Genomic DNA, 288358 nt, shown 5'->3' with positions numbered 1-288358 from the left:
ATTTGCTCATGTATAGTATCTCCTTTGTCTAGCCTATTTTATTTTGAAACTGGCTCTCACTAAGTAGTTGGGGGTCTTGCTAAGTTGCTGAGGCTGGCCTTGAATCTGCGATCCTCCAGTCTCAGCTTCCCAAGAACTGGGATGACAGGCATGCACCGCCACGCCAGGTGGATGTTTTAGCTATTCAAAACCGAATGACAGTTGTCAGCATGATCTACATGCATGATTTTGCACCAACAAAAAATAAAATAAAAAAGAAATCAAATGACAATTTTTTAAAGTCTATATATTTTTAGCTTTTGTAAAATAATTTTCCAAGGTCAATATAATTGGTCTCTGGCCACTCTAACTAAAATGGGAAACCTTTCTTTTTATTCTCCTCACCCTACTTTATTATTTTCCCCCCACAGAGCTTATTATTACCAGGCATTGCATCTCATGTCTATATATTTGTTTATTTCCGTATTGCTCATCCATTTCTAAGACGTAAGTTCTAGAGGAACAGGCCTATTTTCTATCTTTACATTTTTTTTTTTTTTTACTGGTGCATTGTAGTCATACATCTTAATGGGGTACGAGATGGTAGAGTTAGACATGCACACATCCCTCCTTTAGCTCTCTGTCACATTCTCAGAGCCGGATTAAGTACTTCATAAATAACCGGAAAAATAACTTTTGCATCAAGTGAGCTGCAAAAGGCTCAGTAACCACAACCCCACCCCGGGCTGCCGGAGTCTACACTTGACACAGTTTTGTCCTGCAGCGCTGCCTCTGTGTTCCCTGGTAAGAAGCAAAAAGCTCAGATTGTAGGCAAATGAGACCGCGGGGTTGCCAAGCAGGGTATACGGAAGGCTCATTCAGAAGCCGGCTCCTCTGATGCTTGGCTAAGTGACTTACTTTTGCTGTCCTGGGTGAGCTGAGGGTTTTGCTCCAAGGAAAGAAAGTTCACGCAGAGGTTAGAAACTGCTCCTTTACCCTCTTGCTTTTTCCACTTGGCTGGCCAGCCTCTTGGCCCGCGGGTGGGTAAACACACAGCGTGTACATCTCAGCTTCGTGCAAGCCGCCTCCCCCGTGCCTCTTCCTTCTGTTTTACCGCCATGACGTCAAAGGAGAAAGGTTGAAGGCAGTTACACCTCACTGCATGGCCACTCTGGGGCATTTATCTAAGTTTCTACCTGGGAAGAGCTTTTATCTGAGTCTGCGCAGACGCAGGTTTCATGAAAGCACAGATGAGATCTCATCTGTTGGATGACATTATCAGGGTCCTTCGACAATTCCTTACCCTTCTTTACCTGGCAAAGCTGAGCTCTCCATCTGGTTTTCTCCTTGGCTCTGCCTGTCTCTTGAGAATCGAATGTAGCTGTCAGGATTGGGCATTCTGTAAACCCCCAGGAGCTTTGGTTGCCGTTCGGGGAATTGACAGCAGTGTCTCGTTATGGCCATTGCTTGGAGAGCCAAGCACAGCTCAGATACATCAGCGAAGAGTCGGCCCTCGCAAGCTAACGCACGGGTGGGTCCAGGCATATGCCTTGATCAGCTCTTCAGAGGGGTCTGGTTCTACGGGGAAGAAACACATGTTTATCCCCAATGATTCTGTCCAGTGTGTTTCCTCTGAGAACAATGCTGGACCCATGTGCCCTTAATGTGCATATGGTAGACTGGTGCACTTGGCCATCCTTGCCCAGCACTGCCAGTGTGAACCTTCTTTCTAAGTGTTCCCTCTGGAATTGACTCTTGTGCAGGGTGGGAAAGTGAGGTTTATTTCCGTTTTTCTGCCTGTGGTTAACCAGTTTTGCCAACACCATTTGCTGAACAGGATATTTTTTTTCCAGTGTGTTTTTTGGCCCCTTTGTCAAAAATCAATTGGCTTTGTAAGTGTGCGGGTTTGTTTCTGAGTCTTCTATTGTGCTCTATTGGTCTATGGATCTGTTTTTGTGCCAGTACCATGCTGGCTTTATTACTATGGCTTTGTAGTATAGTTTAAAGTCAGGTATTGTGATTTCTCCTGCATGATTTTTGTTTCTGAGAACTACTTTGACTATTCTGAGTTTTTTGCTGCTCCAAATAAAATTAAAGACTGATTTTTCTGTGTCTGTGAGGTATGACCTTGGTAATTTAATGGGTATTGCATTGAATCTGTAGATCACTTTTGGAAGAATGGCCATTTTAATGATATTTACTCTGCCTATTCATGAACATGGAAGATCTTTCCATCTTCTAATTCTTTTTTCTTCTTCGATTTCTTTTTTCAATTTTTATAATTTTTCTTTGTAGAGGTCTTTTACTTCCTTGGTTAAGTTTATTCCTAAGTATTTTTTTTGTGGGAAATCCTGAATGGAAATGTTTTCTGGATTTCTTTTTCAGTGGATTTATGGTTGGTATATAGAAAAGATTCTGATTTTTTAAGAATGATTTTGTATCCAGACACTTTGCTGAATTTGTCGATCAGTTCTATAAGCCTTTTGGTTGAGTTTGTTGGGTCTTCTTAGTATCATGTCATCTGCAAATAGTGAGTTCTTCTTTTCCTATTTGTACTCCTTTGATTTCCTTTCCTTGCCTTATTGTTCTGGCTAGAGTCTCAAGTACTATATTGAAGAGAAGTGGTGATAATGGACATCCTTGTCTTGTTTCTATTTTTAGGTAGAAAAGAAAACTAAGTGTTCTCTCTGCTTGGCACTGCAGGGTAGACACAAAAAATGGTGCCTGCCTGATAAACTGCTTGGGAACTGCAGCAATTAGGCAGAAAAGAAATGAAGTTTTTTTTTGTTTTGTTTTGTTTTTCTGTTTTGTGAATACACTGGATCAAATGGCTGCACAGTATAAATTATTCCAATACGTGACCATATTTTCATGCATTTTCCCATTGAAAAGATCACGCAAAGGTTTTCCTGGAGTCAGTTCAATGAACAAAGGCCTTGGAATGTGCATTCAGACCCCAGATCTGCCTGGCCTGGCTGTGAAATCCCGAGTTGGCCAACTTCAAATTTTCTGTAGTTTTTTTTTAACCTGTGTGTCACGTACAATACCAAGCATCTTGTAGTTAAGTTTGAGTGATGTGAGCTTAGCAGCAGACAGTACCTGCCAGATGGCTGGGTACCACACCTGGCAGTGAGTGTCCTCATCATTCCTATTATTTGCTTAGTGTCTACCCTGAGGATCAACATTAGAACGGCCACAGTCGAATTAAAAAGTGGTGCTGAGGAAGATGCTGGTTTTTGTCACGTTGGACGAGCCAGTCTGCCTGGGCCTTAGTTTTTGCATCTTAATAAAACAGGGCAAATGCCCTTCTGTGCACTCTAGGACCAAGGCATCAGTATTTTGGAGACAAGCTGTACTTTGTTTTCCTGAAAACATCATTTGGCTTCTTACAACCCTGGACTGTTGCCCACATTTTACAAGTAAGAAAACAGAACCCTAAGGAAGTTAAGAAATTTGGTCAAAATCCTGAGACTCTAAGTGTCAGGGTAGGAATTGGGGCCTGAGTCCCCTGGTATTTGCTCATATGCCGTTTACTACATGAGATGTTGTACTAAAACTGCATAAATGCTAGCTTTATGACTCTACTTTCATCAAGTGTTGATTATGTTTTAAATACAGGGTTAGATGACAGGAAGACAGAAGAAATAGAAAATAATCTTGGAAAATCTACTAGGGATCCTGTGCTCTTCTGTACATCAAAGTTTGCTTTCCAAAAATAGAAGTAGTATTGTGATTAAAATAAAAGACATGTTGGGCGTGGTGGCACACACTTGTAATCCAAGCATTTGGGAGGTTGAAATAGGAGGGCCGTGGTTTGCAGACAGTCTCAGCTACTGAATGAGGCCCTCTGCAACTCAGTGAGACCTTGTTTCAAAATAAAGAATTAAAAAAAATAAGGCTGGGAGTGTAGCTCAGAGGTAGAGTGCCCCTGGGTTCCATCCCTAGTACTGCCCAAATAAATGAATTAATGAATGCATAAAAATAAAATGAGTATTTCATTCAGAGAAGGAGAAAGGGAAACAGAGGAAAGTATTGGGAAGATTACATTATTAAAATATTTTTTGGTGTTACTGCGGGGTGGAACCCAGGGGCTTTTCTACCTCCAGGCTACACCACCAGCCATTTTTTTTTTTTTTATAATTTATTTGGAAACAGGGTCTCACTACGTTGCTGAGAGCCTCACTCAGTAGCTGAGGCTGGCTTCAGACCTGTGCGATCCTCCTGTCTCAGCCTCCCAAGCGCTGGGATTACAAGCGTGCGCCACCACGCCCGGCTGAAAAAATGATTTTATAAAAGGTGATTGGAAAACAAAAGTCATAATTTAGATGTGCGGCCTTGTTATTATTGTTTAGGTGGCTGCTGTCCTTATCACTGTTCGATACCACTGTTCCATCTCTGGTGCTATAGTCCTTCTTTAGAGAGAAGACTAAAAGAACACCCCAAAGGACAAAGGTGTTGAGTAGGAGGTAGAACAAAAATCATAGGATTTTAGAGAAGGGGCCAGTAGGAGCCATGTCACAGGTTGCCCCAAGAAAGAAGAGAGTTCTAGAGGATGAGTCATCTCCACGGTATTCCAAGAGTAGACCTGATGATTCCTTAAAAATGCCAGGGTCCTAAAGTCATCCAGTGGTCTACCTTGGAAGGTCAAGGTTAGGCTGGGTACCAAGAGCTTTATCGCTAGACAAAACCACTGATATTTTTTTTGAGTCAGAAAGGACTGCTGAGATGGAGACCAGATATTTCCAAGTTGGGTTCATAGAAGTAGAAAGAAACCAGGGGTTGGAGCCACGTAGACTGAGTTTGGTATTTATTTTCTGTCTTTACTCTCAATGTGACTCTAGGGAAATGACATTAAATCTTTCTGAGCCTCATTGTTTGCATCCGTGGGAGGATGGGAGGACAAAAGACCAGTGATATCACCGCACGCCGGTGTGATGTGGATCAGCAGAGCAAGGAAGCAGTCTAGCGCAGAAATGAGCGTCTCTGGACCGCCCCAGCCGGCTGGGGGAATGGATTTAATTCCTTCCTTTGAAAGTTTAAATGGTACTGGATTTTTGTGGTCCTGAAGATTGAACCTACGGACATTCTTCCTCTGAGCTAGTTTATTTTTATTTTTTTTTGGAAACGGGGTCTCACCAAGTTGCGGAGGGCCTCAGTGAGTTGCTGAGGTTGGCCTCGAACCTCTGATCCTTTTGTCTCAGCCTTCCAAGTACTGGGATTATTAGTGTGTGCCACCGTACCCAGCTAAGAGTTTATATTCCGAAGGCCAGAAAACAAAACAAAACAAAACAAAATGAAGAATTTTATTGCCCTCCTATCTGCAGTGAAACTGTAACCTAGTTACAGGAAGGGCTGGTGGACTTTATTTACTTGTGTATTTTCAGTAACTGTTACAGTGCTCAGAATGTAGAAGGGGTTCCCAAAATTATTATCAAACTGAAAATATGAACCAAGCTGTTAGTAAAACATCAGTTTCTTTCCTCGTCTACCCCATCCCATTTGCACGTTAATAGAAACATCTAGTCGACACCGTTGGAGAGAGTTTGGCTTCTGCTCTGCCCTCAGAAAGATAAGACCATGAACTGGAGACGAAATATTTTTGAAAAACTAATTGGCTGGAAGCACTGGAGAGTAATGAAAGCACTGAGGTCTGGCAGCAGAGCCCATGAAGCAAATGGCCTGCGGTATGTCTCACCTTTGTTACTTTTAAAGTTGTACGCAGTGGTTAGCAGGAGGGTAGCTTCCAATTTGTGCCCTGTGGGTGAATTAAACCAGTGGAAAAATGACATCTTTAATGGCTCAAAGAACCAGAAGATAATACTTAGGGCAACGAAAGTGCTTGGAAAGTCAGGGTAAAATCTTCAACAGGAGGGAGTGGAAGAGAGCCCTATTATTATTATTTTTCTTTGTGGTGCTGGAAATTGAACCCAGGGACATTCCACCTCTGAGCTAAACCCCCAGCCCGATTTTTTATTCTTTACTTGGAAACAGGGCCTCCTTGCTAAGTAGCTGAGGCTGGCTGCGGACCCCGATCCTCCTGTCTCTGTCTCCCAAATTGCTGGGATTACAAGCGTGTACCACCACGCCCAGCTATAGCTCTAAATTCTGTTTATAAAATTGCCAGGATCTCTGATCTCTAAGCTATACCTAAATAGAAAACTGTCCACCCCACACACACAAATACACACCCTTCAGAGGTGCATAACAGAACCCAAAGTTCCCATAATATATTTTTATGATATCTAGAGTACAATTCAAAATTAATGAATATAGGAAAAGGCAGGAAGACATACTCGTTCCAGAAGGAAAAGCAAAAATTATAGCTTCGTAAGGTGGGGTTTATAATGTCTGTAGATGGAATACGTCCCGGAAGGATAGCATAGATGCGCGGGCTGTTAGAGTTAAGATGAAATAGTATAATATTCATTCTCAATCGGCTGTGAACAGTTAAGCATGCACACTGTAATCCCAGAGCACACACACAGAAAAACAATGTGCAAATAGGTATGCTAAAAGGCAATAAATAAATAAATAAATAAAAGATATTTAATGGAATATTAAGTTAACGCCAATGATTGCCTTTCAGATATGCTTCTAGTGCAGAATTTTAGGTCCACCCCACAGCCTTCTTAGTTTCTAACCACAGAATGAAAGGAAAGGATAGCAAACTCCAGATGTCAATGTCCCCAAAGCCTCTCCAGAGACATGGTTCCTCCAGCTTTAATGAGAAGAAGGAAAAAAATAGAATCTGCGGGGGCGGAGAGGGCACACCGGATATAGAGCACATGAGCGAGACTAGGGGTGCATAAACCAAAGGGGCAGAGTCACTGGAGGTGCCTAAGAAGCCCCTGGGTTAAGCCTCTTTCTGCAGCTGTTTCCCCTAGGACCTAGAGAGGTCAGTGCCAGCCACAGCCGAATGCCACCAGCATTTTGGGTCAACAAGTGGCACCTGCATGGGTGTATCTATCCCACGACCAGGGGCAGTTGTGTAACCGAGTCCCACCCAGTCTCTGAGCTTCTTCACACACTTTCCCCAGACACAAGTTCCAGGCCGGTGGTGGGCATTTCAAAATCAGAAGCCACAAGGCCGCGGAGGTGCCTGAGAAGTCCACGGCGGGCTAGCCTTGCATTCTACATTAGTTTTTTTTGCATGAGGAATTGCAAAGACTGACAAGGTTTGGGGGATACAGATTATACTGGAACTCCGAACCCTTCCTAAGCATCTTGGAAGCCCCTTCCCAGGGTTTTCTGGAATCTACATGTCTGATTCCATCCTTAAGTTAACCAAGTCTTGTCCGGCTCTGATTCAGCACCCACAGAGAGCGCATCCTTTACCCTAGCGGATAAAAATTTGAGGAGCAAAAAAAAAAGTATTTGGAGTTGGGTTGGGAAAGAGGACTGCGATAAATAATAAATAATAAAATAACTGTGGGTTCAGGATCTGGAACGTTTGCTGGTGTATTTGAAAGGGTGTTGCAAAGGAGAGGGATGAGAATCTGTGTACGAGGAGGTGCACGGGAGGGACACGGGGATCCACGCCCTACCTAATCCTGCCACCTCGAGGAGCCTCTATACCTCCAGCTGTTGGGAAGCTCCTGAACCTGTGCTTTGGGTTTTTGTGGAGACTTTATTACATGTGCATGATTTATTATATCCTGGATTCTGATAATCACTTTCTTCTTCAGCCAATGGAGACTTAAGAGATAAAATTCTGACTGTGTGGGCTATTGTGTCTTTGGGCTCTAAAAATAAAGAGAGTACAGCACAAATTTTGTACGTCTGTGTGTGTATGTCTCTGTGTGTGTGTATGGTACTAGAGCATTTTACCTTTGAGCCCTTTTATTATTTATTTATTTATTTATTTATTTATTTATTTATTTATTTTGGTACTGGGGTTCCTGGAAGCCCTTCTACCTCCGGGCTACACTCCCAGACCTATTTTCTATTTTATTTGGAAACAGAGTCTCACTAAGTTGCCAAGAGCCTCACTAAGTAGCTGAGGCTGGCTTCGAACCTGCGCGATCCTCCTGTCTCAGCCTCCCAAGCGCGGGGATGACAAGCGTGTGCCACCACGCCCGGCTTTATTTTTTAATTTGAAACAGAGTCTCGCCAAGTTGTTGAGGATCTTGGTAAGTTGCTGAGGCTGGCCCCAAACCTGCAAGTCTTCCGTCTCAGCCTCCCAAGTAGCTGGGATTCCAGGTTTGCACCGTCAGAATGGGCACTGAGGCAGAAAATTTAAGGAAGTACCCGCCAAGCTCCCAGTAATCAGAAGAAACATTTTCAAGTAATATTTTGTAAAAATCAAAATTTACGTATAAAAAAATCCCCCACTAACAAAGCAGCAAAGTTTACGGAAAGGCAAGCTGCTGCTGTTGCTTGTCATAGGGCCTGCTGTCCTTGGGTGCGGAGGAAGGCTGCTTTCCATCAGTCCTCGGGGGATCCTGGCTCCTTCCTGCCTCCGCCTCATCCCCTTGGGCGGACACAATCGCAAAGACTGTGAGCAGGTGACCTGGACACCACAGGGCTTGCTAGGTAGACATGCTTCTGTTGCTTTGCCTTTTGGTTTTAACTGTAGAACCTTAGTATTGCTTCCACTAGGTTCAAAATATGGAAGGACATTTTGACAGGTGCACGTTTTTCCTCTGCCTCTGGCTTCACAGGGCTCATTTATTCTAGTGCTGGGCTGAGTGGGACACGCTGGGCGTGTGGCCAGCGACGACCAAGCCAGATTCTCTGAACTGGGGATTGACTTCACAGAGGAGCTTCTGACATTTCAGGATGAGTTGATCCACAGCTGGGGGCTTGGGGAAGAGCCGGTTGGAGATTCCTGAGGATAAAGGAGGGGAACAGAGAAGGCAGAAGGACCCACTGTGTAACAGAGCACAGATAATGGCAGGATCAGTGACCTAGACGACGGGGTCTACTCCCACCACCGACTTCCCATGTGACTCTAGACACATCACACCCTTCCTGAACCTAGGTGTCGACATCAGCAAAATGGTGCGGTTCTCAGACGTCTCCTAGCTGGGAGCTCTTTCTCAGTAAATCTTATGTGGAAGCCACAAATAGGAGCGTGGCTACTCCGCTTGACTCAGAGGGCGTTATTTTCTGAATACTCGTGCTTTCCCCAATTCGTGTGTTGCGATGCCAATTCCCTCCCTCGCCCAGGTGATGATATGACAAGGTGGGATGTTTGGAAGCTGAGCGTGGTGGCGCACGCTTGTAATCCCAGTAGTTGGGAGGCTGAGACAGGAGGATTGCAGGTTTGCAGCCAGCCTCAGCTACTCAGTGAAACCCTCTGCAACTTAGTGAGACCCTGTTTCAAAGTAAAGAACAAAAATTACAGCTGGGAGTGTAGCTCGGAGGTAGAACACCCCTCCTCCCATCCTCAGTACTGCAAAAAAAAATAAAAATAAATAAAAGGTGGGTGTTTGGGAAGTGATTAAGTTGTCATATAGTCTTCACAAATAGAATAAACACTCTGATAAAAGAGACCAGAGAGAGACCTTTTACGCTTTCTACCAGCTGGAGCTGGGCTCCAGCGCTTGCCGAATGTGCCAGGGAAGACCTGGCAGGAAGGCCTGGTGAGACGGACAACAGCTCTCACTGGATGCAGAATCTGCTTTGACCATGGACTTGCCGGGCTCTGGCTTTGCGGGAAATAAATTTCTGCGTCTAAGCCACCCGGGTAATGGGACTGCGCTACCACAGCCGGAATGGATGAAGACACTCCCTCACCTGCCAGCTTACCCTCCCCCAGAGGCTCCCTAGAATACCCCCCCCCCCACACACACACACACGGGGCTTGGAGCACAGTTTGGAAACACTGAACTAGAGCCCAGGAGAAAGCTCTGCCCGGACTGAATGTTGAAAGCTTGACAATGAAATGTTTACCCAAGTCAGAAAAGCAGAGCAGCCTCCAGCCCTGGCTGAACTCATGGGTGTGCCCCCTTCTGTGCCTGGGCCCTTCCAGCCTGCGGGGCCTGCAAAATTAGCAGCAGCATCAATAGGATTGAGTCAGCCTTGCTGTGGTCAGTGCAATTATACAGCGGAGGGGGATGCGCTGCCAGGACTTTAACACGAAGCAGGCACCCCAGGGAGCATTGACTGGCCAGGGCCGGCAGCCAGGGGCAGCCAGCTGGGCTCCAGCGCTTGCCGAGAATGTGAAGGTTCTAGGATAGAGCGAATACCTTCTCGTGGTCTTCAAAACAACAACGAGGTCTCCATGATCTTCTCCAGGGTTGTTACCGTCCTGATTATGGGGCTTGTTACTCAATCGTTCTAGATCCTCAAGGATGTAACCGTCCACCCTTAGAATACAGGTGGCAGGGAGACCCTGCAGCTTCAGGACCACAGGCGCTCCAGGGTCTGGCAGATTCACGCTGGAGCCTCGGATCTGGCTCTTATGAGCCTCATGATCCTGGTCCAGTTTTAACCTGAGCTTCAAGTTTCTTAGCTACACAGTGGACACGGATCTAACCTGATAGAGCTGCCTCGGGGATTCCGAATGGGATTATGGGAATCAGGTGCCTATGGTGGCGGTTCAGTAAACGACTACAGCACCCCCTTTTGTCTTTTTCTTTTTCTGCAATTCTCATTTCATTAATGAAATGGGGCAAGAAAGGGTTTCCGCTTAAGTCAGTATGGAGATCGCTGTGTGGGCTGATGCCATTTTTTCCCCAATTTTCCAAGTTTTCTAAACTGAGCGTGTATCAGAATATTTCAAGGAGGCTCAGATCTGAACAAAATTAAGGTTCAGGAAAATCAGCAGGATATGCATCCGTGACAAATGGCCAACTTCTCAAAACTATAAAAGGGATTTATTTATTTATTTATTTATTTATTTATTTATTTATTGTGGTACCAGGAATGGAACCCAGGGGCTTTTCTACCTCTGGGCTATACTCCCAGACCTATTATATATTTTATTTGGAAACAGGGTCTCATTAAGTTGCTGAGAGCCTCACTAAGTAGCTGAGGCTGGCTTCGAACCCGTGTAGTCTTCTTGTCTCAGCGTCAAAGCACTGGGATTTGCCAATCCGCCACCACACCTGGCAAAGGGTTTTAAAAAAATGTATATATATATACAAACTGCAATCCTCCTGTCTCAGCCTCCCAAATGCTGGGATTACAAGTGTGTGCCACCATGCCCAGCTAAAAATATTTTTTAAAAAAACCAAAAATACAATAGAAAAAATAGATAAAGAAAAAGTTTACAAAATAGGAAATTTAAATAATTTTTAAATATAAGAATAAGGCTCATTATCATGCAAAATTAGATCAATATAAATTCAATAAAGAGAGATCTACTATGTTTTAATACATAGCAGATTTATCCACCCTCATGAAGTCATATGGAAAAATTTCCAAGTATTTAAGTAACAAAGGCCAGGTGTATAGAAGAATGTGAGAAATAAGTTACCTTTTGTGTAAAAGAAGAACTACTTTTTATTGTATATGATTTTATTTATCTATTTATTTATTTATTTATTTTGGTACTAGGGATTGAACCCAGGCGCATTTTACCTTTGAGCTCCAAGCCCAACCCTAGTTTATTGTTTAGTTTGAAACAAGGTCTCACCGAGTTGCTGAGGGGTTCACTAATTTGCTGAGGTTGGCCTCGAACCTGCCATCCTCCTGTCTCAGCCTCCCAAGTACTGCAGGCATGCACCATTACACTGGACCGCATCAGCGCATTTTAAATATTTTTCCTAAATCCATATACTTTATATAAAATTTATCTGCAAAAATGTATATGCTATTATTAAAATACTGGACCATCCCAAATCCCATCTTTCAGAGTGTGGTAGCTTCAGAATTTCTGTGTAGGCACCAAGAGATGTGTGCATGCAAATGTGTCAGTTTGAATCTTGCTGTGATATGTAATTACATGGCACACACACACAAAGCTAAAAGAGACCCAAACAAGGATTTATGGCAGACACTTTTCTGGCAGTAGTGGCGGTGGTGGTATCCCAGGCATAGGCCATGGGATATTTCATGCGCCCATGGCAAACAAATCTTGGCCTCTTTAAAAAGCACAGCAAGAACCTAAAGAGGAAGCTCAGAGGATGGGAGAAGATCTTTCCCAGCCACCACGCTGATAGGGGGCTGATATCCAGAATATACAAAGAGCTCAAAAGGCTCTACACTAGCAAAACAAACAACCCAATCGAGAAATGGGCAACTGAACTGAATAGGCACTTTACAGAAGAAGAGACACAAGTGGCCAATAGATACATGAAAAGACGTTCTTCATCACTGGCCATCGGGGAGATGCAAATCAAAACTACGCCGAGATTCCATCTAACCCCAGTCAGAGTGGCAAGCATAAAGAAATCAAACAGCAACAAATGCTGGTGAGGATGTGGGGAAAGAGGAACTCTTTTACACTGTTGGTGGGAGTGCTAACTAGTTCAGCCGCTATGGAGATATGTGTGGAGATTCCTTAGAAAACTGGGAATGGATCCACCATATGATCCAGCTCTACCACTCCTGGGTATCTTTCCAAAGGAGTTGAATTCAGAGAACTACAGTAACATATGCATACCCATGTTCATAGCAGCACTGTTTGTAATAGCCAAAATATGGAACCAACCTAGGTCTCCATCAACAGATGAATGCATTGCAAAATTATGGGAAATACACACAATGGAATTCTACTCGGCAATAAAGAAGAACAAAATCATAGGATTCGCAAGAAGATGGAAAGACCTGGAGAACACTATGTTAAGTGAGATTAGTCTAAGCACAGAAGGAGAAGGGACATATGTTTTCTCTAATATGCCCAAGATAGGGAGTATTAGGGATACCAGAGGGACTCCAGACAATGGAGGGGAAACCTCAGCAAAGCTAGAATGGAAGGGTAGGAGAGGAAGAAGGCTGAGGTTCATTAATGGAGGAGCTACATCTGAACATGTGTAAAGTATGAATATAGCATGGTCAACCTGGACACTCATGTTTGGGATGGGAAGGGGAACCGGGGGTGGGGGAAAGGACACCAAGCACAGTCTAAATGTGTACCATTTTCAATATGTTCCACATATAAATAAAATAAATTTTAAAAAGTAAATTAAAAAAAATAAAATGACATGACTCTTTGAGGGTGGGCCCTTACCCATAGACTGGTATCCTTATAAGGAAGAGAACTTGGCTATGCAGGAAGAGATATGTTCATGCAAGGACACAGACACAGTTAGAAGGTGGTCACGTGCAAGCCACGGAGACTCAGCTCGAGAGAAACCAGCCCTGCCACGCAGTGACCTCAGGCTTGAGCCCCCCACTGCTCTGCTGCTCGAGCTACCCTATCTGTGGGATATTGTTATGGTAGTCCTGGCAGGTTAATATACCTCCTGTCTTAATTAGTTCAAGTGATTACAACAAAATACCATAGACAGGGCAATTTAAACATTAGACATTTATTTCTTATTTTCTCGGGGCTGGGGAGCCCGAGATCAGCGTGGCAGGGGGTTGGGTTCTGGTGAGAGCCCTCTTCCTGGCTTTAGGACTGTCTTCTGGCTGCACCTCATGGGGTGGGAGGACTCTGTTCTCTCCTCTTATAAGGGCGCTGATCCTACCTGCCAACACCACTCTGAAATCTCTGTGTCCTCAGATTCCCACCTCTAAGTACCATGACTTTGGGAAATGGAGTTCCAACATCTGAACTTGTGGGACCAAGCATTCAGTCCACTAAACTTCCCTCTGAACCTGGTGGGCCTTTATGCATGTATCAACCAAGGGTGCGTGCAGAGGCGCCACCGCGTGACTTCGGAGGCCAGCTCATACATACCAAGCCCTTTCTCCTTGAACTCTTGGGATGCCCCCTCTTGGAAGCCAGAGCCATGTGGAAGCCAGGCGGCATCATGGAGGCCGTCTGGTCATCATTGCTACAGTCATAATCTAAATATCTTAATCAAAACATGTGGGTTGCATGAATGAACCAGTAAAGTATTTCATGGGTATATATGTTTCCTGTCTTTTGTCCGGGTTATAAAATGGCGGAGGCCTCGACCTACTTTTCCGTATTTCTGACCCTTCTCCTGTTTAGCAAGCGCTAGATGCATGAATCGGGATTGTCTACACTGAAGGTTACACTTTGGTCTTGCTCTGGGCAAAGGACAGCTTCCCTGTCCAAAGGAAGCGATCCCCTGCGAAGCCCCAAATGATTGAATTAGCAACACTTGTCATCCCTGAGCTTGCTGCACGGCCAGCTCCGGGTATATTGTTCCCATAACTCTGCATGTGACCAAATGCCCTTGACTTGACCTTGTGGGAATATGTAAACCATGGGACTGCAGGAGAGATGTTTGTGGGAGGAAGGGATCATGTGATGTGGAGAAACTGCTGTTTGCAATTCCCTGACTCAAGGGCGATTTCTGGGAAGTGGCAGGAGGTGACTCCACTAAGACCCTGTCTCCCCTACAAAGGCAAGATTTTATGGGGCTGGCACTCCGCCAATCTGACAGGAAGTGGACAGCCAAGGGTCAGACTCCAGCTCCCAGTCGGGCCTCCACCAGCGTTTTCCAACCCCCTTTTTAGCACAAGACTTCTTCAAAAGCTGACAGCTTTTTTTGAAGAATACCTGTAGGCTCCTTTGTCCCGCAAAAGCAAATTTACCTGTTTCTATAAACAGAAACTGACGTTTAAAACCATCGAAGAGCCTGCCCTTTACATTATCACGATGAATACTTTTGCAATGTGAATTGTCTGACCCTTGCCGCTTTATCTATTTTTGCAAACGTAAGTGATCGATCTTGGGATGGAGTCAAAGAAATAGCATGCTTATCTTCAAAGCATAGAACGAGACTGCGCAGTACAGCGGGCTTGGGAAAGTTCATTAGTCTTCAGAGACATTTGCAAACTTGTTGTCAATGGTGTGCCCAGAGAGGTTCAAGTTCAAACTCAAGCCTACTCTGTGTACATGTCGTTTTGAGCCGGGGAGAGGAGGGAGCCCTTGGGCTGGGGTCGGGATTGGAATAGGGTAGGGAGAAATTCTGGGCATCCACAGCTGTAGGAAGTGCTGTCCTCTCTTAATTTTGTTTACTTAAGAAGAGAAAAAGAAATCCACATGTCTCTTTGAAGCCCAGTGGGACTCTTTTCACTGGGAACACACAGAGAAAGCCTGTGATTCTTGCTGGACTTCTGGTCCCACCATTTATTGTCCTTGGATTTAATGCCTGGTTTGCATTTGGAATAAAGATTCATTCATTCTGGTGCCAAGGAATAAAGAATCCTATTGTCTTCCTGCCCAAATTGTTCCAAGACCGTCATTTTTTTCCTGCGGCCAACAAGCCCAGATAGCATCTCGGTTGGCCGTAAGGTTTGCTCTTCCCTGGGGACGCTGGGCCCTTTCTCGTCAGAACTTTGCTGCCACGGTGTCCTGTCACACAGAACAGATCTGTTCCCCTCGCTGCAGGAGATGGGCCCCTTTCACAAAGAACCTTAATAACCTCTGCAGATTGCCACACTGGGCTTACTGTAATTCCCCATTAGAAAGATGGTGTGTCATCCTGGTCGGTAGAAAGACGATCCCCGGGTAGCAGCTCCCTCCATCCACAGGGGGAAATGAGCGGAGCGGTTTCGCACACCGTGGAGCATTTCACCCCAGAGTATTCCTTGGTAACTCACAAGAGGAGCGGCCAGCTCAATAGCCGTGAACACAAAAGTGTGAAAAAGAAGGCGCTCAAGCCGGGCGTGGTGGCGCACGCTTGTAATCCCAACATTTGGGAGGCTGAGACCGGAGGATCGCGGTTCGCGGACAGCCTCAGCTACTTAGTGAGGCCCTCCGCAACTCAGTGAAACCCTGTTTCAAAAAATAAATAAAGAAAGAAGAAAAAATAGGGCAGGGGGTGTAGCTCGGAGGTCGAATGCCCCTGGGTTCCATCCCCAGACCCACAAAAAAAAAAAAAAAGAAAGAAAGAAAGAAAGAAAGAAAGAAAGAAAAGAAAAGAACGAGCTCAAGTGTTTCCCCAGAAATTGCTTATCTTGTCTCAGTAAAACCATCCCCAGGGGCTGCACAGACTCCTCCAACAGAATGTTCATGTTCATTGAGAAGATTTCTTTCCCACAAAATGGTCCTGTCTCTGCATCATCCATCGTAACGAGGTTCACAGTGATAGAAACGTGAGTGTTCACAACGCTGAGTTTTCTCTAGATCCCACCGAATCCCTTCCCATCCCTGCCCCCGTTACTGAGGTGGTACTGATAATTGTGTATGTGTACATAGCATTGTGTGAACGGCTTCCTTCTCAAGTCTCCTCCCCACCCCAGAGCCCTTTCCTTTATTCTACTGGGGTCTCTCCTCCTTTATCTGCTGTCCCCTTTGTTTCCAATCTCACTCCAGCTCCCACCTAAGAGAGACACATAAAAGCCTTCCCTTTCTGAGACTGCCGAATCTCACTCAGCGTATTATTCTCCAGTCCCACTCATTTTCCTGAAAATGACATAAATTTGTTTCTTATGGCTGAGTAAAATTCCCAGATGCATGCACTTTCTTTTCCCTTTACCCGGAATGCCCTCCTTTCTACCTCTTCTGACTTGACCTGTTGCTCCAGTTCCTTCTTACTGTTGCCCCCTGTATCTGCATCAAGAGCAAAGCCTGACTTAATTCCAGGGTTATTCCACTTCTAACCACTAGGAGGCGTTTCCCAAGTCATAGTTGATCCTCTACCCCAGGCACAGCCATGGAATGGCCAACACGGCTAAATTCTGCTTCACTGTGCCAGGAGTGAATAAACTTTTCTCTAAATAAATGAGACCCTTACCATTTCCGATCACGTGAGTAGAAGTTACACATCTTAAGTACGAATAATTGAACTGCTTTTTGTCTCCTTGAGAAGGGAGATAAAACCTTCTGGCTTGTCTGATTCTTTCTTTTTAAGCTGGAGGTTAAAGCCAGGGCCTTTGCCGGGTGTGGTGGTGCACGCTTGTAACACCAGCATTTGGGAGGCTGAGACAGGAGGATTGCTGTTTGAGTTCAGGCTCAGTTAGGCCCTGTTTCAAAATAAAGAATAAAAAATAGGGCTGGGGGGTATAGCACGGAGGTAGAATGCCCCTGGGTTCCATCCCCAGTAGCTCAAAAAATAAAAAAAATAAAAAACAACAAAACAAAAACAAACCCAAAACACCAGGACCTTGTGCATGGTAGACAAGTGCTCCACCATGAACCAACACCCCCAACCCTGAGAGTTTAATAATCAAGAATGTGAATTTCCTCTTAGAAATGTGGCATGTTGGGTAGTGTGAGAACATTCCCTGCTGTTCCTGAGACATTAAAATAGCTCTATCAAGATAAATGCTTTTCTGCTCTTTAATATTTTAAAGGAGGAATTAAAGTTTTTGGTTAAAAAATACATTGGCAATTTGAATCTGTACATTTTGCGAATGAGTTTGTATTTGACTTCTCTATGCCAGCAATCTAGTGGGGTTTGTGGTCTGCTATTTTATTTTTTGCAAACATAGGCTTCAGTCCTAGATCGCTGTAAGGTATACATCCTCAAGTCCAACTATGTGGAATATTTGCCTAAAGGTGGCAGAGGAACAATATGATACTATCTTCTGAACATTTGCTCTGGAGCAGTCCACACCAACCCTGGCATCGTGGGAGAAGAGATCTCCAAAAGAGGGCCCAAAGAGTCCCCAGAGAGAGGGGAGATTGAATCAGGACCAGCAGGGTCCTTAACGTACATGGCAGAAAAGAATTTCACCGTGCGTCTGTAGAGGTGCAGAGATTTATTTCAGAAAGCAAGGGAATCCACATTGGAGGAAGACTGTGGACCATCTTGAGAAGGAGAGATATTTTGGGGATTCTCAGTCTCTTCTCTTAAAGGAAACTTGGTGAGGGGTGTGCTGAGAATGTATGGAAAGGTGACATCCGGCTGGTGGTCACAGACGGTATATGGTGGTTTCGTCATTCTCAGAATCCTTAGGTTAATGTGATTATCTATTATCTGATTATCTCCATTATCTGCTCAATAGATGATGCTGAAGACTCCCCTAAATTATAGGTTTCTCAAGATACTGTATCTCTCTTTACTTAAACAATGTATTGATGGGATAACTCACAGTGTACAAGGTAGAGATAGATTTTCCAGAAATTTGGGAGCGAAAGGTCTGGGAGAGAGACTGGTGTGGGAGGTGACAGATGTGATAATAGTGTGCAGAACTTATTGAAATAATGCATCCCTGTTTTCCTTTATGTCTCCTTTTTACTTATTATTTATAAAAATTCCTCCTGTCCTACCTCACTGGGATGCAGGGGCTCATTTATAAAGAATCTATACAAGGCTTCACCTGATCAGCAGTGGTCAATCATCACTTTGTGGTGATGCTGGTGGGCAGAGTGTGGAGAGGAGTCCAGGCATCTGTTTGTGAACCCTCTCTAGAAACCATCGCCTTTGGTCCCTGCTGGCCAGCCTGGTCGCCCGGTGTTCGGTAGCCACGCAGTTGGAGACTGGGTTGCCCACACTCCACTGACACTCCCTGCCTCCCCGACTAGGGAGAGTCCCTGAGTTTCATCCTCTGAAATTCAACACTTCTGAATTTCAATTTGAGCCAGATGCTTCCCCTTTCCCCAAGATCAAGTAAACTAAGCTTCTAAGTGAGCCTATGTTCATGGACATTGGGGAAAGTTAAAGAATCTCCATCTTCACCATTTATGTAAAAAAAAATTATGGTAAGTGCTTTCTGGAAGTGATGTTATACAGTGTGAGTGGTATTTACCCACAGGATGAGACCCTACGGTAAAATTTAAAGGTATGAGGCAGGGAGGGTCATGGCACAGCCAGAAGACGTGCTATTTTTAAGGAAAAAGTGTGGGGTCTTGGATTGTGAAAGCCTCAAATTAAGTAGAATAGTGCTGCCAATAGAAAGAAAAGGCTAGCTCCATGTATCATTAAAAATTTTCTAGAAATCACAATATAAAAAAGTAAAAAAACAACAGGTGCATTTAATTTTAATAATATAAGTTTTTGAGCCTAGTAGATTCAAAATGTTATCAATTCAACATATAATCAATATAGACATAATCGTGACATGTTTCATCTGTTTAGTGCTAAGTTTTTGAAATAGAGCATGTGTTTTGCCTATTGGATTAGCAACACTGAATGCGGTCAGTAGCCACACATGTGGCTATGACTAGTAGCTACCATATTGGAAAATGCCGTTGTAGAATTCCAGAGTGGAAGAAACCTCGAGGCATTAATTTTTGCAGCACACTGAAAGCCTGAAGGCCCTAGAATGCATCTAAGCTGGGCGGGTCTTAAGCCCACGGCTGATCAGATCTACTAAGAGGAAAATCGTTGCTTTTCAACGTTGGGATGCTCTGACCACTAGCAAACTTGTGGACTGTGATCTCTCAAGTTCAGAGAAAGCAAGCATAACATCCCTTTCAAGGAGAGAGAACCCTTTGAATACCTTCAGGAGGCCATTATAATCCCCGAGTTTGTTCTGGAGGCTAAGCGCCCTAATGATTTCTCTTGCTCTCCATCTGAGGTTGGGACTCCCCGTAGACTAAACATGAAAATCTCTGAAGAGTTTTCAAGCTCCGATGTTGGATGACTCCAATATAGAATCTCAGCTGATGGAATCTGTGTAGGGGACAAGTGAAGGACTTCAAAACAGGACAGAGCCATGTAAATAGGTGAGTCCTGTGCTTCTGTCCACAGGGTACAGGGCCCAGAACCAACACGCAGTGGAAACCGTGATGCTTCTGTGTCAGGCCCTGGCTTCCCTTGCTGCAGGCCTTACCTCCCTACCTGATGTACTTTTTCTGTGTGTGAGTGGTACTAAGGATTGAAACCAGGGAGCTTTAGCCTCTTAGATACGCCCCCAGTCCATTTCATTTTCTGATTTGAAATGGGGTTGTCCAGGCTAGCCTCTAACCGGTGATCCTCCTGTCTCAGTCTCCCAAGTACTAGAATTATAAGCATGCGCCATCACTCCCGGCTGTGATACACGTTCCTAATTCACATCATGCCTTCACTGGTGCATCATTTAATCCCTCCATAAACCTTCCATGTACACAGAGTAAGTCTAGCAAAACCTCTCATGGGAGAATGAGTAGCCATTTATTAGTATGAATTCAAGCCAGTGGATTTCTTTTCTAGGATAACTGCAACTGGAAGCTTCTCTTTAATTACAGGCATGAAGAAGACAGTACATCTTCCTCATCCATGAAAGTATTGATAAGAATACAGGTCTGCCTCATTTTAAGGAATAAAGTTGTGCTTAGGTCTTTGGTTTGTTGAGGGACTGAGCAACAGGCAGGGCCTATGTGGCCAGAGGTATCTCCATCCTTCACTTGACCTGGAACATTTAACTGTTTGTTCAGCAGTGAGAGGTTCTAACAGGGTTGCTGTTCCCAGGCCACAGAAAGCCGGGTGGTGAGAACTCAGCTGAAAGTTTAGATGGCTTTGCCCAAGGTCTTCAGTGCTACTGAGTAGACAAAGGGTGTCCAAGTCCTCCGAGAAGGCAGTGGGATTCTTTCCACGGTGCCAGGAGCAATGACATCCAATTATTAGGGTGGACACAAAGATAAAAGGACCCCCTCGAGTCAAAACAGGAAGAATATAAGTCCTTATCCTAGAAAACACCCGGCAAAAGATTGTTAAATAGTTGAAGGTGCATTCTTTGGTTTTGGCAAGTGGATGCGTCCAGGATGGTTTAAGATATAAACTAGGAGAATATGTAGGAAAATACTTATCGTCAGTAATAAAATTGACTAAAAGATGTTTACTCGGAAAACAGAAGTTGCCTTTTCAGAAACATATCCATTGTTTTGTCAATTATTATTTGAATCTGTTCTTATATCCCGGAGTTATTTCAGAAGACTCCAGCCAACCATCTTAGCATCAGCAAATCTTCAAAAAACAGTCAGAAGGAGATCTTCAAACAAGGAGAGATGGAGTTTTCAGCGAGAAGAGATCTGATAAAAATTTGGAGTAAACGAGGCAAAGGAATTTATTCATTCACCGGCAGGATCTTTTTTAGCAGAAGAGGAAAATAAGATGGTGGTAAATAATGTTACTCATGGCAAATCGAATTTCCAAAGACGGCAACAGCATCCTTCTGTCTCACACGCTTTTCTGATCCCATGTGCTCTGGTCAACAGGTGGAATCTGAGTCCCCGCTCTTGAATGTGGGCTGGTGGTATTGATTGTTTGGAACCTGCAAACTGGAGGGAAAGTGGATTTTAACTTTCTTAAAAACTTAGTGGCAACCTGGAGTTGTGGTACATGCTGGTAATCCCAGCACTTGGGAGGCTGAGATGGGATGATTACAAATTCAAGGCCAGCCTCAGCAATTTAGCAAGACTTTGCTTCAAAATAAAAAATAAAATAAGGCTGGGAGTATAGCTCAGAAGTGGAATTCCCCTGGGTTCAATCCCCAGTGGCAAACAAACAAATAAACGAAGCCCTAAGTAGATACTATATTCATATTGCATTTCTGTGTGGTATTTGTATTTAATTTTTGTTTGTGGTGCTGGGGATTGTGGTCCAGGGGCATTCTTTCTCTAAGCTACAACCCCCAGCCTAATTTTTTTTTTTTTGAAACAGGGTCTCACTAAGTTGCAGAAGGCCTTACTAAGTAGCTGAGGCTGTCCGCGAACCCAGGTGCTCTTGTCTCAGCATCCCAAGTCCTGAGATTACAAATGTGGGTCATTACACCCAGCTCTGCATTTAATTTTTTAATTCAACTTTTTATTATGATACAATAGTAAGATACAGTTGCAAGAAATAATACAGAGACACCCAGTGACCTCTTACACCCAGTGACAAAATCTTCAATATCTTACAAAACTATATATTTGGGTGTATTCATTTCGAGTCACCCTCTCATGCCATTTTGGCATGGGGCTGTATTTCTATTTTCTGTATTTCTATCTTTCTAATAAGCTTCTTTAAATCTTCAAAACAACTATATAGTTCAATATCACAACTGTGATTTTTGACTTGGATATAGTCAATCAGTGAAACATCTCCTTTAGTGTAAGGATCTATCATGTTATTCTTTTTTCTTTTTGTGGTACTGGGGTTCCCGGAAGCCCTTCTACCTCCGGGCCACACTCCCAGACCTATTTTTATATTTTTATTTGGAAACAGGGTCTCTTAAACCAGCGAGGCTGGCTTTGAACCTGCGCGATCCTCCTGTCTCTGTCTCCCAAGCGCGGGGATTACAAGCGTGCGCCACCACACCTGGCTGTCATGTTATCTTTTAAGTCACATCTACTTCCTTTGATTCTGCACACCCACAACCCTTGAAAACACCGACTCAGTTTTCTATTTCTATAATATTTTTTTTATTTCAAGAGTGCGATACAAATGGAGTTACCCAGCATGTGAACCGGAGGTTTGGTGTTTTTGTGGGTCATCCAGAGGTGGCTGTGTGTATCAACGGTTTGTTCCTTCTTTATGCTATAAACATACCAGAGTCTGTTTAATCATTCCGCTGTTGGAAGACATCCGAGTTGTTTACAGTTGGGGGCTGTTAGAAATGGGGCTGCTACGATCACCGACGCACAGCTCTTTGGCATGAACATATGTGTGCACAAAGGCCCTGCAGTTGCCATTCCTAGGATATAGAAATAGCAACTGGCTTTGTACGTTGGCCCTGCGACCTTGCCAGCCTCCTCGTTAGTGCAAGGGGATTTTTGTCTGTCTGCTTTTGTAGACTTCTCGCTTTTCTATGTCAACAATCATGTTGACTGCAAGCAGGGACAGTTTTCTTTCTTTCTTTTGTGACCTGTGTGCTTTTATTTATTTATTCATTTTTCTGGCTGGCTGCATGGTTTAGGAGTTCCAGCGTCACATTCAAAGGGAGGAATGAGAGTGAAGATCCTTGTCCTGCTTCTGCTCTTGGGGGTGAAGCCTTCAGCCTCTCACCATCAGTTGAAGCTACCTCATAGTAACTGTGGGTATTTTAAAGATGAGCTTTATCAAGATACAGAGTCCATCTTTATTTGCTTATTTGTTTATTTATTTAGTGGTACCAGGGATTGAATCCAGGGTCATCTTACCTCTGAGCTATACCCCTAACCCTTTTTATTTTCTATGTTGAAACAGGTTCTCGTTAAATTGGTTACTGAGATTATAGCTGTGCACCACTTCACCTGGCTTATTCCTGATTTTTTTTTCTTTTTGCGGTACTGGGGGTTGAACCGAGAGGCATTCTACCACCGAGCTACAACCCTAGTCGTATTTTTAGTCTTTATTTTGAAACAGGGTTTCATAAGTTGCAGAGTACCTTACTAAATAGATGAGGCTGATGAGGCTGGCCCTGAGCCTGTGATCCTCCTTTCTCAGCCTCCCAACTACTAGGATTACAAGCATGTGCCACCATGTCCGGCTTTGAGAGAAGTTTTTCCAAAAAGAAAGATTATGAATAGGCATTGGAATTTGATAAATGGTTTTTCTTCATTTATAATTGATGTGATCATGTAACTTTTCCCTTTAACCTGCAAATTAATGGATTATACTAAATTTTGAATGTTGAACCAACTCTGTATTCCTAAAATAATCCCACCTAGTAATGATGCACAATTCTTTACATAGCACTAAATTCTATTTATGATTTTTTATTTTGAAACAGGGTCTCACTAAGTTGCAGAGGGCCTCACTGAGTAGCTGAGGCTGTCCGTGAACCGCGATCCTCCAGTCTCAGCCTCCCGAATGCTGGGATTGCAAGCACCACGCCCGGCTTAGTCTGTAGTTTTGTTTTGTTTTAAAATGTGTTTGTCTGGTTTTGTTATCAATAAAATGAACTGGAAAGTATTCACTTTCCTGTTTCTTAGGAGATATGGCATGGAGTCTATGTTCATTCTTATTTGTTTGGTTGAATTTTCAGCAATAATAGAGATTTCTTTTTTGAGGGTTTTAAAATGACAAGTTCAGCCGGCGTGGTGGCTCACCCTTGTAACCCCAGCATTCGGGAGGCTGAGACCAGAGGATCGCGGTTCAAGGACAGCCTCAGCTACTTAGTGAGGCCCTTTGCAACTCAGTGAGACCTGGTTTCAAAATAAAAAATAAAAAATAGGGCAGGGGGTGTAGCTCGGAGGTCGAATGCCCCTGGATTCCATCCCCAGATTTGCAAATAAATAAGTAAATAAACAAACAAACAAATAAATAAATAAAATGACAAGTTCAATTTCATTAGTCGTTGTAGGTCTATTCCCATAGTCTATTTCATGGGTGTTTTTTAAGGATTTGGATCATTCCACCCATGTTGACAGGATTATGTGTTAAGAGCTGTTTCTCACATTACTATATCATTCCTTGATATCTCCAGGGTCTGTGTTATATCCCTGATTTCATTCCTGATATGAGGAATTTTTGTCCCTGTTCCCATTTAAACATAGATATTTCTAGCGTTTTGCCAATTTTATTGAGTTTCTTAAAGAATTAGCTCTTTTTTTCCTCTGGTTTTCTTCATTATTTTTTGTTTCAATTTTATTGATTTCTGTTCTATCTTTGTTATTTCCTTTTTTCTTTTCTGTTTTAATTTTGCTTCCCCTACCTAGATTCTTGAGATGAGAATTTAGAATTAATTTGATATTTTTCCAATATAGGTGTTTTGTACTATGCATTTTCTCTCTGCACTGCTTTAGCTGTATCCCACAGATTTCTTTTCATTTCTTTTTTTTTTCTTGCGGTACTGGGGATGGAACCCAGGGGCATTCTACCTCTGAGCTACACCCTCAGTCTTATTTTTTATTCTTTATTTTGAAACAGGGTCTCATTGAATTGTAAAGGGCCTCACTAAGTAGCTGAGGCTGGCTTCGAACTTGTGTGATCCTCCTGTCTCAGCCTCCCGAATGCTAATGCTGGGATTACAAGTGTGCACCACTATGCCGGGCTTCACAAATTTTAATACCATATGTAGTATTTTTATTTTCATGCAGTTTAATGTATTTTTATTTCTTTGGTATTCCCCCTATGAGCCATGGATCATTTCAAGGCATATTGTTAGGTTACCAAGTATTTGAAGACTTTCTTGTTATTGTTATTATTGATTTTTATTTCCTCATATCATGGCCCATTGAGCTGGGGCCTTAGTCTCCCTGCTCAGCATTTTCTGGCATATATTTGGATTAGAGCCATGGTTTATTCTCCTTGTGCTGTTTGCTTACAATTGAACAATTATTGCCTAAAAATTTAATATCTTGCTAGCCTGCCCCTTTCCTGGTCTTCTGCTAGAGGAGGTAGGCTTTCCTTAGGGAATTTTTTTATGTGAATCCATTGACATTCCTGGGTTACCACCTCCTTCAGCTCCATGTCTGGGATGTATACAATAAAAAGAAAATGCAGGAAAAGGAGTACTCCTCATTCCTTGGGCCATAAAATCCCCTGGGTCTCCTCTCATCTCTTTATGTTTGAGAGTCTTCTGTTTTAATTGTTCAAAGCTCTTTGGCTATTGTTTTCTACTGGCGCTATAAAAATTACTGCAAAAAGGTAGTGTCTTCACACAACACCCATTTATTATGTCATAATTCTGGATGCTAGAAGTTTAATACCGGTCTCATCCTAAGCTAAATCCGAGGTGACTGCAGGGCTCGCTTCCTCGATGAAGGCTCAGGGGAGAATTCTTTATGTTGTTGGCAGAATTCAGTTCTTGTGGTTGGAGGCCTGAGGTCTGCATTTCCTTGCTGGATCTCGGCCAAGGGCGGCCTTTGCTCTTAGTGGCTGCCCGCATTCCTTCTGATACAATTCCATGACCTCCTCATGGCCTTCCTCTGGTCCTTCCACAGGATGCTTCTGTCTCAGACCTGGCAATGGTATGCGGGCTCCTGTTGTACTCCAAATCGCCGCCACTTTCCCTTCTGCTGTACCTCTCTTGCTTGGCCTTTCCCCACACACTTCTGCTTTTAGCTCAAGAAACTTCCCTGCTTTCAAGGGTCTATGAGATCGAATAAGACCTGGCCAGATCATCTGGGATGGTCTCCCTCTTTTAAGGTCAATTGGTAAATAGTTTTAATTGCCTCTACCAATTCTGTTGGCCACATAAGTCCTACACTAACAGATTCCAAGGACTGGGGTATGGGCATCCCTGCACTTGCAAGGAACGTGATTCTGCTGACCGTAAGTAGCCAACTAGAGAGAAAACTAGAACTCAGGTCCACTGGCATTCGGTATCTGTGCTTATGAATGTCTATGGTGAGGAAGCAAATAACCCCTTTAAGAGCTGGGCGTGGTGGCGCACACTTTCAATCCCAGTACTTGGGAGGCTGAGACAGGAGGATCCAGGTTCGCAGCCAGCCTCAGCTACTTAGTGAGGCCCTCTGCAACTTAGTGAGATCCTGTTTCAAAAATAAAGAATAAAAAAAATCGGGCTGGGAGTGTATCTCGGAGATAGAATTTCCCTGAGTTCAACCCCCAGAACCCCCGAAAATAACTAACTAAATAACCTCTTTAAGTATGTTCTGGTAAAAAAAAAAATTTATGCCATCTCCTAGCAAAAGCTGACATTTATTCCAAGGCCACACTTTAGAAAGAAAGGAAACTGGCTGTATTCTGTATATCAAAGACTTTCTTCTTTGCAGCTCCTCTCCATTTTTTCTGTTCCCCTTCTTTTTTTTTTTTTTTTTTGGTGGTACTGGGGTACCGGGGTACACTCTCAGACCTATTTTATATTTTGAAACAGGGTCTCTTAAGCCAGCACGGCTGGCTTCGAACCTGTGGGATCCTCCTGTCTCCGCCTCCCAAGTGCAGGGATTACAAGCGTGCTCACCACGCCTGGCTGTATTCCCCTTCTTCAAGAATGATTCTGAGTATGGATATGCTGGTCATGTAGCAAGTGATGAATGGATTGAATGGAAGAAGAGTAGAAAAAATGGAGGAAAAAATAAAAACAAGAAGGAAAGGGGGAGGAGAAGAGGGAAAATGGATTGGGAAGAGGGAGGTTCAAAGAAAGAGGAGAGAATAGGTCATGGCAGCAGGAGTTAGAACGCAGGCCAGTAGTCGGCTGTACGGATCCTGTTGGTCTAACTGCAAAGTAACCCAGCGTGGCCGTCAGGAGGCGCAGGCACACGCCCGCACACAGGGCCCAGACTCGTGTTCATGGAGCTTCTGCAACACTTGGAAGGCGTAGCTCCTCTGCGCAGATCGTAGCACATGGCCGGGCAGGGGGAGATCCTGCTGGGTTCAGGCACAGCCTTCTGAGATGTATTCTGGATGCCACAGCCCCGATAATGGCTGCCCAGGATCGCTGCCTCCTTCCCATGCTGTGCTGGTACGAGTTGCCTTGGGCGCTCTTACCGAGGACCTTCTCCACAATTTTAGAAGTAAACCTTGTGGCCATAGGTCGGACTTGATTACAGATCAGATTAGTACCTTTGAACAGGACTGTCCTCTTTTTCTCCAGTTAAAAGAAATCTTCAGGCCCCTCCTATTTCTCTCTCGGTCCTCCCTGGGCAGAATCCCAAGGCCAGGGCTGAAGGAGCAGTCTGACAGACTCTCCCAGCACCCTGCCCCCTTGCAGGAAGTCTGGAGGGCAGGGGCCGTCCCTCTGTCTTGGCTGCCTATTTCCTCTGAGACTGTGGCCAGAGGGATGGGTGGGTCTCCAGGCCAGGAGGGGAGCAAAGTTGTTGTTTAACTCTGCTCAGCCCAGCAGATGAAAGCCTCCAGGCCTTTGGCCCAAGATTGCACAGAAATGGACAGGCAGGGCCAGACTTCCATCCTTACTCATCAGCGTTTACATCCTGGAGCCCTGGGCGCTTCGCTGCTGGCAGCCTGGGTGCTGGTAGCTTTTTGGCTCCTGGCCTGATTGGAGAGAGGTTCCAGTCTTGGACGGGGGTGGGGGGGGGTGGAGAAAAGCTAGTACAACGTGTCCCATTCACTCAGAGGGTATGGAGGCCGCTGGACCTTATTTTACAGATAAAGAAACCAAGGCTTGGCCTTCGTCAAGGTTATGTAGCCAGAAACCGAGACTGAAGAAGAAAGGGCGAGGTGTGGACACACAGACTCTGGACCCTCTTGGGTGTAACAGTTTAAATGGTGAGGGATCTTTTTCTTATTCAACTAAGGTTTGTTGAATAGAAAAATTAAAAGTAATAGGCAGCTCGGTGCAGCTTTAACAAGTCCTTATTACAAAATCAGTAGGCAGCAGGGAAGGAAAGGGCAGCATGCTGACCCGCACGCTGGAGAGCCCCAAAATGGAACTCTCACCCCTTTTTGGGACCCCAGCCTTTAAATAGATTTAGTATTGGTATCTTCTTATCAGTGTTGCCAAGGCAATGGGCTAGTAGATTATTCCTTAGCCAGGTGGTGCATCTTTTTTTCTGACAGTGCACTTACTAAGCGCAGGGGTCCAGATCCACCTGGCCTTTGCCTCTGTTGTACTGGGCAGTGTTGGCTGCTCATCACCTAGGGGTGCTTGGAAGCAGCACACAGAGTTCACCTTTCCTACACCCAGGCCAGGTCACAAGGGGAGAAGGTGAACAGAGGCTCTGATTGCCTCTCTATAGTTTTAGGGCTAAAAGGCCTTAATTGTCTCTAAGGCTTTCACTATAGGTTAATCATTAGAAGGAAGGGCAAAGAGAGAGAGGGGACTCAGCACTGTAACAGCTGCAGTCCCTCCCTGCCTGAGCGCCTGCGCAGCGCCCAGGCCCTGACTATATTTTACATGTTGGAAATTAATAGCAAAGCAGTTTTCCAATATCAGCACACTGGGGACCCAGCCAGCTGCCGGCCCAGACCAGCCTGGGCAGCAGGATGCTATCAGCGTCGTGTCCCTGCTTGCTCCTCCCGACTCTTCAAACCCCTTGCCTCCAACCACCACTTTCTGAGGCTTATTAGACTTAAAAAGCCTGTTACCCAAAGCTCGAGTGTGTAATGCTGACTACGTAGGAGTTGCCATTTCATTAAGGAACAATCAGGGAGACTTCATGGAGGAGGGACACTTAAGCCAGGATTTTACTTTCAGCAATTTAAAACCCCAGAATTTGAAGAAAGGGAGAGGAGAGAGTTAGACATTCCAGGAAACTGCTTTTTTAAAAATTAATTAATTAATTAATTAATTATTTTTGCAGTACTGGGGAATGGAACCCAGGGGCATTCTACCTCTATGCTACACCCCAGCCCTAGTTTTTATTCTTTATTTTGAAACAGGTGCAAAGGGTCTCACTAAGTGTAATGGTGTGAGATGGCGCTGTGGGTTCTTGTTCTTAGCTAATTTAGAAAAAATAGCAGAACTGTACAGCTGTAAGCTTACGCAATTTTATTATTACAAAGGTAGAAAGAATGGACAGAATAACAAAGCACTGTATCAGAAGGACATAGCGGAGTGCCTTGAAAATAAGACACTGACGTTTTTGAGCACAAAACAGTTTTTATAAGGATTTGTTATCTTCCATCCTGCTTAACCAATAGTCTTTTTACCTCCCCTGACCTAATGCAGGTGTGGGCCCACCCATTATCTCCAGTGCAAGCCTTTTGGTATGATTATGAGGATTCACACTATCTCCTATCCTGCTTGACCAAAAGCCTTTTTGCCTGTCCCGATGCAGGCAGAGGCCAGCCCATTATCTCAGGTGCAAGCCTTTGTTACGACCAAGATGTATTACTTGGTTAACAAAGTCAGAGGTCACATGGTATAGGCCTTCTTTGAGGAAGGCCTATACCATCCTCCTGCATCCATGGGGAGTTTTAGCCTATCTGCTAGAAGTTATTTATTATGTAAACTTGTCTTTAAAATATGAAGGTTCTGGCCTGCAACTCTTTTGTGTACTTGGTAATCACTTCTGGTAACAGCTGCCTCCCTTCCCTGCCTGAGTGCCTGCGCAGCACCCAGGTCCTGACTACTTTTTACATTTTGAAATTAATACCAAAGCAGTTTTCTAATACCAGCACATTCCCCGTCATAAGTAGCTGAGGCTGCCCATAAACTGCGATCCTCCTGTTCCAGCTCCCCAAATGCTGGGATTATAAGTGTGCACCGTCATGCCCGACTAAAAAGCACTTAATATATGTCAGTCATTGGCAAGAGCTCGGCCTCTATTATCCTGTCTCATACCTGCAGCTCTGTGAGGCAGGAATTTATTGTTTTCTGTTACAGCTGAGACTTGGGAAGTAAAATATCTTGTTTAGCATCACCAGCTGATCAAGTGGCACTGGATGCGAATTGTCCCTGTTAGAAACCCCTGCTGTGTATTGAGTTCAGTGGTGGGAACCAGAGAAAAGAAGGAACTCTGAGGAGAAGCGGGGACAGAGTAGGATCGGCAGTGTGAGTGTAATTTGTAGAAGTTTCCTGTGGTTAGACATAGGTTGGTGCTCAGTTCTTTCTTGGGCAGCTGTTGATTTAACACTTTGCCTTCATGTTAATGCTATGGAAAACCTGGCTTGTAGCTAGGCATGGTGCTACATACCTGGAATCCCAGTACTGAGGCAGGAGGATGGCAAGTTCAAGCATAGCCTTGGCAACTTGGTGAGATCCTGTGTCAAAATAAAAAGGGCTGGCTGAGCGTGGTAGCGTGCCCTTGTAATCCTAGTACTTGGGAGGCTGAGACAGGAAAGTGGCGGGGTTTAAGCCAGTCTTGACAACTTTTTGAGACTCAGCAATCTTAGTGAGATTCTGCTTTTAAATAAGAAATAGAAACAGAATGGAAGTATAGCTTGAAGGTAGCATACCTCTGAGTTTAGTCCCCAGTACCAAACAGAGAGAGAGAGAGAGAGAAAAACTAAGGGTGTAGCTCAGAGGTAGAATGGCTCTGGGTTCAATTCTCAGTACCATTACACACACACACACACACACACACACACACACACACACACACGAGAAGAAAGAAAGTCAGGTTTTAAAGACCATAGTACAGGCATAGAGACAGACTGAGGGTCCAAGGAGTGGAGTTTATTAAGTAACACAGGGATGGGGATGGAGATGGGGATGGAGTTAGGAAGGCAGGGATGGGGTCTGAAGAGAACTTTAACCTACCCACTGTTGGGTGAGTGTAGCCTTTATAGGAAAATACCAGGACAAGGTCAACTAACAGTTATGCAGGAAGATGGAGCAGAAGATGGGAAGCAGATGTTGTCACAGGAACATTCAAAGGTTAGAAAATAGAAAAACATCCTGTGGCATGTGGACCGGGTGATCATCAAAGCCATGATGGTATGTGAGTAGAATGTCCCCAGCAGAGTTGTGGCAGAGCTCAGATGGGTCAAGCATGAGAGAGTGGGAAAGGGGTCTATATTACATTTTCTTATACCCAGCTGTAATATCATAAACAGGATGCCCAAATCTAGTTTCATATGAAGTAGGGTCAGACCAGTGGTGGACTAATGAAGTGACCTGGGTGAGTCTGCTCACCACCAGGCCAATTAAAATCAAACTCCTGCTTTAGCAGAAGAGGAAGTTTCAGTGTTTTTTTTTTCTTTTCTTACTTGTTCATATCTTTTATTAATCAGTGTGTTCTCTGCCAGTGAGAATTGCTTTTGTTCAGCTTAGTTAAGCTGAGCTCTCTGCAATTCTATCAACTTCTCCACTGGCTCTCAGGTCAAGTTAATTAAATCCAATTTGATGTTAGTCTTATGATTTTGAAGAGTTACAAAGAAGTTAGACTCAAGATATTCATTTTCTCCTTCTTAATTGGTTGAACTCCTTTTAAGAATCTAAAAAAAATTTAAATTTATATTCTAAGACCCAAATATAAACAGCATAGGGATATTTCTTTTAACCAATAGGCCCAGAAAAACTGTTTTTTTTTAATGGTTGTACATATAAAATATTTTTATCCTTTGAAATGTCCCAAGATTTCTTGTAAAGTTTGCTTTAAATCCTATACTCAAGCTCTTGTGATTTCTAAATTTGAACAAAGATGCACTAAGTCATGATTTAAGAATAAATGGGGAAAAACTCAGGAGCCCAAGCTGGACAGATTGCTCACTGGATTTCTAAGAGTCAGCGTTTCCACTTAATGTGTGACCTTGGGTGAGCTGACCAACCTTTCAAAGCCTTAGTTCATCACCTGTCAAATGAAAGAAAAATCAATAAATAAACAAAACCACTACAGGTGTTTAGTGGGAAATTTAATCAGAGTAGGCATGCAAGGTTCCCGGCACTGGTAAATGTCCTATAAATGTAAAGTTTGGTGGTGACACAAATTAGTGGATCTGCTTTAGTCAGTTATTTCCATCCAAAGGCTATTTGTGTCTTCAGGAAAGGGGCAGGTAGGGGATGGGTGGGGATGGTAGAAGCATGGTGGTGATAACTGTGGACGGCAACAGCTTCAACAGGCCCCACAAGCCAGTGGAGGTGTACCCAGGTATTGTTACACCACAGGAAGCTTGATGTTCCTCCTCCCTCTATAAAGAAAGGTGGTTTTCTATATTTTCTCTAAAGGGCAGTTTTTGTGTCTTGGCATAGAAACCTGTTCTGTGAACCATTACACCTTTTCCCCCAATTATTTCCCCAAATAGTCAACACTTAGCAAAAAGCTTTTTTCTTTTTCCTTGGATTGCTTTTTTGGGTATTTCTTAACCAAGCCAGATCTTTAAAGTGACCCAAGGAGTGGAAAAGCAGACTTAGAAACTCTCAGCATATTCTCGACTCCTAAGTGGTCACTGTAAAACCTCCTCACCTTGTAGATCCTTAGATGTTAGGTCATGGTAAACACTTAGTCCTAAGGGCCCAGTTACTGCTTTAACTATTAAGGGTTGTTAAGGACAGCTGGACTTAGCACTGGGTCTTCAAATGTTGTGTGTAAAAAAAAAAAAAAAAGGTCATGGTAGATATTTGTGGGTTCTGGATGGGCAAGAGAAATTAGGTGAAGTGCTAGGACATTTTCAGACATTTGACCAGTAGGTTCTTCACCTACTGGTGGCCTCCTGGTAATATCTCATTGATTTTTTTTCTAGTTCTAGCTGGGTAAATAGATGGATCTCAACATAAGTGTATGGTTTTACGATTTCCAAAGTATGTGGTAAAACACCATCACATGGAACCTCGTGTGATCTTCATAAAAATGTCTTTAACAGTAGATTGGAGAGCTCTGGGCTACACAGTTTGTGGCTCTTAAGCTTAGTGCTGTGGTCAATTTCATGTGTCAACTTGACTGGACAGTGGAGTGCCCAGATATCTGGCCAAACATTATTCAATTTATGTTTATGAGGAGGATTTTTGGATGAGAGTAACAGTTTAGTGGGTCAACTGAGTGAAACAGAGGGCCCTCAGGTATTCAGGTAAGCTGAAGGGCTAGACGGAACAGAAAGTCCTACCCTCCTCAGATAAAAGAGAACTCTGCTTACCTGACAGAGTTGAAGTACTGGTCTTTTCAACCTAAAAGATTATCCTTTTTTGGGGGGGGTGGGGTGTCTCCAAGTTACCAGTTCTTCAAGTGGAAATTCCACCACTGAATCTCCTGATTCTCAGACTTCAGACAGGACCTGGGACTGAGTATCAGCTCTTCTGGGTCTCCAGCTTGCCGATTGCAGATCTTGGAGTCATGAATAGCACAATAACTTCTGTGGGTACTTGGCTTCTGTGGTGAAAAGAATGTCAACACGTGCCAGTCAGAGATAAAGGCAGAGGTTTTAATTTAAACAAAGGAAGGATGTATGTTCAGGGAAATGCGGGTCATTTCAAGAGAGCTTGAGAGCGGCCCCAGGTTTGGGCACTGTGAGGTCTGGCTGTGAGGCCTGGCTGGAGGAGATGAAGAACAAAAAACTCCATCAGTGCTGAGAAAAGTGGCCCTAACCATCCCACGTGACCCCGGACTTTGTTAATCCTTCTGGTCCTAACAAAGAAACCTAGGCTTCCACCTGCAGTAAGGCAGGAGGAAGGATTTTTTTTTTTTTTTTGCCAAGCAAGAAATCCCCATAATCATAAAAAAAGGAACTGCACGGAGTTAATGGGCAGACTTACACTTAAGTCAGGAGATTATTGGTAGAGCAAGATACAGGACCATGTATCTATAAAACTGTTCTGTATCCAAAAACCTCAGTGACTTATTTTCAAGACACTCACAATGTCACTTTCTCTTAATAATGTAGTCCTTTAATCTAAGTTCCATCCTATTTTTTACCTTGGTAATAATAAAATTGCTTAAGCTTACAGCAAAAAGAGGCGTTCTGGCCATTTTTCTTCTACACATAGCTAAGAACAAGAACCACTACATCTCACTGTTAGTTTGGGAGCCCAACAGGGGCACCGTAACAGTTTCAGTGTAACAAAGAGGATTGCAAGTTTGAGGTCAACTTTTGCAACCTAGCAATAGTGTGTCTAAAAAAGGGTTAGGGAAATGACTCCATGGTATAGTGTACTTGGGTTCAATCTCAGTACTGGTTTAAAAAGAAATGTTTTGTATATGATAGAACAAGCTAAATCTCCATCTTACAAAGTGTGACATATAAGAACATGTTCAACCAAATTCCGTGAATAAAAACTCACAGAATACGTGAAAGAGGCACTAAGATTGAGAATGATCTGCTTTGAGGTTGAAAAATGTATTTTAAGTCATATTAAACAAGTTAGAAGAACTTACGTGAGATGTTGCTAAATGCTGAAGACAAAATGCATTTATGTAAAAGTTTAGAATTTTAACATATGTTTATGCCATGATGGTTTATTATGAGAAGCAGAGAAATCAAAAGCAGAAGCCAATCTTTGGAAGGTAACATCACTGGGGAAATTGTCTGTCTTACGCTATGTCCTTTTGTGCCAATTATGAGATTGAGAGGACCATCGAATATGGAATATCTTAAGGTTTTAATTAGGTCCTTATGTTATTTTGATTATTCTGGCCATTGTTACTTTTATTGGATTTAATCATGCAATGGGCATTGCAAATGCTTATTGTAGTGTCTGTTGTACTGTCTAATATTGTTCTCAATTTTTTAAATGTGTTTTTATTGTTTAGCATGCAAAATTATCAGCTCACTCTATATTATTGAACGAAATTGAAGTTATCATCTGTGGAAAAGGGTACTGGAATACAAAAAACATTAGCTGGCACCTTTAGTAGACATAATTCCAAAGCAGGAAATGGGTGATGGGGATCCTGCAGGAAGAATACAGTTTAAAACCAAGGAATGTACCACCTTGTATTTGCACGGCATGGTTTTCCACAAGAGTGCAAAGTCCTCATTACCTTTTACAGGCTCAAGTATATTGCTAAGAATGCTGTGTAGCTTCCTGGTTACTATTCCCTTATATGACTGCATATGAATTTGTTTTTTTACCTATCGATGGACATTGGGATTTTTTCCAGATCTGGGCTGTTATGATTATCACACACAAATCTTTGCATTGGCTGGTTATTATCCTTTTCCTTGGGTAAATATTTACAAGTTGCTGGGTTACATGGCGTGTATTTATTTAGTTTTACAAGAAATTACCAAACTCTTTCCTAAGGTGGTTGTACATTTTACATCTCCACCAACAATTTTATGAGTTTTTAGTCTCCTGGAGTCTTTATCAATACATTAAATTGTTAGTCTGGAAATTCTGGGCTATGTAAGCAGATGATGTTGTATGATCAGTATCTATTAAATTAAGAACATATATACACATACACAAACAGGTGCGCCACAATACGATGAGATCACGCCTCGATAAGCTGGAGGTAAGTGTGCTTGGAACACTTACATTAGCCTACAGATGGGTGAAAGCATCCATCATGAAGCCTGTTTATCATCAAGTGTTGGCTATTTCACATAATTGATTGAATAGTGGACTGATGGTGAGGACAGAGTGGTTGTGGGCCTAAGCCGTGGCACCACATTAAGTCACGAGCGTGGACTCAAGGGCAGAGGCTTTGAGGCTGTGAGAAAGCCCTCCCCTCGTGCTGGTCCCCGCAGTGCCGTCTCACCTCACCCCCGTTAGGGGGCAGGCAGAAGGCCCTCGCCACATAGTGGCTCCTCAGTCTTAGACTTTCTCGTCTCCAGAATGGTGGGAAATACATTTTTCTTTATAAATCACCCAGTGTCTGGAGTTCTGTTACGGCAGCGCAAAGCAGCCTGAGAGGCCAGCTTATCACAAATGCTTCTGTTACAGGGATCATCTCCATTCTGGTTTCCAAAAACATCTCTCTGTTGCTTGTTGATTAGATCAGAAACAAATGCCATGTATCAGATTTCCCTTATGGCAGCCCTCTCTCTCTCTCTCTCTCTCTCTCTCTCTCTCTCTCTTTCTCTCTCTCTCTCCCTTTTTTGGTGGCACTCTGAGGATTGAACCCAGGGGCATTCTACCTCTGAACTACACCCCCAGTCTTATTATATATTTGTGTTTTGAAAGAGGTTCTCACTAAATTACCATGTGCTGGCCTTGAACCTGTGATCCTCCTGTCTCAGACACCCATGTACCCCACTCTTGATATCAATTTTCACATTAATTGACTTATGTTAGCATACACACACACACACACACACATACACACACACACACACACACACATATATATGTGTGTGTGTGTATATATATATATATGTGTGTGTGTGTGTATATGTGTGTGTGTGTGTGTGTGTGTGTGTGTGTGGTACTGGGGGTGCAACCCAGAGGCTTTCTACCTCCGGGCTATACTCCCAGACCCATTTTATATTTTATTTGGAAACAGGGTCTCACTGAGTTGCTGAGAGCCTCACTAAGTAGCTGAGGCTGGCTTCGAACCTGTGTGACCCTCCTGTCTCAGCCTCCCAAGCGCGGGGATTACAAGCGTGCGCCACCACGCCCGGCTCAGTTTAGCTTATATTTTTAAATAATTTTAATTGCTTAAAACAAAAAAGTGCTATATCTTACATATGTAGCATATTTTAAACAAAACAATTTACCCCCCATAGGGTTTTAAATTACTTCCAATCTTCATATATTATAAATAATGACTTATTAGATTCATTTTGAAGGTATATAAGTATATCTCTACATTATATTTCTAGAAATGCGATTGCTAGTTCACAGAATCATTTTTTTATTGAAAGTAAATGTTATACATTTAATCTGTATTTGGTGCCCTCCCCCCTCCACAGAATAAATTTTAAAAAATTGTAGATGTTAAGACTTGACACAGACCTACTGATTTATACTCCCACTTGCTATATATGAGCCTTCCCTTTCCGTTTACTTCTACCTGCAACACCAGTATTGTCATTAATCCTTTTGATCTTTGGACACCTGAGAGGAAAAACTAATAAAAATAATAGTCTTCATGTTTCAAGTTGCAGTAGGTGTTTCCTTGTTTTTTGCATATTTTAACTCTTTGTCATTTTTGTGGTCTACTCACACCCCTTTGTTCATCAGTCTTCTGGGCTGTGTCATTTCCTTATTGATTTGCAAGAACCATTTACATTTTAAACAAGAGTCACAGCTGGGTGTGATGGCACATGCCTGCAATCCCGGTACTTGGGAGGCTGAGACAGGAGGATTACAAGTGTGAGGACAGCCTCAGCAGTACAGGGAGGCTCTCAGCAACCTTGTGAGACCCTGTTTCAAAATTAAAAAAATTTAAAAAGGCTAGGAATGTAGCTCAGAGGTACAATGCCTCTGGGTTCAATGCACAATCCCCAAAACCAAAACCAAATAAAAACAAAACCTGAGAGTCATTTTTTAATAGAAACTGAAAACATCTCTTTCCAGGTTATTATTTATTTATATTTAGATGGTGCCCATTATACTTTCTGCCATGCAATTTTTTTTCTTGTTTTTATATAGTCAACTGTCAATTTTTTGTTGTTGTTTGTTTTGGGGATATCTGGGTTTTGGTCTTATTTTAGAAATGCCTTTGCTATTAAAACAAATTCCTTAAAGAATGCATCAGCAACAACTCTGTTTTCTTCTAATGTGCTTATAGTTTTTATAGTTCATGTTTAAATTTTTAATCTAGATAGAATTAATTTTTGAATGTATTATGAGGGAGAAATATATACTTATGGACCAGGCTATAGAACAAGAGTAGAACTAGATTGATTTTTCAATGAATATGCTTTATTATTATTATTTTTTTGCAGAACCTACTAAGATTTCATTGAAATAAGGAAATTATCGGAAGGTGGGAAGGAAGTTTCTACCCAACTTAAAATGAATATCACCCTGCAGGAATATGGAGCTAATATTGTCCCATCTTGCCGTTCTTCAAAAGAAGCTGAAATCCAGATTTCCATGTGAAATTCCCTGATGTCCAAATGTTGGCAACTAATTCCGAGTTATAAAAACACTACACAGTCCAAACAAAACACATCTGCAGGCCAGATGAGGCCCTCAGGGTGCCAGTTGGGGATCTGTGGTTCAGACATTTCTGCCTCCTGCCCTCAAAGATTCATTAAGTGCCTCTCCCGTGGCTTTCCTAGCATGGAATGGTCAGCCCTTATCACAGTGTATTTTAACTGACTGCTGCTGGCCTAGTTTCCCCCCTGAACTATAATAAGCCCGTTGAAGGTGGTGTTTATGGATTTTAAGGCTGGGGCCTAGCCAGCATTTTGCACTTAGGAGACATTGAACACAAACTTGTGTTGAATGAATAGAGAGCCGAATGAATGCTCTGTGCTCTAAGCAGAATTCCTGCTCTCCTGGTCAAGGAAGCTCAGGGTCACAGAGGATGCCTAATTTGGCCACAAGGTCCCTGCGGGCTCCTCCTCCCCTTCCTCAGTGCACTTCAAGGCCCTGTAGGATGGCATGGGACCCTGTTTGTAAAGAGGTGGCCTCTTCCACACTGTGAGCCTTGGCCACTAGAGGTCTCCCTCTGCTTGAAGGACATTTTAACTGCGGTCAACCTGAGGTTTGCTCAAAGAAACGAGAGGAAAAGGATGTCTCCATCGTCAGAGGCCACATCTTCAGATGTTTGTCCTCCTGAGGAAGCCAAGCACAGCTATGATGTAGACAAAGGGACGCAGGGATGGAGTGAGAGGAACTTTGTTCTAGAATGGCTTCTGTTCCGCGGAAAGGCACCCTACTCCCACAGTGACAGCTACATTCTGTTGCCTTTCTTTTCTTCTTTTCTTTCTTTCTTTTTTTTTTTTTTTTGTCCTGGGGATGGAAGCCAGGGGCATTCTACCTCCAAGCTCCACCCCCAGCCCTATTTTTTATTCTTAATTTTGAAACAGGTCTCACTGAGTTGCAAAGGGCTTCCCTAAGTAGCTGAGGGTCCTCAAACGGTGATCCTCCTGTCTCAGCCTCCCAAGTGCTGGGATTACAAGTGTGCTCCACCACGCCCGGCCAGTCTGTTTCTTTATAACCTTTAATCCAGCAGACTTTCCAAGCCTTTGGTTTGTTTTCTTTTTCTCTGCCACCGTAGACTGGGGAGAATTGCATCTTATTACCGAGGGTCTGGGGCTCTAGGATCTCCATGGTAAGAGGCAGGAGTCTCAGAAACCAAAGCAGGGTGAACTTCCCCATAAAGGCCCCCCACCCCAGTGTGAATTCCTGCACATCAGGTGGTCACGGGGACCATCCTGTAGCTTTGTCTCTGATGTGGCCACAGGAGGCACTTCTGAACTTGGAAAGGTCAGAATATAATTAATTCTCCTGTTAAAGATAGGCAGACAGAGGGAGAAATAGCTTTCTCTTCTCAGTATTATCTCTACCATTCAGATACAACACACTTCGGACTGAAGGAAGGCAGTGGATGGATGGAGACTTGCCTGACTCTGCTTAATTTTCCCAGGACCTGGAATTTCGTGACACTTGAAGCTTACTTGTTGAATAAATGGACAAACAGTATTGGGAATTTCGGTCACTCTCCAGTTTATTATGGAAGGTTCGGATAATAAAAGTGCGCTGTCTCATTAGTATCTGTATTTGACTTTGCCTCTTCTCTGGTTAGTTAGCATGACATTCTGGCCAGCATTCTTGCAACTATTATCTAAAAGATAGACCACGTAAACTTAAGGAAAGAAGATTTTGTTTTTTTAGGGTTTCAGGTTCAGTCCATGTGAGGCCGGGGACCTCAGATTTCAGGGCATGGCGGCAGGAAGTGGAGAAAGGGAGAGAACATGGATTGCGCTCACATCATGGAGGCCAAGAGCAAGAGAGCAGGAGGAGGAAGAACCAGATAAATCATCTTCAGGTTGCACTCTCAGGGACCACCTCCTACGGCCACATCCGACCAGCCTACAAAAAAAAAAGGTACCACCCAGGTAAATCCTTAGGGCTCACGATGCAGGAACCTTGCCAGTGGGGCATTGCACTCAAGCCCCCCTGGGTCCTCTCCTTAGTTCTTTTATGGGACATGGCTAGGTCCCATAACCCAACGAGGAAGTACTGAGGAATTCAGCACTGCATTTGTTAACAGATTCTTAGGAGGAACCTGAAAGGGATATGTTACTGATTGGTGAGTCATCGGTCTCAAAAGTACGTCCTATTTAAGGAAACAAACTAGATATTACACTTACGGTAACCTTCTTCCATCAGATATGCATTTAAAAACTATTAAAGGCATTCATTTGTTTAGATTCAAGTCTTTCCCCCAAACCAATGCACTCATGCACCTCATTGCTGGGTGACTCATTTTTTCTAATATCTGCTCTCATGTTTTGGGGGCTTGTAAGAAACTGTAGGGCTCTCTTTCATTCTGAGGTTCTGAGAGCCATGAGCAGACCTAGGTGATTGGTCAGGTCCCTTCCCCCTTTGTACCCTCCTCCTCAGTCCCCTCCCCTCCCCTCGCGGGACTCTGCAGTGGAGACAGGAGGTGGAACTCCAGAAGCCAGAGACTCTAGATGTTGCAGACTCCAGATGTCCCTGGGCAGACTACAGATCCCATGAGACTCCAGATGTAGCAAGAGGCCTGGGACTCTCGTGCCGTTAGTCCCGCCCCAAGACCCCGGCTACATAAACACCCTCACTTCCTCTCTGTGGTGTGACTCTGCTGACCGATCATCAGTCCCTTTCCCCATGGTCGGCAGACCGTGCCCAAAGGTGCCAGTTAATTAAAAGAGGCCTGGTCTCACCCAATAACTGGGTGGGGGGGTTGCCTCATTTGCAACCCAGACTCAATATCAGCGTCACACTAGGAAGTTGCTGGTTTTCAATGACAAAGTGAACAGGGTGCCGTGATTGACAAAGCATGCCTCTGCGCCACACCAATTGCTCACTTTATGTATCCTTTTATGGCTTTTCTACCCTCTCTAAGTCCTGCCCAATTTCATGGCCAATTTCCCGCCCCAATAATTAGTAGATTATCAGACTGATTCCTATTAAGTCACCCTTCCTACATGCGAAACATTTTAATGCAGACAATAAGAAAAGGTGCTGAACCACAAGAAGCCCCGTGCTCCTCCCGCTCGTGGAACCGGATTAGCTGGAGAGAGGGCACGTGTTTCTATATGCCCTTGGCCATTTCTACTGAATGGAAATTTGATCTCACCTTCAAATTGGTGAAACTCTGAGGAGAGCGGAATGAACTTGACTAACTTGGAGATCCGCTTTTTTTTTTCCTCCTAGACTGGTGTGTGTGTGTGGGGGGAACAGTGCTGGTGTCCTGCACGATGCAGAGGGGGTAGATTCAATTCTCTTGACAATTTTTCCACAGGGCCAGATCCAGACCTGAACATGAAAAGTTTTGATACAGATGAAGAGGCTCAGCTGGCGTGGGAACCACAAGGGCCCTGCTGAGTCTAGGCCTGGTGGGCAGTCAAGGTCTTGGCATGAAAGTATGGCTCAAAGGTTCTTTGGAACTATTGTTCATTGGCTATTCCTGTTTGAACTTACTGCTCCAAAGACCATTTTCTCTTTCCTAAGATGATGGATATGTCCTCTTCTCTGACAATAAGAACAATATGCCTGATTAGATTCCTTATTTTCTTCTGATTTCTGGGAAGTTCTATCCCTAGTGTTTTAAATTTCAAATTTATAAAACAGAAGCTGGGCGTGGTGGTGTACATCTGTAATCCCTGTACTTTGGAGGCTGAGACAGGAGGAATGCAGGTTTGGGCCAGCCTCAGCAATGTAGCAGATCTTGGACAATCTATTGAGAACTTGTTTCAAAACATAAACTAAAAAGGGCCGGGGTGTAGCTCAGAGGTCGACTACACCTTGGGTTCAATGCCCAGTACACAAAGAAAAAAGAAAAAGAAAGAAAAAAACACAATGATCACATAGTTTATTATTTGCATGATTTTTTTTTTTTTTTTTGGTGGTGGTACTGGGGTTCCTGGAAGCCCTTCTACCTCCGGGCTACACTCCCAGACCTATTTTATTTTTGGAAACAGGGTCTTGTAAGCCAGAACGGCTGGCTTCGAACCTGCGCGATTCTCCTGTCTCCGCCTCCCAAGCATGGGGATTACAAGCGTGCGCCACCATGCCCGGCTTGCATGATTTTTTTTTTACTTTTCTAGTTTCTCTCTTTATAGTTCATATAGTTTATATGGAACTTACTCAGTTTATGATTTTTTATTTTTATCCCAATGAAAATAAAACTATTTTTTGCATCTGCGTTGTAAGCCACCCAAAGTCATTTGTAGAATCTGAGTGTTTAAAGGGAACAAAAGAAAATTAATAAGTCAACTGAATTCAGAGACACTCTTTTTTTTTTTCTGGTCACATTTTAAAGAATTAACATACTCTCATTCCTCTTCTGGTCCTACAACAGAGTCTTATCCACTGTGCTTAGAACTGGTTAGTATTCAGTTACCTTGGCCAAAATAATTCATGAGCCAATGTGCCTAAATATAACACATAATGAAATTTAACCCTGTGTTATTTTCAAATGAGATGTCTCCTTAGAGAGGAAATCAATTCAATCATTATTAAAGAAGTTAATTAGGCTTAATTAGATTTAGCTCTAAGCTCTAAGGTTTTTCTTTTCCCCCTTTTTTTTTTTTTTTTTTTTTTTTTTCAGTAGTGAGGATGGAACCCAGGGGCATTTAATCTCCAAGCTATACCCCTGGCCCTGGCCCTATTTTTTATTCTTTATTATGAAACAGGGTCTGGTTAAGTTGCAGAGGGCCTCCCTAAGTAGCTGAGGCTGGCCACGAACCACGATCCTCCTGTCTCAGCCTCCCAAGTCCTGGGATTAAAAGCCTGTGCCACTACACCTGGTGGTGGGGCACGCTTTTAATGGGAGGCCGAGGCAGGAGGACCACAGATTCAAAGGCAGCCTCGTTAACTTAGTGAGGTTCTCAGCAACCTAGTGAGACCCTGTTTCCAAATAAATAATACCGGAAACACGATCCTCCTGTTTCAGCCTCCCAAGAACTGGGATTGCTAGTATGCGCCACCATGCCTGGCCTGTTTTTGTTTTAGTTTTTATGATACTGGGAATCAAACTCAGGGGTGTTCTACCTCTGAGCTACAACCCAAGCTCTGTTTCTGATTTTGAAACAGTCTCATAAAGTTGCCAATGGTGCCCTTTGCTGAGGCTGGCCGGGGACCTTGAACCTACTATTCTCCTATCTCAGCCTCCCAAGCACTGGGATTGCAGGCGGGCACCTCCACACCTGGCCCGAGCTCTAGGTCCTAGGAAGACAAAACCCCCACACCTTCAGTGTCTACCCTGGTGTGTGCACTATCAGCCAGCCCCATACTACTCCGCTCAGAGGTAAAGTAGCCAGTTGATTCTTCAGTCTTGAGTGGAAAGGCTGAAAAAGAACAAGTGCATCCCCACTCCCACCGCTGCCATCGGACCTACCCCGAGCCCGGGGGTCACTCAGGCACGGAGGGAGGCGGCATTCCTCCAGCTTTATGGGGTGTGACCCACGGTGTGCGGGGGCTTCCCCCGGAGGCAGTAAACTCATCCAGGACAAGGATGTTCCGCGTTCTCCTGGAGCATTCTTCTTTCATTGGTCTTGTGATCTCCGAAGCTCCTTCACTGGTGGCTGCTGGGAGGATCCTTAAAGCTTTTCTCTGGGCTTCTTCCTCTTCCAGCCCTGCTGTTGACTCTGAAGGGGAAGGAGGGTTAACGGAAAAGTACCTTTTTTTCTTCACAGAGCGGGTGTGTCCCGGGTCACTGCCTTCCTTGCAAAGGCAGCAGCCTGCACCAGGAGTTGCTAATGACTCAGTCAGGCCAGCGAGCTAAGGTGTTTATACAGTCTTCCCAGACAGTGCCAGAGGGACTGAGCCACCAGCACCCAGAGGAAGAGCTCCCGGGCTTTGGTGCAGAGAGAGGAGTCACCAGGTAAGCCCAGCAGCTGTCTACCTTCCTTAGAACAAGAATGGTTATGACCCGTGTGGCCTTTCAGTCTAAGAGGTTTTTTTTTTTTTTTTTCTTCTCATGGGGGAAAATTTCAATTTCCATATCTTATTTCCTGAAGAAGGGTAAATAAAGATATAGAGTTGAAAAGCAACGGCCAGAAACATCGGGGTTTAGTCTCTGGCTAACTGTGTAACTGTCGTCATTTGCTGGGTGTTAAATCCCACTAGGCTTAGGAGCAGCGCTGTAGGACAGCCCGGACTCCTGATGGGCTTGGCAGGAAACTGATCGCAATATAGAAGGCTTCACCAAGGACAGCTTTAAAAATATCAATTGCGCGGCTACTACTAATGAGTAATGTGTTGGCCAGAGCTATCTCCTAAGGTAAAATTGCACTTGGAAAATTAAGATTATATTCACTTTAGGATTCATTGACTTAAGCTTCTCCTGAGTAAAAGTCCTGGAGCTAATTCTCAATTTAAGTCCCTTCTGGAGACCCAGGCCTGGTTGGCGCACGCTTGTAATCCCGGTACCTGGGAGGCGGAGGCAGGTTCGAAGCCAGCATGCCCGGCTCAAGGCGGTCTTCATAAGGAGTGAAGTTGGGATAACTGGCTATTCATTTTAAGAAAATGAAAATAAACCTTCTTTTGACACTAAAACTAAAATAAACCAAAATAACTCCAGAAGGACTAAAGATGTAAGTGTACTCAAATTATAGTAATATAAAATCAAAGCAGTATTATAAAAAATATGAGAGGGGTTTTTTTTTCACAAGCATGATCCAAAGTTCTAAATCTATAATGGAAAAGATTGACAAGTATCATCCCTTAAATCTCTTAGGTTTTTGTGCAGAACAAAACAAAATAAAAGGCAAAAAAATGAAACACATACCACAAACAAAGTGGTTATTAAGAAGACCCTGTTTCAAAATAATGACTAAAAATTAGGGCATGGGGTGTAGCACGGAGATCAAATGCCCCTGGGTTCCATCCCCGGTACCGCAAAAAACAAAACAAAACAAAACAAAAAAAATGATGGTCATTCCAATTCCAAAATCTTGGAGCTCTGATTTAAGTAGTGAAGCCAGAAAAGATATAGATGGTAATAAACATTCGAAAGTGCTTAATCTTACTAACATGAACATTAAAACAGTAAGATAATGTTAACATTAAAAAGATAATGATATGCCGGGCGTGGTGGCGCACGCTTGTCATCCCAGCATTCGGGAGGCCGAGACAGGAGGATGGTGGTTGGCGGCCAGCCTCAGCTACTTAGTGAGGCCCTCTGCAACTCAGTGAGACCCGGTTTCAAAATAAGGAATAAAAAAAATAGGGCAGGGAGTGTAGCTCGGAGGTGTACCTGGGTTCCATCCTCAGACCCGCAAGGAAAAAAAAAGATAATGATAACATTTAAAAGAACATTGGGGAAAGTGTGATGAAATATTTTTATACCTTCTCAGGGGTATTTAAATGCATACAGGTGAGGAGGGTAATTTGGCGGTGTCTATCGAAGTCCAAGATATATAAAGCTTTGTTTATTTATTTATTTTTTGCAGTACTGGAGATTAAACCCAGGAGGATTCTACCTCTGAGCTACACCCCCAGCCCTATTTCTTATTCTTTATTTTGAAACAGAGTCTCACTCAGTTACGGAGGGCATCATTAAGTAGCTGAGGCTGGCCGCACACCCGTGATCCTCCTGTCTCAGCCTCCCAAGGACTGGGGTTACAGGCGTGCGCCACCACGCCCGGCTTATATAAACCTTTTAAAAGAGCACTTTCACTCTAACATAGAAACATCCTGGTCTGCCTGGAATTGGGACGGGTAAGAAGCTTAACAGAAGGAAAGGCTGAGAGAAGGCCAAGGGTTCAAAGGACGATGGCGGGTTGACTCTTCCTTCGGTCTTCGGAGCGTGGGTGGACAGATGGAACGAGAAATAGCCGGTTCTCGTTCTGGAAGGATCATTTGGGGGCTATGACTGAAAAGCCTGCTTTGTCTTTTTAGGAAACTGTGACAGAAATACTACTAAAATATAGAAAACCTTAGAGAGTTAGTGGTTTGAGGGTATATTTACAACAATTAAGATTTGTCAGTACAGCATTGAAGAAGCCATTTTTTATACTTTTATTGAGGCAATAGAGTCTGCCACCACGATGCAGTTTATACTGATGGTGACCTGCACGCAACTGGCCCTTGGCTAGCTCCCCCGGCTCCCTCCCCCTCCCTCCTTCTCCATACCAGATATTGAGATGGAAATTGGTTTTCTCAGCTAGGTCCAGAATGTCGATGCAAGTGAGTCCTTCACCAGTCCTTCCTCTCCCCCGCCTCCCCTAGTCCCCCTCTCCGGCTCCACTGAGGCTTCCCCTCCATCATCTGGAGTCCCTCTGGTGTCCTGATGACTCCTGGCTTCCAGGGACGAGAGAGAACATACAACCCTTCACTTTCTGTGACTGGCTAATGTCACACAACATAACGTTCTCCAGGTTCATGGATTTTCCTGCAAATGGAATATTATGTTCTTCTTATTGAAGAAGGCTTTTATTTTATTTTATTTTATTTTATTTTCCAGAACTAGGGGTTGAAACCCAGGGGCATTCTACCTCCAAGCTACACCCCTAACCCTATTTTTTATTCTTTTTTTTTTTTTTTTTTTGGTGGTACTGGGGTTCCTGGAAGCCCTTCTACCTCCGGGATATACTCCCAGACCTATTTTTATATTTTTAATTGGAAACAGGGTCTCTTAAGCCAGCGCGGCTGGCTTCAACCCTGCGCGATCCTCCTGTCTCCGCCTCCCAAGTGCGGGGCTTACAACCATGCGCCACCATGCCCAGCTTAACTCTTTATTTTGAAACAGGGTCTCGCTAAGTTACAGAGGGTTTCACTAAGTATCTGAGGTTGGCCTCAAACCAGGATCCTCCTTTCTCAGCCTCCCAAGTACTGGGATGACAAGTGTGTGCCACCATGCCCTGCTGAAGGAGCCATTTTTACCCCTGTTTAAAATAGATCACAGAGCAGAGATGGTCACATGTTTACTTTGAGCATTTACAGGTGAGGAGCATGTTCTCTGGCTTCTTTCTGAGTCTTTGTCTTTAGACACCCAGGTCTTCTCTGACATTTTATTAGAAAGATTAGTTTGACACGTTTATTCTTCCTTTTATTTTCTGAATGAAGAGCCTTTACTTATTATGAACTCAGATGGGGATCAAATGGACAGGTATGACTTTATTACAGTCATGCCCCAAGCAACGAAAACCGACTGGCTTATAGTCTTAAAGGAATACTAAGTTCCTTTTAGAAAAAAAGAGCTGGGGAAATAATCAGTATGTTGCTTTTATTTGGAATTCAGGTTGACCTTTTTTATTTTCAGTAAATATAAAATGGAAATAATTTCTACTTACAAGATTGCCTAACTAGCCAAATCAGTACATTTGAAAGCATTTTATAAATTAGAAAGTATTCCTTGCCAAGCATGGTGGTGCATACCTTAAAACCAGTACTTGGGAGGCTGAGACAGGAGGATGGCAGGTTTGACACCAGCCACAACAACTTAGTGAGATGCTATTTAAAAAATTAAAACTATGATGTCTGCCAAGTTTGGGCACCAAAACTTGGAGAATGTGACAACAAAGAGTAAAAATATAATAGCCAGGAGTAGTGGCACACTTTTGTCATTCCAGTACTTGGGAGGCTGAGACAGGAGGATCCGAGTTCGCGGACAGCCTCATCTACTTAGTGAGGCCCTATGCTACTTAGTGAGATCTTGTTTCAAAATAAAGTATAAAAAATAGGACAGGGGGTGTAGCTTGGAAGTAGAATGCCCCTGGGTTTTACTCTCAGTACCACATATACACAGAAAAAGAATAAAAATAGTGACTCAAATTAGTATTAAAATTTTTAATAAAGGGGTTTGAGGTGTAGTTCAAAGGTAGAATGCTTCTGGATTCAATCCCCTAGTGTTAAAAAAAAAAAAGCCAGGCATGGTGGCGCACGCTCGTAATCCCAGAATTTGTGTGGATCGCTGTTCATGGACAGCCTCAGCTACTTAGTGGGGCCCTTTGCAACTCAGTGAGACCCTGTTTCAAAATCAAGAATAAAAAGTAGCTCAGAGGTATAATGCCCCTGGGTTCCATTCCCAGTACCCCAATAAACAAACAAACAAACAAACAAACAAACAAAGAGGAAGGTCTGATCCTCTGGGCTTCACCTTGTCTAATTAAGCTTAGCAGGGGCAGGGGGGAGAAGTCAGTCTGAGCTGGGGATTCCAGGAAGCCTGGGTCCCTGGCTTGGCTGGGAGAAACAGCTTGGCGCCTTCTCTGGAATGCCATTAGTCATTTGATAAGGGCTTGGTAGTAATCTAGCTCTATCGAACCCGGTATGCTTGTAGAAAATCTTCAGTTACAAGTGGCTGGCACGGGGCCAACCTGGGCCTCGCAGACAGTCTTTTATGCCAGAATTGAGCTGGACTTTTCTGTGGATGATAAACTCTGGCAGGCCACCAGGAGACGCGGGAGACGAGTTAAGGAGACCGAGTCATCCTGAATGGCGCCCTTCTCAGGCACTCAGCGCATATCAAAGACGGTGAAAAGCAGAATCCTCAGTAGGAGAAGCAGGTGGCCGCGCGAGGCGGAGGGCGCTGCCCCACAGCGATGCTCTCCAGTGGACCGTCTAAGAGCGGCCGAGGACACACAGTGAAACAACTGTCCCCACGGTGAGCTTGAGAAGGATCAGGCGAGAGGTGGGGCACAAATTGGACTCTGAAGAGACTTTTTTTTTTTTTCAGGGAAACATAGAGTTTAAATAGGGATCCTGGAACCAAGAGATTCAGCAATTCACAACCTGCCAGCTGTTTGTGAAAGTGGATCTGGCCAATGGCCTTTGGAGTTTCCCTTAATGTGTAGCCTGAGCCAAGCATGTGGTGCCCGCCGTGATCCCAGTGCTTGGGAGGCTGACACAGGAGGATCTCGGGTTCAGGGCCAATATGTAGTAGCTGAGTGGGACCCTGTTTGGAAACAAGAACAAAAAAATTTTTAAAGACTAGAGGATGTAGCTCAGTGGTAGAACACTCCTGGGTTCAGTTTCTAAGTACCACAATGAAAAGCAAATAAGGGAGCAAACAAATAAAACAGTAACGGAAACCACGATGGCCCTGCAGGACTATATTGTTAACAGCCAGGGGGTGGCACATGGCCTTGGAAACTGAAGGATCTCAACGTACAGTGCTTGAACAAACGGAAGCCTGGCATCATCTCCTGCTGGAGAAATGACGGAGCTGAGTAATAGCTCTAGTTCTAGAATTCTCAACCCAGGGCTTAAGAAATCAGTAAATAATTAATTAGTAATTAATTCTTAATTACCAATAATTAATAACTAGCAGGTTTTCATTTCCATTTCAAAAACAAACAAAAAATATTCAAAAGCTGGGTACAGTGGCACACACCTGTGATCCCAGCACTTGGAGGCTGAGACAAGAGGGTCACAGGTTCGAGGATAGTCTCAGCAACTTAGCAAAACCCTCAGCAACCTGGTGAGACCATGTTTCAAAACAAAACATAAATAAATAAATAAATAAATAAATAAATAAATAAATAAATAAATAAATAAATGGGCTAGGGATGTATCTTGGAGGTAGAATGCCCCTGTGTTCAATTCCCAACACTAAAAAAAGTTCAAGAATTTAGTTACCAGTGTAAAGAGAAAAAAGTAAAGGCCAGTAAAAAAATCTGCCGTTTTTTTAAGCTTAGATTTGGTGACTGGCAGACACTGATGACAGAACAATTAAGTAAATAATCCACAAATAGAAGGTGGAAATAGACGTGCAGTAAGAGTCGGAACGTGAGTAGATCCGAGCTCACCCCGTTTAAGCTCTTACTTTATAGAGAAGGAGGTCGACTCTGGATGGTTTTGTTAAGTTTTCAAGGTAAAGAGAAAACCTAAGGTTAGGATCTGATTCACCTGGCTCTCTTTCTACTACATTTATACACACATAAACCTGTGGAAAACTAAAGTTTAAATTTTTTCCCGGGCACATACATCTCCTGAGATTTCAAATAATTTTAGATTATTGTCCTTCCAGGGGAAGCTTGTCTGGCTCGAAAAATTTACCAAAGCTCTACATATTTTCTGAGCTATGAAACTGGTTACATTGCTTCTCTTCCCATTTTCTCCACTGCCTTCGCTGTTGCCTCCTCCTACTTAAAGAAACACAAGAAAACCTCACTCAGAGGCAAGGGGCCCAAGGATTTCTATACAAACGCGGCTCCCAATGAGCATGTCACCAAAAGCTTACAAAATGAGGGGCGAAATAAAACCAGGGTTTGATGCATCCTCTGCCTAATTCTGTTTCAGTCTTGATTTTTTTTTTTTTTTTTTTTTTTTTTTTTTTTTTTTAGTTTCCAATGGAAGACCTGTTCTTTCCGTTAGCGTGTATGTGCGTGCATGGTGTATGTGTGCATATGTGAGCCCGAGACCAACAAGAGAGATTAAATCTTCTGGGAAGTCTTCTATTTATAGTGGGAGAAACAATACCATCAATACTGAAGCCAGAAACGTGGCCCACAGTTGAACTGTATCTAAGATTAGACCGTTGCTAAAAATTCCAGCGAGCGTAGACGTGAGCAGTCCCAGGAAGCAGAGCTGTGGATAAGGAGAGAGATAGTGACATGAACAAATGATATTATGGAAGAAAAGCGGACAATGGGCTGCCATCTCTAGAAGCATAATAGCAAATACTCAGGCTTGTTCATTGTAAGCTGAAGAACAGGGTTTATCAGAAACGATCCCCCTGGAGTTAAGTGGAGGAAGTGAGGGGCGGTGCCCCCTCAGCCAGCCTCCCCAGGGGACCCAGCATTAGCACAGCTGTGTGTCAGGCACCGCCGGTCCCTGGCTGTCGCTGGCCAAATGTGATGTAAACGGGCCACGGCATCTGTGGACGGACACAAGGATTCTGAGACTTTTTTAACCATCAGGACCTTACTGGCTAGGAAAGGAAGTGACAAAAATACCCTGGAGCTTATCTCTAAGCAAGACCAAGTGAAGTGGGATTTAGGATCACTCTGTGTGTGCACATAAAGCATTTCCTACATCCTTACCGCAGGACGCCTTCCTCTGAGTCAGATCATTCAATCACCGTGCAGATGTCCTTTTATTACCTCGAGCCTGGGATTCCCTTCATTACACAGCAGTGACTATCAAATGAAGGACACCTTTGTGTGCGTGTGGTACTGGGGATGGAACCCAGGGGCCTTCTACCTCTAGGCTACACCCCTTACCCCAGACCTATTTTATATTTTATTTGAAAACGGGGTCTCACTAAGTTGCTGAGAGCCTCACTAAGTAGCTGAGGCTGGCCACAAACCTGTGGTCCTCCTGTCTCAGCCTCCCAAGTACTGGGATTACAAGCACGTACCACTATGACCGGCTAGAGCACCATTTTGATCAGTGCATTTGCTTCAGAATTGATGTCAAATTCTGACCCAATGCAATAATTAACTATAAAAATTTGTGGTGACATAGAAATATTAATAGTGTTAAGTTTCATAGCTGTCATGTTTAGGGTTTTAAGTGTCCCCCAAAGGCTCATGTGTTCAAGGCTTGATCCCCAGTGCAGTAATGTCCAAAGCTAGAGATTTGGAGAAATGATTAGGTCCTAGGTCATGGGTCCTCTGGCCTCATCGATGGATTTATCCCTGGATGGATTAATAATCTGCTGGCATTATTGGTCAGTGGTGGGAACATAGGAGGTGGGACCTGGTTAGAAGAAGTAGGTCCCTGGGGCCGTGCTGTGGAAGGCTAATATTTACTCTGGTTCCAACTATCATGAGCTGAGCAGCCCTTCTGCCATGCCATCATGCTTGGCCTCAGGCCCAAAGCCATGGAGCCGGCCAACCCTGGACTGAACACTCAAACTGCGAGCCAAAATAGACCTTTCTTTCTAAGTTGCTTTTCTCAGGTGTTTTGACCTAGCAATGAAAAGCTAAACCATGCTGCTCTGGGTATTTTATATGTAGTAATTCAATTGATTCTCCCAAGAGCCTCTGAACTACATACTATTTTTCTCGTCTTAAAGATTAGAAAACTATAATATACAAAGCCTGATAAAATGTCAAAGAGCATCCAGTTGATAAATGTCGGAGTTGGAACCTGAGTTCTTAGCGGTCCAGGTACAGAACCAGCATCAACCCATGTGCTTGAGGTACCTTTTCTCATCCATCAATGACTGGTTGTCAAACACAGGATACAGAGTTAACACTAGAATTTCAGGTCAATAGGAAATAACTTGTTATAACTGATAATGTGTCAATTATTACATGGGGCACACTTATATAAAATAATCATTATTTATTATAAGCTTCACATTTGCTTTAGTGTCTTATGCTTTTATTTGCCAACTTTTCCAACCCTATCCCAAAGAGAACTGTATGCACCAAAAAACCAAAGAAAAAATTCTGATTAGTTCAAGCTTTGGTACCAAATCTCAAAGTAGAATTCCTATCACAGGACTAAACTCGGTGCATGAATCTTTTTTTCCTATTCTAACAACAGATGGAAAGAACAGCTCTCACATCCACCTCGACAGGAACATTGCTAGAATAGTTTAATACTGTACTTGGCTAGCTGGGTATTGTGGCACAAGTCTGTAATCCCAGTATATAGGAGGCTGAGACAGGAGGATCGCAGGTTTAAGGCCAGCTTCAGCAACTTAGCAGGACCCTCAACAACTTAGCACGATCCTGTTTCAAAATAAAAATTACAATAGGTCTGGGAGTATAGCTCAGAGGTAGAAGGTCCCTGGGTTCAATCCTCAGTACCAATACTAATACTAATACTAAACTTGGATAGTCCTAACCAGTTCATTATTTTTGAAATTTAGAATGAGCTAAAGAGATCTGTATTTTCCTGTGTGTGTGTGTGTGTGTGTGTCCCTAGCGAGGGCTCCACTGTATTCTCTGCATGTTAATAAAGGACACTTATCCCAGTGGTGGCTTATGGGGTTTGGGGAATCATGTTTTTAATCTTTCCCTGTGGAGGAACAAAAGAAGTGTTGAAAGGCCTTTGGGAAATGTGCGTTTCAGTTCTGTCACTGCTGTCTAAGAAAACTTTTAGCAATGATGTAATGTTCCAAAAGGCACTCGCTGCATGAGGCTCTTGAGGACTAGAAAGGTGGCTGATGCGACATTAAATTAAATTAATTTTAATTAAAATTAAAATTTGGAGAGCCACATGTGGCTAGTGGCTACTAAACTGGACAGAACAATTCTAATTTACGATTTTTCTTTAACCCCAAATAACCTGGGGTACAGGATTAATTCTGCAACCATGTCTATGTGTTGAGCTTTGTCCAAATCATTTGAGCTAGCTATAAACTTGAGAACAATTCATTGCTGCTTGCATCAACTAAAAAGAAGGAAATCCGATGGATTAGCTTATCATTATTTGTGTGCTTAAACATCCAAAACTATATCCTTATTGGGAGGCTGAGACAGGAGGATCGAGGTTCGTGGACAGCCTCAGCTACTTAGTGAGGCCCTTTGCAACTCAGTGAGACCCTGTTTCACAATAAAGAATAAAAATAGGGCTGGGGGTGTAGCTCAGAGGTAGAATGCTCTTGGGATCTATCCCCAATACTGCAAGAGTAAGTAAATAAATAAATAAATACATATCTAAGGGTTCTCGGTTATTTTAACGCTTGTTAAAAGAAAAGACGAGGCCGGGCGTGGTGGTGCACGCTTGTAATCCCCATGCCAGCCACGCTGGCTTAAGAGACCCTGTTTCCAAAAAAAAAAAAAAAAATGGGAGTGTAGCCTGGAGGTAGAGGGGCTTCCAGGAACCCAGTGCCACCAAAAAAAAAAAAAAAAAAAAAAAAAAAAAAAAAAAAAAAAAAAAAAGAAAGAAAGAAAAAAGAAAAGACGAAGCCAGGCGTAGTGGTGCACACTTAAAATCCCTGCGCTTGGGAGGTGGAGACAGGAGAATCACGCAGGTTCGAAGCCAGCCTTGCTGGCTTAAGAGACCCTGTTTTCAAATAAAAAATATAAAAATAGGTCTGGGAGTGTAGCCCGGAGGTAGAAGGGTTTCTAGGAACCCCAGTACCACAAAAAATCAAAAAAGAAAGAAAGAAAAGACAAAGTGTGCTGGTGCACACTTTTAATCCCAACATTTGGAAGGCTGAGACAGGAGGATCGCAGTTCGTGGCCAGCTTCAGCTACTTGGGCCTTCTGCAACTCAGTGAGACCCTGTTTCAAAATAGAGAATAAAAAACAGAGCTGGGGGGGGGTAGCTCTGAGGTAGAATGCCCCTGGGTTTCATCCCCAGTACCGCTAAAAAAAAAAAAAGAAAAGAAAAATAGAGTTTCTGGTTAGTCAGATTCAGTCACCCAGAAGAGAGGTCTACGGCAAATTCCTAGTAAGCGCATAAAGGCAGAGAAGCCCACTAGTTCTAGACGGGAGCAGAAGTAACTGGGACTCTGAAACGGGGTCACAATCAAACGTGCAGGGGCGGCGGTCAGCGAGCCAGGCCCTGCCCCGTGGCATCTCTGCAGGTTCGGCTGACGATGCTCGTCTCTGCATCCCAGCGCTCCCTGGCGCCGCGTCTACAGCGTCTACACCGCAGACTATGCGCCTGACTGTTTGCGCTCAGCCCAGGGAGGAAGAAGAGACTCCTGAGCATGGGAGCCGGGGCGCTGTGGCTGATCCCTCTCCTCGCCGTCACCGCGGGCCGCGGGGGCTGCCTGGGGGTGAGTTGGCCAATGTGCTATTTATTTTCTCAGTCCTCTCTCTGGCCCATTTTGACTCACTGGACATCTGAAACTAAGAACTCCTGAGTTCTTTCTTCAGATTGACAGCCTTCACCTTGGATAGGTCCGTTCATCTCAAGGAGCTCAGAGGGTTAAACTGAAGAATGAGCATCTTTGATTAAAACATCTTGAAGATTTTGTCTAGTGCAAAACACTTTCTAAGATGGCCTCTTGGGTACGGAGAAAACATGAGTTGACATTAGCAACTCTTAGACTCCCTTACCCATCTCTACTCATTTTTAAAATTTTTGATGCTGGAATTTATTATTTATTATTATTATTTATTATTATTATTATTATTATTAGTAGTAGTAGTAGTAGTAGTAGTAGTACTGGAGATGGAACCCAGGGGCATTCTACCTCTGAGCTACACTTCCATCCTTACTTTTTTTTCTTTATTTTGAAACAAAGTCTCACTGAGTTTCAGGGAGCCTCACTAAGTAGCTGAGGCTGTCCCCAAACCGTGATCCTCCAGTCTTGGCCTTCCAAATACTAATATTACAAGTGTGTACCACCACGCCTGGCTGATGCTGGGATTTAAACCCCATGGTATTCTACTTCTGAGCTATACCCCCCAGTCCTGTTTTTGTTTTTGTTTTGTTTTTGTACTTTCAGAAACAGGGTCTTGCTAAGTTGCCGAGAACCTCACTAAGTTTCTGAGACTGGCCTTGAACCTGCAATTCTCCTGTCTCAGCCTCTTAAGTACTGGGGTTACAAGTATGCACCATCACGCCTGGCTTTCTACTCAGTTTCTTGATGCTTATACCCCAGATCATGGTTTGATGATTGCATGCTGATCATTCCCAAATGGACATCTCTACTGCATATCTCTCTTCCACACTCTTTGCTCACATACCCTCTTCCTTCTTGTTATCTTTAGCTGCGCACACCAATCATCCTCAGCTTCAAATGTGCAAAATCATACTTCTGACTTTTTCTTTTTGGCACCAAACCATCCCTCCTTTCTTATCTCAGCAAGCGGTACCAACACGTCTCCTACTGCTTACTTGGAAGACTGGGTGCTATGCTTGACTCTTCTTGCGTTCCACATCCTAATCACTTGCTCTTTTGGCTTATCTTGGAAATCTATCCAGAATTCAAGCACATCTGTCTCACTACATCCAGGCGGTGGCCTTGCCCACGCCCTCCTTTCCAGACCACCTCTCTGCTGTCTTTGGTTTGGATTTTAGATTCATAATTTTGATTCATCTAAGAAACTTAGTCCTGATGACTCATAGCTCTCCAGAGTCTTGGTACAACCATCTTTTTATCTTTTTTTTTTTTTTTTTTTAACAGAGCAATGATGGCACCCAAACAAAAAGAGAACTTGGCATGGATCAGAGAGGTGAGAGTCCATTGTCCAGTCTGGAAAAGTGGCCAAGAGGATGGGGCTGAAACCCCAGCATTGCCCCTGCCTGGTTGCGAGAGATCAGGGGCTTCATAAAACACCCCAATTCAGGAAAAAAATGGAGTACTTCTGCAGAAAGCCCTGACTACACTTTTTTCTGATGGAAAAAATTACAGCAAGTATTTTTGGGGCTGTCTTGAATAATGAGAACAACAGCAATTCCTATGAGCAAAACAGCTATGAGGATTAAATAACACAAAAACGTATGTCCCTTGTGCCACTTCTGGCAATAGCCGCTCCATATCCCCCCTTCCTTCTGGGCCTCCATCCTAACAATGTAAGAAACGGGCACGGCCCTTGGCCTGGGGATGAGTGACATTCTGAAATCAAATTTGCAGGAATGACATTTCAGGCACTGAGTGTATCTCCTCACAGAAGCAGCCATCCACACGGACGGTCAGCAGGTCTCTGGGTCAGTCCACAAGAGCTCTCTTGCTACGCATGGCGTGTGCCACACAACGGTGTGTCCCGTAGCACAGGACACACCACCACACCAGACCACGTTTCTTCAGGAATGTGCTAAATACATTTTTCCTAATAGGAAAAAAAACACAGCATGTGTTTTGGGGGCCATCATATGTGCTATATATATACTAAAATCACACTGTCTTCTAAGTCAGACACAATGGTCATTGTGTGTGTGTGTGTGTGTGTGTGTGTGTGTGTGTGTGTGTGTGTGTGGTCTCCTCCCCACTCTCTCCCAACACACAGAAAGAGGCTTTTGATGATCTTTTTCTCTCTAGACACAGGCCAGGAATATGAGCTGCTCCTTCAGGTGACCTATAGCAATTCCAAGGAGAAAACAGAGCTAAAGAACGTGCTGAAGCTCCTGAAGGCGCCATCATCATGCTTACAAGGGTCAATAGAGATTACCCTGGTGAAGACTACCACGTGTAAGTCAGTTCTGGGGGCTGGGAGTGTAAAACGGGGAAGGTGAGCTTGTTAGTCAGGGTAGGTTAGGTTTTGCTGCGGAAAAATCACTCCCACAATCTTTGTGCGTAAAAGAATAAGTTGGCAGGGGAGGGGCATCACTTGGATACCCCAAACTGATGAATCAGACTTTATCCCAAATGTACCCATACTGAGTAACAAATAAATAAAACATCGGGGAATTTCATATAGGCACCAACATCTTTTTTTATATACTCAGATGTGATATACGCTAATCTGCTTACAATATATTGGCCAGAATTGGTTCCACCCCCATATCCAGCATCAAGAGGCCAAGATGTGCAGTCCTGCCCTGCATCTGGGAGATAGCAAGAAATATTTGGCAGACAACACTAATGACCATGAAAGTGGGCTTTGGAGAAGTTAAATGACGTGTCTAAAGCAGTGATTCTCAAAGCATGGTGTTCAGACCAGCAGCAGCAGCAGCAGCAGCATCTGAGAACTTGATAGAAAGGAAATTCTCAGCCCCATTTCAGACTTCTTGAATCAGAAAGCTGGAGCAAGACCTTCCAGGGAATTTTTTACAAGATAACACTTAAGAACCACGTGCACACGACATACCGTTACATACCATGCATATTTTCACAGAGGTGTCTGTTGATATTGCCTCTCCACACCCCTCTCACTTTTGTGGTGCTAGGGATTAAACCCAGGGCATTCTACCTCCAAGATACACCCCTCACCTTATTTTATTTTTAATTTGGAAAAAGAGTCTTGCTCAGCTACTTAAAACCTTGCTAAGTTGCTGAGGCTGGCTTTGAGTCTGTGACCCTCTTCTCTCAGCCTCTCAAGTCCTGGGATTACAAGCATGTGGCACTATATCTGGCTCTTTGTTGGTTTGTTAAAAAGGAATGACTTAGTTGGACATGGTGATGTGCGCTTCTAATTCCAGTACTTAGGAAGGCTGAGACAGGAGGTTCACAGGTTCATAGCCAGCCTCAGCAACTTGTGAGACCCTCTGCAACTTAGACACCATTTCAAAGCAAAGAATAAAAGAATGGGCTAGAGTGGAGCTCAGAGGTAGAATGACCCTGGCTTCAATCCCCAGGAAAACACACACACACACACACACACACACACACACACACACACACACACACAATGACTTTTGGTGAGAATTCCATGTCTAATACAAAAAAGTAAATATGGAGAATTAGCTAATAGGATTTTTATCATGGCTCCCTCAAAACTTCTGGCAGGAACCCCAAGTTTCTTGCCTCTCCATCCTGCTTCTAGCACCAACTTTGGAGTGGTAACCATTGCATTAAAGGGGGCTGCAATAACATTCAAAGGTCCTCTAGAATCTTTCAATGAATTCCCATGTTCCACATATTCTTTTCCGAGTCTCTCTATCACGGTGATGAATACCTACGCAGCCTAAGTCCTTCCTTTGGAGCCCAAGCCCAGCCATGTTAGGGTCATGTTTGCTAGGGTTCTATTTCCAAGCTCTGAATCTATTGAGTTGGTCATTTTCCTCGCTTAAACATATTGCCAACCTGACTTGATCCTTCTAGCTTTTGGAGAAAAATACTGGGTTCATATTCTAAGTCAGAACCAAGGATCAGAACTCAGCAGTAACCAGTGTAGACATCAGCCTCCCAGAGACTAGTTGTGTGTTTTGTTTGTACAGACTGCACCAGCCTGAATGGGGTTCTGCGGTGTGCCTGTGAAGACAGCTACACCTGGTTTCCTCCCTCGTGCCTCGATCCCCAGATCTGTGACTTGCACACGACCGGAGCCCTCCCGAGTTGTGAATGCCGTCTCAGTAACCTCAGCCAGAGTGTCAATTTCTGTGAGAGAGCAAGTAAGCACCTAAGAAGTCACTGCACCTCTAAGCTGGGGCTTCTCCCATCGCACCATGTAACAGAGACTCCGGTAGACCTTGGCCTTGCTGAGGAGCATTAACGCTTAGAGGGAGACTGAAGGACGGTGGCAATAGAACACCTCGCCTAGACCCATCGAGAGCATCCTAAATGCAGGCTGACATTCGGGTGCCATGTGGATAACTGGGCACATCCAGCTCAGCTTTGCAATTCCATCGGGATATAGGGAGACTCACTAAAATCCCAATTAGGGCAACAACTTAAGTAACCGTACTTATATATTGGTGATGGTACTGGAGGTTGAACCCGGGGCATTCTACCTCGGAGCTACACCCTCAGCCCCAGTTTATTTTTTTATTTTGAAACAGGGTCTCAGTAAGTTGCTGAGAGCCTTTCTGGGGACCAAGGAAGGTCTTGCAAGAAGAGGCTATATTTGATTAGGCCCTGAAGAAAGGCTAAATAGGACTTGTCCGCACAGAGGCCCATCCCAGTGCAGAGAAAGGAAGATAGGAAAGAGCATGCTGGAGTTAGCACGTAGTGCTTAAAACAAACACACACACACACACACACACACACACACACACACACACACTAATGAGATCAGTGCTAAAAGCTCAGTGCCTCGATGGGGATACCTTTCAGTGCCAAGTGACTGTCTTTTGCCCATTACTATTTCAAATACACAGTTGAAAACTCTGCTTTTATACTATTTTAGGTGAGTATTTGTTATGAAAAGAAATTGAAATATTATTGTTAAATAGATGGGCTCTGATTATACTTTTGTTTTATTAGTTTTATGCAGCTAAAAGTTTAAGTGAGAGAGTTACTATATCTGAGAATTCTTTTCTATTTTCCATAGAAATTTGGGGCTCTTTCAAAATTAATGAAAGATTTACAGCAGACCTCTTAAATTCATCTTCTGCTATATATTCTAAAAATGCAACTTTAATAAAAAATCAGGTAAGTACTTTGTACTTATTACATAAAGAATTGCTTGCTAAACACAAGTTTGAATGCTTTCAATTCAGCATACATAATATACATATGTGTGTGTACTAATTACTGGGAATTGGACCCATATATATGTTTATTAAATATATTAAGTATATAATGGGGATCAAATCCAAGGGCCTTATACCTCTTAGCTACAACCCTAACTCTTTTAATTTTACTATTTTTATTTTTATTGCAGTACTGGGGGTGCAACCCAGGGGCATTCTACCTCCGAACTACACCCCCAGTCCTAATTTTTTATTCTTTATTTTGAAACAGAGTCTCACTGAGTTGCAGAGGGCCTCACTAAGTAGTTGAGGCTGGCCACGAACCCAGATCCTCCTGTCTCAGCCTCCCAAATGCTGGGATTGCAAGCATGAGCCACCACGCCCGGCTTATTTTTATGTTTTTTTAATTTATTTTTTCTTTGCAGTCCTGGGGATGAAACCCAGGAAGATTCTACCTCTGAGCTACACCTCCAGATTTATATTTTATTCTTTTTATTTTGAAACAGGGTCTCACTGAGTTGCAGAGGGCCTCGCTAAATAGGTGAGGCTGTCTAAAAACCACAGTCTTTATGTCTCAGCCTCCCAAGTGCTAGGATTCCAAGCATGCGCCATCACGCCTGGCTTTTTTTTATATTGATTGATTGATTGATTGATTGATTGTGTGGTACTGGGGATGGAGCCCAGGCGCATTCTACCTTCAAGCTACACCCCCTGCCCTATTTTTTTATTCTTTATTTTGAAACAGGGTCTCACTGAGTTGCAAAAGGCCTCACTAAGTAGCTGAGGCGCCTGCGAACCATGATCTTCCTGTCTCAGCCTCCCAAGTGCTGGGATTACAAGCGTGCGCCACCATGCCCGGCTTTTATTTTTATTTTTAAAACATGATCTCATTAAGTTGCTGAGGGTCTTGTTAAGTTACTGAGGCTGAGCTCGAATCTGTGATTGTCCTGTCTTAGCCTCTTAAATACCATGCTTATAGGGGTGTGCTGTCATGTCCAGCTTATTTTTTAGTTTTAATAAGTTATTATAGAGAAGTTGTTTGCTTTGTCCACAGCTGACATATTGGCCATTCTCTCTTAAAAAGTTTATCAGTTGACTTCCCAGGTCTCTTGTGTTCAGTTTGGCTGACTTATTGGAATATTATAATAAGGATTTTTGTTTTCTTTCTGATTTTTTCCTTTGTTAAAAGAAAAATTATATGACCTGGGCTCAACTTTCAGCATTTGAATTTGTTCCATAAAAAAGTCTCGTCGGAGGTTGGGAAAAGTTGCTAAACAAAACCTTGGACTTCGTGAGAAAGTCACATAAACACTAGATCAGCCAGTGTATCTCCATTCAGAGGGATAGCTCAGGTGTAAGGCTCGCTGAAGACCTCAGCAGGTGGATTTCCTTTAAGGACCTTTAAAAACTAACGGCTCGATTTTAGCCAGGAGAAAATACATCTAAAGGGGATTTACTTTATTATCTGACACTGAATCCATGCCCTAGTCTAGGCATGTGGTTTTTCTCTCTGCCTCAAAAATAAATTGTGTGTGTGTGTGTGTGTGTGTGTGTGTGTGTGTGTGTGTGAACATTCTCAACTGTGAGGACGTACATTTCATTGAGAAGGTAAAACGCACATTTTACTATATCTGGTGTATATTATACACCATCTTGTCCATTGCCTATTTTGGACTTACTTATCATCTGCACCCATTTTTTGTCAAACTCTCTGGAGCCCGAGGGCAAAGATTAACCCGTTGCTTTCTGGTTTCTTCCTGAGCTTACGGAAGTATACAAAGGAACCCAAGGCTTTGAGTCCGTGGACGTCACCCAGTTTCGGTGAGTAGCACGGTGGCCGAGGGGGCCGGCTCCAGGGCTGGGCACCAGTCCTCTGGAATGACACATGCGCTTCCCGGGATCTTGACACAACACAGGGCAGACGGGGGTCTTTGGACTAGGATCCTTATGAACTGGACAAGAGTCTGTGACACTTTCAGAAGTCTGAAGAAGAAGAAAGCCTAGATTCTCATTGAAGCGAATTAGGCTCTTTAAGAGTGAGGAACATTCTTGAAGCTGTAGGTCAGAGAGCAGAACCCAGAGCGCTGGGGGCCATGGTGGGTCTGTGGGAAGCGTGGGGGTGCCGGTCACAGAGGGCTCCATGATTTCTCCCCAAGGCCACAGGGACTTAATATATGATTCAGAGCCAGAAGGTAAGCCCTGAGTGGGAAGGTATGTTTTGTAGATATCATGTACATTCAGTGGTTCAAAACCCAGTAATCATTGTCCACAGCAAATAAAGATATATTTGGTAAATTATCCTTCTGTTTAGACTTTAGTTCCCAAAGCTATTTGGTTAGTTAGCCATGTGTGCGTTGGTTATCCGCCACAAGTAGCGTGCTTGGAGGAAGTGGCCTAGAGGTCGGAAAACTTGACTCATTATTATTTTTTTTTTCGAATTAACTTAAAAGCAGTCATTGGAAATTTTCAACAGTATTTGCTATAAATATATTCTCCTAAGCATTGTCCTTCAAGTGGTCCCATGTCTTGCTATAAAGTCCCATGAGAATCGTTTTCTTTAAAATTTGATGATGGGGGTCGTGCAGGGCACGCCAGCCGGGGCCCGGGTCGCGGGACTCTGGGCCCTGGGCCGAACTGCATGTAGCACGCCAGACCCCTGGAGAAACCGGGCTCAGTACTCTGGGTTCCGGGCGAGGGTTGAGTGGGGCATGCCAGCCGGGGCCCGGGTCGTGGGACCCTGGGCCCCAGGCGGAGTAGTGCAGATCACTCTGGACCCATGGGGAAAACAACCAGGTTACAGTGCTACTGAGTGAGTGCCTGATCCCACTACCTCCTCAAACCACATATACTGTCTTCTCTTATTAAAAAAAAAAAAAAAAAAGGAAAAGAAAAAGAAAAAGAAAAATATAGGAGAGGAGTTAAGAAAGCCATTGTTGATGCCAGGACACTAGAGATGCAGACAAAACTTATCTAAATGCACTGGAACTTATGGAAAAATTCCCCATGAGGGAGGACTGCTGTTTCTCTATATTGTTAAGAATCTTGGACATCACCTGTAAGGAGAGAGTTTAGTGGAGACCAAGGAGAAAGGCGGTGTTGAAAGAGGTCTCTGCGATGGCGGTGGAGACTTGAATTCAGGAGCAGCAGAAACCGGATGCTACCACCCTTATTTTTTTGGAGAAATTACACCAAATGTCGAATGCTACCGTCACGCATGCTTAGGAACACTGGACAACATTCAGAGTGGAAAAAGAGCCTGGGAAGGATTTGAAATGGTGGAGGCAGTGGCAATGGCAGTGGCCAGTACTCAGGGGAGGCAGAAATCTGATACATTACACCTGAAACCTTTGAAATACTAACCCCAGAGACAGTGATCCAAGCCTGCTGAGGGGTTAGGCGGGTGCCGGGGCCAGTGGCCTACATCGGAGCTTGCCATGAGGCAAGGCCACTACTGAGGCCTCCGAGGCCGGGATTGGAGTCTGCCGAGGTGTTAGACCGATGCTGGGGCCAGCAAGGCTGGCATCGGAGCCTGCCGTGAGGCAAGGCCGGTACTGGGGCCTCCAAGGCCAGGATAAGAGCCTGCTGAGGGATTAGGCCGGTGCTGGGGCCAGCGAGGCTGGCACCGGAGCCTGCCATGAGGCAAGGCTGGTACTGGGGCCTCCGAAGTCGGGATTGGAGCCTGCTGAGGGGTTAGGACGGTGCTGGGGCCAGCGAGGCCAGCACCAGAGCCTGCCATGAGGCGAGGCCGGTATTGGGGCCTCCGAAGCCGGGTTGGAGCCTGCCGAGGGGATAGGCAGGTGCTGGGGCCAGCGAGGCTGGCATCGGAGCCTGCCGTGAGGCAAGGCTGGTACTGGGGCCTCCGAATTCAGGATTGGAGCCTGCGGAGGGGTTAGGCCGGTGCTGGGGCCAGCGAGGCCGGCATCGGAGCCTACCGTGAGGCAAGGCTGGTACTGGGGCCTCCGAATTCAGGATTGGAGCCTGCGGAGGGGTTAGGCCATGCTGGGGCCAGCGAGGCCGGCATCGGAGCCTGCCGTGAGGCAAGGCAGGTACTGGGGCCTCCGAGGCCAGGATAAGAGCCTGCTGAGGGGTTAGGCCAGTGCTGGGGCCAGCGATGCTGGCATCGGAGCCTGCCGTGAGGCAAGGCCGGTGCTAGGGCCTCCGATGCCGGGATCGGAGCCTGCCGAGGGGTTAGGCTGGTGCTGGGGCCAGCGACGCTGGCATCGGAGCCTGCTGTGAGGCAAGGCAGGTACTGGGGCCTCTGAGGCCAGGATAAGAGCCTGCTGAGGGGTTAGGCCGGTACTGGGGCAAGCGATGCCCAGGATAAGAGACTGCTGAGGGATTAGGCCGGTGCTGGGGCCAGCGAGGCTGGCACTGGAGCCTGCCATGAGGCAAGGCTGGTACTGGGGCCTCCAAAGTCGTGATTAGAGCCTGCTGAGGGGTTAGGACGGTGCTGGGGCCAGCGAGGCCAGCACCGGAGCCTGTCATGAGGCAAGGCCGGTACTGGGGCCTCCGAAGCTGGGATTGGAGCCTGCTGAGGGGTTAGGCCAGTGCTGGGGCCAGCGAGGCTGGCATCGGAGCCTGCTGTGAGGCAAGCCCGGTACTTGGGCCTCCGAAGCGGGGATTGGAGCCTGCTGAGGGGTTAGGCCAGTGCTGGGGCCAGCGAGGCTGGCATCGGAGCCTGCTGTGAGGCAAGGCAGGTACTGGGGCCTCTGAGGCCAGGATAAGAGCCTGCCGAGGGGTTAGGCCGGTGCTGGGGCCAGCGAGGCCGGCATCGGAGCCTGCTGTGAGGCAAGGCAGGTACTGGGGCCTCTGAGGCCAGGATAAAAGCCTGCTGAGGGGTTAGGCCGGTGCTGTGGCCAGCGATGCCCAGGATAAGAGCCTGCCGAGGGGTTAGGCCGGTGCTGGGGCCAGCGAGGCCGGCATTGGAGCCTGCCATGTGGCTAGGCTGGTACTGGGGCCTCCGAGGCCAGGATAAGAACCTGCCGAGGGGTTAAGCCGGTGCTGGGGACAGCGAGGCTGGCATCGGAGCCTGCCGTGAGGCAAGTCCGGTACTGGGGCCTCCAAGGCCGGGATCGGAGCCTGCCTAGGGGTTAGGGCAGTGCTGGGGCCAGCAAAGCTGGCATCAGAACCTGCCGTGAGGCTAGGCCAGTGCTGGGGCCTCCGAGGCCAGGATCAGAATCCTGCCGAGGGATTAGGCCGGTGCCGGGGCCAGTGGCCAGCATCGGAGCCTGCCGTGAGGCAAGGCCAGTACTGTGCCCTCTGAGGCCGGGATCGAAGCCAGCTGAGGGGTTAGGCCGGTGTGGGGGCCAGCGAGACCAGAAGCGGGGCCTCCAATGTGGTAAGGCCGCTGCTTGAGCCAGCGAGGTCTGGATCAGTCCAATGAGTAGCCAGGCCACTACTGGGGCCGTCAAGAGTGGGATCGGTACTTGCAACGCAGCATGCACAGAGAAATATTGCAGAAAAATACATCAGACTCTTCCCCTAATCAACAATAACTAGGAGGAAAGGGGCAACAGGAGGAGGTTGAGCTATAGAAAGGGCCCTATAGTGAAGCAATTAAGGTGACCAATCAGAGGGTATGGAATAGGGGAGGATGGAGCCTCTTTAAAATGCAGGAGGTACATAAACAAATGTATCAAAGTTAATCACCAAAGAAGCATGGGATGGAGGGAGGGGGAGGGAATGGGATGGGGGCTGGATGAGGGCTAATTGGATGATGTGTGCTTGTATATCCTCTCAAGTCTTGTACTTCCATGTGATTGATATATGACTACAATGCACCAATTTTAAAAATTAATTAATTAATTAAAAAAATAAAATAAAAAGCCAATGGGAAAAAAATAAAATAAAATAAATAAAAAATGGGAAAAAAATAAAAAAAAATAAAATAAAAAAAATAAAATAAAAAAAGAAACACTGGTTTCTTTTTCTTATGTCAAGTCCATACGATTGAGCTTATTTTCCTTTTTTATTTATTTTTTATTTCTTTCATTTTTATGTGGCACGTATTGAAAATGGCATACATTCAGACTGTGCTTGGTTCCTCCTCTCTACACCTCTCCTCCCCCACCCAGCAATGCGTGTCCAGGTTGGCCATGCTACATTCACACTTATACACATATTCAAACGTAGCTCCTCCATTAACCAACCTCAGCCTCCTTCCTCTCCTGCCCTTCCTTTCTAGCTTTGCTGAGGTTTCCCCTCCATTATCTGGAGTCCCTCTGCTATCCCTGATACTCCCTAGTTTAGTCCTGGTTTTCTACTTATATTTCTAACGTACATTCCATTCTGCCTTTCTCATAAGCTGTCCTCAGTCATTTGTGTACAAAATCACAGTAAAAGTGGGCATGAGACTAAAATAAAACTTATTACTATTAATTCTTTGCATAAATAATTTTTTGTGGCACTGGGGTTGAACCAGGGATGTTTTACCTCTGAGCCAAACCCCCAGCCCTATTTTTCTTCTTTATTTTGAAACAGGGTCTCACTAAGTTGCAGAGGGCCTCACCAAGTAGCTGAAGCTGGTCACAAACCTGAGATCCTCCTGTTTCAGCCTCCCTAGTGCTGGGATTACAGACATGTGCATCACCAGGCCCAGCTACACGCATGATATAAAATATGTCTTCATCTCCTCTTGTCTAACTTGCTTATCTGTCAACTGTAGAGTTAATACCTATGGGCACTGATTTGACTTTATTATGTAAAATGAAGTTACAGGCAAGAAAGAAAATACCTCGTAAACAGTATAGAAGAAGCGCATCAATGCAAAGGCATTGTGACTCTCACCACACAAAAAACCATTTGGATTTGCTGTGAGGTGAGCAGAAATTCAATGTAGTGATTAAGAACTTTGGGGCTCCTGCCAGCCATGATGGTGCACATCCATAATCCCCATACCTGGGAGGCCAAGACAGAAGGCCAGCCTCAGCAATTTAGAGGGACTTTGTTTCAAAATTTTAATAAATGAATAACTTTCAAAATTTTAAAAATGAATGAATAAAAAGGGCAGTGGAGGAGGGGAGTCTAGCTTGGAGGTACAATGCCCCTGGGTTCAATCCCCAGTACCCCAAACAAAAGTTTGGCACTGCCAAGTTCCTAGCATATCAATATTGTTGTTTTCATTACTGGGGATGGAACCCAGGGGCTCTGCCTCTGAGCTACACCCCCAGCCCTATTTTTTATTCTTTATTTTGAAACAGGGTCTCACTGAGTTGCAAAGGGCCTCACTAAGTAGTAGCTGAGGCTGTTTGCGAATCACGATCCTCCTATCTCAGCCTCCCAAAGGCTGGGGTTACAAGTTTGCACCACCATGCCCAGCTCAAGAATAAAACTTTTAGTGAAAAAATATCAAATTTAAACTCAAAGGCCCCAGGTGTCCTGGTTCCTGGCTACTTTTCTAATATTACCTTCTCCCTCTTCCTCGCTCACTGACTTTCAGTCATATCACTCTTTCAGTTTGTCCAACTCGCAGACATTTTACTATCTCAGGACCTTGGCACACGCCACTATGGTCTACCAATATTCTTTACATCATGAAGCCTTTTCTTCGCACCCTTTAAGTCTCAGCCTCAAAGAGCCTTCTCACAGAGATGCTTCCTGGCCAGCCTTATTTAGGGTGGGGTCTCTCTTCTACCAATATGCTTTTTTTTTTTGGTGGTACTGGGGTTCCTGGAAGCCCTTCTACCACCCGACTATGCTCCCAGACCTATTTTTTTTTGAATACTTTTTTTTATTTGGAAACAGGGTCTCTTTAAGCCAACATGGCTGTCTTCAAACCTGCGCAATCCTCCTGCTCCACCTCCCAAGTGCGGGGATTACAAGCGTGCGCCACCACGCCGGGCTCTTCTACCAATATTCCACCTCATAGCACCATCTAAATTCTTATATTTCTACCAGAAGATTTGTTTGGTAGTTACTCGTGCCTCGTCTGCCTTAGGCGTCTCCCCTAGAAAGTAATTTCCGTGAAGGCAAGTCCCAAGCGTGTTTGGTTTGCTGCTGCTGCGGTCCGGCTGCCAGGCGCACGGTGCTTGCGTGAGCGGAGTTCATTGTTCTTTCCGTATCTTCACTGCAGAGAAGGCAGCGTCATCCCTGGGTTTGAAGTTATTGGCTCGAGCAGCACAGCCCAGCTGCTGTCCGACATCGAGCAGGCGTCTGGCCAGGCCGAGGCTGCCCTCAGCAAGCTGTTCCCCCTCCAAGACGGCTCCTTCGAGGTGTTCAGTAAAGGTAAAACGGGATTCCCATCTCTTGCTTTCGGTGAGGGTTTCCTTTAATTAATAGCACAGGTGTGTCTTTAGGAAGAAGACTGGAGATGTTTTCAAGACAGAATTATTATACAGTTGCTTCAGAAGGCTTTTTCCCATGATAATAAATCTCAACTTGAGTCATTTAAAATCCTTATTAGGCCAGGCATGGGGGCACACATTTGTAATCCCAACATTCGGGAGGTTGAGATAGGAGGATCGTGGTTCACCGACAGCCTCAGCTACTTAGTGAGGCCCTTTGCAACTCAGTGAGACCCTGTTTCAAAATAAAGAATAAAAAAAATAGGGCTGGGTATGGAACTCAGAGGTAGAATGCCCTTGGGTTCTATCCCCAGTACCATAAAAAAATCTTATTAATTAGTGATCTGAACTCTTTTTTCTTTTTAATGATACTGGGGGTTGAACCCAGGGACATTCTACCCCTGAGCTATACCCCCAGCCCTTTTTTTGTTTGTTTGTTTTGAAACAGAGTTTCACTAGCTTGCTGAGAGGCTCACTAAATTTTTGAGGCTGTCCTCAAACCTGTGATACTCCTATCTCAGCCTCCCAGTTACTGGGATTACAGGTGTGTGCTGGGATGCCTGGCTTGACCTCCATCTCTGAGTGTAAACATCTGGAAAAGTGATTTTGCTGTGGGCTGCGATGGAAGTCACTCAGCAACGTTTTCCTATTGTATGTTGAAAGAGCCCTGGGGCTGACACTATTTCTAAATCATAGTCCAAGGATCTATGGGGGGGTTAATGCATCTTTCCATATTTTTTTTTTCAGTACTGGGGATGGAACCCAGGGGCATCCTACCTCCGAGCTACACCCCCAGCAGCCCTATTTTTTATTCTGTATTTTGAAATAAGGTCTCACTAAGTTGTGAAGGGCCTCACTAAGTAGCTGAAGCTGTCCACAAACCTGTGATCCTCCTGTCTCAGCCTCCCAAATGCTAGGATTACAAGTGTGCGCCACCATGCCTGGCTTGCCTTCCATATCTTTAGCAAATATAGACATGCACACACGAGTGCGCGCGCGCGCGCACACACACACACACACACACACACACACTCACAGCCCACTTGTTTCTTCAAATATTTTTCTTGTTCTTGGTTCCTCTTTTAAAATCTTATCTTGGATTGGCACAGAATAATTGTACATATTTGTGGGGTACGATGGGTGTTTTGACACAGGCATACATTGTGTTCTGATCAAATCAGAGTGAGTAGACATTTATCACCACTTTGCAGTAATACCCAAAATGCTTTCTTTTGGCTACTTTGAAATACACAAGACTGTTCAGCCATAACAAAGGATGAAAATCCTGTTAGCTGTGGCTACATGGATGAACCGGGACGATGTTAAGTGAAATAAACCAGGCACAGAAAGACAAGCACCGTGTCATAGCTGGATGTGAAAACAGTCGATCAGTCCCATAGAATCTAGGATAGAATCGTGGTTATAACAGGTTGGCGAGAGCAGGTGGGGCAGGTCCGTGGGAAGAGGTGGGTCTACAGGCAGAATGGAGCTGGTGTTCTGCTTAGAGTACGGGGACTGTAGTTGACAACAAGGTCTCCTATATTCTTTCTACTTCTTTATATTCAGTCTTAGGCCTCTCCTGCCAAAATTCACTCCACCTTCTTTAAATGACATTTATTCAACTAATGTTTACCAAGTGTCCAAAATGGCTCCGTACTTAGGACACACAGCAATGAAGAAAGTGAAAACCCCGTTCTTTGTGGATCTTGAATTTGATGTTTCTATCCCCCACTGAAACCGTGGTAAGGATATATTACAAAGGGCCGGCTGGCCTTTGTATAGCTAGTGGCAGGTTGCGACGTGTGATTCTTCCCCAGGGATACGAGGCATCACCCCCAAAAAGCAATTGCCCACCTTTCAAACACATCATTACTGCCTTTTTCTTTATTTTTCATTTTTTGGTAACGAGAATTGAACCCAGAGACATTCTACCTCTGAACTACACTGCTAGCCCTACGATATTTTTTAAATATTGAGACAGGACCTCACTAAGTTGCTTAGGCCGGTCTTGAACCTTTGATCCTCCTGTTTCAGCTTCCCAAGTACTGGGACTGCAGGTTTGTACCACCATGCTTGGCTCTAGGGTTTTCTTGAAAAAAGAAAATATTTTCTGAGAGTGGTCACATCTGGCTTTATTTTTACTTAATACTAGTAAGTATTAAGTTGTTGTTAGCTTATTAAAAGCAAGCTTGCAGCCGGGCATGGTGGGGCATGCTTGTAATCCCAGCATTCGGGAGGCTGAAACCCAGAGGATCGCGGTTCGCGGACAGCCTCAGCTACTTAGTGAGGTCCTCTGCAACTCAGTGAGACCCGTTTTCAAAATAAAGAATAAAAACTAGGGCAGGGAGTGTAGCTCGGAGATAGAATGCCCCTGGGTTCCACCCCCAGACGCGCACCAAAAAAAAAAAAAAAAAGCAAGCTTGCTGGCACAGTCAGGCACCTGGAAGGAGGAGCCAGCCTGGAGGAGGAGGAGGAGGAGGAGGAGGAGGAGGAGGAGTCAGAAGCAAAGGGTACAAATAAAAATGAAACTGGATATCAGCGACATACTTCTGCTTCTGAATTTTGCCTCCATTTTACCAGAAAATGTGATTTCTAGCTGAAGGTGGTGTTGTATGTTTATAATCCCATTACTTGGGAGGCTGAGACAGGAAGGAGGATCGCAGTTTCGAGGACAGCCTCTGCAAGTAGTAAGGCTCTCATCAACTTAGTGAGACCCTGTTTCAAAATAAACATAAAATAGGGTTAGGGGTGGAGCTCGGAGGTAGACTGCCCCTGAGTGTAGAGGATGCTGAGATGTTCCGGAGTCGTGTTTCCTCTGTTTCTGTTCTCTTCCAGTCCAGTGCAACAGCGTCTACTTCGGATTTGGGTCTATAGGCGATGAGTACACCTTGCCTTGCAGCACTGGCTACAACGGAAACATCGTGGCCAAGTGCCGGTCCTCTGGGTGGCAGGTCATCAGAGAGTCCTGTGTGCTCTCTCAGCTGGAAGATCTGCAGAAGGTGAGGCACTTTCCTTCATGGACTTGGCCTGTTTTTTTGAGTTTCACAGTGGGTATCTCCCAGGGAGTGTACTAGGGGGAGAGTAAAATATGTTCATTTCTACCACTGGCGATAGATGGGAAGGTTAGAGAATGGGAAGAGATGGTGAGCGATGGGAAGGTTAGAGAATGCTGGGGTTGATGGGAGACTCTCCACCAAGGAGAATCAGTGCCCAAGGCTATCCATACGCGGTAGAAGAGCAACTGAGCTGGCCTGAGGAATTCAGAGGGCCTGGGAACCGAAGAGTAAAGTGAAGATGTAAGTCAGAGGGCAAGAGGTTGAAGCCAAGCCAGGATGTGCATGTATCAAAAATCAGGGCAGGGAGTGGGTCAGGCAGAGGTGAGCCATGCAGAACGCCACATCTGCAATAGACGTTAGGAGTTGTCTACTTGGCCAACCTCCTTCTATAGATTAGAACACAAAAGACAGGAGACGATGGTCCCTCTTCCAGCAAGAGTAGTGATCTGTAACCATGCTCACTTAATTTCCAATCCAGTACCATGACCTGCATTTTTGCTCTTGGGAAGGTCCAACTATTAAGACAGGGTAGAAAGACAGAAGTAAATGGTCAGGAATTAGGGGTCATAGACACCATTCTGCTAATAGATTCCCATAACGAGCAGAACTTCTGTCTGAGCAAGAGACCGTGCTATTGCGGTAGAGAAGGGGCTGTGGACAACTTACCTCTCCCTTTCTGGACCTCAGTTTCCTCCTCTGTAAAAAGGGGAGGAGTACTGAATAGGTCATCTCAGGTCACCTACTTTTCTTCTTTGCCTCAGTTCTGAACACAAGCAATAGTGTAAACTAGTTCACCCCAGGAGGTGAAGGGAGGGAGAGCCCAGGTACTCGGGACAGAGAAGAGCACTATCAACTAAGAACTAGGAGAACAGGTGTGATCTAGGATCCTGGGTTGACTGGCATTGATTGGAAGGGAATACCTCTTCTTGACTGCTTTCCAAGTTAACCCACATAGCAGAGGCAGATGGGAGCCGATAAGAAATGAGACTTCGAATCTGGAGACAAAATATGAGCTGGCTGGCACAAGCCCAGGGGCCAAATCTCCACCTATGTTCCAACATCTTCCCACCTTATATGGATATTGCATAGGATTAGTACTAGCAGACCTTGCTCTGCAGTACTTTCCAGCCAAGTGCACTCAGGACATTCACCAAATCTCACTGGACATCAGTTTCTGTACAATTGGGATAAAGATTTATATGAAAATACTTTCTAATGAATCCTTTCCAGTTTCAGTTATCTTAGCTATAAAATAACAATGATATGGGTGCCTCCCTCAAAGGACACTCACAGGATTTAAACAGTGAATCCCTGGTTAATCATTTGCCAGTGTCTTGGAATAGACATAACACTGAGTATCAGAACATTGTTGATTACTGCTATATCATTATCCTACAATGCACTGTACCATACAAATGTTATAGCTCATGGTGGCTAAGACAATCTGATTTAAATTTGATGAAATACGAGCCTTTCTCTTTTCTAGAATGCAACCATTTTTATTTCTAGAATTTTGGTGTGATTTCAAAAAATGCCACAGAGGCAGACGTGTCATCCGTGGTACAAAATCTTTCAGTCATTGTTGAGCAAAACCCATCAAATACAGTTGGGAATCTGGCTTCGGTGGTATCGATTCTGGGCAACGTTTCATCCTTGTCGGCAGCAAACAATTTCAAGGTGTCTAATTATACGTTGAAGGTATGATGTTCCTGTGATTGAAGGGCTTACTTTAAAGCTGTGTGTTGTAGAAGGAATGAAAAAAAAAAAAATCCAGAATGATGGGGGAACTCTTGGAAAAGACAGAAGAGCCACATAAGTCCTTATGTAAGCTTAATTGCTTCCTCTGTAGTAAGTACACAAGAAACTCACAAGATCAGTACTGTGGGTTCAGAGGAAGAGAAAGCTGCCCCTAAGTAGGCTGCTTGGGAAAATATCTGGCTTTGAGGAAGGGATGAGGTCTTTTACCAAATGACATGGGCACAAACATTATCAGTACTTGTTGGCAACCTATCACTGTTTTTCCCTGTGGCCACATGAGCTCTAACTTTAACTGTGTACATTTTAAGAGCTCCTGTCTCTCAACTAGGGAATTCATGGTTTAGTTTAGATATTTTAAAATTAACTGAGAACGATATAGATGATATTTGGTCATATTGGGTCACTCTGAGAAATGCAAAGAAGCAAAGAGAAAAATAAATGATCTAAAATGCCATCTTCTGAGACTAGCTGTTGCTGCCGCCCATATTTAAGACATCTCCTCAGGGCTCAGGATAGTAGCAAGTGACACGTGCGGGATCCTTAGCGGATAATTTCTCGCTCAATGTCCTTTCAAACATCTTTGATGTATAACATTTTATATTTTCAAGTATGTATTATTTTACAAAATTATGTCATCCAGATTACATAATTATACGGCATATGGTGAACCTTATGTCAATGATGACACTTGGTATGAATGAGAGAAACCCAGACAGAGGGCTGGGCAGAGTAACACAGGACAGACACCGGCAGGGAGAGGTCTTCTTCACGGAGACCACTGCGAGGGAGAGGGTCCCACTGGAGAAAATGGCAATGTGCGCGGAGTTGCTTGGAAAAGGAACTTCTCCAGCTAAGACTGGCCCTTATATCCACAATGATTGTACACTGCTTTGGTGCTTGGGTCAGATTGGCCAAAACTATTGGTTTATATTTTGGATAGAAAACACAAAGAGACAAACGAAAAACGTAAATTAGAAATTGAGCACATAAGCCGGGCATGGCGGCACACGCTTGTAATCCCCGCACTTGTGAGCCCGAGACGGGAGGATCACGCAGGTTCGAAGCCAGCCTCAGCTACTTAGTGAGGCTCCCAGCAACGTAGTGAGACCCTGTTTCCAAATAAAATATAAAATGGGTCTGGGAGTAGACCCTGGGTTCTACCCCCAGTACCACAAAAAAAAAAAAGAAAAAAAAAACAGAAATTGAGCACACAGGACCTGAGATTTTAACTTCCCATGTGATAAAAATGCACAAGATATGGGAAAGCTCCTCAAAGTCGTGTGTCAATCGCTAGCTTCAGCCTGAGAAATAGTGAGGTCATTTTTTGCCACCTCAGGAAGAAAAGAATCCACGTTTGTGTACTGAGGCTGCTTATCCATCCATGCCGGAATCCAGTGTGCTTACAGGTGCGCTGGTGTGATCACCCTGGACTTGAGCTTCTTTACCCAAAGCTGTACAGGGCGACAAAGCTGAACTTGATCAATGAGTCTTAATATGGCCCTCAGTGGAGCCAATTCTCTGAGCAGTTTTCCTATGCTTAATGTAAGTGACTGTCTACTAACTCTTGGCCCTCTCATCTCTTGTGTGCAATGAAAACCCAAACTGACTTTCATGCTTGTGTTTCAGGATGTCCTCCATATAAGCAACCATATCCTTAATCCATCATCAATAACTAATTGGACGATTTTATCCCAAAAACAAAAGGATGTCAGCTCACACTTTCTGGAGACACTGGAAAACATCAGCACCCTGGTACCTCCCAGTGCTTTGCCGCTGAATTTTTCTCTTGAGTTCGTTAACTGGGAAGGAATTCCAGTGGCGCGAAACCTACTGGATAGTGGTTATACCTATCAGGTTGAAATGTCCGCCCAAAACATCTCATCTCCCATCAGAGGCCAACTGTCAGTTGGGCCGGACCAATTCCAGGAACCTCTTGCAGGAACCATCACCAGCATGGCCACGCTGACCTTCGGGAATATTCTGCCTCTTACACAAAGTAGATATACTCAGGTCAATGGGCCTGTGATATCCACAGTTATCCAAAACCATTCTATAAACGAGGTTTTCCTGGTCCTCTCCAAGATAGACTCGAACCTGAGTCAGCCTCATTGTGTGTTCTGGGATTTCAGTCATTTACAGTGGGCCGGTGCCGGTTGCCACCGAGTGAATGAAACGCCGGACACGGTGATGTGCCGATGCACTCACCTGACCTCTTTCTCCGTGCTAATGTCGCGCTCCGTCCCCTCCGCCATTGACTCTGCTGTGAAATGGATCACCTACGCGGGACTGGGAGTCTCCATTGGAAGTCTCCTCTTGGGCCTGATCATCGAAGCCCTATTTTGGAAGCAGATCAGGAAGAACCAAACCTCACACATGCGCCATATTTGCATGGTGAACATAGCCCTGTCCCTCTTGATGGCGGACATTTGGTTTATTGTGGCTGCCTCGGTCGACGCCACCCCGAATCCTTCTGGCATCTGCGTAGCTGCGGTCTTCTTCACACACTTCTTCTACCTCGCCTTGTTCTTTTGGATGCTAACGCTTGGCATGCTGCTGGCTTACCGGATCATCCTCCTGTTCCATCACATGGCCACGAGGTCAATGATGGTTGTTGGGATCTGCGTGGGCTACGGGTGCCCTGTTATTATATCTGTCATCACCATTGCGGTCATGCAACCTAGCAACAGCTATGTAAGGCAAGATGTGTGCTGGCTTAACTGGTCCGACGAGAACAAACCCCTCCTGGCGTTTGTGGTCCCTGCACTGGCTGTTGTGGCCGTGAACGTGGCCGTGATGCTCTTGGTTCTCTCGAAGCTCTGCAGGCCAGCTGTCGGAGAAAGACTGAGTCGGGACGAGAAGACCATTGCCTTCCGCGTGGGGAAGAGCCTCCTCGTTCTGACCCCTCTGCTGGGGATCACCTGGGGCTTTGGCATCGGAACCATGGTGGCCAGCCAAAATCTGGTTTGGCATGTTCTTTTTGCTGTATTCAATGCATTCCAGGTGAGGTCAGTAAGAATAACCCAACACACTATTACATAACAAAGGTAAGTATAGAAACTCAGGCTGGAGCCAGGCATGGAGTGGCACATACTTGTAGTCCCAGCATTTGGGAGGCTGAGACACGAGGATGGTGGTTCGCAGAAAGCCTCAGCTATTCAGTGAGGCCCTCTAAAACTCAGTGAGACCCTGTTTCAAAATAAAGACTAAAAAATAGGGTTAGGGGTATAGCTCAGAGGTAGAATGCCCCTGGATTCCATCCCCAGTACCACACACACACACACACACACACACACACACACACACAAAAATAGAACACAGACTGGTAAAACTTTTGTGGACATAATCTCTTCTCTCTGGCTCTGGTAAGACTGTAATAAAAAGTACATGGAAATAGTGAATAAAATAATAATAATAATAATAATAATAATAATAATATAATAATAATAATAATAATAATAATAATAATGGAACAATTTTCCCCAACAGTTAATGTTATGCCGATGCAGAAAATTGGACTTATCCAGTAATCCATTTTAGGGCTTTAGATCTGTTAGAGTTCCCACAACTAACGTCAATCCCTCTTGCTCTTAACTCGGTCCTCTTTCTCTTGTGTGGATATCTGAAAAAGCGCAGAGAAAAGGAAATAGAAGTATTTATTGACTCTGCATCTCACAAAGGAAGCTCTTTGAGTCCAATAAGCAGAGGCCAGCAACCTGCTACCAGCAGCCAGTTTTAGTAAATAAAGTTTTATTCAAACACAGCCATACCCAACAATTCACCTCTGGTCAATGGCTGCTTTCCCTATGATGGAGGCCAATGGCCTACGAAACCTAAGATGCTCTCTGGCCTTTACAGAACCAAGTTTGCTGATCCCTGCCACGAAGGATGGGTTTGACATGCCAGAGTAAGAGTGTATTCAGTGTGGATGGAGAAATGATCCTTAGGTGTTGATGTATCTAGAGAAAAGCCTTTAATTCTGCTTTAATGCAGTTATTGCTGGACCACCTGGGACAGTGGCCAGGGAAGTGGTGGTCAAACATTTGAGTTGTGGAGTTAAGTAGGTCTTAATCTCTCTGTTCCTCAATCCTCTCATCTGCTAAATGGAGATCATAATGATATTTCTATATAGAGTAAGTGGGAAGATTCAGTTAGACAACTTAGCACACAGCCCAGTGCCTGGTCCTTGGTAACCACTCAGGATGCATCTCCTCAAAACAGCCATCTCTTAGCCATTCAACAGGACAGCGGACATGGGTGGCAGGTGTATCGATGGTGATCACAGGGAGTATGCCCTGGGTGGTGACAAGATTAGGAAGCTCCTGTCAGGACAGGCTCACGGCTGGTATTTTGTTTGAATAGGCACAGGCTGAAGGTTCTCTGGAGGATTTCAAGGTCAAATAAAGCCCTTGCCAAGGTTTGTCAAGACTGTCCTTGAAGTAAAGGTTGCTGGCAGAAGTCGGCTTTCTCCGCTTGGCCGTAGGGTCGGGTGTCAGTGCCTGCTGCCAGCAGGGATGCCCATGGACATTAAATGGCTGGTCTAAGCAAAGACCACTGTACAGAAGCCAATAGGAGCTCTTTGGGGCCTGGCGTGGCACAGGAGAAGGGAATGAAGGGCCACGTACATTTGCAACTTTGTCCAGTTCACTTGTAATTAGTTTTCTTTCTTTCTTTCTTTCTTTCTTTCTTTCTTTCTTTCTTTCTTTCTTTCCTTCTTTCTTTCTTTCGTTTGTTTTTACACACATGAGGAAAATCCCCGAGGACGTGGTATTACGCCAGGCCCTGGGGAGGTCGCGGTGATCTGGGCCTCCCAGGAGCCTGCAGCTCAGCAAGGAGACAGACGAGGAGCACGCTCAGGGTTGGATGATAGGACAGTCTTGCAGATGGGTGCTTTCTGTTCTGGAAAAGATAAACAATGCAATAGATGTGATGTACTCTTTTGTTGATGTTGATACAGGGTTTTTTCATCTTCTGTTTTGGAATCCTCTTGGATACAAAGGTATGTGCCTATTCATTTCTTTCTTGAGTCCCTGACTCAGGCAGTCTCAAAGCCCTCCTCTGCAGTCCTGAGACCTTTGTCCACATAGTAAGAGGACAGAAAACAGATACTTTGGTAAAAAAAAATTCTGTAATTTCACGAAAGGTGGATCCAATCAGGAGACGAAGGGACTAAGGTCACTGCTGATAAAGCCATCTAAAATTAATCATTAGATGTAAAGTGAACACTATAGAGAAAAAGGGAAATTCCTTTTTGCTTTTAATTTTTCTACCTTAAATGATAGTTTGTGACACAAAAGTGAAAACCCCTTCTGTTTGTTTAATCCGTTCATCTGTTTCTTTAGAATCTGATAAAAGTACATGTGCTTCTGTGATTCTAGCGTCTCACGCATAAATGTTAAATAGCGTCTCTCATAAGATGAAATTTCTAGTGAAGAAAAACCTGTTGAAGTGAAAGATAATGGAAAAGAATTTAAAGAAAACAGTTTTAAAAATTTTCCCAAACGTCCATTAATTTTGTTGACAGAGGTGACGGCGATAAGCTAATAGATATACTGTTGTTTTAACAAGATAAGAATATTTTAGAGTTGGTGTAAGTGCTGTACATCAGAAACTCCTCTTTACAAAGAAGTAATTTGCTGTTCTAATTGTACTAAATAAATAATTGTTTTGTTTGTGCTGTTCAAGCGGTTAGGAAATGCTCCACTTCACAGATAAGCCAGCTTAGCAATTATTTCCAATTACTAATTTCTAGAATCTGAGCTATTATGGCTTTTGGAAGTGTCCCTTGTTTAATTCCAGTCTTGTTTATAGGTAAGGAGAAAATAATGGTTCTATCAGACACTCATGTTCATGGCCTATTAAGTGCTTTTAGTAAATCATACTTAAAATTGAAATTTCAGTCTGCAGGATTTCTTGCTGTGTTTAGATATGATAACATATGTGTTTCTGACCCCTATTTCTTTATTGCCCTTACAGCTGCGACAACTTCTGGGCCACAGGTTGTTTTCACTGAGCTCTTGGCAGCAAACATCAAAGGTAATCATGCCCTACTCCAATACAAAGAGTTCCAGTCTTGCAGCAGGTCAAGTTCTATGTCCACTCTTTGATTTTCTGTAGCCATTATATTGCTGGTGTCCGCAGGGCGTCTGGCTCAGGGTTGAGACTCTGTAAAGAGCACGTGAGAAGGTGTGTGGATCTCAAGAGATGCTCAGACATCTGGGCCTGTAGGTACTATTGTGATTTTTTTTTTTTTTTTTTTTTTTGGGCTGTATTGGAGAGTGAACGCAGGGGCATTCTACTTCTGAGCTACACCCCCAGCCCTATTTTTTTATTATTTATTTTGAAACAGGGTCTCACTGAGTTGCTGAGTCTGGCCGCAAACCTGTGATCCTCCTGTGTCCGCCTCCCAAGTGCTGGGATTACAAGCGTGCGCCACCACGCCCGGCTGTGAGTGATTTTTTTGAACAATATCACTTGTTTTAGTCCCGTGCAATTTTAGCTCTTTAACCTACAGTCTGACAAGTTAGATGGGAGGGTTTCTGTTTTATTCTTGGCCGCAAAAATGCAATCCATAGGAAGATAGCATGATTTGAAACAAAAGTGCCTGCCTGCCTCATTTCTGTTGTAATGTTTTTTTTTTTAATTGGTGCACGGTATTCATACATCATAATGGGGTAAAAAACTTGTGTAGACATACATGCACGTATCACCCTGTTAGCCCCTACCCAGTCCCCACCCCATCCCTCCTTCCCATGCTTGGCTTAGTGGTTGACTTGAATTATTGTCATGTTAGACTTTATTTTTTTCTTCCAGCAAGGTATGGAGGGGTTTCAGAAAGGGTTCTTAGACAGACATTTATGTATTTCACGAAAAGTCAACCAACTTAACTGCCGCCAAGCCTGGGTGTTCAGAGATATTTTTTTTCCAAGAGATACTATACACTTTTGAAATAAGCAATGATGGGATGATCCTCTGGCATTTCTACATGATCTCTGGCCTGCATTTCCCAGTGGGAAGCGCTGCCGTGAGCTGGGAGCCGCGGCCACTGGCCTGCAGACCAGCCCTGGCTTCTTTGCCTGTCCCCACTTGGCTGTGTGACCCTAGGAAAATCCCTTAATTATTTTGGGCTTCAAGTCTTTCTCAACTGTAAACATTAATTGTGGAGCTCGTTACTCAGGTAGTTCTGAGATTTCAATTTTATGTCCTGGAGAACTAAAATTTTTTGAACCAGAAATTGTGAAATTAATGTCATTACCTACTTTAAAGGAAAAGAGGAATTTACGGAAAAGAAATACTATTAGTGCATAAAAGAGACAGGCTACTCCCCAACTGGGCAACGCAGGAAATCAGAATGCTCCCCTTTAAAAAAATATCCAGGAGAAAAACCGGCCAATGTGAAATAAAACAAAAGTGAACAGGCCTACAGTATTTCTTGGTGTGACTAACTCCGGTGTTGATACTTTTCAGAAGGTGCAGTGAGTGGTCAGGAGGACCTGGCTTCCTCTGGAGTTGCACTCCTCCTCAATTTCGTTTTCAAGTCACATAAGAAAATGAGTGTGTGTGTGTGTGTGTGTGTGTGTGTGTGTGTATGAGAGAGAGATAAAAGATATATAACTGGTGAAATAGTTATCTGAGGGATTGTGCATGAAAAAGCAGGAACCTATATACAATACAGATGACGGAAAGATGAGGAAGAGTTAAGACTGAGGACTAGATAGTCCTATCAGGAGACTCGCTGTAATTCAGGTGTGGCAGAGCACACCTGGAATTTCAGGACTTGAGAGGGTTACAGGTTCAAGGCCAGCCTCAATAATTTAAGCTCTTGGAGGAGCTTAAATTGCAATTCTCAGCAGTTTAGCGAGGCCCTGTTTCAAAATAAATAAATGAACAAATATATAAATAAATAAGAAGGGCTGGGGTATAGTTCAGAGTTAGAATGCCCTTGGATTCAATCTCCAGAACAGAAGAAAGGAAGAAAGAAAGAAAGAAAGAAAGAAAGAAAGAAAGAAAGAAAGAAAGAAAGAAAGGAAGAAAGAAAGAGGAAGGAAGGAAGGAGAGAGGGAGAGAAGAAAGCAGATGCAGACAAAGGAGCAGGAGGATAATTGAAATCTCCAGGATGTGAGCAAGTCCATATATTGGGAGGGATGAGACAGCAAAGACAGAGTTTAAAACGAATGGGAGAGTGAGGATGGAGGACCCAAGAGGATTCTTGGGAAGACAGATTCAGTAGCAGATTAAAGGTGAGGTGATTCGTTTTTCTTTTTGTTTGTGGTTTTGTAGTACTGGGGATTGAACCCAAAGAAATTCTACCTCTGAGCTACACCTCCAGCCCAATTTTATTTATTTATTTTGATTCTACCTCTGAGCTACACCTCCAGCCCAATTTTATTTATTTATTTTGAAACAGTCTCACTAAGTTGTGGAGGGCCTCACCAGGTTGCGATCCTCTGATCTTAGCTCTCCAGGTACTGGGATCACAGGCACAGTGGTACATGCCTCTTTTGCCTCTTTTCTTGGCACAGAAAGTATCAGATTGATGTACATGGAGCAGAGACTGGGGTTGTGGTGTTGAGAGTTTACTGAACATGGTAAAAAGGTGATGAGGTAGGGATCTTGAATAGTGAAAATACGAGGGGATGAGGAGAAACCCAGAAATATACTCAGCAAATGCCATTCCTCAAGCCACCAGAGCTCTGTGTGGACCCACAGTATGGTTTCTTTTGAAATCCTTTTGATGTTGAAGGCTCAGAGCCCCTTTCTTAGACCTTCATTTTCTGTAACAGGGGGCAGACTCTTGTGGTCTCTACAGACACTCTTTATAGACACTGAGTTTGTAGAGCTACCTCCTAGCTCCAGTAACTCAGCCCTGATGTTCAACAGCTGAGATCCACATACATTCCTATGTCTGGAGAGGTTTCTTCTAAGATCACACAGAGCTCCTGTGTGGCCGTCTAAAATACTCTCTCCACATGGGGTTTGCTTTGTTTGTTTGTGTTTGTTTTTTCTTTTGTGGTGCTGGGAATTGAACCCAGGGACATTTTACCTCTGAGCCGCATACACTATTTTATATTTTATTTGGAAACAGGATCTTGCTAAGTTGCTGAGATCTTAAGTTCTTGAAACTGGTCTTGAACCTGTTATCCTCCTGCCTCAGCCTCCCATATACTGAGATTACAGGAGAGGACACAGTGTGTGTGTGTGTGTGTGTGTGTGTGTGTGTGTGTGTGTGTGTTACTGGGGATGGAATTTTAGGGGCATTCTGCCTCTGAGCTCCAGCCTATTTTATTTTTTAATTTTGAAACAGGATGGCACTAAATTGCGGAGGGTGTCACTAAGTTGCTAAGGTTGGCTGCAAACTTGTGATCCTCCTGTCACAGTCTCCTGAGTACTGGGATTACAAGTGAGTACCACTATACCCAGCTGAAGACACTTTTTTAAGTGTAGTATTCCTTAAGATTTTCCTTTAGGGTTATAGCATTATATGAGCCTTGCATTCTAGAAAATCAATTCTTTTACTCGGAAAGTTACAATCTTTTTTTTATCTATAAATATGTTTTCAGAGCTCAGTATAAGGCAACTGCCTATATATATCTCAGTGAAAACTGGGAACTATCCCCTGGTCTACCTACTGCATGCAGAAACCTATTTCTCTGAGCTTTATCTGGCTTTCTTATGATGTAAACTGTAGCAGAGAACAAAAATGACTCCTTCCAATATTCCCAGTGCCAAAATAGTGTCTCCTACACACAGACGGTCAATTAAAAGTTAAATTAGTGAATAAGTGAATGATTAATTAATGGGATAAAAAGAACACAGTGTATCTAAATATGTTTATCTCTTTCAAAAAGGGTATGGTCTTCATTTCAAATATGTTATTTTAGGTTTTTTTTTTTTTTTTTTGTGTGTGTGTGTGGTGGTACTGGGGATGGAACCCAGAAGCATTCTACCTCTGAGCTACACCCCCTGCCCTATTTTTTATTCTTTATTTTGAAACAGGGTCTCACTGAGTTGCAAAGGCCCTCACTAAGTAGTTGAGGCTGTCCACGAACCACGATCCTCCTGTCTCAGCCTCCCGAATGCTGGGATTACAAGCGTGCGCCACCACGCCAGGCTTTCAGTTTTATAAGTCTGTTTTAAGTTATTGGGCCCTATATAATCTCTTCGGCAGTGACTAAAGGATGGATTATTCACAGAGACAGATGAATGAGAAGTTGTTCGAGAGAAGGCAAAGCTCCATTAGGCCATTTTTACCATCAGTTCTTCAAACGACAAATGTACAAGCTGAAGAACCATAAGCAAGGATGTGAAAAGGGACAGTGTTGCCTATAATGCCATTTCACTTTTTATTTTGTCACTAGGAGTAGTAAAAATATATAGAAACACAAAACTCACATGGAAAGAGATTCCTAGGCATTTCAAACACATTAAAGCAGAAGAAGTAGGGACGGAGCCACACACTGTATAAACAGAATAAAAAACGGGTAACGGCATCAAGATCATCATCTGAAGAATACAATTAACCTCCCAACGACTTGTTTTCTTTTGTGCAGCACAACTTCTTAGATATAGCAGTCAAGCCCAAGTGCTTCTCGAATGTCAACCCGCTGCAGAGCAAAGGTGAGTTACAGTAACATCAAGTGTTGAAAGAGGGGCGGAGAGAGAATCTGAATCCACGCTATAAAGGAAATTCAACGACAGCTACTTAATAATCCAGGCAAGAAGTATGAGCGTTTCAGCTAGCCACGTGTCCAGAGTTCATCCAGATGGTGCTCAGGGGTCAGAGCCATGTTGTGATTTGATGCTCCTGGAGACTGGCAGGTGTCCTTATGTAGTTTCATCATAAATGACTCCCATTCCCTCAGGTAGACATTATATGACTGTATGTACGTATGTATATTTATGACATTGATCATATAAGCCATGGAACCGAGGACTCTGGTTAGACCAGCACCGACTGTATTTTTCTGGATAAATTATCCTTTTTGTACCAACTCCCAAGCAGAAGGAATATGGCCATGTGTTTGTTCCTGGACACTGGGCATATCCTCCTTCTAAAATGGCTCAGGGAAGGGAGGAGTCATATCTACCAGGAATGAAAGTGTACTGTTCTTTTCTCCTGTGATACCATCGGTCCAACCTTCATATACTGGTGTCTAAGATCAGTATTTAAACATTGCAAATAGTCCCAGTGCTCTTAGGGGATAAGAGTGGAGCACAGGAGTGGAGGAGGAGACATTGGGTTGCATGTTAAGGTGAAGTCTTACCTAAGGGTCCAGCTCTAAACCAGGAGCAGTGGCACACGCCTTAACCTCAGTACTTGAGAGGCGGAGACAGGAGGATCGCGGTTCGCAGTCAGCCTTGGCTACTTAGCGAGGCCCTCTGCAACTCAGTGAGACCCCATTTCAAAATAAAGAATAAAAAATAGGGCTGGGGGTGTAGCTCGGAGGTAAAATGCCCCTGGGTTTAATCCCCAGTAACACACACACACACACACACACACACACACACACACACACACAAAGCTGTCCCTTGGTCTAACCACGGGGCCAACTATCCTTCCCTAACAACTTCTTAAAACTATCCCCAGTTGTACAGAACTCTACAGGCTTATTTACATTTCGGTCTCAGCTTGGATTTGACACAAGAGCCCTAACTTATCTCTTCCTCCCCCCTCAGGCACGTACTCCCTTTCTCACACTGGAGATTCCTCCGACAGCATCATGCTGACTCAGTTTACCTCGACCGAATAAAATCAAGCACCATAAAACCAAGGGGAAAAAAAATTTTTTTTTTGGAACAACTTGACATTTGGAGCTAAATGTCAATGAAGAAATTCTGCTCGCAAGATGGGATTTGCTGATTTAGGAGTCCGGGAATAAAACTAGACAGTCTCTGTGGTTTAGCACTGCCTTCTTTATCTTAAATGAAATGGAAAGATTTTTTATGTGGTTTGATTTCAAAGAAATGGTCTATGGATTCAGAAGACCAATTTCTAATTTCCTTGGTTGTCTTGGGAATTGTGTTATGTTGTATCTTCCTCTCGTGACCACAAAATATGGTTATTTATGGAATTATTCATGGGTCTTTCCAGTCATCTGGGTCGGAATCTCAGAACTCTGGGAAATAACCCGAGATAAATTGATGAACGATGTTTACTTTCTTGTCAAAACTCACTGGTACAAGCCGCGTGCGGTGGCGCACGCTTGTCATCCCAGCATTTGGAAGGCTGAGACAGGAGGATTATGCAGGTTTGAAGCCATCCTCAGCTACTTGGTGAGGCCCTTTGCAACTCAGTGAGACACTGCTTCCAAATAAAGAATAAAAAATAGGACTGGGGGTGTCGCTCAGAAGTAAAATGCCCCTGGGTTCCATCCCTGGTACCACACACACACACACACACACACACACACACACACACACAAGTCAGTGGTACAAATTTCTCAGAGAAAAGGCATTTACCTCCTTAATTTTTCTTTCAAATCCTATACTCCCCTCCTCCTCCTCCTCTTCTTCCTCCTCCTCCCCCTTCTTCTCTTCCTCTTCCTCCTCCTCCCCTTCTCTTCCTCTTCCTCCTCCTCCCCTTTCTCCTCTTCCTCTCCTTCCTCCTCCTCATCCGGTTCAGTGCTTTTTTTTTTTTTTTTTTTTTTCCGGGTCTGGGGATGGAACCCAGGGGCATTTGACCTCTGAGCTACACCTCCTGCCCATACCTTTGAAAGTTATTTAGAAATAAAATGAACACTTTCATTTCAGAGCGTTCTGAAGCCATTTATCAGGACGTATAATGACATGGTATGATACATGCTGAGGTGTTCGTCAGCGTCCACTGGACTCTCACGGGTCTCCAGCCCAGCGGAGTGAGGCATCCAGATGGACCTAGCTCAGAGAGCTCCAACAACTGCAAAGCCCGTGGTGGGGATCTGGGGGTGCTTTGGCACTCTGGATTCCTAGTCCATTTCAACAGCCCCACAACAGCTTTGAAAATTATATATAATCCCGAGAGGTATTTAGAGGTATTTATGAGGTGGATACATGGCTCACAACTCCCAGAATTCTGTGTAAGAAAGAAATTGAGGAGTGATCTGTCACATTCCAGGAAACTACCTCAAAAAATTCTGGTTTTATTTCACAATACACTGTAGGCACTTTTCAGGAGTTACGTGCATGCATAACCAGTGCCACTTTTGGGGGAGATGCAGAATAATGGGTAGACAGGTGTGAAGAAGCAGCGTTTCCCTTTGTTATCCTGTCAGTGTGAAGTCACCTGACTTTCAGCCCTGACCACAGTACCCATGGGAACCAAGCTCTCAGTTTACTCTTGCTGTTGTGAGAGTTACAAGTCTTAAGAGTATCTGTTACTTCCTGCTGTGAAATGACTTCATTGTAGGTGAATAAAGATCGCATAGGAGGACTTCTAGTAAATAGCAGTGGATTAACTAGACACGCATAGGCCAAATTCAAATGTAAAATTCCACAAGACACCAAGATGTGCTGTCCATGAAAATATCAAGGTGAGATATTCAAAAGAAACGACCAAGGACCTGTTAGATGGTTCTATATCTCACAGATATAAAGACGTTCTTCCTTTCTTTCTTTTCTTTCTTTCTTTCTTTCTTTCTTTCTTTCTTTCTTTCTTTCTTTCTTTCTTTCTTTCTTTCTTTCTTTCTTTCTTTGTATTTTTGCGGGTCTGGGGATAGAACCCAGGGACATTTGACCTCCGAGCTACAACCCTGCCCTATTTTTTATTCTTTATTTTGAAACAGGGTCTCACTGAGTTGCAAAGGGCCTCACTAAGTAGCTGAGGCTGTCTGCAAACCGCGATGCTCCAGTCTCAGCCTCCCGAATGCTGGGATTACAAGCGTGCGCCACCACGCCTGGCTTATTTTTATTTATTTTTTTGAGAAGTATATTCTTGGAGAAAGTTGCTGTATGAAACCTTTTTACTCCACTTATACCCCAAGGTGGGCAAGGGAGGGGTGCCCGCCCCTGATCTTAAATATACTTAAAGGAGTATATTTCCCAGAGAGCTTTCTATGGGGCCACAGCCATTAGGATACATGGCTGAATGGGGTCTGCTTCTGCCTGGAACCTTGGCCATGGCTCTGGTAATAGAGCCCATTCAGGGCTTCGTGTTGAGACTAGCCAGCATGCTTGGGGTTTTTCAGGGCAAAATGCGTGCGTGTGTGTGTGTGTGTGTGTGTGTGTGTGTGTGTGTGTGTTTGTGCATGCGCGCTCACACACACGTGCTGGAGTGCACCTCCCACTGTGGCAAGATAGCCTAGAGCAAGAGCCCAGGTGGGGCTGTGTTAGATTCTGTCTAATAGGGCCATCCAAAGAGGGAAAGGGATTCCCAATAATTTGGAGGTGAAGCCAGGTCACGGGATGGGAGGGAGTCGTCGGTGAGGTTGGGCTGTGGGGATTTTATTCTAAAGAGTTCCTTCCTGTACACACACACCCATTACCAGTTATTGCCCAGACAGCTCAAAGGTGACTCTGTCTCATGAGATCCATCTCTCCTCCCTGAAACCTGAAGAAAGGGAAGGTTAAACGCCTCCGTATTCGAGCTGGGAGTGAAGAGTAAGAAAAACTGGGCAAAATTTCAACCAGCAAGAGAAGATGTGTTAGTTCCCTTAGCTAGTCCCAAGCAGGATTCAGCTGGAGGCTTTGCAGTTTCTTGCTATCACATGATACGGAGCATCCTAATTATCAAGTATTTAAGTTGATCACATCTTGCTATTCTACCGTGTATACTGGAGTATAACTGGATTATATCTGGTGGGAAGAAAGGCGTTTCTCATTGAGTCAAGTTTTACAAAGATAATCAGAGAAAAATAAAGTTACACCAGGCTCGGTGGCGCATGCCTGTCATCCAGTACTTGGGAGTCCGAAGCAGGGGACTGTAGGTTCGCGTCCAGCCTTAGCTACTTACTTAGTGAGGCCCTCTGCAACTCAATGAGAGCCTGTTTCAAAATAAAGAATAAAAAATTAGGGTTGGGGTGTCGCTCAGAGGTAGAATGCCAATGGGTTCCATCTCCAGTACCGCCAAAAATAAATAAATAAATAAATAAATAAATAAATAGGGCTGGAGCCAGGCGTGGTGGTGCATGCTTGTAATTCCAGCATTTGGGAGGCCGAGACAGGAGGATTTCAGGTTCTTGGACAGCCTCATCTACTCAGCTACTCAGTGAGGCCCTTTGCAACTCAGTGATACCCTGTTTCAAAATAAAGAATTAAAAACAGAGGTAGGGGTGTCGCTCAGAGGTGGAATGCCCCTGGGTTCCATCCCCAGTACCACACATACACACACAAAAAAAATGGGCGGGGATGTAGCTCAAAGGTAGAATGTCCCTGGATTCAACCCCCAGTACAGCAATCAAATAAATAAATAAATAAATAAATAAATAAATAAATAAATAAATGTGTGTTTGATCTAAACCACTGTCATGCGTATCTAAACCACTGATTATACATTTACCCTAGAAATTTACTAAACCAGTAATAAAATAACTAAAAAGGGAGAAAGGCATTGTAATTGTTTTTTATGGTTGTATTTTTATTATAATAGCTTATTCAATTTTTACTATAATGGTTTTCTTTTGTTGTATAAAAATTGCCACAAACTTGGCAGCCTAAAACAACACAGATCTTTGTGTGTATGAGTGTGTTCCAGAGGGGGGGGGTGTATTTGTGTGTGGTACTGGGGATTAAACTCAGGGGCATTCTACCTCTGAGCTACACCCCCACACCATTTAAATTTTTTTTTTTGTTTTGTTTTGAAACAAGGTCTCACTAAGTTGCGAAGGCCTCACTAAGTTACTGAGGTCGGCCTCAAACCTGTGATACTCCTGTCTCTGCCTCCTAAGCACTGGGATTACAAGCATGTGCTACTACACCCGGCACAGAGTCTTTAAAATATACTTTCACTGATGTATTGTAAGGATACATCATAGTGAGGTTGAGAGTGAACAAGCACACACGCACACAGAATTTGCTGTGTGTCATTCTGTATCCCACCCCACTCCCTGACACGTGAGTGAGATGGGCAGTGAAGCCTTCCTTTATCCCCTCTCTACCTCCCTCTCCCAGTCCCCTTTGACTATTCTACGGGTCCAAGTCTCTTTTGAAGCGACACAGATTCATTATTTCCCAGTTCCATGGGTGAAGAGCGCAGGCACAGCTCAGATGGGCCCTCTGCTTTGACCTTCAGGGTTATAGCTGAGATGCCACGGGGCTGTGTTTTCATCCGGAGGCTAAACTGGGGAAAACCCACTCACAGCTCCTAGCAGCTCTTGGCCAAATCCGCTTTCTTGCTGTTGTGCGAGTGAGAACTGTGGCCTTTGTCTCCCGCCCTAGACCACCCACATTTCCTCGCCACGCTGGCTTCTCCAACTTGGCCATGTGCGTCATTAAGCCTGCAAGGAGGGCCTTTGACTCTAGTCTGCTTTTAAGACAGAGCCTCGTGTCCTATAAGGTCACCAGGGCAGAGACATTTATAACCTTTACCATAGGCCACGGGTGAAACAGGTCCTGGCCACAGTCAAGCGGAGGGGATTTCATTATTATTTTATTTTTGTGGTACTGGGGTTCCTGGAAGCCCTTCTACCTCCGGGCTACACTCCCAAACCTATTTTTACATTTTTATTTGGAAACAGGGTCTCCTAAGCCAGCGCGCGCGGCTGGCTTCGAACCTGCGCGATCCTCCTGTCTCCGCCTCCCAAGCGCGGGGATGACAAGCGTGCGCCACCACGCCCGGCGCAGAGGGGATTTCAAAAGGTGTGAACACCAAGAGTTAGGAAGCACAGAGGGGGGGTCACAGACCAGAGCCCCCAAGAACAGGAAGCGAGAGAGGAGATAGAGCCACGCCTCCCTGGAAAGCAGGTGTGGTGAGAGCTCACTGACCTTAGAAGTTAAATATTAATCTAGCGATGGGGAAAACCACGCGAATTAACTCGGCATTGAAGAACATTCTAGAGACTCAGCACTTGACAATACCCTAAAAAGCAGGGTGAGCTGGGCATGGTGGTGTATGCCTGTATTCGCAGTACTTGGGAAGACGAGACAGGAAGACGGCAGGTTCAAGGACAGCCTCAGCAACTTAGCAAGACCCTGAATCCTGTTTTAAAATAAACAAATAAAGAGGGCCAGGGTATAGTGTGGAGGTAGAATGCCTCTGGGTTCAATCCCCAGTACCTTCCCCCAACACACACACACACACACACACACACACACACACACACGTAGAGTGACAATTGCAACATAAACAATTACACAGACCCTTTCTCAGGAGGACATATGAATGACAAGAAAGCACATACCAAATATTTTCAGCCACTAGAATAATTTAAGTAAATAGCATGATAAGATAATACCATGTACTTACTAGAATGTGTGAACAAAAAATTCCAAAGCACCTACCTCCAAAAACAACAACAACAACAACAACAACAACACAGAGTATATAATTCTATTTATACCAAACGCTGGAAAATGCAAGATAATCTATAGTGCTTGTTATAAATAGATATAAAATGCCCTTACAAAGCTCCCGTATTCATGTTTGGAGCTGATGTAACTGAAGACGGTAATCCCAGCAGTGGGTCTCACTAAGCTGTGGAGTTGCCTCATTAATTGCCGAGGCTGGCGTCAAACCTGCGAATTAGAATTACAGAAAAACATCTGCGAAAGTAGAATTAGAGAAAAACAGATATCGTTAGAAAAGAGAGAGAAATAAAAATCGAGGAACAAGACCAAGAGTTTAAAAATCTGGTAGGATTTGCAGAATGATTGAACGGAGGACTTCACTGAGAAACAGACTTGGCAGAATAAAATGTTGTTGTTGTTATTATTTACTAGGTACTGAGGATTAAATGCAGGGGCATTCTACCTCTGAGATACAGCCCCGGTCCTTCATTATATTTTGTTTTTAAAACAGGATCTTGCTAGGTTGCTGGAAGTCTCACTACATTGCTGAGGCCGGCCTCTAACCTGTGATCCTCCTGTCTCAGCCTACCCAGTACTGGGACTATAGTCGTGCACCACCATCCCTGACTAAAATAAAACGTTATAAAAAAAAAAAAGAAAGAAAAAGAAAAAGCTGGGCGTGGTGGTGCACGCTTGTAATCCCCGCGCTTGGGAGGCTGAGACAGGAGGATCGTGCAGGTTCGAAGCCAGCCTCTGCTGGTTCAAGAGACCCTGTTTCCAAATAAAATATAAAATAGGTCTGGGAGTGTAGCCTGGAGGTAGAAGGCCCCTGGGTTCCCTCCCCAGTACCACCAAAAAAAAAAAAAAAAAAAAAAAAAAAAGGAAAAATTTTAAAATGAAGGGGATGATCATGGTGGAAAATTCCTGTAGTCCCAGTATTTGGAAGGCTGAGGCAAAAGGATCACAGGTTCAAGACCAGCCTCAGCAATTTAGTGAGACTCTCAGAAACCTAGTGAGACCCTGTTTCAAAATAAAAACAAACAAACAAAAAATGAAAAGGTCTGGGGGTGTAACTTGGAGGTAGAATGCCTCTGGGTTTGATCCCTAGTGCCATCAAAAAGAAAGAGAAATAAAGAAAAGTGTTATTTATCCAGGCCTGTGAGTTTCTCTATTGAGATTGCCATCAATTTAGAGGATGAGTGAAAATAGACCTATCATTGGACACATAATTGTGAAATTTTAGCTCAGAAGAAAAAAGAGAATGTAAACATTTGCAGAGAGAAAAACACAGGTTTTATACAAAGTCTTAAAAGCCAGAGTATTTGCAGCAGTCTGCAGCTACATTATGAACTAGAAAATAATGAGAAGTACCTTCAAAAAGAGGGAAAATGACTGCAATCTAGAAGCAATCATGTTCAGATATAATCTTTTTCAAATATAGACATTTTATTTATTTTTTTATTTTTTGCGGGTCTGGGGATGGAACCCAGAGGCATTCGACTCCGAGATACACCCCCAGCCCTATTTTTTATTCTTTATTTTGAAACAGGGTCTCACTGAGTTGCAGAAGGCCTCACTAAGTAGCTGAGGCTGTCCATGAACCACGGTCCTCCGGTCTCAGCCTCCCAAATGCTGGGATTACAAGCGTGCGCCACCACGCCTGGCTTCAAATATAGACATTTTAAATCCATTTCTCCCCAGTGTTTTTTTTCCCCCAGAATCTGCTGGAGAATATATCACACCATGTATAGGAGCAATGAATATAGGAAGATATGAATCCCTCCCCTGCCCAAACAAACACAGGCCAGAGGAGAGATAGGAGGGCCAAGGTGACCCCAGACAGCTGTCCAAAGGCAGCTGGGCAGGTCCAGACATTCAGGGTAGATTGCTCAAAATGGGGAAAAAGAAGCCAGGTAGAGTGGTGCACACCTCATCTCACGACCTGAGAGGCAGAGGCAGGAAGAGTGCAGGTTCAAGGCCAGCTTCAGTAACTTATGAGACCCTGTTTCAAAATTAAAAATAGAAGCTGGGCATGGTGGCACACGCTTGTAATCCCAGCAGTTGGGAGGCGGAGACAGGAGGATCACATACGTTCGAGGCCGGCCTAGCTATCTTAGGAGACCCTGTTTCCAAATAAAAAAAAAAACCATAAAATATAGGTGTCTGGGAGTGTAGCCCAGAGGTAGAAGGGTTTCCAGGAATCCCAGTACCACCCCCCCAAAAAAATAAAAATAAAAATAGAAGCCAGGTGTGCTGGTGCACGCTTGTAATCCCAGCATTAGGGAGACTGAGACTGGAGGACTGAGGTTCGTTGACAGCCTCAGCCACTTAGTGAGGCCCTCTGCAACTTAGTGAGACCCTGTTTCAAGAGAAAGACTAAAAATTAGGGCTGGGGGTATAGCTTGGAGATAGAATGGTGCCCCTGATTTCCATCTCCAGACCCGCAAAAAAACCCAAAAATCAAATAGAAAGGGCTGGGGGTGTCACTCAGAGGTAGAATATACCCATGCTTCATCCTCAATACCAAAAGAAAGAAAAAGAAATCAGGAAAATTAGAGGTGACTAATGTGTTTAAATATTATTCAGAACAGACTTACTTACTAGGGAGAGAGAATTTTTTTATTAGAACATAGAAATTTAAGAAGGTTTAAAAAAAGTTACATCTAACAGAAACAGAAAATTGTGCAGAGAAGAATAGAAGGATCAAATATACTATCTAGCTCAGACTTTGATAGAATGAAATATACAGAGCCCTGATAATGTGAAATGGTTCGGATAAATTGAAATAACAATGTAACTACATTGAGAAATTACTGAACGGGAAGTGTATTGAGAAGGGGAATCTCAAGAGAGATCAGAATCTTTGTTTCTGGAAACCAGTAAAACCGAGAAAACAAGCAGAAGCATTGTAATTGTGTTATTTAGTAATGTGGAAAGAGCGAAAAAATCAGCTAGGTCACTTTAAAGGAATTTGTTTCTGAGAAGCAGAGAATTGGAGTTACTTGATAATTAAAACCGTATCCATGTAATTTTAGTTAATATAAATAAAAGAGAAGAGGGAAAGAAAAAGGGGAGGGAGGGAAGGGGGGAGGAAGAGAGGGAGGGAGGGAGGGAGGGAGAGAGAGAGAGAGAGAGAGAGAGAGAGAGAGAGAGAGAGAGAGAGCAGAGGATGCGTAAATTAGGAAACACAAAACACAGAGACCTTAAAAGGAGAAGCCCGCCACATTGCTTTATTTGCTTGAACTCAAAGGATCTAGAGCTCTCTGCTTAGGCTTGTGAGATTATGATTCCATCTTTTCTGTCAAAAGAGGACCTTACCGTAAACTTCATTCTATAACGTGGTAGGGACTTACATCCCTTTGCAAAACGAGCATCTCTTAAGAGATCGCAGGTGTTGGTCCCTACCGCATCAGCCCCATAGCTCACCGGGAAGAATGTGAGGCTGTAACTCCCACCAACAGGAGCTCAGCGCAGGTGCTTAGAGTCAGGGAAATAGGACCCACTTGGGTCTTTGTCAGGTGTCCGCTTTCATACCTACTTAGGAGGACCTTTTTTTTTCTTTTTTTTTTGGGGAAAAAAGTAAAATCGCCTTGCCAAACAATTTTCAAACGCATACCTTTTTGATGCCACAAAAATTCCTTTTTTCTTTCTTTCTTTTTTTTTTTTTTTGTGATACTGGGGGTGGAATCCAGGGGCTTTCTACCTCCGGGCTATACTCCCAGACTTATTTTATATTTTATTTGGAAACAGGGTCTCACTAAGTTGCTGAGAGCTTCACTAAGTAGCTGAGGCTGGCTTCGAACCTGCGTGATCTTGTCTCTTGTCTCAGCCTCCCAAGTGCGGGGATTACAAGCGTGCACCCCCATGCCTGGCTTTGAAATCTTATTTCTAATATGTGGCTTTGTTAGCTGTTCTAGGTCTTGGAGATGCTTCTAAGACTTGCAGTTTGAGATGTTGAGGGAGCCGAGCTACTCCTGTCAGGGTGAACCCTCAGCTCAGGAACTCAGGATCTGCAGGATCCTTGGCTAATGTGAGGGGAAAGAATTTCAGCACACGCCAGTCAGAGACACGGACAGAGGTTTATTTGGGGAAAAGGGAGAAATATACATTCAAGAGAGAATGCGGGCCACCTCAAGATGACGAAGGCCTTTTGGGGAGTTCAGGGCTCCCTCTTTACAGGGAACTTTAGTAAGGGGTGGGCTGTCATCATCCAATTGATGCAAATTCCGGTCAAGCCCCCAAACCTTTTTCCATCCAAGTAGTTTTGTGGAAAGACAATTTGCCTTACTTAAGGCAGTAGGGCTGTGCTGCACTTACCCTTCTCAACCGCTAGGGGGCAGCCTCTGACCAAGAAACGAATCCTGGACCACTGACTCAAAGTTTAATACACCTGAGATACATTTTAGAATTTGGGGGCACGAAAGGTGTTTTGATCCTACTATTGTAATTAGGAGCAATTTGCATCATTTCTGCTATGTTTTGTATGCTAAGATTAGGAAGAAAAGAGCATAATAGCTCAGTTGCAAACAACAGTGGTAAACAATGCCTCGTTTCCTGGGTTTAATACATGCTGGTAAACAGTGCCGGCTGCTCCTAGGCAGAGCAGGAATTAGCCATGGTCAGAGGTAATTAGCAGGAATTAGCAATCTTCCTGCTTAAAAAAATACTAGTGTTTTAATTTTAGTTCAGCTGTATCAGTGTGCTATACCTTGGACACCCTGGGCAAACACAGCTCATTTGAGTACAAAGTGCAAATTTTATTGGTAATAGTCTGTGATTTTGGAATGCATCTTTTATTTGAGGAAGAAATCGATTGGAAAACATTTTTACACTTGTCCTATTCATTAAATAGGAGAGTGTGTGGCTTAGTGATAGAAGACTTGCCTAGCATACACAAAGTCCCGGGTCTAGGGAAAAGCAAGTAGAAGTTGGCCAGGAAATATAACAATTAGAGATTGATCTTTTAGTGATAAGACATGGATCCCGGGAATAGGCCAGGCGTGGTGGCGCACGCTTGTAATCCCAGTACTTGGGAGGCTGAGACAGGAGGATCACACAGATTCGAAGCCAGCCTCAGCTACGTAGTGAGGCTCTCAGCACCTTAGAGAGACCCTGTTTCCAAATAAAAATATAAAATAGGTCTGGGAGTGTATCCCGGAGGTAGAAAGCCCCTGGGTTCCATCCCAAGTATCACAAAAAATAAACAAACTAAAAATGGACCCCGGGGCTATTTTTCAGAGGATACCATTCTTCATACCATATCATGAGATATTTTTTCCAGTGTCTTTAGTCCACATTCCCCTGACAAGATGCAAGAGGAGCTGGAGACAAAAACTCAAAGGCAGAAGGGACGGGGAAGAGTCCCATAGTTCACAGATGCTGCCAATTCCGCAGCGGATGCTCTGGTACCTGGCTTAATCGCTAGGCCCATGCGCCTGGTCCAGTCTCCTCCACGGGCTCCCGTGGGGTGCTGCAGAGGGTTGGCTTCTCTGTGGCTCGACACTCCTTGGGAGGCCTGGGTTCTAGTTGTCCTCTGTTGGTCTCTCTGCAGGGCAGTTTCCATCTGTAAGACTACAAATCTGCTTTCCATTGATAAGCCCCAACGTCCCACCCAGCCCCAACCTGCTCTGTAAAATCTGTCTCTCTTTGTAGGTAACACTCCGGGGAGAAATTTATCACCAAAGAATGCCAGCCCGAGTGGGTTTGGCCAGACCTTATCTTGCCGGGTAGGAATCACAGATAAAGCGTGGCCAACATCTCTGTGATTGCAACCGAAAGGGAGGTAACACCCCTGTGGAATTCTGACCCGATGCCCGCCCGAAACCAGAGCCGAGGAGCTTCCCAGCTGGATGTGGTGCCAAGGGACACACTGGTTTTGTGGATAAGGCTCCCGATTCTTAGATGTCAGCCATGTCCCTTGACGGGGCATGGGCAGGGCAGTCACAGATTCCAGGGCAGCAGTAGCCGGGCACTGCCAAGCATAACTCTGAGTGTCGCGGAACCTGCGCCTGGTGCTGGTGATAACGTGACTCTGTTTTTCTGAAGTAGGCTGGGCAGAAGAACCAGCCCCATCTCTCATCTATGTTACCTGATTGTGGGAAATGTTTTGCAGCCTCCCACAAGCAGAGTTAAAAAGAAACCACACTCGGGAAATCACTTCCAGGATGCTCGGTGACAACTGGGTTCCCGCTAAAGTCTGCAACAATATGAAGGGCTCCTGGCCCGCTTTCCCTCTGGCTAGAGCGATTCTCAAAGTGTATGTCCCAGCCAGCAGCGTCAGGGTGGCCAAGAACCTGTTAGAGAAACGCCAACTCCTAGCCAGGCGTGGTGGTGCACGCCTATACATCCCATACTTGGGAGGCTGAGATGGTAGGATCTCGGCTTGAGGCCAGTCTCAGCAATTTTGTGAGACCCTGTTTTGAAATTAATAGAAAAATTTTAAAGGGCTGGGGTGGCAATTCAGTGGTAGAGTACCCTGGGTTTAATTCTCAGTACTACAGGAGGAGGAGGAGGAGGAGGAGGAGGAGGAGGAGGAGGAGGAGGAGGAGGAGGAGGAAGAGGAGGAGGAGGAATAGGAGGAGAGAAGAAGCCAATTATCAGGCCTACCCCAGGAACTCTGGAGTGGAAGTCAGGGACCTGTGTTTCCACCAGCCCCCAGGTAACTGATGCAGGCTCAAGATTCTGAATCACTGACTCTCACGTGTGTCAGGTTAGCTCCAGGGCTCCGCAGCCGTCTGTGGAGGCCAGGGCGGGGCTGGGGGCTTCCTTCCCTTTCATTTTTTTTTTTTTTTTATCGCCAATGCTTCTCTGAGCTGCAGGAACCGAGAAAACCTTGGGAACAGGATGAACGGAGATGTGTTTAATGTGGTATAGTGATGTTCCGGGCCACGCAATAGAAATGTCAAGGATGAAATGAGTTTGCGGCCTGGCTTCTATCCTTTTTAAACATATCGGCTTGGTTCTGTGTTCAGACCTTGGTTACTTCTTCACTAGGCAGAGGATCCTAATTCCTCGTAAAGCGATTGCTAGTGTAGGAGAGACGCTTGAGGAATCAGTTTTTTTCTGGCATGGGATAAGCATCCACGAAATGATGGTTCTTATTAATAGCCACCGGGCTAATGTTAATAATAAAGTGTGAGTTCTAAACGGCATTGTTATTACTGACAAGTAATGTACTGAACTTCAAGCACAAGATGTGGGGAACAATAGAATTCAACCCTTGCCGGGCGTGGTGGCGCACGCTTGTAATCCCCGCGCTTGGGAGGCCGAGACAGGAGGATCGCGTAGGGTCGAAGCCCCTCGCTGGCTTCAGAGACCCTGTTTCCAAATAAGAAATATATATATAAAATAGGTCTGGGAGTGTAGCCCGGAGGTAGAAGGGTTCCATCCCCCCTGCGCCCCGCAAAAAAGAATTCAACCCTTAGTTGGCCTCTGACCACCCTGGACAGTTTATCTTTATCTTTCTTGTAAAATGTGAAAGATGACGGTGACCTTGCAGGTAACTGGGAGCCCTCCGTGGCTACCACTGTTCATGTCAGGTAACCCTTGTTTGCTACCTGACATGTTAAAGGTGTTCAGGCACCATCTTTTTTTGTTGTTGTTCAGTGGAAAAAATAATTGCAGATATTTAAATTGCTATTTTATTTTATTTATTTTCATGTGGTGCGGGGGATTCAACTCAGGGACATTCTACCTCCAACCTACATGCCTGACCCTGTTTTTTTTTTTTTCTTTCAAGACAAGGTCTCGCTAAGTTGCTGAGGGCGGCTCGTAGCCCTCCTGTCTCAGCCTCCTAAATTCTGGGATTAGAGGCATGTGTCGTCATGCCTGGCTATAAGCCCCAAATTTTAAGAGTATGAAGGTTCAGAATGCTTTGGATTTAAAGCAGACAGAATATTTCCATTAGGCATCCTACTCAGCTGGCTTAAAAACATGTTTAAAGGAAGAGGGAAGGACTGCAGGGAAATGTGGGACAGATGAGAGACTATTATATTTCTTTTCCTTGTTCATTATCCTATAGGAAAGTTTAATGACCCTTGATGTGTAGAAAGAAAAACAGCCTAAACAATAGAAGTCATTTTTTTTCAGTACTGGAAATGGAACCCAGAGGCATTCTGCCTCCAAGCCACACCCTTAGTCCTATTTTTTATTCTTTATTTGTTAACAGGGTCTCACTGAGTTGCAAAGGGCCTCACTAAATAGCTGAGGCTGTCCAAGAACCGCAATCCTCCTGTCTCAATCTCCCAAATGCTGGGATTGCAAATTTGTACCACTATACCTGAATACAAACAAAGTCTTTTAAAGAGAATAATACTGAAGTTACAAACGTAAAGAAATTTTCTTTCTTTCTTTTTTTTTTACCTTGTATTAACAAGTAAAATAGACTTTTAAAACGATGCTAAAAAAATTAAGATAGCTTTTATTGCCGGGCGTGGTGGCGCATGCTTGTAATCCCCGCGCTTGGGAGGCAGAGACAGGAGGATCGCGCAGGTTCGAAGCCAGCCGTGCGCGCTGGCTTAGGAGACCCTGTTTCCAAATAAAAATGTAAAAAATAGGTCTAGGAGTGTAGCCCGGAGGCAAAAGGGTTTCCGGGTACCCCAGTACCACCAAAAAATAAAAAAAGTAAAAAAAAAAAAAAAGATAGCTTTTATTGGGACATTTATAAATGTCTTTCTAGTCTATCTCATTCTTTCTGCCTTTTGGTTTTTACTTCAAGGAAGTCCAGAAAACACATGTTTAAAGGAAGCCACCAGCCTCCAGGACCTTCTTCCGGCCTCTCTTCCTGCCTCCCTCCCGCCACCCCTCAAATGTGTGTCCTTGTCCTCATCCGGGCCTTGCAGGTGCCGGCGGGAAGAGACCGCATGCGGCCGTAATCAATTTTGGTGGAGTGACAGTGACCCAGAGCTGACATTGTAAGTATAAGCGTGAAGTGTCCAGGAGCTGATGGGGCTGGCTCTTTGTGTTCCAAAAAGGAGCTTTTACTTTTATTTACTTATTCAACGAGGAAGTTCAGAACGGTGGCCAGACGTGTATTCACAGCGCTGATACTCAGTCCTGCATTCCCTGGTAATTAACTTAGTTTCTGAAAGCCTCAGTTCCCCTGCTATAAAACAGGGACGCCACAGTACCTGCCTTCCAGGGTTGCTAGAAGAATAAAGCAGCACGTTTAGCAAAATTTCCGGAGCCTAGTAAGCGCTCAATATATCACTATTATAGTTAGATATCACTATTACTATTATTAGATATCACTATTACTATTATAGTTAGATATCACTATTACTATTATTATTTGTTTTAGTATTAATGTAAAAGCATATATACAATAGAAAGTAAAAATTCTTGTTATTCTTCCCTTCCCAGTTCCCTTCAATCCTTCTACCTCCTAGAGGTAAATACTATAAAGTTTAAAATATATCTTTTAAGACTATTATTTCATACAAATGAGATTCCACTTTATACAATGCAAGCATTCTGCCTTGGAAATTTATGTTTGAGAGGTTCCTTTTATTTTAAATCATCAAAAAAAAATTGGAAAGTAAGATCTGAGCTAGATATGAAATACAGAAGGAAAACGATCTCATAACTTTACATTTATTTCTAACACTCTATTTAGCTATATCTAAATTCCAAAGAACAAAACTACGTGGCTACTTGCCTATTGCTATCCACCAAGTGTGGGTCTAGTGTTAATATATTCTCCAAAATTTCACATCTTTCTCAAAGATGCCGACACTGTCTTCATCACATATATTAAGAAGATTGTGGCTGGGCATGGTGGCACATGTCTGTAATCCCAGTACTTGGGAGGCTGAGACAGGAGAACCCCAAGTTCAAGGCCTGCCTCAGCAAGTTAGAGAGGGCCCTCAGTAACTTAGTGAGACCCTGTTTCAAAATTTAAAAAAATAAAAATAGGGCTGGAGGTATAGCTCAGAGGTAGAACGCCCCTGGGATCAATCCCCAAGAGCACCGAATAACCCACCAAGAACCAGTAAAAGCTGAAGAGGGGAGGGTTACTGATGCAGTGATCACATTTTGCCTTGGTTAATGTATTTATTTATTTATTTATTTATTTATTTATTTATTTTTGTACTACTGAGGGTGGAACCCAGGGACCTTCTACCTCTGGGATACACTCCCAGACCTATTTTCTATTTTATTTGGAAACAGGGTCTCACTAAGTAGCCGAGGCTGGCTTTGAACCTGTGTGATCCTCCAGTCTCAGCTTCCCAAGGACGGGGATTACAAGCGTGCACCACCATGCCTGGCTTACTTTTTTCCTTTCAACCTGTTAATTAACCCCAACAAGAAATGCAATTGCATAGCCACTGAAGTTCTGGCCACCAGTTCGTGGTCGAGGGCTTCATTGCTGGACCTCCCCACATTCTTTGCAGATCCGCAGCCTTGGACGATCAAAAGCTGATCTCTCCTTCCTCCACCTTCACTCCCACAGTTGAGGGACAGAAGAGAATGTCAAGGAGAATGAGTAGCTCCTCAGAGCTCGGGGACACACCCTCAGGAAACGAGGCTTCCAGGCTGAATTTCTTAATGGGAAGGAAACTGTTCTTTCTCCTGCCAGTGGAAAAATACAAACACAGATCCCTCATGAAGCCCCGTAGGCAGTCCCTGGCTTTCCTTCCCAGCTCACCTCCCAGAGAGAGGGGGCAGGAGAAGCCCATCAACACATAAGGAACAAATAAAAGGAAAACTGCAAACAAAACCCACCTAGTTATGAGAAGAAGAAATAAAGAAAAAGATGCCTGTCTTGCTGATAACGGTGTGAGAAGTTACAAAGGACTTTCTGTTTCTAGAAGAAAAACAAAGGTCAGCACTAAGAATGCCATCGGATAGCAGGAAGAAAAAGAGGTGCAGAGACCGAGGAGGCTCCCTTCCTGTTCTTCTGTGTGTCCCAAGTAAAAAGTCAGGGTAGCCTGGCGGGGTGGCGCACGGTTGTGATCCCAGCATCTGGGAGGCTGAGACAGGAGAATCTCAGCTTCTCGGTCAGCCTCAGCTACTTAGTGAGGCCCTTTGCAACTTAGTGAGACCCTGTTTCAAACTAAAAAATAAAAAAATAGGGCTGGAGGTGTAGCTTGGAGGTAGAATGTCCTGGGTTCCATCCCCAGTACTGAAAAAAAACAAAAAAAAATCAGGGTAGAAGAGATATATGCATGAGAGGAGAGTGTCATTCTCAGCCAAAGACTGAAATACTAGAATTCCCAGTGAACCGTGCAGTGCTAACGCTAAACTGACAGGTTGATAAGAAGACATTAGCCAAGGTAGAATGCAAAAGATACCATCAGGCACTCCTGAGTTCTAGGACGAAGAGCAGTACGTGGTCCCCTCTCTGTTCATCTCAGGAAATAGCATCTCGCCTCCCTCCATCTGTTCGTAGTTGGACATCTCTTTTTCCCAACCATATCTTATTACTCTTGGGACAGAGCCTTTCTTTGTACTTAGTTGCAGCCGAATCAGGGGATCTGTAACTAGAATCCAGAATGTATGATAAGGTCTAACCTACTCAATTCGCAGACCGCACAGATGCGACAGGCAAAATAAATGTCTTGTTTGCACAGGGCTGAGCACTTTTATGGCTTCATTAATGTTGGTAGTCATGCAGACTTTGGAATGAGCCATCTCATTTCATGCTTCTGGGCTTGGGCAGGGAAGCAGATCAGCTTAGAAAAGGATGCTCACTCGTACGCGCTTCCAGAAAGAAGAAAGAGAACATTCCTTGAATCCCCTCACCTTTAGTGGTGACACGGGCTTGTCATTCTAGCAAATACCACACGTGTCCAGTCCACCCAGGAACATAGACGGCATTAACCGTGCTTTCTGGAAATGGTTCTGCTTGGATGTCCATGGGTGGGATCTCACATTGAGCCTTAAGATAGGTATTTCAGGATTCATTCACACACGCCAAAAAAAAAATAGGTTGGGTTTTTACTACAGACCCAGGCTGTTCTAGGTACCAGGGACACATGGTGGACAAGATGACCAAGGGAGAGGAAGTCCCTGCTTCCACAGAACCTAGGCGTCTATCTCTTATCACATAACCATGTGGTTACAACCCCAAATCCATAACTTTCAAACTTCCCTGGTCAGTATCTTCTTATTTTCTCATAAGCTCTGCTTGCTTGCAAGATTTAAGTTTTTGTTGGTTTGGCCTATATACACCCCATCAGCAACTCAGTATTCATCTGCGTGTGTGCTCTAGTCCCAAAAGAAAGACTTATTTGCTGTTTCCCTCGGCTAGAAGAACCACCTGCTCTTCCAGCTTTGCAAATCTCACTGCCCTTCAAGGTCAGAGGCATCAGGATTCTCCTGTCTCCATGGATACCCTCTCCATTGAACCCTGTATTACTGAGCTGCTGGGATGCTACACTTGGGTGTTTGTATATTTATTTTGGTACTGGGAATTGAACCCAGGGGCATTCTGCCTCCCAGCTACACCCCCAGCTCTTATTTTATTTTTTTTAATTTTGAAACAGGGTCTTGATAGGTTGCTGAGGGATGCAGTAAGTTGCTGGGGCTGGTCTCAAACCTGTGATCCTCCCATCTCAGACTCCCAAGTTCTGGGATTACAAGCATGCGCCACCATGCACAGCTACCGTGGGTTATTTATTACATACGTTTTGTATCGTTTGCTGTTTTTCACCTTCATTTATCCTGTTGCACCTGCCTCACTCTGAGGCCCAGGCTTTATTCTTTGATGGCAAGAGATTTAAATATGAGAAGTGCATGTTTGAAATGTAGCTTTTTGTGTGATAAAAAGATCTTAATAATGTTCTCAGCAATTCATCCCTACAAAGCCATCCCACACATTCTGAGTTTCTACTGTGTTCAAAATGGCCCGGTGCCATAGAAGATGGAAATGAAGTTAGAGACACAAAATTGTTCTTTGGGGACTCAGTTTCCTAACTGAGCCCAGGAATGCCAAGAAACAATTAAATAATTTCAAGATAAAAAATAACTCCACATTATAATTCTTGGTTTCAGGACACAGAAATTGTGTGTATATGTGTGTGAATGCACACTTATAAATAGGTGAGGTGTGAATTATATTTGTTTTATAAGAGGAAAAGTCAGCTTTAACCTAATTTAGAGAACTTCTATATTACTCTAAATATGGGATGTATAAATTATACTTGTTTTATAAGAGGAAGTCAGCTTTGACCTATTTTAGAGAACTTTTATATTATGCTAAAATTGTCTACAGGGGGGTGAGGTAATTGAATAAAAGCTAACATCATCCAGATGTTCAAAATATAGAGCACAAACCACCAAAAGATCGGCCTGAATATTCTCAACACTAGCCAATCCATCCCTGAACTAGTCCTAAGTAAGAAGTGGTTCTTAGATTTTCCCCTCTCAATGCAATTTGAGAAACAGACGTCACTCTGGTCAGAGAAATGTTTACCTTCTTTATTATTCATCTATAAACTTGATGTAAGAAAAAAGTAGCTCATGACCTAAATAGAAAGAAATGAACAGAGATGAAGAAAATCACCTCTATCCATGTCATATGACCCTGCGTATCCACCTCAGGACACCGTGATTCCGCCACTCACCGCATGGCCCTGACCCTGTGTATCCACCTCAGGACACTGTGATCCCACCACTCACCATGTGGCTCTGCTTTTCTTTAAACACAGGGAAGGCTTCTGAGTAGTTTTGTTGTTGGTTGTGGGGTTTTTTGTTTGTTTGGTTTGGTGTCTTTGTTTGTTTATTTTGCTTTGGGTATTTTTCCATCTCAATGTTCTGCATTGTTTCTCAAGCCCATCTGGACGAGCCAAAATGAGACATTTGGTGTGTGAATGTGTGTTTGTGTGTGTGTGTGTGTGTGTGTGTGTGTGTGTGTGCCCATGTGTATGCATACGTCCTCATGTGTTCCTTGCCTGCTTGTAGGTAGATTTCTCCTACACCCTGGGCTTTGAATGGTGCAGGGAATGCGAAGCTCCTTCCTTAACTCAGCACTAGTGATACTGCCTCAGGAGTGTGTGAGAAAGTACCTCCTGTTGCATCAAAAGCAGCTGGCTGAGATGATGCCCATGGCATGTGCCTGACTTTAGAAATGGAGCCAGAGGCAACTTGGGGGTCTGAGACCAAGTAGCACTGGGGGTTGAGGCAAACTCTGGAGGTGGGCCATGCTGACTGTATTTCTGTAGCTATCTTTCTTGTTCTGAGGAGCTTGTGGCTCCTCTTCCCTGGTTTGCATGTATGTGTACATGAGCCTTCTAAGGAATATTAGTGATTTATTCCTCATTCAATAAATCACTTATTTGGATAGACAATAAGCTGGTAATTTGTATGACATTGTTTTGTTTGTTTATATTTTGTTTTTCACTTTGACAAATGGTAAAGCCAGAAATGGTGCCAAGTGGGTAACTGTGAGTCAGACAAGATCAAGTATGGAAACCTTGGGGGCACTTGGTCAGCCTCCTTTTCATGGCGGGTCTGTCAGCCTTGAATAGCAGTGAGATGTGTCTTTGAGTCCAAATGTTACAAGGGGAGTAGGTGGGCAAATTCCAAAATGAATAGAAGAAAGAGACCATTGGAATTGTGCCATGAGGTGTTGCATGCCAGAGTCTCCATCATGATATCACATATATCACATCTTTTTTTTTTTTTTTTTTTGGTGGTACTGGGGGTGGAACCCAGAGGCTTTCTACATCTGTCCGGGCTATACTCCCAGACCTATTTTTTAATATTTTATTTGGAAACAGGGTCTCACTAAGTTGCTGAGAGCCTCACTAAGTAGCTGAGGCTGGCTTCGAACCTGTGTGATCCTCCTGTCTCAGCCTCCCAAGTGCGGGGATTACAAGTGTGTGCCACCACGTCCGGCGATATTATGTCCTAATGTAAAGATCTGCTTTATCTGGAAAGTTAGAAACCCACAAAGGAACGAGAATTTGACTATAAATGCCCTGCCTTCCCTGGCTCTAGCTAGAGTGACCTTTCATTGATAATCTAAATTTAAATTTCCAGACTGTAACATGCTGGGCAGTTTGGTTTTTTCATGGGGCAAGAGGACTCCTTTGTCATATAGGATAGTTTGTTCTCTTCTCTCTCTCTCTCTCTCTCTCTCTCTCTCTCTCTCTCTCTCTCCCTCTCTCTTTCTCTTTCTCTTTCTTTCTCACTATCTCTCTCTTTTTTTGGATTGAACCCAGGAGCATTCTACCTCCAAGGTACACCCCCAGATTTCCAGATTTTTTTTTTTGAAACAGAGTCTCAGTTGCTGACACTTTCTTCAAGCCTCCGATCCTCCTGTTTCAGCTTCCCAGGAATTAGAATTACAGGTGTGCGCCACCACGCCTGATTCTCTATCTGTTTCTCTCTATCACCATATTCCAAGTCCTTGGAGCAGAAGAACACGTGGCTTGCTCATTTGCAGAGCCCCATCTTGGCACCACTTCTAAGGTTTGTTCAGCAAATGGAGTGAACAAATACATATAATAGGAAGAGAAACAGCCAGGTGTGGTGGTGCATGCTTGTAATCCCAGTCCTTGGGAGGTTCGAAGGTTCGAAGCCAGCCTCAGCTACTTAGTGAGCCCTCCAAACTCAGTACCACACACACACACACACACACACAAAAAAAAAAAAAAAAAAAAAATAGGCAGAGAAATAGAAAGAACCGTCGCTGAAAATCTCTCTTTATATGGTTTTCTAAGGGAGAATTTTAAGGAGAACTTCCATTTCTTAACTTTAAATATTGCTACAAAGTCTGACTCTGGCCTAAAGGTGATAGGAAGAAAGGATGAGCCTGTTACTGTGTGGGGGAGGGCTCATCTTTATGGAAACTGAATGTGGGCAGTTGAAGAAAATCATTAAAGCGGAAAAGTGTAAATATATCTTTGGTTAACTTAAGGACATTTCTTTGTCTCTCTCTCTCACACACAACTCCCCCAACTCCCACATACTCAAACATCATTTAAATGATACAAGACTATGCTCTACAAATTTCCCTGTGTCATAAGTTTCAGAATATAATTTTAAAAATTCTACGTGATAAAATGGGTGTATTATTAGATAATGTTGCACTAAATTTACTTTAAGTAATTCTTCATTTGAGAGCTGTATAGTAAAGAATTAATCTTACCCAAGGAGTGGCCCAGCTATTGCTCTTGGCTACCGAGAGATGATCTCTAGGCTCTTAGGATGTCTACCTAAGAGTGTCTCTATCTGGGGGTCTTGAGTGACATGTGGCAATCTATTGATATAATTTATGATGGGACTTTGGGCCACATGGTGTCCTACAGATGGGCTGGAGATCAAAGTTTCTAGCCTGGTCTCTAGAGGGGCTGAAGATTAAAGATTGGTACATGACACCGTGCGCGGTGGCACACGCTTGTAATCCCCACGCTTGAGAGGCGGAGACAGGAGGATCGCGCAGGTTTGAAGCCAGCCGCTCTGGCTTAAGAGACCCTGTTTCCAAATAAAATATAAAATAGGTCTGGGAATGTAGCCCGGAGGAGGATTCCATCCCCAGTACCACCAAGAAAAAAAAAAATCAGCACATGAGCAATTGATTAATTGATTACAGCTACATCATGAAACCCCAGTAAAAACTCTGGGCATACAAGAATCCCAGGGCCTTCTCTGGTTGGCCATACTCTGTGAATTTTTCATGCATACTTGCCCTGGGGATTTTTCACTCCATGGTTTTCTGGCAGAGAACAAATAGAAACTATATTTAGAACTCTGCTAGGATTTTTGCCTTCAGGGCCTCTTACCTTAGCTGATTTTCATCTGTATTCTTTCGTTATAGTAAACTGTAACCACATGTATAACTGCTTTCAGGAGCTCCGTGACTCCTTCCGGTGAGTAAGCAAAGCTGAGGGTACCCTCGAAAACTCTCGATCTTTATTCTTGGCACAAGAAGCTTTTCCTGGACTGCACTCAACCCCATCTGGGCATTCATGCTATTTTATTTATATCATAAATTTTATTCTAACTTGTTTCCTTTTTTTCCCCTTTTATTCTAACTTGTTAGTAATTTTTAAGTGAAACATGAATTTGAAAATAGCTCTTTAAAAAATGAATAAAATCACATTAGCTGCTCATTGGCTGTAATATGCATTAGAAAGGTTAATCTATCATTATTTTATTCTTAAAATTAAAGTAAGACAAATTATTTCATTGTTTTGTAAGGTAAATAACGTATAGCGTATGCATCTGGGTGTAGCTTTGATAATTTTTCTCACTAGATTTATAAAAGTTTGATTAAAAATGGATGAAAGGGCCTGTACACAGGCTGGAAGAATGAGAAGCATTTGGATTTGAAACAGAAAGGAGAAGGAAGAGAAGAGCCTTCCAGTGGGCTGAGAAGCAGGTGCCTGTGCACGGAGAGAGGAAGGTGGTAGCAGAGGCTTTGGAGAGAATGAGGTGGGCTGAACAATGAATGCACAGGAGGGTGAGGAGGCGAGGGGCAGGAAGACAGCAGATCTCTTTTGCCAGTGAAATCGTCCAAGATGTTTTGGATATTGGATGCCTGAGAAACATAAGGACTGAGAGTCGCCGGGCGTGGTGGCGCACGCTTGTCATCCCCACGCTTGGGAGGCGGAGGAGACAGGAGGATCACGCTCGTTCAGAGCCAGCCTCGCTGGCTTAAGAGACCCTGTTTCCAAATGAAAGTAATATAAAATAGGTCTGGGAGTGTAGCCTGGAGAAGGGTTTCCAGGAACTCCAGCACCACCAAAAAAAAAAAAGTACCGAGAGTCTCAGACCTTACAAGAAGCCAGCTGCAACTGAACTGCATTCCACAAGACTCCAAGAGAGCTGACACTCTCCCCAAAGACTAGCTTTAAAAGTTAATGATTCTGAAGCATCCCGAGGAAATGGATAGACAGGTCATTTATCATTTGGGTGTTTACACCCAAAGCTTCGTAATACAGGGATACTTACTAAAGCCTAAAAAGTCTGAAAGTTCTCACACATAATTTGAAGCCATGGTAGACCTTCCTATGAAAAATAATTGTAAGAAAAAGTATCTTAACACATTGAATGGAAGCTTCCTGCTTGCTCCCTAGCTCCCATGATAAACTCTTATGCAGAGTGGATACTTGATAAATCTTAAGCCAAAAAAAAAAAAAATGACTAGCCGGCTGGATAAAAGGAAGCTATTGCCCAGATCCTAGCCTGTTATTAGAGGAAATACATACCTTCCCAAAGAATAACATTTTCAAATGCTGTGAGATAGCCAAGAACTCTGTTTTAGATCATTTGCAAAGACTGATGGAAACTACGGCATTTTGAGAGGTGTTCAGTGGCCCTAGAAAAGGATGGGAAACAGATGCGTGCTCTCCAACATCTTGGCTGGTGACCAAGGATGATAGGGCCCTGGTCACTGTCAGCGCAACCCTGGGAATAATCCTTCTCTCTGGGTGTTCCAGCCTCATGGGTGTGTGGCCTCTGTTGATTAAGTAGGGGCCAGATAGAATGTCCTGAATTGTTTAAAACGCCTATCCCTCTTTGTTCCTCTGCCGATGGCGTATAGTTGAATCTGTTTAATAGTCGCAGGTGTCGTGAATACCCATCTGGCCCTTCTAAGGCCACACGATACGGGGAGCAAGAAATTATGGGGTGCAAGAGGCCTTCCACACTCTGCCCGGGACGGTTGAGCATCGCCTCGATTTCTGAATTCTGTGCTAAGGTCTCTCCCTCTCACACCCTGTGGAGGAAGCCTCGGGTAGTGAGTGCAGCTCCCGTCAGTCTTTCCTGGTCTTAAACATCAGAGGATCCTCCTCCTCTTCCTCGGCTCAGGAGTTCTTCCCATCATTAATCTCCTTAGCTCCACTGACCCTCTTGGACGTCGTCTCTGATTTCCTGCCTACTTTTCCATGGTCTCACCCAGTCGATCGACTAGCAAGTCCTTTTACCTCCTAAGAATTTACAGAGAGGGCTCTTCTTCTTTATCCCTGCTGTAACCACCAGTTCAGGGAAGGACCTGCCAACTCTGATAGTTTGTGCCAGAGGTGGTCAAGAATGAAGGGCAGTTCAAGGGTGTCACATTCCCACTTCCTCCATCACCTTTTGCAGGTATGTTATGTTGTTATTTCTGCAAATATTTTGTATTGATGTCAGAACTTCGTGTGGTGGGGCCATGTGTAAACCACACAAGATAATAATTCACCATAAACATTTAACTTCTTTTTTTACCCAGTGCATAAAATTACATAGCACGCTGTTTGGAAATATCCCTTCCTTCACATTAAGAATGTTATGTAAGAAAAATAGCTTTCCATTCCAAATGTTTATAAAGCTCCCGACGTACCTGTCAATCTACTCTTCTATAATTTACGGTCCTGAGACTGATACGTAGGTGAAAAATCAATTTTGTCTTGGTCACAGTCATATTTCCTGATGGGTTAAGTAAATATTTGCCCTCCTCTTTCAGAGGGACAGGAAGAAAGTGGTAAATAAATGTATCGCTTGCCTTCAGTATGAATTGCCCTGGAAACATTTTTTTCTTGTGTGTGTGTGTGGTTTAGTGGGTCGAACCAGGGCATTCTACCTCCAAGCTATACCCCCAGTCTTTTTGTTTGTTTGTTTGTTTGTTTGTTATTAAAACAGGGTCTCTCTGTTTTCCTGGGAGTCTTGCTTTGCTTCTGAGGCTGTCCTCTAACCTGTGGTCCCCCTGTCTCAGCCTCCCAAGTACTGAGATGACAGGCGTGTGCCACAATACTCCGCCACCCTGGTAAATTATTTTCAGTGGTCAGGTTCTTGAGATAGGAGATTCTTGGGTTCTTCAGTTGATGTACATCCTATCTGGAGGTCTCTGAACCTGTGAGGGACAAATATGAACCTTAGAAAAGATCCCCAAGGGGATGAACTCAGAAAGATACTGATGAGGAGTAAACTAATTACCCTCTATTGACAACCTGTCTTATTTATGACTTTGCCAAGTGATTAGCTTTAGGGAATAAGGTTACTTCCACTTTTCCCAGACCCAGGCTTTGCCCTGTTCGTTCTTCTTTTGGAGGACAAGCTGTCCTCCACATAGCAGCAGGCTGACTGGGCAGCCCAAATATTTTAGAAATACTCTCATTTAAACAAACAGGAACAAACACGCTTAGAGGTGGTTTCTATTGTTTGATGTTTTGGTTTCGGTTGAGGTTTTTCAAACAGAAGTTTTGAAAACAATGTTTTAGTGGCTGCTACCAGCTGGGTAAACTTGGTATACTAACAATATAACCATGATTTCACCACCAATTCATGTCAAAGCCCCCTTTTAATCCAGGGTCCCTTTTTCGTGTGTAGGGGCATGGATAGGGTGAATCTTTGGAAAATGTCGAGGGTATTTTATGGCTTAATTCAATGAAGAGAGCCAGATTGTAGGCAATTAAGATACGTTATTCCTATGGATGGGTAGATAGCATTCTCACTTTCTCATGTATTAATCCATTTTACCGTGTGAAAATTAGCTTAATCATACCTGACTGCAGTGATACAGAGAAACCCCGAGCATAGAATAGAAATATTTTAAGGATTAAGTGAGTTAGAATTATGAGATATTACTATCTTATTGCCAATGCCCCTTGAAGGACTGGGGACCAGTAAAATTGGTGATATTGTGTTTTCATTTCTTTTTCTCTTTGCTGAGGGAAAGACAGCTCTGAGTCACTGCAGCCTGATTATTCCTTACCTTTATAAATTATCCCAATACATCAGGCCAGAAAGAGTTTGTCCACAGACAAGGAATTTAAATCATTGCGCATACAACGGAGAGTTGGTAAATACTACAAGAGCTTTAAATTTCATGGAACTTGAGACAAAAAGAAGATCTTTAATGAATGACTCAATCTAAATCAATGTTAAAATCGACTCATTTGAGAAGAGAATGTTTCCATAAATCCCTGTTTAACGTGACTCGGTGAACTTTGAGTGAGTGATACTGTCCGTGAACAGGTTAAGGATACTGGGAAATAGAGAATAGAGAGACCAAGTGTGGACCTCAAGAAGCTCAGAGTCTTTTTAAGGGGAAGAAGAATCAGACCACAACCCAGAAAGAAGGATGTTTTTCCCAGAGGAAGTTGACTAGGAGACTTTGAGAGATAGCTTCTGGGTAGGAGGGTCGGGATAGCTTCCAAGAGAGGAAGGGGCAGAGCTCGACTTTGAAAACGGCATAGGCTATCTATCCACAAGTGAAAACGAGGCCAAGATTTTGGAGAGTGAACGTGGTACCTACCAGTGAGTGTTTCAACTTAAAATGCTGGCCCCTGGGAACGCCCATTCAAAAACCCAAGTGTAAAGCCTGGCGTGGTGGCGCACGCTTGTGATCCCAGTACTTGGGAGGCTGAGATGGCGGTTCACAGACAGTCTCAGCTACTTAGTGAGTCCCTCTGCAACTCAGCGAGACCCCGTTTCAAAGTAAGGAATAAGATATAGGACTGGAAGTGTGGCTCGGACATAGAATGCCCCTGGGTTCCATCCCCAGTACCACAACAAACAAACAAACAAACAAACGTGAAGTATTGATGACCCAAGCCAGGGAAGTTAGTTTGTAGACACCAAAACGCAGAGCGCAGATAGATAGGAGGGACGCTGCTCAGGGAAGACCCTCAGGGCTTGAGAGTAGCTTCCTTCCTGCCGAGGAGGAAGAGTCAAAGCTGTCCCACCCAAGGGAAGGGAGGCGTGGCTACTTCTTTAGCAAAAGGGCCGAATCCAGAGAAAATGGTTTCTTCAATACTTTAGAAGTGGGCATCCCAAGGAAAATACTTCACAAGAGAACTTTGGGGTTTTGCAAATCTATGGGTCCACCGCCACAAAAGCTTAGTACTTCTCAAAACTTGGTTATCATAACCAAAAAACTGGTATGATAACTTGACTTTTGCTTTTCATACTTAGTTACAAACATAAATAGTAGAGATGAACTCAAATGGACAAAGATGTCCATTAATTTGCTGGTATCTCTGCATAAACGTTTCTGGGTGATTTAACAAATGAATCAAACCGTCGCCATGCAGCTATTTGGTTTTTGTACTCTGGTTCGAAGGCAGAATGCGTGTAACTACTTGTGCGTGTTTTAAAACAGTTTTAAAGATGGACATGGTGGCACATGCTTCTAATTCCGGTACTTGGGAGGCTGAGACAGGAAGATCACAGGTTCTCAGCCAGACTCAGCTATCCAGTGAGGCCCTCAGCAACTTAGTGAGACCCTGTTTCAAAATAAAGAATAAAAAATAGGACTAGGGGTGTAGCTTGGAGGTAAAATGGACTTGGGTCCCATTTCTGATACCAAAAAACAAAAACCTTTTTCAAGGCCAGCTTTGGCCAGTGATTATATTTCCATCTGCAAACTCTTAGACTCTCAACAGAAACAACATGAAAGATGGCTAAGTAAGTAAATAATGATTATTAGAACTGAAAATGGAAGGCTGTACAAGTAGAAAAAATCTGGAGTATTTGAACACTGAAATAGACCATTAGGCACTGGGTGATGTTTTTAAAAGAATGATATTGTGTCCAATATTTACCCAAGCATAATGATGTTTCTGGAGTAATAACAGAACAATATTTACAGAAAATAATAGAAAATTTGTAGGCTAAAAAGAAATGCCTTTGAAATTTGATATTAAAATGGCCAAACAGATAAGAGAGCTCGATTAAAACAAAAAGAAACAAGTGATCAGAATAGAGAATTTTAAAGAGAATTATTCATCACTAGTAAATACAAATAATTAATATATAAAATTGTAATGACCAGCTAAATTATACCAGTGACCAAAGTCATATTGCATACTTATAAAGTATTAAAAACTGCTAGATGAACAAACAAGGAAGTAAAAATTAGAAATGTTCCCTGGGTTTTACATCTGCCGTTAAAAAGTAAGAACTTTGACTTTTATGACAAGCTCTAAGCACAACTTTCAGTTTAAGGCATTGATTTAAAAGATCATTGAGAACTATGCTCAGGTGGCTGTTAAAGAAAAAAACAAGCCAGGATACTCAACATAGTTTGAATTTGTTTGCAAGAGTCAAATCTTTAACTTGTACCCAGTAATAGCATTTTATGAAACAAATCAACGACTGTCGAAGGTGCTGTTTGTATCTGTTCAGAGACGAAAAATTAAAGAAACTATCATTGAATTTGGCTAGACAACTATCCTTAGACAACTTCATAACAATGTTGACTAAACGATGTTAAAACAGTAAAATTTAACTTAGAAAAGATATCCGCAACTTAGTGAGACCCGGTTTCAAAATAAAGAATAAAAAAATAGGGCCGGGGCTGTAGCTTGGAGGTCAAATGCCCTTGGGTACCATCCCCAGACCCACCAAAAAAAAAAAAAAAAAAAAAAAAGATATCCGCCTCCCAAGCACAGGGATAACAAGCGTATACCACCATGCCTGGCAATCACTGAGCTTTTTAAAACAGCGCAATTTTGCTTTTTTAATTGCTAGTGAATTTATTTTTCTGGGTTTGTATATGGATTGTTTGTGTGTGTGTGTGTGTGTGTGTGTGTGTGTGTGTGTGAACGCACGTGAGCACATGGTATTAGAGATTGAACCCAGGAGTATTCTACCAATGTGCCAAAACTTCATCCCTTTTTGTTTGTATGTGTGTGGTACTGGGGGTGAAACCCAGACCTCCGGGCTACACTCCCAGACCTATTCTATGCTTTATTTGGAAACAGGGTCTCACTAATTTGCTGAAAGCCTCACTAAGTAGCTGAGGCTGGCTTCGAACCTGTGCGATCCTCCTGTCTCAGCCTCCCAAGCGCGGGGATTACAAGCGTGCGCCACCACACTCGACGCACCTTCAGCCCTTTTTCTTTTCTTTTCTTTTCTTTTTTTTTTGAGACAGGCACTCCCTGAGTTACTGAAGTTGGCCTTAAAATTTTGATCCTCTATCTCAATCTCCCAAGTACTGGAATTACAGGCACACACCACCATGCCTAGCTTGTATATGGATTATTTTTGAGTTATAACAATGATGTTCACTGGTTAATATTACTAACTTTTTATGCTTTCAAGCTGCAAGGCTAATACAGATGACAGAAAGTCTGTGAACACACCAGTCTCCTATATGAGTGTGGGAGGTTCCGGGATAAATGGGAGGGCTGCGACTTTTGTTTCTATCAGGATTTGACTCAAAATCTCTAAGGATAACTGAGTCATAGGAAGATGCAGATTGTGGAGTATCTCTGCCTTGCATGTTATTAGACACATTTCATTCTTTTCCCTATGTCAACCTAAGAAAACTCATCATAGTGGTAAAAATGAAAGTCATTAGTAGATACACCAGTGTCAAGGGACTCCATTTTCTTTCCTTCCTTCTTTCTTTCTTTTTCTTTCTTTTTTTTTTCTTCTTTCTTTCTTTCTTTCTTTCTTTCTTTCTTTCTTTTTCTCTCTCTTTCTTTCTCTCTTCCCTCTCTCTCTCTCTCTGTCTCTTTTGTCTCTCTCTCTCCTCTCTCTCTCTTTCTTTCTCTCTCTCTTTCCTCTCTCTCTCTGTCTCTCTCTCTTTTGTCTCTCTCTCTCTTTCTCCCTCCTCTCTCTCTCTCTCTCTCTCTCTCTCTTTCTCCCTCCCCTCTCTCTCTCTCTCTCTCTCTCTCTCTCTCTCTTTGCAGTACTGGGGATGGAACCCAGGGGCATTCTACCTCCGAGCTATACCCCCAGCTCTATTTTTCATTCTTTTTTTGAAACAGGGTCTCACTGAGCTGCGGAGAGCCTGTCCACGAACCATGATCCTCCTGTCTCAGCCTCCCGAATGCTGGGATTACAAGTGTGCGCCGCCACGCCCGGCTCCATTTTCGAAATGACTAGAATTAGCTCCTCAGGTTGTTCGTCTTCCTCTTCCTTGCAGGCTGGGGTCTTTCGAACACCAGACTTCAATGGAAACGTCTGTTTGTTTGAAATTGTTGACTCTTTTCATGGTATGATTACCACTGAGATTTTGTTATATTCCTGTGAATATTTTTCTTTGAATATGGACAATTAAATAGACAGTATGAATTGCTTCAGGACCTCACTTGTTTCTGTATTTAATGATCTTTCTTCCTTCACTTATTCAATATTACTTATAAGAGCCAAAAATTGATTCTACACATTCTTTTTTTAACAATTTTTTTATTGAACATAAATAGTATGCATTTAAACTATACTTGGTGCCCTCTCTCCCCACCCCCGTTTCCCCTCCCCCCTCCCACCAATGGTTGACCAGGTTAACCATGTCATATTCGTAATTTTACGCATGTTCAGATGTAGACCCTCATTAATCAAGATCAGCCTTCCTCCTCTCCTATCTTTCCATTCAAGCTTTGCTGATATTTCCCCTCCATTACCTGGAGTCCCACTGGTATCCTCTGTGTTCCCTAGTTTGGGCATATTAGAGGCAACATATGTACCTTCTCCTTCTGTGCTTGGCTAGTCTCACTTAACATACTGCCAAGTGCCCACACCAGTTACGGAATCTTTAAGTCCTGGTTTCCCTTCAAGGGTGGAAATATTTGCATCTTCCTGACAAAGTTGCTAGCAGAATTGAATGAAATATCACCAGACTAGCATAGTATCTGGGGCCTGATAGGTACTTACTAAAGGTTAACAGTTAATAATGTTGTTTTTTTCAGAAATGTTGTTTTTGTTAAATATATGTTTTGCATTCCTAAATAAACGATTATGCTTTGGATTAGAATTTTCTGTGTGACTTCCAAACTGCTTTATTCTAGTTTCCATAAGACACAGAGTAGCAGGGAGGACAATTGAGATAATAGCAGTAGATGGTAATTCTTTCCAAATGACATTAAAGTTTTATGCAAAATTCCCAATGAGGTCAACACCCTAGGGTTACGGGTGTTTCTAAATTTAAATAGTTATTAAACTATTTAATTGCTTGGGTCATGAACTGCTTGGGCCCAGAACGTATGTGTCACATTTGCTTCTAATCTTGGCAGGAAACCTGGCACAGAGATTGGAATAGAATTGTCAAATCGTTGGTGAGGTTGACACAATTTTTTTCTAAGATTGCCAGGGATAAATTAGGAAGCAACAAGCAATCTTAAAAGAAGTAGAGTCTTGGTGATTCTTTGAGAGAAATAAGGGACAGAATTTTTTTTTTTTTTTTTTTTGTGGTACTGAGGATGGAACCCAGGGGTCTTCTACCTTTGGGCTACACTCTCAGACCTATTTTAATTTCTTATTTGGTGGGGTTTTTTTCCTTTGTGATACTGGGGATGAAACCCAAGAGCATATGATCTCCGAGGTACGCCCCAGCCCTATTTTTTTATTCTTTATTTTGAAGCAGGGTCTCACTGAGTTGCAAAGGGCCCCACTAAGTAGCTGAGGCTGTCCGCAAACCCTGTCTCAGCCTCCCAAGTGCTGGGATTACAAGCCTGCACCACCACACTCAGTTTAAGGCGTAGCTTCTTAGTTGACAAAAATATCACAGACCTCTAAGGGAGAACATGAAAGTGGATTCCTCTCTCAGGAGACAGCCCAAGTGGGTCGTTTGGGGGTGAAAGCTGAAATTCCCTGGGATTTGCCTGGAGAGGGGGGCCAAACAGAAGAAGGCTGAACTGGCCTCCATCATGAAGTGAGGGAACCTAGCAATGTGCACACGAGGGCGGCAGTGGGGCTCAGGAGAGGGAGAAGGGAGGCGATGTCGGCAGGTGCGGGACAGGAGGAGCCCAAGCGCCCTGTGTACATGGAGGCGTGAGAACAGCACTGGCCAGAAACTTTCCCGGTGGAGTTGGGGGCAGAGGGACTTTAGAACAGTGATGTCCCGGAATCTACTTAAGTGGCTTCCTGGGATGTGATGTAATTACTTTCTTTTTCTTTTCTCTGACCTTCGACAAGTCTGTTCTACTCAACAGCCTCATGCCACTGGAACTTGGGGGACGTGGAGAACGTGGGCTTCAGCTGCGGGAGCCAAGAGCAACAGCCGGGGGGCGTCGCCCTGAGCCGCTGGCAGCCGGGGGCCCTGTTGGCTGACAGTGGCTCTGCAGGATGGGGTCTCTTGAGAATCCCAGGGGATCACGGAGTGGGAGGGCTGGGTGCCGGTAGTTTCCATCAGTGCTTGGGATGGGAACTGCAGCCATTGCTATTTATTTACTTATTTATTTATTTATTTATTTATTTATTTATTTATTTGGTGGTACTGGGGTTCCTGGAAGCCCTTCTACCTCCGGGCCACACTCCCAGACCTATTTTATATTTTTATTTGGAAACAGGGTCTCCTAAGCCAGCACGCGCCGCTGGCTTCGAACCTGCGCGATCCTCCTGTCTCCGCCTCCCAAGCGCGGGGATGACAAGCGTGCGCCCCCACGCCCGGCTATTTATTATTTTTTTAATGGAATAATTGCAAGCCATCCATAGAGTTGATAACTGGGAAAATTAACTAAATTAATCTATGCCTAGTGCTTGACATCTGGTAATCTGGACCATATGTCAATGGGTTTTTTGGTATTCTTCTTCTCATTGGAACATCTGGGTTATAGTTATGGCTAGATAATCTGCAAGACAGAGAAAGGCCGACAAAGAGATACGGACGATAGGTGCTCGAGAGACCCAGTGACCAGCCGGAGAGATTAACTCCACCGCACGTCCCACGCAAGGGCCGCGGAGGAGCCGGACTTCACCATGGCCACCGGTCCTGCTGAGACTCTGCTGCACGACTCCAGCCGGAAGCTCAGCTCCTTGCAGAAGGGGAGAGGACAGCACCTGTTGGGAAGAGAAAAGAGAGTCAGGGTCAGGGCTCAGCCCGGAAGAGCAGAAGGCACATTGGAAAGGAAAGATGCTGGCAGCTATGAATGGCAGCCAAAGGCGGGAAGCCTCTTGGGAGGCAGTGTGTGTGAGTGTGAGTGTGTGTGTGTGTGTGTGAGTGTGTGTGAGTGTGAGTGTGTGTGTGTGAGTGTGTGTGTGAGTGTGTGAATGTGTGTGTGAGTGTGTGTGTGAGTGTGTGAGAGTGTGTGAGTGTGTGTGAGTGTGTGTGAGTGTGTGAGTGTGTGAGTGTGAGTGTGTGAGTGTGGGTGAGTGTGGGTGTGTGAGTGTGTGGGTGTGTGAGTGTGTGTGAGTGTGAGTGAGTGTGTGTGTGAGTGTGTGAGTGTGTGTGTCTGGTGTAGCAGTGACTGTGTGTATATGTTGTATATGTGTGTGTATGTGTGTATGCTGTAGCAGTGTGTATGTATATGTGAGTGTATGTTGTATAAGTGTGTATATGTGTGTGTGGTACAGCAGTATCTGTGTGTGTGTCTGTGTGTGTGTGTGTCTGGTGTAGCAGTGACTGTGTGTATATGTGTGTATGTGTGTATATGTGTGTGCTGTAGCAGTGTGTGTATATGTTGTATATGTGTGTGTATGTGTGTGTGCTGTAGCAGTGTGTATGTATATGTGTGTGTATGTTGTATATGTGTGTATATGTGTGTGTGGTATAGCAGTATCTGTGTGTGTGTCTGTGTGTGTGAGTGTGTGTGTGAGTGTGTGTGTGAGTGTGTGTGTGTCTGGTGTAGCAGTGACTGTGTGTGTATATGTGTGTATGTGTGTATATGTGTGTGCTGTAGCAGTGTGTGTATATGTTGTATATGTGTGTGTATGTGTGTGTGCTGTAGCAGTGTGTATGTATATGTGTGTGTATGTTGTATAAGTGTGTGTATGTGTGTGTGGTACAGCAGTATCTGTGTGTGTGTGTGAGTGTGTGTGTGAGTGTGTGTGTGAGTGTGTGTGAGTGTGTGTGTCTGGTGTAGCAGTGACTGTGTGTATATGTTGTATATGTGTGTGTATGTGTGTGTGCTGTAGCAGTGTGTATGTATATGTGTGTGTATGTTGTATATGTGTGTATATGTGTGTGTGGTATAGCAGTATCTGTGTGTGTGTCTGTGTGTGTGAGTGTGTGTGTGAGTGTGTGTGAGTGTGTGTGTGTCTGGTGTAGCAGTGACTGTGTGTGTATATGTGTGTATGTGTGTATATGTGTGTGCTGTAGCAGTGTGTGTATATGTTGTATATGTGTGTGTGTGTGCTGTAGCAGTGTGTATGTATATGTGTGTGTATGTTGTATAAGTGTGTATATGTGTGTGTGGTACAGCAGTATCTGTGTGTGTGTGTGTGTGTGTGTGTGTGTGTGTGTGTGTGTCACAGGGATTTTTTTTTTGCAGTACTGGGAATAGAACCCAGGGTCATTCTACCTCCGAGTTACACCCCCAGGGTCTTTCTCACTAGGTTGCAGAGTCTCACTAACTTCCTGAGGCTGGCCTCCATTCTACAGTCCTCCTGTTTCAGCCTCCTAAGTACTGTGCGCCAGCACACCTGGCTGTGAGTGCTGTTTATCACCTGCCATTTGGTAAAAAGTTGTTTTTAGAAAGGTGGTATCGTAGTTTTCATAAGTATAACATGAATATGAGACGGATTTTATTTACTTATGAATTAATGAGGGGCAGTAAGATGCTAACCCCATTCAAAGAGAACTGTCAAGAGGAGATGTATTTATACACAGACCATCAGCAACGTGAACCAAATTAGCTAATAGATGAAAAACTGGATCATATTCTAGAATGCACTAAAATGTAATGTTTGAAATAATTATTTCTATAGGTTGTAAATCAATTATATCTCTACTGAACAAAATTAATTTGCATTTCTGTATCTGCAAATCATTTACATTACTACTAGTTTCTACATCTTTCAAAATTATAAAATGGCCAAAGAAAATTTAAAATACAGAGCCCTATAGATTCAGCTCCTATGAAAAGTTCTGCTACACAACACTTAACACTCTGTGGGCACAATAACCAGTCATCTGTTTCCATTTCACAGTCTTCCTCTATCTTTCCTAAAACATTTCCAATGGAAGGAATATTCATTAATTAGGAACCCAATCAAGACTTCATGGAGAAAATTTAAACAATTTAGTAAATATCTTGGCTTTATTATAGGTATATATATGTATTAAATTCCAACTCACTGTCACCTGTGAAGCAAGTGCCCCTTTGTTTGCCAGAGTTCATACTATCAAAGCCCTCATAGCAGTCTTCTATTTTCCTGAATCATGTACTTTTTCCTTTGCCCTAAAGGCAAAATATAGCTGATGAATAATGCTCCTCGTGGCCTAAAGTGGTGGCACATGCCTGTAATCCCAGCACTTGGGAGGCTGAGATCGGAGGACCACAGGTTTGAGGCCAGCCTCAGCAGTATAACAAGGTTTTCAGCAACCTAGTAAAACCCTGTTTAAAATATAAAAATAAAATAAAGATGGGGGCGTAGCTCAGTGGTAGAAAGCCCGTGGGTTTAATCCTCAGCACCACCCCTGCCCAAATACTCCTCTTGCTAACCCTGCTGAATTCTGGGGTTTAGTGCTGAAAAAGACCCAGTTCAAAATCCTCACGGAGGAAGAGCCTCGCAGAGGAGCCAGCAGCCGGGCTTCCTGTTGCGCGTTAAGGGACAGATGAGCAGGATTTGCAGAGGATGGACATGCGAGCAGGAAGTCAGAGAAGGGCTGGAGGGCGTGAGACTCAAGGGGTCAGGTGTTGGGAGAACATTCTTCCCAGAGCGTCCCCAAAGCGGGGAGAAGTGGGGAAGGAGGGAAGGAAAGGAGGCCGTGGGAAGGACAAGTTGAGGGTCTCCTTCTCCTCCTCCTCCTCCTCCTCCTCCTCCTCCTCTTCCTCCTCCTCCTCCTCCTCCTCCTCCTCCTCCTTCTTCTTTTGGCAATACTGGGGATGGAACCCCGGGGCATTCTACCTCTAAGCTATACACCCAGCTCTATTTTTTATTCTTTATTTTAAAACAGGGTCTCGCCGAGTTGCAAAGGGCCTCACTAAGTAGGAGCTGAGGCTGTCCTTGAATGGCGATCCTCCTGTCTCAGCCTCCCAAATGTTGGGTTTGTAAGAGTGAACCACCTCGCCCGGCTCTGGAGGGGGGTTTGAGGGAGAGTAGGAGCACTTGGCCTGTGTCGTGCTGCAGCTGTTGGCCTTTATCCTCAAGCCAGTAAAGATGTTAAACATAGAAGCCATGAGGGTCATTTCGAGTCATTTCGAGTGATCCTCCCATGCCATTTTGGCATGGGGCTGTATTTCTATTTTCTGTATTTCTATCTTTTTAATAAACTTATTTAAATCTTAAAAAAAAAAACATAGAAGCCATGAGCATGAAGACTGCATGAGAGAGAGAGAGAGAGAGAGAGAGAGAGAGAGAGAGAGAGGGAGAGGGAGAGGGAGAGGGAGAGGGAGAGGGAGAGGGAGAGGGAGAGGGAGAGGGAGAGGGAGAGGGAGAGGGAGAGGGAGAGGGAGAGGGAGAGGGAGAGGGAGAGGGAAGAGAAGAGAGGTTCTCTTGGTCCTTGGAGGAGAACCAGTTTCATTTGGTCAAAAGATCAGCAGGCAGACAACTGGTGTGACTTTCACCGCGTGACACATCTGTGGTCCGTGCCTGCCCACGTTCACAGCTGGCAGCTCCCCTTCTTGCATCCATTCCTAAACGTCCTGCTGTTCAGGGACTGACCGTCACCCTCCAGAGCAAAACGAAGACAGTTGAGGGCTCTTGATCACTCAGCCCGCTCCGGTCAGTGAGCTCCAGAGCTCCTACCTTGTACTTGCGGTCAGGACCAACATCTTGGGTGCACACCTGTAGAGGTGCCCTGAGCTCGGTTCAGTGTCCTGTGTTACCATCTTAAAGTGTTAAGTTTGTGAGTGTGCAGCTTCGACTCTTCAACTTATGCTAAGCCCCACAGATCCTGTAGAAGGATGGACAGGAAGTAGATCTTCCCTGCTTCCGGGAATCTCTGGATGGTACCCTTTAGATGGTTCTTTTAAGATTAAAGGGGTTCTCCTGGGGTCTTCTCCTGGGGAAGCCGACTGTGCCATTCGCCAGTTCTCAACCGCCTCTCCCAGCGGCTCTGTGAGAAGACATGGAGCCGGGCCAGGAGACGCTTCGGCCCAGTGGAAGAGAATGAGGGCGTTCTTGACTTTTGCAGCGTTAAACACTTGAGGAACTTCAGGAAGAGAGCACTTGGGCAGAAGGTAAAGCTGGCCAGCCCCGTCAGCTCCCGGCCGGTCTCTCCCTCTGCTTACTCCCGTTTTCATGGTTCTTAGCATGTTTATTCTCTTCTTTCCAGTGGCCAAAGGACAAGTTTAAATTTCTTATTTCCTCTAGGGAGGCAGGAGGTACCAAATACAGGAAATCATGTGGAGAGACGTTCTTATTTATTGCAGTCCCCAGATCACTTCCCTTCCCCCAGCCTCCGCCCCCACCGGGCCACCCCAGCTCCTTCCTGCAACTGGGAACACAGGCAGGCAGTCCTGCAACCGGGAAGGCAGGCAGGCAGTCCACCTCTGCTCCCTGACGCCGGGAAGCCCGCCCCAGCCCAGGGCATCTGAAGTCTGGTCTTAGGAGAAACTCTATCCGGTGCTGTTGTGTGATTGATTGGGACGCCCTTAAGTTTCACCTCAACCAGAGATTTTTGTGGAAGACCTCCGGTACAGAGCTATATTTCAGGAGCCTGAAAAAACACAGGAGAAAGGTAGGCACCTGCATGCTTCGGCATTGTCTTGGGGAACGCAAATCAAGCTGTTCTGAACTTAGACGTGAACGTCCATGTAGGGCTTCTCATTGGCTGAATGTTCTCAACCTGCGTGTGGTAGAGATTTGCTGGTTTGAAATGACTGTGCGGAAAAAGAGTGAGCCCCAAGTGGGTCTTGGGCTGTGGAATCTATCCATCTTTGGATAAAGAATACAACCAGCATAAGAATTGACACTGAGCACAAAGTCGATTCTTATTTTCTTTGGAAGGCAGATCTCATTAGAAGTTAATTTTTTTTTTTTGCTTTATTCATAAGGGGGGGGGGGAGTTTGCTGACTGCCTGTTCAACAATGTAGCCCCATACTATGGGCTTAAAATTTCTTTCTGAATATTTTAGTTAAAGGTGTGTTAAAATTTACAGTGGAGTTACAAACAGAAGTAGAAGTAGGGGCTTCTAACTTAGGGTACCTGTGAGTTGTAATTAAAGAAAAAGCAATTTTTTTCTTACTTTAAACTTTACTTATAACTCATTAATAAAGTTCAGGGATTAGGGTGATTGCCATGTTATTTTCCAGACTTTTCTATGAAACAGTTGCCATCCTTGAGGTCTACTGAAATTCGTTGTGAGTAGGGACTATGTTTGTCAAGCACTGGCCAAGAAAGCTGACTGTATTTTCTTTGTCATGGTGATTTATCCTCAGAAATAGTGCTCATCAGTAGGGGGCTAAGGTGGTGTATCAGCCAAGACCTGGAGAATGGTTAAGACATATTAAAATATCACTACTTATTTATCTAGATTTTTTTTTCATTTTTTGGCCAGTTATGTTTTTATTTCATCTCATCCTCAGAACCAACTTTTCTCTGGGAGAAATATTTTAGATTGACTTCAAAAAATACCAATCAGTTTGTACCTATTTTTTGAATGTTTCTTATTTTTCCCTCGCCTGCTTAGTTCAGGTGCTCGTGGTTTCTTACCACGGATGTATTTTACCTCGGTATGCTCTTCCTCCATTCCATTCTCTGTAGCCTGCTGCAGGGCTCGTGGAGTCAAATGCAACTTTGACCACGTCCCTCTGCTCAGTGAAATGTGCTGATTGCACCCCCTGCTTGCAGCCAGGCTACCTAACGTGCAGTGGCCAGCTGCCCTGTCCACGCACATTCTCCATTCTGTCCCCAGTATTGACCAATCTACTCCACGCTGCGCTACCAGCCCGCTTCTCACCACCAGACTTGGCAGCTAAACCGAGTATTTTCATCTTCCCAAGATGTGAGCGCTGTGATTAATGGCCCTGTGTGTGGCTGTGCTGATCTCCCTACCTGGACACCTCCATTCACCTTTTTCCCCCATTACCCATTATGGCCTGATTTATACCCCTCATTACCCCCTATCCCATCCACCCCCCAGTGAGCACCCTTCAGGTCTGTGAATTTTATGGTGCTGGTGAAATACTTGTGTCTTAGCCCTTAGCCCATGAAACGGTGGTTGCTATGTTTGTTCCTCTCCTTGACAGTCCTTGGGGCTTTTATTTCTGAATGCGCGGCCCTCGGCGCAGTGCCTGGCACGGGGCTCGTGAGCTCAGTTCACTTTCGTTGAATTTATGAATGGATGGATACGAATCTGAACAGGGTCTGAATTAATTATCGGGATGGCAGCTCCAGTTTGAATCTTCTAAGGAGTTTGTCAATCCCAGTAACGTGCTCTTAGACTCGTTTCCTCTGAGACTTTACTGGATTTTGAGTGCTTAGTGTGTGCGGTGCCCTTGAGACTCTCTTTCCTCCTATCTCTGTAGGTAGCCTCTCTAGCAGGTGCTCCCGGGCTCCGTTGGTACCAGTCAGGGGTTTACTTTTCAGCGCATATATATTGAATATCACCTACCAGGCACCACCGGCCACATACCAGGGAGCTTGCTATGAGCCAGGATCTGATGGCAAGTCACACAGATGTGAATTCTGCCACCACGCAACTCCCCGTGTGAAGGACTTTTAAAATTGCTCTGTGTCTCACTGTCCCTAAAAAAGCATTAAGGAAAACCCAAAGAGGCCTGATGTTTAACAGACATCAAGCGAAGGTGTTGGGGCTACAGAGGAAGGAAGCTGAACTCGACTCGGGGACTCTGAGTTACTTCTATACCTGCGATGCTTCTTGCCGGTGACTTCAGGTGGGACCACCGACTTTCCCTAGACCTTGAGCTTTACCGAGTGGGGGAAAAGACAGAGCTGTACAGAAAAGAGACCTTTGGCTTCATGGAGGGCACCGGGAGGACCGCAGGCATGGATGTGCACCTGCACATTCTCCCGTGCCGCAGGGTAAACTGAGGGGCGGTGCTGTGCAGGGCTCTGAGGCAACGCAGCAGCGTGATCTCGGGGACATTATGTCATTACTGCGCCCAGGTACCCAGCTATGGACATTACATCATCCTCGGGTAGTAATTGTTGGGGCATAGTATTGCTTGAAGTAGGGAAGCTAAAGAGAATGTGCCGTCCCCCAGTGCTCTGTGCTTTTGAAAAGAGGCAGTAACAGGAAAGGACGTGACTCTACTCAGCAGTGCAGGAAAACTCTAGAAGCCCATACAGTCCCTTATGTTGACCTTACTCTATGTAGCATGTTCTAAGGATTCCCTTTCTGGTTACATAGAATTTTTTTTTCCTCCTAAAGATGGTGTGCTAACCAGATTTTGCCTGGAGTAAACTGTTGGGACAGGGTGTGGTCTCCTCTGCCCCAACCATCCGGCCCTGTAGGGGGCAGAGAGAGCCCGGATGACAGCAAGTACTTTCTATCTGTTCTCCAGTCACCTGGCCGGGGCTGGAGCAAACCACAGGCAGGCCTTCTCAATGAGGCCACCGCTCTCTCCAGCCATGGTGCCCTTACTCTTTGGTCCCCTGAGGCTTCCAGATGAAGTATCTCCTGGACATCTAGAATTCTTCCTTGCTTCCTGTTGCGTATTACATCTCTTTGTCTGCATATTTCCTGTGTGACCATCTTGTGTACAGCTGTGTTTCAGCCACACGCTCCTGGTTCATTTTCTAACTACTCAATTTCCCATTCATCGCTATGAATAAACACAGGTTATAGCAACCAAAGAATCGTGAGCCTGCCGGGAGGTTCCTGGTGGGTTGCCATGGGTCTCAGACTGTAGGCGAGGCCAAGCTGAGCTAAATTCAGTCCAATGGAGGCCTGTGGTGGGCTAGTTTTAAATCCCCCATTTTCTACTTCTTCAAGTAAAGAATTATACTTACTAAATTGGTTTTGTTTCTGGAACTGTGTGTTAATATTTATTTATTTATTTTTATTTATCTATTTTTTTTTCAGTACTGGGGATGGAACCCAGGGGCATTCTACTTCCAAGCTACACCCCTCAGCCCTATTTTTATTTATTTATTTATTTATTTATTTATTTATTTATTTATTTGGTACTGGGGTTCCTGGAAACCCTTCTACCTCCGGGTTACACTACCAGACACCTATTTTTTATATTTTTATTTGGAAATAGGGTCTCTTAAGCCAGTGAGGCTGGCTTCAAACCTGCACGATCCTCCTGTCTCCGCCTCCCAAGCCCGGGATTACTTTTTATCTTTTATTAAAAATTTTTTTGCAGTACTGGGGATGGAACCCAGAGACATTGTACCTCTGAGCTACACCCCCAGTCCTATTATTTATTCTTTATTTTGAAACAGGCTCTCACTAAATTACAAAGGACCTCACTAAGTAGCTGAGGCTGGCCTCGAACCCACGATCCTACTGTCTCAGCCTTCCGAATGCTGGGATTACAAGCGTGCACCACCACACCTGGCTTTTATTTATTTATTTATTTATTTACTTACTTATTTACTTATTTATTTATTTATTGAATCAGGGTCTCACTGAGTTGCAAAAGACCTCACTAAGTAGCTGAGGCCGGCCTTGAACCTTGATCCTCCTGTCTCAGCCTCCTGAATGCTGGGATTACAAGTATGTGCCATCACACCCAGCTTGTGTGTTAATATTTAATATTCAAAGCATAGAGAAGATTAATTAGCTGACCCGCATAATGCACTGCTTCGAGAAATAGATCCCATCTTAAAAAATAAAGAGGCTGGCCACCATGATGAGAGGGTGGATATTATCACTGGCAGGAGACTTGAAAGACTGTGCCGGGGACATCTGAAGCCTTTCAAATACTCAAAGATTCCTCTGTGTGGGAAAGAGAAGTCCAGCAGATCCACGAGTGGAAATTATAGGGTAACAGATTTCAGCTCAATGAGCGGAAGGATTTACCCTCCACCAGAATTGTCTAAAAATGGGTGAGCAGCCTCGCACTGCGGTGAACGTCTTGTCCCAGGCAGCGTTCCAGCTCCCTGGAGGACCAGTGGCCGGGGTGTTCCCAAAGGGATGCCGGGATTGGGTGGGGTCGGAGTGATGACCTCAAAGGTCCCTTCCCGCTACCAAGAGTCTCATGATGTCAGTGCCCTGAGCTAAGCCATCAAATACAGGGTTGGCAATAACAACACAACGGATCACCAGTCTAGAGTGACGAGAGCTGACTTTTTGCTATTTAGCCCTACTTTGCTGCTGCAGTAATTTAAAAATAGGATATTTTCGACAACAATGGAGTAGATTGGACTTTGAAGAAAAAAGCGAAAAAGAAATAAGAACAAAGAGGAGGGAAAAGTTCCCTCGGAACCTCTCCTCTTAGGTTATTCTTCAGCTGGATGCGGGTTATTCTTTGTGTTGTAAACACATTGCTATTGGGCTGAAAATCGCCACGTTTGGGTGCATTTGCAGGAAGAGTCTGGTGACTCTTAGCAGGATGCTGGGCTTGGTCCTTGATTTCTTCTCTGTTAATAAAATGCAAGTACTACTGCAGGGACGTGTGTTCTTGGTCATTTAGGACTCTGTTGACAAGTAGAATTGAGTGGTTCTACCGTGGTCTGGATGGTAAGGCCTAGGATGAGATCTCAGACTCCTGGTGAGAGAAGAGAGTTTCTGCCTGCTACCCATTCACTGTCTCTCACCCACCTTTTGTTCTCTGCTAAATAATTAATCACATTAATCAGTCACCCCAATTCCATCTTCTCTGCCAGCTGAGGAAATGGCGATGTCCAGAGAAGTGAGGATTTAGCATAGGTGGGCCCGTGCTACCCTGAGCTTCTCTGCTAACATAACACTTCATCCTCCATGGATGTGGTGTTGGCTGGCGGTGCAGTCTGGGTCTCGCACATCTCTCCGCAGTGGCTGGGAAGCATCCCAGTATGTCTTTGTCTTCTTCAGTCTTGCTTCGAGATGCCAGGGAGAGACAAGTAGCTCTCCTTTCCATGGAAATAGGTACCAGAAAATGCAAGTTTGTCAAGTCAAAACAAAACCACGATGTATTTTATTTTCCAGGTTCACCTAGGCTTGCTTTCTTAAAAAAATGATGTAAAAATATTTTTTTTTGAAATATAACCTGCAGTGCAGGGCAAAACCACAAAAATCCTTGCAGGCCAGTGTGTTTATTTTTAGATGCTCAGGGCTTACCCAGCAGAGCAAAGCAGCTGTCTAATGTCGAAAGCCCGGCCCTGGGAATTTCCTCAAACAAGACTGTGTTTCCGCCCATTGTTGCAGTACAAAGGGCAGAAGGAGGCCGGAGTGGAGGCTCATGTTGACCCCACCTAGCGTGAAACCTGGAACCTGTCATCCTTGCTGTGGTCGTGTGGTCCTGAGTGCCGGGGGTCAGAGTGGAGGTCGCCCGCCATTCTGGACAGCTGCAAGTGAATAGACCTGTATGATCATTTCATCTAAAAATATCTCAGAAAGCAGTGATGGCGGTGCAGAAACAAAGGTTCTGCTTTCTATTTGTAGTCGAGGAGGATCTGGCCCTCACTGTTGGTATAAAGTGGATTCTGGGGTTTCCCTGAAACAGGGCTGCCATTGGAGGATGCTGGGATGGATTGTAATCCACAAAGGCATTCTATTTAATTAATTAATTAATTAATTATTATTTTTTGTGTGTGGTACTAAGGATCGAACCCAGGGGCATTCTACCTCCAAGCTACACCCTCAGCCCTATTTTTCATTCTTTATTTTGAAACAGGGTCTCACTGAGTTGCGGAGAGCCTCACTAATTTAGCTGAGGCTGTCTGCGAACCATCCTCCCATCTCAGCTTCCTGAGTGCTGGGATTACAAGTGTGCGCCACCATGCCCGGCTCACAGAGGGAATTCTAAGCACATTTTAATAATAAAAAAGCATAAAGATACAGCTGCAACACACATACACACAGACACAGATACACAGACACACACACACACACACACACACACAAGAGCAAATGTCACAAATATCACATCTCCGAATCACTCAGAATTTTGCTCTTATCATAGGCCAGTTACCCATCTTTGATTTTGTCGTCCACAAAATGGATGCAATACATTTCCCCTCTTATTAGTTCTGGAATAAATCAGGTACAATATATTACAAATATTATTCTGACCCAAACTAGACTTTGGCTTAAGGTTTTTGCACTTCGCTTTTGATAATGCTGTCAGGTTCTTACAGAAAGTTACTATCAAAATATTTGCCATTTGGCTTCCAGATGTTTATTCATTTCTTTCTTGCTTCTGCAGAAAAGCAGCCCAAAACATCCATTGCAGACTAGACCAGCAGATATATTATGCTTTGTCCACCTCTCCCGACTCTTGGGGAAGGTCACTGCCTTATTATCAAAGTTGTGATACTCCGGGTTGTGTCTGGGAGTCTCGTGGTAGATGAAGAAGTATGTCTCAGATCTGCACACCGCAATCCACACCTGCCCTGTCCGGTGTCGGGTCTGTGGTCTGCATCCCAGAAGCTCCATCCCCGGCCCCTGCAGCATCAAAGGTCCCTGGAGCGTGGGGGACCTGCACGTACAAGTGCCAGCGCCATGCGGGGCGGGCAGGATTGTTGGGCTTGGCCAGCAGGTGGAAGCCCAGGCTCTCTGAGGATTCCCAGATCCAGGAAACAAATATTCTAGCCCTTGGGTGAGAATGCAAGAATCTTAGTAAAAATGCCTTTATGGGTTGTTTTGTTTGCAAGTGTTTATTATCAGACACCCCTTAGGGGTTCAAGGGGCAGGTTGACAATGTTCAAAGAGAGGCCTGGGAATTTCCTTCCACCCAGGCACGCTTCCTCTCTTTGTTATTCCTCAAAGAACAACTTGCAACATTGCTAAAGATCCTCGCTTAACCCTTTGTCCTGCCGTCCTGCCACGCTTCCCCATCGCAGGAAAATCCCGCTGCCGGCCGGCCATCCAAGAGGCAAACGAGTTTTGGATTTCAGCTGCGTGAGCACACCTGTGTGTGCATATCCGGGGACACATGATTGACTGTGTATCTTTGGAGAGGAGATAGGTAATAAAACAGACAATCTTTCATTTAAAAAAGGCTTTCACTCAGTACTCTGACATGCATTCAATCATTGATCAGACCAGATAAAATGTCCGACATTCTTTTCCATAATACGCATCTCTACTCAAACCGCCAACTCAATCCCCATTCCCTGTCCCTGGACCCTTGGTAGAAGTACGGTCACTCTTCTCCTTAAAGTTAGCTTATTGGCTAAATAAGTTGAGGGGTGTTTCAATCAACCCAGAATTAATTATCCAATGTATTTGACATGCCCGAACACGACTAGACGCCGAGAAAATGTAGAAGTTCTGCCTGCAGGAAAAGCCCAGAGCAGAGGTCCTATTTACACACATACACACGCACACACTTTGGTGCTCAGTGAGAGTGCAAAGAAGTCAGATAATTGTATGGCTAAGAACAAATAATTGTATGGCTTTGAAGAGGGACATGAGCCCTCGTCCAGCCAGAGACTTTTAAATCATCTCCAGGGAGGGACATTTTTCCTGGTGTGTCCCCTGTGCTCAGATCTCCAAGCACTGCCAGCTGTGATGGCACACACCTGTAACCCCAGTACTTGGGAGGCTGAGACAGGAGGATCGCAAGTTCATGACCAGCCTCAGCAATTTAGGGAGGCCTTCCACAACTTAGTGAGATCTTGTTTTAAAATAAAAACTAAAGCCGGGCATGGTGGCACACACTTGTAATCCTGGGATTTGGGAGGATCCTGGGACAGGAGGATCGCGGTTTGCAGACAGCCTCAGCTACTACTTAGTGAGGCCCTTTGCAACTCAGTGTGACCTTGTTTCAAAATAAATAATTAAAGATAGAGCTGGGGGTGTAACTCAGAGGTAGAATGCCCCTGGGTTCCATCCCCAGTATCACCAAATAAAGAAATAAAAACTAAAATAGGGCTGGGGGGTGTATCTTGGGGGTATAGCTGGATTCAACCTCTAGCACTAAAAAAAAAAAAAGCAAAAAGGGTTTCAGGTGTATACACACACACACACATACATCTCTAAGCACCAGCACAAAACAGTATACACACACACACACACACACACACACACACACACAAACATACACACCTCGCTCTCAATTGCTCTCCTGGAGGAAGTCCATTGGCCATCACACACTGATTACAGCCTCAGCGCCCATTTCTTGGTCCATTTCTCATACCACATACACAAAAAGAACCAGAAGGTTCTAAGAAGTTTCTTTACTTAGAAGCCTCCAAATAGATGCTTTTAATTTTATAGTCTGTCTGTCTGTCTGTCTGTCCATATATATATATATATATATATATATATATATATATATATGTGTGTGTGTGTGTGTGTGTGTGTGTGTGTGTGTGTGTGTGTGTATGCACTGAGGTATAGGTCAGAGATAGATATGGAACCCAGGGGCATTCTACCTCTACCTCCACCCCCAGCCTGATTTTTTAATTCCTTATTTTAAAACAGAGTCTCCCTAAATTGCAGAGGGCCTCACTAAGTAGCCGAGGCTAGCCTTGATCCTCCTGTTTTAGCCTCCCGAATGCTGGGATTACAAGCATGAGCCACCACGCCCGGCTCCTTGGGTTCTTTGGTTGCTAGCATTGAGGCCCTAATCCTCAGCAGCGTCTGCTCTGAGCACTTGGCATAGATGACCTCATTCCATACGAGAAAGTGGTACCACCATCTCCGTCTTAGGGATGAGAAAACTAAGAGACAGCAAGCTTAATTAACTTCCACGGACTTCCACGTCTAAGTGGGAGAACCAGGAAGTTACCCCCAGTGGTGCGCCGCTATTTAATCACAAGGCCCCTTGAAGATTCGCTCCCAGCTGATTGAGCAGCAGATCCACTCTGCGCCCCCACGGGGCTGGGATAGACAAGGTCCTGCAGGAGTAGTGGCGTCACGGGGCAGCCATAAATAGATCCTAGGGAGGCAGCTTAATGAGTGCTTTGACAGAGAGAAGGGGGAGGTGTGCACAGAGCCTCCAGAGTCAAGGAGGCAAATCACAGCAAATGACCTTGAACTAGGGAGTTCGACCCTGAGATGGAGAAAGGGGCACTCCAGACAGAGACCTGGAGGAGGAGCCAGTGTCTAGGGCACCTGGGAAGTCTAGTCAAGGGGGCACCATAAGGAGAAAGCAGGATTGGGGGTCTTTTTACAAGGCAGACATGCACCGAAACCTCACGGTACACCATAAATGTAAGCAAGTCCTATTTGCCAGTTATATCTCAATAAAGCTGGGGCAGGAGAGAAAAAAGAAAGACGTCAAGTTGGATGTGGAATGTGGAGGCAGAAGCTCAAGTTATTAAGGTTTAGCTGAAGACAACTGTGTGTAGCTCCTGGGGGAGAGTAGAGATGCTCCAGGGACCGATATAGGAGCTCATCTATCTACTGGTATTTCTCTTGGGTACATATTATAGTCTTGGGATCCATTCATCTGTTGATGGACATGTTGGCTGGTTCCAGAAGTTCTGGTCCAACTGGTCTAGCCCTGGGGAGCAGGCAGCAGTATTTTCTCAAAGTGAGAATCACAATGCTAAAATATAGTCACTTTTGTCTGGTGGTTATTAAACTTTTGTGAACATCAGAACCATCTGGCTGGTCACTGGGTTGGTCCCACAACCAGAATTTTTGATTCTGAAGGTTTGGGTTGGTTTCTGGAATCTGCATTTCTTTCTTTTTTAATTTTTTTTTTTAAATTGGTGCATTGTAGTCATACATCTTAATGGAGTGCAAGATGGTGGAGGCACATACGCACACGTCACTCATTTAGCCCTTCCCCAATTCCCAGTCCCTTCCCCCTCCCTCCTCATGTTTGGCTTCGTGACTGATTTTGATATGTTTCTGAATTTACATCACTTACATTAGGGAATGCATGAGTATCTATGTCCATAGCCACCTAATTCACAATTGCCAAACTATGGAACCAGCCAAGATGTCCATCAACAGATGAATGGATCACAAAACTATAACATGTACACAATAGAATTTTAATCAGCCATAAAGAAGAACAAAATTATGTCATTAACAGGGAAATGGATGGAACTGGAGAACATTATGCTAAATGAGATTAGTCGATCACAGAAAGTAAAAAATCGGATGCTTTCCCTGATATGTGGAAGCTAGGGAGAAATAAGGTCATAAGAGGAACTCTAGACAAAGAAGGAGAAACCATAAATGAGCAAATACGATCTATATTTCTAACAAGTTCCCAGTTGGTGCTAATGCATGTTGGAGATTCACTCCGAGCAGAACCCCTGAGTATAAATCCAGGCTCTGAGCCAAGATTATTTGGGTAACTCTGGGAATTTGTTATGTTCGTATAGTTTAATAAAATCCAACACAAATCATTTAAAAGTAAAAAAAAAAGTATTTATAGCAAAAAAAGAGGAAATATTTACAATTTTTTCTCCCAGGGCATTTCAAATTTTAGTGTGACCCCCAGAGTTACCAAATAGCCTTTGCTCAGAGCCTGAATATTATACTTGGGATTCTGCTCAGAGTGGTTTGGAGGTAGAATGCCCTTGGGTTCAATCTCCAGTACTGCAAAAACAAACAAACAAAAATAAACAACAACAACAACAAAAAAAACACAGAAAAAAACCTATGGAACCAGCCAAGATGTCCAATTCTGCTTTTTTTCCTTTTTTTTTTTTTGTGGTACTAGAGATTGAACCCAGGGGGACTCTACCTCTGAGCTATACCCCCAGAACTATTTTTTATTCATTTTGAATTCTGCTTTCTTTTGGTCGGTCGAGAGGTCAAAATGCGGTGATTTGTAGGGCTCTTTGGAATTTTAAAAATTAATCATCTGAAACTTCTGTTTGCAAAGCCTGAGTCACTTGTTGCCCAGAGCAAACACTTGAGTTGAGTCTTTGCCCCTTTGCAGGGCCTCAGAGCTGTGACTCCGGAGCAGGTTTCTCTGATTCTAGAACGGTCCGAATCTGAGTTCCTGGTAGAATAGACTGTGGCCGCGGAAGGAGACCTGTGTCTCTGAGTGTGGTCAGCCGACAAAGACCAGAATATACCCAGAAGGCTGCTATTTCCTTCTTGATAGATGAGACAGGAAGAAGCTGGGAATCTTAAAATCGTAGGAGCTGGAAAAGATGGGAAGGGTAGATAGGGAAGGAAGGATCCCCTGTGCTTACTATCTACTGTTCTAGTAAACAAGCAAACAATAACAAAAAAATGAAGTCCAAAAATATGGCTATCTTTCTTTTTTCTTGCGGTACTGGGGATGGAACCCAGGGACATTCTACCTCTGAGCTACACCCCCTGCCCTGTTTTTAATTCTTTATTTTGAAACAGGATCTCACTGAGTTGCAGAGGGCCTCACTAAGTAGCTGAGGCTGTCTGTGAACCATGATCCTCCTGTCTCAGCCTCCCGGATGCTGGGATTACAAGCGTGTGCCACCACGCCCAGCTACTGGATCTCACAGTCACAAACTATAAATTTCTCCCACCCAAACTTCAGGAGAAAAAGATTTATGTAAAAAATAGCAAGTGACAGAATCAATTACATATGTATATTCACACACATTTATAAATATAAATATATACACGTACATACCTATATACATGAATAGACTGGGGGTAGAACCCAGGGGCATTCTACCTCTGAGCTTTACTCCCAGCCCTACGTTACCTTTTTTATTTTGAAACAGGATCTCACTAAGTTGCAGAGGGCCTCACAGAGTTGCTGAGGCTGCCCTTGAGCCTGTGATCCTCCTGTCTCCTGGTTCATCTGAAATAAGTTCAATTCCAAGATCCTGTTTCAAAGTAAAAAAAAAAAAAAAAAAAAACAATAGGGCTGGGGGTATAGCTCAGAGGTAAAATGCTCCCAGGTTCAATCCCCCACATATATATGTATGTATGTGTATATGTATGTGTATATGTATATGTATATGTATATGTATATGTATATGTATATATGTGTATATATGTGTATATATGTATATGTATGGATATGCTATGTAATTAATTCTGCCACTTGCTCTTTTTAATATCAATCTTTTCCTCCTTATTTCATTTAGAAGAACGAGGCCACACATATGTTTGAAGATTTTTTTCACCACTACACATTTTTCCCTTTGGTTTACTAGTGAGATTAATTAGATGGCATTTCCCATTCCGTATCCTCACGAACACAAATTCAAGCCTTACTGAAAATCACTTTGGAGTTCTCAAACAATGAGCTCAAAGGGAAGTTACTAAAAATAATTCAAATTAACAGTGATTGTATGAAAAAGTAAATAAACGGAAGACTACTTTCATTGAGCCCGAGAAACAATAAACTTTTACTAACTTGCTCTTTCCCCTTCTTGGTTTAATTTCACCTTGGGGTTTTAATTGGAATTGCCCAGATGCACCGGTTCGGTCCCCAAGTCCTCCCGAGTCCATCTCTGCGTGCCTGTCAGCCAGTGTGGGCTCCAAGCCCAGCCCCATCTGGCAGGCGGTCACTCCAGATACCTGACTCACCACTCGGTGGAGGCTGGTAAGGCAAGATTCTCACCCCAGTAGGTAGAAAAATGTTGCTCACTAAAGGCTGGGACAATGAGTCCCTAGGATCGTGGCTTTGACCTAGAAAAATTGAAAGTGTAGAGAACTAAGCCAGGCGTGATGGCGCACGCTTGTAATCCCAGCATTTGGGAGGCTGAGACAAGAGGATCCAGGTTCATGGACATCCTCAGCTACTTGGTGAGGCTCTTTGCAACTCAGTGAGACCCTGTTTCAAAATAAAGAATTAAAAAAAAAGAAAAAGAAAACTAAGGCAAATTCTAGGGAAGACGGAAGGGTTCCCTGGGAACTAGTTCATGGGACAGGACACATCTCCAGAGAGCGATTCTCAGAGTCTAGTTTGCACAAGAATCCCCTAGAGATCTTGTTAATGGTGACCACTCTGGGACTCCACCTTGAGATTCCGGGGACACGGTCACAAGCGGGACCCAGGGGTCCTGGGCAGGAGTAGCTACTCAAACTTTAGAAGACAAAGATTGACATGAACAATCTCAAGTGGCAGAATTAATCCCATAAGTAATTAATTCTGAAAGGCTTATTAAGTAGCCTACACAAGAGAAACACCGCAACCCAGTGAAAAAAAAAAGACGCCCCTTCTTTGGGTGAGAAGAGGAAGTGGGCTCCCAGGTTGGCGTTTGGGGTTTCGTGAGTGGCTGAGAGGACCTCTCGCCCCCAGTGGCCTCATCCACTGACACCTGTTGCCTTTTTGACAGCAGCTCCAAGTTCCCTGTTCCCATGGGCTTCCTAGATGATAGAGTAAGAAAATCCAGGTACAGAAAAGCGCTACTGCCATCAACAGTGTGTGTCGCGGTGACAGGAAGGTGGGAGGGAGCCTCTTGCTTGGCTCTGATTCCCTGCTTAGGAGATGATGGCAGATGGGAGATGGGAGAGGTGGATGCGGGGCCGTCTGCAAGGGAGGGAAACCGTGGGCGATGCTTTAAAGGGCGCCCAGGACACCGCCATTCTGCAAACAAAGTAAGTGCAGGAGAGCTTTGGAATCTCTCCCGAAGGCTTCCTAGAATAAAAGAGTGTACCTGTTTCCCCAACACACCAGCAACTTGCGATAGAAAGTATTTCTGGTTATTGATTCTCTGAACATTTTCTTGGACCAGCAGTAAACACTTGGAGGGCCCGTTGATTGGGGGCACTGAGACACACAGTGCTGGGGAGGGAACCCAGGGACATTCGACCTCCGAGCTACACCCCTTATCCTATTTTTTATTCTTTCTTTCTTTCTTTTTTTCTTTTTGGTGCTACTGGGGTTCCTGGAAGCCCTTCTACCTCCGGGCTACACTCCCAGACCTATTTTTTATTTTTTATTTGGAAACAGGGACTCTTAAGCCAGCGAGGCTGGCTTCGAACCTGCGCCATCCTCTGGTCTCCGCCTCCCAAACGCGGGGATTACAAGCGTGTGCCACCACGCCCGGCTTATTCTTTATTTTGAGACAGGGTCTCACTAAGTTGCGGAGGGCCTCACTAAATAGCTGAGGCTGGCCCGGAACCAAGATCCTCCTGTCTCAACCTCCCGATTGCTGGGATTACAAGCATGCACCACCACGCCTGGCTTATTCTTTATTTGGAAATGGGATCTCACTGAGTTGCAAAGAGCCTCACTAAGAAGTCGAGGCTGGTCCTGAACCTCCATCCTCCTGTCTCAGCCTCCCAAATTCTGGGATTGCAAGCCTGCGTGACCGCGTCCGGTTTACAGGTCTCTTAATCCTGCTGAAGGAGTTGCCGGATTCTGCTAACCTAGGACAAACTGAGCAGAAACAAACAGTGCGGTCCTTAGGTTTGTGGGCCAGGGGCCAGAGGCATAGGACAAAACCCCGACCCTAGACACGAGGCAGCTCTGGGTTCCGTCCCCAGAAACCAGCCTCTCTGGGGCCAGGTTTCCTCATCTGCAATTTGCAGAAGCCTTTGGTCCCCCCTTGCAGGTCTATGGGGACCCAGCACACCGTGCCTGGAGTGGTGTAAACAGGTCGTAGTGGCCCTGAGGACTGTTTCTTGTCCAAGATAAGCACCCTCAAGTGACAGAGGTGTGGGAATCGCTGTCTGAGGCGCCATCTTCCGCACTGGAGACGTTCACTCCCCCTTCTTGATTAGGGAGCGGGGTCAGGAGGTAACGGGACAGCCTGTCCCAGGGCGCCAATTGACCCCTGTCCCCCAACAAGGCTTCCTGCTTCCTTCCTCAGGACCGAGTAAAGCCAAGCTCGTTTCCCTTTGGGCCCCAGGTCAGCACTGCACAAGGCACTTATTTTTAAGGCGGCCAGAGGGTCGGGACAGTACTGAAAAAGACCCTGTGTGTTTTCTGTCCTCTCGGTCAGTTGGTCAGGGAGGTGTTTCTGGGTGGGACTAATCCGGAGCAGGTGGGAGGTGACCAGAGATTCTCAGGAGTCTCACGCACAGCCTTTACTTTCTGGAAGCTCCTTCTACTTCTGTTTGGCAGTGCCGGTCCTCCATCCTCCCTGCGCCATCTTAGCCTCTGCGTTCTCCCGGGACTGCTCTGAGCTAACATGGACGAGACTAGAGAGAGACCAGGCAACCTGAGCAACGGAGTTTCCTATGCTTGAGGGAAGAGTTTGGGCTGGGTGCAGTGATGCCCACCCGATACTTGGGAAGCTGACACAGGAGGGTTGCAGGTTTGAGGCCAGACCCAGCAACTTAGCGAGATTCTGTTTCAAAATTAAGAAAAGAAGATAGAGCTGGGTGTGGTGGCGCACGCTTGTAATCCCAGAATTTGGGAGACTGAGACAGGAGGATTGCGGTTTGAGGCCAGCCTCAGCTACTTAGTGAGGCCCTTTGCAACTCAGTGAGACCCTGTTTCAAAATAAAGAATAAAAATAGGGCTGGGGGTATAGCTTGAAGGTAGAATGTCCCTGGTTTTAACCTGGTTTTATTTTATTTAAATAAAATAAAATAAAATGGGCCTGGGAGTACAGCTCAGTGGTAAAAGAGAGGTAGAATGCCATTTGGATCCATCCCCAGTACCAAAAAAAACCCAAAAAACAAAACAAAAAAACAAATGTTCAGGATACTCTAGAGCTGGGGATAGGACAGGTGGGGCGGGGGCCTCCATATACAGGCTCTAGGCCTGTGTGTAGAGAAGTTAAAATTAAAAAATAAAATCAACTAAAAGTCTTTGTAAAAAGTTTTATCACCATATGGTGACATTTCTAAACAATGTCAGTGACAATATGCTCTCTGTAAAAAAAAAAAAAAACAGAAATCTTTTGTTGGTGCGTGTTATACACAATTGCTAACATCACTGGGCAGTGTTGAGCAATACTTAAGCTCCTAATAAATGCAATTTATTATGTGTATGGTGCGGATTGAACCCAGAGAGGGTCTACCACTAACCTATACCTCCAGCCCTTTTTGTTTTGTATAACAGAAACAGTGTCTCCTTAAATTGCTGAGGCTCACCTTGAGTCCGTGATGCCCTTATTTCGGCCCTTCAAGTACCGAGATTATAGACGTGAACCGTTATGCCTGACTGTAGAGTGTGTGTATTTTTTATTTATTTATTTTTATTAATTAAATTTTTGGTTCTGAGAATGGAACTTAGGGGCATTCTATCTCCGAGCTACACCCCAGCCCTATTTTTTCTTCTTTATTTTGAAACAGGGTCTCACTGAGTTGCAAAGGGCCTCACTTGTGTGTATCTTAATAAAATGTAGATTCTACTACCTAGAAGTTAACTCAGAAAAGTCCCAGTTTTACAGCAGCTTCATCTCCAGAGGGACTTAACTACACACACCTGTTTCAACAGCAAGCGCCTATGTTTTGGAACTGTCTGAGCCTGTCCAGAGTGTCACTGGCCCCCGCAGGATGGCAGATGTCTGCATTTGAACGGCCAATTAAAAGCACAAAAATATCAGCAGGCTGGTAATAAAGACAAAGAAACTTCAGTCATGTCAATTCCATAATTCCATGTGACCACACAGAGTTGGATTTTGGCTTTTTTGTTTTGTATTTGTCACTGGGGATGCAACCCAAGGACATTCTATACCCCCAGCCCTATTTTATTTTCACTAAGTCACTAAGCAACTGAGGCTGAGGCTGACCTCGAACCTGTGATCTTCCTGTCTCAGCCTCCCATGTACTAGGATGACAGGAATGCATCGTCACACCTGGCTTAGAGACTTCATTTATGCTTAAAATTTGGTAAATAAAAATTTTACTTCATACTCACTTTTAGTAACGTTGTTAAGGGAAAATACTCTTTTTTTTTTTTTTTTTTTTTTTAGTGAGTAGCTCTAAATCTAAAGAACTAGTCAAGAAGTAGGTCGTATTAGTGAAAAATAATATTTTCCTATAAAATGTTAGCCAAAGATCTGGTCCGGGCGTGAAATACAAGGGGCTTCCTTGGTCTAGCAGTTTGGGTGCACCTGCTGCCTACTTTACACCAATTTGCCATGTGTAGAAGTGTGTGTGTGTGTGTGTGTGTGTGTGTGTGTGTGTGTGTGTAGACTAAAACCCAACGTGGCTTCCCCTCTCTTATGTTCCGGGTAAGCGGAAGCGAGACGGAGGGGTGTGGGCCTGGAATAATCATGGGATTGTTGATGCGTCTCTCTCTGTGTTTTGTGTACTGCTTCAGGCCTAAAAATAGCTTAGCGCAGACTCTGGTAAGTGGAAGGCAGTGTCATTAGGAAAGTTCTGGAACTTGGAATCCCAGACCCTCATTGTGCTGGGTGGAACATTGGTGGCCGGGCGATTCCCACAAAGCGAGGCCGCCGTCTGTGCCGTGCTAGGATATTTCAAAGTGTAGAGCAGTAGCGGTCACCATGAACCTCTTTCTCTTTAACTTCTCCCCCATCCGAAAGCATAGGCTAGACCCCAAGACGATTCTAGAATCCCCAGGCCAACTAGAAAGCTGGTCTCTCCGAGTTCACTATAATGGAACGAAGTGGGACAGACCCATAAACAGCCCACACCATGGTCTGGAGAAACAGGGAGACAATGGATCTGCAGACCAGCCGCTTAAAGGGAACAACTGATGCTGTCCCCGTTCTTACTAATATACACAGAGCCTGGGAACCATGGCCCTCCCGCTTGCTTTAAAATGGCCTGGCGCGGGGGTACAGGCCTGAAATCTCAGTATTTGGGAGGCTGAGACTGTGGACCGCAGGTTTGCAAGTTAGCAAGATTCTGTTTCAAAATTTAAAAAATAAAATAAAATAAAAAATAGGAGTAGGGGTGTAGCTTAGTGGTAGAACACCCCCAGTACTATGCAAAAGGAGTTGCTATAGGTAACATAAAAAGCAGTATTCCTTTTTTTTTTTTTTTCGATACTGGGGATGGAACCCAGGGGCATTCTACCTCCAAACTACAACCCCAACCCTGTTTTTTATTCTTTATTTTGAAACAGGGTCTCACTGAGTTGCAAAGGGCCTCACTAAGTAGCTGAGGCTGTCTGCGAACTGCGATCCTCTGGTCTCAACCTCCCAAATGCTGGGATTACAAGCGTGCGCCACCACGCCCGACTAAAAGTGGTATTCTTGGTCTATCAAGGTCCTGCTAATGATTTAGTTTTCTTAAAGCTCAGCCACGGCCTCTGTCTCTTTTCAGCAGTTCACATCTCTGTGCTTTTAAAAGGCACATTTTTCTGTCTCCCCCAGGAGCTGAACTTCAGAAATCTTGGTTAATTCTCATTTCTCCTCTAGTGCCCAGCCCGCCTCTGCTGCCCCAGCCTGGGCTTCTCCGCAGAGATACTATTTTTGGTCCCTCCTCAGCTCTCTATTTCAAAGTCATTGTTGTGTTTTGCAGACACAGGCTCGGCCAGCCTTTTTCCGATTTCATTTCCAAGTAAACATTGTCATGGTGCCTGACATATTATGTATTCTTGAAGGAACTTTTTAAAAAAGAATACACCATTCTTCAGAGGAATTGAGACATGTTAGCTCATATCTCTAGGCCCTAATGCAGGGGCCCAGAAGCAGGGCTGTGGCAGGGAGGGGATGGATTCTAGCGGGGTGACAGTCTTTACCATGGAGACCGCCCTTCTATTGTTGACCGGAAGGTGATACTGATCTGGTGCTGTCTGCCGATCTCACATTGAAGTTCTTGCAAACTATACTGAACATTTGTTATGTGCTGGGGAATTCTGGCAGTTCCTTAGAAATTACTTTTACACAAAAGATTTTAACAGCAAAAGATGCTGTTAACTGGGGACTCTTCTTACACAGCGTCATGTGCATTTGAACAAACGGATGCTTATTGACAGACATTTGACCGCTTTCTTCACTACAGAGGTGTGACTGGACTCTACCTTGGTATACCATTCTTTTGCTTAGAATTGTTTTTTATTTTTATTTTTTTCCTGGAAATTGAAGATGGGAACATGTGTGTTAAGAGAGGAGACACTAGAACGTAATGTAAGGAGGACCAGGTGGGAAGACAGGATCTAAATTGTAATTCTGAATTGGATAGTAACTTTATTAAGCCTTTCAACTTCCCTTCCACACAAGGGAGCGCGGACAAAAGATGATCACCTACTGCCATTGACTTGAGCCTTCTTTGATTCTGATTTTTGTCCTGGTGTGGATGACTCTTCAGCTCACATTTGTCTGGTAGTGTTGGTAAGATGGCTGTTGACCCGTCACCTTGGTAACTTCTGAGAAAATGATCTCTATAATAAGATAATAAGCTCTATAATAATAAAATATTATCTCTATAATAAGAAGCTGTTTGGGGAATCCGAAGAAATGCTGAGCCCTGAAAACAGTAGAATTGGGGTAGGAAATGCTCTCAGGAAGTTAAGGCTTTTAGGGCCCCAAACTGAGGTCTACCAGATGTTTGCAGATCATGCTCACTTGTACCTGCAGTAGACAGTGTCCACTGACGCAGAGCAGTGTGATTGCCCAGTGAAGGGAGCAGGGGACAGAAGGAAACTGATACCCCAGTGTACATGGAAAAAGATGGAAGTGTCAGGATGGTCCACAGCCAAATACCATCATTATCTGAAACACAAGTACACAGAGCAGGTGTACTTGTAATATATATTTTGTGGCACTGGGGATCGCTAGCTCCAAGCTATATACCCCCGCAGCCTGATTTTACTTCTTATTTGGAAACAGGGTCTCACTAGGTTGCTGAGAACCTCGCTAAATTGCCAAGGCTGTCTTTGAACCTGCGATCCTCCTGTCTCAGCTTCCCGAGTACTGAGATGAAAAACGTACTGAGATGAAAAACGCCCAGCTCAGAGAAGGTGCGCGAACACCATCCATCAGTGGACTGTGGATATAGACCCTGAGAGGCTGCTGCTCAGCACAGATATGACCAGTTCCATTAGTGGGGACTCTGCCAAAGTACACACACAAAAGATAAGAATAAGCCCGTTTGTATACTATAAAACCATCCCATTATTTATCAGTTCCTTCCTTACATAAGGACAGGTAAATGCCAGAGAAAAATTTGTCTGGCCTTGATATAGAAATGCCAAAAGAGAGCTGACCTTGGACCACATTGGGTCAAAAGGGTTATGGACATCTGGTTGTGGATTTAAAATAATAATAATAAAAAAACAAAACAGGGCTAATCCTGCCAAGATGTGGAGGGGGGAGTGTTTTTTTTAGTTGAATCACTGCACTTCTTTGTATAGACTGCTCTGAGAATGTACCCTTACTGTAATAACTGCTGGTCTGTTAAACTTTTGAGCATTCTTCTCCATTAAGTCCAACAGGCATCCTTCCCTTTGGGGAGCTTACCTTCCAGTGGGGGAGTGGCAGCTGGGGATAGCCCCAAATGGAAAAGTACAGTATGAAATATTGGAGGTGATATGTACTGTGGAAAAATAAGCGAGTAAAAAAGGGTTGGGAGGACTGAAATAGTGTAGGATATGGTGGGCGGCAAGGCCTCGCTAAGAAAGTTGAATTCCAGCAAAAGCGTGAATGGTGTGAGGGAGGGATCGCAAGGGAATCTGCGCCAGCGCACCTCAATGCAAGACGCGGCGGTGGAAGTGTGCAGGACGGCATGCAAGGAAACCGGCGTGGCAGGAGCAATGTGAGAGACGGGGGAGAAGCCGGCAAGGCCCCAGGAGGAGGGGCGGGGAGCCGCCTCAGGTGGTTCAGGCCTGGCAGGCGTTGACAGTGCTTTGCTTTGACTGCGGGAGATGGATACATAAGAAGACTGAACACAAAGAGACACTAGACATCTTGTATTTTATAAGAACCTCTAAGGGCAATCCTGACAACATACTGTCAGGGGCTGAGAGGAAAAACACAGAGATCAGTTAGAGACAGTGATAATGACCCAGCCAAGTGAAAAGGGTGGATTTGGCAAATAGGAGGGTGGTGAAAGGGAGGGAGCGCCAGACTGTGCATGTAGCTTTGATGAAGTGTGCGAGGGAGACCTGGAGGTGACTCTGAGTTTGGGTCTGGGTGATCTGGAATGGTGGAGGTGGCCTTCCCTGGCATGGGAGAGGGTGTCGGGATAGCTGGTTTGGGGCCAGGGGTCCAGGTCAGGAGTTTCTTGTTGGACACGTTTGGACCGAGGTGCTATTGAAAAGCCAAATGAAGATGCCAAGTAAGGGGATGGAGATTCAGGAGTCAGGTGAGAGACGTGTGGTGGAGAGAGACATTTGGAAGCCATCATCGCAAATATTTAAACAGGAACTAGCACAGCTCCCCTGGGGAATGTGTTCCCAGAGAATTCCAAAGATGAAGGGCGGGCTCTAAGGTTAAGAGGAGGAGCCAACGAGGAAAACGGAGATGGAGCTGTTCAATGTCACTGGCTTTTATCAATCACCTAGCTGTGCACTTAGAGCTGGTATAATCTAGATCAGACTAATCTCTGCCTTCAAGACGTTTACGGTCAATGGGTGAAACTAATCGCGTGAGCGCAGTGGGGTGACCACACACCGGGCAGCGTGAGACCAGCAAAAGAAGCTTTGGCTCACGCTGGGAGAGTTGGAGAGTCTTTGGAAGAAGTAGCACTTGTTACTTAAGGAGAGATTAAAGTTACCTGGAAGGCCGGGCGTGGTGGCCCACGCTTGTAATCCCCGCGCTTGGGAGGTGGAGACAGGAGGATCGCGCAGGTTCGAAGCCAGCCTCTCTGGCTTAAGAGACCCTGTTTCCAAAATAAAAATATAAAAATAGGTCTGGGAGTGTAGCCCTGAGGTAGAAACGGTTCCATCCCCACTACCACTAAAAAAAAAAAAAAAAAAAAAAAAAAAAAAAAGTTACCAGGATAAAGAAGGGGGAAGGACAGGAGGTAAAATACTTGGAAGAGGCTGGAAGATAGGTATTTATTTGATGCTGAAATTTGCCTGAGAAAGTGTTTCTAGTAACGCCGTACCCTGACGTTATGCAAGGCCCTTCATACTGACAAACACAGGTGACAGCAGGTGAATTAGTTACTCTGACTACATCGGCAGTTTGCATAAAGAAGGTTAGATTAGACTTTCCACCAAGTCCACCATCTTAGAGGTCAAGAGAAGGGCGTCTGTGACCATCAGTTTCAGCTGCGGTTATAACAGGACAAGTTGTCGCCACCAGCAGTTGGTTCTGGGCTGCAGCCTGGACCACATGGTGATTTCATTTTGCTAATTTGCTTTTGTTTTCGTTGTAAAGTGTGTGCAGCGAGCACAGAGTGTTCCTAGCAACAAGCAGGGGGACTGTGGGTGAGGATTGCTCCTTAGAGATTGACGGGGACAAGAGCTTTGACAGCACCCCACTGCACACCAGGGAGCCAACCGTACCCACCACCAAGATGAAAACAAGAATTTTAAAAGAAGCGTTTGCGCAGGAGCGTGCTCTGCAAGCAGGCTAATTCTTCAAGAAAAATATATCCAATTTAACCTGTGGCATATAATTGAGAATCGGTACCAAGAAGCAGAATAATAAATTATGCCAGGCATGGCGGTGCAGTTGTAATCCTAGCATTTGGAAGGCCGAGACAGGAGGATCGCAGGTTCTAGGCCAGCCTCAGCTACTTAGTGAGGCCCTCCACAACTTAACGAGTCCCTATTTCAAAATATAGAAGAAAAATAAAGCTAGGGTTGTACCTTGGTGGTAGAATGCTCCTGGGTTCAATCTCCAGTATCACACCAACAAATAAATAAACAAACAAACAAACAAACGAATGAATTTTGAATGTTTATGCCCTCTTTATCCAAATACAGTCAGCCCTCCATCTTTTCGGGTTTGATATCCACGAATTCAACCAAACTTGGATTAAAAATATTTAAATCCAGGTATAATGGCACATGCCTGTAATCCCAGGATTTGTGAGGCTCAGACAAAAGGATTACAGGTTTGAGGCCAGCCTCAGTAACTTAGCTAGGCCCTCAGCAACTTAGAAAAAGTGTGTTTTCTTTTTTTTTTTTTTTACTTTTTATGTTTATTTTATTTATTTATTTATTTATTTGGTACTCGGGATTTAACTCAGGGGCATTCTACCTTCAAGCGACACTTCCAGTTTTATTTTTTTTTTAATTTTTTATCTTAAAACAGGATCTCACTAGGTTGGTGAAAGTTTCACTACATTCTGAGGCTATTTTCAACCCTGTGAACCTCTTATCTCAGTCTCCCAAGTCCTGGATTACAAGTGTGTACCACCATGCCAGGTCTGAAAAAAAAGCATATTTCAAAGTAAAAAGCAAAATAGTATTAGTGATATAACTCAGAGGTAGAGCACCCCGGCGTTCAATCCCCAGTACCACCACCTCACACACACACACACACACACACACACACACACACACACACACACACCAAATATATATATATATTTATGTTTTATATATTGTTTATATTTTATATGTCACCTATATAATTTTCCACATATATATGGAAAAATTGCACCTGTACTGAGCATGTACAAACTTTATTTCTTTGTCATTCTTTGCTAAACAATACTAGTCTAGCAACTATCTACTTAACATATACATTATATTGGGTATTATAATAAGCTAGGTGATACAAGGTATCTACCTTGAATGAGGCTGGGTACCTTGGATATGCCCGCAGGTTATGCATAACTGCTACACCATTTGATAAAAGGACTCGGGCATCCTTGGCTTGGGCATCCACTGGGGCTCTTGGGACCAATCCATAGGGATGCCTGTGCTTGACTTTTATCTCAAGTCTGAATACGATTGTTTCTGTGCCCTGGCGAGGATGTAGAAAAAGTGGGGTGAGCGAGAAGAGGGGGGCATGTCATAGATCCGGGAGAGGGATGCGGTCAGAGGCGGCGAGCCTGTCTCCAGGTGACAGCTCATGGACCGTGCGCCCTTCTTTTGAACTTCAGTAGTGCCTGTCATCGTGAGCTAAACACAGCTGTCCTCTTTCACACTTAGCAAACCGAGTCTCCGTTAGGCAAGTGGTGTGCGCAGGCCACACACACAGGCCTTGGTGGCATGGTGGATTGAATTCCTGCAGGCTGCCTCTGGAACCCTTGCTCTGGTATGACAAGGTTTTCTTAAAAGCAGACCCATCCAGGATACTTATTTGTCGTGCAGACTCCTGGGCTTCAGGCCAGATATCATTCGTTAGCCCTTCTGTGGGCCTGGCTCCAGCAATCAAGCAGCAACTGATCCACATCTCCCGTGCATGAGCTGGAGAACAGCTGGATGATAAATCGGTCACTTCCCATTTGTATTTGTATGATGACCTTAAGCAGGTTACTATTTTTCCTCGGACCTCATTTTTCTTCCCCTGTAAAACGAAGATGGTGATGGTCATTTGTAGCCAAAAGATTCTCCTTGTAATTTTTTTTTGGGGGGGGGGTACTGGGGCATTATACTTCTGAGCTACATCCCCAGCCCTTTTTACTTTTTATTTTAAAATAGATTCTCACTTAGATGCTGACCATCTCACTAAGTTGCTGAGACTGGTCCCGGACCTGTAATCCTTCTGTCTCTGCCTCCCAAGTACTGGGACTGCAGGTGTGTACCACCCGCCGGGTTTGTAATTCATCTTTAAATTGTATACTCAGGAGGCAGAAACAGGAGGATTGCGGTTCGCAGACAGCCTCAGCTACTTAGTGAGGCCCTTTGCAACTCAGTGAGACCCTGTTTCAAAATACAGAATAAAAGTCAGGCGTGGTGGCGCACGCTTGTAATTCCCGCGCTTGGGAGGCGGAGATAGAAGGATTGCGCAGGTTCGAAGCCAGCCGCCACGCTGGCTTAAGAGACCCTGTTTCTAAATTTTAAAAAGTATAAAATGGTCTGGGAGTGTAGCCCGGAGGTAGAAGGGTTTCCAGGAACCCAGTACCACAGAAAGAAAGGAAGAAGAAAGGAAGAAGAAAGAAAGAAAGAAAGAAAGAAAGAAAGAAAGAAAGAAAGGAAGGAAGGAAGGAAGGAAGGAAGGAAGGAAGGAAGGAAGAAAGAAAGAAAGAAAGAAAGAAAAAAACATAGGCTCAGAGGTAGAATGGGTTCCATCCCCAGTACCGCAAAAAATAAAAAATAAAAATAAAGAAACCTAACAACCTGACCTCAGCTCGCTCACTGGATCTTGTCTGCTTGTCTCCTTATCCTGAAGTACCAATTCTGTTGAGATGATAGTAGGTATCACTTACACACCATAGCTGTTGGGTGCACAAACATTCACAGAGCTTCTCTGGAAACCCAGGCGTGCAAAGTAACCCTCTTCTGTCGTATTTGAAGTACAGCCCTCCTCAAGCTCCAAAGACAGTTTCTCATCCTCTGGGAATTCTTCTATTCTTTGACTTCTCAAACCTGCTGGAGATGAGTCACTCTTGAAAAAAATTTAGATTTTCCTTACACAGTTTAAACCAGGACTCAACTTTCCAAGGTTTAAACCAGGCTATCCTACACCGCGCAGTAGCTCTCGCCCCTTTTCTGGTTCCTGTTGGTTTTCTGTTTTAATTCCTCCTCCCCCCTTCGGAGAAAAGGGAACAAGAATAAGGGGCTTTGGCCAAACAAGTCTGTCCACTTGGTGGAGAGTCCGTCCACTTGGTGGAGAGGTTTCCAGATAAGTGGACTGAAGGACTTCCCATGGGCGTGTGGGAAGTCGCACCGGCATCCGGGGAAGAGGACCAGGAAATCACTTGTATTTTTTGTTTGACGGCGGCGGCAGCGAGGCTCTGCGGGACGGCTCTGTGAGGGTTCAGGGCTGGTGCTGGGCGCGGGCTGTGCCAACCCCGCTGCAAGTTCACAATGAGTCCTGCTCATCTCCCCCTCTGCTGGGTGTGATCTCCCCAGGAGGCTGCGGGCCAATGGCCCCGTAGTGGAACCTGGGACCTTAGACGGCTGAATAAAGCAGGAGCAGGCCAGGGGACCTCAGTGTTGGGCAGGTACGAGTCTCTGTCCTGCTGTGTCTGTTTCCTTTCCTCCCTCATTGCTCTAACACTTGCTCAAGGCATCTTCCAGGCGTGAGTCTCTTTGATTTTTCTGTCTAGCTGTACCGTGGACGCCTGGAAGGTTAGGTCTGTGGCTGTGTCCACTCTGGGGCCAGTTGCTTATGTTTATGAAGACTGAGGATCAGATAACTAACTACCTGAGATCTTTCAGGATTTTCTCTTTAGTAGACATTTGCTTACTTAAAAAAATTAAATTCAGAAAATGCTATCCGGGCCTGAGCATTCCTGAAGTGGCAGGCTGCTGCCCGCTGCTGCCGCCGGGAGGGTTTCCAAGGCCGGGCACCCCCTGTGCAGGGGAGGCTGCGCCTGAGTAGCTGGAGGGACCCAGTAGCTCAGCTCCCACGGGCCCTTGGCGGGGGCTGGGAGATCTGACACCTGTGGCTGGGTGTCAGATCTCCCAGAATGGCTCCTGGGTTGAAGGAGGTCAGTAAATACTAGGGTTGGGACCTAAGAGCTGGGCTTTCTTGTTCTGAATGTTCTAGAAAGAAAGAAAAGCTCTCGGATGGACTGCTTGCTTCAACTCTGGTTTTTATACTTTGTAGAAAGCCAGGGCATACCCCTTTCCTGTAGCACTGTGTTTTTTTCTTTCATAAGGGGCTAATGCAGCTGGATTTTCTTTTCTTTTTTCTTTCCTTCTTTTTTTTTTTTTTTTTTTTTTGCGGTACTGGGGATAGAACCCAGGGGCATTCTACCTCTAAGCTACATCCTCAGTTCTATTTTTCTTCTTTATTCTGAAACAGGTTTTCACTGAGTTACAAAGGGCCTCACTAAGTAGCTGAGGCTATCCTCAAACCATGATCCTCCTGTCTTAGCCTCCCAAATGCTGAGATTACAAGCGTGCACCACCACACCCAGCAGATTTCCTTTTTTTTTTTTTTTTTTTTTTTTTTGGTGGTACTGGGGTTCCTGGAAACCCTTCTACCTCTGGGCTACACTTCCAGACCTATTTTTATTCTTTATTTTGAAACCAGGTCTCACTGAGCTGCAAAGGGCCTCACTAAGTAGCTGAGGCTGTCTGCAAACCCCAATCCTCTGGTGTCAGCCTCCCAAATGCTAGAATTACAAGTGTGTGCCACCACGCCCGGCTTAGGACACAATATCTTTTTATGGTCAGATTTCTGTGATTTCTTTCTTTCTTTCTTTCTTTCTTTCTTTCTTTCTTTCTTTTTTTTTTTTGTGTGTGTGTGTGCGTGTGGTACTGGAGGTTGAACCCAGGGGTGTTCTACCTCTGAGCTACAATCTCAGCCCTATTTTCTTTTTTATTTTTAAACGGCATCTCACTAAGTTGCTGAGGGCCTTGCTAAGTAGCTGAGGCTGGCTTCACACCTGTCCTCCTATCTCAGCCTCCCAAGCACAGGGTTTACAAGCATGCGACCACACCTGGCCTTTTTTAATTTGAAATGGGGTCTCACTAAGTTGAAAGGGCCTTGCTAAGTTCCTGAGGCTGGCTGCTAACCTGTGATCCTCCAGTCTTAGCCTCTCAAGTACTGGGATTACAGGCGTGTGCCACCACACCCATTCATGATGACTGCTGTTTCCTTTTGTTTTGAGTATGGTACCGCAAATGGAATCCAGGGGCATTCTACCCCCAGGCTACACCCCCAGCCCTGTGTTTTATTTGGAAGTAGGTCATGCTAAATTGCTAAGGTCCTTGCTAAGTTGCTGAGGCTGGCCTTGAACCTATGATCCTCCTGTCTCACCCTCCCAAGCACTGGGATTACAGGCACCACCATGCCCAGTATTGTAATGATTTTTAGCAACACCTTCCCCCTCTTTGGCATGTGGGGAACACCAATAGCTCTTTAACCCTTAGCAAATTCTGAGAGAGTGTTACTCATTTTTACCATTGCTATTTGCACGTTGGGGGTTAGCTAGACTCTTAATGATACTAACAGCCACTTCCCAAGGGTGGGGACTGTAGATCTGTCCACTAATGGTTTGTATTTTTCCTTGAAAGTCGCCAAAGGCAGCCTTGTTTGGAATGTAAGCGAAGCGAATAATACCTTATTGATTGATTGATTGATTATTGATTGATTAAGTGGTTCACACAGTGAAGATGGGAAAGGTAGAAGAAGTTCCTTTTCTTTTAAAGGAATAACAAATGCGTTGATCAGAGGCTTATTTTCTATCTCCTTTGGTCTTCTGTAAGCAGGTGGCCTTTTAGACACCCCTCCACCTCCATATAGTAGGAGACGAGTGGATAAGCCACGGATCACAGAGAGACCGTCAGGCAGCGACATGGAACCCGAGACAAACTCCAAAGCACGTCCCGTTGCTGTTTTGTATTTTCTTGCTGTTTCTAAGATTTCTGCATCCCAGCCAGAGGGCCACTTGGACCTGCTGGATTTGGAGATTCTGCAGTAGGCCGTCCTGCTGAATTTACGCGCCTTGGTCTTTCTTCAAATGCAGGGCTGATCTGATTAGTCAGGTCACCCTCCTGCCAGGGCGTGGCCCCTTGCACACTCCCACCGCGGCCCGGGAACCTGGCAGCACACTGACTGAGTCACGGCAATAACACGATGCTGCCGCATGCCTCCGCACGTGGTGTTGGGAGTCACGAGTGTTGCAGGGATTGCCCCTGCTCTAGTAGTTCACACTTACCAGTCTCCAGGCTCTTGTACTTATAGGACTGTTTTGTTCCCCAAAGAACCTTTTGCTACTTTTTCTTTTACCATGTGACACATAAGGCAGTCTGTCTTTCTTTCTTTCTTTCTTTCTTTCTTTCTTTCTTTCTTTCTTTCTTTCTTTCTTTCTTTCTTTCCGGTACTGGGGATGAAACCCAGGGGCATTCTATCTCCAAGCTACACCCCCAGCCCTATTTTTTATTCTTTATTTTGAAACAGGGTCTCACTGAGTTGCAAAGGGCCTCACTAAGTAGCTGAGGCTGTCTGCAAACTGCCATCCTCCTGTCCCAGCCTCCGGAATACTGGGATGACAAACGTGCGCCACCACGCCCAGCAAGGCGGGCATCTTATTCCCGTGCGGTGGAATACCACAGTGAGAGGTGTAGAGATTAATTTATTGGCCCAGTTTCACACAGTGAATCTGTCTGGGCACTGAGACAAAAGGACCCCTGCACCACTGGATTCTCAGCCCTGTTCTTGATCATTAACGTGAGAGTAAAAGTTCCATGTCATAGAGATTCAAGTGAGTGGCTGGGTCCTTTGAGTTTTCTAGCAACGTGGCGAATGTTTTTCTGGGGATTGTTAAGGTATACCAAACTAACAAAACTATTGCCTGGTTTGGGTGTTTGTAGAGCTGTACACCTTCTGTCCATTAGACTCACCCCAGGAGTTTTACATAAAGAAAGCAATGTCTAGACATATTTGTTGGTGTGTGGCATGGTGAGGGATACTGGAGATTAAACGCGGGGACATTCTTCCTCCGAGATGCACTTCCAGCCCTTTTTAACTTGATTTTGAAACATGGTCTCACTAAGCTGCTGGGGGTCTTGATAAGTTGATGAGGCTGGCCCGCAACTTGGGATCCTCCTGTCTTAGCCTACCAAGTAGTGGGATCCCAGGTGTGTGCCACCAACCCAGCTCAGACATTTTGCCAGAGCAATTGAATCAGGAGAGGGGCCCGGGCAGATTTGTTTTTGTTTTTGTTTTAAATCTCCAAAGTAATTCCACTGTGCAGCTGGGGTCGAGAATCAATGCATCCTAGCTGTAAGAGCAGAAGCGGTCAAATTGAGAAGCAGAAGCTGGGCGTGGTGGCATAGACTTGTAATCCCAGTACTTAGGAGGCGGAGGCAGGAGGGCACAGTTTCTCATCCAGCCTCAGAAATTTGTGAGGCCCTAAGCAACTTAGTGAGACCCTGTTTGAAAATAAAAGATCAGATAGGGCTGGGGCTATAGGTCAAAGATGCAGTGCCCCTGGTGAGTTCAATTCCTGGTATCACCAAAAATGAAATAAGTAAATACGTGAATGAATGAATGAATGAATGATTGAAAAGCAGAGCATTACTTGTTCATGATTTTGCAAAGTCAGGGCCAGAGGTGCCAGTAGCCGTGAGCATCCCGTATTAGAGCTCTGGCTGCAGCTGTTTAGCCAAGGAAAAAGCACATCTGCACATGAGAAGGAAGAGGAGATCCGGGGCTCCACTTCTCGGGCGTCCTCTGCAGTTTAACTGAAGCACCACCATTGACTACACGTGTCCACTTGTTCCCCGTGACTGGCACTTTACAGAATCCAGAAGAAAGTTCTGGATAAACAGGATGCGCTGTCCTCATGCCACAGGACCACGGGCTCCCACATCTCACTCAATGTCACTTTATATTGCAAGGGAGAAAGAAATAGTAATCATCTTTTAGACAACCGACCAGGATTCTGAACTAAAGAGAAACACCGATCTTTAGAAAGAGCGCCAGGAGGGGCTCTTCTGTATCCATCCTACTTCCTCCAGTCCCTGCCAGTTTCTGCACCACGTAGGAGCTCCGAGAAGGCTTGTTGTATTAAATCTTTTTGCTGGTGATGATGAACTTAACCAGACATCTACCAGCTCAGCATTTCAGCTCACTTCACATGACTCTGGCCACCGTGATGCAAAGGATGGGAATCTTGCCTGTTAAATCATCACAAAAGTGAAGCCTGTAGCATCCCAAGCTATTGGGATTACCTACGCTAGAGAGGCTTGTGAACAGAGTTTCTTTCTTTCTTTCTTTCTTTCTTTCTTTCTTTCTCTCTTTCTTTCTTCTTTCTTTCCTTTTTGTACTGGGAATGCAACCCTTCTACCTCCAGGCTATACTCCCAGACCTATTTTATATTTTATTTGGAAACAGGGTTTCTTAAGCCAGCAAGGCTGGCTTCGAACCTGCGCCATCCTCCTGTCTCTGCCTCCCAAGCGCAGGGATTACAAGCGTGCGCCACCACGCCCCACACTTTTCTTTCCTTTTCTTTCCTTTTCTTTTCTTTTCTTTCTTTCTTTTTTTTCAGTACTGGGGATGGAACTCAGGGGTATTCTACTTCCGGGCAATACCCCCAGCCCTATTTTCTATTCTTAATTTTGAAACAGATCTCACTGTTGCAAAGTTGCAAAGGGCCTCACTAAGTAGTAGCTGAGGCTGTCCGCGAACCGCGATCCTCCTGTCTCAGCCTCCGAAAGGCTGGGATTAAAGCGTGCCCACCATGCCCTGCTGGAGAGTCCTTTTTTACAGGTGCTTTAGACTCCTAACTGGAGGCGAGGGGTCGTCCCTGAGACTTTTAATGGCCTGAAGTCTTTACTGTATGCTTCCTGCATGTCAGGTATCCTGCTCAGTACTTGGCAAAGATTGTTAACTCATGTTAGGATTGTTAACTCAAGCTGCTGTCCCAATAAGCCCATGCCTCAGGTATTACTGGACTATTTTCTAGATAGAGAAATATTTTCTAGACACCCTATTTTCTAGATAGAGAATAGGAAAAGGTTAAGGAAGTTGCCTAAGGTAAAAAGCCAGGGGTAGAAGAGTCTGGAGGCCATCTCAGTCTGACTTCAGACTCCCTGTGCCTGAGTCCTCTACCACAACGACGAGGTAAAAACAGCCTCATGACAGGGCCACATAGGTAGCTGAAGACAGAAGTACCATGTATTCCAGATCAAGAAACCCCTCTAGAAAAGACCAGAGCATGCTTTAAAGGTGAAACGTTCAGACTCTGGCAGTAAGCTTGGCCAATACTTCTTGGCTCTGTGACCTGGGGCCCCTTACTTCGTTTACCCAAACTCAGTTTCCTCATATGTAAAATGGGTGCAATAGCTGTTCTCACAAAAGAAGACCGAGGACAGAGCCTAGCATGGGTGGAGTGCTTAGCCTAAAAGGCCTGGTGGAGTAAGGGCTTCATAAATGATAACAATTGTTGCCCGTTTCTAAGTGGATTCAAACTGCAGAGCACAACAGCTCAGAAAGGAGGAGCTGGTGTTTCACTTGCCAAGACTATAGAGAAGTCACCCATTTAAACAGTGTTTATTGTTCATATTATGACATATGGTTCACAAGAGAATACAATAAGAAAAAAATTGGCAAGTAGGTCAAATTAGCTGGCTTTATATTAGTTGCAGTGGTCTTGTGTACCAGCTGAATTAGCCTAAACATCTTGGGCATTTATGAATGTTTAAAGGACTGAAATAAGATACAGTGGCCACCCAGGGAATAATGGTGTTCTGGGTAAATTTCTCAGCTGTTGTGTTCGATTAACTGGTCAAGGAAGAAAGGTGGGAGGGGCCAGGCGTGGAAGTGCATGCTTGTAATCCCAGCATTCGGGAGGCTGAGACCGATGGATCAGGGTTCGTGGACAGCTTCAGCTACTTAGTGAGGCCCTCTGCAACTCAGTGAGACCCTGTTTCAAAATAAAGAATAAAAAAATTGGGCAGGGGGTGTAGCTCGGAGGTCAAACGCCTCTGGGTTCCATCCTCAGACCCTAAAAAGAAAGAAAGAAAGAATAAAAAATAGGGCTGGGGTATAGTTTGGAGGTCGAATGCTCCTGGGTTCAATACCCAGACCCTCAAAACAAAACAAAAAAAACAAAAAAAAAAGAAAAAAGGAAGGAGAGAAAGGAAAAAAAGAAAGAAAAGGAAAGGAAGGAAGGAAGGAAGGAAGGAAGGAAGGAAGGAAGGAAGGAAGGATAGCGGGAGGGAGGTTATAGTAGATTACTACTGCCCTTCGATTGGGAAATGAAGACATTATTAGAGCTGGTGTGGTGGATCCCTGAACGCATTCCCAGGACTCACTGACTGCAAGATGGAGGCTCCTTCTCTGGCCCCACTTGTTTGCTGTGTCTGCAGAGCCCTGCAGGGTTGAGTCTGGGACTCAGGTTGGTTGGGAGTCTGGCAGGAAGTAGGTTCAGAGGAGGATCGCAGTTCACCGACAGCCTCAGTTACTCAGTGAGGCCTCCGCAACTCAGTGAGACCCTGTTTCAAATGAAAGAATAAAAAATCGGGCTGGGGGTGCTGCTCGGAGGTAGAGTGCCCCTGGGTTCCATCCCCAGTACCGCAAAAACAAACAAACAAACTAGGGGAGCGGACAAGCTCCCGAAGAGAAAGGTATTAAAAGAAAAGAAGAGGTCAGAGGAGCGTGTGGCAGCTCAGTGTGGCAGTTGTAAGACAGGCAGGGGAGAGAGGTGGAGGAGGAGGAGGAGGAGGAGGAGGAGGAGGAGGAGGAGGAGGAGGAGGAGGAGGAGGGGAGGAGGAGAATCATAAGCCAAGAGCACCCATGCCGGTCTCAGGAAGATGGAGCAGACAAGGCTTTCATCTGTAGTTATTGTTACTTAAACAATAAGAAACCACAGAAAAGCCAGCATGGTCCTTCTAATTGCTAAAAGACTGGAATATTTCAAACCACACAAATTCTGCCTCGAGCCCCCAGAGTCACCCAAGTGTCCCCCATCTCTGCCTGTGTCTCAGCCACCCAGCCCACGGCTTGGCTCTCCCCTAGACCTCCCCACTATCCAGCAATAAAATTGTTAAACTCTCATCCCAGTACTTGGGAGGCTGAGGAAGAAGGATCACAAGTTTGGGGGCATCCTCAGCCACTTAGGGAGACCCTGTTTCAAAATAAAAAATAAAAAGAGCTGGAGGTGTAGCTCAGAGGTAGAGTGCTCTTGGGTTCCATCCCCAGTACCCCCCCCCCCAAAAAAAAATTGTTAACGTCTAGCCTAGTAGGAGGCCTCAGGCCTCTGTTCTTCCACAGTGGCTAGACGCTGCTCTGATTGGTCCATTATTATTGTCGCACTCATTCTTGTAGTAATAGTAGTAGTAGTTATTAAAATACTTACCTAGAAAGCCAGGCGTGGTGGTGCACGCTAGTCATCCCAGCATTTGGGAGGCTGAGCCAGGAGGATCACAGTTCACGGTCAGCCTCAGCTACTTAGTGAGGCCATTTGCAACTCAGTGAGACCCTGTTTCAAAATAAAGAAGAAAAAATAGGGCTGGGGGTGTAGCTCAGAGGTAGAATGCCCCTGTGTTCTATCCCCATTACTAAAAAAAAAAAAAAAAAAAAAAAAATTCTCACCTAGTAAACTGTAGAACCACAGAACTCTAAAGTTTAAACCCACTCCCAGGCCAGGCCCAGGGCTACCCTCTGTGTGCACTGGAATCCTGCCTGTATCCTTTGGCCTGGCTTAGGGAAACCCCTCCAGAAGATAAATTAAACCACAAGATAGACTAGATAAGAGCAGAGTTAGGAACTTGATGTTTTCCTAGCGATACTAATCTTTTCTTAAAGGTTAAAAATCCCAGTGACTTATAAGAAGGTTAGAAGGATAAAAGGTTATCAACACTGGCCACATGTGCAGAGTGTTTTGGAAAACTCGAGCCCATTGTGTACAAACAAATGCTCCGCAGGAATCTGGTAATACTGAGCCGCTCGGGCACAATACGGCTGTGGGACCTTATTTCAAGGCAAAGGAAAACCAAATAGAAAAAAAGAAAAGATCTTCAGTACAGTTCTTTAATTGGTATTGTGTTTTGTGTTTGTGTTAAGTAAATATTTGGCTTATAGCTCTGCATGTGCAGGGGATGAATCTAAATCTAATTAAATAAGGTCAGCAAAGATAAGTCTTATCACCTCTGCAGTTGGAAACACAGATCTGTTGACAAGGACAGAATCTTAAAGTTACTTTACACTTGAGATTGTGTGCATGTGTGTGTTACTAGGCATTGAATTCAGGAGCATTCTATCTCCAAGCTACACCCTAGACCTTTTTTTATTTTTTATTTTGAAACAGGGTCTTACTAGGTTGCCAAGAGTCTCACTACAACTGTTGAGGCTGGTCGCGAACCTACGATCTTCCTGTCTCAGCTTTCCAAAGACCAGGATTACAGGTGTGTGCCGCCACTCTTGGCTCACCTGAGGTTTATTCTCTGCACTTCTACAATCAGGAGGGGGGTTCTTGATGGCACCCTGTCCTGACTGCAACCCTGCATCTCAGAGAGATGAGTAGAGTATATTCTCAGCAAAATCCGCAGTGACCAGCCTGAATTTGGTACTACCCACCACCAGGACTACTTGACCCTCCACCAGGACCTCTGCTTCAAATTGCCCTCCAGCAGTAGAATGGATCACGTGCACAAGCCGGGCATGGTGGTACATGCTTGTAATCCCAGTACTTGGGAGGCTGAGACAGGAGGATTGCATGTATGTTCAAAGCCGGCATCAGCAATTTAGAAAGACCCTGAGCAACTCAGTAAGATCTTGTTTCAAAATTAAAATGGACTGGGATATCGCTTGAAGGCAGAATGCCCCTGAGTTCAACCCCCAGTACCAAAACAAAACAAAAAAAGTGAGCGTATTTAAAAAGCATGCATTGCATTTTTCTTCCAAAGTTGCTTGTTTTGTCAGAATCTAGACTAGCACAAGAGATCTGTGCTGTTCGTGTTAAACTGTTAATTGGACGTTGCAGAACCAGTCTCCTGGTGCTGGAAAGGTTAAATAGCTTAATGAAGTCGGTGCCTGATCACAGTAGGTGACCAAGAATTATGAGTATGATGATTTTTCTCCTGTGTGGCACTTTCACCGAGATAAAGAGTGATAAACAATGACCCTTTAACAATGTCCGTCTACGCCGTTAGGCTCCGAGGCCCACGGAGACGGGGAGCATGGCCCTGTTCACCACAAACTCCCTGCCTCACGGAACACGAGGCCCGTAGTAGGACTTAATAAACGCTTGTTCCATGAACAAACATACAAACGAACAGGTAAGTGAGAGAGTAAATAGATTTACTACATGGAATACTTAAAAAATAAGTATAGACGGGCATGGTGGCGCACGCTTGTAATTCCAACACTCGGGAGGCAGAGACAGGAGGATCGCGCATGTTCGAAGCCAGCCGCACTGGCTTAAGAGACCCTGTTTCCAAATAAAAAATAAGTATAAAATAGGTCTGGGAGTGTAGCCCAGAGGTAGAAGGGTTTCCAGGAACCTCAGTACCAACAATAATAATAATAATAATAATAATAATAATAATAATAACAACAACAACAATTATAGTACAAGCAGAAGGCTAAGGGCCTGCACTAAAGTGTGTAGGGAAAGCAGAAACCGTTTATAGCTGAACAGCTCAGGGAACCTTTGCCCAGGGAGCAGCTTTTTTTTTTTTTTAAGGTACTGGGGATGGGACCCGGGGGCATTCTACCTCCGAGCTACACCCTCAGCCCCAGCCCTCTTTTTTTTTTTTTTTCCGGATCTGGGGATGGAACCCAGGAGCATTTAACCTCCGAGCCACATCCCCTGTCCTATCTTTATTCTTTATTTTGAAACAGGGTCTCACTAAGTTGCGGAGGGCCTCAGTAAGTAGCTGAGACCGTCCGCGAATGGCGATCCTCCTGTTTCAGCCTCCCGAATGCTGGGATTATAAACCTGCGCCACCACGCCCGGCTGCCCAGCCCTCTTTTTTATTCTTCATTTGGAAACAGGCTCTCACTGACTTCAAAGAACCTCATTAAGTAGTAGCTGAGGCTGTCCTTGAACCACGATCCTCCTGTCTCAGCCTCCCGAATGCTGGGATTACAAGCATGAGCCACCGTGCGTGGTGGGCACAGCCTTTTGCCTGGGCAGTGAAGGATGGGTAGAATTCGAGTATGTAGTGATTCTGCTGAGCATAGGGGACAGAAAGGGACACAGATTAATGAACCAAGTAAACAGCAGGATTATTTTGGTCTTGCCCAACACCGAGAATCGTCTGGGACAATACTGGTTTCTCTCCAGCCCCATGGTTAATTCTCAGAGAGTGATTTTTGTTTGTTCACTTCTGCATAAACACTGGAAAATCTCTTGTGCTAGTCTAGAGTCTGACAAAACAAGCAACTTTGGAAGAAAAATGCAATGCATGCTTTTTAAATACACTCACTTTTTTTGTTTTGTTCTGGTATTGCGGGATGAACTCAGGGGCATTCTGCCTTCAAGCGATATCCCAGTCCATTTTAATTTTGAAACAAGATCTTACTGAGTTGCTCAGGGTCTCCTTAAACTGCTGAGGCAGGTCTTGATCCTGCGATCTTCCCGTCTCAGCCTCCGAAGTACTGAGATGATAGGCTTGCGCCACCACACCTGGCTTTCCCAGCCCGTTTTTAAGTTTTGAAACAGGGTCTTCCTGAGTGGCTGAGGGCCACTCTGCACTGCGGATGCTGGCTTTGAACTTGCATCTCCTGTCACAGTCTATCGTTAAACTACTGGGATCACAGATGCGGCCACACCTGGCTTAAATACACTCACTGGGATCACAGATGCGGCCACACCTGGCTTAAATACACTCACTGGACAATAAAATCAGCTCATGGAACGCCTTGAGCACCCATGAGAGCGGTTGTCTTTGTTCTGAAAGAAGCCAGGAACTGACAGGGAGAAGATTGGTCTTGTATTCATGTCAGGACAGGGTGGAGAGGTAAAGTATGGTCGCCATCGCCAGGGTACGCGTGACTGGTGGGGAGGTCCTAGACCAAGTACTGAGTGAGAGGTGGTAGGTTGAATAAATGTGATCCATGGTTATGATGAAGGGAGGCAGAAACCCTGAGCAAGGTTGTTTTTGAGTTGAAATAGCTGGAGGGAACTATTGGGTCTTTCTGAGTCCAACTCTTGCATCCCCGATTTTGAAATTATTGGGTTCAGTCCAATCTCTGGCTTGGCTGGTTCCGGCTCAGAAAAGTAAAGTGACTTGCTATATAGTCCACACAGCTAACTAGAAGCAAAAAGAAGCTAGAACTCATGTTTCCAGTGGCCCAGTCAGTTGTCTGTATGAGGGGTATTTTCCATTTATATTTGTTGATATCTAGCCAAGAAGATCTCCTACCTCAAACGGTACTTTCCCCCCACTGGATTAGACCCTTGGTTTATAATTCTGTAAGTACCACCTATGGACAGTGTGACCTTAGTGAGCTGTGCACAAAGCCTCCATTTCCATATCTAACAAAGTAGACTGGAGCCGGGCCTGGTGGCGCACGCTTGTCATCCCAGTACTTGGGAGGCTGAGCAGGTTCACGAACAGCCTCAGCTATTTAGTGAAGCCCTCTGCAACTCAGTGAGACCCTGTTTCAAAATAAAGAAGAAAAAATAGGGCTGGGGGTGTAGCTCAGAGGTAGAATGTTCCTGGGATCAAACCCCAATACTGCAAAATAATAATAATAATAATAATAATAATAATAATAATATAAATAAATAAATAAAAAGTGGATTGGTTTAGTAGCATCTTTAAGATCATTTAGAGGGGAGAAGGACCCATTCCTTGCAGAAACTTATAGCAACAGGCCAGGACATAGAGCTCACCTGCCAGTGTCCGGGCTGTGATCTTCACCACCACCAACAGTTAGGCCAAATTCTATGATGGGCGATTTGCCGGGCTGCAGAATCTCACCATCACTGGCTAATCTCCCGATTCTGTGCCTCAGCTCCTAGCCGCCCTGGGGACATTCAGCCCTCACTAGACTCTAGTTTTCTCATCTGAGAAACTGAAGGGGAGTGAATGAGAGAGGGGGGTTGAGGAGGAGAGAGAGCTGTGAGGGGCAGGTGGAGCAGGGTCGAGCTTCCAAAGCCAGTTTCAGGAAGGCCCCACCATTACGCTCTTGGCTTCCCAACGTGCAGGTGGCGCTGCCTCGCGGATGTGGTCAGTTTTTGTGGGCGTGCCTCAAACCCTGCAAGGGGCACGGACCATTTCCTTTCTTTTCTTATTTCTACCCCGTTCCCATTGGACACAGAGGGCCCAGGTTGGTGCTTCTGAAAGGGCTCCAGGAAAGGGATCCACCGGGCGCTATGTTTCATCAAGTCTGGGAGAGCAGACCAGGTCCACAGCAATGCTTCTTAGAACAGGACCGTTCTGCAAGAGAATGCAAGAGAACAGCTTTCCTGTGGCCCCAGGAACAGGCTGCTGACAACCCGGCGACTGATTCCAGGCATATGATGTCAACAAGTGCTTACTTTTTGCTGTCCCACTTTTTAAACTTCACAGACAGGAAAATAGAGTCAGCAGGGACCAGGAAGTTGCTCACCAGCACAGGGTCATTCCTGAGGATTCGTCATAATTCTCAGCTCTCCTCTAAGATACAGATCGGACAGGTTGGCGAGTTGGGTAGAGTATCCAGTATTTGAATTTAAAAACAGAAAAAGCAACTGGGCATGGTGATGCATGTCTGTGATCTCAGTACTTAGGAGGCTAAGACTGGAGGGTTGCAGGTTCGAGGCCAGCCTCAGCAACTTAGCAAGGAGACCCTGTTTTGAAATTAAAAAATAAAAAAGGGCTGAAAGTTTAGCTCAGATGGAGAACCCCTCTGGGTTCCACTTCTTTTCTTTTTCTATTTTGCGGTACTAGTATGAAACCCAGGGGTATTCTACCTTCAAACTACACCCCATCCCTATTTTTTATTCTTTATTTTGAAACGGGGTCTCACTGAGTTGCAAAGGGCCCCACTAAGTAGCTGAGGCTGGCCAGAACCGCGATCCTCCTGTCTCAGTCTCCCAAATGCTGGGATTACAAGCGTGTGCCACCACACCTGGCTTAAATTATACTCTGTGTGTGTGTGTGTGTGTGTGTGTGTGTGTGTGTGTGTGTGTGTATGGTACTGGGGATGGGACCTTGGGGTATCTACTTCCAAGCTACACCCCCCAGCCCTATTTTTTATTCTTTATTTGAAAACAGGATCTCACTAAGTTGTGGAGGGCCTCACTAAGTATCTGAGGCTGTCTGTGAACTGTGATCCTCCTGTCTCAGCCTCCCAAGTACTGGGATTACAAGCGTGTGCCACCACACCTGGCTTGGGTTCTATTTCAAGTACAAAAAAAAAAAAAAAAAAAAAAGGAGAGAGAGAAAGACTGGGAACGACATTGAATAATTTTCTTTCTCTTTCTGCCCCTGTTTCTCTGTGTCTCCGTCTTTGTCTGCCCTCCAGGAATTTTAGAATGAATAGGAACTTCCAGGGGGCTTACAACTAAAGGCACCCCACCCAAGATGCACTGCCTTGAATGTGGGAAGAGGATCCATTTGTTTTAACTAAATGATTATAGATGCCGCCTTAGCTGAAATAAACAGTCTCCACCAGCCTCCTCACAACTGAGAACATTGTCAGCTAAAGGGGTTATGTAAGATTATTGACATAACCAGAAAATTTTGTCCCCAGGTTTCATCCCAAACGGTAGCAGTAACTTTAAAAGCTGAAGTGACCAGGCATGGTGGTGCACGCCTGTAATCCTAGTACTTAGAAGGCTAAGACAGGAAAATCGCAGGCTCAAGGCCAGCCTCAGCAACTTAGTGAGATCCTATTTCAAAATTTTAAAAAACAGCCGAGCGTGGTGGTGCATGCTTGTAATCCCAGTACTTGGGAGGCTGAAACAGGAAGATCGCAGGTTCGAGGCCAGCCTGGGCAACTTAGTGAGGCCCTCCGCAACTTAGTGAGATCCTGTTTAAAAAAAAAATAATAATAATAATAATAATAATAGCCGGGCGTGGTGGCGCACGCTTGTAATCCCCGCACCTGGGAGGTGGAGACAGGGGGATCGCGCAGGTTCGAAGCCAGCCTCGCTGGCTTAAGAGACTCTGTTTCCAAATAAAATATAAAATAGGTCTGGGAGTGAAGCTTGGAGGTAGAAGGGTCTCCAGGAACCCCAGGACCACCAAAAAATACATAATAATAATAATAATAATAATACACAACAATTAAAAAAGAGGGCTGGGAGTATAGCTCAGAGGCAAAATAACTCTGGGTTCAATTCTTAGTACCAAAATAAATAAATACATAAATACCATTTGAATATATCTCCAGCTGGTACTATGTCCTCCTGGCTCAAGCCCTGCCACAGAGGTGTCAAGTATTGTGACTACTACCTTCCCTCAAAGTGGTGGCACTCACCCTTCAGGTGGAGAATCCTTCATCCCCACCAGAGAGCTAGCAAGTACATCATCTCTGTGTCCAGACAACTTGCCCCTCCCCACCCATGGTAGGGCCTTTCCTCATCTCTGTTCCTAAGGACTTGTGAGTTTATTATTATTGCTATTGTTTTTGTTGCCTGTGAGCCAATAAGTCAACAGAAAGAAGAATGTTAATTTCTAAGAATGTTCTTGGGGAAGCCAGGCGTGCACACGCTTGTGATCTCAGCATTTGGGAGGCTGAGACAGGAGGATCGCGGTTCTCTGCCAGGCTCAACTACTTAGCGAGGCTCTTTGCAACTCAGTGAGACCCTGTTTCAAAATAAAGAATAAAAAATAGGGCTGAGGCTGTAGCTCGAAGGTAGAATGACCCTGGATTCCATCCCCAGTACCAAAAAAAAAAAAAAAAAAAAATGTTTTTGGGGGGAGATTTGAGGCGGAGGAGATGGATCAGTACTGGCTACTGATCTATACAAAAGGGTCAGAACATCTGAGGACAGTTTCATTCTTGCTCATTTTAGCCAAAAAACAAACAAACAAACAAACAAACAAACAAACAAATGCCCAACAGAAATGAACCACCAACACAGGGAAAGAGTAGGACAATTGGAAGCCTTCTCTAGTTTCTCCACCGCGAGACCCCTCCTGGGGTCAGACACTGCAGGAGGTTTACTAAGTCTTCAGTCTTTTTTCCTGGAAGAACTGTCTCAGGATGGAATCAACTAGCAGCCTGCACTAAGGTGCCTCCTGAGAATTGATGTTTCCTCCTAGATACCTCCTGAATATCCGCAGGCTGAGTCAGCCGAGCCTAACCTCGAGGTAGCCTACTCCTCTTCAGTAAGGAAAAGAAAAGTTCCGAGTTAGAGAACTCAGTCACACAGCGACTGCTCCGATTTCCTTACAGCAGACGCATCTGATCTGAAACATACACCCCGCCCACAACCCAAATTGTGAGGCATCTCCCAGACCATCGTGTTGCAGAATTTTAAAAAATATATCTGATTCCCAGAGATGCAAATTGGATCAATTTTCCAGGGCCCTTGGCTTCCCTTTTCTCAGTGGGGGAAGAGGAAAAGGCGGGTGGCTGATGATTGAAATACAATTGTCTCTGGCATGTAAATCTTGGCCAACATCGGCGTGTTATCCTGGCTCTGGTTTCCTGAAGCTCCCTGCAACTCCCCGGCTGAGGCCTGCCCTTCCTGATGGCTGCCCTCCAATGGCTGTCCCCTGATGGCTGCCCTCTAATTCCACTCACCATCAGGGTAGTAATCATCACAGCCCAAATCTCTGAAGATCTTCATGGCTTTTAATCTCATCTGAGTCTCAGAACACTCTCTTAGAGAATTAGGGGAGGTATAATTGCCCCCAGTTTCCAGATGGGGAAACTTAGCTCAGAGAAGAGAGTGATTTACTGACGGGCACAGTTAATTATAGTGATCCTGGGTCCTAGCCCACACCTTCTTTTCACAAACACACATGAGCATAGGAAAGCTAATGAGAAAAAGACTGCACAGTACATTTTGTCTCTAGAAGTAGTAGGGTTGAGATTCTTCCATGCCCTACTTTACTCTGTGTGTGTGTGTGTGTGTGTGTGTGTGTGTGTGTGTGTGTGTGTGTGTTTTTTACTGGGAATCGAACTCAAGGGCATTTTATTTCCGAGCTATAGTTTTTTTGTTGTTTTTTTTTTTTTTTTTTTGAGACAGGGTCTCACTAGATTGCTGACCATCTCGCTAAATTGCGGAGGCTGGTTTTGAACCTGCGATCCTCCTGTCTCAGCCTCCCGAGTACTAGGATTACAGGGGTGCACCATGCCCAACGGTACTTTTTACATGCATCACTGATTAATCTGGCTACCAAAAAGCTCTACTTTTTAATCACTAACATTATAAAAAGATTTCTTTCTTTCTTTCTTTCTTTCTTTCTTTCTTTCTTTCTTTCTTTCTGTCACTGGGAATTGAACCCAGAGCCATTCTTCCTCTGAGCCATACTCCAGCCCTTTTAATTTCTTACTTTTAAAACAGGATCTTACTAGGTTGCTATGAGTCTCATTAAGTTGCTGGGGCTGTCCTCAAACTTATGATTCTTCTATTTCAGCCTCCCAAGTACTGGGATTCCACATGTGCACCACCACACCCAGCTTAAAAGATAGCTTTAAAAATTAATAACCAGATGGAATATATTATGATATCAATGTTCTCTACTGTGCACTATAATATGAAATGATGATATAAAACGCAATTTATATGTTTCTTCACTATATGCAGAACGTTTTGTTTCATTTTGTTTTGTTTTTTGGTGGTACTGGGGTTCCTGGAAGCCCTTCTACCTCCAGGCTACACTCCCAGACCTATTTTATATTTTTTTATTTGGAAACAGGGTCTCCTAAGCCAGCGAGGCTGGCTTCGAACCTGCGCAATCCTCCTGTCTCTGCCTCCCAAGCGCGGTGTTTACAAGCGTGCGCCACCACGCCCGGCTATACAGAAGTTTTATACTAATGGGATATAGCCTGTTAATTTGAGTCATGAGGTAAACTGAATAGGTTACTACCTGAATTAAAAGAAAAAATTGCTACATGCAATGCACTTTGATATTTTCAAGTCTTTTCTCTTTTTGTTTTTGTGGTACTGGGGATGGGACCCAGGGGCATTCTACTTCTGAGCTACACCCACAGCCCTATATTTTATTCTTTATTTTGAAACAGGGTCTCACTGAGTTGCAGAGGGCCTCACTAAATAGCTGAGGCTGCCCGCGAACCACGATCCTCCTGTCTCAGCCTCTTGAATGTTGGGATAACGAGAGCGCGCCATCAGCACCAGCTTGGTATTTTCAACTCGATCCTAGATTCTGTTCCTTTTCACTTCCCCTCTCTACTGCAAAGGTCCTCCTGTAGTGAGACCTTCTTTGCATCAGGATTTGCTAGTTTTTCCTTGTTTAATCAATAAGTTACTTTATCTCTAAGCCATAATCTTTCCATTTTAGGCAAAACGACTCCAACCTGGAGAAATGAAACCCCGAAGGGGAGCCGCTCTGTGCCTGGTGCTGGCTGTGATCTGTTCTTCAGAAGCGACACCGAGCTCGGATTTGGAGTCGGTTGTTCATCCTCTGGTGAGTGCGTCTATCGTCTACTATATTTTCCCCTTTCTCTGATTTCCTGGGACTGTCACAGATAGAGAATGGATCTTCAAAAAAATGGAGGGAGAGGGAAAGCCGGGATTGGTGGCGCGCAGCTGTAATCCCAGTACTTGGGAAGCTGAGACAGGAAGATCACAGTTCAAGGACAGTCTCAGCAAGTAGTGATACTCTCAGCGACCTAGTGAGACCCTGTTTCCAAATAAGAAATAAAAATGAGCGGAATGGGTATAGCTTGAAGGTAGAATAGCTCTGGGTTCAATCTCCAGCAACTCGCACATATACAAAAGATGAGAGGAAATGCTGCAAGCAGGCAAAGGATGAATATTAATGGATTGAGTGCATTCACTGGGCTTCCACCGGCCACACTCTGAAATCAAGTGCTGGCTTAGATGTCCCCTAAGAGGGACCTCCCAGGCTGGCCACCTGGACTCCATCACGGCCTCAGGCCCAAGGCTGCCACACAGTGAAATTAGCGACAATAATACAGCAGAAATGGAGGAGGGCAGAGAATTGGTTCTCAAGGATTTGTCTTACCTTGAGCATCCAACCAGAGCACATTTCAAAAGACACCCATCTGGGGAGCGTGTGTGTGTGTGTGTGTGTGTGTGTGTGTGTGTCCATCAGAGCAGAGCTGGATGTAATCCAAGGACCATCGACGGCACCTGAGACCTTTGCCGACAAATTGTCTAGGTTATTGCGTCTCTGGAAGGTCAGCAGAATTTAGCTTAAGTATAGGGTGATAAACACCCCTTATGTCTTCTGGGAATTGTTGAATCAGTTCTTGCTTAGTCTTCTTCCTGCTCCGGAGACAGGCAGGCATGTTCCTGGTTGGGAAACCTTGGGAGACAAAGAGTTCTGTGTAAAATCACATTAATAGTCGTACTGATTTTCTGCGCCTGTTATGAAAGCTAAATTAATTAATGTTTATAAGAGGCCTTAGAATCGTGCCTGGTGCATAATGATGCTACGGAAGTATTTAATATGTCTCCTGCTGTGTGTTTTCTATGGATTGTTTTATGTTCTATTACATTATTAATTATATTATTAATTATAATATTAATAATTATATTATTAGTTGTTAATAATATAATATTATAGTACTAATACTATTTTTTAATTATTATATTAGCACTATTGCTAGAACCCAGAGAAATTCTACCTCCAAACTAGTCCCTCAGCCCAATTTTATTTCTTATATGGAAACAGGGTCTCACTAAATTGCCAAGAGGCTTGCTAAGTAGCTGAGGCTGGCTTCGAACCTGCAATCCTCCTGTCTCAGCCTCCCAAGAACTAGAATTACAAGCATGTGACGCCACGCCTGGCTTTTGTTTCACATACCGTAGCTCCACTTTATTTCATTACTACTGTTAAATCTCCACAGTACATTTCTGCATTACAAAATGTCTCTCTTGAGCCAGGAGCGGTGGTGCACACTTGTAATCCCAGTACTTGGGAGGCTGAGACAGGAGGATCCGGGTTTGCAGCCGGCCTCAGCTACCCAGTGAGGCCCTCGGCAACTTAGTGAGACCCTGTTTCAAAATCAAAAATCAAAATTAGGGCTGGGGATGTAGCTCGGAGGTAGAATGTCCCTGGATTCGATCCCTAGTACTGCAAAAAAAAAACACACAAAAAAACAAAAATTCTCTCTTTGCCCTGTTTGGTACTTTTTAATTTATTCTCTGTCTTTTATTTCGACTGTCAATTCTGCTTTTGCATTTGTGTTTGTCTGGTTTGTGTCCCTTATTTTTTTTGTTTACCCTTTAGTTCATCATTCTGCTTTGATGGTTGTAAATAACATGAGTTTGAGGGTTATTCTTTCTTTGTTCCTTTTTTAAAAAAAACTGAATCTAATCAAATCTCACTTTGATTCAGGGAATAAAATTTATTCACACCCGAAATATTATTTTTCTCATAAGTTACTCTCGGGATTTTGTTTCAGGACTTTGACACTTTTCTCCCTTTCTGTTTTTGGATATTTCATTCATTTATTTATTTACTCATTTATACGTGAGTGTGTGTGGTACTGGGGATTGGAGCCAGGGGCGCTCCACTTCAGAGCAATACCCCTAGTCCTATTTTATTTTATTTTACTTTTGAAACAAGATTTTGCTGAATTGCGGAGGCTGGTCTCGAACCTGCTATCCTTCAGTCTCAGCCTCCCTTGTATTAGGAATACTAGGCCTGCACCATTATTGCATTTGGCTCTTTTTGTGTGTGTGTGGTGCTTAGAATTGAGCCCAGTGGCATTCCACCTACCTCACACCTACATCCTCAGCCTTTTTTATTTTTTTAATTTATTTTATTTTATTTTTTGTGGTACCGGGGATGGAACCTAAGGACATTCTACCTCCGAGCTACACCCTCAGCACTATTTTTTATTCTTTATTTTGAAACAGGGTCTCACTGAGTTGCAAAGGGCCTCACTAAGTAGCTGAAGCTGTCTACGAACCGTGATCCTCCTGTCTCAGCCTCCTGAATGCTGAGATTACAAGCGTGCACCAAGCCAAAAAAAAAAAAAAAAAATGGGCTCAGAGTTTAGCTCAGAGGTAGAATGTCCCTGGGTTAAATCCCCAGTACCAAAATAAACAAAAACAAGCAAACAAACAAACAAAAAAAACAAGGTCTTTCTGAGCTGCCAAGTTTTTGAGGCTGGCCTTGAACCTGCAGTCCTCCTTGTCTCAGCCTCCCAAGTACTGGGATTACAGACAGACACCACTACTTCCCACAGACCTTTCATCATTTGACCCAAGTCTCCTTCCTTCCTTCCTTCCTTCCTTCCTTCCTTCCTTCCTTCCTTCCCTGGGACAGGATAATGGCAGATTCAAGACTCTCGGCAACATACATCCCATTTCAGAGTAAAAATAAAACGCAAGGGTAGAGGTAGAACGGCCCTGGGTTCATCCCCGGCACCAAAGCAAAAACAAATAAACAAATAGTAATAAACACTTTCACACAGGGCCAAGAGCAGAGCCCGAATCCTTCCAAATTGTTGGCTATTTCTAAGGGTCTCTGTATGTGTGTGAAGATGTTAAGTCAGGATCACGGGTCAAACAAGCGAGCAGGAGGAGGAGTGAGCGGCAGGGTTCTGGTAGGAGCGCTGAGATTTAAAACAGCTTGGCCACCTGTGACCATCTTGTGGACCATCCTGTTCCCTGGGGATTTTCTTTTTTCTGCTATTTTATTCTGATTCATTTTTATTTTTATTTTTTGGTGCTGGGGATTGAACCCAGAGGCATTCTACCTCTGAGCTACCCCCCTAGTCCTATTTTCTTTTCTTTTCTTTCTTTTTTTTTTTTTTTTGGTGGTACTGGGGGTGGAACCCAGAGGCTTTCTACCTCCGGGCTATACTCCCAGACCTAGTTTATATTTTATTTGGAAACAGGGTCTCACTAAGTTGCTGAGAGCCTCACTAAGTAGCTGAGGCTGGCTTCAAACCTGTGCGATCCTCCTGTCTCAGCCTCCCAAGCGCGGGGATTACAAGCGTGCCCCACCACGCCCAGTTTTTATTTTATTTCTGAAACAAGGTCTCACTGGGTTGGTGAGAGTCTCACTACTTGTTGAGGCTGTCTTCGAACCTGCGATCCTCCTGTCTCGGCCTCCTGAGTACTGAGGTTACAGGTGTGCGCTATTTTTTTTTTTGTTTGTTTGATTGGTGCATTATAATTGTACGGGATCCTGAGATTCATGGCAACCCTTTCATGTCTGCACCTACCTTGATGATTTGGTCTGTTTCCTTGGATTTTCTTTTTCTCCCATAAAAAGCCACCTCTGGTTCCTGACCGACTGCCCCCGCCCAGGCCGCCCCACCCACCCGCCCCTGCCACAGTTATTTGAAAAGTCATCATGCCTGAAAGGTGGGGCGCTTCCTGGAATTGGGGACCTCGTCTCTTCCGGCTGCAGCTCAGCCATCAGGAAATCCCCTCCGGACAGAGCGGGCCATTGTGGCTGGATCCTCATCTGGGCCCTCTAGGGAGGCCAACAGGGAGCTGTATTTTTTTTTGTTTGTTTGTTTGTTTTTTGTCTGCAGTAACTGGGCTCCCGAGTTGAGCCCCATGAGCCTGGCCAAAGAACGCCACAGGCTCTCCCCTGAGCTGACTCCAAGCCTGCACTCCCTAGGCACCGAGGCTGCGAGGACAGTATTGACTTTCCTCCTAGTCAGAATCAGACCTGGCGCGTTCCATCCGTGCTGTGACTCCAGCATCCTTTGCTCTACTCAAATCCACGACCTGGAGCCTCAGCCCAGCTCTTTGCAGCCTGTTAGTTCTAGGATGGTTGAAGCCGGCTGGCCCGGCACCACCACATCAGATCCCTGCAGGCCTTTCCTGTCCTACCTCAGGCTCCAACAGGAGCGTCCTCTGGTCTTGGAGAAGCTGTGACTCTTCACTTGATAGCAGAGAGGTGGAGGTTGTGGCAGGAACTCTTTGCAAACCGTGCCCAGGAAGTTCCAAGTTCCATGAAGATTCAAGAGCTCAGCTGCCACGATCTATGATGGGAACACAGCTCAAATAATCCTGGGTTCATTTGTGATGGTATCAATACCAATATTAATATTATGTATTGGGGAGAGGACCCAGAGGGAAACACACAACTAACTACTGTGTGATTCTATCACTCTGAACCTTATTATGATGTATAATTCCAACACACCAGGAAAAGAGAAAAGAAAAAGAAAAAAAACCAAAAAACAAAAACAATGTGGTGGTGCATGCCTGCAGCCCCGGTACTTAAAAGGCTGAAACAAGTTTGAGGCCAGCCTCAAAAAATATCAAAACCAAAATTAAAAAGGGTTGGGGGTAGCCAGGGTGTGGTGGCACACGCTTATAATCCCAGCATTCAGGAGGCTGAGACAGGAGGATCGCGGTTCGTGGGCAGCCTCAGGTACTTGGTGAGGCCCTTTGCAACTCAGTGAGACCCTGTTACAAAAAAAAGAAAATAGGGCAGGGGGTGTAGCTCCAAGGTAGAATGCTCCTGGGTTCCATCCCCAGTACCGAAAAAAAAAAAAAAAAAAAAAAAAAACAGGCTATAGAATTGGTGAGGACCGTGGCACAGAGTGATGAAGTCACCTGCCCAAGGCCACACAGCCACTGTGTGGTGGAGCTGGTGAGGCACCTGCCCGGATGACAACACTCAGTCCCAATCATGTGGAGCCCGAGATGATGTCATCCAGTCCCTGGACGTGGAGGCCAAGTCAGGAAATCTAGCTCAGGAAGCAGAGGTGAAACCTGCCCGGAGCCCCTGAATTGGTACCCGGCCTGTTACTGATCCAACCAAAACCCATCCCACTGGGGCTGTATGACCTGCATGTTGACATCCTTGGGGCTCTGACCCGGAGCTTGGCTCTCTGAGCTTCAGCCGTGAATAAACTCGTCACCTCCTGATACGGCCTGTGGGCCTTGTATCTGTGGACCTGACTCTCCTGCGACCCTAGCATTTGAATTCAGCATCTGCAGAGACCTGGCTCTTAACCACTGGATTCTAGGATAATACGCAACATGTACTGAGCTCTTACTGGATGCAGTATAGTGGTGTGCTTGGTTCTTGTAACAATCCTGTAAAGTTGGCTCTGTGATTATTGCCAACGTGTGTGTGTGTGTGTGTGTAACTCAGGGGCCTTTTACCTCTGGGCTGTACTTCCGACCTATTTTATATTTTATTTGGAAACAGGGTCTCACTAAGTTGCTGAGAGCCTCATAAGTAGCTGAGGCTGGCTTCCAACCTGCATGATCCTCCTGTCGCCTGTATGATCCTCCTGTCTCAGCCTCCCAAGTGCTGGGATTACAAGCGTGCGCCACCACGCCCAGCTGATTATTGCCATTTTGCAGAAAATAAAACAGGCTCTGACTCTTTATCACTTGCCCAAGGTCGGTCACATGACCAGTAAGAAGCACAGGTCTGGGCACAGGGCGTCTGGCCGTCCAGCCGGCTTGCTTAGGCTCTGCCACAGACACCAGCCACAGAATCATCTAGAAGAAAATGGCCAGAGGAAGCTAAAATCATTTCTGAGCATGACTGCCTGAACACCACAGACACGTGGACTCAGGGCCAGGTTGAGTGCTGAGAGAGGTCGTGAGACTTGTCTAAGGGGTCAGTGGAATGACTAAGGGTTCAAATCTTAGGCGGAGAGGAAAAGTTTAGAACAGTGTCATTGATCTTCGTTGACAGGGCCCCATCTGCAGGAACCCTGAGAAACTCAGATATGGCGGCGCTCTCTTCCGCGATGGGCCTGGGCACGGCTCTGTTTTGAGGAGGTGCGTTCCCAGGGCTTGCTGCAGACACAGCTTGCCCTGTGGTTCTGCCCATTGTACAGTTGCTGCCTGTCTGCCAGCCCCGGGCACTTGGCGCTACTCCAAGACCTGCAGCCTTCAGCGGGGCTCTGACCTTTAGGGCCGTGTGAGCAGAAAACCGCTTGGGAGACTTCCTTAGGTGAATTGAACATGATCTAAACTGTTCTTTCAGATTCTCCGTGAACAGGAACTAGCCCCGGAGGAGCCGCTGAGGCCAAAGCGAGCAGGTATGTCAACTTGCACTTGTCCCGTTTGTAAGTCTGGTCGAACGACACTTCCAGCCACATACATCAGTCTCCCAGCACCTCGGAGTCAAATAGTGCAGTGATTCCCTCGAGTAAGCATAAAGGAACTCCATTTTTCTTCCATCAAATGGCAGTAAGTGGACCAGCAACATAGTGCTCCCCTCTCCGCACCCATCACAGTCTCTGAAACTCAGTCCCCAGATTCTCCCGGGGGGCCTCTCAACTGCTTTCCAGACCCCCCCCCCAAAGCCGCTTTTCTCCTCCCACCCCAGCAGCTATTCCTTCATTCTGATTTTTATTTTTTTATTAAAAAATATTTTTGAAGTACTGGGGATGGAACCCAGGAGCATTCTACCTCTAAGCAACACCTCCAGCCCTGTTTTTTTTATTTTTTTATTTTTATTTTTTTGCAGTACTGTGGATGGAACCCAGGGGTATTTGACTTCCAAGCTATACCCCTAGTCCTATTTTTTAGACTTTTATTTTTGAAACAGGGTCTCACTAAGTTGCTGAGAGCCTCACTCAGTAGCTAAGGCTGGCTTCGAACCTGTGCGATCCTCCTGTCTCAGCCTCCCAAGCGCTGGGATTACAAGCGTGCCCACCACACCCGGCATCAAGGCTGGTTTTGAAACTACGATCCTCCTGTCTCAGCCTCCCAAGTACTGGGATTTGTAAGCCCCTCTTATTACCCTCTTTCTTTCTCCCCTCTTCCTCTCTCTTTCTCTTTCTTTCTCTCTTTCTTTCTTTCTTTCTTTTCCTTCTTTCTTTGTACTAGGGATTGAACCAAGAGACATTGTACCACTGATCTGCACCCCCAACCCTATTTTATTTTTTAATTCTGCAACAGGGTCTTGTTGAGCTGGGGAGGGCTTTGTAAGTTGCTGAGGCTGACCACAGATCTGCGATCCTCACTCTCAGCCTCCTCTGTATTAGGATTTCGGGTCTTTTTCTTTTCTTCTATTAAAGCCTCTAAGCCCATCAGGAGACCCCACCTCTACACTCAGCTCACTTCAATCTCATGTTCAGAGAGACTCGGGCTGTGAAAGTGTTGCCCTCAGCTCAGGCAGAGGCGCAGGTCACAGTCTTCTCGGTGCCATCACTAGACCCAGCTCTTGCTCAGAGCTTGAAAGGAGGCAGTGACCACATTTTATTAAGTTCTTGAAAAGCTCAATGGAAAGAAGAGTAAGCCCGAAATTTCCTTTGGAGTTACTAGATCAAATTTTTAGAGCTCGGCAGAAAAGATCCTTAATGGTAGAATAAATACTCACCTCCCCTCCCCTCCTCTTCCCTCCCCTCTCCTTTTTGGTTAAGCCTTTATTTTTATTTTGGGGAATTGAAACTAGGGGCGTGGCACTCCCAGTCCTTTTTATTTTTTTATTTTGAAACATGTCTTGCTAAATCACCGAGGGTCTCTCTAAGTTGCTGAACCTGCTGCACCTGTCTCAGCCTCCCAGGTCCTGGGATCCCGGGATCCCGGGAGTGAAGTGCGCGCTGGGCCGCACCCCGCCCAGCCTTCACCTTGTTGTCCCAGTGGAGCCCCCCTCACGCCTTCCTCCTCCTCCCTGACGTGCCTGTGTCTGCTCTGCTTAAAAACAGGCTTCATGTCCCTACCCGCTCCCAGCAGCCCGGGAACCCTCCTGTGCCTTATGATAGGCGCAGGGCCAGAGATGCGTCCATCTGATATTTGAAAAGACTTTTATTATTCCTGAAATCAAGCTATCTGCGGGAGAGTTCTGGCCATGGCTTTCCACCAAGCTGCTCCGGAGTTTAGGCCGCCCGCTTCCTCGGAGCACTTGGTGACCCCACAGCTGTGAAAGTTACTTCTTCCTCCTGCACTTCCCAGCTGGGCTGTTTATGACCCGGGGCTGTGAGGGGCAGCCCTGAAGCAGGAAACTGCTTCCACATCTAAGAATTTGGCATTCCTGAATTTTTCCAGGCTTGTTTTCATTAAAAACAATCACAACCATGGCGTACATCACTGTGCAAACATGCTTTCTATTCATGATCCGCAGTCCTCTGGGGTCCTTTGGGAAGCGTTAATGAGCCAGCCCGTCCTCTGTAGAAGATGGATCGGCCCTGGTACTGGCACAAATCACTGCAGTAAGAAATGGCCACGGGCAGGCCCAGTGCAAGGTCCCGGGGAGCCGGGACGTCAGGAGCAGCTAAGGGCTCTCTAGGGAGAGCCAGGGAAGACCGCACAGTCGGTGTTCCGCTGCTGTGCTCCGAAGGTGGCCCTAGGACGGGGCTGAGTCGCACCACTCTGGTATATCCATGTATCTCCCTTTCCAGTGCCCAATGGGGCGAGGACCCGAAGGTGCAGAGAGGAAGGAGGTTAAGTCAGGAACTTCCTTTTGAGTTACTAGACCAAATCTTTAGCATACGGGATCAAAGATCTTTAACAGGAAAATACATATTCATTGATTGTACGTAAGTAACTTTAGTTGGCTGCATAGACTCGCTGGCATCTTGAGATACAAACACACTCACACACACACTCACACCATATGAATCACATATATGTATTGTATATATATATATTTATATGTATTCTCCACATATATTTATCAGAGTTATTATCTTATTAGGTTGTTAAGGGGACTATATAATGGTATGATCCTATTACTTTAGAAGTGTTAATAAATGATCTGAGGGTTACTTCTTTTATTTTCTCCTTTTACTCATTTTTTAAACATTAAAAGTAAAGCTGATTGATTTACTCATAAAAATAGCGCTGTTGCCGGGCGTGGTGGCGCACACTTGTAATCCCTGTGCTTGGGAGGTGGAGACCGTGGGATCGTGCAGGTTCAAAGCCAGCCTTGCTGGCTTAAGACCCTGTTTCCAAAAATATATATAAAATAGGTCTGGAGGTGTAGCCTGGAGGTAGAAGGGTTTCCAGGAACCCAAGTACCACCAAAAAAAAAAAAAAAAAAGTGCTGTCTTTGACAGGGTCTGAGGTCTCTGGGCAAAGAGAAGGTGTTCTGTATTAGCCCCAGGTAACTCCCTGGGGCAGGAAGATGGTGTTGTGATGTATGAGTTAGCCTTTTATTTTATTTTATTTTTTGTGTGGTACTGGGGATTGAACCCAAGAGGATTCTACCCCCCAAACTACACCCCTAGCCCTATATTTTTATTCTTTATCATGAAACAGGGTCTCACTGAGTTGCGGAGGACTTCATTAAGTAGCTGAGGCTGGCCATGAACCATGATCCTCCTGTCTCAGCCTCCCCAGTGCTGGGATTACAAGCGTGCACCACCACGCCCAGCTAAGAGTTAAATAGCGTTTTAGAAAACCCTTCTTCTTTTTGCTGTACTGGGGATGGAACCCAGGGGCATTCTACCTCCCAGCTACACCCCCAGTCCTATTTTTCTTCTTTATTTTGAATCAGGGTCTCAGTAAGTTGCACAGGGCTTCACTAAGTAGCTGAGGCTGGCTGCAAGCCACAATTCTCCTGTCTCAGCCTCCCAAATTCTGGGTTTACAAATATGCATCATCACGCTCGTCTTAGGAAACCCCTTTCTAAATACTACAGGGGAAGAGAAGTCTGCACAGAGACCCAGGGAACAGAGACAAGAATAAGTATGGTAGGGGGTTCCAGACGGAGAGGCTGGCCCAGAGCAGTGGCTGCCTGAAGCCACCCTGGGTGAACGTGATCCAGGCAGTTATGGCTGAATTAATTTGCTGGAGAAACCAGTGCCGGGGAGACCTGTTTGGAAGCTCCAAACCCCCTGACCATTGAAGAAGAGAAGAAATCAGCAGAGGGCAGACAACTAGGGAGGCAGGACTCGAGGGCTTGGGCACAGATGTGACCATGACGGGGGGCACAGGAGAGTGATGGCTCAGATGACCCTCAGAGAGGGAAGCTGGGGCTGGGAGTCAGGGAGGCCGCAGGGAGAAGGCTGGGGAAAGCTTGGGTAGAGGTTTGCAGATAAGCTCAAAACGAAGTGTGAATGGAACTCTTGAGAGCGGACTGCAGGTGGACGCTTCTTACTGCTTAGCACGAACACAAAGATGAGTTGCAAAGCTCTTTGCTCTCATTCTCTGGGTTGGATTAGGGAGAGCGGCTCGGGGCCTGGCACTCAACAGTCCCCATCGCTGCTTCTTTGGCTTCAAAAAATATTGACTGATGGAAACAAACGGGCGAGGTCCAGGATGCCCAAAGCCCGAGCGGAACGTGTGACAGTTCTACACCCCTCAACTAGAGCAGGGCCCCCACAGAGCAGGTCTCCTGCCTCCTGTGCGGAAATCCTGGCTTCTCTGTGGCTCTGAGGGTTCTGGCGTGCTGGCCCTTTGGGATCTGGACCAGGAAATGCTATGCATTTCCCAGTCTGAGGAGCAGAGTTTCGGTTTTCAAGGCTATAATCTTTCCTGTGACAGCACCTGGAGCTCGGTGCTTTGAGCAGGAAGCAGTGGCAGAGGGCGGATGAGGGGCTCCGTGCTCTCTGGCTGGTGTGTGTTCAGTTTGGAGCTTGGCCATGAATGTTGGGAGTGTTTTGCTTTTTTTTTAAAAAAAAATGTTCTACCATCCTGTACCCCATTGAAAAGTATGAGTGCAATACACCAATAAAAAAATAAAAATGTTCTAGTTGGGTATGTTGGTACACACCTTGTAATCCTAGTACTTGGGAGGCTGAGATAGGAGGATTGCAGACTTGAGGATAGTCTCAGGCTCTCTGCAACTTAGTGAAACCCAGTTTTGAAATAAAGAGCTGAGCTGGACATGGTGGCGCACGCTTGTAATCCCGATTGCGGTTCGCGGACAGCCTCAGCTACTTAGTGAGGCTTCTGCAACTCTGTGAGACTTGGTTTTACAAAAGAAGAAAAAATAGGGCAGGGGGTGGAGCTCGGAGGTTGAATGCCCCTGGGTTCCATCCCCAGACCCGCAAAAAATAAATAAATAAATAAATAAATAAATAAATAAATAGCTGGGAGTGCAGTTCAAAGGTAGAATGCCCCTAGGTTCAATCTCCATGGCAGAAAAAAAGAAAGGTTTTTGTTTTAAGGGCCAAGGTTGTGGCTCAGAGGTAGAATGCTCTTGGGTTCAATCCCCAGTACCAAAATAATAAATAAATAAATAAATACATACATACATACATAAATAAAATATTTGTTTTCTAAAAAAAGGGCTGGGGTTGTAGCTCAGAGTAGAATGACCCTAGGTTCAATACCCAGTACCCCCTCAAAATTCTCATTAGTGTTGTTTGTTTTTTTGAACGATTTTAATGATAAGACTTAATGGGAATGGTGTTAATTTTTCTTAACCTAACAGTATACATCTATATAAAATAAACCCCTCAAAAGCTGAATGAGGTCGCGTACCCTTGTAATCCCAATATTTGAGAGGCTGAGACAGGAGGATCGCAGTTCGCGGACAGCCTCAGCTACTTAGTGAGGTTCTCTGCAACTCAGTGAGACCCTGTTTCAAAGTAAAGAATAACAAATAGGGCTGAGGGTGTAGCTCAGAGGTAGAATGCCCCTGGGTTCCATCTTTAGTACCGGAAAAAACAAAACAAAACAAAAAAGAACCCTCATTGCTTTTATTATTGGCTATTTAACCCAAACATTTTGCCAGGGATTTCCATACAGGATCCATCCCAACTTCTGAGCAACAGTCCTGTAGAGAAAATATGACCTCTAATTCACAGCTGAACAAAGTGTAGGCCACAGAGTTTCAATGGCCTGCCCAGGTAAGAGGGCATCCCAGCCCACTCTCTGGCACCAAAGTCCAGGCTCATAGCTCAGAGCCCCAGCTTCAACCTGTATTTGGGGTCCTGCCCACGAGGTCCCGCCTCATGAGTCTTACAGCATCTCTGGCCAGCCAGGAAGACCTGCAGGTCTGTCTCATCCTACGAGGTCAAGAACCTTGGGAAAGACTGACTTTGATGACTTGGGTTTATGCTCACTGGGAGAATGGAATCTTGGCTCCAGACTTTACAATCCAGGGCTTTACAACCCCGGATGCCACCTTCTCCTCTACCTGTTATATCTCCAAGGCGAGCCATGGCCTGGGATTCTGAAGCTTTCCCCCAGTTTGAACAAACCTGTCTAAAACCTGAAGAGCAAGCAGGATCCTTTGACTATTGTCCACTGACCAGTGGCAGGGTCTGATCCTGACAGTGCTGTCAAATCACCACCTTCGACTCACAGAGCATCGCCAGGAGACAGAAGCATTGTCAAAGGCGCAAAGGCATTGCCCCCTTTGGTCCACAGAAAGCCACACCAAGCTAGGCGCCTTTCCCTGGGGCCAAGTCAGCAGGCTCCCTTCTTGGGCAGGTGGGAGATTTTTCCTTTCCTTCAGCTCGGATGCTGAGGAGCCACCATTCCCACCAGCGCTGCCAGGCAAAAGTAGCCTTGTTTTGTTTGCTTTATCAGCTGTGATGAAGAAAGACCCAGAACTGCCTGTCTCAGCTGGTGGCCAACTTTCCAGAAATGTATCTTTAAGATAAAGAAGTGATCTGGAAGTAACTTGGGGGAGAGGAGAGAAGAAATCGTTGTGGGTTTGTGCCCCCTGGGCCCGGGATGGCCTTCCTTCCCTCCACTCACCCTTCAGCTGCCAGGAGCCCCATGGTCCAGAGGCAGCGGAGGAAGGCAGGAGCGGGAGTCTTCCGGGTCCTTCCTGGGTCCTGGGGTGGGGCAGGAAGTGCCGCTTACCCGGCCCAGAAGTCCTTGGTTTGTGGCAGGGAAGGCAGGGTCTGGCCTGTCTGCGTGGAAAGCTGGAGCAGGATTTCCTAGCCCAGGCTCTTAGGACTGTCTGTCTGAAGGGAGGGAGTAGGGTGAGCCGTTGTCCGCACCCCACATGGGCGCCATGGTCCCGGGGCATCGAGGCCCTTACACACAAGTGCCCCGGGGGGCCTTGGTACTGTTCTAGGGTCTAGATAAAAAGGATGTCCTCAAGCAGGAGGGTGTCTTCATATAGTTCATCCTAGAGAGATGTTCACGCCTCCCTTTATTAGAGTCTGTGCTCAAAGTTTACTTTTTAGAAAAGGTTTTTTTTTCTAAGACAGGGTGGTGGTACTGTAATCCCAGTACTCAGCAGGCAGAAAGAGGAGGATGGCAAGTTTAAGGTCACCCTGAGCAAATCCAGAGGTAGAACACTACTGTATTCAAGCCCCAGAACCCCCACTCAAAACAGAAAATGGACTTTGTGCACCTATTTATTTATTTATTTATTTATTTTACAGTACTGAAGATTGAATCCAGGGGCATTCTACACCCCAGCCCAATTATTTTTTTTTATTTTTTTTAATTTTGAAACAGGGTTCCACTAAGTTGCAGAGGGTCTCATTAAGTAGCTGAGGCTGGCTGCGAACCCAGATCCTCCTGTCTCAGCCTCCCAAGTACTGGTATTACAAGCATGCACCACCACGCCCGGCCTAGGAAATAGACCTTGGAGTCACTAACATGTCTTTGGAAGCCCAGTTCTGGTGCTTGCTATCATGAACATAACCGGTGGATGAAGGGCCGAGGGCCGAGTTAACAGCAGCATGAACCGCGTGGACTGACCCTCGCTGAAGTGGCAGCCCCTGTCCTGCAGGGCCTTATGATTCTGATTCACTCCCTGCAAACCCGCACGGAAGAATCGCTTTAGTTTTAATGGGAAACAGTGACACCTGTGAGTAACCGTGTGCTTTTACGCGCACACTTGATCTACAGTTATGTCTGAAAGGGGCGTGGGATGGTGGGCTCACGGCCGCTTAGGACCCTCAGACAGGCCTTGGTGCTGTGCTGGGAGCCGGCCCTGGGACACAGCCAGGCAGATGATGAAGTGTGGGATATGGGATTGTTACTGACCTCACCCATCTCCAAAGCAGCCACTGTCCAGGAAATCCTGTTTACATTCCTGAGAGGAGAGTAGACAGGCCTCAGCAGAGAAGATCCTGGAGCTAGCTAATTCTCTGGCAGGAATAAACATCACTGCACTACTTTTCAGGAAAGAGAATGTGCTCCGGGGGCCGACGTAGTAAATAGCAGGCGGCCGTCCTCCTTCAAATGCTCACAGCGGCCAGCATGATGCTTTCAGAGTTAGAATCACCCAAACTAAGATTAGCAGTTCTTCCAGGAAAGCTTGTTTTTATCTCAGAATCGTTTGAGAATCAAAAACAGGAAATTTGAGGCAATGTCTTATTATCATGGTAGACCGAGATTCCATTTTTAAAAAAAAAAAATTACTTTATTCTACTTGTAAATCCATCTAAGAGGAAAATATTTCATAAGATAAATTCTTAAAAGAAAAGATAAAATCTTCACAAACCTTTTCTATAGTTTGAGGTAAGATGGTGCCAAAATTAAAAATAATTCTCAGCAAGGTTCATGGGTAAAGCCAAACTCCTAAGACAGAGTTTGAAACTGAAATTCAGGAAATATTTTGGCATTCTGCAAAAAACATTTAACAATTGGAGTTCCTCACAATAAACCTTCTCATAGTGCGTGCTCAGTGATAATTCTTGGAATATTCCAGACTAATCTCACAACGTCATGGGAAAATTATGTGTTCTTTTAGAAAGCAGACATCGAATATTAAGGTAAAATGCATAGGCTACTTTCAGATTTGGCTTAAAGAGCAAAGCAATACTTTTGCAAATATTTACCACTTTTTCTCTTTTAAAAACACTCTTGCTGCCTCTGTGTGAAAAGTTCTCATTCTTTGATTAGTTGCGAGCTGAGCCTATGGCTTATATTCAGTTGTATAGTCCAGCCACGACCAGCTAAAGAGATGCTTAGTGAGAGAGAGGAAATCTATGACTTGTCTCAGAGTGACTGGCTCAGAAACAATCGACGGTGTGTGTATCCATGACACAAACAGCTGCATGCCAATGAGCGAGGGGGCCCCTAAGAATCGAAGGAAACAGCCGACCCTTGCTTCCCACTCCTGGCCGAGACATGATGTCATTTAGGAAACCAAGAAAGAACTATTCTCAGATTACTATTATATACACAGTCTGTCCCGCCGGGGGCAGGTATATTGGGAAGTAGATCCATTTAGAATGCCAGCAGACATTTAGGAGGCCTGGAGTCGATGGGGAAAAGCAAGGAAGAGAAGTACAATCTCTTATTTTCCTTTCCAGTTTGCTAAGTATCTGTTGGGCACCCATCATGTATTGGGCATTAGAGAAAGAACAAAGAGTAGGGCTCTGTGCTTAGTCTAAGAGCAAAGAAAGTTTGCAAGGTGGCTTTTCCTGGACGTCTTCAAGGGCTGCATGGCTCAGCTTCTAGGACATGGGCGTGCCAGCTGAAAGGTACTGGGGACACATGGCTAGTTCTTCCTGCTTCCCTTCTGGTCTCGTTACACTCCACTCTCCATCCAGGGGGTTGGCCCTGGGCACCAAGGTTGGATGCCATAGCTGATGGAGAGCAGAGAAACACTTCTTTTTCTCTAAAAGGTTTCACTAGCAATTCTTCCGGGCTGCTGTGCCCCGCACCCATGTGTACCTCGTGCGACCTTCGGGAGCTGAGATGTCCGTGATGGCCGATATGTCCATCGTGGCCTCTGCCCGTCTCCATGCAAGTCTTCACGGCTGGCACATGCTCTCATTTCAGTTCCCACACGTGGTCCTGCCGTGGGAGAGTATACTGTGGATATTGAGATCAGTCTGGAGAACGCGTCCTTCCTGGAGTCCATCAGAGCTCATCTGAACAGCCTCAGTTTTCCAATTCAAGGAAACAGCACGGACCCGGCTACTGACATTTTGAGCATAGAGGTGACAACAGGTGAGTAGGACTTTCCTCGGGGCTTGAGGATGGCTGATGGGGCATCTCAGGAGAAAGGCAGCCTGAGATCCTGTTATCAGATCCTGTTAACTGTGATCCTCCTGTCTCAGCCTCCCGAATGCTGGGATGACAAAAGCATGCGCCACCACGCCCGGCTAATATGCTTATATTTTAAGTCGTGTATCCCAGTGTCAGTCAGTCTATGCAATTCTCGCTTTTCAAATTCTTTTAAAATGCTCTTTTTTTCTGGGTCAGAAGCCCTCTTCTGGTTAACTTTGGATTCTGAATATATGCTACCTGATCCTGACACAGCGCCCTTAAAACCACTTTGGAAGCCATTTCGCTGCCAATCCACTATTAGCATTAATTTCCTTGTGATCGTGGTTTTCTAATCGGCTGTCTGCGCAGCGTGGGTCCTCCAGCTCTAGAGCCCATCCGAGCTGTTTCCCAGGAGTATGTGTGCACAAAACTCTTTATGGAACGGCTGACTAATTCCTTGGGAACACGCACAGGAAGCATCTCGTGTTCCCACTCAGCACAGATTTTTCTGCCGCCGAAATTATATTTCCCCTCATTATGGGGAAAAATTAAATACCAGCTAGATTTTTAGACTATTTAATTTTGTTTTCCAGCTTATTGATGGAAGCCTTTGGTGTCTGTATAGTGTTAGAAAGTAAACCTAGTAAGGAACTATAGAAGTGATCCCTAGAGACTGAAATGCCCCAATAAAAAAATTTAAAAGAAGTAAGTAAAACACAAATAGATACGAAAGTTTGTTTTCATCTAATAGCTTATGAGTATAGACACTTGAGCATTAATATAAACATAGTGACACACTGTTCCTAATTTATCTCATTCTACTAAAGGCAATATATCTTTAAGGGACTCCACTATAGAAACCATTTTAGAAGCAGCGCTTAACAAATTTCCCTTTTAAAATGTAACTGCCCTTGGAAAGTTGAATTGATCCCTCCAGAAAGACTGGTCATTCACATATTAAGGAGTGAATTCTGGTATCTAACTGTGAAAGATATTTCCAGCATGAATGCTTTAATAGGGTAGAAAGAGTCTGAGGCTCTTGGACCCCAGAACCAGCAGGGACTAGCTAGAGAAAGTTGTCTTCAAAGAGGAGGTGAATGAGCTGGGTGTGTAATTCAGGCTGGACTTACCATGTTACTAATATCTGAGACCTGTGGTCTCACCACCCTCCTTTTCCCAGGCTTTCCTTTCCCCACACTTCCAACAGCTGATCTTATGGTCCTTTCAAGAAAAGCAGTTTTAGTGATAGTAAATAAAAGTGAGGATATTTAAGGCCAGGCAATGTGTGTGAAATGACTAGACAATACCTGGAAAAAAATGGTAGGTGGTTTGGAAATAGGAGCTTCACCATCCCACGAATCACATTTACCTTGTTCATGGGAATCTAAAATCCTTCAAAAACTTCTCCTGCATCCTTTCTCTCCCCTCAAAAATCACACACACGCACACACGCACGCACACGCACACTTTTTCACATTTTAGTGATGGAATTTAATCATCTTAGCAGTGGAATTTCAGGCTATAAGAGAGAGGGAAATTTTGACAAAGGAGTTCTCGTTGGCCACGCGAAATCGCCCCAGCTGAAGGCTGCACCTTGGCCATCACATCTGATGGCTGTTTTTTGCTGTTTCCAACTTTTCTGCTCACTCCAACCTACTGATGGAACGCAAGACTGATCAGTGTCCAACAAATAATTGGAACTTGGCTATCCTTTTTAATTCCCAAACAACCTTTTAATGGCTCTTCTTTTGAGTAGCCATCCTCCAGGACTTCACCGGGGCACTCAACTGCTTCCAGCCATGGGCCTTTGTCCCAGCTTTAGGAACTGATTCAAATTGCTCTCTCCTGAGCATTTCTTGATATCCCCAACGCGCTCAGAGTCTGCTTGGGCTGTTCACACTTGACTTGAAATGCAAAAGGCACTCGTTTACTTGTTATCTACTGTCGCATAACAAGTCACCCTAAACCTGAGCACTGCAAAACAACAGACACTTGTTATTTTGTCGTTTCTGAGGGTCAGAAATCTGAGCGCAGCCTAGTTGCTTATAACCTAATTTCAGAAGCATTATACTGTCACTTTTGCCATATTCTGTTGGTCACACAGAGCATCCCTAGTACCATATAAGAGGACACACAAAAGGATGTGACTACCCAGAAGCAGGATGCTCTGTGTCCTGGGATCCGTTCAGCATCACAGCCATCTGGTGGCTATCTGCTCTTAGGCACGGCCACCCGAAAGGTGACTCCCCAGTCATTGATCACTCAAAGGTCACTCAGTAATCACAGACCCATCTTTCAGGTGCCCACGCCGCACGGCACGGGGTGCGTGTGCTCGTATGTGAACTGCGCTCCCAGAAGGGCCATCTAGAGGGGGGTGGCTTGCCATTGACAGACACTTGCAACTGGTAAATGCAGACTTGGTGATCATCCTCTCTCTCCTCCCTCTTCTGGCTTATGTAGTCTGCAAACCCGCTGGAAATGAAATCTGGTGCTCCTGCGAGACGGGCTACGCGTGGCCCCAGGAAAGGTGCCTTCACAGTCTCACTTGTGAAGGTCAAGGCGGGCCCCTCCCGGGACGCCCCTGCAGTTGCCTTAAAGGACTTCCTGCCAAGGGACCTTTCTGCCAGCTCCAGGGAGGTAAGAGACTACTCATTAAATGTTTGTTGAAGTGACCGTTCAAACTTCAGCTCAAACAAACGTTTCTCTTATTGTGTCTGTACTCAGACCCCAGCATGAGCTGTTTTAAGTATTGCCCTGTGTTTCTCAGCAGGTATTACCCTGAAAATGAAAGTCAGACTGAACGTGGAATTTCCAGAAGACCTTAAGAACACATCCTCTGCCCTCTATCGGTCCTATAAGACTGATTTGGAAAGAGCGGTAGGTTTTGGCCCCGGGGCTGCACTGAGTCTGTTTCATTCAAAGTAGACAGTTTGGTTGAATCTGTTGTAATCTACAGTGTGGATTTGATGACTTTTATATCTTTCTGGGATGGTAAATTAAGACGTGCTCAAATCAGTGTTCAGGGGACAGTGTGGTACCACCTTGACCTATAAGTAGGACGTGTTGGTGTAGACATGGTTCAAATAAGATTTGATGGCATCGATTCACTAAAATCTACTTGGAGGCCCATGAACCTGATCTAGATGTACCAAGAACCAGGCGACTCATTTTCATACTTAACAAAACAAACGTATGAAAAGCCTAACTTCTGTGTGTGTGTGTCCACGGACAGGTATGTGCATACACATGCACGCACGGTCGTGGGAGTACTGAGGTTTAAACCCAGTGGTGCTCTACATTGAGCTGTACCCCAGTCCTTTTTTATTTTGAAGCAGGACCTTGCTAAGTTGCTGAGGCTGGCTTGACTGCAATCCTTCTGTCTTAGCCTCCCAAGGACTGGGATTACAGGTGTGCTCCAGTGTGCCTGGCTTAAAACCCTAACATCATGTATGCAGAACAATCCAAGGCTAAGCACAGCGGGTTTCAAACCTCTCTACACCGGAGGCCACTTGGCATTCATACACAAGACAGTTTAAATATAACCATATAGAAACAGAGATGACCCCATGGGATGCTAAAGGGCTTTATGTTGGATTAAACACATCTAAACCTCAACACTTTTCCTGAGGGGCTCATTAAATCAGAGCTTCCCAGCAGGTATGGTGCAAATTATTATAACTGGACTGAGATAATGACTTTCCATAAATCTCTGGGCAGCCAACCCCCTGCCTCAGACCAGGGGCAGCTTCCTGCTTAGCCCCGTGTGTTCCCTCATTACCATTATTTTTCCATACATGCCATGTTGGAGACCTGATTTGGAAGCGCTCTTGAATGTCTGATTTGCATACCCACCATATAATTAGACATCTGCATATCCGCATTCCATACACTAAAGCATATAGTTTTAAGGAGAGAGAGGGTTACAGATTCATCGTTGGGTCCCATCCACATGGGTACCTGGCCCACCCCCAGGTGTCTGCCCCGTAAAGGTCAAATGGACTCTCTTATGGGGTTGGGTATCTAGAGGAACAAATGGAGAAAAAACATCAAAGCCACATTGGCTCAAGCAGTGTTGTCAAGTGTGGGCTCAGGTACTGTGGTGGCCACGTGGTGTGCTTCCAGGCTTCCAGCTGCAGGGGGCGCCATTGAGCAAGCACCCCAAGTGCTGCCTCTGAGACCCAGCATGGCACTTGCTGCATGGTAATGTACCAGTCAAATAAGAAGACCTTTTGGAAGAAGGACTTAGTGAACCTTCCCTATGATGCTTTTATACAATGCTCCTTGTTTTTTTAATTTTTTTTGTCATTTGAAGTGTTACAGCTTTGCCTGCCCAATTTCCTGTCCTGGGCATCTCCCTGAACAATTGTTTTTTAAATGCGCACTTAATTTAAGTATCCTCTTCCACAAGAACCCAGACTGATTTAGGTAACTAGAGCTAGGAACTTCTTCAAAGATTGGTGAACACCGGCGCTAAAAATATACAAAAGAAAAAGTTACCCAGGGCAATAAGGGATATGTGCTTTCTACTCTGCATCGAATCTCCCCAGTGTCTCACTAGCCTCTGATCTGTGACGTTCATCTTGCCTTATTTTCCAGTTCCGGGAGGGCTACAGAATTTTACCAGGCTTCAAGTCAGTGACTGTGACGGGATTCACGTAAGAATGCTATAGTTCATTCATTCATTTCTATGTGATGGTAGATACATCAGTGAAAGAGGAAAAATAAAAGAGCCCTCAGTGGGGCCTCATGGGGAGTGGCCAGCAGGAGCAGTTTGTTTAGAGGTGAAGACTAGAGCTGAATTATAGGAGTTCAAGAAAAACACCAGGAAGAGCCTTACCCCTTACATATGTAAGAAGTAAGGTGTGTTCATTGTATGTGTGCAAGAATTTTCAACAAGATAGGTTCAGTGTTTAGAGAACTTAGAAATTATGAAAAGGCATGCTGTGCAAGAAGACCCAGCCATCCAGTCAAGACCATAGACTTTCATGCTACCGTGTGAAAGGCTGCCCCGGAGTCCGGTGCCCTGGCTACCCCAGGTGGGTTTGTACGCTCTTCCAAAGACTTAGTAGCCAATCTTAAAAATCAGCATGTGTACAGAAACAGCCAGGGTGTGGGCTTCATTTAACATTGTATATATGGTGACCCCGGGCCAGCGCTGTGTAATAGCAGACACCAGGTGCCACGCCGTGCCTGACCAGCACCAGTGACTCCGTTAACTAGTCCCCACCCGGCAACTTTATTCACTCAGAGTACCCGAGCGCAAGCATTTGGGTGGGCCACTCCTGCCTTGGGCTTAGATATAAAGTTTGGAGACAGGTTTATTTAGTGACTCCTTGAGGGTAATAGTCCTCAGGTGCTATTTGTTTTCTCTATGGGAATAAGCCACAGCATCTAGACTCTTCCAGGTCAGTGGCTGCTTTACTGACCTGAGTGGTCTCTGTCCAGCAAAGGCAGCGTGGTTGTGACGTATGAGGTCAAGGCTACGACGCTACCACCTGGGTTAATCCCCAAAGCCAACGAGCAGGTGATGCACAGCCTCAACCAGACCTACAAGATGGACTACAGCTCCTTTCAAGGAGTCTCTAGCAGTAAGTGAGCCTCGCCCTCTTGCTCCCGTGTGCAGATTGCATCCAGGTAGTTTGATGGTGTCTGCGATTCTGCTGAAACCCAGGATATCACATCACAGTGTCCTCAATGGAGAGACTTTCCAGCTCCTGGCCAGCTTATCCTAGTCCAGTGCCTCCTAACCTGACCAGCATCGCTGTATCCGGGATGCAGAAAAGGAAGGGCAGGGAGTTTACAACCCGGCCATCTAAATTTGTGGCTCTTTTAAGTTCACGTAACCAGAACATAAAAAAAAGAATGAATAAATAAATAAATAAAGCCGGGCGTGGTGGCGCACGCTTGTAATCCCCTCGCTTGGGAGGTGGAGACAGGAGGATCGCGCGGGTTCGAAGCCAGCCGCGCACGCTGGCTTAGGAGACCCTGTTTCCAAATAAAAATATAAAATACGTCTGGGAGTGTAGCCCGGAGGTAGAAGGGCTTCCAGGAACCCCAGTACCACCAATAAATAAATAAATAAATAAATAAATAAATAAATAAATAAATAAATAAATAAATAAAACATACATACATACATACATACATACATACATAAATACATAAATAAAACCAACGTCATGGTGGAAGTGAGATATTCCAAATAGGCTCTGGGAAAGGGCTTAACATCAACCAGTCAACCACAAAGGTGTTTTCTCTCCCCCGGAAAGTTCTGTTTTATTTATGGTTCTGATGGTCTGGGAGAGTCACAGTCTCCCGCATACACTGCAGCTCTGATCCTCACTCCCAACATCTTAGTCCTGCAGAGGCCAGGCAGCCACTGGAATGAGTAGTGCCCAGAGGTTTCACTGGTCCTGTTGACCAGTCGTCCACACTGCTGCCGACGGGAGAGTTCACACCAGCGCCTCTGTATCTGTGGCTCATTCTTTGAAAGAGGAATGGAGCCTTTGCAATGGCATCTGACATCCCCTCACCATTGCTATGGCACCCAACATCCCCCCACACCTGCAGAGAATCTATGCCCATCTCTGTCTTGCTTTGAAGGCCAGAACGGGGTTCTGTGGTAGGCACAGCCTTAGAGTGATAAACAAGAACCGGTGGCTCACACAGTTCCACGGGGAACACAGACAGCACTCTGCTTTCCACGGTGTTGGTGCTGTTAATCCAGAACATAGATGTCCAAACATCCTATGACTGGCTGCTCATCATCCTCATCATCATTCGCACCACCATCACCACCATCATCCTCACCATCATCCTCACCATCATCATCCACACCAGCATCCTCACCATCATCCTCACCATCATCCTCACCATCATCCTCACCATCATCACCACCATCATCACCATCATCCTTACCATCATCGTCACCATCATCACCACCATCATCCTCACCATCATCACCATCATCCTCACCATCATCCTCACCATCATCACCATCATCCTCACCATCATCATCATCACCATCATCCTCACCATCATCGCCATCATCCTTACCATCATCCTCACCATCATCACCACCATCATCCTCACCATCATCACCACCATCATCCTCACCGTCATCATCCTCACCATCATCACCGCCATCATCCTCACCGTCATCATCCTCACCATCATCACCACCATCATCCTCACCATCATTATCACCATCATCCTCGCCATCATCCTCACCATCATCATCCTCACCATCATCCTCACCATCATCACCACCATCGTCCTCGCCATCATCCTCACCATCATCACCACCATCATCCTCGCCATCATCCTCACCATCATCCTCGCCATCATCCTCGCCATCATCCTCACCATCATCACCACCATCATCACCACCATCATCCTCACCATCATCACCACCATCACCACCACCATCATCCTCACCATCATTATCATCACATTGGGGGTGGAAAGAAAGAGTATGAGAGAAAAACGTCGAATGAATGATTTGGTGTCACAAACTTACTTTAAAATCTACCTTTGTAGATGGGCATGGTGGCACACACATGTAATCCCAGCATTTGGGAGGCTGAGACAGGAGGATCGTGGTTCACGGGCAGCCTCAGCTACTTAGTGAGGCCCTTTGCAACTCAGTGAGACCCTGTTTCCAAATAAAGAATAAAAAATAGGGCTGGGGGTGTAGCTCGGAGGTAGAATGCCCCTGAGTTCCATCCCCAGTACTGCAATAAATAAACAGATAATAAATAAACCCACCTTTGAGAAATGCCACCTGGCAGTCTTCAGAATAGTCATTTATTTTGTTATACATAAATCCTTTGGTGATGTTTGATTAGTTAGCAAGATTTTAAACCAGTCTTTACTATCCAGTCTTTAATCATTCCTGCTAAATTTACATGCAATTCCATCAGGCCACATGAAACCAGCAATCCTTCTTAGCCACACAGTAATAAAACAAGGACACTTACCACACTGTTTCCGCATTGATCTCATTGTATTTACATCTATTTCATCTCACACATTGGTGAGGTAGATCCCGTCTCCAGTGTACAGATGAGGAGGATTTGATCTGATAAGGCTTTTGGAGGGTAAAAAATTCACTCAAGGACAAGCAAAAAGTAACACATGCTTGTGTGACTTCAAAGCCAGTGTACTACACAAAATAGCTACAGATCATATTGCTTTTTTATAGTTAAATGTGCTGTTTATAAACATTTAACCAGGGGCCTTAAAAAGTGCTAAACATCTATATATACCGATATCTTTGATCTCCCTCTCTCTCTCTTTTTTTTTTTTTTTTTTTTTGCGGTGATGGGAATTGAACCCAGGGGCATTCTACCTCTGAGCTACACCCTCAGCCCTACTTTTTTATTCTTAGTAAAAAAATAAAAGGGTCTCACTGAGTTGCAAAGGGCCTCACTAAGTAGCAGAAGCTGTCTGCGAACTGTAATCCTCCTGTCTCAGCCTCCGGAATACTGGAATTACAAGCATGCGCCAACATGCCCGGCTATACTGATATCTTGACTAGAACATCATACCACTGAAAATTATTTTGTGGCAATTTCTTCCTCTGTTCAAAATACATGGGGAGCCTGGTGTGAGCACCGAGCCCCAGCATAAGAGGCCTCGCCGCGCCTTCTGACCTGAGCTCCCCGACTCCTCAGTCACATAATTCATGAAGAACACTGCACAAAAACAGCTCAAGAGGAGAAACCAGGTTGTATCAGAAAAGGGCATCCAAAATATACACATAAAAATAACCAATAGCTTGTTGGTATTATTATCCGCGAAGTGATTTAATGCGGTGATTCTTGAGAATTTTAGCCAAAACCGTAACAAAAGCTACTGCTTCTCCAAGCCAACTCACAAGGTAGCCCTTATTATTTATTTATTTATTTGTTTGTTTGTTTGTTTATTTATTTATTTATTTATTTTTGCAGTACTGGGGCTGGAACTCAGGGGCTCTCTACCTCCGAGTGGCACCCCCAGTCCTAATTTTTATTCTTTATTTGGAAACAGGGTCTCACCGAGTCGCAAAGGGCCTCATTACGTAGTAGCTGAGTCTGTCTCTGAACTCCCAAGTGCTGGGATTACAAGCGTGCACCACCACGCCCGGCTCAGCTTAGACTTTATTTATTACCAGTAATTAATTTGTTTTCCCATTTCTAACTTATGGAGCACTGAGATCGGAGCCTTCAGCGAGCACGAGCTCCCGGTCATTGGTCAAAGGCAGCTGATCACATTCTGGGCAACAGGAAAGAAACACATCGCTTGTCAGATCCTGTGGCCTTTTCCTAAACCAATGTGCAATTTTCGATCATACTTTTAGAAATACTGAAAAGAGCTTTGAGGTCCTCATTAGCCACCTTTAAGGATCTCCTAAGTGGTCTTAAGGCACGCGGTGCAAAGCCCCATGGGAAGCCCGTTCCTGGCCTCTCTGGGCCTTCAGAGGGCATGTGCGGGATGGAGGGAGGCGCCGGGTTCTCCCTGCAGCATCCCTGAGCTCCCAAGGCCTCCGGAGCTCCTGCAGCCGCTCGCATGTGTTTGCTTAGGGAGCCTGACACCATTTCCTTTCGATTCATTTCTAGATGAAACCAAGTTCTCCATCATACCAGAAATCATCTTCGAAGGAGACACAGTGATTCTGGAGTGTGAAAACGAAGTCGTGTCCTCCAACGTGACTTGGTACCTCGGAGACAGGCAGCTGCAGAACAGCAGCAGGCTCTCCATCAACACCTCGATGCCCAACAACGTGACCTCTGTCTCGCGCCTGACCATCCTCAACGCCACGCTGGGCGACGCCGGTGGGTTCCGCTCGGAGGCTGGTGTGGGGAGGGACCGGAGTTGATTCGGGCTGATTGAGGACGGAGCCCCACGTGGAGATAATGCTGCTGCCTTCACAAAGAAGTCGCCTACGGGGACAGGGTGGTGCTCACCTGTCATCCCCGTACTTGAGAGGCTGAGACAGGGCATTTCAGGTGTGAGCAGCTCCAGCAACTTAGCAAGACCCTGTTTCAAAATAAAAAATAAACCAGGCGTGGTGGCAAACGCTTGTAATCCCAGCATTCGGGAGGCTGAGAAAGGAGGATCGTGGTAAACAGCCAGCCTCAGCTACTTAGTGAAGCCCTTTGCAACTCAGTGAGACCCTGTTTCAAAATAAATAAAAAAAAAAAAATAGGGCAGGGGGTATAGCTCGGAGGTAGAGTGTCCGTGGGTTCTATCCCCAGACCTGAAAAAAAAAGAAAGAAAGAAAAAAGAAAAAGAAAAATCAAGACAGATTGTAGGTTCAAGCCCAGCCCCAGCAACTTATCCAGACTCTCAGAAACCTAGCAAGACTCTGTTTCAATAAATCCACTAAATAAATAGGGCTGAGAATGTAGCTCAGAGGTAGGATACCCCTGAGTTCAATACCCACTGCCAAAATAAGTAAATAAGTAAGCAGAGTGTATAGCTCAGAGATAGAGTGCCCTTGGATTCAATCTCAATAATAATAATAATGATAATAATAATAACAACAATAATATACATAAAAATAAAAAGAAGCACCCTGACTGAACACTTTAAGGTTGAAATATCATTCCATGGCCTTAATTTTTAATTGCTTCTAAAATTCATTGATTTATTTTCACAATTCTTATTTTTTAATTTTAATTTTATTTTATTTTATTTTATTTATTTACTTTTTTGGTGGTACTGGGGTTCCTGGAAGCCTTTCTACCTCTGGGCTACACTCCCAGACTTATTTTATATTTTTATTTGGAAACAGGGTCTCTTAAGCCAGCGCGGCTGGCTTCGAACCTGCGCGATCCTCCTGTCTCCGCCTCCCAAGCGCGGGGATTACAAGCATGCGCCACCACGCTCAGCGACTAATTTTTATTTTATTATGAGTTAATTTTCAATTAAATTATAAAAGGTTTAATGTAGACTTGTTGGAGGTAGCATTTACCTAACAAGCTGCACTGATTTCTTTTTTTCTTTTTTTCTTTCTTTTCTTTTTTTTTTTTTTTTTTTTTTGGTGGTACTGGGGTTCCTGGAAGCCCTTCTAGCTCCAGGCTACACTCCCAGACCTATTTTTACATTTTTATTTGGAAACAGGGTCTCCTAAGCCATCGCGCGTGTCTGGCTTCAAACCTGCGCGATCCTCCTGTCTCTGCCTCCCAAGCGCGGGAATTACAAGTGTGCGCCACCACGCCCGGCTCACTGATTTCGAGTGTGCAGTTTATCAAGCTTCAAAGGTACCCCGTGAAGCCATCAGCATCATCAGTAAGGTGGACGTATCTATAAGCCCGCCCAGATTTCCTAGAGTTCTTACTGTAGCCTTCCTTGGCTAATCCTCCCCAAAACCCCATTCCAGGCAACCGCAGGAGCCTAAGTCCCAATTCTAACTAATAATGAACCTAACGTGTTCTAGAATTTCATAACCTCATTTTATGAAGGTCCTGCCAACAGGACCATCTATTCTTCTCTGCATTGAAAAAGGCACACGCTTGTAATTCCAGCATTTGGGAGGCTGAGACAGGAGGATCCAGTTCCTGGCCAGCCTTAGCTACTTAGTGAGGCCCTCAGTGAGACCCTGTCTCAAAATAAAGAATAAAAAATAGGACTAAGGGTGTAGCTCGGAGATAGAATGCCCCTGAGTTCCATTCCCCAGTACCAAAAAAAAAAAAAAAAAAAAGTGAGGTGTTGACACATGGGCCTGATCACATCTTGGTTGATTCTGATTTTTACCATCAAGCTAAATAGGATATTGAGGTTGTCCAGTCTTCTAATACTGCAAGATTTTTTTCATTTTTTCCCCTACCTCTTCCAGCTCTGCATTTATTTATTTATTTATTTATTTATTTATTTATTTATTTTTGTGATTGTGGTGCTGGGGATTGAACCCAGGGGCATTCTATCTCCAACCTACACCCCCAGCCTGATTTTTTTATTCTTTATTTTTGAAACAGGGTCTCACTCAGTTGCAGAGGGACTCACTAAGTCTCTGAGGCTGGCCACGAACCTAGATCCTTCTGAGTCTCCCAAGTACTGGGATTACAAGCATGCGCCACCACACCTGGCTCTGCATTTATTTATTACTAGAAAAGAAATAATCCCTGAATGTGTTGCAGTTAGAACATCTCTCTACTCCTGACCTTAGATCAAGGTAAAGTCTTATATACTAGCCAAGTGCTTGAAAACCCAGTACTTGGGAGGTTGAGAAAGGAGGCCCACAGGCTGGAGGCCAGCCTCAGCAATTTAGCATATGCCTGTTTCCAAATAAAAAATAAAAATAACTGCGGATGTAGCTCAGAGATAGAATGTCCCTGGGTTCGATCCCCAGGACCAAGAATAAATAATGAAGTCTCGGGTGCTTTGACCTTGGAGTTGTATGAAGTGGCACCACCATGATACATGAGACAGTCAGGTGAATATGTACATCTGGTAATCAAAAGTGATTTTCTTTTTATTCTCTGCAGGTGAATATGTTTGCAAACTGATACTGGATATTTTTGAATACGAGGCCAAAAGAAAAATAGATGTTTTGCCCATCCAAATCTTGGCAAAAGAAGAAGTCAGGGTGGTTTGTGACGACAGCCCGGTGTCTCTGAACTGCTGCAGCGAGCACAGGGTCAACTGGAGCGAGGTCGCGTGGACGCAGGAGGGGAGCATCCGAATCTCAGGTGCGCGGCCAGACCTGCGGCAGCCAGGCCTTTGCTGGTCCCCTGGACCAGTGAGGAGTGGGGATGGGACGAGAGAAGGGGACGGGCCACGTGGTCCGGCCGTTTCCTGGACTTCAGGCTAGGTTCAATACCAGCTCCAAATTAGCCCTTCTAGAATAAAGCTCGGCAAGCACGTGCATCCAAGTGTCCATCTTGGGGTGTGGATGAGATTTCAGTGGCAGAAGGCCCGAGAGGGAGGGATCCTGATGATTTAGGCCTGCGGCATCTCCAGCCCACCCAAAACCTTGTCCCACCTTCCTCCCCTTTCTGGCTTCTGTTCCCCCTGAGGACTGACATGGAGCTTCTCCATCCCTCGTGGCTTCTGTGTTCACATACTTCCATTTATCTCCTCTGTTTCTGTGTTTCCAGCTTTATTTCTTTTTCTCTTTTTCTTTTTTCTTTTTTCTTTTTTTTTTTTTTTTGCGGTACTGGGGATGGAACCCAGGGGCCTTCTTCTACCTCCGAGCTATGCCACCAGCCCTACTTTTTATTCTTTATTTTTGAAACAGGGTCTCACTGAGTTGAGGAAGGCCTCGCTAAGTAGCTGAGGCTGGACTCGAACCTGGATCTTCCTGTCTCAGCCTCCCAGGCACTGGGATCACAAGCGTGAGCCACTGCGCCCGGCTTTATCTCTTTTTCTGGAGACCTAGTTGTTGCTTCATTATATCAAGTAATGTGTTGGCTTTTGTTTTAATGAGACCTGCCTGGAAGTGCCCCACCCTCCAATTTTTACTAATGAACGGTAAGAGCAATCGTGCCTTGTGGCGCTTTGTAGAAGGGCTTACGATTAATCCATCCTCAAGAAACCCGTGATTGCGTTTAATCACATTTTTAAACTTGATAACAAGATCGAAGCCGGTATTTTTACCTCCAAAATGAGAATAAGGTCCAGATGAAATGATTTATCCCAGGTTGTTACAGTATTGAAATAAAAGAATGAGGACTCATCACAGATCTGGGTTCATAGGACCAGTGTGGGTCTTGGCCAAATGACCTGTCTATCCTGTGAGCCACCGCATATATGAGCTGATTGCACAGTCAGGAAGGAAGAATTTGTGTCTAGAAGCCACGTGGAGCCGCATCCAGCTCTTAGGAAACCACAGAGCCGGGCGTGGTGGTGCACGCTTGTAATCGCAGTACTTGGGAGGCTGAGACAGGAAGATCTGGGTTCGAGTCCAGCCACAGCTACTTAGTGAGGCCCCCTGCAATTTAGTGAGACCCTGTTTCAAAATAAAGAATAAAAATTAGGCTAGAGGTGTAGCTCAGAGGTAAAAGGCCCCTGGGTTTAATCCCCAGCACCACTCACACACACACATACACACATACAAGAAACAACAATATCAGCTTTAAAGAAAAAAGAAATTTTAAATTAAAATGTGGCTTCACTTATGAAATTACTGTGATGATGAGCCTTTATTTTATTTATTTATTTTTTTGCACTACTGGGGATGGAAGCCAGGGGCATTCTACCTCCGAGCTACATCCCCAGCCCTATTTTTTATTCTTTATTTGGAAACAGGGTCTTACTGAGTTGCAAAGGGCCTCACTAAATAGCTGAGGCTGGCCTTGAACCACGATCCTCCTATCTCAGCCTCCTGAATGCTGGGATTGCAAGCTTGCATCATTATGCCCTGCTGACTTGCCCTGTTTTTAAGGAAGGGCAAGACATCCTGAGGGGGCTGCCAGATGAGAGAGGGACCTTGCACAATTCCCGTGGCTCTGAGAGACTTCCGGAGGTGACAAAGCTGGCCCTCTAGCTGAGGAACCCAGAGGTCTGCGGCAGATGCCGGGAGACCTCTCCCTGGGACACCATCCCTGGTGCCCAGCACAGACTGTACAGACTGCATAACAATGGACTTCTGCCGCGGGGCGGGCTGGCTGCCTGGCACAGGTGGTGCTCTGATGAGCTTAGCCCTGTCCTGGCACCCTGCCCTTCCCCCTGAACCCCTCGCTGCCCGATTTCTGCAGGTCTCTTTCTCCAAACGAGACCCAATCTTTTAGCACCCATTTTTCCAGGTCAGTAGGAAGCACTCTAGCAAAATATTTCACCCTAAGCCAGGCATGATGGCGCACGCTTGTAATTCCCACATTCAGGAGGCTGAGACAGGAGGATCACGGTTCACGGACAGCCTCAGCTACTTACTGAGGCCCTCTGCAACTCAGTGAGACCCTGTTTCAAATTAAAAAAGAATAAAAAAATAGAGCAGGGGGTGTAGCCTGGAGGTCGAATACCCCTGGGTTCCATCCCCAGACTCACAAAATAAGTAAGTAAGTAAGTAAGTAAGTAAGTAAATAAATAAATAAATAAATACAAATAAATAAATACAAATAAAATAAAATAAAAAATTTCTAACTTTAAGAGGAATAATTTCCCATGAAAATCTCCCACCAAAATATCTGTCAATGTTGCCAAATATCCTCCAGGGAGGCAAAACTGCCCCCGGTTAAGAGCAGGTGAAGGAGTTGGGCTTGGTAGCTCACACTTGTAATCCCAGCATTGGGGAGGCTGAGACATAAGGATCATGGTTAGAGGACAGCCTCAGCTACTACTTAGTGAGGCCCTTTGCAACTCAGTGAGACTCTGTTTCAAAATAAAGAATAAAAATTAGGGGCTGGGGATGTAGCTCAGAGGCAGAATGCGCGCGCTCTCTCTCTCTCTCTCTCTCTCTCTCTCTCCCCCAGAACCACAGCCCGTCTATTTAAAACCTTAATGTCTTTCAAGCCTAAGACAAATTTTCCAGTTCTCTAAAATCATTCTTTTTTTTTTTTTTTTTTTTTTGGTGGTACTGGGGTTCCTGGAAGCCCTTCTACCTCCGGGCTACACTCCCAGACCTATTTTTACATTTTTTATTTGGAAACAGGGTCTCCTAAGCCAGCACGCGCGGCTGGCTTTGAACCTGCGCGATCCTCCTGTCTCCGCCTCCCAAGCGCGGGGATTACAAGCGTGCGCCACCACGCCCGGCTCAAATCATTCTTAGTCTCTCAAATAAAGCATTTTCCTTTATTAATCCGCATAATACATTGAGTTCTCTTTTACGAAGCCTACATATTATCGTTATTTCTGTGTATTTCCTGTGTGTGAATGTGTCTTACTTGTGACTGAGCCCAGAGGCATCCTGTCCCTGAGTTACACCCTCAGCCCTTTCTGTTTTTCTTTGAAGCAGGGTATTGCTAGGTTGCTCAGAGCCTCGCCAACTTGCTGAGGCTGGTCTCAAACCTGTGATGCTCCTGTCTGAGCCTCTCAAGTACAGGGATCACAGGCTCCAGCCACTGCGCCTGGCTTCTTCCTTTCCTAACACATTTCATCCTGAATAGCTTATTGCCTTGGGCTTTGGTTTGGTGAAAACTCTGGATTTTTAAGAATGAGTAAAAGTCAACAGGAGGCAGAGGGGAAGGAGATTATTGCAGGTGTGAACCCATGTGCAGAGGTGTGAATCTGCAGGAATGTGGGAGGTCCAGGATGTGATCTTGTTTTTAAGAGAGGGAGTGGAAGCTGGAGGAAGAAGGAGGGAGGGAAGGAAGGAAGGAAGGGAGGGAGGAAGGAAGGAAGGAAGGAAGGAAGGAAGGAAGGAAGGAAGGGCGGGCAAGCCAGATGTGGTTCTGCATGCCTGTAATCCTTGTACTTGGAAGGCTGAGACAGGGAAGATCACAGGTTTGCGGCCAGCCTTAGCAACTCAGTGAAACCCTGAGCAACTCAGCAAGACCTTGCTTTAAAATAAAAAATAAAAAGGGCTTAGAGTGGAGCACAGAGGTGAATGCCCCTGGATTCAAATTTAGTATCAAAAAAAAAAAAGGAAAAAAGAGAAAGAGAGAGAGAGTATTAAAACCCTACCACAAATAAATGTCACATACTATGCTAAGGAATTTTACTTTATTCTGTGTACAAAGGTTAGATTTTCTAAAGATAAAAGAAAGATCATCATATAATCAAAGCCAAAGTGTAGAAAAATAATTCTTTAGAGAGTGAACCAACAGGTCGAAGGGGCAACTAGCTGAAAACAGAAGCCCAGCTATTGTAATTTGCAAAGTGTAGACAGTAAACACTGGGGCCAGCGCAAACGACCTTGGGTTGGCTCAGAAAGAAATGTTTCAGAAGCATAATGTAAGAGATTTTTTTTAACAGCCTAGTGGAAGTACAATGTGAGGAAACTCAAGTAATTAGAGATGGCTTTTAGGTTTTTTAATTTGTAGAGCTGCCCGAGGAAGGAGAGGAAGCCCCAGAGATGATCAGGCTTTGGGGAAAGTAAGCAGATGTCACATGTGGAGTTGGAGGTGTCTGAGCCGTCAAGCCAGCGCTTGGGGATTCGCGTCTGAAGTGTCCACGGAGGCTGTTTCTCTTAGTGTGGGAAGCCATCCAAACGTGGTCTATGATATGAGCCAGAGCCAGAGAGGATTGTTGAGAAGAGACGAGGGAAATTAGCACCAGGACATCTGGGGAGAGCTCAGGATCCCGAGGTACATCAGCTTGTAAGGAGGGAACAGACGGTCTGGTGAGGAGGCCCGGGCAGGGTGAGGACAGAAGTCCAGGCGGCCGGAGAAGGGAGGAGGGGGCACCGCTCTCCTTAAGGGACACCTGGTAGAGTCCGGAATAAAGAAGGCCAATGGCTAACATTCAATGAAAAACAGAAGGGAAAAATCAGAGGCAGCAAATGCCAAGAAATCATAAAGGGAAGCAAGGAAGGAAATTCACTGGTGGCCAGAAGAGCTCCGGGATTGGAGAGAGGCCTTCTGGGGAAGAGAGAACTTGAGTGTGTCTGAGGACTATAGTGAACGAATCAGAGGAGAGAAGGAAGACACAGAAGAGGGTGATGAAGGAGCGAGCTCTGCGGAGGGCGGGGACACCCTCCAAGAGCTGGGGAGCCAGTGCAGCCAAGCGGGGTGAAGGTGGACATCACTGGGTGATTTGAACACGCAGTTGGGGACTGGGCAGGACAGCTGGATACATGGCAACTGGTATTTCCAGTATCGCCGAGCAGCCGAAACGGTACGGAAGAAGGTGCGCTTGCGTTGGTAACAGCCAAGAGACAGTCTTTTCCTTCCATTTTGGGAAGGGTGGTATTTGGGCAGTGGCATAGGTGTGTGTGGCAGCAGGCCATGGACGGTGAAGAGGAAGTGAAGGGATTCCAGCAGAAGCGTTAGATCCAGGGGTCCTAGAACCCTCGCTCAGGGGGAAAGATGCTTTCCCCCTGGCGGGCGTGATGTTTCAGGGCATGGGAAGGAGGGTACAGAAAGGGAGCGATTTTATTTTATTGGCGCACTGTCATCATACATCATGTTAAAGTTCAGGGTGATGGGCATTCGGGCACAGGGCAGTTGGTGAGACCTCCCCAGTCCCCACCCCGCTCCCTCCTTGCACGGCATTGCGATCGGCATTGATAAGTGTGTGTGAGCGTCATGTCCAGTGAGCTGTATTCCTCTTCAAGCCTCCTTTCTCCCTCAGTCGCCCTCAGTTATGTCCCCTGCCTCACTACATAAGATTTCTCTTCCTTTGTCTGGAGCCCCTTCTATGTCTCAATTTCTCTCTAGCTTCTACATAAGAGGGAGAGCAACCCACCTTTCACTTTTTGGAGACCGACTAATTTCATAATATTTTTCAGTTTCATCCATTTACCTTCAATGACAGAATTTTGTTCTTTTTTAGGGTCGAGTATAATTCCACTCCATGTATATCTCATGATTTTGTAATCCATTGATCTGTAATCTGCTGGTGGACACTTAGGCTAGTTTCCTAGTTTGGCAATCACGAATGGTGCTGCTTTACACATAGCTGTGTGTGCGGCACCGTGGTAGTCTGGGTTCGATTCTTTCAGGTAGATGCCCAGGAGGGGTAGAGCTGGGTCATAGGCTAGGTTCGTTCTCATTCTTCTGAGGTTCCTCCATCCACGCTGTGACAAAATGGCTGGCAACTGAGAAAACATAAAATTGAAGGGTCTACTAAATAATTCAACCTTAATAAAAGGAACAAGCTGTGAACGTGCTTTCAATGGAGAGGACCCCCAGATGTCCAGTGTCATTGTTCCCTTCAGTAATAATAGTAGTTAATAATAATTAATAAAATTAATGTGATTCATTTCTTTCGATTAAAATCATAGCCGGACACCTTGCTTCTCTCTCTTTTCTTAATTTTTCACATTCCAGTGACCATCACTGATGGCCTGTTGGGAATGGGGCCCTATCAGGCACTGTTGTAAAGCTTTGTATAATGTTATGTCATCAAATCTGACCGGAGTCCTAGGTATTAGCTGTTATTCCTTCCCTCACTTAGCATCTGAATAAACGGAGGCACCTAGCAGTTAAGAAACTTTATCAACAATACTTGATAGCCAGTGGTAGTGTTCAGGAAGCCCCACCTCTCCATTCCAAAAGAACCAATCTAAACATTTTTGGGGGTGGAGTGGAAGTTGTAACGTTGAAATTGAGTCGGGGGTCGCAAAGGAGGCAAAGCCAGCCAAGTTATTGTGTGAGACCAGGCCTCTTTAATCAACTGGCACCTTTGGGGGAGGTCTGCTGACCATGGGGGAAGGGACCAACTGGTCTGCAGAGTCACAGTCAGCAGAGTCACACTGCAGAGAGGTAGTGAGGGTATTTATGTGTGTGGGGGGGGCTGTGGTGGGGCCAGCTGCGTGGGAATGCCGGCCCTCTCGGGACATCTGGAGTCTCAAGACATGTCTGCTTTTGGCTTCCGGTTTCTGCCTCCTGTCCCATGAGGGGAGGAGGAGGGACCCGATCTATCAGAGGTACTGGGGATTGAACTAGGGGCATTCTGCCTCTAAGCTATACTCCTAGTCCTTTTTATTTTTTATTCTGAAGCAAGGTCTCACTAAGTTGCTAAGGGTCTAGCCGAGTTGCAGAGGCTGGCCTTGAACCTATGGTCCTCTTGTTTCTGCCTCCCAGAGAACAAATCTAATTTGAATAGTAATCTTGTTTTTTTATTAATTTGGCCTCTTTGCAGCTAAATTAGGCGAATCAGCCAACCGTAATAGTAAAAGAATTGCTTCTGCCGTTACAGGATACCCAGAAACTAATCTAGACTCTGGCTGCAGCAGTTACATCCTCAGAGCCAACGGAACCCAGTGTCCCAGCGGGTCATCTGGGACGACAGTCATCTACACGTGCGAGTTCAGCAGTGCCCACGGGGCCAGGGGCAGTAAGGACATAGGCGTGACGTTCATCTCTGTGGGTAAGAACTCTCTCACCACACCTTTTAGCCATAGATACGTTTCACTTGCCACTCAACTGGGAAGATCCATGGGCAAGACAAAGCGGGGATCTCCCTGGGAGTGGGTTGTGGTTGGAGTAAGCTACACAAAGAGACAAGAGGTTCCCTTCTCTGCTATTTAAGCTCCGATGGAATGTTACTAAACCTGGGAAGGGTAGAGGTAGAAAATGGTGGCCTTGGGGAAGGAATTGGCTGCTCTGTCCTGGTGAGGCAGAGGAGGGACTGGGAGTTCTCTTCATGGTGAGTTTAGTCCTATGACCATGGCGTTCATAATCAGGATACCGCAGCCCCATGTGCCCCCTTTCTGCCCACAGTTCATTCTTCCTTCCTTAGATCCAGCACCTTGCCTCACCCCCACCGCCCCTCAGTGCCGTCCACCAGCCTCTTCCCGTCTGACCCGTCCTAAAAGTTATACTACAGAAAGCTTTAGCTAAATGTTCCTTTGCCGTCACTTCACAAATGTTAGAACAAAGGTTTGTTCATAAACCTCAATTCGGTTTGGTTAGACGTCTTAAAGTTATCATTTCTTTTCATGTCCTAAACCATTATAATTTCATTCATTAACCACAAAAATGCTTTTCCACCTGTCTTATAAAATTGTACTATGTAAATGTATCGTTAGGCCTTTTTGTGAAAAAATTTAGAGAAAGGACCGATGAAAGCAATACCAGGAGCCGGAGCATGTGATCCCAGTACTTGGGAGGCTGAGGAGGATTCAGGTTTGAGACCAGCCTCAGCAACTTAGTGAGGCTCTCAGCAACCTACAAAGACCCTAAGACCCATAACTCTTCCTTCAAGTTTCCTACTATGGTGATTTAGCATCTGTACCGAGATCAAAATTAGGTTTATATATAGGCCCATGTACTCAGAGTTAAAACTGGAAGCACCTACCTGCTTTCACTACAGAAAACTACCAGTTGCTAAACATTCCCATGAGCAATTCCTGTCTAAGGCAGTGAATAGATGTTCAGATAAACCCAAACCTTCTTCAAATTGCTCATTGTAACTTTGCTTCTCTATGCTGAACTGGGGTATGTTTTAGGGACATTTTTTAAACCTTTGCTGAAAAGCATAGACCTGGTAATTGGGCCGCATCTGAGAATCAAGAGGACCAGATTCATGGTTCCACGGGCCTTTTTTATTCCACTCTCAGAATCAGCTAAGCCTTAGGGAACCATCTCCACACCCGAACAGCCAGGGAGGCCAACGTGAAGGAAGCCAAAGACTGCCACGAGCACCCCTGGTGTTGCATCTGAACCCCGATTCCTGACGGATACTAGTTTCTTTTGATAATGATTAATCATACGACTTTAGCCAGGCATGGTGGCACATGCTTGTAATCCCAGCATTCAGGAGGCTGAGATAGGAGGATCGCGGTTCTCAGCCAGCCTCAGCTACTTAGTGAGGCCCTTTGCAATTCAGTGAGACCCTTTTATTTTTTATTAAGAATAAAAAATAGGGCTGGGGGGTGTATCTCAGAGGTAGAATGCCCCTGGGTGCCATCCCCAGTACAATAATAATAATAATAATAATAATAATAATAATACTTTATACTAAGCGGAAAAATTATTAAAAATGAGATATTACACTGATTGAAAACATGAGCACCAGGTGCTCCTGGCTTGAAGCTGTTAACCATGGAAGACTGAACCTAATGGCTTTTTGAAATGTCACCAGGAGAAATGGAAAAGGGAGAGTAAAGACAAAAAGAGCGTCACTTTCAGACAAGCCTTTATATTTGTCATGGTCCTTGTGTACATTTCCTATAAATAATTTCTCATGAATCTGCCTGAAACTTTTCAGAAAGAGTAGTAAACACGCCAGGCGTGGTGGAGCACACCTGTAATCCCAGTACTTGGGAGGCTGTGTCGGGAGGATCCCAGGTCCGTGGCCAGCCTCAGCAACTTCGTGAGGCCCTCTGCAACTTAGTGAGACCCTGTTTCAACATAAAATAATAAAACCTGGCTCTGTAGCTCAGAAGTAGAATGCCTTTGGGCTCTATTCTCAGCGCCCCCTTCCCACACACATACACAAAGAGTAGTAAACATGTAATCAACATAAGCAGCTTTAGATAATTCTAATGTAGTTGACATCAAGATGCCCGTTAAGATCCCAGTTTGCTGAGACAGGCCAAGTGGAATTATCAATCAATTCTATGATTCCGCTCAGTGATAACGTAGTTCCAGAAATCAATCTATTGTTTATTAAGCGCTAACTGTATACCAGACCCAGCGGGAAGTCCTGGGGAGGCAGAGGAGAAGCAGGTTTGGAGGAGGCTCAGGTTGCCACGGAGGAGAGATGTAGAGGGCAGACTTAGGCTACTGCGTGGTGTTATGTGGTCCTGGTAGACAGTGAGGCTGATTGTTAGGAGGTTGGCGGGGAGCTTGGGTTTCACAACACCCCTAAGTTTGCAACCTCTCGTCCTGCTGATCATCAGGAGCTAATTCCAGCCACAAAGGGGAAGTGCACCCGTTCCTCAGGCATGTGATGGCAGTCAGTACAGTTCAGAGCATCACCGCGAACAGCCTAGAGACACGTAAAGCCCAGGAGCAGCAAGGTACCAATTCCGCCGCGTAGAGTCAGGACGGTCCGCGATCGCTGTCTCTGTCTTGCATTTCACCCGCGTGTTGCCGTCACCAGAAAGACTAAACCCCGGACTTGTCGATCGGTTCTCTTTGTCTTTTTTATTTGCCTTCTTCCAGCCAACCTGACAATAACCCCGGACCCAATTTCTGTTTCTGAGGGACAAAACTTTTCCATAAAATGCATCAGCGACGTCAGTAACTATGATGAGTTCTACTGGAACACTTCTGCGGGGATTAAGATATTTCAAAAGTTCTACACCACGCGGAGGTATCCCGACGGGGCCGAGTCCGTGCTCACAGTGAAGACTTCCACCAGGGAGTGGAATGGTGAGTGAGGCGCCATCTTCTAGACACCTGGCATAATAGCTACTGTCCAAGCTGCACTGCCCCATGCCCGCCTTCTGTTCTATCTTCCCTTGGAGCAAGTCCTTTGGGGGAGATGTTATTATTCCATCTTAGATACATAGAGAAGCTGGAAGGGGGGGAGATCTCTTAAGCTTTTTCTCCTCCAGTGCTAAGGAAGGTGCCAACGTGAAGGAAGCCAAAGACTGCCACGAGCGGCCCTGGTGTTGCATCTGAACCCCGATTTCTGACAGATACTAGTTTCTTTTGATTAAGATTAATCATAAGACTTTAGCCAGGCATGGTGGCACAAAGATGCCCTTCGAAAAGGGAACGCCAGATTCTTCTTCTCCTTCCCAGAAAATGCTTATAAGAGCAATTCTTTTACTCCATCCCATTCTGATTCCTCCCACTCAGGAACCTACCACTGCGTATTTAGATACAAGAACTCGTACAGCATTGCGACCAAAGACGTTACTGTTCACCCGCTGCCCCTGCGGTCCAACATCATGATCGATCCCCTGGAAGCCAGTGTTCTCTGCAAAGGTTCCCATCACTTCAGGTGCTGCGTAGAGGAGGACGAGGACTACAGAGTCATGTTCCAAGTGGACTCCTTGACCTTTCCTGCTGGTAAGATGTGGACTGCTGAACCACTAGGACATACACATCACTTACGTGGAGTCAAAGTCTCCCCTCGCCGGGCGCGGTGGCGCACGCTTGTAATCCCAGCACTGGGGAGGCTGAGATAGAAGGATCGCGGTTTGCAGACAGCCTCAGCTACTTAGGCCCTTTGCAACTCAGTGAGACCCTGTTTCAAAGTAAAGAATAAAAAATAGGGCAGGGGTATAACTGAGAGGTAGAATGCTCCTGGGTTCTATCCCCAGTACTGAAAAATAAAATAAAATAAAATAAAATAAAAATTTCCCCCCAAACTAGGGACCAGGAAACATACTGATGTATCAAAAAGAGAATTCAACAGAACAGGTCTCTTTTTTTTTTTTTTTTTGCCTTCTCTTTTATAATGTGACCAGTGCAGTGTAGGAGGAGATGTATTCGACTTGGATATTGAAACATGCAAGCCAGGCATGGTGGCGCATGCTTGTAATCCCAGCCTTCAGGAGGCTGAGACTGGAGGATCGCTGTTCGCAGACAGCCTCAGCTACTTAGTGAGGCCCTCTGTAACTCAGTGAGACCCTGTTTCAAAATAAAGAATAAAAAAATAGTGCAGGGGGTATAGCTCGGAGGTTGAATGCCCCTGGGTTCCATCACCAGACCCACAAAAAAAAAAGTAAAAGAAAGAAATATGCAGGCATTTCAACACTCCATGGTCAACATGATCACTTTGAGTGCTTTTTATGTGCCAGATACTAAGCCAAGCACTGCGACATGCAAAAGTAAATGAGACCAGGGACTTTCTCTATAGGAGTTTTTGAGCCAGTGGAGATGACAGCGCCATAAGGAGGTGCTTAAACCACCGCGGTGAACACAAGAGAAAATAATGTACACAGAGGATGGCAGATAGGCGGGGCAGGGGGGACACAGAAAAGACACCTGACCATGGGCAGGTGGGCAGGTGGGCACAGATGTGGAGTCATGAGCAGTAGAGGTACAGTTGTGTCTAGTACGCCAGCAAGCATGGCCTCCCTTTTATTTCCACCGTAACACATGAGACCACATTAAAAATGAACGCGCCGCGTTCCTGGGAAAAGCTTGGCAGGCTCGTTCATGTTGGATCGCTTGACCAAAGTTGTGCTGTGGGGACTCACGTTGCGACGTCTGCTCTCAATAACTCTGTCCCTAGAAAAAGAAGTTAGTGGAAAGCAGGTGTGCTACAAATACAACTTCAGAGCCAGCTCGGTTTCCTGGTGTCCGAAAACTGTGGATGTGTCATGTCACTTCACCAACGCTGCTAATAACTCAGTCCAGAGCCCATCCATGAAGCTGACTCTGGTTTCAGGTAAGTGGGTTTAAAATTGCTTTAAAATACTGCAGTCAGGAGCCAGCACCCATTTATCCATTTTATTTCCCATTCCTACATTCAATAAATATACATCAGACACTTTTACTGTGGCAGGTGTTGGGCTAACCATGATGGGGATTTGAAAAAAAAAATAATAAACCACGTTCCCTGATCTCAAGCTTAGGAGAAGGACAGAGACCACAGGAAACGAGAGCTGACTTGGCCCAGCTGTGGTCGGTGAGCAGGAAGGGACCAGGAAAGCTTTGCAGATGAAATCACACTTGCGCTGAGCCTGGGAGGCGAGCGGCTGACCAGGCAGACAGGAAGGGCAGTATTTCTTTCATCTTTCTTCAAAGGGAGTGTGTTCCTACCAGCATTCTTTTCTTGAGATAGAGCTACATAAAAAGAATTGATCTGAAAAATAGACAACTGTCTTTCTCATCTTCAGTCATTACCGAGCCAATATGCCAATGTGCCCCTGGGACCAAAAGGCCATGACCTGAGCCGAGCATCATAGCGCATGCCTGTAATCCCAGTACTGAAAAGGCTGAAACCAGGAGGATAGCAGGTGCCAGGCCAGCTCAGCAACTTAGCGAGACCTTGTTTCAAAGTAAAGAATAAAATAGGTCTGGAGGTAAAATGACCAGTAGAGCTTTTCTGTAATAGCCCATGATGAAGAGCTGATCTCAGTCAACACAGGGGCAAGGAGATAAATGATAACCTGGAGCTGATACCTCCTTGTGCTCCAAAGTCTTCCTTCCAGTAACAGGACCTCTGATATACGAAGGGGCCACTACTCTATCGTCAAGCCCGTTGGAGCATAGTGAACGAGGTGCGGCTCTTCTCACCTGTGTTGGGAACCGAGCCCTGAACACCAATGCCAGAAGCAAATTAGACTCCCCCATCTCTCTGAGCCACTGTCCCCTGACCCCGGGGCAGCTGAGGTCACCTCCTCAGCCAACATGTTCTACCCACTCATCTTGGTTCTCTTTCTTCATACCAAATCTGGTTCCTTGTTTTCCCAGTAGATGATTGCGTATTTATTTCAAGATTTTACCTACTGGTCCAGGTCTCGATATTGATTAACTAAATAAAAATGTCAGCAAGACAGGGTTCCACTTGTCAATGTTGGGATCCCCAAGAGATGGCAGATTCTAAGACAGATTTCCCCATTCTTGTGTGCTCAGGAGTGGAGGTGAACTAGAATCCCCTTTCAGAGAAGCCAGAGGGGACACATTCTTAAACGTGTTACTTGGAATATGCAGGTCAGGGACATCTGGAATTTTTACTGCAAAAATTTGGATTTTAGCAATGTTTCTTCACCTTAGCTTCACATTCTGTTCACTGGGAAAGCTTAAACCACTGCGGAGGCTGAAGTTCCAGCCTAGACATCCCGATGTCCTTGGGCAAGAGGTGGCCTGGATGTTGGCAGTTCCAGGAGCCCCACACGTGACTCTATCATACCACACTCTAGATTCTCTAGATGAAGACATTATGTCTTTTCTATGATTCTTGGAAAACTGACTACCCCTACTTTGGATAAGCTCTCTTTATTTTTCTTAGTCTTAAATTTTTTTTTTCTACAGCAATAAAAGATGCCTGGGATGAGGCATAGAAGAAATGCATCCTGTTAGGAAAAGCAAGAACAGGTTAGAGATGATAGCTTTTTGTGGAAAGCTTTGAAAGATCAGGAATAAAGTTAGGAAATCAAGTAGCTGTGAAAAGGTCAGTGAAAGTAAAGAGAGGTATGAACTCAAGAACAATAATAACACCCACCTTGACTCTATTCCCGCTTTCTTTTCCGTTCCTTTCAATGGCCTCTTTTGCTTCTGTGTCTCAATGCAGACAACAGTGTCATGTGTCAGCATCCCACCATAGGCGTCGGGCAGCCTGGCAAACTCATCCACAAGTTGTGCCAGTTCTCAAGTGTTCCCAGAGAGCCTGGCAGCACCATCGGCGGGACCATCACGTACGAGTGTGAAGGCTCTCGGTGGAAGGTGAAGAGCAGAAACTGCATCTCTGCCTCCATCAACAGCTTGCTGCAGCTCACCAAGGTCAGCCTGCACCCGTGACCCCGAGCGCTCCGTGGGGACACCTGTCTGTTCATCCGTCTGTCTGGTTCTGGGTGACCAGGTTTCTCTACACTTGAGAAAAATGGGTCTTGGGAAGCTTTGCGTTTCTTCCAAAGCAATTTTTACTTGTCCCTTTCTGAAGAAGACGTAAGCCTAGAAATGCTCGAACATGCCTAAGATCAAATACAAAGGCAGAAAGTATGCATTCTGCTATAGGGCCAACTGTATACCTTAGCTTTGACTTCTCAGCATCTTGTATTCAATACTTACAATAGACAATGGTATTTCCCCCTCTTCTATTGATCCCTGTTGAGTGATTTTGATTTCAAAGAGTTTTGAGTGATTTTGATATCAGAGTTATGTTTTTTTGGGGGGGTTACTGGGAATGGAGCCTAGGGGCATTCTACCTTCGAGCTACACCCCCAGCTCTATTTTTTATTCTTTATCTTGACACAGGGTCTCACCGAGTTGTAAAGGGCCTCACTAAGTAGCTGAGGCTGGCCGCGAACCATGATCCTCCTGTCTCAGCTTCCCGAATGCTGGGATTACAAGTGTGAGCCACCACCCCCAGATGAGTTATGGTATTTTCAGAAAGAGGCATAATATTAAAATAAGATTCAATAAAAAGCAGTTGGACTTAATGTTTTTTTCTAAGCCTCAGGCTTCCCCAGTTATTACAGATAACTTGCATATCTGAAGGAAAGATACCCTTCTTCTTGTATCTAGAACAGAGGTGACTGCGATATAGTGGGGAAGATTTGTTGCTTTCTCTCAAAGTAAATTAAGGCCATTTCCATGCTTAATTTTTTCTAAGCTACAGAGTCCTAAAATTTCATGAAGTACAAATAATGCCTGGGAAACAATAAGTGCCTTATAACAAATGGTCATCATTTTAGACAACCACTTCCAAATACTCTTTTTTATTTTCATTTTTTATTGATGCATTGTAGTCATACATCTTAATGGAGTACAAGATGGTGGAGGCACACATGCACACATCACTCTTTTAGCCCTTCCTTAACTTCCAACTCATTCCCTCCCCCTCCCTTCTTCTCATGTCTGGCTTAGCGATTGACTTTGGTGTGTTTGTGAATGTACGTCATGTACATTAGGAAATTTCCCTCTTCCCCTCTCCCTCCCATCATCCCCAGTTGGGCATCCTTATTTACTCATCTATGGTATCTCCTTCTTTGTCTAGAGTTCCTCCTGTGACCCTTTTTCTCCCTACCTTCCACATATAAAGGAGAGCATTTGATTTCTTTTTGTGACTAACCAGCCTCACTTAGCATAATGTTCTCCAGTTTCTTCCATTTCCCTGCAAATGACATAATTTTGTTCTTCTTTATGGCTGAGTAAAATTCCATTGTGTACGTATCTCACAATTTTGTAATCCTTTCATCTGCTGATGGACATCTTGGCTGGTTCCACAGTTTGGCAATGGTGAATTGTGCAGCTATGAACATAGATACACATGCCTTAGTTTGGTAGTTTGGTTTCCTTCCTTTTGGGTAGATACCCAGGAATGGTATTGCTGGATCATATGGTAGATTTGTTCCCATTCTTCTGAGGATTCTCCATACTGTTTTTCAAAGTGGTTGCACTAATTTGCAATCCCACCAACAATATTTTGGAGTTCCCACTTCTCTACATCCTCGCCAGCATTTGTTGTTGTTTGTGTTTTGAATGATTGTCATTCTAGTTGGAATTCCAAATATGCTTAACCACTAAAGAAAGGAGAAACTGAGAAAAGGGAGAACTATTGATTTGTGTTTTATCAAGTTATCTCCTGTTTCTCCTCTTGTCTTGCACCAAATTCATTAAAATTCTCACTGTGCACAAAGTATCACTGTAGGTGCTGCTAAGGTAGTGAGATCAAATTAGAACTTGACCTCTGATTTGATAGATAATATAATGCATCTGGCATGGTGGCCCATGCCTAGAATCCCAGTACCTGGGAGGCCGATGCAACAGGATTGCAGGTTCAAGCCCAGCCCAAGCAAGTTAGCGAGATCCTGTTTCAAAAACAAAGACAAAAAAAAATAATAATAATAACAAGGGCTGGCTGTGGTACTTGGAGGTAGAACACCCTGGATTCAACCCCTAGTAACACACACACACACACACACACACACACACACACACACACACACGGTAAACTATCTTTTCTCCATAAGGTATATTTTATGAGACATATTTACGGGCACGGAGAAGAAAGGAAGCTATAGCTGGGGGAGATTTTCCCATGAGCGGGTCAGTAGTCTCTTGGCTGGGCAGACGAGCAAGTTTTTCATGTGTTTTGGTTTTGGTTCTACTAGGCTTTGGTCAAGAGCCCCTCTCAGGATCAAAAGCTCCCTAGGTACCTGAAGACTCTTTCTCTGAGTACAGGCAAGGAGGAACAGGAAATCAGCTCATCGCCCGGGAACCTGGGGGCCATCATCAATATTCTGGACCTTCTCTCGACCATTCCAACCCACGTGGATTCAGAGATGATGAAGGTAACTTGGCTGGAGGCCTACGGCAGCTCCGGCTCTTCCCATTTCGTGCCTGGGGATTTCTGTTCAAAAAGCACGATTCTGCCTCATTGTAGCATCTTCTCTGTCTTTTCTAGAGAAATAACTTAGAGATTAAAATCACATGACCTGTGCACTTCCAGCTACAGCTTTTAGGATGGATATCACAGAATATTGGCTATATCTATTTGGGGACCTTATGAATATTCCCTTCATGAATTTCTGCTTTAGTTTCTTTGCTCAAATAGAAATAATTATTACCTATTAAGGGTCCATCCCAGAAAACTAGGAATTACAGGTTTTCTGAATATGTGCTCGGTGGGATTCTCAAAGGTTTAGCACTAACCAGGACCTCTGAAGCAACCAGAATTCTGGGAGGAAAAAGAATTCACTTGCAAAAATTCAAAGAAAGTGACGTTAATGGGGGGTTTCTTACAGAGAAAATCAAGAGTAAAATCAGTCAGTTCATCAAGGGGGTGGTGGGCACCCAGAGAAGAGCGACATTTCAGAGCCATGACCGCACCCAGGGAAGAGAGAGGAACTGGGACCAGAGTCCAGTGAGAGCCAGCCTTGAAGGAGTGACCACTCACAGGAGCTAGAGTCCTGGCCGTTACCAGAGATGTGCTGCGGAGACAGGGAATAGACAGGACAACAGGAAAAATATCTCTCCTTCCTCTTCTTCTGCCTTCCCAACACCAAATCCGACTGGTGAAGAGTGTGGTGATTAAGTCAAAGAGGTTATAGGTGTCTCCTAGGACTGCTGAAACAAATCACCAGCTCCTGGGGAGCTTCTGATGACAGTTCCAGGGCCAGAGGCTGAAATCCAAGTCTGCCGGGGCGCGCTCCCTCCGAAGGCTCTGGAGGAGAACAGTCCTCACCCCTTTCCGCCTTTTATAAGAGCCTCCTGCCCTCCTCCACTGTCTTCTCCCTTTCTGCCTTTTATAAAAAATACTGGTCCTTGGAGTTGGGCCCACCCAGGTAATGTGGGATGGACCCTTAACTTAGTTACATCTACACGGTCTATTTGCTCAAATAAGGACACAGTCACAGGGCTTGGGTATTTGAATACAGCATTTTGGAAACCACCATTTAATCTTTACAGGGGCTCATACTTCTGGCAGAGAGGCAAGCAAAGAGAGGTAGAGAAATTATTTGGGGAGAGGGCGTGAATGAGAAAAGATAAGCTCGTGTGTGTGTGTGTGTGTGTGTGTGTGTGTGTGTGCGCGCGCGCGCGCGCACACGCATGCGCGCTTGCAGTACCAGGGATGGGACCCAGGGACATTCTACCTCTGAGCTACACCCCCAGCTCTATTTTTTTATTCTTTATTTTGAAACAGGGTTTCACTGAGTTGCAAAGGGCCTCCACTAAGTAGCTGAAGTTGTCCACGAACCATGATCCTCCTGTCTCAGCCTCCCAAATGCTGCGATTACAAGTGTGCGCCACCACACCCAGCTGAAGCTCACATTTATGAGAGAGGGAGTCAGATGACTTTGTTTTCTAACAAAGCGGCCTTAGGCAGCATCCACAGAGATCCCTGGACGCTCTCTTGGGAGACTGAGACAGGAGGATCGCAGGTTCAAGGTAGCCCCAGCAACTTAGCAAGATCCTATTTCAAAATAAAAAGGGCTAGGGGTATAGCTTGGAGGTAGAACACCCCTGGATTCAATTCTCAGTACTGAAATCAAAATGAAATGAAATGAAACAGAACAAGAACCTGTCTGCCATCCTCCTGAATTGGACTTAGGAAGCAGCCAGAGGGTAGATCTCGCGGTCACTATGCTCAGTGAATTCTCCCAGCCTTGGGGTCCTTCCTCTCTCCGTTTTTGCCACTAGAAGGCAGGTCATGGACCTTTTCTGCCTGGGATGCTTCACTTCTCTTCCATTTTCCTCTTGCTTGTACGTGTTTAACTAGCTTCCAGGGAGATACTGTTCTCGTGTCTTTTATGATTGCAAGGATTCTAGGGTTTGATATCCGGGCGTGTCCCTTACAGGATGTGCTATCCACCGTAAACGTCATCCTGGGCAAGCCCACCTTGAGCACCTGGAAGGTTCTACAAGAACATCACAGCAACCAGAGCTCGCAGCTACTGTATTCAGTGGAGAGATTTTCCGGGGTGCTCCAGCCCAGGGACAGCACACCCGTATTCCTCTCACACCCTAACGTGCAGATGAGAAGCATGGCAGTCAGATCTGGCCGCCCGAAAATCTACCAACAGGAATTTGTCTTTGCGGACTCCGACCTCTGGGGCAACGTGATCATTGATGAGTGCCAGCTGGGCAGCCTGCAGCCCGATTCAGCGATTGTCACTGTCGCTTTCCCGACCCTCAGAGCCATCCTCGCTCAGGACAGTCAGAAAAGCAATTTGGCCGACAGCTTAGTGATGACTACCACAGTTAGCCACAATGCAACCCAGCCGTTCCGGATCTCCATGACCTTTAAGAACAACCACCGCGCCGGGGGGAAACCTCAGTGCGTCTTCTGGAACTTCAGCCTCCACAACCACACCGGCGGCTGGGACAGCAGTGGGTGCTACGTGAAGGAAGTCTCGGCGGACAGCGTCTCCTGCACCTGCGAGCACCTCACCTCCTTCTCCATCCTCATGTCCCCCGACTCGCCGGACCCTGGTTCGCTCCTAAAAATACTGCTGGATATCATTTCTTACATCGGCCTGGGCTTTTCCATCTTGAGCTTGGCGGCCTGTCTGGTCGTGGAAGCGATGGTGTGGAAATCCGTGACCAAGAACCGAACCTCCTACATGCGCCACATCTGCATCGTGAACATCGCCGCCTCCCTTTTGATCGCCGACACCTGGTTCATCGTGGCCGCCGCCATCCACGACCACCATTACCCGCTCAGCGAGACAGCCTGCGTGGCCGCCACCTTCTTCATCCACTTCTTCTATCTCAGCGTCTTTTTCTGGATGCTGACGCTGGGTCTCATGCTCTTTTATCGTCTGGTTTTCATCCTGCACGACGCAAGCAAGTCCATCCAGAAGGCGGTGGCCTTCTCTCTAGGCTACGGCTGCCCCCTGGTCATCTCGGTCATCACGGTGGGGGCTACCCAGCCCCAGCAGGTGTACACGCGGAAAAATGCCTGTTGGCTCAACTGGGAGGACACCAAGGCCCTGCTGGCCTTCGTCATCCCGGCGCTGATCATCGTGGTGGTGAACATGGCCATCACGGTCGTGGTCATCACCAAGATCCTGAGGCCTTCCATTGGAGACAAGCCCTGCAAGCAGGAGAAGAGCAGCCTCTTTCAGATCAGCAAGAGCATCGGGGTGCTCACGCCACTGCTGGGGCTCACCTGGGGCTTCGGTCTGGCCACCGTGGTCCAGGGGAGCAACGCCGTGTTCCACATCGTGTTCACCCTCCTTAATGCCTTCCAGGTGAGCTCCGAGGGGCAGGCGCTCGGAAACTGCCCCACCTGCCGGCCTGCGGGACACGCTAGGGACAGGAGCAGCACCAGGAGCAGGAACGGGGGAGGATGGGAGCACCCGAGGGTGTAGCCTTGGCCCCAAAGAGAAGTAACTCAAGGCCCCAGTGGGAGAGGAAGAAAGGCACAGTACTCTGCTGCCATAGACCTCCGCTATAGCTTAGTCACGTAGGCAGGTCTCTCCCAAACACCCTGATAATGCAGGAAGGAAGGTCGTCACTTCCCTAACCTCTGTGTTGCTATTTATCCACGTTATCTTGATGCAGTCTCCTAGGTGAACCACCATTAGGCCCTGTAATGGCTCCAGGTAGTCCCCATCAGCATTCAATGAGCTCTGTCTCTTTGTGAGGACACCTTTTTTTTTTTTTTTTTGTACTTGGGATTGAACCCAGGCGTCTTCTGCCTCTGAGCTACACCCCCAGCCCTATTTTTTATTCTTTGTTTTGAAACAGGGGCTCACTAAGTTGCAGAGGCCCCACTAAGTAGCTGAGGCTGGCCGCGAACGTGCGGTTCTCCTGTCTCAGCCTCCCAAGTCCTGGGATTACAAGCCTGCGCCACACGCCCAGTTGGAGGACACTTTTCTCAGCACCCAAACTCCGGGGCCTCATAAAGTCCCCGGCGCCCTGGTAGGTTCTCAAGAGCCATTGGAAGGAAAGGAACACAGTTTCTCTGGAAATGTTTGTTGAAGGATGAAAGAATAAATGTCCCAAAATACTACAAGAGCTGTTTGATTATATGAAAATGAAAGGCGTCTCTTTGCTCTCCTGTAACATGTGACGATGACAACCAAATGTTTGTTAGATAACAGAGACATAGACTTCGAGTCTTTGCTGCCTGGGGAAAGGGGGATTAGTTCTGTTTCCCCTGATGAGAAGGGGTAAGCATAGGAACCTGCCCGAGGGTGGAGACCCCTGGAAAGAGGCGAGAGGGACAGAGGTGAGGCTGAGAGATATTTCTGGATGCCTGGGGCCCAGCCACACGCGGCATAACTTCTGCTACAGAGCCTGTGACTCCGAGCTACACAATTCTCTTTTCTGAGCTTCAAGTACGCCTCCATTAGGAGAAACTAATGATCTCAATCCATGCCCTAGATTATCAGTACAACCTTTTTGGTGAATGAGGAATCATGTGGACATAGAGATGGATTTAATAGCGTGACTGCAGGACATACCGTTCATGATTAGAGAGAAACAGAACATATTCTACCAATAAAGAGGAGGAAGTGTATGGGGGCCAGGGGAGAGGAACTGGGGAATGAAATTGGCCAAATTATGGGCTCCTGGGAATAAACCACAGTGAAGCCCAGGTTTGTGAGTTAATTATACTGTGCCAATAAAAATTTAAAAATTATAAAAAGCTAAGAAAAAAATTAAAAATAATTCTTCTTCCTTTCTTCAGGGACTGTTCATCTTACTCTTTGGATGTCTCTGGGATCAGAAGGTAAGGCCATTGAAAGTTACCCGCCCCCTTAAAGTCTAAAGCACAGGTGACATGTCGGATTTGCACTGACCTCTTTTCAACAATGCAGGTGCAGGAAGCTTTGCTGAACAAGTTTTCATTGTCCAGATGGTCTTCTCAGCACTCAAAGGTAACCTTTTCCTACGGGAGACTGCCCATCTCATCCCACGCGCTCCACTAGGACAGGCAATGGACTACACTAAGTACTAACTTCTGGGCTTTGACCAGAAGGGTTCAGTACAAACCCTTCTGCCTTTATTGCTAGATTTGCCAGAGGCCGTGACTGCCTTTGCCTCATCTGGCTGTTAGACACAGCCATGGGGCTGCTAAAAAGATCCGGTGGGGCTTTAAATGACAGTTAAGGAAACTGGCTGTTAGACACAGCCATGGGGCTGCTAAAAAGATCCGGTGGGGCTTTAAATGACAGTTAAGGAAAATATAGGGTTAAAATTAAATTTTCCATGAGGAACTCTCTTCTAGAGGAATTTAAGGCATTAGAGGAAAGAATTTGAGGAACAATAGTGGGTAGAATTTTCTACAGATCATTTTGGAACGTAATTATTTACTTTGAATATATTTAACTACCTTCCACATAACAGAAGACACAAAATGTACCAAATGATAAAACACACGTTTGAGCTGGGGAAGGAGCTCAGTGGTAGAGCCTGAGCTTAGCAGGCGTGAAGCCCTAGGCTTGATCCCAGTGTGGAGAGAGGAGCAAGGAGGAGAGAGAGAGTGAGAGAGAGAGAGGAGAGAGAGAGGAGAGAGAGAGGAGAGAGAGAGGAGAGAGAGAGGAGAGAGAGAGAGAGAGAGAGAGAGAGAGAGAGAGAGAGAGAGAGAGAGAGAGAGAGAGAGAGAGAGAGAGAGAGAGAGAGAGAGAGAGAGAGGAGAGAGAGAGAGAGGAGAGAGAGAGAGAGAGAGAGAGAGAGAGAGAGAGAGAGAGAGAGAGAGAGAGAGAGAGAGAGAGAGAGAGAGAGAGAGAGAAGAAGAAGAAGAAGAAGAAGAAGAAGAAGAAGAAGAAGAAGAAAAGAAGAAGGAGGAGGAGGAGGAGGAGGAGGAGGAAAGAGAGAGGAGAGAGAGAGAAGGAGAAGGAGGGAGGAGGAGGAGGAGGAGGAGGAGGAGAAGGAAGAGAAGGGGGACAAGGAGAAGAAGGAGAAGAAAGAGAAGCGAGGAGAGAAGAAAGGAGAAAGAAGAAAAGTTCGTGGAAAGTTATTTTTCTAACATAGACAGATTCCAGCATCTCCATGAGGCCTCAGGGGGTGGGGTTAAAAACGCAGGAAAATAATCGTGGGATGGAAGCAAACCAATCCTCCAGAGACCAAAAGAGCCTTGGCCTAACAAATTCAGCTTGTCACTGTCTTTCTTCCTCTCTTCCAGTCAACGTCCATAGGTTCGTCCACGCCTGTGTTTTCTATGAGCTCTCCGATATCGAGAAGATTTAACAATCTTTTTGGTAAAACAGGTACGTGGTGACTTCTGGTTGCTCCCTGGTAGACCAGGGTCGACTTGCTCTAATGGGACTCCAGGACCTTCCTCTTCTACCCCTGCCCCCAACATCTACCTGAAATGGCCTCACGTGAGACAGCGGGTAATACTGGAATCTGTTTACCTTCTCCCAGATCACCAGCAAAGTTGGTCCAGGAGGCATCTCCCTTTAGTTGGCACTTAATAACTGGTGAGGAATAAGATTGGGAGAATCTTGACAACCCTTAGAGGGGTTGATCCTGAAATCATTAAGTAGAAAATGGGATGGGTACATGGCTGGCCTTGTCAGGCAGAGCTCTTTGGAGCTTGTTAAATAGGAGTAGCCAGGCCATGTAGTTCAGTTAGTACAGCAAGTGTTAACAAAGAATACCTTTAGAAAACCGGAGGATTCGCCGGGCGTGGTGGCACACGCTTGTAATCCCCGCGCTTGGGAGGCGGAGACAGGAGGATCGCGCAGGTTCGAAGCCAGCCATGCTGGCTTAAGAGATCCTGTTTCCAAATAAAAATATAAAATAGGTCTGGGAGTGTAGCCCGGAGGTACAAGGGTTTCCAGGAACCCCAGTACCACCAAAAAAAAAAAAAAAAAGAAAAGAAAACCGGAGGATTCCACTCTATGGGTTTGTCCCCGCCCCCTTTTATGAAGTACATTTGTTTTACACACTGCCATTTATAAAACTATGCATACCTGTACGAGAGGCTGCCCAACTTAGCTGTTCTATTCAAAGCAGCTAAAATTTAAACCTTGAAGATATGAAATCAGTAGTATTGTAGTATTCAAGACTTTGGACAGTGGCTCTCAGCTCTTCTGGTAAATTGAAAGCCACTGTCCCCCAGAGGGGTGTAAGCACCCAAATTCCTTTCAGCTTTTTGGAACTGGATAGATCTCACAAATGCGGATGGAGAAATACATCAATATTCCAGAACAAAGCTTCCAGGCGAAGGCAGGTTTGGGAAATGCAGAGGACTTGGTGTCTTCTGCCTCAGTTTGACCATTTTACCTTTGTTTTGAAAGTCACCTGTGGCCTGTTGTGAAATGACCCAGTCTTCAGGGTGCATTGGGAACACTGCACTTTGGCAGCCAGTATTGAAACATGTTTACATTTGCAATGAAAAGAAAATAATGAACTCATAAGGTCAATACAGCGGGTTCCTTGCCTCTGAATCAGTCCGAGAAAGGCTGGGTTGGCATCTGTTCTGGGCCACCAGGGCCCGAGATCCCGGGTCACTGCCACGAGATAATCTCTCAAGAGTCATCAATGCAGCTCCACCTTGGCATATCTGGGGGCTCCGCAATCATCGTAACTTTGGTTTATGTTGTCAGCAGCCCCAAAGGTCCCCCCAGGCAGTGATGGAAACCCTGTTAGCAGTGGCAGCTCACGAATCTGATGGTAGGGTGGACACAATGGCCCTTCCCTTGCCAATGCGCATTCCCTACGCCCTCCCGGTGCACGGTCCCCTCCGGCCTGCCCGCCTGGATGCGCGGTTCCCGGCGCTTTGTTATTCCCCGTTTCTTTCCAGTTCTGCCTCTTCTCCCCTTATAATGTCCTCTTCTATCTCTTTCCTCCTTTCACAAGCTTTCCCCTTCAGCTCAGCTTCCAAGTCCCTTCCAAGAGCTTTCCCCCGACTCAGCAAACCCAGGGGACGTGGAGGCTCCCCAGGCGAATGTCCGCAGGCCGGTGCATGCGGTGGCAGGAGGGACGCTGCCCACACTGAGACCTGCCTGACTCTGTGGAGACCTGGCTGCCGGGGCGATGTAGTCAGTGCTTGCCAGCTGCTCTGTGTGCTTGAGGATGCCGTTACTCTGGGTGAGGGAGGAGGGCAGGCATGGACTGGGTTCCAGGCATGGCCAAGCTTACCTGGCTCCTGGGAAAGATCTCCCTTGGTCTGCTAGAAGATACTCTCTCCCCGTCGCTCATGAAGACGTATCTTTAAGGCTGAATTGCTGTTCTATTTTTTCAGGGACATATAATGTTTCTACTCCAGAAACAACCAGCTCGTCCCTGGAGAACTCATCCAGTGCTTACTCGTTGCTCAACTAAGAACAGAAAAAGCCAACCCATGTGACCCCTTGGGAATGGTGGACGGATGTGACCCAAGAAAGAGACGCTTTTAAAGCTATGGGTGAAGTGTTCTCTCCGCAGACGCCTGGGAGAAGATGCTGGAGAGACTTTTTCACTAGAGAAGAAGCTTTCTTTCGTAAAAACAGATTAAAAGTAATGGTTATGTTTATTTTTGCTCCCTACCCCTTGTGTGATGCCAGATGTGTACAGTATTTAAGTGAGACTCGGTCCCCCAGGCCCAACTTCTCTGTCTATATTGTAAAATAAGAGCTTTGAAGAGACATTTTCACTTTTTGCCATGGGCTACAGAGAGAAGATTTTATTAAAATAAGAAGTAGAAACTAGTACCTAGGAAATGTTTCCGTGAATTTAAAACGAAGGGAAGGAGCCGGGCGTGGTGGCGCACGCTTGTAACCCCAGCACTCGGGAGGCTGAGACGGGAGGATCGCGGTCCGCGGCCAGCCTCAGCTGCTTAGTGAGGCCCTCTGCAACTCGGTGAGACCCTGTTTCAAAATAAAGAACAAAAAATAGAGCTGGGGGTGTAACTTGGAGGTAGAATGTCCTTGGGTTTCATCCCCAATACTGCAAAAAAAAAAAGAAAAAAGGAAGAACATGGTTCACAGCTAGCCTCAGCTACTTAGTGAGGCCCTTTGCAACTCAGTGAGACCCTGTTTCCAAATAAAGAAGAAAGAATAGGGCTGGGGGTGTAGCTCAGAGGAAGAATGTCCCTGGGTTACATCTTCACTACGGCAAAAAAAAAAAAAGAGGGAAGAAAGGAAAGAAGGAAGAGAGGGAGGGAGGGAGAAAGAAATGAAGGAAGGGGAAAGAAGGAAAGAAAAAAGGAAGAAAGGAAAGGAAAAGAATAAAGAAAAAGTACTTAAGGATCACATTTTAAGATCTCCATGACAATGATCTAATCTACTCACTCTGATAACTGCAACTCTGGGAATAAAACAAAATGTCTCGGAATATGGAAACCGAAAGCAAGCCATGGGGAATGAGCTCGTATTCTTCCGATATTTTTCCTAAGAAGGAAAAAAAAAAGACATCAGGAAAAAGATAGGAATAAGATTGCATCAGCAGGATGCTGTCAAGTGGACGATAATACTTACAAACTAGGCATCCGAGGAAAAGCGGCGGTGCTGATGCTGAACTGTATGTCGAGGTCTAAGCTAAGTTAATGAACTTGTCGAGGATGTGTGACAGCAATTTTATCAGAGCCAAGTAGGTCCTACTGATGACTAATTTGGTCAGTTTTTGACTCGTTTGTCGGGAAAAACTTACATTTTCTTTCATCCTCCACTTTGAAGGCAAAATATATATATAATTGACACCCAGTAATTTTTTAATTTGATCTATTGCACTGAAAAGAGATCCTGACTGTGTTATACGTAACGGCTTTAACCAGGTACTTCTTTCCGTGTGCATTATAGGATAGGTTTTAATCGTCTTAGAGCGCTGTACGTTACTTCTGTTGTTGTTGCTGGTATTCTTACTGTGGATATGACGGCCCTTGGTGTGTTGTGTAGCTTGCTATGCATTCTCTCTTCCAGTTCCCAGACCAATATACAGTAAGAGTTTTGTACGGCTTAATTTGTGTTTATTACAACCACTTGGAAACTTCCAGAGAGGAACCTCGCAGAACAATATTCTATGCTCCTGATGACACTGTCTAGATGAAGAGATGGCGGAGTTTTTTCCAAGGATTCAATTGCTCATGAATTACGTGTGTGTGTGTGTGTGTGTGTGTGTGTGTGTGTGTGTTGTGTTTGTGTGCATTTCATTACAAATACTTATTAAAACTTTATCCATGTTAGATTTAAAATGTTCTGTACATACAGCAACCAAATCCAATGAGAAAAAAACTTGGGCTACTCTGGGTAGGTGGGATGTCTGGTCGCCATTAGTTCTGGCAACATAAATGGCTCTGTCTTTAGAAATATGAGAGCCAGGCGTGGTGGCGCACGCTTGTAATCCCAGCATTCGGGAGGCTGAGACAGGAGGATGGTGGTTCGCGAACAGCCTCAGCTATTTAGTGAGGCCCTCTGCAACTCAGTGAGACCCTGTTTCAAAATAAAGAATAAGAAATAGGGCTGGAGATGTAGCTCAGAGGTAGAATGTCCTTGGGGTCCATCCCCAGTGCCACAAAATAAATAAAAACATAAATAAATAAAAAATAAATAAAATGGAAAGCTCACACTCCCTCTTCACTCTGAAAACCAATGAACCAGAGTCACCCCATGGGTGAGAAGCCACATATATAGCTGCCTTGGGGCCCGGCGTGGTGGTAGACCCCAGTAATCCCAGTACTTTGGAGTCTGAGACAGGAGGATTGCAGGTTTGAGGCTAGCCTCAGCAACTTAGTGAGACCCTGTTTCAAAATTAAAAAGAAAAAAAGATGAGACAAAAAAAAAAAGCCTGAGATTCACAACCATTTATCTACTTTAGTTCAAAAGAGTTTTCTTTTAATATTTTAACCCTTTAAAACATCTTCCTTTTTTTGTGGAACTGGGACTTGAAACCAGAGGCATTTTGTCTCTAAGGTACACCTCCAGCCCTATTTTATTTCTATTTGTAAACAGGGTCTCACTAGGTTGATGAGTCTCACTACTTACTGATGGTGTCCTGGAACCTGAGATCCTCCTGGCTCAGCCTCCCAAATACCGAGATTACAAGCGTGTGCCTCCATGTCGGGCCTTTTTTTTGCTTTCAAGTTTAAATTCTACCTCTGTCTGTCTATCTCTGGCTCATAGTGAAGGACAGGGATAGGGAAGATGTGGGACAGTCACCAGTCCTGATAAAGAAAGTCAATGAACTCTTTTTCTACACCATCCCAAATGCCACAGACGTCTCTTCCCGGGTTTTCCAGAGGACGATCCCATCTTTGTCCCAACTCAATGGTTCCTTATTTATTTAAAGTCCCTAAAGGAAATGATCGGGGGGCTCTACGTGCAGAGGGTGGTCTCCAGGGCGGGCCCCACTTTGGCACAAGGCTCAGTCCTAAAGCAGGGGTTAGCTTGGCAAATGGCGTGAGTGACGTCGCGCATTAGGAAAGGCTGCGGTTGACTTGGAGACAAAATGACCCAGAGTCAGCGCATATTGCTGGCCCAGGGAAACACCGCACGGGGGACGGCCGTGGCCCCGCCAGGGACAGGAAACACTGAGCGTTCACCTACTACAGCAGGGACCCCCACACACACCCGGGAATCATTGTGCTTGACCAGGACCGGGATCCGGCAGAATGGCAGGAACTTCAGTGGAATTCCATAGGATGCTGGCCTGGCCCTCTGCCCACACTCGCTAGCAAAGGCACGTTCCCTGGTCTTCCAACACACACACACACACACACACACACACACACACACACACACACACAGAGGTGTGTACACACCTACACCTTTCAAGCTACCATCCTGGAGTCAAATTCCAGAATCATGAGAACAAAATATTGAAAAAACACCTGCTGGTTTTCTGCCCGCTACAGCAGACATAATTCAACCCTGACCTTCCCCAAGGATGCCCTAATGTAAGCAGCAGAATCCTAAATCACTGAAGAGTCGTCTACAGATCCAGGAGTTCTGTGGATCAAGGGCCTCGCTCGGTCCTGACGTCTCTGCCCTCAAGCAGCAGAAAGTCCCGGCTACCAGCACCAAGCCCATGGCTTCCGGTCCTGGCGCCAAGAGAGCCCCGGGGCCGCTTCTTGGCCGGGCCTCCCAGCATCTCTCAGCGCGTAAAATCAAATCTGTGGGCTCAAGCTTTCCTGTACGATAGTGGCTTCGTTAAGGTTAGATCTGAGCTAATTCTTGCTGAGATGCCCAAACTTATTTGGCATACCTCCCCATTTTGAGAAAAAAAAAAATTGACTCCAGGCTCCCCTCCAAGAAATCTACCGCAAGTGAATAAAGACAAACACACCGTGGCATATTTGCGTTCTTTTAGGTAGCTTTATTTCATCCTGTGTCCCCTGAGGGACCACATGGTCCACTTTGGGAACCTCTGCTAGAAGTTGCAAGTTAGGAGCACTCTGGGAAATTCCAAATCTAGTCTAGTTAACATCATTTCTTTTTTCTTTTCTTTCTTTCTTCTTTTATATATATATATATTTTTTTTTCGTGTGTGTGTGTGTGTGTGTGTGTGTGTGTGTGTGTGTGTTACTGGGGATGGAACCCAGGGTCATTCTACGTCCAAGAGACACCCTCAGCCCTATTTTTTATTCTTTATTTTGAAATGGGGGGTCTCACTGAGTTGCAAAGGGCCTCACTAAGTAGATGAGGCTGGCCGCGAACCGCGATCCTCCTGTCTCAGCCTCTCAAACGCTGGGATGACAAGCGTGTGCCACCACGTCCAGCTCCCTTTTAATTTTGAAACAAGGTCTTGCTAAGAGTCTCTACAAGTTGCTTAGGCTGGCTTCAAACTTTCGATCCTCCTATCCCAGCCTCCCAATTACTGGGATTACAGGTGTGCTCCACTGGGCAAAGCTGAAGTTGTTAACTTGAAATGAGCTGTCATGGCATTCTTTTTTTCTTTTCTTTCAGTACTGGAGATGGAACCCAGGGGAATTCTCCCTCTGAGCTACACCCCCAGCCCTATTTTTTATTCTTTATTTTGAAATGGTCTCACTGAGTTGCAAAGGGCCTCACTAAGTAGCTGAGACTGGCCGCAAACCGCGATCCTCCTGTCTGGGCCTCCTGAATTCTGGGTGTGCGCCGCCACACCCAGCCATCCTCCCTACTTTTGAGTAATTTTATAGACACTCTTCCTTCCCTTTTCCCTGTAAACCTTGAGAAGGAGGGATGTCCGTGACAGGACGCTCCTCACAAGTGGAGCCTCGGTAGGAGATGCAAAAGGGGTTTTCATTCTTTAACATAGAGCCAAGCAAAGTATGCTGGAAACTTTAAAAAATGAGACATAATTACCAAGAAGCCCAGGAAAAGGGGATGGGGGGCTTAATCTGAGCCCAAAAGGCAGAGGATGGGATCCAGGGAGCCAGGGGAAGACTCCGTCACTGCCCACTTCCGGGAGCATTACGCAACAACATCCAAGAATGACTGTGGGTCCTGCCTGTCTGGAAACCAGTTTTGATTAGTACCATCCTCTGCCCTACATCCTGCCAGCCAGCCCTTATCCCCAATAGATGTGGGAAGAGGTGTTTGATTTTGATTAACTGGGAAAAAATTGTACAGTCGTCTGCTGTTTTTTTTTTCTTCTGTTTTTCTGTTTTTGTGAAACTGGACCGGTTTCCCATCCCCCAGAGCTTGGGTGCAGCTGTCTGGTCAAGGAACCAGGATAAGAATTATGAGTGACAGCTGGCCCCAGAGCGCGGCCCTTCTCCCGAGTCTTGACTGCCACCTGGTGGACATCAGCGGAGGCGCCACCTCCGTGGTCCAGGCTCCAGTAGGACGGTGCAGTTAACTATAGTGACGTTAACCACCGCGAAGTGAAGACCTACTGGACGAAACCTCCTAATTCTTTTCTCTTACGATCTTTGCAGGGGGAAAGGAAGCACGAAGGCAGCGCAGGGTTTGGAGACCGGGACTATTCTGCTCATATGGTTTCGCTGGGCATAGCCAGTTTGCAGGCAGACACACATCCCCAAGCTACGCTCGCTGGAACAGCTCCCTTCTGCTTTTTATTCCCTCTTTTGTCCACTTAATCTCATTTGTGAATCCAACAGCAAAGCAGCCCCCAAAGTGTCCTGGCCCCGGTCCGCGCACCCCAGCAGGCTGAGGAGGGAAAATGGGCGCCTTCCCTGTGTGTCCAGGGACCTTAACTTTTTCCATCAGTGCAGCTGGAAGGAAATTAACTTGGAAGGTTCTCTTCCCCTTCCTAATGTGTCCTTTGAATTTTGTGGCTGGGCGATTGTCCTTCTCAATCCATGCTGAGCCTAGCCGTCCAGGGTGGTGTTGACAGTCCATGGCTGCTGGGGACACATGGCACATTTTTCGTCTAAGCTCTGGACACACATTGGCAGAGTGCATCCCAGGAGACTCAGGACAAGTCAACAGCGCCGGCCGCTGGGGGGCTGGTCCCAGAGCCAGGAGACAGCTGGACCGGGTTAATGAGACAGGGCCAGCAGCATTTGGGGTGGGAGAGTGTCACTTACCTCTGTCCCTCTTAGAAACCTCCATGCTGTCTCCTTAGGTGGGATGTTCCTTTAACAGAAAACAAAACTTCACGAAGAAATAAGGCTTACCATGTAAAAATACTTCTGGGAGAGGCACACAGCAACTTAAATTTACCCTAAAGAAAAACAGCTGGTAACTAGGGTTAGCAATAAGTGCTCACCAACGTGAGGGTTTACTATGTACCTGGTGCTGGGTTGTTGTTGTTGTTGTTGTTTGTGGGTCTGGTGATGGAACCCAGGGGCATTCGACCTATAAGCTACACCCCCTGCCCTATTTTTTATTCTTTATTTTTGAAACCGGGTCTCACTGAGTTACAGAGGGCCTCACTAAGTAGCTGAGGCTGTCCGCGAACCGCGATCCTCCTGTCTCAGCCTCCCAAGCGCGGGGATAACAAGCGTGCGCCACCACGCCCAGCTCTGATGCTGTCTTAAGATCTTCGTGCCGGGCGTGGTGGCGCACGCTTGTCATCCCCGCGCTTGGGAGGCTGAGACAGGAGGATCACGCAGGTTCGAAGCCAGCCTCAGCCACTTAGTGAGGCTCTCAGCAACTTAGTGAGACCCTGTTTCCAAATAAAATATAAAATAGATCTGGGAGTATAGCCCGGAGGTAGAAAGCCTCTGGGTTCCACCCCCCAGTACCACCAAAAAAAAAAAAAAAAGATCTTCGTGCATATAATCTCATTTAAATAGGACAGCAAGCAACTTAGTGAGGCCCTCAGCAACTTGGTGAGAACTTGTCTCAAAATAAAACATAAAAAGGGATGGGGTTTAGCTCAGAGTTCATTCTAACTCTGGCCCTGGCCCTGGAGCCAGCTCCTGCTCTTTCCAATCATGGGTCCATCAGTTCTGTCTGTGACCTTGGATAAAGTAACCCTAGCTACTCACTTTTCACAAAGTCAGAGAGATCATTAAACACAAGTTCTGCTGATGGTAGGAAACTCTTAGAAAGCCCACAGACTAAAACTGGCACACAATTATTGTTAAAATAGTTAGCCATTATTGCTTTGTGTGTGTATTAAATTTATATATGAGTGTTATAAATATAAGATACACTCAAACATAAAGGGCCCAAATTTAGGCAAAATCAAAATATAGGCCAAGTGTGGTCATGCACACCTGTATCCCAGTACTTAGAGGCTGAGACAGAAGGAGAGCAGTTTTGAGGCCCAGCCTCAGCAACTTTGCGATGGCCTCAGCAACTTAGTAAGACTCTGTTTCAAAAAAAATAATACAAAAGGGCTGAGGGTGTAGCTCAGAGGTAGAAAGTCCCTGGGTTCAATCCCCCAGCAACACACACACACACACACACACACACACACACACACACACACAGACTACAGAGTTAAAATATACACACTTTTCAGATTTTCACATTTAACTCCTGGCTAAAAGTCTGAAAAGAATCCCAAGGGCATCTGCCATCCATGCCCATTACGGAGCTGGGATGAGGCTTGGTTAATTTTATATCTCAAGCCAGTTTGGGTGATCTGACATATTACACTATTTTATTTAATCTTCACACTAATTCCATCATTTCCCACCTTTATAGACAAGGCATTCACGTGTTATTTATAACCCATCTCTCGTTTACAGACAGAAGAACCACACCTGAAACTAGCTGAAGTGGAATATGAGCACTTATGCAGTCCCGTGAGTAGGAAAGGTACACCATCAGGCACAGCAGGATTCGGGAGTTGGAGCAGTGTTCTCAAAGTTCCCAGGCATCCTCCTGTGGCTTTGCTGCCCTCTATTTACTTCATTCCAAGACAGATATGCAAGGAAAGAAGCCGAGGAGGCCCGTGGTCTCACTGACGCGACCCCAGGCGAGGATGGCTCTGTTTTCCCCATGTATGCATGTACAGACGGCCCCAGTGCGGGACAGCGCAGCCGGGTTAGCCCGAGCCCGGTGCGGACCCCGCAGACCCCATTGGATCGGTTAGGAGAGAGATATCTGTGCATAATAAAGATTCAAAACAAAAGTGACTTAAAACAGAAATTTAAGCTGAGTGTGGTGGCAAACGCTTGTAATCCTAGCATTTGGGAGGCTGAGACAAAAGGATCGCAGTTCACAGCCAGCCTCGGCGACTCAGTGAGGCCCTTTGCCACTCAGTGAGACTCTGTTTCAAAATAAAGAACAAAAAATAAGGCTGGGGGTGGAGCTCGGAGGTAGATAGAATGCCCCTGGTTCCATCCCCAGTACTGAAAAAAAACAAAACAAAACAAAACATAAATTGATTTCTTTAAGTAAAAAAGTCCATAGATAAGCAGCCCAAGTCTGGTATGGTATTTGGGGTTCTATGTAGTTCAAAGGACTACAAGACTTTCTTTCTCTCTCCCTTTCTCTCTCTTTCTTTCTTTCTTTCTTTCTTTCTTTCTTTCTTTCTTTCTTTCTTTTTTTTTTTTTTTGTAGTACTGGGTGGAACTCAGGAGCTTTCTACCTCCAGGCTACACTCCCTGACCTATTTAATACTTTATTTGGAAATAGGGTCTCACTAAGTTACTGAGAGCCTCGCTCAGTAGCTGAGGCTGGCTTCGAACCTGACCCTCCTGTCTCAGCCTCCCAAGCGTGGGGATTACAAGCGTGTGCTGTCCTCTTTCTTCCTTCTTTCCTTCTTCCTCCCTTCCTCTCTTTCTTTCTTTCTCTCTTTCTTTCTTTCTTTCTTTCTTTCTTTCTTTCTTTCTTTCTTTCTTTCTTTCTTCTCTTTCTGATTGAACCCAGGGGTGTTCTACCTCTGAAACAGCCCTTTTTATTTTTTTAATTTGGAAACAGGGTCTCACTAAGTTGCAAAGGGCCTCGCTAAGTAGCTGAGGCTGGCCGCAAACCTGTGATCCTCCTGTCTCAGCCTCCCAAGTGCTGGGATGACAAGCGTGCGCCGCCACGCCCAGCTCTTCTTAATCCTTTGAATCCTACAGAACTGCTATGAAATCTCTGTTCAGGAAGCCTATTTACCTAAAGCCTGGGCCACTAGGGCCCTGAAGTCTTTTCTTTTACTAACCTTCTAGGGCTCTTCCCCAATTGAGGATGAGACACTTGGCTCTCCTTTGTACTGGATCTACCTTGGAATTTTCTTACCGCAACTCAATTTTATCTCCTATGGAAGGTGTACCTAGGAGTTCTTCAAAACTGCCTCCTACCTGATGCCTTTAGTTTGTTGATATGATAATTTTATACATAAAGAGCATATAAAATATACATTAAAGTACTGACAGATCTGAAACAGTTTTCGGACAGCCTCAGCCCCCAATACACATACAATACTGAACACAGAAATGCTAAGGACATATTTATTATATTTATTGAAGCCCTTTCTTTTAAAAGCAAATGCTGTGAAGCCGAGATACCCCAAGGATTTTAGGGGGACAATGGTAGAGACGAAACCCAGGGCCTTTTGCATGCTAGGCAAGCACTCTATCACTGAGCTGCACCCTCAGCCCAGGGATCGTCATTTGAAATCCTCTAAGAAGGCATTAAACGAAGACAGGAGCAATGGCGCACATCTATAATTCCAGCACTCGAGAGGCTAAGATGGGAGGATTGCAGGTTCAAGGCCAGCCTCAGGAATTTAATGAGCCTTTGTTTCAAAATAAAAAATATAAAGGGCTGAAGGATGCAGTGTGCTCCTCGGCTCAATCTTCAGTACCAAAAAAGATATTAAGAGTATGCGGGGCATGGTGGTGCGTGCTTATAATCCCAGTACCTGGGAGACGAAGATAGGAGGGGCGCAGGTTTGAGACCAGCCTCAGCTACATAGTGAGGCCCTCTGCAACTGAGTGAGACTCTGTCTCAAAATAAAAAATAAAGTAGGGCTGAGGGTGTAGCTAGGAAGTAGAATGCCGCTGGGTTCAACCTCTAGTTCTGAAAAAAATAAAAAGAATAATAACAGTATTGTGATTGGTGACCTGCATTTTATTCTATTTACCTAAGGATTTCAAGATTTCATATGTATTTAATCTCATATTTATGTATGAGAGAGTTTCTACATCTTAGCCATTCTTTCACATATTGGTTCCTCCAACCGACTGATTGCGTGCCCACAGTGTACCAGTCAAGCACACTTCTAGGCTCTGGAGCCAGCCCAGTTGCGGTCTCTGGCCAATTGAACCGTCATCTATAATTAAGTGTGGCGAGCGTCATCACAGGACACAGTGTGTCCCCTGGGAGCGCGGGGCAGGGTCAGAGGGCGCAGGACAGGAAGGATCACCCGCCAGGCAGGCTACCGGCCTCCATTCTGGAGGCCCTTCCCAAGCAAGGCTGATCGAGCTGCCCCCCACTGCACCTGAGTGGGCAGGCCGAGTAGGGAAGGGGCTTCTACGGCCTGGCCGGCGTCAGTGGGTGGGTCACTGCCTTGGGCTTCGGAAGAGGACGGAGATGAGGGCGAGGGTCAAGAAGGTCACACCGGCGCTCCCTCCGATCACCAGGCCCAGGACACCGCCGTGCACCTGCATGGCCTGACAGCGCTCCCCCGAGTAGAAGAAGGCAAGTCCCGAGGTGCACCTGAAATCAGAACAAGGGAGGGGAGGTGTGACAACCAGCTGGGCTCAGGTGAATCCCAGCCACCGGCCCCACCCGGCAGTCACAGCCAGAGAACAGCCCGGAGAGGTACCGGGGGCCAGGCCCTGTTCCGTGTGCTTCACAGAAACCAATTTACTTAACCCCCCAACTACCCTTGGAGGTAGCAGTTACTATCGGCCCATTTCAGCATCCTCAGTTAACCCCAGAAATGTTAAATAATTTGCCCAAGGTCTCAGGATTAGTAAGTGCCTCACACTTAAAAGACTGAACCCACGAGGTCTATCTCCAGACCCAGTAAGTACTCTCGGCTACCACAAATTCAGGGGGAAGGTTTGGGGCACTGGAAGAATACGTTACCTGACCCCAGCTCTGGTAGGGGCAGTTCCCAAGATACAGCCTGATTTAGGACACTGGTTGAAACTTTAAAACTTCTAGAAAAGCCGGGCGTGGTGACGCACGCTTGTAATCCCAGCATTTGGGAGGCTGAGACAGGAGGATTGCACTTTGAGAACAGCCTTAGTTACTTCTTAGAGAGGCCCTTTGCAACTCAGTGAGACTCTGTTAAAAAAAAAGGGGGGGCTTGGAGGTAGAATGCCCCTGGGTTTCAACCCCAGTACTGCAAAACAAAACAAAACAACAATAGAAAAAAACCTTCTAGATAATATGAAAATGTTACTTCAAGGCTAGTGGGCTGCCACTAATTTCTCAAGGTTGCCCTGAAGCTCATAGGAAATACTGACGATCCTGTGGATGTCAAAGGGCATAAAGTTGTAGGCATAAAACATGCAAGCTTTGTTTCTTTGAGGGGGTGTTAAGTATTATATTTTTGGATAGAAAGATCCAAGGCTGCAGTAAGAATAAACTACACAAGCAAACACTAAGGACAGTGTTTCTTATCCCTTCCGTGATTACAATCTCAGCCTTTGTTTCAGATCCCACTGCTACAGAGTCTACTCAACAGAGCAGGTTGAAATAATGAACAGTTAGGACTTTTTTTTTTTTTTTTTTTTTTTTTGCGGTACTGGGGGTGGAACCCAGAGGCTTTCTACCTCCAGGCTATACTCCCAGACCTATTTTTTTAGACTTTATTTGGAAACAGGGTCTCACTATGTTCCGAGAGCCTCACTAAATAGCTGAGGCTGGCTTCGAACCTGCGCGATCCTCCTGTCTCAGCCTCCCAAGCACGAGGATTACAAGCATGCGCCACCACGCCCGGCAGCAGTTAGCACTTTTTATGAAGCTATTTTACCCTTAAAGACTAACCTAGGAGTTGACTTCTAGTTGACTTTCTAGCCTAAGAGTTGACTTCTTAAAAATCAGTACTAGCAAATCTGTTTCTGACTCAGTTTCCCCAAGTGCAGTTAAGTTCCATCCTCTGAGTCCCCCTTAGGAGAAATCATTCCACAAGATCCAGGCTGCAGAGTTTGGGGACAGAGACACTTTGGATGAAAGGAGGTGACTCACACGTGGCCTTCCTTTTCTGATGAAGCCAGGTAGAGAATCTGTTGGAACCCGGCCTCCCCATGGACTTTTCAAGCAAACAGGTGTGCCCTCGAGAAACAAGGTGGGCATTCCCAGTAAAAGGAAGCAAACGGAGTCTTGGAAAAGTGCTGGATTCTACAGCCAGAATGGGGAACTCAAAGCTGAGACGGAAACATCTGGTGCTGGAGAGTGACACTGTGTTCATGAAGTTATGGGTGGTGTTGGAAGAACTCAGGAGCCACCCAGGGAAAACTCCAAAGGCCAAAGCTCGGGCGACACGAGCAATGGAATTGTTGAAATGCAGCCCACACAGTCAAATATTTATGATTCCTTGGTGTTATTATACATATGGTTGCATGAATAAATGAAGGGAGATGGCAGTTATCCTTTAAAGAAGAATCCAAGTCAGTGAGTGTGGAGGAAGCAGAGGAAAGCACTGTTAAGAGATCCCAGTGGTGGTTGCTCTGGGCAGAAGCCCCCGGGGGAGGCGGAAAATGGTGGGTGAGGCTTTGAGGCAAAGCGGGCTGTTTCCATGAGCTCAGAGCAAGCATCTTTCCCAGCATGCATATTAATTGCAGAGAAGACTGGGAACTCTTCAGTATGGAGACCCCGGGGAGGGAGGAGAGACATGCCCTTGACCAGGTGATGAAGGTCAACATTTCCAGCGATGGCAGGTGGGTGTCGCATCCCCACTCATGAGATACACGGAGGAGGGTACACCGCTTCTGTGCTACTCGGGGAGACACAGCTCAGGCTGCCGCTGCCACCCACCTGCCTGGGCCCCGAGCCTACCTGCAGCTCGCCACGCCCTTCACGTTGACACAGACGCCATCATTCTGGCAAGGGTTCGGGTCACACGGGTCTCTGAAGTACTGTGGCCAGTTTTGGTCCTCCAGGGGGCCCGTGTTCTCCACCGAGCGCTTCTGCCGGCCAGGCTGCCCCTGGCCTGAGCTGCTGCTGGGCAGGGCTTCCTCGGAGCCGGCCTTTCCTGAACTTTCTTCTGGTTCCTGCTGCTCCTGGCCGTGGAGGACGAGCCCTTGGGGGACCAGCCTTTGGTCTCTGGTGGGAACTTCAGTCTGGATCAAGTGGGTGAGGTCTTTGGGAAATATAAACAGGACGGTGAGGAAAACCCAGGACTAATAACTGACCACATTTAACACCCGCTCTTGGAGAAAGCTTCCTGCATTGTTTCTATCTCTCATGAACACCAGCGTGTAAAGTGGCTTTGAATTCAGCTAATTTCTCATGATGCCAGGTTTTGCTAGTGGTGTTGTTTTTGTTTTTTATACTAGTGGTTGAAACCGGGGAGAGTTCTACCTCCAAGCTATACACCCCCAGCCCTATTTTATTTTTTACTTTGAAACAGGGTCTCACTAAGTTGCTAAGGCTGGCCTTGAACCTGTGATCCTTCTGTCTCAGCTTCCCAAGTACTGAGATTACAGATGTACACCACCACGCCCAGCTCAAGTGTTTTTTTGTTTGTTTGTTTGTTTGTTTGTTTGTGGTACTGAGGATGGAACCCAGGGGCATTCTACCTCTGAGCTACACCCCCAACCCTATTTTTTTTTTTTTTTTTTTTTTTTTTTTGCGGGTCTGGGGATGGAACCCAGGGGCATTCGACTTCCGAGCTACACCCCCTGCCCAATTTTTTATTATTTATTTTGAAACCTGGCCTCACTGAGTTGCAGAGGGCCTCACTAAGTAGCTGAGGCTGTCCGCAAACCGCAGTCCTCCAGTCTCAGCCTCCCAAATGCTGGGATTTTAAGCATGCGCCACCACGCCTGGCTATTTTTTATTCTTTATTTTAAAACAGGGTTTCACTGAATTGCAGAGGGCCTCACTAAGTAGCTAAGGCTGTCCCAGAATCGCGATCCTCCTGTCTTAGCCTCCCTAATGCTGGGATTACAAGTGTGTGCGCCACCACACCCAGTTAGTTCTGTTTTTGTTTTAAAAGTTGTCCCGTCACATTTTTATTTATTGAAATTGCACAAAGAAGCATAACATTCTCATGGATGGGCTGACTGCAACTAAATTGAAATTTAGCAAACTGTCATAGTTGATAAATTCTCAAAAAGATGACACCTTCAAAGGTAAAACTATGGTTTCTCCCAAGGACAGATAAAGATCTGGTTTTTACCACACACACACGCGCACGCACGCACGCACAGAGGTAGAAGCCGGAAAAGATAGATAGGATTATCCCAGTTTGATCATTATGTATTGAATACATGTATCAAGATATCAATCATATCTTACCCCCATAAATATAGACAATTTGCACTAAAATATATTTTAAAATAAATGAAGATATATATAAGCTCTTGACCAACTGAGTAAAATGTGGTTCTCTTACCACACACCTTTTTTTATTTTTTTGCCTCATTTTTCAAGAGGAGCTGACTTTCCCTGAGTTGCCTCAAAATCAGCGTGAAGTCAGTAAAACCTCGAGAAGATAATTGATTTACGGAGAAGAGCAAAAATACCTTCAAAGTCCACAAAAATGATGAGGTCATCATTCTTCAGGAAACTCCTCCTTTTCAGCATCTGGTGGGAGATGGCGTTGCCCCAGCCCCAGTCGACGCTCCGGTAGCAGTCGCAGTCCTGATCATAGGACCCGACCCTGGATGGCCTGTCCCAGATTACAGAGCCGTTGACTGCTGCCAAATTATAGGTGACAGAAAAAAAATCACATTATCTATTGTATTTCACTTTTCAACATGTCTTTAATGAGCACACGGGGCTTTGTTAATTTAGAATATGTCAGAACAAACCAGGCTCTTTTGTCTTTCCCAGAAAATTAAAATTCAGAATTGGGAGATGAAAGAGACTGAGGACCATGGTTCTGAAAGGACAATTGTCCAGTACAGAGTGGCGTCCTTAATGACCAGGGAGGGACAGCTAGAGCTTTTTTTTTTTTTTAATGGTACTGGGGTTCCTGGAAGCCCTTCTTCCTCTGGGCTACACTCCCAGACCTATTTTTTATTTTTGGAAATAGGGTCTCTTAAGCCAGCGCGGCTGGCTTCGAACCTGTGGCTGGCTTCGAACCCGCGTGATCCTCCTGTCTCCGCCTCCCAAGCGCGGGGATTACAAGCGTGCGCCACCATGCCTGGCTGAGCTGCTTCTTTTTTTAAGGCCTAACACTCCTTAAAAATGGAAGATAGTTTTCCCATTATGTTACTGGTATAAGTTTATTTCATAGATATACTAATATTCAGTAACATCTTTGGAGTCAGTATATTAGCTCTGTGCAGAGCCTACCAAATTCTGATAAATGATTAGCAGCATATTTTCTTTTTGTCTTTTTTTTTTTTCTTCTTCTGGAGATTGAACCTCTCGGGGCATTTTACCACTGGTCTATACTTCCTGCCTACTTTATTTTATTTATTTATTTTGAAACAGGATCTTGCTAACTTAACACACACCCTAGCCTTGAACCTGTGATCCTTCCCTCTCAGTCTCTGAAGGACTGAGATTCCAGGCATGCAACACCAGTCCTGGGTAAGTATCTGTCTTCTTAACTAGATTCTAGCTTGAGGGGCAGCCCCTCCCCCCAAGAACTTATATATCTAAGTACCCAGCACAGAGTTTGCACACTCAAAAGAGGCTTGGCGAGTGGATTTAGTTAAGAGAAGAAATAGAAGATGGCATGGGAAATGTTAACTTAGCACTCCACGTGACTCTGTTGTGGATAGGCCAAGGGGAAAAAATATATGTGAGAAGACTCATACACATCTGTAGGTCCTTCCAGGTGGAGAGACCATTCTTATTTCTGCTGAGAAAACCTACCTGTCGATGTGTGGGACTCAGAGGTAGTGAACATCATGTGCAAAGACATCCTGTTCCTGGCGTCGGTCTCCTGGTCCAGTATGGCCATGATGGCCTGCCTGTTGATCACTGGCCACTCGAGGATGGCATCGTTCTCCCCGCTGCACAGGTGGAAAGCGAGGCCCAGGACGTCGGAGCTGCTGGACGTCGTCCTGCCATGGGGGTACATGGTCACCCCAAAAGCGTAGCCTTCGGAATTGTAGAATCGAGGGCTCTGGAGCCTGTCCCCTTGAACCGTGCTCTCAAGGACCTGGGAGATATTCCGGATTGTCCAAACCCCCGCTGGGCAGGGGGTTTCTGTCAGAGTGATATCATCCAGGTAAATCCCCCCAGCCGAGTTCTGAGGGTCACCCCGTGTGCCCTGGAAAAGATAGCGAAATTTCTTTTCCTCTTCGAGCGTCACGTGGGCAATTTTCCAGTTATGGTCAGCATCTCCTGAGGGCAGAGAACAAGGCTGGTGATTGTCCTGGCCAGCATCTCAGGAGCAGTCAGGTGAGTTTGCGCTGTGCCAAGCACTTGACACAAGCAATCTCATTCAATCAACCCTTACAGCAATCATATAACCCAGGGGCATTCTATCTCTGAGCTACACTCCCTTCCAAATTTTATTTTTCATTTTGAAACAGAGCTCACCAAGTTGCTAAGGGGTTCGCCAAGTTGCTGAGACTAGCCTCGAACCTGCAATCTTCCTGTCTTGGCCTCCCAAGTCCAGGGATCACAGTTGTGCTCCACTGCACCCTGCAGAACTGGACTTCTAATAGGCAGATATGTTTAGAAGCACAAGACTATTTTTGCTGAATGGAAGCAGGATGTCCCAAATAAAAGAGAGTGCACAGCCATCTCTTCTTCAGACTGAAGGTGTTTATGCCCGAGAGGAAACTGAGCCCTGCTTGGGCAGAAGGTGTGCTTATGTGTCCAAAGCAAAAAGCAACAGGTGACCCTGGGGAGGACAGAACAAAACCAGAGACATCTGGAGAAAGAGGATTCGTGCCCATGGAAACTGAAACCGTGGCGGGCTCCAGGCAAATTCCAAAGCAACCTTCCTGCTAAGGGCACAGAATTCGTGTGCTGTTCTACCCCTCAAGGATTTAATGAAAATTAAATAAAAGTGGAAGAAAAAAGAAGGAAGGTGGGTAGGGTGCACACACATGGGTAATTCACAAAGGGACACACTGCTTTCAAGTGGAGTCTCGGGCCTCAACATGTAATGGGTGACCATACGCCTGGACTGGGGTCAGGGCTGCAGGACTTGAACTGTCTATGCAGCCGGGGTGCAGAGCATAGGAATTCGGACAGCAGAATAAAAATGCCTTTCTTGCTAAGGAGTAACTGCCTTGTTTTTTCTTAATTTGTGTGTCATCGTGAGGTCAAAGCCAGGCGTGGTGGCACAAATTTATAATCCCAGCATTCGGGAGGCTGAGACCGGAGGATCGCGAAGAAGTGGACCCTCACTTTATTTTTTTCTTGGGATACTGGGGATGGAATCTAGGGGCGGTCTACCTCTGAGCTACACCCCCAGCCCATTTTACTTTTCATTTGGAAACAGTGTCTCACAAAGTTGCTGAGAGTCTCATGAAAAACTATTTCTTAAATAGAAAAAAAAATCTAGGAAGATCATCTCTTTTCCTAGTTATAAACAAACTACAGTCACAACAAAAGAATATATAAATATTTAGCTTTCTAACCCTGGGTCTTGGTTCATAGCTGGATGATCCTCGCATCCCAACACCTACTTGAGCATAAAATATGGCTTCCTTGTCGACCTTCTCACAGCAATTAGCAGAGTATCAGGTAGGGACATGTAAGTGATTATAATGAAGCCAGTATACACAAATAGCTCAAGGTGTCCCCAACCTCACAAGCAGGCTTCCTCTTGCCTACATATTAAATTATACTCATTTTCTGGGATGCTTGTGAAGATGCTGATGTCTATGACTCAGCTACTCTTTGTCCAGCAGCCTCAACATCTGCGTCCCTTTTTACCTTCTAATCTCCACTTCCGAATCTTCCATTTTCTCTCTCCTACCCCTGGCTCTTTCGAAAGCGTGAATAAAAATTGGGTTTCCGTATTCAGCTTGGCCTGTTCCAAAAGCCTATGGAAGCCGCACCTGAAAGCTCCTGCTTTTAATTTTTGAGTGGTTAAAATCCTCGTCAAATGGTAAAATACTGTCAGTTTCCCTGATGCTAGGGCAGGCTCTTCAGAAGAGGACATGGGGGGGGGGGGTGGAGGAAAGAGAGAAGGAAGAGGAAGTGTGGGGAGCAAAGAAGAAGGGGGAAATCGAGGGGAAGACAGGGGTGAAAGGGGACGGGACGAGGAAGGAAGATACTGAGCCCCAATTTGAAGCCAAGTCGGTCCTTGCACGCATGCTCACACGTACCTCGGAAGGTCTGCAGCTTGACCAGCTTGCGCACACTGCCCGTGCCGTCATCCCTTCGGACCCAGACCACCAGCCGATCCGAAGGGCTTCCTGTCATTCTATAGAAAAACTGCAGACACTGCTGCTTTCTCTTGGGGTAGAGAATCCGAGACTCCAGGAGGGCGGCCTCTTCTGCTGCCCCCGAGCTGGTGCTGAAGTGCATGAAGTAGCCAGCGCCTGTGGACAGAGCACCCAGGTCGCATCTCTGGCTTCCCACCACCCAGGGGCCATCCACCCCGGCAAACTGGAACAAGAGGCCATGGCATTATCCAGGCAACCAAGAACTCTTCTGAGAAAAAGGACACAGAGAGTCACTGTCTTCCATGGACGTGGTCCCCGGCTACAGCAGCAGCTCGGCACCTTGTCCTTTGATCGCTTCTGTCCCCAAGGGTGTGCGGTGGAGACCTCTGACTTAAAGAAACGCGAGCTGCAACCAGAGATGGATGGAAGGGGGCATCTGCGAGATGAATCCTCTTTTCCTCACCAAGATCCTTGTTTGCATCAGAGACTCATATTCCAAAGGAAAAGAGCTGGCCCCTAGTTGTACATGAAATCGTGCAGGTGTAGGATTGGATCTTAAGCTGTCATAATGGTGACTTTGTTCAATTTCACCTGTTTCTAGGCTCACGACTAGGTGTATTACTAGCTGTAGAATCATCTTTGTGTATGTGTGTGTGTGTGTGTGGTACTGGGGGTGGAACCCAGGGGATTTCCTATCTCTGAGCTATCCTCCCAGACCTATTTTATACTTTATTTGAAAATAGGGTCTCACTAAGCTGCTGAGAGCCTCACTAAGTAGCCGAGGCTGGCTTCGAACCTGCGCGATCCTCCTGTCTCAGCCTCCCAAGCGCTGGGATTACAAGCGTGCGCCCGGCTAGAATCATCTTTACTACCCTATAAGATGGCGCATTCAAGACATCGTAGTGCTGAAAAGGGTCTGTGTTAGTGCCAAAGCTGGTTTCTGCCTAACTCAAAGATCCCCAAACTCTCCCCTGAAAACAAGCAGGTGTACGGACAAATCCATCACTTGGAAACCCTGCACCTGTTGTAAAGTCTAGCACAAGTAATATTTCTCGCACATGTATTAGCCCTGTAAACTGTACTCTAATGCTCAATCCTTTATCACGGAGCTCCAATCAAAACACTCCACAAGATGAAAAATCAGTGACCATATAACATAATCCTGGGGTCCTCTGGCTGTGTTCCTTGCTTCGCCCCGCCCCACACCTGCAGTTTGTACCTTCTAATCACCTGCAAGTCTTAAGTCTTTCCAAAAGACTGAACAATACTCTACAGGAGCTGGGTATGGCTCCGTGGTACAGCGCTTGTCTGGCATACGTCATGACATCATGCCCTGGTTCCATTGTCAGCACTCCCAAAAGATCCTTCTTCTTCCCAATACGTGAACATGAGTGTGAGATCTGAGATCTCAGCATCATAAATAACTGGGTGCTGGAGTCACAGGAATGTACAGCTCAGGAGTGCTGCCCAGGTGGACCAGGAAGTACCAAATGAAAGGCAAACCACTCGGGGCTGGGATCAGGCTCCACGCCCCAGCTGTGCCGCCAGCTAGAGGCTCTTTCTTTTCTCTGGGTTTAAAATAGGAGGTGGGTGCTATTCCCGGGGATCACTCTGGCTCTTCTGGTCTGCACATCTACCTCACTAGCATGGATGCTCTTTAGCAGTGGAACACGGTCCCCTGTGTGCCTCCTGGGGGAAACCTGATGGGTTAGGAAGTATTACCCTCAAGCTAACCTGGTAAAACACTTCTTCATACATTTTTCTGGACATGGTGCTCTCCTATTAGGGTGCTAGAACATTCTCACATGAGGGTTATGTTTCTATCTAGCTGGAAGTTGTTTATTAGCCTAGCAGTGAACCCACAGGGTAGGGTGGATTAGAGGCCACCATGGCGACTGAGAGGGAACTTCGGGCTTGGGTCATCCTTTGGACGCATGAGTTGAAAAGTTTGACACTCTGCTGTGTGACAGAGACTTTCACCCCTTGTCAAGGCTGGAGGAAGAGTGACAGTGACACTCCCTGCTGGCCTGGTATCTGGAAGACAGGCTGGTCTCTTCTGAGAAAAAATAAAAATCTAGCTAACTCTCAGACAGGTGCAGACCAAGTGAATTCACACAGTCCTGTCTTTAAAAAGCGATATAATCTGCAGCTCCACCTGCCTCCAAAGAGTCGAGATGATCTTCCCGACCGGCACATGATGAGGATGCTGCAATAAAAATAAATGTAAACCCGGACGTGGTGGGCACGCTTGTCATCCCAGCATCCGGGAGGCTGAGACCAGAGGATCGTGCTTCCCAGACAGACTCAGCTACTTAGTGAGGCCCTCTGCAACTCAGTAAGCCCCTGTTTCAAAATTAAAAATAAAAATTAGGGCTGGGGGTATAGGTCGGAGGTAGAATTTCCCTGGGTTCCATCCCTAGTACCACAAAAAATAAAAAATAGAAAAATAGAAAGTAAACAGGACCTCTGGGAGAAAGAAAGGGAAGACGAAAAACCAGAGAGCGGAGCTGCTGGTGCGCAGCTGAGAACTCTGTACGGTTTATCTCCTCCATCCTTTTGTGAGGTATTAATACCTTGATGTTCAAAGAGCCGTACAAATTCAAAGACGTTTTCAAATAAAAGCATGCACACAACAACTTCTGTGGTCACGATTACTAAGTGGTGGAGTGTGATTTTCCAACCCAGGCGCCTCTGACTTTATGGCATTTCTAGCCTATATAGGAACTGCCTGAAGCTGTGTTAACCAATACGGTGCTACCAAACCTGTGTGCTGAACCACGGCCAGTCCAAACTGAGACAGGCTCTAATAGTAAAATAAATGTCACAACTCAAGACACTGCGTGTGTGGAAGTATCTCATAATGATTTTCATATTGATTATATATTTTTATTTTATTTTTTTATTTGCAGTACTGGGGATTGAACCCAGGGACATCCTACCTCCGAGCTACATCCCTAGCCTTATTTTTTATTCTTTATTTTGAAACAGGGTCTCGCTAAGTTGCAGAGGGCCTCACTAAGTAGCTGAGGCTGGCGGAGAACCTGGATCCTCCTATCCCAAGTACTGGGATTACAAGTGTGTGCCACCATGGCCAGCTTGATTGCATCTTTAAATGCTAACATTTTAAATACACTGGGTTAAATAAAACACAGTATTAAAATTAATTTCACCTGTTTTCTTTGGCCGCTTATGAGGCTATTGGAAAATTCTACATTGCACATGTGGCTAGTATCATATTTTTATTGGGACACACTGCTCCAGAGACATTACCCTTATTTACAAGGTCATGCCTTATCAGTCCTACATCCTATCAGGTTTGTTATTGCTAAAATACACCTTTCTTTGGCACATCCAGAGAATGGATGCTTTTTATTGAGTTAGCAATTAAGATATGAAAATGCTCTTTGTCCCTTTTCAGATTCTCAGATTTAATAACCACAGCTTTCGAACTGCGGCAAAGCCAGCTGTGGCCATTGCCTACTTGAACCATCCCTGCACGTTCCCTTTCCGCTTTCACCAACCTGTGCATTGTCCCACCAAGGTGTGATCCACTTGTCCAGCCTGCGTACCGTCCTCGTGGACCCAGTCAGCGTCATCTATGGTTCCCTGAATCATTCCACAGATGTTTGTCTTTTCAAAAGCACAGTGGTCCAAAAGGGTGTGCGTGGCGGCTGAAAATGACAATTTGGTCACCCGGTTAAAAAAAAAAAAAAAAAAAAAACAAGGTATCTCAGCCGGGCGCAGTGGCGCACGCTTGTAATCCCAGTGCTTGGGAGGCTGAGACGGGAGGATCGCACAGGTTCAAAGCCAGCCTCAGCTACTTAGTGAGGCTCTCTGCAACTTAGTGAGACCCTGTTTCCAAATAAAGTATAAAATAGGTCTGGGAGTATAGCCCGAAAGTAGAAAGCCTCTGGTTTCCATCCACAGCACCACAAAAATAAATAAATAAATAAATAAATAAATAAATAAATAAATAATAGCAAGGTATCTCTTTCCAAATGGCTGTTGCCTTAAGGCACTAAAACCTCACTGTTCAAATGCAAGGGGATCTTGAGCCTTTCATTATCTTGACTTTTCCTCAAATGGAAATCCTACCATATATTAGGTCTGAGAATGTGTCAATATAGATACAGAACTAGCCTATCTCAAAGAGATAATCATTCTTTGCTATGTAAAGAACAACCACTAATTCCTCCAGCTCAAGAATAAGGAACTTATATCTCTGGGTTTTGCACTCAGTTGGTCTTTTGTATACACTTATTGAACAGAATTCAAGATTATGTAAATTTAGAAAACACTAGATTAGGATAATCTGAAAATAATCTGGGTAAAATAATCGTATAGGATACAAAATACTTACAAGCCCTGTGTCTATCTTGACCTTTACATAATTGTGCACTTCAAAAAGAAGATAAAGGTGTTAGATGATCAGAGCTTCTTACATCTCTCCAATACTTTCCCTTACAAAATACAACTGTAGCCAGGCGCAGTGGCGCACGCTTGTAATATCAGCGTTCGGGAAACTGAGGCAGGAGGATCACGGTTCGGGGCCAGCCTCAGCTACTTAGTGAAGCCCTTTGCAACTCAGGGAGACCCTGCTTTAAAATAAAGAATAAAAACTAGGGCTGGGAGTGTAGCTCGGAGGTAGAATGCCCCTGGGTTCTATCCCCAATTCCACAAAAAGGCAGGGGGGGGGGGCAGCAGGCTCCACGCGGAGCACACTTACTGCAGTTGTACATTCGGTTCAGCCTCTCTAGGTCAATGGCGCTGAGGTCCAGGCGCTGCCCGATGATGGAGTCAAACTCAGGGATCTTGGTCGTGATGGTCGGGACGCTGTCGTTCTTGTTAAACGAAAAAGGTGCGTAGTGCATCACAGACTCGTAGTCATAGGGGGTGTTTTGGTCTGTGATGTAGTCGTCGTCGTAGGTGTCGAAGTTGTGCTCGTACCCTGTTGGGGAGAGCCCACAGACCTGCTCAGCCTGTCCATTCCGTCCACCTTCCCTACCTGACTAGATGCCCAGAGACCCAATAGACAGAGGCCACCTCGGCTTTAAATTTGTACACAGGGCGCCTCTGTCATGCTTCTCTTCAAATTCTCCTTTGAGTGTGTCTTTCTTACTTTTCTAAATAAGCCCCTATGTCTCTGAAAAAAAATATATACAGATTTTATAGCTATAAACATCTTACTATTAATACTAATCAACTAGCAGGCATGGTGGTGCACACTTGTAATTTCAGCATTTGGGAGGCTGAAACAGGAGGATCTCGGTTGAAGGACAGCCTCAGATATGTAGAAAGGCACTTTGCAACTCAGTGAGACCCTGTTTTCAAAATCAATAACTTTAAAAAATCAGGCTGGGGTGTATCTTGGAGGTATAACACCCCTGGATTCCATTCCAGTACTGCAATAAAATACTTATCAACTAATATAATACTAAGATAATAATGTATAAAATCATTGGAATGACCATAAAATACTCATATTTTAATAATAAAGATGCACTTATAAATTATCAAACATATCTATTTTAGTCAAGATGTATTATAGACACGCACGTGTGTGTGTGTGTGTGTGTGTGTGTGTACACGAGTGTGTAAGGCTTTCAAGAAGGGAAGGAAAAATAAAAAATCTGAGACAGGTGCTCCAAATGGCAGAAAAAGGGCTGGGGGTATAGATTAGATGGAGAACGCCCCTGGGTTCAATCCCTAGTGCCAAGATGAATAAATAAATATAAAAATAAAACACAGAAAGTAGATTTGCCAGGGAAATAGCTGAGGTGTTTTTGTTTTTCTTTTTCCAAAAAAGAGGCAGTAAGCCAAAAGATTTTGGGAACCTCTAAGTTTGCCAACCTCTGCTAGACCTCAAGAATTGAGTTCTCTTAATTCGGACTTAAGACCACATCGTGGACTTGGGGAGAGAAATGGCGTTGCTAGTACATAGCCCCGAGGTTGAGCAAGAAGTTGCCTCCACCGCAGATGAGATGCAATAAAAATCATCAGGAACCTTGAGAAGCAAGGCCGCCCTTATTTATGATCTTTGGGATTTGATATCTGTTCCCCAGAGACAGTGAACAACTTAGATAGTGGAATTGAACCTGATGAAAACACAGATAGGGGATAAGTCAGTGTGTTGAGCAACCCTGCTTACTCAGAGCCCAGCCCGCCGCAGATGGCACTAACAGATGTGCCTGGCTTTCTCTGATAAAGAGGACACCTCATTTGACCTAAAATCATCTTAACAAAGCACTAATCATTGCCTTCTGCAAGGCGCAGAACTGAGAATATTTTCTGGCTTCTCGGGTGTTTTCAGCAAAGCCAAGTATGCGCATCCAGGAAGGCAGGAAATTCAGGGCTAAAGGTAAAGGTAGGCAAAGTCAACAGTACCCAGAGCCTGGCAATCAGAGGCTCAATCTTTGACCTGAGGCTCTTTTCCTTTTCCCTCAACACGCCCACCACACCCAGTTATGACAGAGTTACCCCTGGAGACAAACACCAGGAGTCTCAGGGTAACTTCCCCTCTGGACCAATGTGTTCAAAACCCTTTCCAGATTAGCCTGGGAGGCTCAGAAGACAGCTCCGCCTGCAGCTCAGAGTTACGTGCTGGGAGGGCTGCGATACGTGTGCAATTCATTCACGGTGACCTCGAGGCCTTAGAAAATTACACGGTTCACGGAATTATGAGGCGATAAGGAACCTGGAGAGACGCTGGTTAAGAAACCCCATAGGTGACTCTGGTCTGATTAGCCATTTCTCCCTCTACCTCATGTAAGGACCCTTGCCCATCTTACTCCAAATAAGCTGGTTCTGGCAAAAATCTTTATAGGCTTATTTTTATCTTAAAGCTTGGCCAGTTCTTCCAAGCCCCTAAAATGATAGACGCCCTGCCATACATGAGTTCATAAATGACATTGGAATCTGAGTAAAGCAGATGTCCACAGGAGGCAATTATTTACTTATGAAAGCCATGTGTGCTAATAGTTAAAAGTCTGTCTTCCTTTTACTTTATGTCTTTCTTCTTTCTTTTTCTTTTCTTTCTCCTCCTCATCCTCCTCCTCCTCCTCCTCCTTCTCCTTCTCTTTCTTTTACTAGGGATTTAACCAAGGAGCTTTCTACCTCCGAACTACACCACCACCTCCACCCCTATATTTAAAATTTTATTTTTATTTTTATTTTAATTTATTTGAAACAGAATCTCACCAAGTTGCTAAGGCTGGCCTTGAACCTATGATCTTCCTATCTCAGCCTCCCAAGTACTGGGATTACATGTGCCCAGGTGTCTGCGGACGTGATGGCGCATGCTTGTAATCCCACTAGGTGGGAGGCTGAGACAGGAAGATTTCAGGTTCGTGGCCAGCCTCAGCAACTTAGTGAGGCCCTCCACACCTTACGGGGAGCCTGTTTCAAAATAAAAGAATAAAATAGGACTGGAGTTGTAGCTCAGAGGTAGAATACCCTTGGTTGCATCCCTAGTAACAAAAAACAAAAACAAACAAAAAACCAGGTATCTTCAGAAATATAGAATTGACTGTTTTTTCAGCATGTTCAGAAAATGTTTAATAAATAATGTTTTAGTGGACTCAAAAGCATGCTACTTAGTTGTCTCAGATAATTTAGGAAAAGGCTATTCAAGAAAGTCTAACAAAATGAAGAAATTTAGAGATTGTTTAAATAGCATAACCGCCTAGTGTGTGAGATAAAGCCCGGTATCTTGTGTGTAGTTTGTGGTGACCAAGAAAAGGAACGGTGCACAGAAAAGAGGAAGAAAAGACCAAAATGCCGTTGAATTTTGACAGATCAGAACTCTGTTAATCAGCTAATTTGCCAGAATTAACACAACTGGAAGTAAATATTTCAGATGGAAATATTTTTTTTCCTATTGTTTGGCTTTTGGACTCCTCCCATCGACTGGTAAATCAGACCAAAAAACTCTGTAGTATGTATGTCCTGGGGCCCCGAGGGGGTCAACTCCTCCTTTGTTAGAACTTCTGGGACCACAGGAGATTTCACATACAGAAAAACGACCCTAACGTCCTCAGAGATCAAATTCACTGAGCTCGCCAGCAGGAAAGTAAAGTGTTAGAGAGAGTTTGAGCAAAAGCACTGCTACAAAGCAGAGCTCCAGTTAGCTTTCAGCCAGCGGCCCCCACCCTGCCCCTTGGCCCCACTGAGATAACCTACACACTCCCGGACCAAGGCCCTGTTCTCAGAACAACTGTGATCACATCAGCACAGCCCAGGGCAAGGCCAACGAGCTACAACCTCTCATAGTCTGCGTCCCCATGGGGAGGCCGAGCCCCTGTCCACACCTGGGGCCAGGCTGGACATCCCAGGGATGCGCTCAGCAAAACGCAGAGCCCAGAGCAGCCTTCCCCGAGCATGCTGCTGTGCACACACCTGGAATAATTTCATCCCACCAGATGTTCACATAATCATCCCGGTCTGTCCTTGACTGCTCGTGGTAAAATCCCAAAGCGTGCAAGATCTCATGTTCAACGATGGCCTTGTAGTCGCACCCCTGGCCAATGGAGAGGTCCTGTCCCACCTTGAGGTCACCCACTGAAGACCAGCACCTATAAAAAGGAGAAAAGAAATAAATGTTTTTTTTCTTAGAGGTCTTTTTCTGGGGTAAAGGTATTGGGAATTGAACCCAGGGCCATTCTACCTCCAATTCTCAACCCCCCTCCCTTTTTAACAGAATCTTGCTAAGTTGCTGAGACTGGTCTTGAACCTGCAATCCTTCTGTCTCAGCCTCCTAGCTGCTGGGATTACAGGCATGTGCCACCATGCCTGGCAAGAATTCTTTTTTTTATATATATATATATATTTTTTGTGGCACTTGGGATTGAATCCAGGGCCATCTACCCCCGAGCTACACCCTCAGTCCTATTTTATTCTTTATTATGAAACAGGGTCTCACTAAGTTGTGGAAGGTTTCACAAGTTGCTAAGGCTGGCCTCGAACCTAGATACTCCTGTTTCAGCCCCCCCCCCAGTACTGGGATTACAAGCGTGTGCCACCACGCCCCGCTCTGGCAAGAATTCTTAAGTGACTGTCATTTATAAGATTCCGAGAGTACAAATTAAAAGAAAGTTAGGTTTGGTTTTTCAAAATAACAGTTCTCCGTCGTGAGAACATTCCAAACACTCTCTCCTAGTCATTTATAAATATGCAATGAAATACGTAGTCAACCTACGGTGCAACAGAACAGCAGAACTTACCCTCCTGAATAACTGCACCTCTCTCCTGTCCTTTTATTATATCATATGCACATGTGTTCAAATATGAGTTATGCCCCACAAATATGCACAATTATTATGTATCAATTAAAAACAAAAATTTAAAAGGACCTTAAAATAGAAATTATCTATAGCATTTTCATATTCTAATCCTTCAAAGATAGGAAAATAGAGCCGGGCGTGGTGGTGCGCGCTTGTAATCCCAGTACTTGGGAGGCTGAGACAGGAGGATCACAGGTTCGCAGCCAGCCTCAGCTACTTAGTGAGGCTTGAAAATCTCAAGTGTGCAACTCAGCAATTTTTAGTAAATTTATCAAGTCATACAAACATAACCATAATAACTTGCCCTGCTGACAATGCGAATTTCATAACCAAAGCAGACCTCTCCCTAAAGAACCCAGTGCAAGCACTTATTTTTCTCTCTTTTTTTCTTATACTACCCCCAACATCTCATCCCAGTATCATATCTCAACTAACAGAAAGCTGAAAGTTGCAAAAAAAAAAAAAAAAACAGTTTCATAAATTCTACCAGGCTGTGAACCTTTGACCTTGTCTTTAAGAGCCCAAATGGCTCTGGAGATTTTGGGGGGACTGTGGGCCCCCCAACTGAAGTGTAATGAAGGCATTTTCTGAGTCTTTTCTTTTCTTTTCCTTTCTTTTCTTTAGTGTGGTACTGGGGATTGAACCCAGTAGTGTTCTGTCTCTGAGCTATACCCTCAGCCCTATTTTATTTCAAAACAGGGTCTCACTAAGTTGCGAGGGCCCCGCAAGCTGCTGAGGCTGGCTTCGAACCCGAGATCCTCCTGTCTCAGACTCTCAAGTACTGGGAGTAAACCCGGGTTATTTGTTTGTTGACTGCTATTTTGTGTTCTTTTATTGTAGAGGCTAAATTAGGTGCTAGCTTTTCTTTTTGTTTTTATTTATTATTCATCCATGATTAACAAAAATCCCTGGGCCTGAACTAGACTGGGGGCCAAAACCAGCAGGCAGCGCTAGGAACCACGGCAAGAAGAAATGCTGTCGGAGGGATGGAAGACACAGAGAGGGGGTGTCTCAGCTGCAAATGGATTTGCTTTACCCCGTCATGCATCTCAGAGGAAAGAGAGCCCCTTTCTTGACAAGCCTTTCATTTATTATAATAAGTACCTCAAAGAGCAAATTCACATCTAGAACTTTTCAAAGGTCTGCAACCAACGGAGCACTATAATTCAGAACAGTGCCATCAAATGGTGTAATTTATACTTCAATAAGCCTGGCTTTAAAAAATGTATTGCAATATAGAAGATTATCTACACCTAGGAAAATAGTTGAGGTAAAGTTCTCCGGGGCCCAAAGGAATCACAACAATCTATTTTCTGTTTGCACACTGAAAATGTTATATGATTTAAAAACCCACAGTGAACAATTCGATTTGGCTTTTAGTGTCCTTCCAATTTCTTCTTTTTTAACCTTTGAAATAGATGTGCCATTTTTTATAAAGCAAAGGATGCATGATTTTTCACACTCCGTAACGTCTCATACTAACCCATCAAATTGTTGAAATATGATGTATGAACTCTCCCCCTCATAGGGCTTGAAATCCACACAGGATTTGAGGCGGAACATTTCGAAGGAGTAGAGAATGGCTCCTTTGGCATTTAGTGCTGCAAACATCAATAAAAACATCAGCGAGCATTATATAGCTTTGAAGAAGAGATAGAACTCATAGTTTAGAGAAAACTGTGCCACTACATGAAGTCCATAGAAGTTCATTAGACTTTTTTGATTTGGTAATAAAGAGGTCCCTTAGGAACTAAAATTGCAAAATTAGTTGTGAACATAAGCATTATATGCATACTTTTTTTTTTAACAGTACTGCGGACTGAACCCAAGGGAATTCTACCTCTAAGTTACACTCCCAGCACTATTTTTTATTCTTTACTTTAAAACAGGGTCTCACTAAATGAGGTATAGTTCAGAGGTAAAAGGCCCCTGGGTTCCATCCCCAGTCACACACACACACACACACACACACACACACACACACACACACACACACACAGTTAAACCAAGTTATATAAAAACAAATTATTTTTTGCACATCTGATTTTATGCATTCACTTAAAAAGTTTATAACTCTTGGCAACTTTCCAGGTGACTGTCTGTCTGTCTTTCTTTTCTTTTACCTTCTCCCCCTCTTACTTATTTAATAATCTACTGTGCTGGAGATTCCACAGCATAGCTAGCTATCATGAGATCATATCAAACCAGGCATGGCGGCACGCATCTGTAATCACAGTACTCGGGAGGCAGAGATAAGAGGATCTCAGGCTCGAAGCCAGCCTCAGCAATTTACTGAGACTCTTAGCAACCTAGGAAGACCCTGTTTCAAAACAAAAATAAATAAAAAAGGGCTGAGGCTTTAGCTCAGAAGTAGAATGTCCCCCGGTTCAATCTCCAGTAACACACACACCACACACACACACCCACCCCAGAAACCTTAATCAAATAAGTGTGATATCAAAGCAGGTGATTCCATGTCTATGAGCTTCTAAAATATGAATATGAGAATCTATGAATAAAAAAGACAAAAATAGAATAATACGTAATCCCAGCATTCAGGATTCTGAGACAGGAGGGTCGTGGTTCACAGCCAGCCTCAGCTACTTAGTGAGGCCCTATGCAACTCAGTGAGAACCTGTTTCAAAATAAAGAATAAAATATAGGGCTGGGGCATAGCTCAGAGGTAGAATGCCCCTGGGTTCCATCCCCAGTAACGCAAAAAAAAAAAAAAATAGAATAACACCCTCCCCCCGGATGGGTGGGAATCATTGGGAAGGGGCATGAGAGAACTTTTTGGAATAAGAAAAAAAAAATAAATGTTCCATCTCTTGAGAGAGATTTGAGGTATATAATCTTTAAGAATTCATTGAAGTGGACACCTAAAACTCATACCTTTCTACCTTTGCACATTTTACCCTCAAAAGAAATGCAAGGAGTGGTGACCAGAGCTGGGGAGGGCAGAGAGAAGAGGGGCAAGGGTGAGTCTGAACTTTATTTTTACCACTAAAGATACCCTTCTTACGATGTTACAAGAAAGCTGTTGCTATATCTTCACTGCTGAGATCTTATCTCAGGTTTATTTCCTGTCTCTAATCTTGTTCTCTATTAATATTGACCCACCCTGTAGCTGGGGAGACTTTGCTACTCAAGTCATGGTCGGCCTGCAGAATGACGGTCTCAGCATCACATGCTGGGGGCTGTGAGATCCCCAGAATCTCAGGCCCCAACCCTGACTACCCTGGAGGTTACCAAGATCCTCAGGGGTCTCTTTTGATCCATCACAGAGGCACGGTGAAGGTTCCATAGACTACGACTATACAGAGCACATGGTCTGGCCCGGGACAGGGTGGTGCAGGTGTGATAAACAGGGGAAAACGGGAAGGGATCACTTTCAAAGCTGGTGTTTCTAAAACCATGCTCCAATAATTTTATTTATTTGGCAATACTGGGGATGGAACCTAGGGGAATTCTACCTACAAGCTACACCCTCAGGCCTAATTTTTTAGTCTTTTTAATTTTTAATTTTTTAATTTTGTATTTTATTTATTTATTTATTTATTTGGTGGTACTGGGGTCCCTGGAAACCCTTCTACCTCTGGGCTACATTCCCTTTTTTTTTTTTTTTTTTGAAACAGGGTCTCCTAAGCCAGTAAGGCTGGCTTTGAACCAACGCAATCCTCCTGTCTCCGTCTCCCACGCTTGTGGGGATTACAAGCGTGCGCCACCATGCCCGGCTAGTCTTTTTAATTTTGAAACAGAGTCTCACTGAGTTGCAAAGGGCCTCGCTAAGTAGCTGAGACTGTCCACGAACCACAATCCTCCAGTCTTCGCCTCCCAAATGCTGGGATTAGGAGCGTGCGCCACCACGCCCGGCCATGCTCCAATTAATATTGACACTGTGAATTTGCAAGAATGCTGGCAAACACCAGAGAAAAATAACTCAATTTCCCAGTAAATAGCAGGACAACCATATTTACTTCTATCTAGCTGTTCTCTAAGAAGGGAAGTAGAGGGAACACTGACAAGGGTGATGGGAAATATTGAAACACAGTGCATCTTCTGAGAGACGGAGCCGCTCAGGGCAGCAGGCTGAGGCAGGTTCGCCCCCTCTTCTCTTATCTTCCCCATCTGCCCTCCTATAAAGGATGAGCCTCATACAATTGGAGTCTCGAGGATGCTCAGCTGTCAGTCAGCTACTTGAGGGTCAGCCAATGCCCGCACGCAGCTTCTAGCACTGATTTATTTCTACTGATTATTACTTCTAACACGGAGTAAGATGTAACCTAGACATATCCTCAAGAAAAAGAAAAAAAAGTGTATAATGATGAGGAAAAAGGCCCTCACACGTGTTAAATATACACTGTATTTCTCAAAAGGGTGGTATGTTTCCCTTGCAACAAAAAGGGAAGACAATGATATCAAGAATAGTATCTCCGGGCGTGGTGGCACACACTTGTAATCCCCACGCTTGGGGAGCGGAGACAGGAGGATCGCGCAGGTTCAAAGCCAGCGGCTCTGGCCTCAGAGACCCTGTTTCCAAAAATAAAAAAGTACAAAATAAGTCTGGGAGTGTAGCTCGGAGGTAGAAGAGTTTCCAGGAACCCCAGTACCATCAAAATAAATAAAATAGCATCCTCATAGGCTGTTCAGGTTCACCTAAACAAACTATTTAAAGTATACATTTTGAGGCTGAGACTGGAGGATTACAGGTTTATGGTCAGCCTCAGTACCTTAGCAAGGTCCTCAACAATTTAGTGAGACTATTTTAAAATAAAATTTAAAAAGGGATATCTCAGGGGTAAAATGCTCTTGGGTTCAACTTCAACGTCACACACACACACACACACACACACACACACACACACACAGATTTAAAAGAGCAAATTTTCCACTGCCATAATGCCAAATTTGACCTCATGCTTTTGTTCTTGATGTTGTTCATGGTTTTATTAACATTTTTTTTTTTGGTGGTACTGGGGTTCTTGGAAACCTTTCTACCTCCAGCTTACACTCCCAGACCTATTTTTTATACTTTTATATTTGGAAACAGGATCTCTTAAGCCAGCATGGCTGGCTTCGAACCTACATGATCCTCCTGTCTCCACCTCCCAAGCGCAGGGATTACAAGCATGTGCCACCATGCCCAGCTTATTAACATTTTTAATGTGTCTGTAATTTTTTTTTTTTTTGGTACTGGGGATGGAACCCAGGGGCATTCTATCTCTGAGCTCCACCCCCAGTCCTATTTTTTATTCTTTATTTTGAAACAAGGTCTCACTGAGTTGCAGTGGGCCTCACTAAGTAGCTGAGGCTGTCCACGAACCTGCCATCCTCCTGTCTCAGCCTCCCAAGTACTGTGATTTCAAGCGAGTACCACCCAGGCTAATTTTAATTCTTTGCTATTTTGTCTCAGATTGGCTAAGCAAACTTGGTTTTGATGTAATGTCATATCTTTTTTTTCCTGGTAGAGAAAAAAGGATGCACACTGGGAAATCCTGTTATCCATCAGTAGTAACTCCCAGTTTAAAATGAATGAAGAGGAAGAGGAAGAGGAGGAGGGGGGGAGTCAGACCAGAAGCTCCCAGTTAAGAAGGATATATATTACCCAAATTATCAGCCAGAATGTAAGGAATGGGGAACGTCCACCTGGCGGTCGGGTCTCTCAAGGCATTCCTGGAGTTCTGTGAAAACCAAGCAAAGATGTTGGGCAGCCTCCTCTGGCTCAAGGTCACCTTGACCTCCTCCTCCTCCACTAAGCCCTCCCGCCACAAGGACACGGACCAAGCAACTCAAATAAGACACTGGTTGGCCTTTCTTATAAAAGCGATGGAAGCCGGGCCTTATGGCACACGCTTGTAACCCCAGCATTTGGGAAGCTGAGACCGGAGGATTGAAGTTCGAGGACAGCCTCAGCTACTTAGTGAGGCCCTTTGCAACTCAGCGAGACCCTGTTTCAAAAGAAAGACTAAAAAATAGGGCTGGGGGTGGAGCTCAGAGGTAGAATGTCCCTGGGTTCCATCCCCAGTAGTGCAAAATAAATAAATAAATTAATTAATTAATTAATAAAGGCAGCCCTTTGGTGTTCCTAAAGTGTCCTCTCTGTGTTTGTCAGTGGAAGTCCCTGCGGACATGGGGAGAGCTGAGAAGTTTCTCGTCCTGCACGGCGCCCTCCCCGGAGCTGCGGCAGAGCATAGCCGGCTCCCCCAGTGACACAACGGTCCTGAAGCACATTATCATGCCCTGGTACTTACTGGCAGAAGAATGTCCCCTTGAAAGAGGTTCAATCCTGCAGCTAGATGTGGATTACAAAAAGAAGAAGAATATTTAAATTAACATCATTAAAAGGCATCTCTCCCAATAAAATTAACCAAAAAAGCCATTATAAACCTTGAATCATAACCTTTATGTAGTAGAACATTTTTTTGAACCAGTGCAAAAAATCCCTTAAACTGAGCCCATGTGACTATCCAGAGAACTGGCACACATCATCATATCGTCTTTTCAACTTTGGTACAAGACCTTGTTCAAACATCTGGGACGGAAGGTAGAAGGAATCCCATTGATCATTGACTGTAACCGTCTCATCACGAAGCCCAGAGACAGGTAATACAGGAGCTAGTCGGTGGCCATGGGACTTGCCACTCGGGACCCTTTGTGCTATTCTGCTTCTGTCCAGGTAAATAAAACGCTCCGCTCTCAGCCATGACAAAATGATGGTACTTTTCAAAACCAAGCCTGAGGTGCCACCTTTGTGCTACGGAAGAGCAGGGGAATGCAGCAGCTCCAGACCCATTCAAAATTGTGTCCCCCAACACCTGCTGTCCAGTACCTAACACAGTAGACTCCCACGGCTGGCATTGATTAATCTTGGCTTCAGAGTGCTTCTGGAAATAAGAGTCTTAAAGGGAAAGATCCTTATGGGAAAACTCTAGAAGAATGTTGCTTCTTATCAGCATTCTCCTGTGACAGGCGGCCCTCCCCGTAAAACGCAAACAACTTTAGACAGAATCAGTGGATTGTATTTCAGTCGGAGGAGAATCCCTGACTGACTGCTGGGAAACCTCTCCAGAGGGCAACCACCAAGACCTCATAGCCTCACGGGGTAGCAGAGGCCCCATTTAGCCAAGGGTGTTTGACTCCCCTAAAACCTGGTCTGACCCGGACGTGGTGGCACTCGCTTGTAATCCCAGCATTGGGGAGGCTGAGATAGGGGGATCGCGGTTCGCAGACAGCCTCAGCTACTTAGTGAGGCCCTCCGCAGCTTAGTGAGATCCAGTTTCAAAATAAAGAATAAAAAATAAGGCCGGGGGTATAGCTAGGAGGTAGAATGCCCCAGGCTCAATCTCCAGTGCTGCAAAAAGAGAAAGAAAGAAAGAAAGAAAGAAAGAAAGAAAGAAAGAAAGAAAGAAAGAAAGAAAGAGAAAGAGAGAGGGGAGGGAAGGAAGGAAGGAAGGAAGGAAGGAAGGAAGGAAGGAAGGAAGGAAGGAAGGAAGGAAGGAAGGGAGAGATTAGGAAAAATTCCAATTCTAATCCCAGCCATTTTGCATGATAGTAGATCCTCTGAATTGCATACCCCCTGACATACAGTCTGCTCTAAGGAGAGATATTTGGTGCCTGGTTCTGAAGTCTGGGGACCCATTTACACAGTCCCCATTAATCTGGGAGGAGAGGTTGCATTTGCCATATTGAACTCTTGCTCCTGCCCACACAGTCATTCTCCGGCTCCTCCGATTAAATGCCATCTCTGTGGATGGAGCAAAGCCTTGGAAACTTTAGCCCTTAGGTAGGGATGTTTTAAGATTTGACGTCAAAGAGCATTGAGCTATTGAGACACGAGTCAGGAGACGGGGAGGCGAGTGTCATTTCTGCAGCCTCTGATCTCAGGCGAGTCGCCCTGTCCATGAGCAGCTCGCCGTGTCCTCCTGCAAAAGCAGCTTTGCGTTGGGCCAATATAAGCCGGGCATGGTGGCACACGCTTGTAATCTCAGTACTTGGGAGGGTGAGAGAAGAGGATTGCAGTTTCGAGGCCAGCCTCAGCTACTTAGTGAGGCCCTACGCAACTGAATGAGACCCTGTTTCAAAATAAAGAATAAAAAATAGGGCTGGGGGTGTAGCTTGGAGCAGAATGTCCCTGAGTTCAATCTCCAGTATTGAAGAGAAAAAAAAAAAAAAGGTAGAGCAAATAAAGACACAACTGGCTGGAAATGAAAGGTTGGGCAAATGCGGAGGTACTTATGATTGCACACAGAGCTGCTTCCACCACTTCTGACCAAGGACACTGAAGTGTAAAGAATTCTCTCTCATTTCAGAAGCAAGATGCAGAGAGAGGAAAGAGAGATGAGAGAGAGAGACAACCACTGCATAAAAGAGGGACAAAAACTAATACGTATGATGGGCCACTAAGCAAGATGGGATCTTTTCTCTGCTAAATATAACTCTGGCCAGGCGTGGTAGTGCACACTTGTAATCCCCGCGCTTGGGAGGCTGAGACCGGAGGATCCCGCAGGTTCGAAGCCAGCCTCCGCTACTTAGTGAGGCTCTCAGCAACTCAGTGAGACCCTGTCTCCAAATAAAATATAAAATAGGTCTGGGAGTATAGCCCGGAGGTAGAAAAGCCCCTGGATTCCACTTCCAGTACCACCAAAAAAAATTTTTTTAATATTAATGGTGGCCTGTTTCTTTATAGCTTTCCTCATAGCAAGAAGAATAATCACCCTTTTTTTTTTTCAAAATAGAAGCTGAAAAAAAAAAAACCCAAATTATTTATAACAGAAAACACTATCTCTGAGAAAATCTGATCTTTTGGGGGGCACACTGACATTTTTCAGAAACCAGGAATCCCAAAAAAGTACCAATGAACACATCTCCCTACAAGTTACACAATACAGTACTGTGAGAATAAGTGCTTTTCACCAACTGTATCATTTGCTTTTAAATGGTTTTAAAACATTAAAAATGCAGAAATTGAACCCACCTAAGTTGATTTCTGAAATGTCCTTCTGTTCACCCAAATCTGCGTCCTGTGCTGTTAAAGATGGGCGGGAGGGACAGTGTTATTAATCTTGCTGAACCAAAGAGAAGCCCAGAGACACTATGCATTTCAATTGATCCTTACCGTTTTCATTAGAAAGATGCTTGATCTGAAAGAAAGTAAGCATACAAAAAATTGATCATTTATACAGAGTTGATTTTTCCCCCCCAAATATCCAGAGGAGCGGGACTCTACTTACCGACACAGCTGCTACGTGGGCCAAAAGCAAGGTAAAACAGAGAGCACGAGCAGCTCCCGTCCAAACCATTGTTGCAAATGAAGTGATTTTAGCAAAGACAACTTGTTATATGTGCCTCTTGGACCTTGCCCTGACCGTCTTGTTAGAAACTTTGACCCTTCCATATATACTGTAGTGTTGAAAAAGGTTGTCCGAGAGTCACTGACCCTCTCAAAGGCAGAGACTAAGTCTGCCTTAAAAGCACACACACGCCGGGCGTGGTGGCGCACGCTTGTAATCCCCGCGCTTGGGAGGCAGAGACAGGAGGATCGCGCAGGTTCGAAGCCAGCCTCGCTGGCTTAAGAGACCCTGTTTCCAAAAAAAAAAAAATAGGTCTGGGAGTGTAGCCCGGAGATAGAAGGGCTTCCAGGAACCCCAGTACCACCAAAAAAAAAAAAAAAAAAAAAGAAAAGAAAAAAAAAGCACACACACCAGAAACTCAGGAAAATGTTTTAAAAAGTAGTACTGGAATGAGCATATAATATTTTATATAGCATACTCTTCACAATGGAATAAAAATAATCTCTATAGTGATTATAATGTACTTGAATCTTAGCAAAAGATGAATCAGTTTTATGGAAATTGCATAAAGTAATTATTGAAGGACATAAGAAAGCCATAACTCTCTGTCTCTCTGTCTCTGCCTCTCTCTCTCTCTCTCTCTCTCTCTCTCTCTCTCTCTCCATATTCTTCTCTCTCTGTATCTATCCAATGTCGTTTCAATAAAAATGAATCTGCCAAGCTGTCAAACTGTGTTTGAAATTTGCATAAAAAGGTAAGCATCCGAGAATAAAAAAAAATTTTTGAAAAGGAGAATAGAAAAACGAACACTTATGCAAATATAAAGAAATTTTTAAGGCTTTGGTAATTCAAAAATGTGATAATGCCCCAAAGAAAGATTTCTGAGTATACAGAATGGAAGAGAGGCTATCAAAGTAGATACAAACGGCTGAGCACAGGGACACATGCCTGCAATCCCGGTACTTGGGAGGCTGAGGCAGGAGGTGGCAGGTTTGAGGCCAGCTTCAGTATCTTAGCGAGACTCTCAACAAGTTAGTGAGACCCTGTTTCAAAATAAAAATTAAAAAGACCTGTAGCTCAGAGTTAGAAAGCCCCTGGGTTGAATAATCCCCACAAGAAATAGTAACCCCACACACAAAAAACAAATGCAAACATGTAGGGGGCATTCATATATTCAACCAAAAATTCAACAGGGAATGTGTGGTATCTTTAAAAATAGTCCTGAAAAAGTAGCATTTCAATATCAGGAATAAATCTAATTTTTACCCCACACTATTCACAAAAATAAACTCTAGATAAAGATGTAGATTTCTTTGAAAAGGAAAATACTCTTAATCTTGAGTCAAGGGAAGATTGTTTAAACAAAAAATAACCTAGAAATCATAAAAAGTAATAATTTTGACTTCATCAATATCTAATCTTTTTATAATAACTCTGCAACAGCACAATTAAAATGTAAGAAAACATTGATACTGCATGCAGCTGAAAAAAATAAGTATCTAGGAAGTATAAGAAACTCCCCAAAAACAATAAAGGAAAAGAAAAAAATTATCTAAGAAAATGGGTAAAATATAAATAAGAAACTTAAAAAGAAGAAAACTTGCCGGGCGTGGTGGCGCACGCTTGTAATCCCCGTGCTTGGGAGATGAGACAGGAGGATCGCACAGGTTCGAAGCCAGACGCGCTGGCTTAAGAGACCCTGTTTCCAAATAAAAATATAAAATAGGTCTGGGAGTGTAGCCCGGAGGTAGAAGGGTTCTATCCCCAGTACCACAAAAAACAAAAGAAGAAGAAGAAAACTCAAGCCGGGCATAGTGGCACACACTTATCATCCCAGCATTCGGGAGGCTGAGACAGGAGGCTCACGGTTCACGGACAACCTCAACTACTTAGTGAGGCCCTTTGCAACTCAGTGAGACCCTGTTTCCAAATAAAGAATAAAAAATAGGGCTGGGGGTGTAGTTGGAGGGAGAATGCCCCTGGGTTCTGTCCCCAGTACTGCTAAATAAATAAATAAATAAATAAATAAGAAAACTCAAAGGACCAGAAAACATATAAAAAGATTTTCAGCCTCATGCCACCTGCCCCAGCCCAGTGTCTCAGGAGAGCTATGCTCTTCTACTCTTGCATGCACAAGGTGTGCGATGCTTGGTATCAGAATATTCTTCGAGGTCCAGAAGCATTTCCTGCCACAGGACCGGTCCAGGAGCCAGAGATGTGAGACGGCACTTATGTCTGCCGGGGCCAGTTTCTCGCGGGCAGAAGAGGCTGGTGACCAACTTTCATGTTACCAAAGCCATTTGTGGTGAAGCCATCAAGGGGCCATGACCCTGCCGGAAGCCACTAATAGACTTCAAAAGAACCCGAACTTGTTAAAAACAAGTGAGTCAGTAAATGCAATCTATGCCGTTTAAAAAAAAAAAAAAAAGTGGGCAAGGAAACCAGGCATAGTGGTACATTCTTGTCGAATCCCAGTACCTGGGATGCGGAGACAGGAGGATGGCAGGTTGAGGCTAGCCTCAGCAATTCAGGGAGGCCCTCAGCCACTTACCGGTTTCAAAATAAAAATAAACGAAAAGGTCTGGGAGTGTAGCTCAGAGTTAGAATGCCCCTGGCTTCAAAGCTCAGTACCTAGCCGGGCTTGGTGGCGCACGCTTGTAATCCCAGCTTTCGGGAGGCTGAGACAGAAGGATCGCAGTTTGCAGACAGCCTCAGCTACTTAGGCCCTCTGCAACTCAGTGAGACCCTCTTTCAAAATAAAGAATAAAAAATTGGGCAGGAGGTGTAGCTCGGAGGTCAAATGCCTCTGGTTCCATCTCAGACCCCCAAAAATAAAAAAGAAAAAGAAAAAAGAAAGAAAAAAAAGAAACTCAGTACCAAAAAAAGAAAAAAAAATGGGTAAGGAGAAACTGAAGATCATATAACCATCAACTTGCTTAGAATAATCATTTCTGTCAGGGAAGAAGACCCAGTTGATTATTTATTTATCTATTTTATATTTTATTTTATTTTATTTTATTTGCAGGTCTAGGGATGGAACCCAGGAGCATTCGACATCTGAGCTACACCCCCTGCCCTGTTTTTTCTTCTGTATTTTGAAACCGGGTCTCACTGAGTTGCAGAGGGCCTCACTAAGTGGCCGAGGCTGTCCGCGAACCGCAATTCTCTGGTCTCAGCCTCCCGAATGCTGGGATTGCAATCGTGTGCCACCACGCCTGGCTTCCAGTTGATTTTTTTAGTTCTTAAATATATTATTTAATTTTTTCAAATTCCGAACAGTTATGATGAAAGCCAATATTTGCTGATTTTGGAGAGATCTGTTATTTTTAAGTGAAAAAAAAAAAAAAAAGCAATTGCTGTTGGTTCGGGAGGGCACTCTAGGAAACCCCTTTCATAGAGTTTGAATTCCAAGCCTGCAATCCTGGGCTATTCAATTCTCCCCACCGTCCCTTGCTTCTGGCCAGATGTGCTTTCAGCTGTCTCTTCCCCTTAAACATATCTGAACACATACTCTAAGGAAGGTGTTGGAGACGGATGGACAGGGATCAGAATCTCACCCCTGCCATTGACCCGGCCACGGCCACGTGAGAGCATCTGCTTCCCAGGTGTAAAATAGGTGGTGATGTCTACTTCCTTGGAACTCAGGGAGATAAATCCGTAAGCAACAGGTGCAGGCAGCACATGGATCACTTAGTAAACTGCAGCTCTTTCAAGCAAGAAGATAGCCAGCCCCTCCTGGTTCACCCCTACAGGCCTCCAGGCGGCAAAACTGGCCCTGGTGGTTTCCTTTTTACAACCTTGATTGCAGGCGTTAATTAGTTATCCGAGCTTTGCAATTCTCAGCACTTCTTCATGGTACTCTGGTGGCTAGGGAGGCTGGAGCCCTAGGTCCTTGCTGCGAAGGGTTTATGGTTTTGCAGTTAAACAGTAAATGATGTGGCCTGCGGGCATCGTCCATGCCTTCTTTGCTCTATCCGCCCCAAGGGCCGAGCACACAGTAGGCAATTCGCTATCCTACTAGGTGAAAACCTGCAAAATACGATTTGCTCTAAAAGTGTGAGATGGAGGGGCTTGCTTTGATCTCAGTGAGGATGATTCCCTGACCCACCAGCTGAGAAAGTGGCGTGAAGGCTATAGGGGGAAGACCTTGGGCAGGTGGGGAACTGTGACCCCCCCACCCCCACCCCTGTGTCATATCCAAGCCAGAGGCCTCTCAGGCCATAACCTCTAACACGGGGGCCTTGTGGTTCCTCCCAGGTGTGTACCGTAAGAGTCAGCAACTCTATAAAAAGTCAGAGAGGAAAGGTTTCACGCTGCAGAGGCCACATGGTCCCTGCTGTAACCATTAACTCTGTCGTTGCAGGAAAACTACAGTTCTAGACAGTACAGGAAGGTAGTGATTAAGCAAAGCTGTGTGTGTCCAATAAAAACTCCCTTTACAAACATAGGCAAAGGGTTATCGTGTGCTGACTCCTGGGGTTTTAGGGAATGAACCCCCTAGATGGTGGAGGTTGAGATGGTATCACCAATAATGCACACGGATCTATGTTCATAGCCGCGCAATTCGCCATTGCCAAACTATGGAACCAGCCAAGATGTCCATCAACAGATGGATGGATCACAAAACTGTGGGATATGTACACAATGGAATTTTACTCAGCCGTAAAGAAAAACACAAATACGTCATTTACAGGGAAATGGATGGAACTGGAGGACATTATGATAAGTGAGATTAGTCAGTCACAAAAAATAAGAAATCAGATGCTCCCCTAATGTGTGGGAGCTCGGGAGAAAATGGGTCATAGGAGGAACTCTAGAGGAAGAAAGCGACACCATAGATGAGCAAATAAGGCTGCCTAACTGAGGGGGACGGGAGAGGGGAAGAAGGAAAGTCCTTAATGTACATGATGTACGGTCACAAACATGCCAAAGTCAATCACTGAGCGAACATGAGAAGGAGGGAGGAGATGGGGTGGGAATCGGGGAAGCGCTAAATGAGTGATGTGTGCGTGTGTGCCTCCACCATCTTGTACTCCGTTAAGATGTATGACTACAATGCACCAATAAAAAGTAAAAACAAACAAACAAAAAAAAAACAGTTCTCACTAAAAAGAAGAAAAAATTAAAAAGCAGCAGCAGCAGCAAGACACAGGTACCTAGTACTCAGGGTGGGTCAGGAACTGACCTCAGGACAGAAAGTGTAACTACTTAATCAAGTCTCACAACAATCCCACCAAGCAGGCGCTACTAATATCCCCATTAAGACACCAAGACACAGACAGATTAAAGGAACTCTTCCCAGGTTACACAAACCCAGGCCCCTTCTCTTAAAATGCCACCGAAAAGCAGTGTCTTTCTACCTAAAACTTGCCCCTGCGGCCAGGTGCGGCCTCCACAGTTCAGCCACAGTGTGAGGGTCCCAGGCTTTGCAGGGTTCCGTCACCAACCATTTACTAAGATTCGGTCTCTAAGAAAACAGGTCCCAAGATAGAGTTCTTCAAAATCCCCTAAAACGCTTGTGAAGGTAGATTCCAGAGTCTGGAATTTGGAAATCCTAATTCAGTTCTGACGAGGCCCCAGGAATCTGCAGTTTAAATGATGTTAGTAAGCCGGGCGTGGTGGCGCACGCTTGTAATCCCCGCGCTTGGGAGGCGGAGACAGGAGGATCACACAGGTTCGCAGCCAGCCTCAGCTATTGAGTGAGGCCCTCAGCAACTTAGTGAGACCCTGCTTCCAAATACAGTGTAAAATAGGTCTGGGAGGATAGCCCAGAGGTAGAAAAGCCCTTGGGTTCCACTCCCTGTACCACAAAAAAATAAAAATAAATGATATTAGTACCCTGGAATACACCTTGATGAACAGGGATTCAGGGAACTTGTGTCAAACAGATGCTTCTGTTCTGCTAGTGGTTATGAACAGCTCCCCTCCGGCTCTCTTTTCTAAGAAAATCTAAAGGTAATGGCAGGCATGAGTTGAGGAAAAAAGAATTGGAAAAATTTGAAAAGAATAATTGGAGAGATTGTCTACCTGGAATCTACTTCAGAATGCTTTTCCAAACAGCCTCCCTGGGCTGTGGTTTGAGGACCTGCATTTCTTTTTTCCAGTACTGGGGATGGAACCCAGGGCATTCTCCCTCCAAGATGCACCCCCAGTCTGTTTTTTATTCTTTATTTTGAAACAGGGTCTTACTGGGTTGCAAAGGGCCTCACTAAGTACCTGAGGCTGTCTGTGAACTGCGATCCTCCTGTCTCAGCCTCCCAAATGCTGGGATTACAAGTGTGAGCCACCATGACCAGCTGAGGACCTGTATTTTAACAAGCTTGGAGCGATTTCCATATGAAAAACTGTGAGACCCCTATAGGTAACTTCCTTTTGAGCTGTGCAAAGACCAATCCCAGTGTCCAGCTTGCAGAGCCAAGGGGAATCTCTTACTCACTGGGCGCTGCAGTGGGTGCTAAGTTGTTCTTCAGCTGCAGCTGGGTGTTCAGTGGGTTCAGTTTCAGTTTTGGGGACCCATGGGACTAACTGCTGCCCGTCCATCCAGTGTAGGAAAGACCCAGAGGGCAGATTCTTTCAGCTCTTGCCAGCGTTCTTCCTGAGATTCAACCCTTGTGAAGTATCCCAATTGGAGTCACCGGCTGAGAGTCCTGCAGCTCTTCCCTGGAAGAATCTTTAACTTCTACCAATGACAAGGTAATCACTACCCAGGAGGCCCTGCTGGACCACAGTGTCTGAACATGTGGGATGAATGAGAGGAAGGAAAGATACAACTGGGCTGGGCTCGTCTCAGAAGCCTGGTTCTAAGGCAGAAGAGGTCTTAGATTGGGTACAAGAAAACAGGCTTAAATTGCACAAGGAACACTTAATTGTTAGACATAAAGAACATCCTGGTCATTTGAGGATTCTTGGACCCTCGAGTGTCTTAAGGAGGGAAACAGCCTTAGTCATTGGGCGCAGCGCCATGACTACAGGCTGGGGTGTGGGGCACGGGACGCACAGGCTGAGGAAATGCTTCAGAGAGAGATGGTGCCAGAGGAAGAACTTTGGGTGGGACTTGCTTTGGAGATTCTTTTTGTTCTAGGAAAGACATTATTATTCATGGAAACAAGATGATCATGAAGTCCAACAAGTAATTCAATCCAGAGAACAGGAAGCTTGTCTCCCTTAGAAAACACATGGCATTGCTAATCTCTTCCCTTTGATAACCACAGAATGGGTTTTGGTACAGCTGATTTCTTGTATTGCATAGCCAAGGGTGCTGTTCAGGGCCACGCGCACCATCTGTCTCTTCAACAGGCGTCTGGGTTGAAGTAACAAGGGTAAGGTAATATGACGCCCTCTGGGTGGGAATTATTGAAAATTCGCAGGGCAATCGATTAAAGTTAATAGACTAGCAAAGGAGACTTTCTGAATTAGTATCAGATCAGTTTATATATTCACATGTAGAATCAAACTTTTTTCTATAAGTTTATCTTCTCCTCACCAAGAGGAGGACTGGGAAGACTACAGTGGTAGCCACTTTCTAAAACAGTATCACCTATCACGCTAATGAGGACAGCTTAGCATAAATATGCTGGCAATGATGCCGCGAATGGATGGATGGATGGATGGATGGATGGATGGATGGATGGATGGGTGGATGGATGATGGATGGATGGATGGATGGATGGATGGATGGATGAGTGGATGGATGGATGAATGGGTGGATGGGTGGATGGATGGATGGATGGATGAAATGGCTTTATAAACTAGGGAAAGAAGCAAGCTAACCATGCTATTGTTTTTAAGTGGAATTTCTAGGAATGGTGGTTTGGAAATTTCCTATCAAGTTCCTTACCTTGAGTGGTATTTCTTCTTATAATAATAGAATTTATTAGCCAGGTATGGTGACACACACTTTTAATTCCAATACTTGGGAAACTGAGACAGGAGGATCCCAGGTTTGAGGACAGCCTCAGCAACTTAGCCAAAGTGATTCTGTTTCAAACTAAAATATAAAATAGGGCTATGGGCATAGCTCAGAGGTACAGTGCCCCTTGGTTCAATCCATATGTGTGTGTGTGTGTGTGTGTGTGTGTGCGTGTGTGTGTGTGTGGTATGATTTGCAATTATTACAACCAGATGACTTATTAAGCACCTATTATATGGCAGAACTGTGTAAACTGCCTTTGTATAGGCTATCTCACGTAATTTTTATAACACTCACACAAGAATCATTGCCCTCACTTTATGAAAGACTGAGCTTGAAGAAATTCAGTATAGTGCCCAGAACCTGAAAAATATCTAAACAGAGTACTAAGTTAATGATCTATTTCTCTTCCCAGCTAGTCTCCGTGCTTGGTTGACTCTCTAGGCCGACATATTGTCTGCCACATGTGTGCGATCGTGGTTTAACCATCTGATGTTCATCCATAACATTTTTATGGAGTGCCTTCTCTGTGCCTGAGGCCCTTTTGGCCCAGCAGCCGTGGCCCAGCATCCCTGCCTTTGGAGCTAGACAGAGGTAAGCATCACGAGGAAGCAGCTGTCCATCAGCACTTGAGTAAATTTCGGAACAAAGGTGAGTTAGCAAGTAAGTAGATGAATAAGGTTTGTGGCATGTGCCTAGGTCACAGGAGAATCCTAGTAGACTAGAGTACACAGGGGAATCCTGCCACCATGAAACACCGCCCAGTGCTCTAAGAAGCCAGATACAAATCCATACCGTGTGGTTCTACTTTTAAATACTAGAGGAAGCCAGAAGTGGTGGCCCACGCTTGTAATCCCAGCATTCGAGAGGCTGAGACTGGAGGATCGTGGTTCGTGGACAGCCTCAGCTACTTAGTGAGGTCCTCTGCAACTCAGTGAGACCCTGTTTCAAAATAAAGAATAAAAAATAGGGCTGGGGGTGTAGCTCAGAGGTCGAATCCCCCTGGGTTCCATTCCCAGACTTGCAAAAATAAATAAATAAATTAGAAGAAACCAAGCTATAGTCATAGAATCCAGATGAGTGGTTGCCACAGACCAGGGGTTGGGGTTAACTCTAAGACAAGAGGACACTTTTAGGGGTGATGGGAATGTCTCCTATGTTGATTGTGTTGGTGGTTACACAATTGTATAAGTTTGTCAGAACTGGTAGCTAATTTCATTGTGAGTTACACTTCCTAAATCTGACATTTTAAGAAATTGGGAAACACAAGGCCACATCCTACCTCTTCCTCTGACATGCCAGATAACATTGGGTGAAATACTGAATCTATGTTTTGTTTTGTTTTGTTTTGTTTTGTGATACTGGGGATGGAACTCAGAGACCTTCTACCTCTGGGCTATACCCCCAGACCGATTTTGCATTTTATTTAGAAACAGGGTCTCACTAAGTTGCTGAGAGCCTCACCAAGCTGCTGAGGCTGGCTTTGAATCTGCGATCCTCCTGTCTCAGCCTCCCAAGTACTGGGATTGCAAGCATGCACTACCAGGCTCAGCTGGTTTCTTCTTTTTTAAATAGACAAATGAGATCTGTGCTGCCTCTTTTATTACAAGGTTTAAAGGATTTAAAATATGCAGGTGGAAATCTTGGCAGTGCATTAGAAGCTGTGTAAAAATGTAATTCCACTGTTATCATTCATTCCCTCTCTGAGGATGATGCTGTCCTGACTGTCAGAGCTCTCCCGTTAATTCCACTTGATAGGTTTCATAACATTTGGGCTTTTGATCTCCTTGTAAAAAAAAAAAAAGAAAAAGAAAAAGAAAAAAGAAAAGGCAGCCTTAGCAGACTGGCCAGAGTCACAGTCCTGGCTCAGCACGGTTTAGAGGGGCCCCACCCATCAGCTCTGGATTTGGACCACCAAGTGGCTGAGCAGATGGAAATTACATCTTTTGAAGATGTTTGCCAGTGACCACACATCCCTAAAATATTAGTAAGTCCCTGGACCCCGTGTAGCTGGATGCTGAGGGGGAGCCACAGAGCCCAGTTTAGAAACAAAGAGAGCGATTGAAGGCTTGCCTCGTGCGTGCTTAGGAGAGCTCCGTGACTCCCATCCAACCACCTACCCCCTTAATGCTGGCTGCTTCCCCGAAGAAGCAAAAATGGGCTTTTCTCTGTTCCGAAAGTGACTTTTTTTTTTTTTTACCATCCACTTTTACTTAATTCCATTTATTTTATAATACAATGTGCCACCAATTTCAAAGCCATCAACACGAAGAAGGAATATAAGCGGGCATGATAGCACACACCTGTTATTTCAGCACTTGGGAGGCAGGGTCTTACTGAGTGTTTACTACTAAATGAGGCCCTCATTAAGTAGCTGAGGTCGATGGTGAAGCTGTGATCCTCCTGTCTCAGCCTCCCAAGTGCCGATGGTATACACCTCTACACCCAGCTAGCATCCCAGGTTTCTATGTTTTATGACTTCAGGGCAAGACACTTAACTTTTTTGAACTTTGGATTTCTTAGCTGCAAAGTAGAGTTACTCCTTAATGATGCCATTTTCAAATTCTAAGATTTTATGTTGACTACACTCACTAAGGTTTTGTTTGCTTTTCTAATTCACTTACAAGACTTTCCTGTTTTTGTTGTTGTTTTTGTTTCTTTTTTTTTTTTCTGGCACCAGAGATTGAATCCAGGATATTCTATCTTTGAGCAACACCCCCAGCCCTATTTTATTTTTTATTCTGAAACAGGATCTTACTTAGTTGCATAGGGCCTATTTTAGCTGAGGCTGGCCGCAAACCTGTGGTCCTCTTTTCTCAGCCTCCTAAGTACTGGGATGACAAGCGTGCACCACCACACCTGGCTTCATCTGGGGTTTAGTGTGGTCCTTGGTGAGTACCACATGCTGAATACTACCTGATTCCATCTGCCTTTCTGCAGTTATCGAGTGCTCCACCAGAGGGCGCCCACTTCCCAGAAAATTCCAGACTGAAGTAGAGTCAAGTTTCATGCATTCTCTTAAACTTCAGGAAAATCATCTTGCGCTCAGGACAACAAGCCATTTAAACAACACTTTTAATTTATTTAGATATTTCAAAAAATAATTACTACTAAAAACTGATTTCAAAAAATTTTAAGAATCCTTCCACAATGAGATGAATTTGTGATTTTATTCACAATATTGAAGAATTCATTGAAATATCTGAACTTTGTATGGAGCTAGATTTGAGGTTCTATCCAACACAAAAGAGACATCTTCATTCCTTAACTTACCAACTTCCTGTTCACGTGCTTGGTCGATCTCAGAAGGTTTTACAGAGGACGACTTAAGGAATATATAAAATTTTTTGAACCACCACCTAAATGTTGGCTATTACTATTAGACAGAAGTGCATTGGTTAAAAAAAAAAAAAAAAAACAGGGTTCATTGCTTTCGTTTGTTTTTATCTCTATCATCACATGCTGCTCTCCTTCTGATGCTGATTGCAGCAAGTCCCCCAGTGGACAGATCTCACAAGAGGGCTCCTGTACTTTGCCACCCATGGCAATCGAATTAGAAAAAACAAAAATCTCACAGTTAACAATGACCACACCCAGGTGTTTATCCAAAAGAAATAAAAATTGTGTAAATAGGAAGGCACCTACGGAACATGAGTTGCACCTTTAATTAAGCAACCCAAATGTCTATAACATGGTGAATTGGTAAACAGATTGTGGAATAGTCCTCCGGGGAAGACGCTACCTTCACAAGCAATAACCCAGAAATCTCAAAAATTATGTTGAGTGAAAGAAATCCAATATAAGAGAATGCATACTAATGATTTCTGTAAGTTTAAGAGCCAACCAAATTGAGCTATGATGACAAATCAGAGCAGAAGTTGCGAAGCTGGGCAGTGGCATACTCCGGTAATCCCAGGACTTGTGAAACTGAGACAGGAGGAGCGCAGGTTCAAAGCCACCCTTGGCAACCTAGCAAGCTCTCGGCAACCTAGTGAGACCCTGCTTCGAAATAAGAAATAAAATAGGGCTGGGGGTGTAACTTGGAGGTAGAATGCCTCTGGGTTCAATTCCTACTACCAAAAAAAAAAAAAAAAAAAAATAGAATAAAAATAATTGCCCTGGATTTCTAAAATGACCTAATCCCAAGCAAACCCCCACTTTCTTAGACTCTCCCAAAAATTAACCAACCAAAAAGAAAAAAAAAATAACAGAAATTGCAGGTAAAAGAATGGAACGGAGGGAGAAGAGGGACTGGACTGGGAGCGTTCTCCTGGGAAGGGACCTGGGACTCTCTCTCGGGCAAGAAGGATGTTTAGGATCTGGGTTTCACAAGTGAGTACATTCAACAGTTCACTTAAGCTTTGTGTGTTTGACATATGAACATGGTATCACGGTACCATGTTAGCTCTTTGAAACAATAACACAAAGCAAACCAGTCTTTGATATTTAACTAGAAACAAAGGTTAGCAGCCTGCTCAAGGTCACAGACTGGAGAGCGATGTAGCTCAGCTCTGTCTCAGGCAGAAGCCTAGGCCCCAGCACTGTGCTCTGATGCCCCAAAGTGGCACTTTCCAGCCATATGTTACTACGTCTCCACTTAGACCACACTCTCTTTATTTTCCCATTGAGAATTTTTTCCTCAGGCCATTAATATCTTTATGGCAAAATGAAACAAAACAAAAATAACTCAGGGTTTATTCACCCCTAAAGGACCAGAACTTCAGGTGTGGTATCTTAAAAGAGATTAAATAGAGCCGGGTGTGGTGACACACGCTTGTAATCCCAGCACTTGACAGGCTGAGACAGGAGGATTGTGCAGGTTCGCTCAGCTACTTAGTGAGGCTCTCAGCAACTTGGCAAGACTCTGTTTCCAAATAAAATAGAAAATATGTCTGGGAGTGTAGCCCGAGGGTAGAAAGCCTCTGGGTTCCATCCCCGCCATCACACATACACACACACCAAAAGAGATTAAATACATTGGGCATGGTGGCACATACCTGTAATCTCAGTACTTGGGAGGTTGAGACAGAAGGATGGCAGATTTGAAACCAACTTTAACAACTTAAAAAGATCCTGTTTCAAAATAAAAAATAAAATAGGACTGGTGGTGTAGCTCAGAGGTAGAATACCACTGAGTTCATTCCCCAGTACCACAAATGGAGAGACAGACAGGCAGACATGTGGTTCCTCTCCTACAGAGCTCAATATTTACTGTGGAATTTTTGGTCTCTTTGATTGTGTACTCGTATTCGGTGACAGTTGTTTGCTTTTACAAAGCACTGTCTTTGGACTCAGCTGACAACCTTAACTGCTTCTTTGTCTTTCTTTGTTTTGTTTCGTGTGGCATATATTGAACCGTAGGAGAAAAGGACTTTTCACCGGGTGAATAACACACGTAAGTATTAGGGTGTATTTGTCAGGGTTCGCTAGAGCAGTCTGTCCCAAGTGGCCGCCTGCACACGGAGAGCCGGAGGAACCAGAAGCCGGCCAGGAGCCGGAGCCTCAGAATTGGAGTGACCTCTAGTTCAGTCCCAGTCTGAGATGGGAAGGCCAGGAGCTCTCTGGAGCATGGATGGTGAAGGTCCAGTTTAAAGAGCTGAAGGCTGATAATCCAGTTCAAACAGCTAACTCCTCCCTGCCCCAGAGGTTGAAAGAGAACAGACAAGTGCCACAAATACCACGCCCTCCAGCTGCCACAAATCTTGACTAGGCCCCGTTGAAGTGGACTGGGATCCCAGCAGAGTGTGAAGCCCATCCACCTTGCGAAGGGTGAGCCCGCCTCACTGTGAAACCATCCAGCTTTGAGGCTGCTCAGTTCAAAGCTCAACCTTAGCCAGGCACGGTGGTGCACACCTGTAAACCCAACACTTGGGGGGCTGCGGCAGGAGGATTGCAGGTTCAAATAGCCTGCTGTACCTTAGTGAGAACCTAGTTCAAATTAAAAATTTTAAAGGGCTGGGCGTGTAGCTTCGAGGTAGAACACCCCCAGGTTCAATCCCCAGTAGTGTACACACGTGCATACACACTGCACACACTCACAAGCTCAACCTTAGAGACAAAAACATAGTGAGCACCTTCATGTGGGCTTTGATGGGCTGCAGCGAGACCATTGTTCCCCACGTTTTCCCCCCTTAGCAGACATTCTCGTTACACATCTGGGATTCCAAAGGCTGAGATAAATAATCATAACTGAAATTTACAGAGCCCTTACTTGGTGGAGAATGTTTTCCTAAATACTTGACATGCATTATCTCATTTAATCCTTCCCACAACCCTATGGCATTGACACTGGTGTGATCCCTAATTTACAGATGAGGAAACCAGAGAAGGTAAGTAACCTGTCCAAGGCCCCAAAAGCTGAGGCTTAGTGCCCTACGCAAACCCAGGCAGGTGGCAAAGGCTGTGTAAGCGCCGACGAGGCGGCCCAGGGAAGTCACGCCACCTCTCAAAACACCGGGTTGTGATGTCAGGTGGAGATAAAGACACCCGCTTCACAGTTATGTCGAGCAGATTAGCTGCAGCACGTGTTTAGACAGTGTCTCTGGTGCATTGAATTCTTCATACAGGGAAGCTAATCTAATCCCCTTTTCCTGTTCATCCAACTTATTATATAAGAACTCACGTGGGGAGGATCTGTCTCCGACACGTCAGCCACGAGAAGTATGACAGGCAAGTCCCACGAGGGTGCCGGGGCCATGGGGTCAGGGGTAAAAGAAGGGTCCTCCAAGATAATGTTACTTAACCAGTTTGGGCCAAGTCTTTCCAGCCAATGTAGAACAGGTGCTATTCACTGGAGGGCACTAGACAGGGAATATTTACAAGTTGGCCAATGGGAAGCCTCATCGGCCCTCAAAGGGCATTTACCCCTGGGCACCTTTAAGAATCCCAGGGAAAAACCGAGCTCACTCCTGTAGCCATGGGCCAGGTAGACCACACCAAGGCCAGCATTTTATACCATCGCCCGCAATTCCTCCTCACTGAAATCTAAAGAAATGAGAATTATTGTTACTGGCTCACAGAAAAGGACACCAACTTAAGTCAGCTTAACTCATGAGCCCATGATATTAAGACATTGTGCTTAGCCATGCATGGTTACTTGGGAGGCTGAGAATGGAGAATCTCAAGGTTAAGGCCAGCCTCAACAACTTAGCAAGACCCTGTTTCAAAATAAAAAATAAGCCGGGCGTGGTGGCGCACGCTTGTAATTCCAGCATTTCGGAGGCTGAGACCAGAGGATCGCGGTTCGCAGACAGCCTCAGCTACTTAGTGAGGTCCTCTGCAACTTAGTGAGACCCTGTTTCAAAATAAAGAATAAAAAATAGGGCTGGGGGTGTAGCGTGGAAGTCAAATGCCTCTGTGTTCCATCTCCAGACCCCCCCAAAAAAATAAAAATAAAATAGGGCTAAGGGAGAACTCTGAGGTAGAAGGCTCCTGGCATTATACGTAATATATATATATATATATATATATATATATATATATATATATGTATATATAATGTATGTATATATATTTACATTATATGTGCATATATACATATATAATACACATATTATACATGTATATAATATACACATATATAACATATATGTATATATGTATATATGTACACACAGTTCTTAGAGGAGAAAAAGTTTTGTTGCAAAAGAAAAACTTCGATTTTTCTGTAGGCAAAAAGGAAATTTTTTTTTTTTATGAGAATAGCATTCTACAGATTTCTGAGCTAGGACCCAGAACTGGAAACTAGAAAGTAGTCTCTCTCTCTCTCTCTCTCTCTCTCTCTCTCTCTCTCTCTCTCTCTCTCTCTCTCTCTCTCCTCTCTCTTCTGTGCAGAACACCTCTCTGCACTTCCTCCGCCGTCTTGCAGAACTGGCCTCTTCATTTTTATGAAGTATTTGCGACTGGGCCAACCTCTCAGGGAAACATCTTCTCAAGTTCCCAGGAGAAGAATTTTCTTGGGCCACCTGGAGCTGGTGCCTCTCAATGTTTGTATAGCGGAGAACCAGGAAAAAGAGGACGAGCAGGAACCACCCTGTGCATTTCAGGGCAGAAGAAAGGGGATTGGTGCTTAGGGGAAGATAGACACTAGAAAAGCAATCCTCTACAGCTAACTATCGAACATAAGATCATTATTTGGTGTCAAAAAATTCAAACCAAGGTGGGCGTGATGGTACACACTTATAACCTCAGTACTTGGGAGGCTAAAACAGGAGGATTGCAGTTTTGAGGCTGGTGCAAGGTAAATTAGTGAGACCCTGTTTCAAAAAATGAAATAAAAATAGCTGGGGGTACATGTAGGTCAGATGTAAAAGACCCTGGGTTCAGTTCCCAGTAACCACCCCTTCACATATACAAAATCAAACCAAACATGGCATGTGTTAACAAAAGCGTTCATTGAAGGATGTATAATAAAGATGTTTGATAGCTAAAGACATTAATTCATTAGTTTAGGCAGAAAAAAATAATAAATCTAGACTATGGAGTAGCCAATTAAGGTAAAATATATCAGTCTAGCAGAGTATTAAATCTTGTCTAAATTCTATAACAATGCTAATAGAAATAAAATGCAAACCACTCAAGTAATGTGTGTGTGTGTGTGTGTGTGTGTGTGTGTGTATGTGTGTGTGTGTGTATGCATGCATGCTACTGGGAATTAAACCCAGGGTATTCTACCTCCAAGAAACACCGCTAGTCCTTTATATTTTTGTTTTGAAGCAGGGTCTCACTAAGTTGCTGAGGGTTTCACACATTGAGGCTGGCCTTGAACCTATGATCCTCCTGTCTCAACGTCCCAGGTACTGAAATTACAGGCATGTGCCACCACACCCAACTAAAGTAATTTTAAACATTCCACTATTCACATATTTTTAAAAGTAAAAGAAATGGTAAAATTATTTTTGATAATAAATTTTATTTCATCCCAAAATATTGTCATTTCAACAAATCAATATTAAATCTTAATGAGACATTTTACATATTTTTGTACTGTCTTCAAAATTCAATATGCATTCTACGACTCAAGTTAAGCTCTATATTTTTATTGGAAATATCTGCTCTGTATTTCAATCTTCTAAAATTTATAGTTGAAAATTAGGCCTATAATCACATTTCATTATTTTATACAATCTTTCGTTAGTTACATAGAATGAAATTAATTTCAGTTATTTCTCAGAGAACTGGTCTATTGTCTAAATTGCTTTTCCTATGTAGACAGGATGTTGGGTAAAAATGCCCCTGTTGGGATTGTGGACCCCACCCACCCCATAAAGGGAAAAGTAGTCAGAAATTAGAACGTACTCCTGTCCACATCTAGGCTGAGTCTTTGTGACAACCAAGGCATTCATTGTTTTTTCAACAGATTGCCTGACTGAATCGAATTATGTTGTTGATTTTTTAGTATTTTTGCTTTTACTTCATTTTTTTTTTTTGCCCTAAAAAAAAAAAAATCAAGTGTCCTTAGAAAAACTCTGATTTCTGAAATCCTATAATGGTGGGTGTGTGGTGGCGGTGGGCACTAGGAGGAGTGGAAATCACTGACATCGAAATGCAAACCCATGTCCATCAAAGGATGAATGGATTGCAAAACGACGGGGTACACGCGCAATGGAATTCTACTCAGCCATAAGGAAGGACAAAATTCCGTCATTCACAGGGAAATGGAGAACATTCTGCGAAGTGAGATTAGTCAGTCACGAAAAGTGAAAAGTCAGATGTTCTCCCGCATCTGGAGGAGCTAGGGAGAAACCGAGACCCAGGAGGACTGTAGAGGAGACCTCGGTGGGGAGAGGGAGGGGCGCTAACTGAGGGAGGGGGAGGGAGTCGGGGGACTCGAAGAGGGAAGCGCCTCAACCTTAGTGGACAAGGTGGACATACACACACTCCCCAGAGCCAGTCACTGCGCTGAGCACGGGAGGGCTCACGGAGCGCTGTGTGCGTGTGTACCTCCATGGCCCCAGACTCCATCACCATCTATAATTCTAATGCACCAGTACAAACACATACACACTCACTCACAATGCAGGCAGCTGACAAGCTGACCTGTGTCCCCTCCTGGTAATTCTGTGGTCAGCAGGTCTGGGCACAGAGACAACCCCGCAGACAGAGCATTCAGGCTGGGCTTCAATTTGATTGACAGGTCGGGAGCTTCTGGTAGACGCCCCCAGTACAATGATGTAGAGAAAGCACGCGTGTAACAGCCCCCAGTCTGGCAGCAGGCCAGGTTCCCGGCAGCAAGGGAAGGGGTCCTCGGGCTCCAGCCTTCTCACGCTCTCCGCTCTTTGACACTGCTCAGCCTGGTGGTGCCTCTGCCTTGCTTGTTCTTTGGATTAGGATTTTGGTTTGGAGAAGGGAGAGACAGCTCCAGCTCCCTTTTCTTGGCATCCCAGTCTGGATCTTGATCATCCAGTGGCGACCCCGTCTGCCTGGCCGCCCGTCGGTGGTCCTGGCACTCTGGCTCAGCCCTAGGAAAACAGAGAGCCTCGAAGCTCGGAGCCTGGGAGTGTGTCCTGGCTTCCTGACCAACCTGTCTCCCCATGCTCTGCGGGCAGTTTTGTGTCCAGTCAACAAGGAAGGAGGTCAAGTTTACACACGTCTAAGTGCACACTTAGGGAGGTATTGACGCCAAAGGAACTGTTTGGAGGTAGAGAAAAATGTGAGCCCAGGAAGATGCTAAAACTTGGGTTCAAAGAGAGAGGCTAATTCTTAAAATGCTCACATCTCTCGAGACCCCTGCATGCTACTAGGTGCCTTCTTTGGTTTATTTTGCATTGCATTTTTCTTAATTATAAAAGCAATATGTGTTCGTTGTTTAACATTTGAAAGTGTGGAAACATAGAAAATTTTAAAAGATTACTGATAATCAGCCAGGCATGGTGGGGCACACTTGTAATCCCAGCATTCGGGAGGCTGAGAACAGGAGGATCATGGTTCGCAGACAGCCTCAGCTACTTAGTGAGGCCCTTTGCAACTCAGTAAGACCCTGTTTCAAAATAAAGACCCTGTTTTGCCGGGCGTGGTGGCGCACGCTTGTAATCCCCGCACTTGGAAGGCAGAGACAGGAGGATCGCGCAGGTTCGAAGCCAGCCATGTGCGCTGGCTTAGGAGACCCTGTTTTCAAATAAAAATGTTAAAATAGGTCTGGGAGTGTAGCCCGGAGGTAGAAGGGCTTCCAAGAACCCCAGTACCACCAAAAAATAAAAAATAAAAAAAAATAAAGACCCTGTTTCAAAATAAAGAATAAAAAATAAAGAATAAAATAAATTTAAAAATAAAGAATAAAAAAATAGGACTGGATGTGTAGCTCAAAGGTAGAATGTCCCTGGGTTCCATTCCAGTGCTGCAAAAAAAAAAAAAAACAAACAAACAAAAAACACTGAAAATCAAACTTGTGTTATATATGTATAGATGAATTATATAAAGTTATTGTAAATGAATAAACAGATGACAGACACATAGATAAATAAGTCATCATATGATGTGCACAGCGGGATGCACATACATGTAGTTTTGTGTATGAGGTCAAAGGTGATAGGCTAAAAGACCCTGGTGAAGCCCATTTCATGAAGATAAAACGCAAACTGCCATGAGTAGGAAAGGAATTTGAGAGAAGAGGTAGCTATATAGACAAGGAAAGAGCTTTTTACCTGCAAATCAGTATAACAAATGTTCAGTTCAGAGTCGGGTTCTACAGTGCACACCTGTAACCTCAGCAGCTTGAAGGCTGAAGCAGGAGGATTGCAAGTTTGAGGCCAGTCTTGGCAACGTAGACTGTATCTCAAGATGAAAGGGCTGAGCCGAGCGTGGTGGCGCACGCTTGTAATCCCAGCGCTTGGGAGGCTGAGGCAGGAGGATCGCACGGGTTCAAAGCCAACGTCAGCTACTTAGTGAGGCTCTCAGCAACTCAGTGAGACCCTGTTTCCAAATAAAATATAAAAAAAATAGGTCTGGGAGTATAGCCCGGAGGTAGACAGCCTCTGAGTTCCATCCCCAGTAACACACACACACACACACACACACACACACACACACACAAGATAAAAGATAAAATGGCCAGAAATAGAGCTCAGTGGAGACTGATGAATCAGCTCCTCCATCTCCTCCACCTCCTCCAGCTCTTCCAGCTTCCAGCTATGGCCACCTCTGAACTTTGCTGCACTGTAAACACAAGAATTTTTATTTCTTCATTATTTTATTTCTTCTTTATTTTATTTTGTTTTGTTTTGTGTTACTGGGCATTGAGCCCAATGGCATTCTGTCCCCCATCTATATGCCAATTTTGTTTCATTTTTTATTCGGAAGCAGGGTCTCTCTAACTTTCCGATAGCCTCACTAGGCTGCCGAGGCTGTCTTAGAACCTGCAATCCTCCTGCCTCAGCCTCCCAACTGCTGGGATTGCGGGCATCAGCCACTAGGCCAGGCCATGTGGCTTTACTGGGGCCATTCCCTATCCAAATGGCAACACAGGGTGTCCAGATGGCCGGGGAGCTAGTGACGCTCTCAGGGAGGTGAAAGTTTGCAATGGAAAAACGCTGAGTGACAAGAGGCCTTGCTAATTCCAAGACCTGTGTGGAGAGCCGGATCCGACACGAGGAAGGAGCTGTGACCACACCGTGGTACGTTCGCGTTTTCAAGGTCTAAAGAGCCGGGTCTGCTGCTGCTGAGCTGCACGGCGCTTAGTGGTCAGCAAGTCTGGGGAGGGTGAGGAGTCTGTATTGGGGCCCAGGTGAATTGCCCTCTGCCTTCTCTTAGTTTCCAAGCAATAACATCCAGGCTCCATTATTCAAGTGTTTGTTGTATAAATTACCTGTTGATCCAACGGAATTGTAAATTCCTAAGTTTTATTTCCATCCCTCTCAGAGCTACAACTGTTACATACATAATTTGGTACTTGATTATGTTCGGCTGATCGGCTGAGTGAAGGACAGCACGAATGTTAGACGGGCTCTTGTCTTTGGTGTCTGCGTGTGGAGTGGATTTCTGAAAGAAGTCGAATTCACCTTCCTCCTTTTAAGCCTAAGGACACGGAGTGTCAGGTGCCTTCACGTGTACAACGAGCTTGAACACCGTTCAGAGAGCTGAAGAGCCCATGAGTCTGGACCCATCTTCAAATACAGTGTCCCAACACTCATTCATATTACCCCCCCTCCTCTCTCTCTCCTCTCTCTCTCTTTCTCTCTCTCCCTTTCTCTCTCCTCTCTCTCTCTCTCTCCCTTTCTCTCTCCTCTCTCCTCTCTCTCTTTCTCTCTCTCCTCTCTCTTTTTTCTCTCCTCTCTCTCTCTCTCTCTCTCTCTCTCCCCCCCTCTCCTCTCTCTTATTTCTCTTCTCTCTCTCCTTTCTCTCTCTCTTTCTCTCCCTCTCTCCTCTCTCTCTCTTTCTCTCTCTCCCTCTCTCCTCTCTCTCTTTCTCTCTCTCCCTTTCTCTCTCCTCTCTCCTCTCTCTCTTTCTCTCTCTCCTCTCTCTCTCTTTCTCTCTTCTCTCTCTCTCCTTTCTCTCCCTCTCTCCTCTCTCTCTCCCTCTCTCCTCTCTCTTTCTCTCTCTCCCTCTCTCCTCTCTCTCTCCCTCTCTCCTCTCTCTCTCTCTCTCTCTCTCTCTCTCTCTCTCTCTCTCTCTTGCATTGTTATTGCTGTTCATTGCATATTTTTGTTTTGGATACTGGGAATTGAACCCAAGAATTATTTTTTTTACCTATGAGCTACATTCATGACCCTTTTTATTTTTTATTCTAAAATAGGGTCGTGCAGCTGGGCGTGGTGGCGCACTCTTGTAATCCCAGCGCCTAGGAGGCTGAGACAGGAGGATCGCGCAGGTTCGAAGCCAGCCTCAGCAACTTAGTGAGGCTCGCAGCAACTTAGTGGTACCCTGTTTCCAAATAAAGTATAAAATAGGTCTGGGAGTGTAGCTTGGAGGTAGAAAACCCCCTGGGTTCCACCCCTAGCACCACAAAAATAAATAAATAAATAAATAAATAAATAAATAAGGTCTTGTGGTGCTGCTGGAGGTCTTGCTAATTTGCTGCGTCTGGCCTTGAACCTGCAATCTTCCTCTCAGTCTCCTCAGTCCTGGGATTACAGTCATATGCCACCATACTCGGCTTCCAATTCTCTTATCAGAGATAATTGTGTTTAATCTAAAATAAGAGATCAATGTGGTTTTCACCCCAAGCTGGTCACTTCAGTTAAAATGTTAAGAAAAATAACTCAATTTAAAAATTAATAAATTTGGATGGGATTTCCTCATTTCCTTTCCACTAACCTGAGACCATGAAGTGGGTAAACCTCCATCACAGGTTTCTGTTTCTCTGCCCTTTCTCTAACTGAGGGAAAAAAAAAAAAAAGGAAACCTACTTCTCCAGGAAGGCCACACAGGCCTTCTGTCCGTAGATCTGTGCGATCCTCTTCGGCGTATCTCCAAAGAAATCAGGGGCGTCGATGGCGGCGTGCAGCCTGTGGAGGGTCTGGAGGACGTCCAAGTGGCCAGACTCGGCGGCAAAGTGAGCTGCGGTCCAGCCCACATCCGTCACCAGGCAGGGCCGGGCTCCGTGCTCTATCAGGAGATGCACCACTTCCATTTGCCCTGGGATGTACCAAGAAGACACAGGATGGGGTTAAGAGAAATATGTCCCCAGTGGCCAGAGACCAGGCTTTCACAGTGCCTCTTGCTTCCTATAGCCTCCCCCGCTTCTCCTTCCTCTTATGGAAAATCAGTGCCCTGTCCTTACTCCATAAAGCTTGTCTTGGCGGGGAACTGAGCCCTCAAGTACCACCTGTCCTCCTTCCACGACCCTCCTCTCCTCTGCCCAGCTCCCCAGGCCTCACCTAGAAACTTCGCAAGTCCCGTCCTTAAAAGCAACTGGTAAGGCACATTCTTTTTTCAGAGCGAACAGTGCTCATTTCAAAAACAAATATTTTGAGTCCCACTTACATCATAGCTAACAGGGCTTAAGGACAAGGGCTTTCAGTCAGACAGATGTGGGTAAGTTCATGTCCTCACACTGTCTTAACAACAAGTGTCACCTTGGATGAGAAACAAACCGTCCAAGGCTCAGTTTGCGTTCTGCCAACTAGGGATCCCATCACGTTCTTCTTTGAGCCCTTGGGGAAGACAAGTAAAGGCACAGACAGAAAGTCCACAAGACAGCGCCCATCACAGAGCAGTGGTCACGGAAGGGCGTGGTCGTATAGCTGTCATCACTTTGTCTTTCCATGTCTCCAAAAATATCCCAGTTAGGTTTTCTGAAGCCGGTCTTGTTTTCTGCTAACCCTGAACTCTGCTCTTTCCCAGAGCCCAAAACAAATATTTAAAAAAGCAAAGTTGACTATGGTGCCTTCTGCTTTTTAATTTTTATTTATTTAACCCAAGGGCATTCTACCTCTGAGCTATACCCCTGTCTCAGCCTTTTTAAAAATTTTTGTTTGTTTGTTTGTTTGAAACAGGTTCTCTCTAGGTTTCTGAGTCTCACTAAATTATTGAGGCTGGCCTTGATCCTGTGATCCTTCTGTCTCCACCTCCCAAGGAATTACAGACATATGTTGCCATGCCCAGCTATTACACTTTTTGTGCATGTGTGTGGTACTGAAGATGAAACCCAGCCAGTTTACCTCCAAACTACACCCCAGCGCTATTTTTTTTTATTCTTTGTTTTGAAACAGGGTCTCACTGAGTTTCAAAGGGCCTCACGAAGTAGCTGAGGCTGTCTGCGAACCCTGATCCTCCAGTCCCAGCCTCCCGTCACACCTTCTTACTTAACATTCTTGTGTGTGTGTGTGTGTGTGTGTGTGTGTGTGTGTGTGTGTGTGTGGAGGGGGTACTGGGGATTGAACCTAGGGGTAGTCTACCTTCAAAATACACCCCCAAGCGGCCGGGTGTGGTGACACACACTTGTAATCCCAGTACTTGAGAGGCTGAGACAGGAGGATTTCAGACTCACAGCCAGTCTCAGCTTCTTAGGCCCTCTGCAACTTAGTAAGACCCTGTTTCAAAATAAAGAATAAAAAATAGGGCTGGGAGTGGAGCTTGGAGGTAAAATGCCCCTGGGTTCCATTCCCAGTAACACACACACACACACACACACACACACACACACACACACACACAATACCCCTAAGCCTTATTTTGAAACAGGATCCCACCAAGTAGCCAAGGGCCTTCCTACATTGCTGAGGCTGGTCGCAAACCTGAGATCCTCCTGTCTCAGCCTCCTAGGTACAGGGATTTCAGGCGCGCACCACCACACGTAAGCTCTTTAATGATGTTTAAAGCCCTCGACAAGCGCATTGGCCGAGTGTCCCACTAGTCCACCCCAGTGCTAGAACTGGGCTGTGGGAGGCACGGGGGATTCCTGACGAGGTGGCATGGGTAGAGTACTAATACTGAGAGAAGACTAAACACTAAGCACTCTACACCAGTGGTCTTATACCCATCACCCAGTATATTGCCCTCATTCTATAGTAGAAGAATAGACTGATGCCCAGAGGCATTACACAACAAGCTTAATGTGCTACAGCTGTCGATGGGTGATGTCAGGGTTGAAATGTCCCGTCTGGCTCCAGAGGAATAGCCTTTCCACTCTGGCACACAGCGGACAGACTGAGGTCCTCATGAATGGGGCTCAGGCATGGATCTACCCGGGCATCATCCACCCACCTTTTATTGCAGCCCAGTGAAGTGGCGTCCGGTCATTCCAGTCTGTATCTTTGTGGTTTGGGTCACAGAGACCTTTCTTCAAAATCCGTCTCACTGACTTACAGTCCCCCACAGCCACAGCTTGGTGGAGCTTGGTCATGTCTGACAGTTTGGTCAACGCCATGACAGAAACTGCAGGAGAGACACGCTGTTGGGAGGACTGCTAGTCATCCGCTTTGAGGTCACCTCGGCCCGGCTCGGGAGGGGCACAAACTGCCCACCCAAGTGGGAACTGTTTACATGCAGACAAGTTCCCAATGACCAAATGGGACCGATAACCAGGGACCCTGCTGATAGGCACAGACCCCGACATCTTCCTAGTTCACCCTTTCCTTTCCTGATTCATCTGTGACCCCCTTGGTGTTGTTTCCCTGACTCACCCCATGATGGCTTCGCTGTTTCCTGTGATTAATAATTTCTTATAATGCTTTGGTTATCACCCTCAATAAAGCAAGATGCTGGTTGAAGGATGGTGGGAGTAGAGACCTCTCTCTCCTCCCAGCCTCCCCAGCTGCCACGTTGACTCCACTGTCATTCATGTGAGAGACGGCTTCTCACCCATCAACCAACATCAACACCATCTGCTACAACGCACCACTTAGAAAATTTCTCTTGACCTAGAAAGCTCTCCACAGATTTCCATACTGTCGATTTTTCCTTTCCGCCTGGTGGGTTTGCAGCTAGGGCTGCCTCGTAGATGCGTTCTGCTGAGTGTGGGCTTGGACTGAGCCCCCGTGTTGAATGCATGCCAATCCCCGACCCCAAGACAACCGGGGGCTCCCCCTACACACAGAATCATGTCCAAACTCATGGACTCTATTCCGTGGCCGCTAACCACCTCCCAGCATGATCTCCAGCTTGTACTTGGGAGTTCTAGCAGCGTTGCTTAACTTAGTTGTGTAATTCTGTATCTTATCTCATCTGGAGAATTTGTGTAATCATCCACTGGTGGCTGCGCAGATAAGGATCGTCCATGTGAAAAGTTCCTTCGGGACACAGGGCGGATGGATGCTCCAGGAAAATTAAATACTAAAGCTACCCCAGGTAGGGAGAGGGGCCACTTGCAAGCGCATCAACAAAATGGCCAAAAATTGTAATTAATGTTAGGCCATAGTTTAGTAGTTCTTACACCGTAGTCCACAGACCCTTAGGGACCCCGGGGTTTTCCAGAAAATCTATGAGGTGAGACAATTTTTTTTTTTTTTTTGGTGGTACTGGGGATAGAACCTGTCTACCCCCCGGACTATACTCTCAGACCTATTTTATATTTTTATTTGGAAACAGGGTCTCTTAAGCCAGTGCGGCTGGCTTCGAACCTGCGCGATCCTCCTGTCTCTGCCTCCCAAGCGCGGGGATGACAAGCGTGCCCACCGCGCCCGGCGAAGTGAGACAATTTTAATTGCAACATTAAAATGTTATTGACTTTGTTGAGTGTGTTGGCAATTATCCTGGTGGTTCAAAAGCAATGGAAGAGAAAAGTCCAGGTGCTTTAGCACAAAGCAAGGTGGCGACCCCAGACTGGAGGAGTCAAAAAGGGCCAGTTTACAGGAACATGAGGGTCTTTGTTTTGATGCTGGGGATTGAACCCAGCAGCATTCCACCTCTGAGCTATGCCTCAGCCCTATTGTATTTTTCATTTGGAAACAGCATCTCACTAAATCGCTGAGGCTGGTCTCAAACCTGGGATCCTGCTGTCTCAGCTTCCCAAGTACTGGGATTATAGGCATGCACCACCGTGCGCAGCTATAGCAACATTCTTAATGAGACAATATGAATTGTTTTCACTAAAATAAACTGTTGATTATATGATTTAATGAATGTGATTTTAAAATATTACAGAATAAAACGTGCCAACATTTTGAAGATCTTCGTCGCCCCAGGGACCAATACGTTCCATTTGTCATGTGTGGATGTTGCAAAACCAGTCATAAGCAGAGAGATCTATTTGAGAGTAAACAGTTTTGAAGGGAGGAGAACTGAGGATGGAGCCCAGGAGCACTCTACCCTCAAGCTACACCTGAACCTGTGATCCTCCTGCCTCAGCCTCCAAACTACTGGGTTTATAGGCACCACAACACCCAGAAGACCAAGAGAGTTAGAGATTTTATTTTATTTATTTATTTTTTATTCTTTTATTTTTGGTGGTACTGGGGTTCCTGGAAACCCTTTGACCTCTCCGGGCTACACTCCCAGACCTATTTTTATACTTTTATTTGGAAACAGGGTCTCTTAAACCAGCGCGGCTGGCTTCGAACCTACGCGATCCTCCTGTCTCCGCCTCCCAAGCGCGGGGATGACAAGCGTGCGCCAGGCTTGAAATTTAGAGATTTTAATGACGCAAAGTATGAAAAATGCCTGGATATAATTTTAGATTCCAACTAATCTCTCAGACACTCACATTTGTCTTGTTTCGGCGTAGGATCAAAGATGAAAATCCAGTTTTTTGAAAAGGCTGCAAAATTTTTGTCTTTCAACTTTATGCAAGTCTGAAGTCAGATTTCTTTATATATTTCAAACAAATCAACACCTTGAAAACAGAAGGTGAGGCAAGATTCTAGCTACCTCCTTATTAAGCAATTAGAGAGATTAAAAAAGTAAACCAGATGTGAAGATCACTCTTCATATTTTGTTATTTTGGAAAATAGAGTTATTTTTCAGGAAAATATTACTCGTATAATAGATTAATTGCTGTTTTGTAAACAAATTAATATTTCAAGATAGTCCCAGTTTTAATTTCTAACAGTATAAATATTAATAGATATAATCCATGTAAATAAAAAGCTCTCTGGGGTTCCCAGTTATTTTGAAGAGTATAACGGAGCCTGGGCGTGGTGGCGCACGCTTATAATCCCAGCATTCGGGAGGCTGAGACAGGAGGATCTTGGTTCGTGGACAGCCTCAGTTACTTAGTGAGGCCCTTTGCAACTCAGTGACACCCTGTTTCAAAATAAAGAATAAAAAAAATAGGGCTGGGGTATAGCTTGGAATTAAAATGCCCCTGGGTTCCATCCCCAGTACTGAAAAAAAAAAAAAAGAGTATAAAGGAGTTGAAAGCCAGGTGTCGTAGTGCAGGCTTGTAATTTCAGTGCTTGGGAGGCTGAGAGAGGAGGATTGCAGGTTTGTGGTCAGCCTCAGCTACTTAGTGAGCCCTCTGCAACTTAGTAAGACCCTGTTTCAAAGTAAAGAATAAATAATAGGGCTAGGGGTGTAGATCAGAGGAAGAATGCCCCTGAGTTCAATTCCCAGTGCCACAAAAAAATAAAATAAAGGAGTTGAGTCCTTAGTTCAGAAAGCTTAAAAAAAAAAAAAAACCCGAAAAGCTGAGATTAGAAACCACAGTGGGGAGAGAGAGCCGGCTGAGTTGCTGCCCTTGGGCGAGGTTTAAGTTCTGATCTCAAGAAGGGGCCAGGAGCTGAGCGTGGTGTTACACACCTGTTATTCTAGTCCTTGGGCAGCTAAGACAGGAGGATTGGGCATTTTAGGTCACTTTCAGCAACCTAGTGAGACTCAGTTTAGATAAATAAAAATCAAAAGGGCTGGGGATATAGCTCAGAGGTAGAACACCCCTGGCTTCTATTCCCAGCACAAGAAAAGAAAAGAAAAGAAAAGAAAGGAAAAGAAAAAAGAAAAGAGAAAAGAAAAGAAAAAAAGAGAAAAGAAAAGAAAAGAAAAAAAGAGAAAAGAAAAGAAAAGAAAAGAAAAGAAAAGAAAAGAAAAGAAAAGAAGAGGTCAGAGTCCACCTTACAAAGGTGATTTGCAGCAGCAGAAGCAGCAGCAACATAGATTTCTTAGCAGTCCCAGTCTTGGGCAAGCCCGGCATGGTGGTAAATGCCTGTAATCCCCGTTCTTGGGAGGCGGAGACAGAAGGCTCACAGGTCAGAGAGGCCAGCTTCAGCAATTTAGCAAGGCCCTCAGCAAGTTAGTGAGATCCTGTTTCAAAATAAAAAATAGAACAGGGTTGGAGGTATAACTCAGAGGTAGAATGCCCTAGGGCTCAATTTCCAGCACCACAGATAGATAATTAGGAGAGATAGATAGATGATACATACATTTTTTTGTGTGGGGGGTCTGAGGATGAAACCCAGGGGCATTCAACCTCCTAGCTATAACCCCTGCCTTATTTATTATTCTTTAATTTGAAACAGGGACTCACTAAGTTGCAGAGGGCCTCACTAAGTAACTGAGGCTGTCCGTGAACCGCGATCCTCCGGTCTCAGACTCCTGAATGCTGGGATTACAAGCATGTGCCACCATGCCCGGCTAAAAGAAGACTCTTTTGACAAATGGCACTGAGACCATTAGCTAACCACGTGCAAAAGACTGGAGTCAGTCCTCTGCTTCACCCAGATTTATTCCTGAGATTTCCTTTGAGAGTGTTACATTTAGGTCTGTGATTAATTTTGTGTTAATGTTTATTTATTTTTTATTTTTTATTTTTTTTTGGTGGTACTGCGGGTGGAACCCAGAGGCTTTCTACCTCCGGGCTATACTCCCAGACCCATTTTCTATTTTATTTGGAAACAGGGTCTCACTAAGTTGCTGAGAGCCTCACTAAGTAGCTGAGGCTGGCTTCGAACCTGCGCGATCCTCCTGTCTCAGCCTCCCAGGCGCGGGGATGACAAGCGTGCGCCACCACGCCCGGCTTGCGTTAATGTTTATATATGCGCTCTCGTCAAACAGCAACTGAGCATGAATGTTAGTATTTAATTCTAAACCCTCCATTCTCCTCTATGGCTCTGTTGATCTATGCTTGTGCAAGTAAAACCACAATCCTGATTACTGTAGCTTTGTAGAAGGTTTTGAAACCGGAAAGACTTATCCATTGGGGTATATACATCCAAGGGAATAAAAACACATGTCCATAGAAGCATTATTCATGACAGGCAGAAAATGAAAACATCCTAGTGTCTATCAACAGGTGAATAAATAAACAAAATACAATGAGGAATATTCAGCCAGGCATGGAGGCGCACGCTTATAATCCCAGCATTTGGGAGGCTGAGACAGGAGGATCGCAGTTTGTGGACAGCCTCAGCTACTTAGTGAGGCCCTTTGCACCTCACTGAGACTCTGTTTAGAAATAAAGAATAAAAAATAGGGCTGGGTGTTGAGCTCAGAGATAAAATGCCCCTGAATTACAACCCTAGTGCTGAAAAAAAAAAATAGAATACACTACCGATATGATATATACTACTACTACTAAATATACTACTGAATATACTACTAAATGATATTCCTATAGTGGAATATCATTTAGCAATAAAAAGAATGAATCACTGGTTTTATGGATTCATACTTCATGGGTAAATTCTAAGAAATTCTAAGTGGATGGATGAAGCCAGTCACAGAGGACCACATATTGCGTACTTCCATTTATATTAAATGTCCAGAACAGGCAAATCTATGCAGACAAAATGTGGGTTATTAGTTGCCTAGGGCTGGGGTGCGGCTGCTAAGGGAATGACAGTATTTCATTTTCAGTTGATGAAATGTTTTAAAATTAGATTTTGGCAGGTGATAGTTTGACAGCTCCAAAATACTACAAAAAACACTAAATTGTTTACTTTAAATGGATTCAGCCTGGCAAGCGGTACATGCCTGTAACCCCAGTAAGCTGGAGGCTGAAACAGTGGGATATGAGGTTAGAA

General features: G+C 45.0%; 4 protein-coding genes across 4 annotated transcripts; 2 read left to right on the top strand and 2 right to left on the bottom strand.

Moving 5' to 3' along the window:
- Positions 1-54676: 54676 nt before the first annotated feature.
- ADGRF1 (adhesion G protein-coupled receptor F1) lies at positions 54677-84831 on the top strand (the record flags this gene model as incomplete). The annotated part of the gene is made up of 14 exons (XM_080700052.1): positions 54677-54745; positions 56102-56150; positions 56957-57106; positions 58795-58968; positions 59847-59947; positions 61751-61809; positions 68060-68211; positions 71106-71269; positions 72836-73024; positions 74711-76084; positions 78039-78080; positions 79058-79117; positions 83632-83698; positions 84758-84831. 14 exons carry the CDS (start codon positions 54677-54679, stop codon positions 84829-84831), a joined length of 2724 nt encoding a protein of 907 aa, XP_080556178.1.
- A 62622-nt stretch (positions 84832-147453) lies between these two features.
- Positions 147454-221150, top strand: ADGRF5 (adhesion G protein-coupled receptor F5; the record flags this gene model as incomplete). Its single annotated transcript, XM_080700051.1, has 27 exons — positions 147454-147469; positions 151259-151466; positions 151516-151614; positions 158479-158537; positions 158648-158773; positions 162017-162123; positions 166907-167032; positions 173516-173570; positions 183124-183294; positions 185794-185970; positions 186104-186210; positions 187930-187988; positions 188779-188921; positions 192933-193148; positions 195804-196007; positions 203056-203226; positions 205703-205822; positions 205968-206177; positions 206610-206822; positions 207994-208149; positions 209998-210206; positions 212540-212719; positions 214727-216121; positions 217567-217608; positions 217697-217756; positions 219004-219088; positions 221071-221150. The coding sequence occupies 27 exons, from the start codon at positions 147454-147456 to the stop codon at positions 221148-221150; spliced, it is 4794 nt and encodes a 1597-aa protein (XP_080556177.1).
- A 5905-nt stretch (positions 221151-227055) lies between these two features.
- MEP1A (meprin A subunit alpha) lies at positions 227056-258130 on the bottom strand (the record flags this gene model as incomplete). The annotated part of the gene is made up of 17 exons (XM_080700050.1): positions 227056-227124; positions 227275-227323; positions 229109-229246; positions 231641-231790; positions 234083-234386; positions 235774-235947; positions 237077-237550; positions 239494-239709; positions 243075-243224; positions 244280-244501; positions 247948-248123; positions 250315-250432; positions 254437-254512; positions 255083-255123; positions 257806-257856; positions 257947-257971; positions 258062-258130. The coding sequence occupies 17 exons, from the start codon at positions 258128-258130 to the stop codon at positions 227056-227058; spliced, it is 2502 nt and encodes an 833-aa protein (XP_080556176.1).
- Positions 258131-276291: 18161 nt separating this feature from the next.
- Positions 276292-282837, bottom strand: ANKRD66 (ankyrin repeat domain 66; the record flags this gene model as incomplete). Its single annotated transcript, XM_080699978.1, has 3 exons — positions 282672-282837; positions 280373-280601; positions 276292-276490 (listed from the first exon to the last, which is right to left on the bottom strand). The coding sequence occupies exons 1-3, from the start codon at positions 282832-282834 to the stop codon at positions 276292-276294; spliced, it is 591 nt and encodes a 196-aa protein (XP_080556104.1). The 5' UTR covers positions 282835-282837.
- Between the last annotated feature and the right edge of the window lie 5521 nt (positions 282838-288358).

The sequence above is a fragment of the Muscardinus avellanarius genome (genome assembly GCF_963383645.1).
Source record: "Muscardinus avellanarius genome assembly, chromosome: 8".
Classification (NCBI taxonomy): domain Eukaryota; kingdom Metazoa; phylum Chordata; class Mammalia; order Rodentia; family Gliridae; genus Muscardinus; species Muscardinus avellanarius.
The sequence above is the reverse complement of the archived record's forward strand: the minus strand, read 5'-3'. Positions and strand labels throughout refer to the sequence as shown.